The following is a 288,017-nucleotide window of genomic DNA, read 5'->3' on the forward strand; positions in this document are numbered from 1 at the left end:
TGGAGCCAGGCCCGGGGTTGGGGCTCGTATGCGAGCGCCTGGTGGTCGGGCCTCCCCCCATGGGGTCCGGCCGGGCTCAGCCCGAAGGAGCAACATGGGGCCACCCTCCCGTGGACCCACCACCTGCAGGAGGGACCGTAAGGGGCCGGTGCTAAGTGGATCGGGCGGCAGTCGAAGGCGGGGGCCTAGACAACCCGATCCCTGGACGCGGAATCTAGCTCTAGGGACATGGAACGTCACCTCCCAAGGAGCCTGAGGTTGTGCGTGAGGTTCAGAGATTCCGACTAGAGATAGTTGGGATCACCTGTACGCACGGCTTGGGCTCTGGAACCACACTCCTCGAGAGAGGATGGACTCTCCACCACTCTGGAGTTGCCCATGGTGAGAGGCGGCGGGCTGGTGTGGGTTTGCTTATAGCCCCCCAGCTCAGCCGCCATGTGTTGGAGTTCGCCCCGGTGAACGAGAGGGTCGCTTCCCTGCGCCTTCGGGTCGGGGATAGGTCTCTCACTGTCGTTTGTGCCTACGGGCCGTACCCGGCCTTCTTGGAGTCTCTGGGAGGGGTGCTGGAAAGTGCTCCGACTGGGGACTCCGTCGTTCTACTGGGGGACTTCAACGCCCACGTGGGCAGCGACAGTGACACCTGGAGGGGCGTGATTGGGAGGAACGGCCCCCCTGATCTGAACCCGAGTGGTGTTCTGTTATTGGACTTCTGTGCTAGTTACAGCTTGTCCATAACGAACACCATGTTCAAGCATAAGGGTGTCCATCAGTGCACATGGCACCAGGACACCCTAGGCCGGAGGTCAATGATCGACTTTGTGGTCGTTTCATCCGACCTCCGGCCGTATGTCTTGGACACTCGGGTGAAGAGAGGGGCGGAGCTGTCAACTGATCACCACCTGGTGGTGAGTTGGATCCGATGGCAGGGGAGGAAGCTGGACAGACTCGGCAGACCCAAACGTACTGTGAGGGTCTGTTGGGAACGTTTGGCCGAATCTCCTGTCAGAGAGATCTTCAACTCCCACCTCCGGCAGAGCTTCGACCAGATCCCGAGGGAGTCTGGAGATATTGAGTCCGAGTGGACCATGTTCTCCACCTCCACTGTCAACGCGGCCACTCGGAGCTGTGGCTGCAAGGTCTCCGGTGCCTGTCCAGGTGGCAATCCCCGAACCCGGTGGTGGACACCGGAAGTAAGGGATGCCGTCAAGCTGAAGAAGGAGTCCTATCGGGCCTGGCTGGCTTGTGGGACTCCTGAGGCAGCTGATGGGTACCGACGGGCCAAGCGGACTGCAGCCCGGGTGGTTGTGGAGGCAAAAACTTGGGCCTGGGAGGAGTTCGGTGAGGCCATGGAGAAGGACTATCGGTCGGCCTCGAAGAGATTCTGGCAAACCGTCCGGCGCCTCAGGAGGGGGAAGCAGTGCCCTACCAACGCTGTTTACAGTGGAGTTGGGCAGCTGTTGACCTCGACTGGGGATATCACCGTACGGTGGAAGGAATACTTCGAGGATCTCCTCAATCCCGCCGTCACGTCTTCCATTGAGGAAGCAGAGGCTGAGGGCTCAGAGGCGGACTCGTCCATCACCCAAGCTGAAGTCACCGAGGTAGTCAAGAAACTCCTCGGTGGCAAGGCACCGGGGGTGGATGAGATCCGCCCTGAGTACCTCAAGTCTCTGGATGTTGTGGGGCTGTCTTGGCTGACACGCCTCTGCAGCATCGCGTGGCGGTTGGGGACAGTGCCTTTGGACTGGCAGACCGGGGTGGTGGTCCCTCTTTTCAAGAAGGGGGACCGGAGGGTGTGCTCCAACTATAGGGGGATCACACTTCTCAGCCTCACTGGGAAAGTCTATGCCAGGGTACTGGAGAGGAGAATCTGGCGGATAGTAGAACCTCGGATTCAGGAGGAACAGTGTGGTTTTCGTCCCGGTCGTGGAACACTGGACCAGCTCTATACCCTCTACAGGGTGCTGGAGGGCTCATGGGAGTTTGCCCAACCAATCCACATGTGTTTTGTGGATTTGGAGAAGGCATTCGACTGTGTCCCTCGCGGCATCTTGTGGAGGGTGCTCTGGGAGTATGGGGTTCGGGGCCCTTTGCTAAGGGCTATCCGGTCCCTGTACGACCGGAGCAGGAGCTTGGTTCGCATTGCCGGCAGTAAGTCAGACTTGTTCCCGGTGCATGTTGGACTCCGGAAGGGCTGCCCTTTGTCGCCGGTTCTGTTCATAATTTTTATGGACAGAATTTCTAGGCGCAGCCAGGGGCCGGAGGGGGTCAGGTTTGGGGACCACACGATTTCATCTCTGCTCTTTGCGGATGATGTTGTCGTGCTGGCCACATCAAACCAGGACCTCCAGCATGCACTGGGGCGGTTTGCAGCCGAGTGTGAAGCGGCTGGGATGAGAATCAGCACCTCCAAATCCGAGGCCATGGTTCTCAGTCGGAAAAGGGTGGTTTGCCCGCTTCAGGTTGGTGGAGAGCTCCTGCCTCAAGTGGAGGAGTTCAAGTATCTTGGGGTCTTGTTCACGAGTGAGGGAAGGATGGAACTGGAGATTGACAGGCGGATCGGTGCAGCTTCTGCAGTAATGCGGTCCCTGTACCGGTCTGTCGTGGTGAAGAAGGAGCTGAGCCGCAAGGCGAAGCTCTCGATTTACCGGTCAATCTACGTTCCTACTCTCACCTATGGTCATGAGCTGTGGGTCATGACCGAAAGGACAAGATCCCGGATACAAGCGGCCGAAATGAGCTTTCTCCGCAGGGTGGCTGGGCGATCCCTTAGAGATAGGGTGAGAAGCTCGGTCACTCGGGAGGAGCTCAGAGTAGAGCCGCTGCTCCTCCACATCGAGAGGGGTCAGTTGAGGTGGCTCGGGCATCTTTTCCGGATGCCTCCTGGACGCCTTCCCGGGAAGGTGTTCCAGGCATGTCCCACCGGGAGGAGACCCCGGGGAAGACCTAGGACACGCTGGAGAGTCTATGTCTCCCGGCTGGCCTGCGAACACCTCGGTGTCCCCCCGGAAGTGCTGGAGTAAGTGTCTAGGGAGAGGGAAGTCTGGGCATCCCTGCTTAGACTGCTGCCCCCGCGACCTGGTCCCAAATAAGCGGTAGAAGATGGATGGATGGATGGATGGATACTGCCAATAGTTGTGCACATTTTTGATTATGTTTTGATTTTAAACAATTGCCTTATACTTGCACGGTAAAAAAAATTCTAACCTCCCCAACTCAAAGTTTTCTAGTGACTGGTCACATCTAGATTTTTCAATTGGCCCAAGTGAAATTCTGTAAATTTAATTTTATCAATTGTTGCAATAGTCTGTTCACATTGGCTCAATGAGAATTAATACGTTGAACCAATTGAAAAAAAAAATGAAGTTGACCAAACCATGTTATTGGCCCAATATATTTCAAATTGTAGTAGCATTCTTTTTTTGTTTTACCTAAACTAAAAATGTATATTGGTAAATATATATTAGTAAAGCAACTTTACTGTATTGTTTATTCCCTATTGCCCCCCCAAAACAAGTGAAAAAAAGCATGCCTCATATTCTCAGAACTCTACACACAAATCCAAAAACACACACACAATGGGCAAAACCCCTCAATTCTCCTGCAAAATGAAACTTTACATTCAAAACAATGTTATTTCTTCTCAAAATGGTATTTTGTTTTCAAATGACACACACAAACCATCACATGAACAGACATTTATAAGAACCAGTTGAACACTGATGTGCTCAGTGTAAAACACTATGATGAATGCAAAACACTTCTTCTCCAGTCATCATAATGACTTAGGCCTTTTTTTGGTTCAGTGTTACACTTACTACAGACAGTACATACATAAGTGTGTTGTAAAATATTTGAGAATATTGTTTTTATACTCAGAACACACAAATACACGGTAACAAATATATTTTATTTTTTTCCACAAAAACAATGTACACAGTGTACATCCCCAACCAACACAAAGCTGCACATACAGTGGTCTACATACAAAACAACAGAAGAATTGACTGTATACAGTAAAAAAAAAAAAAAAAAAATCCAATGTTGGCATCCATTGCTCCATTGAAGAGCTGACCTGTTGCCTTTTTATGCTAAAGCTCTGACTGCTAATTGTAAAACTGTGTGATGGGTGTTTGCCCATGTGATGAGTCAGTGTGCATGTTTGAATGGCAGTGTGTTCCTTGTGAAAAACCAAGAGGGAGAGGCAGCAGGGTGGGATTTTGCGAGCCGAAGAGGAGGAGCCTCGCATGTCTTTATTTGACTGTTTTGCTCTATGTGCTTGCATCAGAGAGGAGAGTGCTGCGCTCCCGGTGATCGGGGAGAGAGCAGCATCCAGTCGCTCGCGGACACGACGGAGGAAGAGGAAGACTTACCGTCTCCCTAATGTCCCAGAGACTGTCCCCATGCAGCCTGCTGTTGTCCTGGAGGTCGTCCACGTGCAGCCCGCTGTCGTCCCAGAGGTCGTCCCTGTGCAGCCCGCTGTCATCCCGGAGGTCGTTCCCGTGCAGCCCGCTGTCGTCCCAGAGGTTGTCCCCAAGCTGCTTGCCCTGCCGGCGCCACCCCAGCGCCTCGCCCTGCCGGCGCCACCCCGGCATCTCGCCCTGCCGGCACCGCCCCAGCGCCTCGCCCTGCCAGCGTCGACCCAGCGTCTTGCCCTACCGGTTCCACTGATGCAACCTGCTGATCCAGAGACTGTTCAGGTCACATCTGCTGAGCCAGTGTCTCAGGACAAGATGGCCGCCGCCAAGTTGGTGTCTACAGACAAGATGGCCGCCGCTGAGCCTGTGTCTTCGGACAAGATGGCCGCCGCCGAGCCTGTGTCTCCCAACAAGATGGCCACCGATGAGCCTGTGTCTGTTTTTGAGCTGGTGTCTGTTCCTATTCACAAGCCAGTGTCTCCGGACAAGATGGCCGCCACCGAGCCAGTGTCTCCGGACAAGATGGCCACGGACGAGCCTGTGTCTGTTCCTGAGCCGGTGTCTGTTCCTGTTCCTGAGCCGATGTCTGTTCCTGTTCCTGAGTCGGTGTCTGTTCCTGAGCCGGTGCCTGTTCCTGTTCCTGTACCTGAGCCGGTGTCTGTTCCTGTGCCTGAGCCGGTGTCTGTTCCTGTGCCTGAGCCGGTGTCACGGTGTCTGTTCCTGTGCCTGAGCCGGTGTCTGTTCCTGTGCCTGTGTCTGTTCCTGTGCCTGAGCCGGTGTCTGTTCCTGTGCCTGAGCCGGTGTCTGTTCTCCGCCCTGGCCGCCCGAGGGACTGTCATCTTCACTCTGGCCGCCCGATGGACTGCCGTCTCCTTCATGGCTGCCCGATGGGTCGTCTGCTTCGCCCTGGCCGCCCGATGGACTGTCTGCTTCACCCTGGCCGCCTGCTAAGCCGTCAGCCCGTTTTTGTTCCCCTTCATGGACCTGGCCCCCCATCCCTCCCCCTGATCCTCCACCATTCCACCTCCCTCCTGGACTCTTGTTTTGTTTTATAGTTATGTCTTGGAGCGTCTGGTAGCCGCTCCGTAGAGGGGGGGTTATGTCACAGTGTCTGGTTTGTGTTCCCTGGGTAACCACTAGAGGTCCTCTTCCCCCACGGTGTCTTTCACTCATAACTACATTTCCCATCATCCTGTTCTGTCACTTATTGATCATTGCACTCAGCTGTTTCCCGTCACCTTGTTAGTATCTGTGTGTATATATACCCTGTCTGTTTAGTCATTGTCATGGAGTCCTTGTGTATTGTCACGCCGCTTCTGAAGTCTGTTTTTGCTTGTTCTGGTTTGTTTCTTGTTTTTGGATTGCCTTATTGGATTTTGACCCTTGCCTGGACTAGTTTGTGAGTACGGATTTCCCAAATAAATACTGCGATTGGATCTTACCTTTTCCCTGTGTGTGTATCGTTACAAAAAGCAGAGAATTGTGTGTAGTGTTTTGAAAAAAGTGTGTTTTAGAACTGCAATTTGAGTGTAAAGCAGGAATTGTGCTTGTAGTTTAGCAGAATTGGTTCAGGGGGTTGTTGAATGAGTTACATGTTGTGGTCATTGTGTCTCAAGTACCAGTATTTGTGTAAACAATTGAGAAACTGTAAACACACAAGCCATTCTCCCAGTTTATTTAATAATATAATAGTTTATTTAATACATTTTATTAAATATATAACAGTATTGTATACCTTAAAATGATAAATATATTGAAAATACATTCTGCACAGCAGACCTTAAAAATCATGCATTTAAATTCAGGATTCTGATATACGCAAAGCTGATGAATTGCACCAATTTGAAAAACATCAAGTGTACTCACCCAGTGTTTAGAGAAATTTCACTTAAATTTTAGTATTTAGGTATTTTAACAGTTTAAACATTAAACATCTAATATTTGCTATAGTGCAAAAACGTCAAACACACCATAAGATGCAAGTAACTGGAGAGGGTTACTTTAAATGTTCAGTGTAACTTCACTTGAATTTTTGTATTTCACAAGAGGTACTTTGAGTTCATGAAACTGCATCGTAACAGTTTAAACATTAAAACATTTACAAGTATCTGAAAGACAAAAAAGGAAAAACGGGAAGTACTTCAGGGTTACTTCACTCAGTGTTTAGTGTAATTTCATCTGAATTTTAGTATTCTCACAGGTGCTTTGAACTCATGATTTCCTCTTAAATGGTGAAGAAATGTTGATTGAGAGCAGATGTCCTTAAAATCAAAGTTGTCACAAGAAAATGTGGCATTCTCCTTAATGCCAGTCTTTGGATGTACCCCCCACAGATGTGTTTTTAAAGCCCCAATTGTTTTAAAAATACAAACACATTCTGGGTGTAAAAAGGGAAAGGAAGTTGCATTAAATGATCAATAGCATAGTGCTTGAAAAGGATGTCTTGGTGATATGCATGGACTGCATGGACTTCTTATGCTGAAAACCTGCAAAATAAATAAATGACAAAGCCTCCTTGCATCAAATAGCTGACGACAAGTGACAGAACAGAATTCTTTTACATAACACTGCCAAATTTGATTCATTTATGTCTTTAAATCACATGCAACAATATTTTTAACCTTAAAACATCTTAATGAATTTTAAATTCATGAGGATGTCTTGTGGCGGATCCTGGCAGTAACACTCTGGGCAACAAATGAATTGGAAGTCTTGCATATTCACGTAAAATAGCTTATACTTCTGCTTTGATAATATGGTGGATACATTAGTGGTTTACAGCAAAAATTTTTGGTCCTCGTTCATTAAATTCATTAAACTAGTCAATTAATTAATAATGTCAATGTAATATCATCAAATAATACTACGTTTTGAAGTAACATTAGCATTAACCCAAACACCACTTTTATTTTTATTGATAATCTTATTGTATTTGGCCTGAAATAACAACATTTATTCAATAAATTAAAAATGTTTTGAACATTATGTTCTGTATTAATAACAATAATAGTTAAATTAGTTTTTTTTCCCCTAATTTAGAGGCTCCATATCTAATCTTGCCTTGGGCACTAAGCCAGAACCAACTGAGGATGTCAGGTTGACGTTAATTTGAGTGCAGGTCTCAATTTCAACATAAAACCGAAAAACATGGGTATTACATTATCGTGCTCGATAAGCATTCGCTAAACGTTACTTTTGGACGCAGTATATTTTACATACATAACAATGTATTTTGCAGAATAACAGTGAATTCACGCCTTTGCTGGTTTCATGATAGCATTTTATAACCTAATTTAGCCTATACTAATCTCTCAGTTACTATTTATTGAACTAAATAATTTTATTGAACTTTATTATGATTATATTAAATATATGAGACACTATGTAGGCCTATATACCTTTCTGTTATAACTGTTTTTTTTCCTCTCTCTCAATGTAGGTCTGACCAAGGTTGGATTACCCCCAGGGGCCCCTGGGCACTGAAGTTCATGGGCCCCCCTCTCCTACCTGACAACCACACCCTCCAAAGGAACACACACACACACACACACACACACACACAATACTAAGGCCCACCAGGTGTGGGATTTTACCATAGATTATAATAAAGAAAAAGCTTAATGTTGCTTAATAGGCTTAGTAGTGCTGCACGATTTGAGGATTGCGATATGCGATTGCGATATAATAAACAAATGGTTTCATGAGTCAACTTGCTTGGTTCTCAAGTAAAATGCACACATATTTAGTGATAATGCTGAAATGTGTATTTCTCAACTCAAAGAGTTCAGTACTCACCATAACTTAAATGATGCGAAATCTTTTTCTTTTTTTTTTGTGGGGGGGTGGGGGGGGGATGGGGGGGTGGCTTGTTCGGCAAACACAGAGTTTTCACTTCCACTTGATTGGCTGAACACAATTTAATATGTAGGCTACGTATGGTGACGCATTGCTGCCACATAATTTTTTGCACTCAATTATGTCGTAATAACGAGATCTTATGTCGTTAAAACGACATTTTTTGTCATAATAACGAGATCTTATGTCGTTAAAACGACATTTTTTGTCATAATAACGAGATCTTATGTCGTTAAAACGACATCTTTTTACAACGTAACGTTACAACGACATACAGTCGTTACAACGACATATTTTATTGGCCTTATAAGGACATGTGTAGTCATGTACAAAATATGCCTTTATCCACGTAAAACTGATAGCCTATCATGTCTTTATCATACATCCAGCCTACGTTCAAAAAGCTGAAGAAATAGCAGCCCCGACATTCATGTTAAAAGATCAAATTCTGTACACACCTTATTAATAGCAGATGAGCCCAGAATACGAACATTGCGTTTAATTGCACATTAGGCTAAGCGTTTTCCTCCATATAGAAAACCATTATAATAAAGAAAAAGCTTAATGTGGCTTAATAGGCTTAATAGGCTTAGTAGGGCTGCACGATTTGAGGATTGCGATATGTGATTGCGATATAATAAACAAATGGTTTCATGAGTCAACTTGCTTGGTTCTCAAGTAAAATGCACACATATTTAGTGATAATGCCGAAATGTGTATTTCTCAACTCAAAGAGTTCAGTACTCACCATAACTTAAATGAAGGGAAATCTTTTTTTTTTTTTTTTTTGGTGTTTGGGGGGGGGGGGGGTGGCTTGTTCGGCAAACACATTTGAGTTGTATACAGTACTTCAGTGATTAAGATCAAATGCTGTAGCCTATAGCCTACACACCTTATTAATAATCCATAGGACTATACTATAAAAGCAGATGAGCCCAGAATATGAACGCAATGCATTTAAGTACACGTTAAGCGTTTTCCTCCCATAGAAACCCTTTATTATAAAGAAAATATAGGTAGCTCTTAACGTGTCTTTCTATGGGAGGATGGCATTGCGGTACACAGCAAATCCACAGCAAATCACCGCAATAAAATGCAACAGAATTTGATTTGTTAAACATGAAGAGGACTTATCCGTCTGGCATGGCCGCTCGCTCTAACGTTAACCCAGATGTTCGCTATTATTAAGCGCATATCCAAGTGTTTGTGCGGAGTGTGGAGCGCGCACTACATGGCATGGAGGCGCTGCCGGTGCCATCACTCGCATTTTTACTCCATCATTTCTGGTCATACAGAAAATAATAATATATCAGTCATTACTTTTATTTGTGTAAACTCACAACAACAAGAAAATGTTGTGCTTTTGTAAAATTAAATAAAACGAACAGGGCGCGCTTTCATGATCTCCGTGAATTGGAGCGCGTCTCAAAAATGAACTGAAAAACAGTATAAAGACAAGCCTCACAGACATGAGAAATATAGCTATCTATGTAAAGCTTATAAAAAAATGTCCACCAACGAAAAAAATTCAATCGCAAGCACACACGTACGGTACCATCTGATTATGTAATCCTGTCCGTAAAGGCGCATCTGGATAAATTACAGCGGAGATGTATGGAGATATGTTTGCAGTCAGCTTACACTGATTTAGAAAAGACTAGTTCATTAATAAACAATTAAAATGCTTCACTATTTTTTTCAGACATTATTAGCCTACTTTTGCCGGTGCTTTGCGGCAAGTTGTATGCATGTGCTTGAGCGCGGAATATAGGCTATAGCCTATTGGGTTTAGGAATTAGCTGCAATGTGATAATATTAGAACCTCATTGTGTAAGAAACATAGGGGGAACAGAATCCGACGGCAAATAGTTCAGCTGTCGAAATCCGTTAATAATTGCCAGTGCAAAGCAATAATTGCCAGTGCAGAGTGTACCGACCACTAGACTATTGGGACTAGTTGGAAGGTGCAATGTGATAAATAGTAGAACCTCATTGTGGAAGAAACATAGGGGGAACAGAATCCAACGGCGAATAGTTCAGCTGTCGAAATCCGTTCCCCCACCCCAATGATAAGAGATGTTGATGTATCGGCTTAAAGCAGGGCTCAGTAGTTTCGGGATTTCTTCGCTGTATTCTCGCTTTTTGCTCGCAGGTTTCTCTCTTCTCCCCCCACAGCTTCGGAATAGATATTTGACAACACTGTTGTAAAAACTCGTTGGCGATTCTCAGACACCAGAGGCTAGTAGATCAACGACATCAAAGCAGATGGGACATCTGATGGGAACGTCTTCTTCATTCGGGTTCGAACAGAGTGAGGGAGCGCAATAATGACAGCATTTTAGCAGATTTCTTTTGGCTGTAAAGCAATTGTTTACATCGCGAGACCTGATATCACGCGATACTTCCTGATGCGGCGGCCGGCGGCCCGCCGGCTCAAAGTTGCAAGTGCGGATTTTCCCCTCACGGGCACCAGGGGGGTGCGAAACGACCACCATTCAACCCGAAATAAGTAATATAACCATTCCAATGACTCCGAAACTGTTCAGTTAAGGTAAAAAAGTTACTTAGTTCACCTTTAAAATATGCTTATTCTATTCTGTGTGTGGATAGAGCTTAAATACCATCAATTTGATAAATATTAGAACCTCAGTGTGTCAGAAATATGGGGGAACAGAATCCGACGGCAAGAAAACAGATGTCGGAATCCGTTCCCCCACACCCATTATGAGAGGTGTTGATGTAATGGCTTAAAAAAATGCTGATTTTATTTTTGTGTGTGGATGGAGCTTAACTTGCATCAGTTTAGAGAATATATTTTTTTGCCTTTTATTATGATAGGACAGTGTAGTATCAAGAAAGTTTGACGAACCGGGACTTGAACTCGGGTCACAATAAGCTGAAAAGCAATGGTTGTCTGTGCAGAGTGTACTGACCACTAGGCTATTGGGTTTAGCAGTTGGTTGCAATATGATAAATATTAGAACCTCATTGTGTAAGAAACATAGGGGGAACAGAATCCCACGGCAAATAGTTCAGCTGTCGAAATCCGTTCCCCCACCCCAATGATGAGAGATGTTGATGTATCGGCTTAAAATATGCTTATTCTATTCTGTGTGTGGATGGAACTTAAACAGCATCAATTTGATAAATATTAGAACCTCAGTGTGTCAGAAATATGGGGGAACAGAATCCGACGGCAAAAAAACAGCTGTCGGAATCCGTTCCCCCTCCCTTTATGAGAGGTGTTGATGTAATGGCTTAAAAAATGCTGATTTTATTTTTGTGTGAGGATGGAGCTTAACTTGCATCAGTTTAGAGAATATATATTTGTTTGCCTTTTATTATGATAGGACAGTATCAAGAAAGTTTGACGAACCGGGAATTGAACTCAATTGAACCGGGAAATTTCGCAATAAGCTGAAAAGCAATGAATGTCAGTGCAGAGTGTACTGACCACTAGGCTATTGGATTTAGCAATTAACTGCAATGTGATAAATATTAGAACATTATTGTGTAAGAAAAATAGGGGGAACAGAATCCCACAGCAAATAGTTCAGCTAATTGCTTGAATTACTACTAGTCTAGAAAAATCTTTAGTCTATGGCAACTCTAATCAATAGCCTACATTTAATATTTGACATTATTTAATTAGTAATTAGTATCCAGCTCTTTACATTAAATTAGTTGAGTTAGCATAATTAGTTAATGAACTTATAAAATAATAAAATAAAGTTTAAATTAAGATACTAACCATATATTTCTACATAGCATTAGTTATTCCACCACACAACGTACTGTTTATAAGCTGACAATCCGTTATACATGTGAAATTGTAGGCTGTGTCTTGAAGATTTTTGTATTGTATTGTATCTTCTGTTATAAAGACGAAGATTGACATTTCTTCAATTAAACAAAATAAGAACACAATGTTGTAAAAAATAAACAACTTAGGCTATGTTCTGTTAGATGTGTTTTGACTGATTTTTGTTTAATTATATCTCTAATGAAGATATAGCCTATTAACAAAAATAAATCTTATATATATAATATATTATATTAAAAAACTTATAGGCCTATATACATTTTTTTTTTTTTTTAAAGGGCCTCACTGATTAATTTTGCCTGATTGGGGGCTGCTACTATTTGCTTAAGCTTTTTGAACGTAGAAGTGTGATAAAGGCGTGATAGGCTATCAATTTTATGTGGATAAAGGCATATTTTGTACATGACTACACATGTCCTTAATTAATATTCAATTTTAAAGTTAATATTTAATTTTCTAATTACATATTTTTTACAGTGGGCCAATATTAAAGATCGTGGTTTCAAAAGATGGAATATTTACAGCACGTGTTAAATGACAGGTGCGTATTTTTGAGTTCTGTAATGACTCTCGTTGAACATTGGAGGGCGCTGCCTGCTACATCATTAGAAAAATTATAGAATTTATTTTAAGTGCGTTTCTGCAGTCTAACCTACCTATCTATATACGACATGTGTATATGGTATGTGCAATCTGAGTTGCTTTGATATTAAAGACAGTACTTTTACTTAGACACCCAGAAATAAGTTTTGCCTAAATAATTTATTTTGTACACTTTGTGCTGGGCAGCGATAAAGGATGGCTTGAAATCTCTTCATGGAGATAACTGTAGGGCTAGTATCTTGTTATCTCAGGTGTCTCCATCATTGCATATTCCAGCATTAAAAACAGGGTATCCACAGCTACATGAAATATGGACTAGTCAGCAGTAGGGCTGGATGACATGAAATTGCTGAGCACAGCATTACTCACCTTGGCTGTAATGAGGCCGGTTCTGCACCGTTCCGTTTCAATACAAACAGTTTCAGCATCAATATTAGTAATACAATTTATAAGGACAATTTATAATGGTGACCATTAATAATTCATCTAAATCATAACATAATAGCCTAATTAGTCAGTGGTTTCCATTTATATTTTCTATACAAATAAAACTCATGACTGAAAGGGTGGAGAGACAGATACTGAAAATATTGAATACAATACAATACAAATTTTATAAGGTTATTTGAAGTGTGAACTGTCTGACATCTTTTGATGTCTAAAAGAGTTTAAAAGCACAAAGCAGAAGTTCTCCTGTTAAGTCTGAAACATTGAGAGACTGCAGACAACGTCCTAGAAAGGATCATCCTCTAGTGACTCTGCACTTACAAGTTTCAATGGCAGCTGCTACTTATATGATAAACAATTTACCTTATTAGTGTTGCAAAGCACTTCTCTGTGCTCCTCTATCTGAAATCTCTCCTTATTTGGTAACCTTACAGTTGCCTTGTGTTTTCTTCCTTATTAGTGCTGAATAGTATCTGAAACAAAGTCACAATATAGCCTTACTCGTCTAAAGATCTAACTTTTGAATTGTGTACATAATGATAACTCTACACATTACTTTCCTGCAGATGTCCTAAACACAGATATCTGAATGAAGCTCTGTCCTTTTGCCTGCAAACAGAATGTCTCTTTATGAGGAGTCAGTCTCTCTTTAACTAAATGTTTATTCTTGTCTCTAAACTCATCATAAAGTAGGCTAAACCAAAGGAGGGCAATATATTGAGTGTCCAGCAGTTCCCCTCAAATGAAGAATTTCTACATTGTTTTGACATAGGTAGTTTGTTAAAATTATAACTGCATTTTAATTCAACCCAAATATAGTGCTATAGTATGCACATGTCACTTACAGAAGCTGAAGTCAGTGTTTTCATATGTCTGTGTGAATAATATTTAGCCTAATTATTATTATTTTTTTTACTTCTATTCAGCAAGGACACATTCAAATTGATAAAAACTGATATAAAGAAAATTATATAAGAGTGCCCTATTTAAAGTCTCTACGTTTTTTGGCTTTTAGTGTGAATGGGTTAGCCTTACTGTTGTCTATAAGTGTGCTCCAAAACAAGACCAAATCCAACGTTGAAAATGAAAATCAGGTTGATGTCAGAAACCAACATCAGTCGGGTTCTTACGTCAACTCGACTTTCATTTGCAACCAAAATCCAACGTCAATCTGACATCGGGTTTTGTCTCTCAATCAGACGTTGGGTTCTGATGTCAACCTGACTTTCATTTCCAACCAAAATGCAACCCCTGCAACCAAAATCGTCCCCTGACTGACGTTACTTTCTAGTCAAGAACCTTGACCTTGAAAAAAATAATACTCAAGTAAAGTACAGATACTCAAAAAGTGTACTTAAGGACAGTACTCAAGTACATGTATTTACTGTCCACCTAAATATATATATTTAAAATGTTAAGAAAATTATAGACACATTTGGTTACACATTGAAATGGTTTCAATGTGTAACCAAATGTAATTATACATTTAAGTGTAAATTAGTGTTATTATACATTTAAATACTGAGTATATTAATTAACAACATACTATATAGGGTTAGGGATAGGGTTAAGGTTTGGTTTACGGTTAGCTTCATGTAATTAAGCATAATTTACTGTTACTATGACGAGTAGGCCTACATGTAACGTGTAACAGACGCTGTGAAATAAAGTGTTACCTAAATGTTTCTTGAGCCTCAAATCAGATTATCAGAATGATTTCTGAAGATTCATTTGACACTGAAGACTGGAGCAATGACTGCTGAAAATTCAGCTTTGCCATTAAAGAAATAAATCACAGTTTAAAATATATTTAAATAGAAAACAATAAAGCTATTTTACATTGTAATATTATTTCACAATATTATTTTTTTTTCTGTAGGCTATTTTTGATTAAATAAATGCAGCCTTGGTGAGCATAAGAAAAACGTTAGTGTGTAGTCTACATAGCCAATATACATGTGTGTGATATTTTTAACCTATTTGAAAAAAAGTATTTTTGCTTCCAGTTCATATAAGAGAGACATTTAGCAGGCGCGTGAACTTATGAATCTTGTGTGTTGCTCAACAGCATTATCTAAAACTAAGATTAATTGTCCACCACCGACACATTTAATGCTGTCACGCAGAAATGAGCACGTGAAGAAGACATCAGCAGAATTAAAAGCTGCAGCCTAAGAATAGACATGCTTGCATGGTCTGTCATTGAGTATCAGTTACTTTGTTTCCGTTTCACTAACACCATTACCTATCATTAAAATCAAATATTATCCACGGAATCCTCACTTTGTCATTCCAGTCCGACGCATTCCCTTTTTGGCTACTGACTGCATAACGTAGTCAGGGAAGCTCTACACAGGTAGGGTGGGGCGGAGAAGAGTGGAAACAGCGTCAGCACGGACCAATCAGCTGCTCCGATTGGCGTGAAACCTTTGCGCTGATTGGTTGACGAGCACTGACTCTTTTAAGCCGTGCGTTCGTTCGCACTCACCGGGTGCCTGGCTTTGGTTATCCACAGAAGGCGTCGGTCGTTGAGGAGGCGTTTAGGGATTTCGCTGCATGAGTGGGATAGATTCGGGAATAAACGTTTGGTTCGTGGTGCCCTTTGAAGAAATAACGGGGTAAAGCGCAGGACAGAGCGAACACGTGCCTTATTCTCAGTTGTGTTGAGGATATTTAGATTTCAGGATGCCAGTTTTCCATACCAAGACGATAGAGAGTATCCTGGAGCCGGTGGCTCAGCAGATATCTCACTTGGTTATCATGCACGAGGAGGGCGAAGTTGATGGGAAAGCGATCCCAGATCTCACTAGCCCAGTGGCGGCAGTGCAAGCGGCTGTCAGCAACCTCGTGCGGGTGAGAGTCCTGTCATCCATACAGCATCTTGTGTTTTAGTTTATCTGCTGTTTCATTGTCTTTCCGTTAAAACGTCTCCCTTTATAAAAAAAATACCATGGTAACCACAGTTTCTTCCTAAATACCATACCACAGTTATTGCTAATATACTGTAAATCATAATAAATATGAGACCTTCTCCACTTAGTATGAAACTTTGTCTTTTTTTTCATGACATTGGCATGGCTAACACCAAGTTTCCTGTGAAAATGTACAGCTTTGTTGTAGTTTTTGTTAGTGGTATTTTGGTGGGAATTATTGTTTACCTTGGTAATTTTGCGAAGGGTCGTGATGTGATGAATGTGGGTGTTGCATTAGAAAATGAAAATGCCTACGAGTGTAAATTGACCATAATGGGTTTGGTTTAAGAGTCAAATCTGACTTTATTAGTTTGTGGCTAAAGGAGATTATGGTTAATGTAAACACATGGTCCTCCTGATGGATCAGTGAGGAGAATCACAGGTGTCAGGGAAGTGTTGGACAGTGCGAGTTTTCTGTTCTCCTCATTTAACTTTAAACTAAAGTGCCTCTAAAAAACTCTCAAAGGCTGTGTTTGTGTTACAAAAGGCTGTATGCAATATCTGGAAGTGTAGTTGAATGATAAGGTGACACATTCAGCAAGAGCAGGGAGATATTGTAGTCAAAAACAAGCTGTAATCTTTCTTATGTTAAGTAGTGTCAAATTTAAATGTTCCCTTGCCTTATCCTGTATTGGAGTAGCTACAGTGTTTTAAACAAATTAACTGACTTGAAGCAATGAGGTTTGCATCATAAAGATGAACTGAGTGTGATATAAATGGAGTCTTTATAGGTGGACTGTATTCTTCCTTGTACAAGGAGTTCATCTGTTTAGAAAAGTACTTTAAGTTCCGGTGTTGTTTCCAGGAAACATCAAAAACAGAATCATTAATCTCAGAAACCTGTACCATTATTTTCCCAGTGTACCCACAGCAACCAGACAGAATCTTGCTGGTATGTTCTCCTTCCTTTTTGGTCTCAATAAGGGAGTCTCTACTTGAAGAAAGTTCTCAGTCTGTTATTGAAAAGCATTCATTCAAGTTGTATGTGTAATACTGAAAAGTTATGAAATTCTGTTTATAATTTACATAGTTTGATGTAATTTCTGGTCTGCACAAGCTGTTGTGTTCCATCTCAGTCTCATCTACTTTGTATTGTCTTCTAACTGAAATATATTTGTTCTATTCTATTCTATTGTGTTCTCTTCTCATTTGAAAATTGCTTCTTGTAACTTTTATGTTTAGTTAAATATTCTTTTCAATTCCATTCTGTTCTTTATTGTATTCTATTTTTTTATGCTTTTTGTGTATTTTTAAATAACTCCATGCATTTGAAAACATTGGTTCTTGTAAGTTTCTACAGTGTGTAGTTAAATGTTCTATTCTATTCTATTTCAAGTTTCATATGTGCTCAGAAGTATGTGTTGTGAGTGGTTTAACGCAAGCAGGACCTGCAAGAGTTTTTTTTTTTTTTGAGAATGTAGAAGTGCTTTCAGTATACTCTGTTTCTTGTTTATTTGGTAACTTACTCCCAGCTGTCATTAGGTATAGTAATGCGAGAAGAATCCTCCTAATGTATGTGAGTAAGTCACAAATAGGGAGTGAGCATTTTGTGCCGGGAATAAATAGGTCTTCTAGCCTGGGAAGTAACACAGTCTCACAGTGCATGGTCGGAGGGGATGTTTCATGCCCAGGGAAAGTGACTCCCTGCTGGCTTGAGGAAGTCTAAAGTGTCAGCGTCTTCACTGGAGACACACCCAGAGCACCTCTCTCATTTGTAGCACCTGTTTCTGCTGAAGCGTCCAAAACATCAGCCAAGCCTCGAAATCAAGGCTGAGTGAAGAGGCTTTATATCTCACTCTAAAGACTGGGCTGTATCTTGGAGACTGTTCTATGTTTAGATCGTCAACATTCTCTTGGTCACTTTGAGATTGTGGTAAGAGATTAGTTTGTCAACTAAAGTATAATGGCCCTAATTGTGACAAATAAAGAATTGAGCATGCAATTGTTTATTGTAATGCTAACACAAATAAATGACTCTCTCTAGTTCAAGCTTCCACAAAATATTAGATAGATATAATAGACACAGTCCAAAACCATATCCAGGAATATACAGTCTGTAACTTGGACTGATTAATGGTCATTACTGGGTGTTGAAGGGCTGTATAATGAAGCCAGTAAGGAACAGCCAACTAGCTACCTGAAAAACTAATTTTTTTCAAGTTAATTTAAGATTTTCTTTATCTCTCTTTATGACTCTTAACGGAGAAGACAGCAGGGGTCTCGCTGGCCTGGAGGGGAGTCTCCATGTCTGTCTGTCTGTCTGTCTTTTCAGCCAAGTCTGTCACAGTGCTTTGGAAGAGAGCCATTGGCATACCGTCCATATGCAATTGTAAATATGTGCCATTTATGTCATCCATGGCTAGATTCACTTAGGAGTCAGCAGTAGGGTAGAACTATGAAATGCTTCTGTTGTTCTAACGTCACTTTCACCGACAAAATGTGGCGATTAAAGACATGACCTGCAGTAGAAATTCAAAGCCAAAGCCAAACTCTAGGACTTCAATGGAATGTTTTCATCCGTAGCTGCCACTTGCAGGGAAAACTCCCTTAGTGATAAAATTATTGTGTGAGAGGAGGTGATGCCCTTTGAAATGTGTTAAACTGAAGTAAATCCCAGTCATTCATACAGAACTATCACAATGTGATAGTAAGACCCACACTGATGACTCAAGCATAAACTTGTTTGCAGTTTGCTGCTTCCCTCGGCTCCCATAATCCCTCAAGTACTTTAAACAGACATTTTCCTTTTAAAGCAAGTCTCTATTGTGACTTCTCCAGAAAATAATTCCATCCTTGACTAGAGAGAATATATTTTGAGTGGTGTAAATGTTTGCAGTAAAATGACTGATTTCCATGAATTACAAAATAGATGGGACTCTACACGGCTCTTTTATGCAGATTTTAGGATGATTCTAACTTAATGGTTTGACATTTAACATAAAATACAATAACAATACTTTTAATTTTGATTCTGTTTGAAATTAATGTTATTTATACTTTTCTCATAGTAAAAAAGCACAAAAGCCTGAACACAATGCACTTGGAGAAAAATAAGTATAAATTAATTTGATATACTGAAATTACAGAATAGTACAGAATTTGACCCTTTTACAAGTTGACCAAATAGGTTTCTTCCTATTTAAAATTTCCATACATGTCATTTCATTATAAAAGGGTTCATCATTGATTTTCTGTTATTTCATGAAATTATTATTAATCAGTTGTTTGTTATATTAATTTTATTTGTGTGTGATTAGTGATTAGAGATAATGGTTTAGAAGCCTCTTTCTTTCCTTCTTTCATTATTTCTGTCCTTTTTCAGGAATACTACACATAAACATATAAACAAAATATATTTAATGTATTGGAAAAGCCATCATATATATATTATATATATATATATACATATATATATACATATATAATAATTTTTTAAAAATCTCACCAACACCACACTTTTGAATGGTAGTGCGTGTGTTTATATATAAAATGTATATATATATCTTGTAAACTCACCCAAAACTTAATCTAGTAATAAATAATAAAAATAATTTTAGGGATTATCTGTTGTGGTTGAGGTTGACCACTGGTATCGACCACTGGAAAGCCCATATGTAGAAACATTTTATATATAAACACACACACTACCATTCAAAAGTGTGGTGTTGGTGAGATTTTTAAAAAATAAGTCTCTTATGCTCTCCAAGGATGTGTTTTTTTGTTGTTACAAACAATTGCTGGTTAAGTTTTTCCAGGATTCTTTGATATATAGAAATGTAAAAAAAAAAAATTGATTTATTAGAAACCGTAAAACAATATTTCTGATCAATTGAATGCATTTTTGCTGAATAAAAGTAATAATTTCTTTAAAAAAAATTGTAATGAAACAGACTCAGTGGAAGTCTTGGCTGAAGTTTTGTGGAAGTGGGAACTCGTGTGACATTTCGATTGCACTTTATGTATGTTTTGGGAAACTGGGCTGTTGATCATCCACAATGCACAAGTTTGGCCTCTTCAGTCTTGTCCTCTGAAATGGTCTGAATTGTGTTTAATGATATCTGACAGTGGGCCGATAGACAGGAGCCGGAGCAGCTGCTGACCTGGGCTGCTCTCTCAGAATCCATTATCACAGCACTAATGCACCTGAGATCAAACAGCCTTTTTAGTGAAGCCACAAATGCTATATGCACTCTGCATTAATTATGCATCAAAAGTACACAATCGATGTATCTCTGCCTCTTGAGTCTGTCTTTCTGTTACCCATATGCTTTGTTCGACACCACGAAAACTGACAAATGTGCGGTTGAGGGACCTTTTATAAAGTCGAACCTTTTATGGATCCACCAGCATGTGTGCAGAGTTTCCCTTTAAAGGAGTCGTGAGTCTTTGCGGAGTTTGTGGGAATCAATGAGAGATACTTCTGAGTTCGAGCGTAAACATTCGGCAGATGACAGAACGCTGTGACAGAGCAGGAGCCTTGTTATATAAACAGCCATCATGGAGAGAGAATGCAGTCACACCTGCTTTTCTTTCAGCTGAGGGAAAGGCGTCTTACTGTAGGTGCATGCCGTCACATTCTAGCACACACAAACGCTGTGTGTGTCCAGTGCAACCCTCATACACAAATGACCATTAGAGGAATGAGATGTCAGATGTCAAATATCTGTTCAGTTTTTTTATGAGCTGGTGTCATTGAACGGGTGGTTGCTTCATTAACTGCCCTGTTACACATGTTGCTACGCTGTAAAAGAAAAATATTTCAATTGATGGTAAATCGTTTTTTTTTACAGGTGATGAAATAGAATGCCGCTGCAAAATTTAATGATCCATTTCCATGAACCACAGCTGATAAAAATAGGCAGTATAGACAGTTTATAGTGTCACTTGCTCAAAAACAGAACCATCAGGGGAAAGGCCTGTTGTTCACACCAATGATAATGACAAAACTATTTTAGCATCCACACTAATGGACGATAATGTTATGCCTATTATAATTGAGCGGTTCAGTTATGGTCTGTCAATATAACTGCAGGACACACTTTATAATCTGTTGGATAATTTTTCACGTTTATCAGATGGAAAAAAACTGATTCCTATACGATATCATTTTAAAACTTGATTATCATTCTTCTTGGTGTGAGCAGACCTTAACTCTGATCACTTAAAAAATCCAATAAACAATTCATTTAAAATGTTATTTAATGTTATATAAAATGGATTGATGCTCATAAATGGTAACACCCCCCCTCCCCCCATTAAATTCCACTCTAAATGTTGTATTAATGTTTTTCTCTGTAAATTATGATCATATTGTGTGGTTTTTTTATAGTAAATTAATACTTACTTTTTATTTCAAGTAAACGTCAGTGCAATTGTTTTTACAACATTTATACACATTGTCCCATCAAATCTAATATAATTTTTCATTGTAAACATAAGGTAGCTTATAGCAATTAACAGGTTTTTACTGTAGAATTGTTACATTATTTTTCTGAAATTGGACATGTATGACAGTGTAGTTATGCAAGTGTAAGAGATTTGAAATCATTGCCATCACTGCTTTATTGTCCTCATCTAAGTTTAGGTGCAGGTAGTAATAGCAAGGATACTTGATTCAGTATTGTTCTCATCTAAATACATATTTTGTGCAATTATCCCCTGTTCACTTGTTGCTTAGAGCCTTTGGTGCTTGCTTGTAAAGCCAAGAGAAAGCTGGCAGTCGGCTCTTATTTGCCACCATTGCTTTTTGCCCTTTCCCCTCAGATGGCCTAATAGACCAGGACTGAGCTAAGAATAACCATGGATAATGTTGTTAAAAGTCCAGTATCTCAAGAGTGTAAAGTGGAGGCCCCACTGAGAAGAGCGTTTCAATATATCATGTGCCAATAGACACTAATAAGCCTAAGATACTCTGAAAATAATGGGTGCAAGAGTTTTACCCTCTGACCACATGACAGTTTGACTGGTGGAAGGGTACTTCATGTTTATCCGGAAAGACTTCATTCTTATTCAGTACATCTAACAAACAGGCATGCACTCAGTCTGCTGGAAGCAGCGTGCACAGGACTGATGTTTGTGACTTGCTACTGTGTGTGCAAATGTGATTGCTGTTCCCACTTTAGCCCAGCAGTTAACCTAGTTAACCCAGACTTATTTATGGGTCCCCTTCACCCAATTAGGGCCCAGTAAAAGAGTGTGCTGCACTACAAAAGCACCATCCTCCATACACGACTCAGATGCGATCAATGGTCCTTAGCAGGTCATTGGCTATGAATCAATACACTCTATTACTACTTTACATCTGTTAGACCTGTTTCTCATCTCATTATGTCATTCCTTTATATATATATATATATATATATATATATATATATATATATATATATATATATATATATATATACATACATAAAAATTTCAACTCATGATAGTGACTAGAGCTTGATGGGAGAAAGTTGAAAGTTGTCTTCAAATACGTTTCAGAGATGGAGGACAGACAAATGAATGTGACTGCCTTGGTGTAATTACATCATTGGAAAAAAAGAGCAGGCAGGAAGAGGCCATGTGCTGTGTGGAGATAACAAACATCTCTCTGTTACACCACTATCTCTGCATTAGTGGACTCTAAAGAAGGACACTGTAATGTCATTCCTTATGTCCAGTGAAAGGCCAAATAAACCACAGTGATGTGAGCATGTGTGTGGTCTGATATCTTGTCACCTCAGGATTTTGTTTTAAAAATCAAAGAGTGGTTTTGTGTGATGTAAGAGAGAATTAGGGGCTGTATTTTTTTAATATTCAGATTAATGGCTGACAGGGTTGGACGTTTAGCCAAAAATATCAAAGTATTTTTGCATGATGCAAATAAATCAATGACTTGAATCAATCTTTGAAACAGACAGTTATAACTGATTTATCGACATGAATTGAATAATTAGAAAAGAGTTTAATAACATGGCCTTAAAGGGATAGTTTACACACAAATTAACATTTTGCCATCATTTACTCACCCTCAAGTTGTTCCAAACCTGTCATTTTTTCCAAACCAAGAGTTTATTTCTTCTATTGAACAAAAAAGAAGATATTATGAAGAATGTTGGTTGACGGGAGCCATTGACTTCCATAGTACACCCCCCCCCCCCCACACACACACACACCTTTTTCCCCCCTAGTTAATTGTATTTTTTGTTGTTTTGTTTTTTTCTTTGGTGTGTGTGTTTTAGTTTTGTTTCATTTTAGTTATTTTGTATCATTTAATTTTCAGTGTGTTCATTCAGGAAATAATCAATAAATGGGTGTGGTAAATGGCAGATGATCAGCATGGGTTGTGGGTTGTTGTTGTTTTAGATTGGACAGTTGGAAGTACTGGCAGCATCCCAGACAGCGAGCAGCAGATCAGCCTCAGGGCTCATTCAAAATACATAGGCCCTTATTGTGTCCAGATACTCAGAGCGACCCCATTCACAAGCTGTGTCAGTCTGGTGTGCCTGAGGGCTAAAGCTTTTCCCTGTGTGAATAACTTTGTTTGAGTTACAGCTGGTGTCAGAAAAATAAAAATGCATGTAAATGGTCTCATCATTATGCATCTTGTTAACTAGCTTGTTTTACATGTGTTCTTAGGTGGGGAAGGAGACGGTTCAGACAACAGAAGACAAGATTATGAAGAGAGACATGCCTTCGGCCTTCATTAAGTAAGACCTGTGCTTCCTGTTTCTCTCCAGGCGCTCATCATGTGAACACATAAACTCTAATCACACTGAACACAGACACGCTCATTGAACAGCATTAACAGCAAGGCATGTCCAATACCTTGTCAAGAGTTTAAAGTGATTAAACATTGAATAGAATTGTCTAAATATCTAAAGCTTCATGTTTATCCTTATTTTACACAATATGAGATACCTATAAAGCCTAATGTCAGAGTGCATGTGGTCTTTGGATGTCTTGATACTGAAGAAAGCTCCACAATGTAATGTGGAGGTTAAATAAGGTCCGTTTGCTTGCCGTTAGGGGCTGAGTCATACCCTCACTGATAAAGCTTGGGTGCGTTTTCCAGTGAGCTTACAATGCATTATTGATAAGTCTAAGTAAAAACTATATGACTGCTCTCCCTAGTGTCTCCCCGGGTGTGTGAAGTGGTGTCTTGGTAGCTGATGTAGATGGAGCAGTTAGTGTTGATTGTATTTAATATTGATGCACTGTCTGCCTGTGTCTGTCTTTCACAATCTTTCTCATCGCTCTCTCAGTCTCGCTTCCTTGCTTAAGTCAGAAAGTCACTGAGAACACAAAGAGGTGCTTGTTCCTTTGCTTCTTACACCTTAAGGGGGTAAAACTGCAAATTTAGGATTTTTTTAAAAAGTTTTCTTTGATAAGGAAAGTGAAAAGAAGACTGGAAATGAGAGAAGAGGAGGTAACTGGATCAAGACATTATTTTACATGTTACATATCAATTGTAATCATATATAATTTTTATGCATATAAATTTATAAAATCAAAAATATGATATAAAGTAATGTGATTCAGGATAAGGAAGGAAGAGGACAGGGTTGGCTTTACTGAGGCTCGTGCTTTATTCAATTTCAAATGGTCAAAACAAAAGTCACGCTCACAGCGCTTCAATAAACTCAGTCCAAATACACAATCAATTATGCAGCTCTCCAGAGCATTCAGCGCAACCTTCTGTAATATCCCGCCAGCCCCAGGAACTGCCTCACCTCCTTTTTGGTCTTGGGTTGCAACCTGTCCGTGACCCAAGTGGAAGCCCAGATACCTGACCTCCACATGTCCAACCTCACACTTCTTCAGGGTGGCCGTCAGTCTGGCCCCTCTCTGCACTCTCAGGACCGCACGCAGATGCTCAATATGACACTGCCAGTCATTACTATATAGATGATAATGTCATCTAGATAGGCAGTGGCATATGCAGCATGCGGCCAGAGAATCCTGTCCATGAGACGCTGAAAAGTGGCCGGTGCCTCGAACAACCCGAGAGGAAGTGTAACAAATTGGTGCAATCCAAACGGCGTTGTGAAGGCTGTTTTTTCTTTGGATAGAGGATCTGCCAAATCTTTTAGTTAAATCCAGTGTTGAATAAAATCGAGCTGTACCAAGCTGATCAAGCAAATGGTGCACACAAATGCAAAGCGTTGCCCACGTTCGAATCATTCTAATGACCCCATGAGGTCCGTACCAATTCTTTTGAAAGGGACCTGCATTAAAGGGAAGAGAGCGCAATGGCTCTTTTGGGGAGGCTGGTGGTTCACGACAAGCCCACAAGCCCACTTCACTTTCAAATGGTCAAAACAAAAGTCACGCTCACAATAAACTCAGTCCAAATACACAATCAATGATGCAAGACACAGGCACTTAGTCCTCACTCTCTTATCAACTCCCTGTTTCCCAGGCTTGTATCCGGTCTCTCCACGGCAATTACTAGACACAGGTGTTTGACATTTTGTACTTGATCTACTCGTCTCCCAACTCTCGCTTCACACACACACACACACACACACACACACACACACACACACACACACACACACACACACACACACACACACACACACACACACACACACACACACACACACACACACTGGCCACTTTATTAGGTACATCTTGCTGGCACTAGGTTGGACCTTAATAACTGCCTTAATTCTTTGTTGCATAGATTCAACAAGTTGCTTGAAACATTCCTCAGAGATTTTGGTCCATATTGACATAATAGCATCACACAGTTGCTGCAGATTTGTTGGCTGCACATCTTTGATGCAAATCCCCCGTTTCACCACATCCCAAAAGTTCTATATTGGATTGAGATCTGGTGACTGTGGAGGCCATTAGAGTATAGTGAACCCATTGTCATGTTGAAGAAGCCAGTTTGAGATTATTTGAGTTTTGTGAGCTTTGATACTGCTGGAAGTAGCCATCAGAATATGGGTACACTGTGGTCATAAAGGGATGGACATGGTCAGCAACAATTCTCAGGTAGGCTGTGGCGTTTAAACAATGCTCAATTGGTATTAAGGGGCCCAAAGTGTGCCAAGAAAATATCCCCCGCAACATTACACCACCAGCAGAATGGATGCTTTCATGTTGTTTACGACAAATTCTGACCCTACCATCTGAATGTTGCAGCAGAAATCGAGACTCAAAAGACCAGACAACATTTTTCCAATCTTCCATTGACCAATTGGGTGAGCCCGTTCAAATTGTAGCCTCAGTTTCCTTTTGACAGGATTGGCACCCAGTGTGGTCTTCTTTGTAGCCCATCTGCGAGTGGAGTTGACAGGTCCATATGGACCCTGCATGGCTTCTTTCTGCTCACTAATCGGCCTCAAAAGCGGCATTGTTTTTTAGATGATTGTCCAAATGCAAAATAAAAGGCAAACCAAAATGACAATCTGTAATGGTCATTACAGAAGCAGGTCAAAATTTAGTTGGAGAAACAGAAGGATATTAAATTTAGAGGAAATGCTTACAGTTATTAATAGTGTTTGGTAAGACAAGAATCACTATTTTCATTGCTCATAGCTCAAGGCTTTAGCTTGTTTCTTCCGCACCATTTGTGCTACAGACATTAATGATAACTCCAATTATGCTGCTTATCGAGGGGAGTTGTGCTTTTACCTTTCACAGTGATCAGATTGATCAGGCCTTGCAGATGATAAAGTAGGGGTATCAGTATGAATCTGTATCTATTTGAAATGGCAGACGGGCTCAGTTAAAGACCGTAAAAGCCTTAGCTGACACATTTGGCACCATAAACACAAGCTGGCACAGGGCTCATCAATCAGCACACATGTGGCTGGTGACAGGAAATGTGAACCTCTATATATATAGGCTCTGTTGTAAGCACTGACACCCGAGTGGTGCCTCATACTTCTGGGTCTCCACTGCAGAATAATGATGAAGAAAGGCCTCCTCCTGAACACGTCATCATCCTGCTCTCCCGTCTCATGGGCCATTGGGCAACTGGGATGTGCTTTTAATTTCTATTAATACAGTGTTATCCAGTCTGGGAGAAGATCTTACACTGCTTGCTGGAAAGCTTTGGAATTGTTTACTGCCCTCAGTTCTGGGAATTGAGTGTTAAATAATCTTGATTTGTGATTTAGTGGCCCAGTAATTTAATTGCAATTAAGTCATTTAGAAATGCCACCTCTTATTTGGATCAAATGCATAGTTTTTCTTTTTACACGTAACATTTCATTTATTTAGCACTGATGAGATTTGTTACACCCTGGCATTCATACGGTATGATTTTTAAAAAGATGTTAATATTTGATTTTTTTTGGAACCTGTATAAAAGGCCAACTAGTACAAATGAATATACTCAGTCATTATGTTTCTTGTTTCTCAGGGTGGAGAATGCCTGTGCGAAGCTTGTAGAAGCAGCTCAGATGCTGAGGACAGACCCGTACTCTGTCCCGGCCCGTGATTACCTCATCGATGGCTCGCGGGGCATCCTCTCTGGCACTTCAGATCTGCTTTTGACCTTTGATGAGGCAGAGGTACGAATGGGAATGAGGGCTATCTTAATGGTGAAATTTCAGCTGATGATTAATTTTCCTAAAAATAATTGAGATGAATGATTTAATTGCCTATAAGTTTGTTTCATTTCACTTACATCCTAATACACATACGCTACCATTCAAAAGTGTGGGGTGAGCATTCAGCAAGGATGCATTCTTATACTAGATGTATCATGGTTTCCACAAAAATATTAAGCAGCACAACTTTTTTTATTGATAATTGTAATGATAAGAAATGTTTCTTGATCACTAAATCCGCATTTTAGAATGATTTCTAAAGGATCATAATAATTCAGCTTTGCCATCACAGGAATAAATGACATTAACATTTACATAAATTACATTAAAATAGAAAATAGATTTTTGAAAATCGTAATACAATTTCCCAATATTATTGTTTTTACTGTATTTTTGATCAAATAAATGCAGCCTTGGTGAGCATTATAGACCTATTTTAAAAAACAAATCTTACTGACCCCCAACTAAGCAATTTACTGACATTTAAACTTAGAATCACACAATTAAAAGGAATTATTGCTTTTGTGGCTTTGTGAACAAATACTGCACAATGGTAGAAGAATGACATAATATTTATAAATAAAACTTAAAAATTAAGTGTTTTAAATTTCTGCTTGATTCTAGCTAAATTGAGAATCGGGATTCCTTTTTTTCTTTTTTTTTTATAAACAGAGATCACGATTCTCCCATGATTCTGAACAGACAACTACACAAAATTACATGTAATTTACTAGAGACTCTATTTAAAAATTGATTTTGATTGATTGATTATGTTTAATTCATTCATGGATATTTTTCCAACAAAACTTACTTCATCATCCTCATATATATAATTTATAAAATTGTAATTAATCTGAATGAATTATTTTTATAAATGGTTTAAATGAATGATTCAATGACTCTCTCATAAATACTTCACTTGTTTCATTACTGGATGAATCAGCATTTTTGAATGAATATCTTGAATGAGTAATTCAATGACAAATGACAAATTTTTGTAATTGTAGCCTATTGTTGCGTAACGATGTAATTGATACAATCGATATTTGAAGCGCCAAGTTACTTTCAAGTTACTTTTGCTGCCATAGACATCAGTGTTTATATCTGAACTATAAACTTTCATCCAAGTACTTCTGATCATTTTTATATTTTTAACACAGAAATAACAAAACTGGGGTGCGTTTCCCAAAGTCAACTATGGTCGCAAGTTCCGTCGTTACCAATAGAGTTCAATGGAAATTGCGATCATAGTTGGTCAACGATGCTTTATGGCTCAGCGGAAGCGTGAACACCGATTTGAAGCTTCCGGTGTGATCATGTCAAATGACACAGGCGAGTCTTTGTCATTTAGGATTGAGATTGCGTGTGTGTTTCAATTGAGATTGCGATCTTTTTACAATTAATTGTGCAGCTCTAGTTTTAAATATTTCTCTCTTTTGATTTATACATTCAGAGAGAATTTGAAGTCTACATTTTTAAAATGTAGACTTGAAATTGTGTTATTTGTGATTGTAAAGTTCACAATAATCTTGGTTATTTCAAATGTGGCAATTCTTCACATGCTCTGCTATTAATGTGAAACTTGCAGTCAACAGTAATGCAATTAGTTTTCCTGAAATTGTTTTACATTTAATTTTAACAGACAGCAATATTTTTATCTTCAAGCAATTTGCTTGTCAAAAGTGATTCATGTACTGTTGATTATTTGATTTTTGGATGTGAATATTGCATGTGTGCTTTCATCTGAATCCTCAGTAGATCTGGCAAAGATCATGTGTAAAATGTATGTAGTTTTTTTATTATTTTCTTTTTAAGATCTGATTGAAGATTGGATTCGTAAAATATTTCTGTCTTTCTGCCGAATAATCAGTTCACGGCACATCCTTAATTTGAATTCTTTGGATCATCTATACAAAAAAAATAGCTTTTCTTCTGGCCTAACAACATTAAATACACAGTCCCTTGTCATGCGGAGTACCTTGTGGTCCTAATGTGCCGTGCTCCATATATCCAGCCTCCCGTGTGGGTGCAGCATAATGGAGCTCACAACGGAGCACATGATCTGAGTGAGCCGCCTTGCACAGTGTGTCTTCTATCAGCGCAAGCTACTTTTGAAGTTTCTACTTCTGCGTGTCACAAGATTTCTCATCACAAGACAAGACATAAAACCCAGCAGCACAGAGTAAATAGACTCATAATATGTATTCGAAACCAAAAATGCTCCCTAAAACCATCTAGTGCCAGTAATTGCTGTACTATTAAAAAATGATTAGAAATACCCAATATTTGTAGTGAAATTAAACATTTCCAAGAGAGCTCAGATTGTGTGATGTGGTGTGTATGTACATCCACTGGCAAGAAGATATTAGATCATTGGTTTGTGGTGAAGGCTAACTCTCTGAGCTCTATTAATAGTGCTGCTATCATCTTTCTCAAGGAGCTGTGTCGTTCACAGGGCAATGAGTAAGCTTGATGTTTTGGTACTATGCTGTATCTTGTGGGTTTGCCTGTTTGCGGCAGCGACCTGCAAAATAAAACATTAGTTCTCAAAGGTAGAGCATGGTGGTATCAACGCAAAGGTCATGGGCTTGATTCCCAGGAAATAAATAAATGTATGGAATGTATAGCTTGAGCACACTGTAAGTTTCTTTGGATAAAAGCTTTTGCCAAATGCATTCATGTAAATAAATGTCTTTTTCTTTTGTATCATTGATATTTTATGTCTTTTTTAGGTGCGTAGAATTATCCGCGTGTGTAAGGGCATCCTGGAGTACCTGGCTGTCGCAGAGGTTGTGGAAACCATGGAGGACTTGATCACTTACACTAAAAACCTGGGACCAGGTACTTCTCTTTAATGCTTTTATGTATCTGTTACTTTCTTTTGAAGAGTTTTCAATTCATTCTGTTTGAATTTGAGTTGACGCTGTTGACATGTTGGCTCATGCAAGTGGACAGATGGCAGTGATTATTTGCATGAATCAGATTCACTGTTATTATTGTTGAATGATTATTTTATAAAGATTTTTTTGTTACTTTTTAAGATAATAATCTTTAAATGAGGGTATGACTATGACCATGAAAAACTGTTATTTGTTATATATGTCCTATTCAACTGTTTTCATTAGGTGGTATTGTTTGGGAGGGACGAACTTCTATTTATGTGAGGCATTTTCAGTTTCTAGTAGCCTTTTTTCTTGCTTCTATTTGTGCTTAATGTATAGCATGAACTATTGAAAAACAGTTTTTTCAGAAATGCACATTACTATGCACTTACTGACCCCAAACCATTCAAAAGTTTGGGGTCAGTAAGTTGTTGTTGTTTTTTTGTTGAAAGAAATTAATACTTTTAATCAGCAAGGATACATCACAAATTGATCAGCAGTGACACTAAAGACATTTAATTTATAAAAAAATTCTGCTTTGCCATCACAGGAATAAATTAGCTTACAATGTATACAAATAGAAAATAGTTGTTTTTAATTGTAATAATATTATCACAAAATTACTACTTTAAAGGGGTCATATAATGTCATTTTTGTACAAGCTAATATGATTCTTTAGGGTCTAAATTAAAAGTTTGTAATATACTTTAATTAAAAATTCCCATTAGTATTGTAAGAAAACACTAATTTTACCTGGTCAAAAACAGCTCTGTTTTCAGCACGCCGTTTCAGTGCATGTGTCTTTAAATGATAATGAGCTTTGCTCACCCCGCCCCTGTGTTCTGTGCGTACACCGTTTGTAACACAATAACCATAACGCTTTGTTCATTATAAACATGGGATTATGAATTATATTGAGAACGTCATACATAGAAAACATGCCGTAATGTACCTGAGTGTAAAAATAGCCGCATTCATCGTGAAGCGTGCAGCAAGCAATTTGCAAAGATTAATATAAAGATTAATATAAAGGTTAATAAAACGTTACACTCACTTCTTCTGGAGGTTCAGCAGGAACACGAATAGTTGGTACTGATCCTTTTTTCAGGAGCAGCATCTTAGCAAATAACCAGCTTTTTACTGACCTCGTTTGTAAAGCAGTCTGGTGAAATGATTCGCGCAAACATGAAAGCATTGCTGTTGATCGTGGGGAATATTCCTTTCGAAAACAAACTCAGCCACTGCGTCTTCAGCGGTTCAGATTTAGGAACATCAGTATGACTGCTGTGTTCCTTATTACACCCAAGAACAGAACACCACAATCGCTTAGATGCCATTCTGCTCAGTGCCCCAGCTATCAACAATGAACGCGCCGGTCCGCGCGGGCTATGATTGACAGCTCGCTCACGAGGGCGGGAGGGCGGGTCTGTGTTGAAACGCTGCTGTCAATCAACCATTGTGGGAGGGGCGTCGATTTTGTGACGTCACAAAATCGAACAGCTTGATTAGAGAGAGGGGAAAACATATAAGAAAATAAAAAAAAAACCACTGGATGGATTTTTATCATTTTATGATGGTTGTGTACAGGCACTGCCAACACACATTTCAGTACAATCAACTTGTAAAAGTGCATGTACCATTATATGACCCCTTTAATCAAATAAATGGAGCCTTGGTGAGATTTCTTTCAAAACATCAAAAAATCTGACAGACTTTATCTTACAGTATAATTTTTAGATTTTATTTGTGTATATATATATATATATATATACTGATATTCGACATAATTTAATAGCACTGTTATTCTTCTGTCTTTAGCAAATCCCAAATCGAACATCCATTTTTGGATTATAAATATATGGATAATAATTGCTAGCTGGACAGTTCCTCAGTCCTTCGCGTTACTTGCACAGCTGTTTAATATATATATTTTTTGTTAGGTATGACTAAAATGGCAAAGATGATTGACGAACGGCAACAGGAGCTGACACACCAGGAGCACCGTGTGATGCTGGTCACCTCTATGAACACAGTGAAGGAACTGCTGCCCGTGCTCATATCTGGTGAGAGACCAGCGAACCGCTGTGTGTGTGTCTGTGTGTGTGTGCTGCATACTGCGTGTCGTCTCTGTGTGCCAGCCGTTGATATGGCAACACTGATAATTGGAGCCATTTAACCGCCTTAGTGGGAGGGATAGATTTTTCCCTTTATCCTGTTGGATTTCTGCAGTTGGCTCAGCAATAAATAGCCGGGTTGATGGCGGCTCATCTGTACACGCAAGAAGGCTTTTAATGTTGATGTTTGCAAATATGTCTACTCATATGGAGATAATTAGTTGCCTGATTTTTGGATACAGTATTGATCTGTAAAGTAGTTTTAGATAGCTCATGAAAGGGAGTACTAACAAAATTGTTTTTTGAAACCCATTAGCAATTAAAATCTTTGTGACAACCAAGTGCACTAAGAGTCACGGTGTGGAGGAGGCCTTGAAGAACAGAAACTACACGTTTGAGAAGATGAGCACTGAGATCAACGAGATTATCAGAGTGCTGCAACTCACTTCTTGGGACGAGGACGCCTGGGCCAACAAAGTATGAGCCTTATCACTACATTATCGCATACACTCCTTCCTACAACCCCACCTTAAACAGTTACATTAAGCTACATTTGCTTCGAAAGATTAGACAGTTCCTACTGTCCCTGGAAAATTTAAGTGTACAATTTTTAATTTACTATGTTTCCAAAAGTTAAGCATGACAGTGGCATTTGTGTAGAAACGTAAAAATCCCATTCATTTTTTTCCACAGAAAATTTGATTTCTAATGATAATGTAAAAGAATTGATGATCCACTCGGATATATGAATGGGAGAAATTGTAATTGTAACTCAATATATCGACTGTACTTTACAGTTAAAAAAGCTATAAGCATAGCCTGCATATGCATTGTGATCAATATAGCTGCTTTAGGGATGGATGTCATTCCTTACACCTTGTCCTAACTAAAAGCAATGCGATAAGATTCCAGCGACAATCAACACGAAGCGACAAAATCACAAATCACAGCCAATCAAAAGACTTGTGGACAGGCTCTCTCTGCAAGTGCACTTGTGCTTCACATTTGCGACAAATTTGATACGTACATTATCAACTAGTAGTAACTAATTTTATCTCCCGTCGCCTCGTGTGTATCTGGAGAGGATATAAACTCTGATTAACATGGACAAAATACATTTTATTGCATATCGCAGCATCCCGTCTGGTTAGGACACGTTGCTACAGTTTTTGTTTGGTGATTTGAGCTTTAGAGGTGCAATTTATTTTAGAGTTGGAAATAGCTGCCTGGTGCATTACAAATGTGGACATCAAGTGAACTGACTTGCCTTAAATGGGCTTAATAATCAATTGTTTTGTATTGTTACCACATGACTGATTCAGTTACGTCACAGCGATTGTTTTTTTTTTCTTGCTTTTTTTCAATTTTATCCAAATATTCTAATCTTGTGATTTATCTTAAAGCTGGTTGTTTTAGTTCAAGGTTTAAATATATATTTTTAAATGCATTTAGAGAAAATGAATGGGAAAAATACATGGCAGCTTCAAAAAAAGAAATCTGCGTTCTATTGAGACCCCTTGGTGTATCTTTGTTTTTCTTTCTAAATGAATCTGACACTCCCATCCTGCTAATGTAATAATCTGTTCCATTTCCTGGACTGTTCACAGTCAGGCTCAGAATTCACTGACTATATTACATTAAAATACACAGGCCTAATAACCAGCATAGAAAGAAAAAAAAAAAAAAACGGCATCAGTGTTTAACCGTTAGATTAACGATCTGCCGTTTAATATTTCACGAAGTCTACTGAATCATTTGATCCTTCTTGCTGATTGATGACGCCCTTTGCTTGCTTAGCATGCATATTAAATATTTCCATAAGAAACCACTCTACTCTCAAAATCGGTTTCCTAAGCTTTCATTTACTTTGCTGTCACCTCTGTTTTTTTCTTTTTTGCCCTGATATAACTCTGTAAACATGCCTCTTTCTTTTTTGCTCTCTTTCTGTTCTGTGTTCTTCCATTTTTTCCCTTCCTATAGAAGGTAAGCTCTCCTCTCTCCCGCTTTGTAATGCGACAAACTGCATGCCAGATCATTGTGTTGCTAACCGTATGTCTGTGTTAGTTTTTCTTTTTTACATTATGTTTGATAGAAAGCCCTTTCTCAGCCTGGCTTGCCATTTTAAATGCTGTGTATATATAAGGGGTGATGTATTTCGGGAAACCTAGCACCAAAACAAAACAATAAATTGCAATTAGAGAAGTTGTTTTCTGATGTGCTGTGGAATGCAACTGTGCCATTACTCATCCTCTACATCCACATCTCCCATTCTCAAATCATCCTTCATTTAGAACACTGTCTCACAGTTAATCACTAATGTCTTGCTCTGGAAGTGACAACCTTTTAACACTTGATGTCTGTCTCCATGGCTCCCGCTGTACATGTTCCTTTAATCTGAATGCTGTCTTACCAGATGAACCTGATGTTCTGCTCCATGACTCCTGATGCACCGCTCCACCCACTTTTAAATATATGCAATGAAATGGCTTGACGAGTGCAGTTTGCTTTTGTGTTCATGTATTTCTTGTTGAAATAGAAAATTGGGGTGGTATAAACTGGAAAGCTCCTCGCTTTTTAATGACACAGCCAATAGTCTTTAGTTTAGTTTTGCAATAAAAAGTGGTTTAGTCATGAAACATTGGCTGTTGTTAGTTGGAGGTTGCTCTGATTTCTGAGAGAATTTTATCGGATGAAATTTTTATACACCGAGTGTGATTGATGAATCATAAATATTTGTGATCATTGTCCCTGAAAAGAAAGATTGTAAATTGATCTAATATTGTCTTTTAGGTGTATACTAGGATATTGATTGAGCTCAAAGCCCCAAAACTAAATTTTTAAATTCATGTGGGTCTTTAAATCTCATTCTTTGAATGAAAATACACATGCAGTATATCTAAGATATACGGAAAGTAATTAGTGATACTAGTTAGCTAATATAAAGGGGTGGTTAATTATGATTTCACTTTTCTTACTTTAGTTAGTGTGTAATGTTGCTGTTTGAGCATAAACAACATCCGCAAAGTTATAACGCTCAAAGTTCAAAGCAAAAGGAGATATTTTCTTTTAAAGAAATTTCTTTTTAAAGGTCCCGTATTATGCCCCTTTTCACAAGATGTAAAATAAGTCTCTGATGTCCCCAGAGTGTGTATGTGAAGTTTCAGCTCAAAATACCCAACAGATCATTTTTTACAGCATGTTTAAATTGTCATTTTTTGGGGCTCAGAAAAACGCGCTGTTTTAGTGTGTGCCCTTTAAATGCAAATAAGCTGCTGCTGGACGACACAGGGGGCGGAGCTTCATGAGCTCGCGCTCAGTCTCTCAGGACAATTTCATCTCACGGAATGATGATAATATCAGAAACTCTCAGTAACGGTGTTCATTTCGAGTCGGACAATAATGCCTACAGAGTCAGAGTGCTGTATAGAGATGAAACAGGTATAGTTTAGTAGTTTAATTACGGTTATTATAACGTATTTGTCATCTGCTTGTATGTATCCATTATTTATTAATAGCCTACAAGTCTGCTGTCTGAATGATGATCAAACATATACTGATGAGTTTAATAAAGTTTATTGTACATCACACAAAAGATGAAGCGTCAGTTTTACTTCAGAAAATCACCGTAAGAGCTGAGTAAACACAGTAAGTTATTAGAAGTGCGCAAGTACATAAACGAATTTCGGTAGAGTTGAGGGAGCATTCCTGTGGGCGGAGGTTAGTCAAAGAACGGTTTTAATGACGTCATTAAAGAAGGAAGTAGAGGGATGTAGTCCAAACGGGCCGTTCGATGTAGTCAACTTCTGTTAAATAAAATAACTCGCTTGGCATTGAACTTTGAGCTTTATAATTTTACAGATATTATTTATACTCTAACAACAACATTACACACTAACTAAAGTTTGAAACATGGGATCACGAAGAACGGGACCTTTAAGGACTACAACAAACGGCTGGTTGGAACCACACAAGCTTGCTCCCTTCACTAACCCTAAGATTTACATAAACCCCGCCCCTGGAACATGATTTATAGATTATCAAGACAGAATATGCTAATCATTGACTAGAAAATAGCTACACATCACCTCTTCACCTCTTGAGTCTCTCCATCTTTGTCTGACTCCGGTTTGAACACAAAAGGCTAAAAGTTTTTGAAATTTTCAGTGCATGCCTGTGTGAGTGCCAGCTGTTGAAGCTCCGCCCCCCTGTGCCAGGAGCAGCAGCTCATTTGCATTTAAAGGGACAGACACAAAATGCGTTTTTGCTCACCCTCAAAAAGTGACAGTTTTAACATGCTATATAAAAATATCTCTGGGGTTCTCTGGGGACATCAAAGACTTATTTTACATATTGTGATAAGGGCATTATACCACCCCTTTAATAATTGTTCTGGCACATTAAAACAGTACATTTTCAATATTTTGAATGTAGCACACATTTAGCATTGGACCCACTTGCTTATGTCTTGAAACAAAAATTGAGTTGAAACTCCATTCTCACTCTGGGCTCCCTTGTGCCTTATGACTGACAACATGAAAGATGGATTGTTGTAGTTTATTGCTCTTCAACTTCCTAAACCACTCATACACACAGGGTGTGATTTGTTGGTTGGGATTTCCATTTGGTCTAAATACCCCTGCCTCTGCTGAAATGTTTTTAACCTCGGTGGGGATCAAATTTATCAATTGATCAATGCTACTTCACCAACAGAGAATATATAAAATATCTTAAAAATATATATATAACTAATCAAAACGCTTCAGCACGCACGTTTAAACAACAATAAAATCATAAATGGACTTTCACTGATGGCGCTCCCACTTGTTTGATGAGAGATGACTGCGTGTTTAAGTTGCTATCCAGGTTCTAGTAGCCTTAATCCATTCACAGCTTTTCATGTGTCACAAAGCACAATAGTCATATAATAGTATATTTCAACATGAAAACTACAGCTAGCCTAATTAAAGAAAAGTAAAAATGATTCGGAGCAGGATTTTACAGTATACAGTATACCGTATATTTTATTTGTATACACTCACAATAGCAACAAAATGTTATGCTTTTGTAAAATAAAGAAAAAACAAAAACAATTAAACAGGATGTGCTTTTCTGCAGTCTCTGTCTCCTTTCTGGAGTGCGTCACAAAAAGTCAGCAGACTCACGAAAAAGCCTCAGTCACGATAAAAATTAAAATGATGGAAAGCTTGAAATGTGAAATTTAAATGAACCAATTCAAATCTGAAAAACAGTATTCTCTGATTATGTAATCTGTATATAACCACGAGAGGTACAGAGGTATCTGCTCAAGCGCAGATGTTTATTACTGGTATGTGAATGAGCGCTTCCCTATGAGGAAGGACAAGGCATAAGCGTGAAAACCTCGCTCTACTTGATGTAAAAATTTAAAAATGGATTTTTTTTTTAAATGTTCCAATATTGTTTCATTAAATCATATTATTCTATAAATGTTACTTTAACAGCTGCACGAAATACCCTCTGTGGTTCGTGATAAAAAAAACATTTCAAAAGCATCCCTCACAAATCACACCCTGCGCACACAGTCCATTGCAGGGAATGAATTATAGAAGATAAAGCCAATGCATTTCCAGATTGATTTATTGTTCACTCATAACTGTAATCAGAAAATTATTTTTTATTTGTTCCCTTATTCAATAATATAAACCTCTGCATTTATTTGGAATTCTCTAAATAGCAATTTCAAAGCTTTTGTCACCTAATAATACCCTTAGTACAGTTGACCTAAATCTTCCTTGACAATATTTACCCTGTTAGCCAAAAAGAGACGTTGTTGTCAGCCAGATGAATCTTTAACCTTTCCAGTATCTTTTTTGTAAAGAGTAAGTCAAGTTCATCATTGAAACTCGGCATCAGTCTACCTCCATATTGTAATTCGCCACAACAGGTGCTTGTGATATTTGTCAAGAGATCAGGTGCATAAGCAGAATACATATTAAAGCAGAGATTGTTCAAACACGCCTTCTGGCTCCATCGTGACATTTTGATCACATGTTCAGGTTCAGATGTCCTTTTCTTGTCTCTGAACTCAGTGTCTGTAATAAAAGAGTGTATTAATAACTAATGCAATATGGAATTGTACAGTAAGGGTTAGGTTCCTTTTCTACATACCCTTTAAAATTTACCTTGTTACCCATAACATAGGGAATACCAGGACCACACACACACACTATATACACCACCATTCAGAAGTTTGGAGTCAATAATGTTTTTGAAAAATGTCTCATTATGCTCAGCAAGGCAGCATTTATTTGATAAAAAATACAGTTAAACATTACTTTTATTACAATTTAAAATAAAAAATTCTATTTGAATATATTTTAAAATGTAATTCATTCCTCTGATGGCAAAGCTGAATTTTCAACCTTCATTACTCCAGTCTTCAGTGTCACATGATCCTTCAGAAATTATTCTATTATGCTGGTTTGGAGCTCAAAAAACATTAATTATTGTTATCAATGTTGCAGTTGCCTGGACTTTGCAGCTTGAGAATGCAACCCAATCCTGAGCTGAATCTCCATTAATGCATGTGAATAGGAAATGACTCATCAACTTACAAATAATGTGATCTGTTTTGCTGGATGCTGAACGGTTGGCTGGAAAGCAGCAGTTACTGGATAGCAGGCAGGCAAAATAAGCAGAGGAAATGGATTGGGCGGATAATTCGTTTTAGCTGAAAGAAGACTCATTGATTATACTTGTGCTTCAGGTTTGCTTCAGGATCACCTCAAACTATATTTGGGCTTTTTTGATTTCATAATATGGATTTATGAAAGTGGGTTGACAGGAATCTAGCTGTATATTTTGGAGAAATTTGAATACAAACTGTATTTTACTGCTGAGATGGAGTGTAATAGGCAGCTGGAGCAGGTGCGAGGGGTTAATTTCCAACCCGTCTCCCTCTCCTGAATGGATCTGCTGCTTCAGCTGCCAGAGTGTCTCCTGTTGGAAATACCACATGCAAAAACAAGAACTCAGTTATCACTCTTTCTGAAAGGTCCATTATTGTCCTGTCTTGCTGAATCAAAGACAAAAAAAAAATAGTTATGTACATTTCCAGATTAAGGCCTCGTCCTGCTTGCCACAACCTTCAACCGAGGTCCTGACTCTCTGTGGTCATAAAAAATCCTGGCCAAATTTGCCCATTGGCCTCTGTCCATCATCATGGCCTCCTAATCATCCCTATATACTGATTGGCTTCATCACTCTGTCTCCTCTCCACCAATAAGCTGACGTGTGGTGGACGTTCTGGTGCAATATGGCTGCCGTCGCATCATCCAGGTGGAGATTCATCCTTCCATATGTATAGCCCTTTAAGTACCCAGAAAAGTGGTATATAGATGTAACAAATTATTGTTAGTATTGTCTTTCCCTTGTTTTTCTGATATATTTGTAGCAAGATATGACTGGGGCCTTTATGGGCCTCAAAACACTGCCGTAAGTCAAAAGATCTCATCCCTCGTCTATCTTATTCTGGTTTGCAGATATGGCTGGAGTATGTTTGTAGTTGCTAAGGTATTCTGAATGGTTGCTAGGGTGTTGCCAGTTTTTTATGAACTGCTGCCAAGTCACATCAATTAGAAAATTCATAGCACAACTCTCCTCAATAAGCTGAAATAATCTGAGGTGTCAGTATTGAAGGCATGGCATTGATACTCACACTGAACCTAATTTCACACCCATACCCTTCATTTGTCTTTTAGTCTTATGCTCTTGATATGCACATTTTTGCGATAATGTGTGCATTGAATGCATTTGTCTGTGTAGATGACTATTGCTTTAGACTGCAGTAGAGAGGAGTGCCATACGCACGGCTGAGTTACTCAAACAGACGAGTTCTCCTCCAAATGTGTGCGTGGTGCAGTGGAGTGTTAAGTGGTGATTATGTGGGTCGCTCTCGCACTTTGTGTGTGTGATTGAGAGAGGCAGAGGCTCCTCTTGTCCTTCAGAGGGAAAGAGCTGCAGAGCCCCCTCCCTTTAGCATCTACTCCCTCATATGAGCACATATGCAACCGCAAAAAAAAATACATGATACTGATACAAAATACTGATACATGTGATTATATCCTTCCCTGTAAGGCCTAAATGACAAACATTACTGATTACTAACACACTCTTTTTCTTTGAAGGACACTGAGGCCATGAAGAGAGCGCTAGCTCTGATAGAGTCAAAGATGGGTCATGCTAAAATCTGGCTGAGGGACCCTAACGGCCTACCAGGTATCATAGCTACATCCATTAGCTCAGTGTCATCTTTCAGGTGTTGAGGAAGTCATGTCAGGAATGGATTTTCTTTGATATTTTGAGATAAAATAACTCTTTGCGCTAGAAATACTGTAACTTTAAGTCAAATTTCTTCTTCATATTTTAACATATATTGCAAAAATTGCTCCTTTTTCTACAACTTTCTGACCTCAGATTTGAACACATGTGATCGCCAACATTTATGCGTTAATAAAACCTATTTGAATCTGTATTGGATCTTTACATGCTAACAAAGTGGTTTGATTCTATGTATCAGAGAGATACAATTTATTATGACATATATGTTTTTGACATTACCAAAAACTTTAAAAAAATATTAATAATTAAAATAATTACCTTATTTTTTTGGGGGGGGGGAAACTAATTAAATAAAAATAAACAAATAAAAATGTATAATATGATCCAACTAGTCCTGAATGCCATAAAATACTATTCAAAAGTTAGTGGTCAGTAAGATTTTTTTTAAAAAATGTTTTTCTGAAGAAAAAAAAAGTCTCTTATGCTCACCAAAGCTGTATTTATTTGACCAAAATACAGCAAAATAGTAATATTGTGAAATATTATTACAATTTAAAACATTGTTTTCTGTTTTGATGTATTTTAAAAATGTATTTATTTCCTGTAATGGCAAAGATGAATTTTCAGCATCATTATTCCAGTCTTTAGTGTCGCATTATCCTTCAGAAATGATTCTAATATGCTGATTTCAAGATTTTTTGATGAATAAAATGTTCAAAAGAGCAGCATTTATTTGAATCTGTTTTAACGTTATGTCTTACTGCCATTTTTGATCAATTTAATGCATCCTTGCTCAATAAAAGTATTAATTTCCTTTTAAAAATGTTTTGAACAGTAGTGTACACAATATTTGTGTAATGTAGATGATTTTTATTGAAACAGATTAAAAAGATGAGTGTGTAGTGGCTTAACTCCTGCTTTGGATGTTCTCGTACAGGAGATCCAGGAGAGCATGCTTTGCGTCAGATACTGGATGAAGCAGGAAAAGTGGGTGAGCTTTGTGCGGGGAAAGAGAGACGAGAGATCCTGGGAACAGCCAAGACCTTGGGCCAGATGACGGATCAGGTGTCAGATGTGCGCGCCAGGTACGCCCCCTTCAGGTTCACCTGGAGAAAAGGCAGATTCATAGTCAGAACCCATTATACTGCTGATTCCACAGACTATGAGATTCCTCAGTTCAGCATTTCACATTGAGAGCCAAATGCCAGCACATGTTCCTGTAGTGCTCACGTGACCTGAATTATTCATTAATGCAGCTGTGTGCTGTTCATAATGATCATCACCCCTGTGTGATGTGTCTCAGGGGCTGTAACTGCTTCTAATTTACAACACGAGAAAGTGTGTCAGGGTTTTCAATAAACACAGTTTAGACGTTGTTTGTTAGCGGTCTAATTCTCCAGGGATTGTTTATCCCTCACTGTTGAGTACAGGAGAAGGAAGGAACGGTGTGGTACAGTTTGGGCCCATGTGTCAGGGATGTTGAAAGCTGGAGTGAAAGTGAAAGATCAGACGCTGGGCTCTGACTTCATTAGAGAGACTGAAGGAAAGCAGATTAAAGGCTGAAGGGCCGGATAATCAGCGGGTGCACAGGCCCACTGAACTCTCACACAGGGGAGGCTCTTTACACTGACCTGTGCATGCAGATCGAATGCTTACATGTTAAATTGTTTCCCTGAATTAAGTTCTCAAGGGTAGTCGGAGGGATCTTTATCCGAGAGAAATTTATTTGTATTTATCAATTTATTTTTGTTATTTTGATTTTGTGATCATGTAAATTATAACATTACATTGGTAACACTTTACAATACATTTTCATTTGTTAACATTAGTCAACTACATTAGTTAAAGAAAGGTGCTGTATGTCATTTCTTTTGTACTAAAGCATAAAAGCACCATAATATGTTAGCAGAGATTTAGGAAACATGGTAAACTCAAATACTTGTTTCTCCGAAAAGCAGTGCTGAGCAATGCTATTCCGTGTCGGAATGTCTGTTTTTGTTTTGGTCTGTGTGATCCCGCCCACTACCAATTTACCCAATAGTATTTCAATACCTGAGGTTGCCAGATGGTGGAAAACACAGCTTATTGCAGCCATTGAAGTAAGCAAACGAACTGTGTCAGAAATTGCAGATTCTACCTGACCTAAAAAGTCTCGGCAATTAAAACATTGCAAACGAATATATTAGTTGATCAACTTACACTGTAAGGCTCATCGCTTTCCATTGTCATTTGCGCTCATTCCTGTTGCGTGTCCTGAATCTGGCAACCTGAATGAGTGTTGTTGAGTCTGAAAGGACAGGGCGGGGGAAACAACTCTCTCCAATGTTTTGAATTTGGACTGCAGTACCCATTTCAACCACTAGCTGTTAATATTACATAATGCACCTTTAATGCACTGTGAAGTGCACTAACCCCCCATTTTTATTAAATAACATTAACAATGGTTAATAAGAATATATTGCCCATTGTTAGTACATGTTAATTAATGCATTAACTACTGTTAACAAATGAGACCTTATTGTTAATTGTTACCATTAATACAATATGTTGCTTGTTCAGAGGTCAGGGTGCCACCCCTATGGGTATGCAGAAAGCTCAGCAGGTGGGCCAGGGTTTGGATATTCTGGTGGGGAAAGTGGAGAACGCTGCCCGAAAGCTGGAGGCCCTGACCAATGCCAAACAGGCCATCGCCAAGAGAATCGACACGGCCCAGGTCAGTCTTGAGATTGTAAAACAGAAGCATGAAGATTGGTGTGTTTAGTGTGTCTATTGTTTGCTTCAGGGCTCAAATTTTGAACATCAAGTGACAACCCAACCGAGTACCAACATTTATACCTAATCAACCAAATAAAATTACACCTTGGACAGTTTTAACCTAGTTTGAGTCAATAAATGGCCATTGATGTCAACAACAAAAGATATGGCAAGTGTTTTCTCCAGCCTCAACGTTCATAAGTCAGTTTATTTTTTGTCTATTTGTAATATCTTATTACATTTTTTATTTTGTTATAGTTACAGATTTGAAGAGACAATATGCATCCCAGAGGACCTGTGGGTACTTAAAATGGGTACTCATAATTACAGACGTGTTCTCGTCTAAATAGCTGTTGCATAAATCTGTCTCGACTGATGTTATTTAGTGGAGATGTGCTGTCTCATAAGTATTTAAAGGGTGGAATCATTGCCGTCGGTGCAGTGACAGAAAACCACAGATGAGTTCAGACAACGGCAAAGTATATGATTATATAACAGACTGCTTCCTTATGCTGAATAACAATATGACTGTTAATATTCCTTCAAATTGAAAACATAGTAAATGTTGACACTCTAGTATGTTCATTCTGATAATAAGTTACTTACTAAACATTTTTTTTAACTAAATGTTTAATTTCTGCACAGAGCTGGCTGGCTGATCCTAACGGTGGTCCGGAGGGGGAAGAGAACATCCGTGCTCTTCTGGCAGAGGCCAAGCGCATCGCTGACTTGTGTGAAGACCCTAAAGAGAGAGACGACATTCTGCGCTCCATCAGTGAGATCGCAGGACTCACTGCGAGACTGGTTGAACTTCGTAAAATGTAATTACAGGCCTACTTTGCGTGTAGAACATTAAGTGTTCTTTCCACTTTCAAAGGACAGACGGTTTTCAGCTTCATATCAGTCATGCCAGTCTGCCATGTTTAGAAAATGTTGTCTTTGATCAGAACATGATGAAAAATGTGAACTTGATAAACCATTATCATGGTCATGGTTAGGTCACATTATGTAACCAAGATAATGTGCCTAGTGTGACTCCAGATCTGGAATATATCTGTCTGATAATGTGATTCTTTTATTTATTTATTGTTTTATTCTCATGCTAATTATGTTATAAATGTTTTTTTGTTTTTGTTCTTGAATCTCATGTCCATTTTTGTGTCACAGGGGTAAAGGGGATACTCCTGAGGCTAGATCGCTGGCCAAACAGATTGGCACAGCTTTGCAAAACTTGCAGGCAAAGACTAACCGTGCCGTGGCCAACATGAGACCTGCCAAGGCTGCTGTTACCCTAGAGGGCAAAATGGAGCAGGCTTTGCGCTGGATCAACAACCCTGGAGTGGACGATCATGGAGTGGGTGGGTGGCATGATGAAGTAAAACATTACCATTTAAATCAGACAAAAAAAAAAAACAGCCTGGCAACCTATTTGTAGGTATCAAAACCATGTAGGAGTTATAAAATCTGTTTATGTTATTAGCGTAATGGGCATCCAGTCAAGTAAAAACCTCATCTGGGCATCTGAGGTAATTACTTTTCCCCCAAAGGATGACACTGGCATATTGAATGACTTATTCATATGTATGGAACTGGGCACTTGACTCTGGACCTTTATGTGATGTGACAGATGGCTATTTTCTCTGCCCCTGTTGTATTTATGTTCATACTTAAAATATTTCAAACCATAAATAGCTGCTTCGTGTCCTATTCACAGCAGGTCAGGTTACTTTCAGGTTAACTTAGTCTTGGAGTAACTCTAGACCAGAGCTGTTCAGTTCTGCTTCTGGAGATCGTCTTTTCCTGCGGTGGGACTGTGAAGTATGTGCTTCGCTGGTGATGGGGAAAATCCATGATTTCGAGTGTATAGCAAGACCAGTATTGAAACATACTACCACGTCATATAATTGCATCTTGATACCACATGTCCCTTGTCATCTTGCCAACTTTATTACATAAGAATTCATTGTTAATTAACCTTATTAAACTTTAAAAACTGCTATGGCAGCTTAGCTTTGCAACACTGAACATTTCTTCAACTGAAAAAGTTGAAAGTGAGTCTTCACAAGCTCCAAATGTTGCAAGGAATTGTGGGTAATAATCACTTAAACATCATGCACGGATACTCAATTCAAAATCCACCAGAAAAAGTATACTATCTACCCTTTTAACTTTAGATGCGTACTTGGATTCTAATCTTCTATACTACTTAAGTGATGTGATAGTACTTCCAAATGAAGTAAATGTAAAATATTTGTTTTTTTGGTTGTTTTTTAAACTAGCAAATAGAGATAATAATTTACAGTGCTGGGAGTAACGCATTACAGGTAACGCGAATCAAATAATCGGTAATCAGATTACTTTTTTCAAGTAACTTTTAAAGTAACACATTACTTTTAAAGTTACAACAAAATGTCTGAGTTACTTTTTCAAATAAGGTGTCATGTGCGCTGTGTAAACACGATGGTGATTGTAGTTCTAGACTAAATGTGAGAATGCATTTACTCATCTTACTTGCACAAAAACAGATTCAGTATTGCTCAAAATGAATCAAAATATAAAAATGAGATAATAGTAAAACAGAATATTATGCCAACCTTCAATAATTACATTTTAAATAACACATATATACTTTATGTATTTAATCTCATTTTATTATGCATTTGCTGCTGACCTTCCATGGTCTAATTCAACCATACTAATAAGCAAAAATAACTTCAGATGAACATCACATTAGTGTTTCATTTTTGTTTTTGTTTTTATTGCTGCAATCCAGAAAGGCAGCACAGCTGAAAGGTTTGTTTGAGCTACACCCTCTACTGTACAATCATGAATTTGCATTTCCTTCAGCCAGAGGCTTATTCATTTCACTTTTGGTGTGAAAGGTCCTTTACATTTGCCAAAATAGCAAATGTAGCTATTTTTAAATTAAAAAAAAAAACAAGCAAGCCCTGCCCAGGTGAGAAAAAGTAACACAAAAGTAATGTAATGCATCAATTTCCCCAAAAGTAACTAAGTAACACAATTAGGTACTTTTTAAGGGAGTAACGCAATGTTGTAACGCATCAAAAAAATTAAATAAAAATCCCCAATACTGCTAATTTAAGTAATGCTAACTTATTAGCCACTCAGTGAATGGTAGTTGCACATTAATTTCAAATTAATTCTGCTTATTCTCTATGGTAAAATGAATAAATAATGAATGTTTGAATTTATCCACATACAACAAATGACCGCCAATAAGTTTGCTAGAAAATCATAGTAGGTTTTTAGGGCTAATCAAAAATAAAAATAACTTGAACTGCCCATTTAACAGAAACAGTGTTTAAAAATGAATGTTTTAGTGCAATCAGATTGGTCATTCTCACCTCACACTCATAGTTGATTAGAATACATCATATCTGATTGGATGTTTATTTAAACACATTTCAAGCTCAAATCGGAGCTGAAAATTCCACATACGCATATGACCGGAACTCCCGTACTACTCTCCATTGGAAATAAATAACTTTCGGTCTGTCTTGAGACATGAAATGTTTCAGTATAATGTTTCTAATATGATTTTTGTTTTTGCTTAAATGTAAAGTGTGTTTCATGTATCAACTATAAGCAGTTAATTTTCCTTAAGAGACTGTCTGTTTGTCCAAACAATGGAAGACTGGAGTCGGGAGTGTTTGGGAAACCTGTTTGATCCTTTCTGCTAGAAATGACACATTTCATTATTAAATTACAAACATTTTGTTTGTGTTCCTAGTGCACAGGATGGATAGCTTGTTTCATATACACAGACCCCATAACATTGTCTAGGTGCACCAGCCTGAATGGGAGCCTGTTATCTCTCTGTCTGTAGGCCAGGCCGCCATACGGGGACTGATAGCTGAGGGCCGTCGACTGGCGAACTCTCTACCAGGGCCGTACAGACAGGAGCTTCTAGCAATGTGTGAGCGAGTGGAGCAGCTGATGATGCAGTTGGCAGATCTGGCCTCGCGGGGAGAGGGAGAGAGTCCTCAGGCGCGCGCTGTGGCCGCTCACCTGCTGGAGGCAATTAAAGTAAGGCATCGTGTCCCCCTTTTCTATTAAAAGATCCCAGTATCTTTCTCACAGCAGGTGTGGGTGAAGCATAATCAGATGTTTAGCTCTTCTCAAATGGGAAGTGCAGAGGTCAAATCTGCTGGCCTTAGAGTAGTGCAGTACACAAAGCGCTCAAGATAATACATAAGCAAATGATACCCTCTGCTGGAAAATATTTGCATTGCAATATATTCATTCCTACGCTATTTCCAGCAATTACACTACCTAGTTAGGAATAATTATTATAATGATAATAATAAAGATTTTTTTTTTTTATGTTTTTGAAAAAGTATTATAATTTAAAAGAACTGTTTTCGATTTGATTATATTTTAAAATGTCATTCATTGCTGTTATGGGAAAGCTGAATTTTCAGCATCACTACATGACTTTTCAATCACATGATCCTTCAGAAATCATTCTAATATGCTGATTGCTCGATATTATCAATTATTATTGGTACTCAAGTATTAATAATGGTACTTATTATTATCAATGTTAAAACAGTTTTGGCAGTGATACATGTTTTCTTTGGTTCTTTGATGAATAGAAAGTTCAATAGAAAAGTACAGTAGATAGAACAGCACTTATTTGAAATGGAAAGATTTTGTAACATTATGAATGTCTTTGCTGTTACTTTTGAATGTGTCCTTGCTAATTAAAAGTATAACTTTTTCTTTCATTTTTTAAAAACTCACTTTCCCCAAAGATTTAAATGTTTTACCAAAAAAATTAAACAGTACAACTGTTTTCCAAATTGATAATAATAATAAATGTTTCTTGAGGATCAAATCAGCATATTAGAATGATTTCTGGAGGATCATGTGACACTGAAGACTGGAGTAATGACTGGTGAAAATTTAACTTTGGAATCACAGGAAGAAATGCCATTTTAAAATATATTAAATAAAATATATAATAATTCCAAAATATATACAGTTTGAAAGATTGAAAACAGTGCTTTTGAATTGTTTCCCTGTATTTATGATTAAATACAAGCAGCCTTGGTGAGCATACAGCACTTTTTATTCCAAGTTTTTACCGGTAGTGTATGTTAACTGTACACTTAAATAACCTGTATCATATTTTTCCTTCAAGGACCTGAAGGCAAAGATGCAGGAGGCAATGACCAAGGAGGTGTCTGATGTTTTCAGTGATACAACCACACCAATTAAACTCCTGGCTGTAGCAGCAACAGCACCTCTTGAAGCCCCCAACAGAGAGGAGGTCAGGCTCTTTTATACAGATGCTTTTCAGTGTCATATCAAACACAGTATCGCAAACCTTAAACCTAATCCTAAAAAGACTTTTGCAATTTGTAGAAGAAACATTTATTTTAGCGCTATTTTTTATATCGAATGCATCCCCAAAATTATTATTTACAAATTTAGCTTGCGTGGACATTTCTATGTAAATTTGTAAATACAGCTAGGTCTGAAATGCACTCAAACATACTTATTTTTCCTGTAGGTCTTTGAAGAAAGGGCGTCTAACTTTGAGAATCATGCCAGCAGACTGGGTGCTACAGCAGAGAAGGCCGCCGCTGTGGGAACAGCCAATAAGAGCACAGTTGAAGGCATTCAGGCGGCCGTGAAATCAGCCAGAGGTCTAACACCTCAGGTATGCAGCTTAGATATGCATGTATGTATGTGTGTGTACTGTTTGTGAGGACGCCCAACTCTGTGCTTATGCCAGAGCTAATTTAAAGGCACACAATGGTGTTCTTGGACATCAGCCACAAGATCAACTCTCCAGGGGTATTCAAAATTTTTGATTCCGAAGACCATCAAATATGATGATAGATACCCTTGAGCGAGACCTCATTCTTAAAATAACTGTGTGAGAACAGTATTGAGAGATCAATTATAAAGACGTTTAAAAAATCTGTATTAAAATAAAAGCAAATTATTAAAACATTATCAGGAAAAATATTTTAAAGAAATTCATGAATGAAATGAATGCTTTTATTCAGCAAGGATGCAATAACTTGATAAAAAGTGACAGTAAATACATTTCTAATGTTTTCTATTATATTTTTTATAGGGCTGTCAAAGTTAGCGCGTTAACGCAAAATCATATTAACGGCACTAATTTTTTTAACGCGCGATTAACGCAGCGCGTATTTTCTGTTTGACCCGTGGCCCAACCCCTAGTTGGAGAAATGGAGATACACAGTGTTGCCAACTTAGCGACACTGCAGACCCCTTTAGCGATTTTTTCCCTTCAAAAAAGCGCCCAAACCATATTTAGTTTCTGAGAATCTACCGGTACCGCCGGTCGGTACTGCTCTCCCAGCACGCGCGCACCCCCCTCTCTCTCTCTCTCTCTCTCTCTCTCTCGCGCGCGCGCGCTGAGAGCTGGTTATGTCTTAATGGGTCGCGTTTCAGTCACTATTTCATATTCATTCCGTTGTTTGACAACAGAAACAGTAAAATATACCAATGAAAACAGTTTTATTGAGAATTTAGCTTCATCAAAATGGGCATAGAGAGAGACACACTAATGTAATAATAAATAGTAAATGTACATTTAGCATTTTCAGAAGAGCTGCCCTGTCATGCAAAAATCTAAACATGTTTGTGTTAGTGAATTGCTCAGTGCAAAGAAAGAGAAGTAATGGGAACCTGGTATTTCTTTGTTCTTTCTATATGTGTCTAATAGACATGAACAATTTCTTTGAAAAACATCTATGACCTTTGAAACATGTCTCGTCTTCATGCTCTATGTTGACTGTGGTTTCAATAATAAACATACATTTGCATAAAGCATCCATATTTATCCATGCCCATGTTGATTAGAGTATAACAAACTTGAAAAGTATTAATTTAAGGTACATTTAGAACAAATAAAAAAATTGCGATTAATCGCGAGTTAACTCATGACAATCATGCGATTAATCGCGATTAAATTTTTTAATCGATTGACAGCCCTAATTTTTTAATACAATGATTTCTATTTCTAATAAATGTTGTACTTTTGAACTTTTTTATTCATCAAGGAATCCTAAAAAAAATTACGGTTTCCACCAAAACATTAAGCAGAAACTGTTTTCAGCATTAATAATGATAAGAAATGTTTCTTGAGCACCAAATTAGCATATAATATGCTAATAAAATGATTTCTGAAGGATCATGTGACACTGAAGACTGGAGTAATGATGCTGAAAATTCAGCTTTGCCATCACAGGAATAAATTATAGAACAAAATAATTGGAAAACAGTTATTTTAAATTGTAATAACATTTCACAATATTACTGTTCTTACTGTATTTTTGATCAACTAAATGATTTCTTTCAAAAACATTAATTGTATAAGATGTATAAAACTTTTTCAAAATATTTTATTTATTACTGTTAAAAAGGACTTAAAAACACTAAAAAGTAATTTGTGAAGCCTTTTTCTCTTTGTTTTTTTGATAGATTTATGATGATATATTGTTGTAAAGCTTTTTATTTATCATTTTACTAATAAAGCTCTCAGAATGGGAACTATAAAGATGGTTGTGATCTAATTTGTTTGTTTGATGTGTATATCTGTTTTGCTGTTCTCATGAGCAGGTCACTTCTGCTGCACGCATTTTGCTGAAGAACCCTGGCAACCAGGCTGCGTATGAGCACTTCGAGACCATGAAGAACCAATGGATTGACAACATTGAGAAAATGACCAGTAAAAGCTCATTCTTTTCATCAGCGGAATGTATCAAAAAGAAAATGACCACATCAAAAAAAATTTTTAATCTCTATTTCAGGTCTTGTGGATGAAGCCATTGACACTAAATCCCTCTTGGATGCTTCAGAGGAGGCCATTAAGAAAGACATTGATAAATGCCGGGTGGCAATGGCTAATGTTCAGCCCCAGATGTTGGTTGCAGGGGCTACGAGCATTGCCCGGCGGGCTAACAGGGTACTTCTGGTGGCCAAGCGGGAAGTGGAAAACTCAGAGGACCCTAAATTCAGAGAACTAGTCAAAGCTGCTTCAGATGATCTTGGTAGAACCATCTCACCCATGGTTATGGCTGCTAAAGCTGTAGCAGGAAACATCCAGGATCCAGGTCTTTTTTGTAAATGTTCGGAATACATTTGTAGAAAACCTATTACTGCTGTTGCTGACAGAAATCTTTTTTTCCCTTTTGAGCAGGTTTGCAAAAGAGCTTCCTGGACTCCGGCTACAGGATCTTGGCTGCTGTTGGGAAAGTCAGGGAAGCCTTCCAGCCTCAGGAGCCTGAATTTCCACCTCCACCTCCAGACCTTGATCAGCTGCATGTAAGTGCTGCTACTCTACATCAATTCAGGTCTTAAAGGGATAGTTCACCCAAAAATGAAAATTAGCCCATGATTTACTCACCCTCAAGTCATCCTAGGTGTATATGACATTCTTCTTTCAGACGAATTCAATCTGAGTTATATTGAAAAATGTCCTGGCTCTTCCAAGCTTTATAATGGCAGTGAATGGCCGTTTCGGTTTTGAGGTCCATAAAAGTGCATCCATCCATCATAAAAGTGTTCCACACGTCACCGGGGGGTTAATAAAGGCCTTCTGAAGCAAAGGAAAAATGTATATTTAACACGTTACAAAGTAAAATTCTAGCTTACGGCCAGACATTTTTAAATATAAAGGCCCTTGCACACTGAGTCCGAAATTTTCGTATGCGTTTTTTTGGTATTCGTGATTCGGTGGCTCTGAATTGTCAAAACACCATTCAAAATGCTTGCTACGGATGCGAAAAACGCAGAAAATCGAACTCGATCCGAATTTTTTTATGACGGACGAAAGTTTCGGATGCAGTGTGCAAGCGTGAATGACATAACGTGAGGTCGTCTTTATTTTTTAACGTGCAAAAATTTCGGATGCGAATTTCGGACTCAGTGTGCAAGGGCCTTAACTCCGATTGTATTCGTCTGAATGAAGAATATACACCTTAGGATGACTTGAGGGTGAGTAAATCATGGGCTAATTTTCATTTTTTGGGTGAACTATCCCTTTAAAGGAACAGTTCTGTCATCATTTACCTGTGTCATTATAAACCCATATGACTCTGTCAGGTCAATGATGATCAGGCTCCTCCCAAACCGCCCCTCCCTGAGGGAGAGGTTCCTCCCCCGAGGCCTCCACCCCCAGAGGAAAAAGATGAAGAGTTCCCTGAGCAGAAAGCCGGCGAGATGGTGAGCGAGCCGATGATGGTGGCGGCCAGGCAACTACACGACGAGGCCCGTAAATGGTCCAGCAAAGTGAGTGGATCTACTTTATTTTAGGCACACAATCATTTCTCGTATTTCGTTACATAATGCACTACTGTTCAAAAGTTTGGGGTCAGTAAGATTTATTTTTGAAAGAAATGATTACTTGAGCATGGATGCTTAAAATTGATCAAAAGTGATGGTAAAGACTTTTACATTGTCTTAACAAATTAAGGCTGTTCTTTGAAACATTCTATTCATAAAAAAAAGAAAAGAAAATTCAGCTTTGTCATCACAGGGATAAATTACATTTTAAAATATATTAACAGAAAACATTATAGTTTTTACTATATTTTTGATCAAATAAATGCAATCTTGGTGAGCATAAGAGACTTCTTTCAAAAAAACAAAAAAAAGCAACGACCCCATACTTTTAAATGATAATGTACATTTAAATACAATAATAAATAACTTTAAAGAATTATAATTATAAATGAAAGGGTGAAACTCAAAAAGCCTGTCAAGAGTCCGAAATGGAAAGGCAAAACGAGATGTGTTTGCGCTTTTGTGTACTGCTCTTTATGATTGTGAAATGTTGCTTCTTTACAAATCTGAGTGTATATGTTGTCTTTAACCTGAAATGTGGAAATCTCTGCGATGATTCCAGTTTCAGGGGGGAAAAATGAACGGAAACTGTCATCTATGAAAGACGTGTTTGCATGCTTGATCTCTAACGTTTTTAACAAGTAGATTTACTCATTTTTTTACCATAGTGATGGAGCAATACATGATTTTTCTTCGCAGCTGTCCCCCAAAAGAGCATCTGCTATGAAACAGGACTACCCGAGTTAACTTTTAACTAATGGGAAATATCTTCCTCAGAGGATGCAATATCAACGGGAACTAGCACGGAACTGATACAAGCTTATTGCAAAGGCTCTTGTAGGTGATAGAAGGTGATGAAAGCAAAAAAAATGATAAAACCCAATCATAACTTAATAAAACCCAATCAGGTGACCATAGTGAGAGCCCACTTTGTGTGTTTGTCCTTCTGTGGATGTTTGTGTGCTTTTTCCTCTACTTCTATCATAGTTCAACAGTCCTTTATTGGCTTTGTCTTGGTCCTTGTGAAAACTATTTGTTCTTTTGCGTGTTAACATGGTCTTTCTCTGTCTGTATCTGCACGCAGCCCCATGTTTATTGCTTGTTCAGTTATGATAATACTCTCAATTTAATACAGTGTAAAAATTAGAAATAAATGGATTATTAGGATGGTGATATAGTGCAGATAGATACTCTGCCGTTCAAAAGTTTGGGTTAGGTATGATTTTTTTAAATGCTTTTAAAAGTATTTTATATGCACCAAGACTGCATTTATTTAATCAAAAATACAGTAAAAGAAATATTGTGAAATAGTATTACAATTTAAAAGAACTGTTTGTAATTTTAAAATATTTTAAAGTGTAATTTATTCCTGTGATGGCAAAGCTGAATTTTCAGTATCATTACTCCAGTCTTCAGTGTCACATGATCCTTCAGAAATCATTCTAATATGATGATTTGCTGCTCAAAAAACATTTCTTATTATTATCCATGTACTACTTAATATTTTAGTGGAAACGGTGATACATTGTTCAGGATTCTTGGATCTGAACATTCAAACAGCATTTATTTGAAATAAATAATTTGACATAAAAAAAAAATCATAAAATTATAAATGTCTTTAACTGCCACTTTTGATCAAGTTAATGCATCATTGCTGAATAAAAGTAGCAATTTCCTAAAAACCTTACTGACCCCAACTTTTGAAAGAAAAATATAAAATATTCTAGTAATACTCATCTATAATATATTTTAGCAGCTATAAATTGCTTTTTGGTCTCTGAAAAATAATTACAAATCTTTATCCACTTATAATAAATGAAAATCCTTTTTTAAAATAATTTTTCTAATGACAAAATATTTTTAAGGACAATCTCTATAGCACAGCCACATTAAAATAAATAAATAAAATCCAGTCATTGGTTAAAGCATTGTTGTCATTACTTACCCTTATGTTGTTCCAAACATGTTCAAGTTTCTTTCCTCTGTTGAACACAAAAGAAGATATTTTTAAGAATGTTGGTATGAAGAATATGGAACTATGAAAAAAATACTATGGAAGTCAATGGCTGCCATCAACATTCCCAACATTCTTCAAAATATCTTTGAAGAAAATATCTTCAAAATATCTTTTTTTTTGTTCAACAGAACAATGAAACTCATTCAGGTTTGGACCAATTTGAGGGCAAGTAATGACAAAATTTTAATTTTTGGGTGAACAATCCCTTTAAGTACCATTCAAGCTCAAATTCAACACCATTTAATCTCCACAAGCTTTCAAAGTTGCTTTTTTTATAGAGAACCCATCATGTCTTGTTGGGGGCTTTGCTTGTTTGCTCTCTGTCCAAATTAACCACCCAGTTTTAAATGAGAATAGATCAGTTACACAGTTTTCAGTTGACATTATAAACCTTGTGGCAGGCGTTACCCAGCAGGACCCAGAATGCTTCCTCTCCCAGCCATCCTAAACCCAGCCGTTCCCACAACCATGTCCTGGGACTCTTCATCCAGTGCCTCTCGTACTAACTCTGTCCTTCTTTCTCCATGCTGGTCCCCCCCTCCCCCTCCCCAGCCTGAGGTGACAGACGAGGGTTTTGAGGCCGCTGAGGCGGAGGTAGATATAGACGATGAGGATGAATTCACAGACAACGAGGATGATTATGAGCCAGAGCTGCTCTTAATGTCTTCCAATCAGCCAGTTAACCAGCCCATTCTGGCCGCTGCGCAGTCTTTGCATCAGGAGGCTCGCAAGTGGTCCAGTAAGGTACTCCTTTTTTCCGGCCTCGGCGGGCCGCAGCATCCCTTCTGCATCCAGATATTATTGTGGGAATGCTGAAACCAGATAGCTGCTGCTGCTGCTGCTGTTATTGCTTCACACTTGGGTCCGGTGTGGTTTTTTTGCTGCTGGGGTGGCCAATGACCGCGACTGGAATGGCAAGTTTGTTGTGCATTTTTTGGACAAACTGATACTGGCTTCACAAGTCACTTCCCTGCTCATTTCTGATAGTGTCATACCTCTGTGCCTCGGTTTTGAACAAGGAACCATTCACTCAACCGCTGCTGCCAAACACTCTGCTTTTGCCAACCTGTGAAGCCATGGATGACAGTTTCCCAATGACTTCAGAATTACACGTTGAAGTCATGTCACATGCCTGTTTGTTTGTTGTGCACTCTTTTTCTAACCATTTAAATGAACCATGTCCAAGCCATCGTAGGATGATACATTTTAACACACTGAAACTCTGCATGCCTGTGTACAAAAATAATTGCCTCACTAAAGGAAAATGCAGAATTCTACTCAAGGTATACTGATCAAATGTAGGTATTTTTTGATTTTTCACATGTAATTATAACTGGAAATTCATTAGCTGGGCACCATATTGTTGACAAGTTGGAGAAAAAAAAACAACATCAGTTTCTACGGAGCCACTAAAGTTACGTTTGCAGAAAGAAAATGTCCCGAGACGTTCTCATGCACACCAAGAAATTTTTTATTGTATCCTGCAAATATGAATTTAGTGCCTCCATGAGTACCTGCCGTGTGTACGGGAATAGTAGATATGTAAAATCGTTTCTCGTTTCTTATGTGCGCAAAAAGTCAGGTTTGTTAGTGGCTCCGTGATTCTGTGTTGTTGAAGTCTCGCTACATTTTTATGCAAGTTTATTTTTACATAGCGTGATATTTCCCAAATATAGGAAAAATCATATAATCAGTCTTTGTCTCAAAAGACATGAACCTGTACTAATTTTAAAAAGGCATGATTAATGTGCACTGGATGAACATGAAGTGATTCTAAACACTATTTGTTTGTCTAACTGACATTTAAAAAGGTTATAGATTTTAAACTATATATATATACACACTCACCTAAAGGATTATTAGGAACACCTGTTCAATTTCTCATTAATGAAATTATCTAATCAACCAATCACATGGCAGTTGCTTCAATGCATTTAGGGGTGTGGTCCTGGTCAAGACAATCTCCTGAACTCCAAACTGAATGTCAGAATGGGAAAGAAAGGTGATTTAAGCAATTTTGAGCGTGGCATGGTTGTTGGTGCCAGACGGGCCAGTCTGAGTATTTCACAATCTGCTCAGTTACTGGGATTTTCACGCACAACCATTTCTAGGGTTTACAAAGAATGGTGTGAAAAGGGAAAAACATCCAGTATGCAGCAGTCCTGTGGGCGAAAATGCCTTGTTGATGCTAGAGGTCAGAGGAGAATGGGCCGACTGATTCAAGCTGATAGAAGAGCAACTTTGACTGAAATAACCACTCATTACAACCGAGGTATGTAGCAAAGCATTTGTGAAGCCACAACACGCACAACCTTGAGGCGGATGGGCTACAACAGCAGAAGACCCCACCGGGTACCACTCATCTCCACTACAAATAGGAAAAAGAGGCTACAATTTGCACGAGCTCACCAAAATTGGACAGTTGAAGACTGGAAAAATGTTGCCTGGTCTGATGAGTCTCGATTTCTGTTGACACATTCAGATGGTAGAGTCAGAATTTGGCATAAACAGAATGAGAACATGGATCCATCATGCCTTGTTACCACTGTGCAGGCTGGTGGTGGTGGTGTAATGGTGTGGGTGATGTTTTCTTGGCACACTTTAGGCCCCTTAGTGCCAATTGGGCATCATTTAAATGCCACGGCCTACCTGAGCATTGTTTCTGACCATGTCCATCCCTTTATGACCACCATGTACCCATCCTCTGATGGCTACTTCCAGCAGGATAATGCACCATGTCACAAAGCTCGAATCATTTTAAATTGGTTTCTTGAACATGACAATGAGTTCACTGTACTAAAATGGCCCCCACAGTCACCAGATCTCAACCCAATAGAGCATCTTTGGGATGTGGTGGAACGGGAGCTTCGTGCCCTGGATGTGCATCCCACAAATCTCCATCAACTGCAAGATGCTATCCTATCAATATGGGCCAACATTTCTAAAGAATGCTTTCAGCACCTTGTTGAATCAATGCCACGTAGAATTAAGGCAGTTCTGAAGGCGAAAGGGGGTCAAACACAGTATTAGTATGGTGTTCCTAATAATCCTTTAGGTGAGTGTAGTTATAGCTATTTACCAACGATCACATATTAACAACAGGCCAAAATTATCTACATGATCAGTCTGTGACTGTAGGAACAGTTGTATGTTTGTAGTAACTTTTTACATTTTACCCGTTTGTCTGTAATCAAACCCTCATTTAAAGCACTTGTGCTCTTAGGGTAATGACATCATTGGAGCAGCGAAGCGCATGGCCTTGCTCATGGCAGAGATGTCTCGCCTGGTGCGTGGAGGAAGCGGAAATAAACGTGCCCTTATTCAGTGTGCCAAGGACATCGCCAAGGCCTCCGATGAGGTCACGCGGCTGGCTAAAGAGGTAGCCAAACAATGCACCGACAAACGGATTCGCACAAACCTGTTGCAGGTCAGTGGCGCAAATATCATCCAACAGTGCAGCTCTCTTCCAGCATAGACAGATGAGTATTTGCAAATCGGGTTATTTTGTCACTCCAAAAAACTCCGGGATGTTTATTCCAGGTTTGTGAGCGTATCCCAACTATCAGCACTCAGCTGAAGATCCTGTCCACAGTCAAGGCCACTATGCTGGGACGTACAAACATCAGCGAGGAAGAATCTGAGCAGGTGAGGGCAAGGCACATTCACAGCCATCTTAAATGAAGGATTTATTGCACTTGATTACAACTAAATTGATTGTGTTTGTCTTTAAGGCCACTGAGATGCTCGTGCACAATGCGCAGAACCTCATGCAGTCCGTGAAGGAGACGGTCAGAGAAGCAGAAGCCGCCTCCATCAAGATCCGCACAGACGCAGGGTTCACTCTTCGCTGGGTCCGAAAGACCCCCTGGTACCAGTAAACTGAGGACTAGTTGTTTTCCATCAGCAATTCGCATCCTTGCCTTTTCAAACGTCCGAAGTCTGATAAAGGGTGGCAAGAGGAAAGGACCTGATCCTTAAACTTTTGGACATTAGCATTCGTTCTAGTTTCGGGGTGACTGGTATTACTTATTTTTATTTACTTGCTGGTATTTGTACTTAGTACACTTATTTTGTCTTTATGGAGGCTATTTTTGTCCTGAAAGTTACCTTTATCTCACACTACGGAGGTATAGTGTAGGAGTACACAGGAAGCATATTTTTTAAATATATATTTTTTGGTATGTTGGGTTTCCAAATTCCAGGTATATATATTTTTTGCATGAAGAAGTTTTCTATTTTATATTGGAGAAATATGGCACGATGACTCAAATGCCTCTCTCGAACAGTGTTGGAGTTCATGATGAAATTTACTTTAAATTAGTTTTTGACAATTAAATTTTCTTATTGAAATTGTATATATTTATACTTATATTTCATCAGATCATTATCACAGATCATGTTTTAGTCACAAATATACAACAAATAGTGTTGTAAGCTTTACTTTGATAAAAAAAAAAGGTTTTACGGCTGGCTGTTTTAAGTTATAATTCACTATAATGAACGTTTCTTAGCTCATATTTATAATGAACTTTTGCTTAACTATTTATTAAACAGGATAATGCCTTTTTTGATAGGCCATGCCATTACAGAGATGTATTTTGCATGGCACGGTTGATGCCAAAGATTTTGTTTTTTAAACGTAATATCCACAAGCTATCAAATAAACGTGTCTATCATGTAAAACTACAGACATGTGAGAGCTTGGATAGTTAACACTGAAATTATTTTTCCTTTCACACTTCACTTTCTGTTTGTGCTTGTGAGAGTGTGAATGTTTTTTGAGATTTCTTAAACTCCTTTCAAAAGAAAAGCACAATCCTCACAACAGTTGAACTGTTCTCTCTTAGCTTAGTCTTTTTAGTTTACAGCTGTAATTTTGATATTTCTCTCAGTGTGATTGTTTTCAATTGTAGTATATTGATGATGGAGCTGTCTAAATGTATCTTCCATTTGGATAGAATGGGTAACAAGACCCAGGTGGCTTGTTGATACCTATGTGTTTGGACTCTGGAGATGCTTAAATGGACAGTTTACCCCAAAGTGAAAATACTTTCATCATTTACTCACCCTCATTTCGTTCTAAAACAGAAAATATTTTTGTCCATACATTGAAAGTCAATGGGGTCCAAAACAACATGTTTAGACCCCACTGACTTTCATTGCATGGACAAAAATGTTCTTGAAAATATTTTCAAAATCCACAGAAGAAAGTAAGTCATACAGGTTTGGAATGACATTTGGGTAAATATTTATAATAATTAATAAGTATTATCTATCATTTTAGTGACTGTACAAAATCAAATGTGTGGAAATCGTGCAATTCTAGTATGGAAAGCTCAGTAGCACAAGCTCATCACCTTTAGCTGAAGATGCACTCTGAATTCTCTGTACAGCAACAGTTAAACTATCATGATGCTTCACTGCCTTGCATTCACTTAAAACTCTATCTATAACATATACATTTGAAAGATTACCTTTTCAGCCCCCAATATAGTGCCTCGTTGTGAACGTTTACAGGGCTGTATTTGTATGTGTAATAGCATGTTTTGAGTTCTGATGACATTTAACATTTCTTTCTAAAGAGTGAAAATACTGCTTTGTGAATGTATATGACACTAATGTTGACTTTTTGTCAGTGTCACATAGAAAAAAAACATCTTATGTGCCTCAGATTGATAAAAAATGTTCTGTTAGGTGTTTCGTTTGAAAACTTGTGTCAATAAAGGGACAAGTTCCTGTCTCATTTGTTAAAGGTACTGCACTTCAATAACCACACAGAGATTAAAGGACTCGTTAGATATTAACTTCTAAGACGTTCATTGTTAATTCTTTCAAGCATATTCACATGAAGCTAAAATAAACAATTATTAGTCAGACACGCAAAAAATACCACATTTTGTTTGGAAACTTTATAAATCTGAAGGCTTTTGGTTTAAATACATATCTTAAAATGCAGTTAAGCAGTTCCCTTGACATTTTGTAAAAGAATGCAATTGTGTGTTCTTTGTGATTGTGCAAATCCTCAAAGCTACATTAAGGTGGCAGACCTGCATATCTAGTGTCAATGCAGGTCAGTGCAACAGAACCTATTTTATCACGTGTGCTGACAATGGCTCCATAGTGCTTGTATTTGGCTAACTTTAAGTGTTAGAGTAAATTCTCTTTTCAGCAGGTACAAGTGCCATTCACCTCTGAGCAGTGATGTGCTTGTGTAGTAGAGAAGTAGAGCATCGTTGTAAATATGTCCTGCTATAAGCATGGCTGTGCTTTTAAAGAAAGGCCATTTTTTCCAGTCAAAGGCCACTGGTCTAAAATAAATTACATGGCATATACTGCTTATGTAAAATAAGGACTGTGTATATGTGCAGAAACTCTCAGGTATTGTTTTGTACCAATATCAAAGATTGTAGCGCAGTAATGTGATTAATGTGAAAATAGCTTTTATCACTCATTCTCAAATTCCACTGCCTAAAACAGATTGTTTCTGTGCTAACATGTTCCACCTTTAACAACATATGAATGCAGTGTTACTGTAATTTACACAGTACATTTTTTGATGGCACAAAACTAAGCGTTTCTGGCAGAGATGTACTGTACCTTAAATCCAATATTATACAGTTTTAATACATTAATGGAATGTTACTGATATGAAGATCACAAAGAAAAAAAACCTCCCAATTCTCTGCAGTGGAAAGATGTTCACTTTTTGCAACTTGCCAGTTACATCCCACAAAACAAAGAAAGATAAATATTACAATAATAAATGTAACTTCGATGTTATAAAGAAATAAGAGAGATTGTGCACAGTTTTAATTCTGTATGATTTGTCACTTAGAAAATGGCACCTCTATTAAACTTTTGGCATATCATTGTGATACTCCGCAGACGGCCTCATGTCCTGACCTGGAACTTCCCAGCTTTGGTCACATATTTCACACCCTTGAACGGTTTATATTTCTCTCCGTACATGTCTAGACGATTCACTTTCAATCCTGTGAAGCAGAAGAGAGAGTGAAGTAAGCATAACTGTATTTATATAGCACATTTTAAAAGTGCTTTATTTCTTTATTAGGATTTTGAAAGTTTTGAAATGTAAAATGAATAAGTAAGATTATGCACTATTTCTACACTGTAAAAAAAGTAGTTTCAACTTAAAGTAAGCGTTTGTGCTGCCTTAAATTTTTAAGTTTCGTTAACTTGAAATGTGAATTATACTAAAGTTTTTTACAGCGTAGGTCATTAATCAAATAAGTAAATTTGTGACTCTGACATGTGAACTCATTTGTACAAAAGATCAGATTAAGAATAAAGTAACAGAATTATTATGAAATATAATAACAGCATTTTATTTTAAAATTTAATTTATGGTTAAAGCTGAATTGAAGAATTGAAAGTTCAAAACAGCATTTATTTAAAATCATTTCAATACATCCCTGCTAAATAAAATTAAAATGTATTTATCTAAATGACCCCAAACCTTTGAATGTTAGTGTATGTCAGCATACACATACAAACATGTGGAAGGAGATAATAACTTTATAATTTGTTCTATATTTTTCTTTTTCTTTCTAAATTAAGTAGGGTTATGGCAGTTTATTGTGCTTGTTAATTACAACAGTGCTTTATCACAAGGTCCTGCTGGCAATGAATAACGACCAAAGCTGATAAAAGGGCCCTAGCCTACCTGAGATGGCCAACTGCTGGATTTTCAGGTCAATGTTCAGACTTGGGTTCTCCTCTGGTTTAGGAGCTCCAGACTGCAGACTTATACTTCCTTTCAGATTGGGAAGTTTCTGGGGATTTAGTTTCCCTATGTCCCACAACAAAATCTACAAGACAACAGTAAGAATGATTAGTCACCATCTGAGCAAAATGTGTGGTGTCATTACTAGAATGACTCTGCTAAATACAATGAATAACAATCAATGAAACTGGAAAAGAAAGAGTTTGTGACCTTTGTGACTGGGTCATAGTTGAAGGTTCCCTGAGTCGCATTGAGGTTGGCACTGAGAACCACTTTGGGCATGTGTACGGTCACTACCAAACACTCCACAGTCTTTCCCATGGTCTGCTTAGGACCCACAGTGATGTCCAGTCTTCCTGAAGATCCAGTCTCAAAGAAACTGATGTTCTGCTTCACATATACCGGGATTGCTACAAGGCTGCAAAAACAGATAAAAAGCTAAATATCTTTAATAAATGTTTTAGGTTTATTCCATAACCATTTTCTCCACATACTTCTGCGCACTGATGTGATATGACATGAGCTGAAAGTTTCCATCGGGGGGAATGAAGGAGATAACTCTCTCACTTTCCCATCTTTTATAACGGACACACGGATGAAAGCTCACGTCGTCCAGGAGTCGGGGGTTCTGTGGATGGAGATCATACACAGATTTTCATTCTCCAGTTCAGTTTTCGCTAAGAATTTGCAGAATGCTGTTTAAAATAGTTTCAGATGGAGTGTAATGCTTTGTCTCTTGTCCATAACCAAGATACTCAATCCTCAGGTTAACTAAAGGTGCCCAGTGGCGACACTTGTACTCTGACCTTTTGCTGGAAAGGTGTTAAATAAGAGCACAGATATGGACAAGATATTTCAAAGAAACAGTGAAAATTAAATATAGTTGACGACACAGGAAAATAAATTGTATACAAAAAGAAAGAAAGCCAGATGATTAAATGCTCTCACCATAAATGAGAGAGTAAGGTCTGGCATTCCAGTCAGTTTGACACAAGCATCAATAACTCCCTGGATTTCTGCAAAAACTGTAGTTCCTGAAACAGAAGAGTACACCAGCATTTACCTTGAAAGGAAATACAACTCTTGCATTCACATGCACAATCTAACTGGAAAACCGACGGAAATTCGGACTCACCAGACTTATCCAGGATGGCATCGATTTCTTCCACCACATCAAAATAAGCTTCATTATTGGTATATTTAACACCTGCTCTTCTCCATGGGATAGTTGAGAGCTGACCAGTAGGGAGGGTCTCCCCAACATTACTGCTGCCTGAAGATTGCGAATCAGTTAGATTCTCAACATCATATGGCCATGAATAAAATACTCAGGCTTATGGTCGTCTTACCTGTGATGGTGTTGACCATCGACCGCAGGATTGTGGGAGGTCTGATAAGTTCCTTCAAGATGTTGGATTCTGTGGCGAGGGGGAAGCCGTTATCCAACATTTCCTCCAAGAGCTCATAGACTATGACCACATTGTCCTTGATAGTGGTCTCAGAACATTCTCCAAAATAATCCTGCATAAATGATTATAGAAAAAACATTAATTAGCCTAACACACATTCTATTCAAGACATCAACAATAAAATGTACACTAAATTTGAGGTTGATATGATTTTTTTTTTTAAACAACTGTTTTCTAATTGAAAATACTTTAAAATGTCATTTATTCCTGTGACGGCAAAGCTGAATTTTCAGCATCATTACTCCAGTCTTCAGTGTCACATGATCCTTCAGAAATCATTCTAATGTGCTGATTTGCTGCTCAAAAACATTTCTGATTATTATCAATGTTGAAAATGATAATTTTTATTATTATTTGATGAATAGAAAGTTCAAAAGAACAGCATTTATTTTGAAACAGAAAACTTTTGTAACATTGTACACTTTTTACTGTCACTTTTGATCCAATTTACTGTGTCCTTGCTGGGTAAAAGTATTAAGAAAAAGTATTAAGAAATCTTACTGACCCCAAACTTTTGAATAGTAATCTATGTTTCGATATATTTTCTACAACGCATTGTCAGTAGTTTTTTTTAATGTACCTGAAATGTCTCTGCGATTCGATGCAAAAATTCTATTACAAAAAGCGGAGGCACTTCTGTTTGGATGACAGAAACAAAGAAGATCTTCTCACGGTAGATGTTTATGAGATAGTGATGAGGGGTGCGGATGACAGGAGGCACATTGTCAGGTTCCACCGCTTTCTCTCGTGCTTCGAAAAAATAATCGCAGACAGAGCGGCTTATGACACTCTTCCAGTGTTTCTCCAGGAATAAATCTCCACCATTGTTTATCAGGAACAAGCTGTGAATCATGGTGAGGGCTGGAAAGTCAATGGAATGAAAACAGGACGATGAGAATGGAAGTTGTGGTGCTAACAGGTACAGTGTGAGCTACTGTTATTCCAGTGCAGAGAATATATGCATGGAATGTACACATTTTAAGTTTTTATAACACTGCCTATACAAACTAAATATAAAAGGAGTGGCTGATTCATGAGAACCTCGTGCTACTTAAACTCACCCACTAATTTATTTCCCTACTTATTGTTTTAAACCATGTCTTTGTAATCTACTTTACGGTAAATATCCAAATTAAATACTATATAAGAAATAAAACTACATGTCTATAACTTAAAGTAATATGGATAGTGACTTTAAAGCAGATTACAAAGACATGGCTAAGATAGAGCTAGAGAAAGTATAATTGCCAATTTAAGGTAAAGAAGACTTGTCAAAATACAAGGAGATGAAAGATGCTCTTTTTTAAAAAAAAAAATATAATATGTATGTAAAATTAAAGCGTGTTACTTTTATCATAATTTAAATAATAAAAATAAACATTTTAAACAAGCAATTCTATTGACCACTAGTTCTAAATGCACTTGACTGAACTCCATTTCATGTCCTTAGCTCAGTGCATGCAACCACTTTATCATGATACACAATATGAGACAAACATGTTTGTGACATATACCAATAAATGTCCAGTTTTAAAACTTCAGAACATATCTCTTTTTTTGCCTATCATAACTTATACTATATTTTCGCGGTATGCAAACAAAAATACTAAATAATGTCGGACAGTGTGATTGTTAGTTAAAAAAAAAATTCATCCCCCAGAAAACACTAAAAACAAAAGCATAAAAGTTATGTTTCCTGAAAGAAGAGTTAGAGGATATCCTGTGTATACCGATTACGTGAGGCTATAATGTTCATGCGAGCAAATACAGGATGTCTGCTTTTCATAACTACACATATCTAAACTTATTTTTAAATAAAACTTACCTATTGACAGCTGTCTTGATTAATGTTTTCAGGCAATATCCTCCGCTTGTAAATGTGGCAGATGTGTCACTCCTACTTCCCCGTTCATGCGTCCAAATATACGCCTGGCGCGAATTTAAGTGAAAGTTGATTTAAAACACAAACAGTCGATCCTTGTGAAACAAAGCGTAATTTCAAATATGTTAAACGATATTTCTGCAAATCATGTGATTGATTAAAGTTTATAATAGTTCAGAAATGTATTTGTTGCTCCGGCAATACACAGGGACAGCTATATGTCTGTGGTATTTTTTCCCTCCACGGCTAGATTCATTCCGAATCGGTTCTTTTGAGCAGCTCTTTTAAAAAACGGTTGAATGGACAGATGCACTGGTTCTTTGAATCATCAAGTGACATTTAGCAACATAATTGTTTTGATTAGGTTTTTATTTTATTTTATTAAAGTTTATTAAAAAGGGAGTTTATTGTAATTTCATATTTCCCAGTTCAGTTTACTGCCATGCTTTATCCAGTTTAGAAACTTGTACATTTAAATGCCATACAAATGTCATGCAAAGACTTCAGTTTGCACTTTTTATATATATATATTGCGCAGACAGTGCAATCTTTGGTTCACTTGCTATATTTTTACTGACTCACTGAACCGAGAATCAAATGTTTTTATTAGCAGCTCACTCACCTGCCTCAGCTCATTATGAATCAGAAATGATCGAAATAGACGATTATCGATTGAATTAGTTAATGAGAACCGCTTGCTCCGTTTCATTGGGATTCGTGAACGAACAGTTTTGTGAATCAATTCATTAAAATGATTCGACTCAAAAGAACTATCCGCCACCCGCTCTCCTAGATGCTTCATTCGCTCTACAAGGTGCCTGGAGCATATTTGATAGAGCACTTTCACACTGCAGCATGGCGTCCGATGAACCTAAAGCCAAAAGGATTAAACTTGAGGAAAAACAGCTCAGGTACAGTAAACACAAGCATCGGTTGATGAGTGTAGAATGATAGAGTCAATCGTGTGATGAGTATTTTTTTTAAAACATGGGGCGGTTTCTTTTCGGCTACTTTTGGGTCAGAGGTTTAACGTTACTAAAAGTCCATGTGCTGCCAATTCAGCGTTTTCTCTCAAAAGCACATTGTTATTGCACTGGAAAAGAATGTATCGGGCATTCTCCAATGAGCTATGAGCAATGCCGATATGTGCAGAAGCTTGCTGCCAAGCTTAATTGGCAAACTCGTGATCATGTGGCATTTTTAGGAGTGAACATATCCAAATCGTTCCACAATCAATGTACTTCTACATGAACGAATGATGTGCCCGTGTTGTTGTCTATGTATGATTAATGCTTCCGTTGTCCTTGAGTGTTTTATATAGACCGCTGGAGTGCGTCCCCTCGGCTCCACGTGTCTTTTGTTATGCTGTCGGGATCTCCTGCACAAAAAGTCTTCCCGCCGTAAATTATCACAGCATTAATAAACACGCATGCATATATAACATCAGTACATGTATAATGTATCTAACTTATACACAATGGAAGTGTCCGTTCAGTTTATACTGCATGCACACATATTGTTTGCAAGTTGTGTAAGTTAGGTCACTTTCCGGTTGGTATTTCTGTCCCAAAACTATTGACACCAGACTTTCCAGATATGCGGTGGCTTTAGCCGTGCTGTCATTATTAAGTTTCAGACATGATGACAAATGTGTCGTAGGTTTTTCAGATAACGTTAATGGCTAGTAAGATAAGATGATAGTATACTAGTGTGCAAGCGTTGTCATGTCAGCTCACATCTGGATTATTGGTTATTATTGTTTTTATTTACATAATGAATGGTAAATGTAGTATTTGCGCTTAATAATTACATTTAGGTTTATTTTATATGCTTGGCGCCTAAATATTTTAAGCCTAAAAGCGTAAACGGGACAACGAAAGCTCCTCCTGTCTCGGCCAATCAGTCGATGCCGCTGTTTTCGGTCAGCCAATCAGCAGCGAGGTGCTCTTGCGCCTGAGTACTAACTTTGCAGAGCGCTGTCTGGCTGTCATTAAACTCCAGTGAGCATCACCTCAAGCATTCTCATGCCTACAGCCAGGTAGGGCTAAACATGTATTCAGCTATTTGAGGATTTTTATACATTTTCTAATCTTGTCATTCCATAATTTAAACAAAAATGTATTTTTTTACACTCAAATAACGTGCGTTTTGAAGAGAATTTTGTGTTTTGTATGTTTTGGCAAATGGAAGCTCATAAAATGTGTTATCTTGTTTCCTTTCTGCATAGTTTGCTTATTTACTTTGTTGCTGAGGTTGCTGTTTTTAGCTCTTTTAGCAGTACAGAAATGTAGTCACTATAGAGATTATTTTATTCACTTAAACTTCTTTTTACGTTGAATAGCACCCCCTAAACATCTGTTTTAGAGCACACCAAGCTTCACAAACTCCCACACTGACACATCTGTGCTTATTCACAAGTTTCTCATAACTTGTACTTAATTGTATTTCTTTGAATGTAGGAGCGCTAATGGAGATCATTTAGAAGAATTTTGTTGCTTGTTCATTCATGTTAGAAAATGTATGTCTCTTTGTTTCTAGTATTTGTAAGTGCTCCCTTGTTTCTTTACATTTAATAATATAGAATAATATATCATCTTTTATCATTACACATTGCAAAATTAGTAATTTTATCAGGTCTGTCAACATTAGATTAGAGGCAATGTTTTAATCTTAGGGTCTCCTCCACCACATGTCTCATCCAGGGTGAATGAACGGTCAGTCACTCACTCAGCCACGTGCTTGAATGCTTGGTTTGTTGGATGTAGTGACTGTCTAATGCTCTCTTAAATGTTTTAGTCCCTATTTTAAATCATTTATGACATGATTTTCTGTCTGGTAAAAAAAAAATACCTAGTAATTTTGCAACTCAAACATCACCATGCTTGACAAAACTAAACAAAACATCATCCTGCTTGAAGCTCAAATATGGATTTCTTGAGAACTTTTTTTTTTTTTTTTAATTATGTAATGTTCTGCAGTTTATGCTTGACTGAATCTTCCATGTTTTCGTACTGAATTTCTGTTGGGTTCAGTTTTACCCCTCAAGAGAAAAATACTTGAGTTATGCACATTTTTTGAATTTTTGGTGAAAAGGCTGAAAGTGAATCATAAAAGCCCTAGGCTATGTTTTTAGTGTAACTATGCTTGCGTCTGTTGTCAGGATAACTCGATTGTTTTCTTAATGTTTTAACTGGAGACACATGTCTTTCTTTTGCAGTCAAAATGCCCTTTTCGGGATGGGAAACCCCCTGCTTGACATCTGCGCTGTGGTGGACAAAGACTTTCTAGACAAGTAAGTCACATGGTTCTTTAAAATCAATTTGGATTTGAATCTGTTTGATAACATGGCTAGACACTGCTGTACATTTGCATTGTTGTCTTGTTTTTGCTTTTAATAAAGATGTCACCCGGTGGTTAATCTTTGGTCAGCCCAAGTTAGAATTGAACAGACGTTGGAAGTCAAGTAGCTTTTGGGTTCATAGTAGGTTTAATTTCTTTGCAAAAAAGAAATAAAAATCCTAGTGTTTATTAGGCCAAGTTTCCTTGTTCTTTAAGACTCTGCGCCTGAGAGGAAATCTCCTGTTTGACACATTCCAATAGTCATAAAACAGTACCCCTCTGCCCACTCACCCCCTCCATTACATAACCTCAAACACATCTTGCCATTAATGTCCTTGCCTTACCATGACCGTGAGGTGGCCCACTTAGAGAGGTTTTACTAAGCAGATGTTTTCAGTAGTGAGCAACTGAATTTGACCTTTCATCACCATTTAAAATGTGCAGGTTCAACTGGTTTAATCTGTTTTGTATTGTGCAATATAGAGCTGCAAGATTAATTGTTAAAAGATCACGATCTCGATTCAAACATCCACTCAATATCATTCTTAAATCAAACGACAACGCTGGTTTGGATATACTGTAAACACTAATGTCTACGGCATCACCTTCTGAAAGTAATGAGGAGTTCACACTGCACGATTTTCAAACTAGTCGGGTCACTGTTGGTAACATTCAGTTGCTGCTGTGTTCACTGCACGATGGATCGGCGAAAGGAGGTTTCACACTGCATGACTTTACAAAAGAAAGAATTGCCGACAACTTCTGTCTGGTCTGCAAACTAAGTGTTTACACACGCGAGAAGTGATAGGAAAGAAGAAGTGAGAAGGAAATAACGCAAGTTCTCAGGCGTGACTGAAATTGTTATTAAACTGATAGCCCGCAAGAAGCTTGCGATCCAAATTGCCTGTGTGCTGATTTGCAGCGAAAAGGAGAAAAAAAACTGATTATAAAGGAGGAAATGGTTGGGGAGACGAGGGGAGCAAGGATTGTGTGTTCTGCAAAGAGAGTTGGGGGTAAATAAATAATTTTGCAATAAAGTGCTGCTGCTGCTGGTTAAGCAAATGTTTGTGCTTTGTTTCTGTTTTATGTAGCTGTAAATATATCTATTAAAATACTGATATTCTGGTCTATAACTCCTCCCGCTGCCCTGTGTCTTGCTCTCTCATTGGCTGCAGGTCATCGCGATGTAGTTTTCAGTCAAAACACATTCACTCAGCAGGATTTTGAATCGTTCGTTGAATTCTCTCAGATCGCGTCTTTGATAATTCACATTGTGTGATTGTCACTCATGTGAAAAAGATTTGCCTATGATTTCGGGTATTTGCTGGCGATCTCCCAAAACCTGTCAGCGAGCAAAAATCGGCTTTAAAATCTTTCAGTGTGAACTCGGCATAACTTGGTGCTTCAAATAACAATTGTATCGAATACATCGTTACACCACCAGGTGGTGACAAGTGACTGTTAAAATGTATTTGTCATTGAATCATTCTGGATATCTGTTCAAAAACGCTGATCCATCCACTTTGTCCTAGTATCTATTTATTTGGCTTAGTTGTCTGTTCAGAATCATGGAAGAATCATGATCTCTGTTTGAAACAAAAATAAACCTCAATTTAACAAGATCCGTGCAATACTACATTATGCGAAAAAGGTATGAGGCGCTCAAATTTAAATTCTCATATGCTGGATGTTATATAATTTACCTAGACATACATTTGTCTATAAATATAGAGGTTCCTTAAATGGTCAAACTACAGCTCGTTGTATCTTAACTGGCAACACTTTTGCAAACAGGTTGGGTAATAATCTTAAAACTGCTGTTTCAGGCAGAACAGCTGGACCTGTGGCAGACTTTGTCTGTAATGATTTCCATTCGATTTATTCCAAGTGTAGAGCAGTTTGTTTAGTTGCATGACCTGATGTTTGCAGGGCAGAGTCAAAGAATAGATGACTAAGATGCATTAAGAGAGATCAGTAAGCTGCCTTTTTAATGATTAGAAATTGGCCCAGCACATGATTGACCAAACACCAAATATAAAAAAGACTTTCAAGGCAATAGAAAATTGTTTTAGTGACTTGAGCAATTTGATTGGTCTATGAGAAACTGAAATAAAATTGCTCCATCAGGACAACTAAATCTCAGTAATGCCACTTGGTCACTTATGTTCTCTTAAATATATATTTTGCTGTCAAATTAATGTTTGACTATCTGGTTAATTTGTCAACCTTTCTTTTCATTTGTGAGAAAATCACTACCAAGATCCCAGCACTAGTTTATATGCCTACCCTACCCTTCAAAAGTTAAAGGTCTGTAAGATTTTGAAAATGTTTTTAAAAGAAATCTTGTATGCTCACCGAGGCTGCATTTATTTGATCAAAAATAGAGTAACAGCAGTAAGACTGAAATATTATTACAATTTAAGATAACTGTTTTAGATTTTAAAATGTCATTTATTCCTGTGATGGCAAAGCTGAAATTTCAGCATCAATTACTCCCGTCTTCAGTGTCACATGATCCATCAGAAATATATGAAAATATGCTGATTTAGTGCTCATTAAACTTTTCTTATCATCAATGTTGAAAACAGTTGTGCTGCTTAATATTTGTTTTGTGAAAACCATGATTCATTCATTCACAATTCATTCAGGATACAGGATTCATCTTTGATGAATAGAAAGGTCAAAAACGGCATTTATTTGAAGTAGAAATCTTTTGTAACTTTGTAAAAGCATTTACTTGTAAAAATCATCTTTGATCCACTTCATGAGTCCTTGCTAATTAAAAGCATTAATTTCTTAAAGAAGAAAATCTTAGCCCAGCTTTTGAACGGTAGTGTAAGTCATACTCAAGTCTTTTTTTTTTTTTTAATACTCTTGGGTAAATGAAGGCTCTCTGGGACAAGTCCTTCCTTGTCATGTGATCTCAATAAGGCCTCCAGTAGTTGTGATGAGTCAGCCGCGTTTCCACTGTTGGGCCAGTGCGAGGCAGGGCTTTAAACGGGCCGTGCCGAGCTAATAGCCTTGGGCCTGTGTTTCCACTGTCGGGCCAGAAGCTCCACAGCGCTTCACTAAAACACGCCCGTAACACACCTCTCTGGAACAACGTCACACTAACCTATCATTTCACCAACAAATGGAAGTTTTATCAGAAAACTAATCAGAAATCACTGGAAACAGCGTTGAAAACAAACATGATAAAAGCGGCCGTTTGCTGGCATTTTTGTTGTTTACTTGAATATTTAAAACCCAAGCATCGATGTTTTACCACAGGTTTACAATAAAAAGTGATACATTGATCATAATGAATTAATTTATGTCAAAACTGCACATTAGTCACTCAGAAATAAATTATCGTTAGGTCTATTTCACAAAAGAAAGAGGACACAATTACTTCTTCAGTCGCGTCTGTTTCTGTTTATCTGGTAGTTACACACTGTAAAAAATGTTACTGCTATTTACTTTAAAAAAATTATGGTAACAATATTACACATACTATTTTTGAGTAGTTAAGCTTGATTTCATTCATGGAAATCTACCTGAATAAATCATGTAAAATGCCCTAATTTATTTAGACATAATGAATTAATTTTTTTTAGTGAAACGTGCTTTTTTATTTTAAGTATTTTTTATTCTCAAAATTGTGTGAAGTCAAGTGAATGGATATGACCTGTTTATATTTAACTATGAGATATATTGTTTTATAATAAGACTGTATGCTGCTAGGACAGCACAGAATCAAACATGTTACTGCACTATCATTAGCAAAGTTAATGATACATGTATAAAACAACATGCTTCAGAATATTTAAAATTGCAGTTATTCACAACCTAACCATAAGCCCGACTCTTCTGCACAATGATCAACACTTTAACATAATAGAAACTCTTTCAAATGTCAAACATACCTGAACATTAAACATTAACAGATGTTTCCCTTTACTCGAAAACACATGAAATAACACTTTATTTCAAGATTTACTCTCCATTTCCAGCCATGTGCAAAGCATGCTGGGAACAAACAATGGTGTCTCTAAATAAAACCGCATAAATGAGCTAATTCTCTTAAAATAACTAGGTAGCCCCTTTTCCTTAATTTTATGAGGTTTATCAGTTCCTCAATTCAAGCCTTAAAATTGTGTATGTTTCCTTACAAAAATTAGGAAAATGCATCTCTTGGTGTTATTAGTGAAATGTTCTCAATATTTTTAACAAAAACTGAGCCACAATTTTATTAATAAAATATACATAATATTTTTAATGATCACCTACATTTTTTTAATGAAAATTACAAGACTCATGATTCATTTTTTACAGTGCTGGGCATATTTACATCACATTTAGAAAGAATGATAATTTCTACAAAATATATGCCACCAAAAATACAACCTGAGGAGCACTCTCTCGACTCCCACACAGATATTTTTCAGTCAGAGAAACAGAGGAAGCTCCCGAAAAAAAAGTTGCTTTATTTTATGAGAGTCTGGTATATAGAGACGAGACGTAGGCTACTGACAGATAAAATAAAAACATGACTGTGATAGCCTTTATGATTGGTCTGATTTCTTCAAGCGTTCACTGTTTTTTTACTATGCGTATCTTCAGGCGTTAACTATGGTAATGGTTAGCGTGCATAGTCTTTTGCATCACAAACAGAAGGCATTCAATTTCAAACATGAACGCAAGTTAAATTATTTTAAGTCTTTAATGCTAACAGAATCATCCGGCGCTGCCGTCTCACGACTCAGGTGAACTCCGCCTCTGTTCGTAACCACTCCTCTAGCCCGAGCTGGCAACATGGCCCAAGGTATTCGACGGGCCAGAAATCCTGGCCGTTGGCCCTGAGTAAGCCCTGATCAAGCCCCGGAAGTGACAGTGGAAACGCGACTGGCCCTGGCACGCACTAGCACGGCCCGGCCCTGGCCCGACAGTGGAAACGCGGCTAATGTCTTGTTCCATAATCCTTTTCAGATGTAAAATTGCACCTTAGATGAACTGTTTTGAACATTTGTACAAACACAGACTTCAGGGAGCCGTCAGATGATTTTCTTTTTTAAATGTACACCAAGTTCTATTTCTTCTATTACGAATGACTCATATTTGATCATGTTTTGTAAATGCAGTTCTTGGATGGAATCAGACACAGAGTTCAGTTTAAAATGAAGCAGGCACATAAATGGACTCAGTTAATGATGTTTTAAGTTGATGAGGTGATTATGGCTCAACAAAAGAAGCTTTATTTTGGCTTAGGCCTAAGGCCTTCACCTACAGGCTTCTTAGTAAAATAAGCTGTCACATGTGCTTGTCTTCATCTCATGGGCGGACAGATCTGGTCTGTGTAGATTGTTCAATGACGATATCTGTTTGAGAGTAAATTTCAAGATGTTTAGCTGTTCATTGTGAATAGTGAAAACAAAACATGACAAATTCAAAATGGGTCATATTTTGACCATAATGATATGCCACTAATGTCACTGAATGGAATTAAAATCAGAATTTTTAACCTCGAAAAATTAAAGCTATTTATTTTCCTGTTCTTGATGAGTAAATCTGCAGTTACAAAAATGCATTTTCTTTGTATGTCTCACAGGTATGGACTTAAGCCAAATGACCAGATTTTAGCAGAGGAGAAACACAAGGAAATGTAAGTGTCTTTTATCTCATATAAGTGTCTTTAGTGGGTCTCATTCACTTATAATTGCGTGGATTGTTTCGTATTTGTACGCACAGGAGAAATTCTTACAAAAAATCTCTGCCTAATTCACAACATGTTCGTGCGCACATGAATTTGTTCTTAACATTGTTCTGATGTTAGTGAATTTGGAGTATTCTAAATGAGTGAACCGTGTGCACGAGGTTAGTCATTTGCATAAAACACGCCCAACCCATCTCCATATAAGGGCTTTCCGCACACGCTTTCCTCAGCCTTTCGTTAATCTCGTCAAACTTGCCGCTGTTTGCAGATGCGCTCTTGTCTGATCCTCAAGCATTGCCATGTGTGCCATTCTCACCAGTTCAAACACAATAAACACCTTTTATACAGACCCATAACAGACTTCTCAGTAGCCAGCTGTACTACACACTCGTATCGTACTATATCTGCGTCATTCAGAGAAAACTCGCAGCTGAAGCTATAACGTAACTTATCTTACTCTTTAACTGGAGCCTATATGATGAAATTGTATTATTTATTAATTTTATCATATTTTATATATGGATTATATAATACAAGTAATGCAACATATTTAAATATAATTAAAGTCGTGTTAGGATGAAATATAACTTAACATGATTATATGGTTGTACAGAGTAAGTGCTTTTTGCATACGCGTGATTTCAGTTGTTCCTATATTTTTTCGTAAATTTAGAATCCATATTATTACAAAACTTTTGGTGAATAGTGATTTGCTCTTAAAATCGTCTGTACGCACATTTCACGCAAATTTGTGCAACCCAGTGGAATGAGACCCAGTGTTTGTTTTTGACATTTTGGTATGTTCAATGATATTGACGACTGATTATAGGCCATCATCCCTTCAAATGAAGTTTTTTTTTTTTTTACTTTTTACACCATGTGATGTGGAGTCTAGTGTTCATGAGAATAGCTTTCATACTGGCATGTAGCCTAATCTACTTCTCTAGAGTAATTCCTTATTTAGGACCATGCATGTGTTTAATTATTCTGTTCACATGCCTGTATACCAACATATGCTTCATCTTTAGAGGATGTGAGATCTCCTCAGGAGGGAAGTGCCTGTACAATGCATTACAAAGCACCACTGTAGTTTTGTTGCCATCTTGTGTATTGATGTTACACCATGTTGATTAGCTTCTGATCTAAATGATTGATTCTCTTTAATGCAAAGATTAGAAGGATGTTTAGCGCATTAGTAGGATACTGACAACTTTGAATAATGTTCAGACGGCTGGATTCATCTGATCCCACTTTCCTTGAACTAATCATGTGTGAAGGCTGCTATTTGATGAGCCTGAAATTGTACTCTTTGGACTCAGCAGTGTCCCATAATGATTAGACCCTCATAGATAGTGATTCAGTATGTGATTTTCAGAATGAGAAACTTGCAGTAGCTTTAGGGCAACAGGCACTTTTGTCTGAACATCTTGATGTCATAGTTGCATCCTAAAAGACTGATTTGCACCATTCTGCTGCACAATCCAGCTCAGATCTGCACTTGATTCCGCTGCCATTTCTGAGTGGCTAGAGTGCTTTTACTTGATAGAGAGAGTATGTCCTGCTTTTGGTAATGATCTTAAGAGTCAGCTTAAAAGCCTTAAGAAGTAGAACGGATGTATTGTTTACTGCAAGTAATTGCATGCAATTTGTGATATATTTAACTTGTTTTCCTTCAGTGTAGCTAGTTTTGAGAACTTCATTTTTACCCAGTATACTCCTCCTCAGTCATCTAAGTTTGGAAATTGTTGATGTCCAATTATGTTTGGTCAGAAGGCGGCAAGTGGATGCTGGAATGAACAGAGCTTAAACGTAGCCTAATAAGCCTAAAAGTAGGCTTATTGCTATTACAAAAGTAGAACATTTCATTGATTAATTCAGCCTGACACATCCTCATACAATGCTAACATTTATTGTTGGAGTTTTAAAGGCAAAAAAGACAGAAAATTCTGTAATTTACTCTACCTTATGTCGTTTCAAACCAGTATGGCTGGATGTCTTCTGTGGAAAACAAGGACATTTTGACTTTTTGGAGCTTCACCGCTCTTAGCCACTGTATACAGTTGTTCATTGGAAAAATGCAGTTTTGAGATGCTTTAACATTTCTTGTGCTCCACAAAAGAAAGCTGGTTACGGTTACATTAGTTAATGCACTAAGTATCATGAACTGACAATGAGCAGGATTTTTTATGCCATTTATTAACTATTAAAATTAAAATGAATTATATTTAATTATATAATTAATTTATTGTAATTAATATTAGTTATTTATTAATTAACTGAAATACAAATGTGTATTATCTATGTAGAATTATGTGAAGAAATTAGCATTAACCAAGATTAATAAATATCTTACTGTAAAGCCGAGTGTCACCATAATGTCATAAGTCGTATGAGAACAACATAAGGGTTAATAACATATATTTTTTTCTTATCCACCATTTGTTTATGATGTGTATCTATGGTAACTATTATATAAATGTTAAACATAAACAAGGAGCACATGATGACTTACATTTTAGTTTTTTTGCTTAATGTTTTTTTTCTCCAAAACACTATGGTCATATTAGGAAATGTTTGGCTGTCCAAATCAGACCCTGTTTGTGTGTAACAAGTTCTCAGAAATGCTTTCCAAAGGTTGTAGGGTTGTTTTTGTTTGGATTCATAGATTTGAGTGTTTAAGTCGAGATTGAGCTGAAAGACATGGGTCAGACGGAGACCTTTTGCCCCTCTATTGGTTTACTCAGCTGTGCTGTGCTCTTCCTCTCTCTGTGTGCAAACCTCAACAATGCATCACTTCAGCATGCACAATGTAAAACATATGATCACGCGATTGCCGTTCATCACTCTTGAAACGATATTAAATATTGTCCGTAACTCATTGGGCTGTTCCTTCCTGGCTTATGCCTGTGAGATATTAAGTTTGCTAATGATTATCTCTTGTGGGCCAGTAACTTTCAACCATGCTAAATGATTGATTTGGTCATGAAATGTTGCTTTGCTGTCTTGAGATTCCTAATGTAGGTTGCTTGAGGTGATTCTGGAGGGAGCTAAAGCACTTCTCACCGAGTATTATGTTTGAAGCTGTAGGCCTCTCTTCATTGGCCTTGAATGAAGAGAAATGAATGTGGCTCATCACTGAGAGAAAGCAAGGACCACCCGACACCCCACTGTGTTTAAAGAATTCAAAGATGCTTAAAGGGTTAGTTCACCCAAAAACGAAAATTCTGTCAGTAATTACTCACCCTCATGTTGTTCCAACCCCGTAAGACTTTCGTTCATCTTCAGAACACAAATTAAGATATTTTTGATGAAATCTGAGAGCTGGATCACTCCTCCTGCAGGCTTATGGACACTATAACTTGCTGGCCCAGAAAATGTATTAAAGACATTAATCTAGTCCAAGTGACTCCAGTGGCTCAATCTTAAGTTTATAAAGCGACGAGAATACTTTTTGTGCGCAAAAACAAACAAAAATAATGACTTTATTCCACTTTTCATTTCCTTCTCTCTGGACCTCAAGTTTTTTTTTACGTAGTGTAATAGCGTAGCGCGTCTGTTTCACGTCACCACGTATCTCACATGACCAGAGTTGCCCAATAGTGAGCCTACGTGGTGACGTGCAACAGACGCGCTACGCTTAAACACTATGTAAAAAAACTCGAGGTCCAGAGAGAAGGAAATGAAAAGTTGAATAAAGTCGTTATTTTTGTTTGTTTTTGCGCACAATAAGTATTCTCGTCGCTTTATAAACTTAAGATTGAGCCACTGGAGTCACTTGGACTATATTAACAATGTCTTTAATACATTTTCTGGGCCAGCAAGTTAACGTGTCCATAAGCCTGCAGGAGGAGTGATCCAGCACTCAGATTTCATCAAAAATATCTTAATTTGTGTTCCGAAGATAAACGAAAGTCTTACGCGGTTGGAACAACATGAGGGTGAGGAATTACTGACAGAATTTTCATTTTTGGGTGAACTAACCCTTTAAAATGGTCCAAGCCGACTCAAAAAAACACAAAAGTTAGAAAAGACCTGTAATCTATCTAAACCAGTGCGGAGGCGTATATCAACCACTAAACCTTCAAGGATTTGATCCAAAGCGCCTATTGTTGTGGCTGCTCTGAATGTCACTTCTTTCTATGACCTTAACAGTCGATTCATTGCGCTGTGTTTTTTCACCACTTGCATGTATTTCTTGCACAGTATGTACAACAATGATTTTTTATTTATTTATTTGCGACTGCTTCAGGTTGAAATGGTCTGATTTGGTGACTCTGCACAGTTTTTTATTGTCCTTATCAGAGATGTTGGCCTGACTGACACTAAGGCAAACAGCCAGCGAGGAACATGTGGAGAGGCCAGACATGCTCTTCATTAATCACGACACTTGATAAACCTTCTATATATGATTCGCCTGCGCATTTAAAGCATATTTAACTTGATCTCAAAACCTCTGTCCAGTTGTTTTTCTTTGACCCACACTAAGATCAATATTGTAATCTTTTTTGTTGATTGTAGAACTGTTCAGATTTTTGCATGACCGTTTCCTTTATTTTTACATTTAGATTACCTTTGCTTTCATATAACAAAAAAGTAGCAATTTATTGACACTGTTCAATGAAAATTTTCATAGCAAATCATAAAATTAATATCCATATTTCTTTCTGTACATGTTGTAATGCCTAAATAAATACACATGTGCATGCTGTCACCGTTTTCACAGATTTACGTTTACACAGAGATGATAACGGTATCGCTTTCACAACCCTTTTTCAAAAACTTGCACTTTGAAACCCAATTCAAAGTGTGCGTTCTCAGGCCACCAAAACACCGTTGTCGTTTCAATGAATGACCAGAACGAATGAAAAGTTTTCTGTTTTCAGTTGAATATACAGTGCGTGCAGAATTATTAGGCACGTTGGTTTTCTGATCATATTTTATTCCCAGGAACATTTTGCCAATTCCAAACCATATTAAACTTAATAACTACTATTAATTTTGTATTTAATAATTTATAAGTGATATATAATTGTTAATGAAGGCTGGAAATGAAAAATGTCTTATTTTCAGGTGTGCAAGTTTTCTATTACAGCTAAAATAAGCCAAAAAAGAGAACGTAAAAATACGTTTTGTGAGTTTATTTTTAGTCCATCTCCTACCCTGAAGTCCGTTTTGCAGAGATGGACTAAAAATAAACTCCCAAAACGTATTAAAACGTATTCTAGAAGATGAATTCTTCAAACAGTGGTAGAAGAGGATGTGGTGCTGGTCCTTCAAGAGTCACTCTCAATCTGTCTCTCTATAAAGCCTATAAAAAAACAGTCTTCATGTATTTCACAACACTTCAGCTTGTGATTCTTATTAAGAGGGGGTCATTTTTTAGGATTCTTTACCTAACCTAAGTCTCTGAGACCCTGACAGCTTGCACTTCTGGAGACTCCAGGTAGGTTGCAGTTCTGGAAAATGGTGGCGCTGGAGACTTAAGGGTTCCTGATGGTTTCACACTTAATTCTTCACCATAATTCTTCATTCTTTTGCAGTTAACGTGTCTTTTCTTCTCCACCTGTTTTTGTCTGACCCTGCTGACCCAATGAGCATTTCACTGTCCAATGGTCATGCCTTATCTGCAATCTCTAGTATTGCATTAGTATTGCATTCTTCTCATGGGGATTTAATAATGTTTGACTTTTCAGTCTTTGTTAAATCTCATTTTTGGCTTATGTTATCTGTAATAGAAAACTTGCCTAATAATTCTGCACACCTGAAAATAAGACATTTTTCATTTCCAGCCTTCATTAACAATTATATATCACTTATAAATGATTAAATACAAAATTAATAGTAGTTATTAAGATTAATATGGTTTGGAATTGGCAAAATGTTCCTGGGAATAAAATATGATCAGAAAATCAACGTGCCTAATAATTCTGCACGCCCTGTAAATAAATATAAAATAAATAGTTATTTTTTGTCTTGTCATTTTTTTATTATTATTGGCGTCAGCCGGAATGAGAATTCTAGTATAGAATTTTAAAAATATGCATCCCTAATTGTAGGGATAAATCTTGCTTTTGTTTCTACTGCTTGGTCAGAAATAAGGCACTTTATTTTGTGAATATACTAGTCAGAGTTTAAGGGCTTGCAGTGCGTTGTGCCAAACATCGGCCTTTAGCCATGACTACAATTCACAGTATTGCACAAGCTCTCAGTCAAGAGCTTACTGCTGAAATATTGCATTGCATAATGCTGTTCATTTACATTCTGGGTCATTTGGACTGAACAGCGCTTGAGTTTTTTACCACAGACGGATGCTCTGACATTTTGCTGAAGACAGCCTGGGCATAAGTTGGCATTCATCGGCCCCTGTGTGATTTCCAAGGCCCTGAGGCAGCAGAGCGTAATCACCGATCACTGTACTTCTGTTATGGCAGTCTTCAGACGGGGTTGGATGTTCATATGCAGTCGTTTATTTTCTATAGCCAGAGTATGGTGTGCATTTACTGACCTTTCCATCTGTTGGTTTTGTCTATGTTCATGGAATATATATATATACTATATGTATTAGTCAGAATACACTGCTAATTTAAAAAAAGCTTTTTAGTACGAGATTGTGTAGTTACCATTTACCAAGCAGGGGATAAGGGAATGAGCCATGCTTACCAGAAAAAAACTTGATCACTGCATAAACCAGGAGGTTTAAACTCACACTGCCATCTTGTGACAAAGATAGACTTTCTTTATAGTTACTTTTTTTTAATTTTTTTATATATTTTTTTTATTTATTTTAGTTAGCTTATCATTTTTTTTACCTGTGATGTTCAAATATCTGGACACAAAATGCTAGCTGTATATAGCTCTGTCAATATACACTTCTGTTGTGGTGACTTAAGGTGTGCCAGACATTGTTTTAAAGTATGGAGCAGCTGCCTGGGGTCTAGTGAACAGCAGGTGCAGTACCATTGGCAGCCAGCAGGTGGAGGCATACGCTCAGGCGTCGTATTACTTTTACACAGCATCATGCCGCAGGGTGGCTTTTGCTCGTGCACAACAGGAAGTCTTATCCGATTTCAGATTAGTTTTGTTTAGCAAGGGACGGACAATTGAGTTGCTTCCCAGGCTGAAAGGCAAAGCTTGACTTAAGTTATTTGTTTTGAAATTCTTGAATGGAGTCAATTGTATATATTAAAACAATTATTGAGAACACATCACTTTGATTTCATAAATGCCCTGACAATCTCAGAACACACTGGCTCTGATCCGTGTCCTTTTGTTCTGTGGATTGTCCTAGCGCTGTGCAGCCCGTGGGCAATCTGCCTCCCCCCGGAGAGAGCTGAGTCTGACTGTTTCCTGTGTCTCAGATGGAGCTGGTTTTGATGAGTGCGCTGTTCTTTATTTGAGAGCGGGCAGGAAAAAGAGCTGTTGCACACTGAAAGCTAAATTGCAGGTGCACAGAGGATTGGGGGAAATAGTATTTTTGAGGGGGACAAACTGTTTGCAAATTGCGCACGCTTGCAGTATGAACATTTACTCAGCAGCGTTTGGGGCAAAAAGCTTTGTCAACATTAAAGAAGGGGAAAAAATAGATTGGCAGGGATGCTTAACTCTTAGAGTTGGAGGAGACCGCTACAATTAATCATCGGAACTGCGTTCCTGACACTTCTGTCGAGAGCTATACGCTCGGATAAAAAATACTGTTCACTTAAATGAGCCACAAACCTGCACTGTATGTCCCTGTTAGTTTATCCCTGTGTGAGCCGTCCTTACTCTGCCTTCCCATTGGCAGACACGCATCAGTGCTCGTCCAGCTTTGGCTGGAAGCACGAATAAAGCGCCACACCTCGGGATCGTGTTCCAGGGGTCAGGCCGGTGACCTTACCTCAACCTTAGAGAAAAAGCAGGAGGGTTAAAGCAGGTGGTTTGTCTACAGGATCCAGAATCTTGTCCGACTTGGAATCAATGGTCCCTTGTGGCTCCAACTCCAACTCTGGCTCCTGCCTGATTCATTTCCCATCAGCCGTCCCTTCGCAGCCAGTCCTCTAAGTGATTTCCCCTAATGGCTCGATGTCCGAGCGGTAACCTCTTAACTCTCAGCTCTGCATCCACTTCTGCCCAGTCGCTGCTCGAATCATCTTGAGGAAGGAGAGAGAGGATATCGTCTGTCACTCTCTCTCTCCCGCTCTTTCTTCTCAGTCTTCATCATCGTTGCAGCTCTGCTGTACGTTATGACTGTTTAGATTTATGTGCTGTGAATTACGGCGGCAGTAAGCTGACTGCCAGGAAAACTCCAGACCGTACACTGCGGCCCAGCGTAGAAACGCAACATTGGCTTTTATGGCCACTATGGGATTTTCCATTGGTCTTTGCCCTCTCAGGTGGGAACATAGATCTTTTTCTGCTGAGATGCATTAGGCGGGTTGTAGCCAAGTGTTACAGGGAGTCAGGTAGTGTGTTTTTTTTTTGTTTTTTTAAGTCTGTTTGTTCTCCAGTCAAAGCTGGAAGGTCTCTAATTGCTAAGCTGTGGGCCGCCATGGAGCCCAGCCAGGCCGTCTGTTTTCCTGCTGCACTAAATGCTGGCCTGATGGCAGTGGGCTGGTCCCGCTCCACGCTCTCCTTACAAGCATGCGTGCCTGCCATGTTTACGACAGCATTCAGATGCTGTTCCTTCTTCACTCCTGGTTAAGTGTTTGGTTCTGTACACTGAGCTGTCAGGTTTTGAACGGCCACAAACCCCAGCTTTGACTTTAATCATCTCGAATCACTCTATAAAACTGACCTCAGACCTGCTCCCTAGCACCTCATTACCAACAGAGCTGAATGATTATTTGCACTCTATTGCCCCCTAGTCCTGGCTGGCTTGTAGTTTTGCTGAAACGCACTGTGTGTGTCCTCCTGCAGGTGGAGCTGTAACTCACAGCGCTCTTGAGCGTCAGCCAGCTATCATCATGGAAAATATGCTGGGTGTGTAATGAAGTATTGTGCCGGGTGTGTTGTAGAGGAATAAGTTTTTCCTAATGTGGTATTGTTGAACGATTCTTAAGATTTTAATAGCTGTGATGATGACTGTCATCTCCTGCAGTTTCGGCAAAACTATTCTAGATGATTATAAATGCTGTGTTTATAAATGTTATAATTTTATATAAAAATTGTTAACATGTTTAAATTATTATTATTAATTATAATTATTATCACAGTTTGATCAAATACATTTTTTCTATTATATATTCAATTTTATATAATGTTTAAAATATTATTATTATTATTATTATTATAATCACAAATAAATAGTTTGCTCAGATTAAAAACAAATCTTACATATGTCAGATAAAATATAATATTGTAATATTTCTATTTGTTTTTATGATTTATCACAAATACATTTTTTATATTTTAACGTTAAACAATTTTATATAAAAATGTTTATATTATTATTACAAATGAATAGTTTGTTCAGATTAAAATTCTGCCATTTATTCACCTTTATGCCAATCTCTTATGATTTATTTCAGAGATAGTATAATGTCTAAGCTTCACTTTTCAACATAGCACCATTCACATTTACTGTATTCTATCAAATTAAGTTTTTTTCCTTTCCTTCCACAAAGCTATCATACTTCAGAAGACTTGAAATATAGTACACAAGTCATTTGAATTACTTTGCTTTTCTTTTTTTTTTCTTTTTGTTTTTCACTATAAGCTTTTATTGTATGGAAGAGAGCAGCTTGAACATTCTTCAAAACTTCTCTTTTTGGGTTCCATGGACAAAATTAAGTCATATGTGTTTGGAATGACAAGGGGGTGAATAAATAACTGATTTTATATCTACTGTATTGTTCGGTCCTGTTTATTGTCTGATTTATTATCTTGGTTTTAGGGAGTTTTTATTAAGAAAAAACAAACAAACAATCAAAAAACACAGCCCATGTATTTTGCTAGGGGAAATCAGCAGTTTCAGCATTGGTTTTAGCCCAGCAGTTAAAAGTATTGTAGCCCAACTTGTAACCTAATTTAAACAGTTGGGCCATGTGTGTAATTACCCTCATTTATCTCTGACTGATTCACTGCCAAAAGTTTCTTAAATGAGCATACTTTTACAGAAACCAAGATCCTACAGCCATTTTGTGGGAGTAAATAGGACTAGAAAATTCTTCAATGCCTTTTTTCTTTATTACTGATGAAACACTGCTGTCATGCGTTTGTAGATGGTTCACATTAGGCTGTGTGGTGTTCTCCGCATGGATATGAATTATTGACATGGAACATCATAGCTCAACAGATCATCCCATGTGTCTCCTTAGAGATCAGCCAAGGGCAGTCTTTTTACTTCAGGTTTGAAGAGCAGAGGACTGTCTTTCTCACACCATCTGTCTGCTTTCAAACTCTCAGTCTAATTGAAACCTAGACTGCCACCACATACACATCCTCTCCGGGTAGACCAAGGGTCTAAGTCACAACGGTGTGCGAGGGGTCGTGCCTTCTGACCTCAGTAGCGCTACCTCAGGGCGATCTGGTAATGCGAGTCCTACTCAGCTTCAGGACTCAATTTTGTCTGTCTGAAAGGGCGACGATGATGTCATGTTTCCACCGAGCTTCGTCTGCACCTGTGCCGCTCATCAAAAAACGATTATTTCTGATTTGTACGTCTCATCGTTAATATTTGTAAAGTTAATGAGCAGATTCAGATTGATAGATTGCCAAGGAAACAGAACACAAGGACCGCGTCTGTGACATCACGGGATAATTAGACCCACGAGTGCGCACGAATCCGCAACTGCGCTGATTTGCATTTTAATATGTTGTTAGCATAGGTGAAGGTTTATCTCCTCTTGATTAGATTCCAGTGATGTAATTACAAAGCAGAGTTTTACTTCTCAGAAAGGGCACCGCGCATAAACATCAATATGATTACCAGTAATTGTTTCAAAACAAATAAGCGGTTGGGTAATCAGTCATCGGGCCGCCTCGGAATTGTTTTGGAAGACGGTGTCCTCTGCAGCACATCACATTCGGCTCATTTTAACATCTCAGTTTAAATTGGCTTTCCACTTGTCAGAGTAAAGAATATTTTAAAGATGAGTGGTGAAGGCTCAGAGGTAATCAGTGCTTTTAATGATCTTATTTGTGCGTGAGTGGCTCTGTAGACATTACTTGAGAGTCATTGAGAGAGCTGAGACACTGCATTTGAAAAGCTGTCCCCTGACAGCCAAATCCATCCATTTATAAAAGAGGAATTATTATTGACTCTGCTCCCCCCCCCCCCCCCCCCGCCCCTCTGGTTCTCTCTCTTTTTCTCTCTTTCCCACTCTCTCACTCTCCTTAAACAAGTGGAAAAATAACAGATTCAACCTTGGGAGAACAAGCACAGTGGAAGCTTAGAGAACAGAATAAGTAATGACACTGTCGTCTTGCAGGGACGTGGCTCACCGTGAAATGGGCTATTGATTTTAAACAGATAAACTGTGTTCTCTTTTGTGTTGAGAAATTACTGAACAATTTAATTAGGGCTGGAACAGCAATATTTATTACCATTTTTCGCACCCATCCGCTCCCTCCCCACTTTTTTTTTCCCATGAAGTCCTCAGTCTCCTTGTAAACTGCCAGAATAATTAAACAAACCATGTTGCAAAGCTTGGTGTTGCTGATTAGTGGCCTCACCCAAGAGAGGGAGAAATATATATCCATTGATCACACTTCTAATTCCTGAAGGTCTGGAAGAATTGCCGCACCAGATGACTCTGTTGAAACGAGGATTGACGGGCGCTTTTACATTCAGTGTCGTCCTGCATTGTTTGAGCGCATCCCAGTGCGTCTGTTAGCTGTTTGTCTAAATATAGCCTCCAGTGCCAATCAAATCGAAAACTGTCCTCTCGAGTGATTTCGACAGAGAATTCATGTGGAGCAAACGCTTGTCTTTCAGATCTTCCCTTAGTTTTGTAGAGTTTTTGAAGTCCTGATTTCTGTTGGCAAATGAGTATTGTACAAGATGTTACTGTGATCTGTAAATTCAATACATTTTTGTTAGTTTTGATTACATAGACCTTGAGTATGAATGTAAATATATCTTGTTTGTTCACAATGAAACTCCACAGAGTAAGACACCTTTTTTTTTTTTTTTTTTTTTTTTTTTCTGGATTTTGTTTTATGATTTAATACAAATTTATCAAAAACAGTGTCTAATTAAATTAATTAATAAAACTTTTACAATTTAATCAATCTTTTAAAATGTAGTCAAGTTAACATAACAATTAATTTGCAACAAAACATTGCGTTTTTATTTTTTGTCAAATAAGATGCTGCAAAACGACAATTGGTATAAATTAAAACGTGAAAAAATATCTTGGTTGTATGATATACATTTTTATATAAATATATAAAATAAAAAATGTAATATAAATAATTTTATAATTACTTTAAGAATATACAATAGTAATATATTTCTGTCATAATGTCTTCAAGTTAAACTGGGCTTTTTTTTGATGTTTTGTGGTTAAGATCTTTTAGTTCTAGTTTTAGCGTGTATTTTTGACGGTAGTTTCTCTCAAATGAAAAGCTTTTGAAGTGACTCACAGAAGCAGCTCTGGAGATGAAGTTCATGTGTTCATGTCCTCATATACTGAAAACCGTCAGTGAAGCCGAGGGTCACGTGTGTTTGAGTTTGTGTATCAGACGCAACTACGGCACTCATGCACAGAAACACGAAAAACACGCAGACTTATAGCAACATTCATTGACTTGCTGTTGTCGCATTTATTTCTGTTGTGTGATAGGCTGTTAATCCATGTCCTTTTTTTATTCAGAATCTCCTCATCGGCGGCAGGCGCTGCACTCATTTTCGCATGTGTTCTGATGTCACATGGCGATGACGCAACCGTACCCCACAGCAACGCAACTTGTAAAATTATTGGCTTTTGATTGTCACTCGTAGCACGCTACTTTATCAAGGCATATGCTGTTTATGATCCAGGTATGGCACACGCTTGAGGGTTGTTCATGCAACCAAATTTTTAATGTTTTTTCATGTCTATTTACATTTGAATGCATTTAAGATAAAATATTGAGCGTTACATCTGACATTTTTTCTGTTGTTATTGAAAAATGTATACCGTTGATAAATGCAGATACCATTTTAACGCCCAGGCACACATGTACAGTAGGGACCGTGTGAAGAAAGTGTGTATACTTGTGGATATCAAGTATGTGTGTGTGTGTGACACAATTGACATTAGTATTAGTATTATTTAAAAAAGCATTATGCTGATTGTTTTAAATGAGGTATAACACATCATACCACAGTACAGCTTTCCAACAGTATTTAATTAGTTGCTGTTGGATATTTATTTAAACGAACTTGCGTTGCAGCTCACACAGCCTTGTTTTTTTTGCAGACTGCAATTTATCAGTTGTACACATCAAAAGCTCTTTACCCAGGACGTCCTGACATTGATTGAGTAGCATCCCATGGGATAACTTTGTGTCAGATATAAAATACTAACTTGTTTCAGAGCACGTTTTATGGCGGTTAATGACGTCCTCTGGTTTCAGCGGCTCAGGATGGCCCATGACAGCTGTTTAGGGTGGAGAATGATATGTGTGTGCTCTCTGCTAAATGATTAAATGGTTAAAAGGCTCTTGATTGTAGCCGAGCCACGTGATCCCCTGGGCCCCTGCGAGGGGGGAAAGGTCCCGAGGCAGCTGCTGCTTTTGAGCAGGACTCCTTAAGCCCTCTGAGAGCAGGGCCCCTCGCCGTCTGTGCTCCAAGGTGCTGAAAAACAGTTATTCAAGCCCAAATCCTGTGAGCCCTTGTGTGTGTGTGTGTGCGTTCGATTCCAATCCGCTGGAGTCCCCTTGTGTGAAATAAACACCCAGTCTGCTCAGATTCCCCAATGTGGATGACTAGGAGCAGGTGTCCCACCAAGCTTTATTAAGTCCTCTCCATCTCTCTCCATTAACATGGTGAATGTGGTCCGGTGGGGAAGAGGCCCTCACAGGAGGCCGTAGACACTCTGTCTGTCTGCGATTCAGATGTAAAGGGCCATGTAGGCATGCACGTCAACCACTGCATTCCACATAAGGGCTGGCTTAACCGCACTGTTTCATGTCTTATGTAACCTTATTTGAATGGAGGGTTCTTATCGTCCTCTGCCCAGAGGAACCTCCCCTCCTCTTTCACCTCAACATGAGACCCATCTTTATTCTACATCAATCTTGCATGTTTTTCCTTTGCGGAGTTTAAGCAATCTTAAGTTTATAAAGCGACGAGAATACTTTTTGTGCGCAAAAAGTAAACAAAAATAACGACTTTATTCCACTATTCATTTCCTTCTCTCTAGGCCTCGAGCTATTGCACGTAGTGTTTTTGCGCAGCGCGTCTGTGTTGTATGTCACACGTAGGCTCACTATTGGCCGACTCTGGTCATGTGTGATGCGTGTGACCGTGACGTACAACACAGACGCGCTACACAAAAACACTACGTGAACTCACTCGAGGCCCAGAGAGAAGGAAATGAATAGTGGAATAAAGTCGTTATTTTTGTTTACTTTTTGCGCACAAAAAGTATTCTCGTCGCTTGATAAACTTAAGATTGAGCCACTGATGTCACATGGACTACTTTGATGATGTCTGTATTGCCTTTCTGGACATGGACAGTATGCCGTCCATTGACTTTCAATGGAGGAACAGAAAGCTCTCAGACTAAATCTAGAATATCTTAAACTGTGTTCCGAAGATGAACGGAGGTCTTACGGGCTTGGAACGACATGAGGGGTGAGTCATTAATGACATAATTTTCATTTTTGGGTGAACTAACCCTTTAACTCTTAGGGGTATTTCACATAAAAGGGGAGCAGCTGACTGTTTAAGAATCCCTGATTTATGGAAATAAATGACTACTTTGTCTTTTTAAGGTTAATTACATAGGTAGCATTTTTATGTATTTTATATACAGTAATTTTTTTTAATTTGTCAATTATAGTGTAATTAGAAACTGCTTTTCACAAATGATATTTGACTTAATTTTTGTCATGTCTCATTTCATATCAAGCATGCTTTTCAAGACTAACTTTGTTTAAACTTTTTTAAGGGCAAAATTTTAGGGTGTAGCCACACCACAATTTGTGTAAAAATGTGCAATTGCGAAAATTATTTCCACGCTAGAATTACTTTCCATTACTCTGTTTAGTTAATCATGTTTTTTTAAAACGTAATGATTCATATTTTATGATAGACTTTTTTAGATTAAAAATCTGGGCCTAGGCATGGTAAAAAGTTTCCAAGTGAGTATTAATGTGACTTTCACAAAAACAGAAATGTTCAAATCTTTTCATTTGAATACAAATCAACCCCTGGGACATTAAAGTGCTAGTAGTTTAAGAAACACCCATATATACTGTAGAACACAAGGCTTTCTACACCTTTCAAAGCTGTTACAGCTTTTTCAAAACTTATGACTATGTGAGGAGGCAGATCCCCTCCCTACTAGGTATGTGTTAAGAACACCCTCAGAGAAATGTGTAAAAGAAGGCGTAAATTTCCAAGCGTGTTATGATTAACACTGAGAGAGGGCAAGATGGTGGTCCCCCCTCCTGTGGAAAAAGTACTCGTGCAGGTTAGCGTTTAAGCTAGCATGCAGGCCAGGAACAGAGAATACTGATGGAGACATTAGTCAGGCTGCAGTTGGGGGTTTATTTTTAGAGGGTGGCATTTAAAGTCAGGACACTTGGTTCTGCCTGCCTGTTAATGACTCATCTGGGGAGAGAGAAAAAGAGAGAGAGAGAGAGGCCGCTGCCCAGCCACCGACAAAAGCTGCACTCTGCTCTGGATCGTCACGCACCAGCCCGCGGTGCTTGAGCTTCAATTTATACATCTCAGATTTGTTCTCTATAATTTAAACGCAAACTCTGCTAAGTTTCAAGCATTATCACACAAGTTCCATGCACTTTTTAAAGCAAATGTGACTGCATTAAATGTAAAAGTTGACTTGTTTTTTTTTTTGTCTCCAAAGTATACATTTCCTGTGTTAAATTAAAACCTTGAGTCAGTTTTGTGACAGACCTGTATAATTCACTTGTTTATTGAAAGGCTAACGATGACGTGAAACCATTTGACCACCTTGTTTCTATTTAAACGTGCAGCCCTGGCGAATGAATGGCTGCTTTGTGGCTTCGGTCAGTGAGATGCTTGTAAATTGTACATTTCCTCTCTGTTCCTGTGTTTATGTGGAATTTACATGACAGCTACATTAATAATGTCCCACGCTCTTGCCACCTGGTATGTGCATTTCCAAATAAATGAACCCATCTATTTCACTTCATAATTCAGATATGCTCGGCAGTCAAAAGTTTATCCAGACTTTTCACGACCACCCAACAGCAGGTTAAATTTGTTCCCTGCCATTAATCCTGACTGTGTCTGTGTGTGTGTGCATGTGTTTTTTTTTCTATAGCCTATATGTATAAGTGTCTGTATTCATGTATACGTGAGGACATGTGTTGGCTCACTCCTGATTCAGCCTCTGCAGAATTTGTTTGACAAAGAGAAGAAAACGCTTGCCATGATTTCAAATGGGAAAACAAGGCAGCTCTTTCTGAGGTCATGGTTGTATGTCAATAGTTCTAACAGATGCTATATAAATCTTTAATAGAACGCTCCGTGCTGTATAGACATGCACCTATGTGCATCCCAGTCCAGACGGTCTCTCTTGAGCACTTTTGGATGAATACAACATATCTGACATTCACTGCATTTACTTAACTAAAAAAATAACATTTCGGGATAATTTACACTGGATATTTTTGTTTTTTTTTGTCCAGTGAAACATAATAGGAGAACATATTTTAAATATTGTGTTCTGACTTATTCTGAATCTATTCAGTAGTTGTGTGTGAGGAACAGACTGATATTTAATTGATTCACTGAAAATGCTCATTCATGAGAGTTCACCAGAGAGGTAGGGTTGCCAAATCTATGAATTAATCATTCTTTTCGAGTTGTATCTTTTCAGTCAATCGTTTGGTTTGGTTCACAAAATGCATCCACTGCTAACAGATGATTAACAGTTCTCTGAAAGAGATTATTAGTGAATAGCTTTAATTTTAGTCTTTTTCTTTTCATTTTTAATGTTATTAAAGAATTGTATGCTCACCAAGGCTGCGTTTATTTGATAAAACAATTGATGTCCCACAAACCGTGAAGTTTTACAACGATTAACAGCCCATAATTAAATAAATGAATAATATTTTTAAATAACCAGCAACAGCATTTAATGCTTTGTAACCGGTTGCAGAGAGTACGTTTGAGCCGCGCAGCCATGGCAGCTCGTAAAAAACTGAATGCAGAATGCGAGTACCTGTTCTGAGCTCGCACTGCGCTTTTATTGCTCTGGGCAATAAACGGTCCATGCAGCGCAGCTCAAATGAGTAGCTCTGTCTTTGTTCCACGCCATTTGATGTTTCTCATATGCAACAGAAATGGCAGCTCTTATCAGTTGGGCAATGTGGTGGTAACTAACAAATTTAGTCACACTGACATGAAAAATTTCGCAAAATGCATAACTGCATAGTCTTCACTGTATAAATTAAATATAGATTAATCCTTATTAAAGTTGTAAAAGTTATTTTGTCGAGCAGTAAGAAGTGAATCTTTTTTTATTTATTTAAAAAACTTTAAGCCCGAATGCCCGGATCAAATTTACTGTTACACATTAATTTTATTTCTCAACCGTTTATGTTCACTTATGTTAGACATAATTTTGTATGAATTTGTCCCGTCAAGCTCAAGACTATGTGAAAGAGAACTCGATTCAGTATTTGTGCGCTGTCTGAGTGGCTTTCTGGGTGTTTGCTTCAGACTTGTACATGCACAAAACAGAATTGAGTTCTTTCACATCTTCTTGCATGTGAATATTTAAATGTGCAAATGATAAACTTTCGTAACGGTGCAGCACTGATCCGATCGGGCAAGTGACATGTCCTTCAACTGTCCTAAGCATCTTTCCACCGGGCAGACCCTATTGTTGAGCCCTGATTTTATTTCTGTGATGGCAAAGCTGAATTTTCAGCAGCCATTACATTTTCAGAAATCATTCAAATATGCTGATTTGGTGCTCAAGAAACATTTCAATGTTATCAACAACAGTTGTGATACTAAATATTTTTGTGAAACCATGATTATTATTTTGTTTTTCATGATTCTTTAATGAATAGAAAGTTTAATGTGTGTGTGCTTTCTTAAAGTCCCATTCATTTTAATTGCATGGAAAAGAGCGACCAGGACATTATTCAAAATTTCCCTTTTGTGTTACTGTGGAAAAAATAATCACATTTGGAAGATCACATTTGCTGTCAGCATAATTTCTCAGTTGATTAAAAAATTAGATGTAACTTTCCACTAAAAGTGTCACTACAATAGCTATTGCAGAGTTCCTCACCGCATCTTAACAATTTGGCATGAACTTCAACAGGCACTTCAGTTTATTATTCAGTGGCGTGATTACTCACAAAACAAACTGTTCCTAGTAAAGTGTTTCTGCTCTTTAATGATCTCCTCTGCTTCACCCTTGAGTGTTTTCCAGCCATCCCTCATGGAACTTTGGACTTACACAAACCCATGTTTACAGACAAAGGCTTATTTATTTGTCAGTTGTCCTCCTCTAGTGTAAAACAGCTGGGGTCATATTGGCATCTATGAGGAATTGTGGATTCGGTGCATCGAATATCGGCTCAGTTAACCAGCACTCTCCCAAACCACTACTGAACGGTTCATCATAAGGCATTCTGAAGGATCTCCATGAATCATTGAGGAGCTGTGAGCTCAGACGTAGACTCGCACACACCGCTTGGCTTGTTTTATTTACAGCCCTTTCACTCTCTTATCCTTCAAAATTCTTGACTATATCTCTCGCTATCTGGACACGGCTCTGGCAGGGTGTTTTATATCGGCCTGCTAATGAGTATTTAAGTGCTTGTTATTGTTAGTTTTGTATGATAACGTGTGTGGTGTCGGCTGTCATCAAGGCAGCGGTTCTGTGAGAAGCTGTCAGTTCTGTTTAGAATATGGCCTGCATTAGTAAAGTGCTTTATTCTTCCTTCATTAGAGGTCTTCTCTGCAAACAATGTCACTGGCAGAGCAGAGCGTCTCACTTGAGCGTTTAGAGTAAGCTGTCTCATTGTTCTTGTTTAATTGTATCCAGTTCTATTGACAAAAACAATGTTATTGGAGTGGAGGTGGATATTCTGGATCTAATTAACTAGATTGTTGTGCTTCAAAGCTCCATCTGAAAGAATTCTGAAGACTTGACCTGGTTTTGTTTAGCATCATTGCATTGTGCTCTCCTCCCCCTCCACCCCTTTTGCTTTTCTCTATTTTTATTTTTGTTTATTATTAATTTATTTTTTTGCACCTATATTTTGCTTCAGCTTCCTAAGACTAAAATAAAATAAGACTCTAAATAGTGGCTTTTTCTCAATAGCTGTCTGAAAAATTAGTTGTATCACCATCCTGGAAAGACACTCAGCTCTCATCTTGCTTAAATATGTCTAACCACAAGCATATGCTAGACATGTTGCCTCTGGTTTTATCAATCTGAAGTTTAAGCGCATTCTTTTCAGATCTTGTAACATTTGCGGCGAGGCATTTCAAAGAGTGCAATCTGATGTTCCTCACTGTGCCCCCTCTCTTCATAAGTGAACATTTGGTGCTCGCAAAAAAAAAAGAAATAAATGTGGTCCTCGTGCTTCACTTGAATTAAATGGTTTGCTGCCCAGCCGTGCTTAAGATCCATCATTGGTCCTGTGGGTTATATTTACTTGGCACTTCATGGCTGCATACCATGAATGATTTTTTTTTAAATTAACCATAGAAATGTTTTTTTTTTTTTTAATTAAGCATACATCATTTATCTCGTTAAACAGTTTTATTTTGTCATCATTTGCTATGTCTGGCAAAGTAAACTATCAGATTGAAGAATGATTCTCACAAAACTTTATTTTTTTACATCATAACTCCATCATTGGAGTACTCAACTCCATCATTGGTCCTGTGGGTTATATTTACTTGGCACTTCATGGCTGCTTACCATGAATGATATTTTTTTTTTTATTAACCATAGAAATATATATTTTTTTTTTTATAAGTTTAAATTAAGCATATCTTGTTTAACACTTTTATTTTGTCATCATTTGCTATGTCTGGCAAAGTAAACTATCAGATTGAAGAATGATTCTCACAAAGCTATATTTTTTTATTCAGTACGGCTGCACGATATTGAAAAAAAAAAGCGATATGTGATAACTCGTTAAATAACGTGCTATGGAATTGTTTTAAGTGTGTAAAATAAATTTAAATTCTATTTGAATATATTTAAAAACTGAAAAACTGTTTTGATGTTCCGTTCCATCTGTATTTCACACAGTGCGATGCCTGAGGGCTCACGCTTTTAAGAAACAGAATTATCTCAAACAGAAATGAAGTCGGTAAAAGGGGTTAGAATAGAAATTTCCACTTACCAGGGTTACAGGTGTTTGCGTCATTATACTGAGTCAGTTTGATAAACTCTCGACTGCCAAGCTCTTCTATGTGACGTAAATTGTGTTAATGACGCAATTTTGCACTTCATTAATTTTTTTTTTACGTTAAGGATTTTGATTTAATCGCATGTGTTAAAGTTGACAGCCCTAATAAATAAATATATATATATATATATATATATATATATATATATATATATATATATATATATATATATATATATATATATATATATATATATATATATATATATATATATATATATATATATATATATATATATATTAGGGTGCATCAAAAAACACAATTCTTGAATTTTGATATGGCTGGGTGCTAAAAATGTTCCAATATATGTAGAAACAACACATGCAAAATATTTTTCCAGTACATGATGATTTAGGGGTGCCACCGCACATCTGTTTTTTTGGATAAAGTGCTTAACAGTGCTCAATGGTCACAATGGAGATCTGAGGTAAACAATACTACAGCTCAAGAAAACTGTGTTTGGTATGTATTATTACATAATTACTATCATATCTGTAATTGTGTCTTTGTATACTTATTTATCATAAGTCATCTAAGTCATATTTATAGGTATTTGGTGCTCATTACACCTAGCTAACGTTAGCTAGCAACAGTTTGCTAACCACAGTTAGCTATCTATGTTAGCTAAGCTATTAAGCTTAACATCAACAGTATTCTAGAGTGGACAATATCATATTCAGAGTTTACAGTGGGGAGAACAAGTATTTGTTACACTGGCGATTTTGCAGGTTTTCCCACTTACAAAGCATGTAGAGGTCTGTAATTTTTATCATAGGCACACTTCAACTGTGAGAGACGGAATCTAAAACAAAAATTCAGAACCTGTATAAAAGGTCCACACACTCAATCAAACACACTCCAACCTCTCCACAATGGCCAAGACCAGAGAGCTGTGTAAGGACATCAGGGATAAAATTGTAGACCTGCACAAGGCTGGGATGGGCTACAGGACAATAGGCAAGAAGTTTGGTGAGAAGGCAACAACTGTTGGCGCAATTATTAGAAAATGGAATAAGTTCAAGATGACGGTCAATCTCCCTTGGTCTGGGGCACCATGCAAGATCTCACCTCATGGGGCATCAATGATCATGAGGAAGGTGAGGGATCAGCCCAGAACTACACAGCAGGACCTGGTCAATGACCTGAAGAGAGCTGGGACCACAGTCTCAAAGAAAACCATTAGTAACACACTACGCCGTCATGGATTAAAATCCTGCAGTGCACGCAAGGTCCCCCTGCTCAAGACAGCGCATGTCCAGGCCCGTCTGAAGTTTGCCAATGACCATCTGGATGATCCAGAGGAGGAATGGGAGAAGGTCATGTGGTCTGATGAGACAGAAATAGAGCTTTTTGGTCTAAACTCCACTCGCCGTGTTTGGAGGAAGAAGAAGGATGAGTACAACCCCAAGAACACCATCCCAACCGTGAAGCATGGAGGTGGAAACATCATTCTTTGGGGATGCATTTCTGCAAAGGGGACAGGACGACTGCACCGTATTGAGGGGAGGATGGATGGGGCCATGTATCACAAGATCTTGGCCAACAACCTCCTTCCCTCAGTAAGAGTATTGAAGATGGGTGGTGGCTGGGTCTTCCAGAATGACAACGACCCGAAACACACAGCCAGGGCAACTAAGGAGTGGCTCCTTAAGAAGCATCTCAAGGTCTTGGAGTGGCCTAGCCAGTCTCCAGACCTGAACCCAATACAAAATGTTTGGAGGGAGCTGAAAGTCGGTATTGCCCAGCGACAGCCCCGATACCTGAAGGATCTGGAGAAGGTCTGTATGGAGGAGTGGGCCAAAATCCCTGCTGCAGTGTGTGCAAACCTGGTCAAAAACTACAGGAAACGTATGATCTCTGTAATTGCAAACAAAGGTTTCTGTACCAAAAATTAAGTTCTGCTTTTCTGATGTCAAGTCATCTTCATTTATATAGCGCTTTTAACAATGTAGATTGTTTCAAAGCAGCTTTACAGAGATAAGCGTATAATTTAAGATAACAGAGATTGTTTTGGCTTTATAGCAGTTCTTTATTTATTTGATGTATCAAATACTTATATCATGCAATAAAATGCAAATTAATTAGTTAAAAATCATACAATGTGATTTTCTGGATTTCTGTTTTAGATTCTGTCACTCACAGTTGAGGAGTACCTATGATCAAAATTTCTATATGCTTTGTAAGTGGGAAAACCTGATAAATCTGCATTGTATCAAATACTTGTTCTCCCCACTGTAGATGTCTCATGTGTATTGAGAGTAGCATTGTAGTTGTTACAGTAAATTAACAGGGTAAGGCCACATGAACATGTCCCATTGACCTCCATTCATTTTGTCTATAGGACAAATGAATGGAGAATCTTGAAAGTTGAATTCTGAGAAATACCCAAGTTGCCCAAAGGGTTCAAACAAACAACTTTTACTTTGATAACCCTATAGAATATGTTACTGTATAAAAGTTCACTGTACTCAACATTTCCAGGTCAACCTTTTGCCAATTAGACTAAAAATTGCACATTTTTCGAAATTTCGCCAAAGTTCATGTGTTAGGTGGCACCCCTAAATCTCAATGGAATTCCTCAAAACTTTGCAAAAGTCATTTTTATGTTAATTGGAACAAAATGCAATGCCAGCCAAATTGATATTTTGAAATTAAAATTTACCATTCAAATTTGATGCACCCTAATATATATATATATATATATATATATAACACAAAAAAACAAATAAATCACATATTACAACCATAATATATATTACACATATTACAGCCATAAAGTGCCCATATAATGCTATTTTAAAGTCTCTATAAGCCCCTCCTTTCCTCGAGCCTACTCTGCTCTGATTGGTCAGATGGCCCAGTCTGTTATCAATGGTCTACCGCTTACAGCGTGTGTCAGAAATGAAATGTCCATTATCATATCTGAATTTCAGCGCTGAACTATACCGTTAACAGTACGTTTGCAGAGCACTGATGTGAATGACTGATGTAATATTACAGTTTGCAGACCAAAATCTTGAGTCAAAGTCCCTTTAAGACGAGTAATTTCACTCGGCGGCCATCTTTGAAACGCCTCTTGGGCAGCTATTTCAGTCATGCTCCTATCTCTTTGAATGGGAAAACATCAAATTCTCCAAAGCATTTAAATTCATATTTGAAATCACCAATGAAATCTAACAACAACTGTATCATAAATGTGGTTTCACATTGATGAAAGTGAATGAAAGTATCAGTTTCTTTAAAAAAAAAAATTCTACTGACCCCAAACATTTGAATGGTAGTGTAAATATAATAATGGGCCTAATTATAATAAACACAGAAGAATAATCAACATTAATATTCAGAGAAGACTATTCATTAATTCATTATTAAAGCTATAATCATAAAAATGCTTTAACTATTTTTCTATGCTTAAACGATTTATAATAAAATAAATTATATATTTGTCAAATTTTCTAAATTGATTTCTATCGTTAATGTGTCTGTAAAGGGATTTTTTTTATGTTCACTTGATACAAATTCAGTACATTTTACTGTGGACTGTTTCCTGTTAAATACCACAAAATTCTCTCTCTCTCTCTCTCTCTCTCTCTCTCTCTCTCTCTCTCTCTCTCTCTCTCTCTCTCTCTCTCTCTCTCTCTCTCTCTCTCTCTCTCTCTCTCTCTCTCTCTCTCTCTCTCTCTCTCTCTCTCTCTCTCTCTCTCTCTCTCTCTCTCTCTCTCTCTCTCTCTCTCTCTCTCTCTCTCTCTCTCACAATATATAAAATGCAAGGTACCAGATATATTCAGAATGTTATATACTCTTTTAATATAACATTCTCTCCTAGGTGCAACAACTGTGTCTAACTTCAAACCCATTAATGCCCATAGATTCACACCACCTCCCGCTGTACTACTTACTTGCTTTGTCACTACTCTACAGACACCCAATTTACATTTCTGAAATAAAAGGCTTCTCACAATTGATTGTGTTTTCCACAATCTGACTGGAGTGCTGCTTTGATGTTGTTTGTGGAGTGCCTAGACACAAGGCTGTGTGTAGAGCAGTGTTTGCCTGTGGCCATTGATGAACAGTCCCTGCCTCTCCCCACAGGCTCACTGTTTGTTTGTGTGAATTGCCTATGTAGCCACATCAGCTGCTTCCAGTCAAGCTACTATACAGTAAATAAACCCGCCGTCAATATTGAGCATCGGTGCTGTTGCTCCTCGCTGTGAGGTAGACTACTTTTTTTCCTTTGCTGTGGTTGTAAATAGCTCTGAATAGCGCCTTTTTCAATCAATAATACTCACATGTATGTTACTTTCTGCTTTTATTATTCTTATTGTGAGTTTTCTCAGTGCATGTGTGTTTAGTTTTTCTCTGAGGGGAGAATTTGTGTGTGTGTGTGCTCTGTAACCCTACACTGAGGTGCTCTGGCAGATCTCCCGTCCACAGTTCTGATCTTGACCCATTTCAGACCATAACTAAGATGTGTTCTGCAGTTGAGCACTGGGCACAGAGTGCAAGAGTTTTTTTTCATGCATGCATTTGTGTGTAAAGGGTAATGTGTTTGTGTGTGCGTATGCTCGTGGTTTGACTTGCTTAGCTCAGTCCCACGCACTGTGGTTAGAATGGTTAGTATTTTTTTTTCTGTAGGCCGAGGAAGTGTGTATATTGTTCCCACGCTATGTAGAGTTCAGAGTCCCGTGCTCCAGACAGGGGGCACTCGCGGCCTCTGCACTCAGCTCTGACCCAGGCAGCACGGGGGAATGTTGGAAAAACGCTTTATGATACCAATATGTTTGTAAACGGACAGCATGGTTAAGTAAACTTCAGTGAACTGTGTTTGCCATGTGAAACCGAAATCTCTATTTGGTTCTATTCTGTCAAACTTTTAATCGCTTTTTTTTTATCCCATTTTTTCATGCCTTAAAGTCTTTGTTTTTTCCAAACCTTTCTTTCTTCCATGAAACCAAAAATGTGATGTTCAGCAGAATGTTTCTCTACAATGAAAGTGGAGTATAATGGCAAGATCCATTTTTTTTACAATTTAAAATAACTGTTTTCTATTTTAATATAGTTTAAAATATAATTTATTCCTGTTGGCAAAGCTGAATTTTCAGCAGCCATTATCTCTAGTCTTCAGTGTTACATGGTCCTCCATAAATCATGGTAAAATTCTGATTTGGTGCTCAAGAAACATTTGTAATTATTACAATAAGCAGTTGTGCTGCTTAATATTTTTGTGGAAACTGTTTTTTTTTTTTTTTTTCAGGATTCTTTGATGAATAGAAAGTTAAAAAAACAACAACATTTACTTGTTTGCTAGTTTTTATTTGAATAATTACCAATATTCAAAACAAAAAAGCCACTAGCGACTTTTTGGACAAACCTCAGTAACCTTTAAATGTTTCCAATACTGTCCTGCGAGCGCGAGGCCTTGCTTTCTCCCCGCTGTCACCCTCTCTAGCTATGTCTACCTTGTTCAGTGAATGGCTGAGAGGAGCAGCAGCACGTTCATCTGTTGAGCGCACGACTGCTGACAGACGTGAATGAGTATTGTTTTTCCACGGACTTATCACTTATCTGCTTTTCTTTTGTTTTAAACTTAAAGAATTTAGTTTGACCATTTTAATTTACTTTCTTTTCTTGTGCTTAATACTTGTAAAACTCACTATCACAGGGCTTTAGTTCATCCGGTTCCCGAACTCTCTCAATTCAGATCATTTTCCACATAGGCCTATCCACCTTATTTTCGAACGCGGAAGTAAACATGGGTCCAATATCCGGTTTTTGTGCGGCACTTCCGTTTCCTCGCTTCCCTGGGCTAATTAACATATCGATCGCGAAGGATTATGCAGAGTTGATAGAAAAATGTTACACATGCCGTAGCAGATGAATACTACAAAGAACTAAAGCCCCGCCTCACTCAGTTAGGGTACCGGACCTGGTTGAAAACACTCATGCATCTAGCTGGCAGAGTGCCAAAACTTCACCGGCTCCTTCAGCCCCGCCCTAAACATAGTCGAGCCAACGCTGGACTAATATGGAGGTATTTTGTCATGTCAAATGTATTAATAATGCCATAAGAATGCAACCAAAGCATAGGATGGATAGCAATAAGTAGATGGCTATAAATAGTTGTAAATCATACAAAATAAATGCCATGATCATGCCATTATGCCATGATCACTAGATTTTATACAGGGGTTACTATAATGATTTTGTTTCTCCTTGGAGTTTTTATCATGGTTTTTATTGAGACTTCATAGCCCAGCCACTTTTCTGGTATCGGGTGGTCTTCTATAGGTGCTCACGAAATGAAAAGAACAAACATACGGTCGTTTCGATGGTTTCTTCAAATGTAAAGCTTTTAACCACAGGCGAAGGGATTCCTCAGGCCGGCGACACACTGCGTGTCCGTTTTTATTTCGGCTCCCATGTTAACAGGTTAGAACGTGCACACTGCCTGCGTGACATGCGCGTCTCACAGGCGCGGAAAACGCGTGCATGCTATAAATAGAATCGACGCCTATTTTTCACGCGACACGCAAGCGTTTTGGAAGCGTTTCCAGACAAAATAGAATAGGAAAAGATCTTTGTATTTAATTTTACATGAATACATATTAATAAATTACATTTTGATGTTTGAAATTTTAGGTTTTGACAAATGCAGATATAAATGCAATGAAAAAAAATCGATTTTCTAATATTGCACCTGTCAATACAGAACGAAATATTCTGTAGCCTGTTTTGCCGTCAATACTGCAAACGTTGTCTTTGCTGCTATATATATGTTTAACATTAAAGGCCTTCCACAACTCTCTCCCCATTATGTCGAATATAATCACCAATGAATGAGGCTTATCATATGTCACCTAGCAGTGCCGCGTCAGACACGTTTCTGGTGTGCAAAGACATGTAAAACGCCACGCAACAGAAACGCCACGCAGCCAGTGTGTCTCTGGTCGTAGGGCGCCTGATTAAAATGTAAATGATTTCGATGATTAAAACACTCCTGCTCCAAGTAAACCTTTCTTTTGTATCAGTTTATGACAACCTCTAACTGCACAAACAATCCCGGTCTTCCCCGAAGCCATGACGATGAGTTAGTTGTTAGGAACACTTGTTTAATTAACCGATATGGTGAAAAGTGATCAGCGCGCCAGTGACCGGAAGTGCCTGACCGGAAGTCTCGCACAAAATACCGTCAACTGGCTGCGTCCGTATTTCCGTTAAAAATAAGGTGAATACAAAATGACCAAAAAAAGATAGGAAATGAGAATAGCTTTATTTGGCATTTGGCATTATATTATATTATATTATATTATATTATATTATATTATATTATAGCATTAATTTAGAGAGAAAACACATTAGGCAGGCAGAACGCAAGTACGAAGAAGCGATTACGTCATGAATATGCTAATTGACGTATGACGTCATCTAGTGGCATTTAGCGACTTTTAGAGAAGGCGTCTTTCATGTGAAAATAGTTAGCAACACTGATGCTGGGTGGTGCGTTATGTCAAAAATGCACCTGGTGCAGATGGTTTATTATAAGAGACGCTCATGTTCACTCTGCTCAGTTGCTTACTCTCATGACACATAGCAACACAGCTAAAGTATTCCTAATATGTTTGACCTTTTATTGAAAGTAGCCTAAATTTGCCTGTTGATGCCTTCACAAGCACCCGTAAAAGCGGGTTGAGTTGAGTCAGGCGCAACGTGCGAAAGGGCCGTTTGCTAAATATGCTGTATATTTGTAATTCCGCTAGATGTCTGTAGTGTCGCAGAAACTACATTCTTCAACTTTAAACGGCGTCGGCTGAGGACACACATCTAAATCAGAGACGAGTGACGACAAATAAGAAACGCCATGGCTGGTGTCAATTTAAATGTATGCCAGAAGTGTTTTTTATTTATTTATTAAGAATTAAAAATAAGTATAATATAATAAATGTTAGTAGCCTGTTATAAATTAAATCAAATATAAGTAAAATCTAATTAGAATAAATGTAAGTATAAGAAAGTATAAGTATTCTTTAAAAATAAGTTGAAATAATGCAAATTGATGACTTTAACAAACGCTTAGACTATCGATTAACAGCCTCGGATAGTTACAGAAGTTCTGCTTACAGTTACGTTTTTGTTAAAAATAAATTTCCTTATGGAGAAAACAAAATACTATGAAAATAGTTTCAGTTAGGACTTTTTTTACTTGATTTAGTCTAGTTAGTTCTGTATCAAATACAATGTCATTGAAACATTTTTCCTCTTGGGCGAGCGATTCGCGGACAGCTTTCCCTGTGCCTGAAATCCCCCATTTTCCAGCAAACCAATGAGAACACGGGACAATGATGACGCAGATTTGAAGAAAATTACAGTCGTTTGGCAAATAAATAAATTATAGTTACATATGTATTGCCAACATTTTATCATGTAAGCTTTATGGGACACCTCAAACAAGGGGATTTATAGTAATTTATAGTGTTAATAGTAATCAGCGAGTCAACGAATGGCTTGGGGATGCAGAGCATATGCAGGTTATTTGGACTGCATTTAAGGTGTTCCTTGTATAGTGGTGTACAAGGACCACTATACAAGTGGTGTATAGTACACAAGTTTCAAATATTTGTTTTTATTCATAAAATGCGTTTGTTATTTGGAGCTTGGCATTATAAATCACCATCCACTTGGATTTTCTAGAAAATATCTGCTTGGACTTTCTGTCTCGTGATTATAGTGTTCATAGAGTTTAGACCTGCACAATATATCGAAAAATTATCGTTATTGTGATAATAGTATATGCGATATCCGTATCGCAGAGAGGTGTGATAAATTGCATTTATTTTATGTGCCAAGAATTTGTGTGATGCATGCATGATGTGATGTGATTTTATTTTATGTTATGATGTGAACATAAAATCACACACAAAAAAAAATTTGCCACGTCGCAAGGAAACTAATCTCCACAGTCATCTGGAACAAAACCTCAGGGAGCTATATGAAGACTTCAAAAAGTGTAAGGCCAAATCTACCAAAACTGCTAACGAAATGCCAAGTAACAATAACAGAGTCTCACAGACAACCAGAAGATCAGAAGAATATCTATTAGCATACCTGTTTATTTTAGTATGATCATTACATATATAAATGGTAAAAAACTTAGCATTTTAGCATTTCTCTAGGGAAATGTTATGTCGCAAGAAATATCGTTATCGCAATACTCAACAACAATATCGCATATTTTTCCAGTATCGTGCAGCCCTAATAGAGTTTAAAAAAACGGAATGGCATGAAGGTGATTTAAATGACAATTTTCATTGTTAGGTGAGTGGTCCCTTTAAGAGGCATCTCTCACAGGCACTCACAAGGAAGATGCACGTGATTATGCTCTCAAGGAGGTGTCACTCCACTGTTTACAAAAGCTTCAAAAGGCTCAAGACGAGCTGGAGTGAGAAACTGGTGCATTTGTTGTCGGGCAGCATCTCGAAGAGCCTCAACATGCCAGCCATCTCCAGCCTGAGCCTTTTGTTGCCAAGCGTGCAGAGCTCCTGTTGCTAAAGGAAGTACTTAAATGTGTAGTTATGTGAGATCCCTCCTCACTGAAGCCAGCCCCCTGCTGCTTCTTCCTGCTCCTTGGCTGAAAATGAAGTGTTGCTTGATGGGCTTTTCCCCTCTGACAGTGTCACAAGAGGAGTGACAGATCCGTGGGAGAGCTGACCCACCTCCCAGAGGAAGTGCTGGGAGCCAGGGGTGGCCCATTCAGTGCCCAAAGGCCACTCTCTTCTAATGGAACATGATAAGCTTTTCATGAGGCACTGTGCAGTGCTGCTTTTGTGCGCCCATGTCTCTGTGGGCTCGGTACATCAGTGCCGTCATCGCCTTGCTCTGAGTTCATGGGAACATAAATTGTGTTATTTAGAACCACACCTAGTTAAGGTTACCTTCCATGGCTTTCTTGGCTGGTATGTGTGAAAACAACTCCTAGACCTTGTTAATGACAGTGAATCCAGTCAGATAAAATTACTTTGGATTTATTTTTGGATTTTTGTTATACTGATTATAGATGGCCAACAGTAAGTATTAAGTTAACGTTGTCATGAAATCTGTTTTGCAAAATGCATGGTGTTGATGAATTGGACCAAATCCCTCCCCAGATTTTAGTTTTTGATAATCTTTTACACTCTGATCACAGCATCACAATACAGAAGAAAATATCTGTCACAAATTCTGTACCAATGCGACTTTTAAGAAAGAAAGTTACTGAAGTCAATAGCTAAGGATGTGTTCACACTTTTGTCATGTTTGGTTCGATTAAAATGAACCCTGGTGCGATTGCTCTGTTAGTGCGGTTAATTTGAGTAAGTGTGAACGCTGCCATCCGAAACCCTGGTGCGCACCAAACAAGCGGGTTGAGACCGCTGAAAAGGTGGGTCTCTTTTCCAAATGAACTGGTGTGGTTCGAATGATATATGAACGCAACACGGGCCAAAGACGTTTAAATGAACCAAAGACGTGTAAATGAACCAAAAACAGGAAGATGGGACCCTAAAAAGGGTGACGTATGTATGCATCATTCATGTGAGGTTTATATGATGAAGATGATACATTTTATTTATATGTGGAGCTGTAGCAGAGAAAGAACGACCAGCCATCGATTTCAATTTATATGTGGGCTGCTGAAGTGTAGAAGAGTCGGAAGAGCGGAGAGAACGAATTGGAGTGCAAGGAGCAACTAGATTACAGAGATATGCCGGCGCTATCCCATGAATGGCTTTATATGTTAAAGGGCACCTATTATGCAAAATTCACTTTTACATGGTGTTTGAACATAAATGTGTGTTGGCAGTGTGTGAGCAAAACCAACCTAGAATGATAAAAATCCACCCAGTAGTTTTTTTACTATCTCAATAAATCATAAGCACTGTCTCAGAACACCCTGTTCTAGATTTCCCTCATTGTGACGTAGAAATGAGCTAAGCCCCACCGACGTGATTTGATTGACATCTGGTTTTGGCATAGACCCCGCCCTCGGTGATCTGCATCCTCCATTGTTTCAACGACAGCCGGTAATGTCTCCTAAGAAGTGTAGGTGTTCTGTTGTGGGATGTAAAAATGGACATACTAGTCTTCACTGACATCAGAGCCACTGAAAACGCAGCGGATGGATTTTATTTATGAAGAAAAGGCACCACTTAAACTTCCTAAATACGAGATTCATTTTCTGACTGACTGTTTAGTGAACGAGGGTCAAAGTTAATCCTCAAGTGTGGATCGTTGCCTACAGTTCGCGATCCAACGTCACCTCCAGAAGAAGTAAGTGTATTTTATGATTTTTGAGCAAATAGTCATTTCAGTCGATGTCAGTCAGTTCAACAACAAATGCGTCTAAAGCTATTTATTGTCGTCGTCATAGGATGTCTCAACAAACAACGTCAGACAGTTTTATGTCACGTAGGCATTTTTTTTGCAGCATTTACAAATGTAAATAAATTAAGGTCTGCTCTATCTCCATAGACAGTATGCTATATAAACGTCTATCTCCCTCCCCTTAAGAAAAAAATAAATAAATCGTTTGTACTTAGCAAACGTTATCACAGTAGTGTGTGTGTGTGTGTGTGTGTGTGTGTGTGTTGCACATCCATAATGGCAAAGGGGACGCGATTAAAACTTTGTAAGTACATAAATGTATCAAATAACCATTCCGAGACGTTTAGTCCATTCTCATTCGTGTTTATTCTGTGCCGGAGTCTCTTCATCATCTAGGTCCAGCAGCAGGGCGGGGATATGCAGATCATTTACATTTGAAGTGGTAGACGCCAAAACAGCTCTTTTTAAAACAGGCCCCAAAAATGACATTTTCAAATGGTTATAATAAATTAACTGTGGGGTATTTTGTGCTGAAACTTCACAAATGCATTCTGGGGACACCCAAGACCAATATTACATCTTCTAAAAAGGGGCATAATAGGTGCCCTTTAAAATCAAGATTTTAAAATCAATACGTGCCGATACTGGAAGCCAATGGAGTTCATAAAGAACAGGGGAAATACGCTGCAGAACAGTTGTGTGTGTCAATACACGTGCAGCTGAGTTTTGAATGTACTGTAATTTCTTAATATACTTATCAGGGAGACCCGAGTAAAGTGCATTACAATAATCTAGTCTCGACGTAATGAATGCATGGATAAGCCTTTCCACATCTGGCAGGGATAAATAAGATCGAATTCTGGCAATATTTTTTAGATGAAAAAATGCAGATTTTGAAACCAATTTGATATGGGCATCAAATGACAAATGTGAATCAAAGATAACACCTAGATTTCTCACCTGTGATGCTGGAGCCAATAACTCAGAATCAGTGAACAGATTTAGACATGTTTGTGCAAAGCTGCCGGCATACCAACAAGTAACAGTTCCGTTTTTGATTCATTAAGTTTAAGATAATTGTCATGCATCCATACCTTTATTTCTTCCAGACATTCAGTAAGAGCTGTGATTGCGAGATTAGGATCTGGGAGTGTGCTAACGTAGATCTGTGTGCCATCAGCATAACAATGAAACCCCAGACCGTACTTTCTAATAATGTCACCAAGTGGCAACATATAGATGCAGAACAAAGTAGGTCCAAGTACTGACCCCTGCGGGACTACCTGTTGAACTAATGTTGCCTCAGATTTGTTTTTCCCCAGACAAACATATTGAAAACGATCAGTCAAACCATTCGAACACAACACCAGAGATGCCTAACAAAACACGTGACTTGTCAAGGAGGATGATATGACATATAGTGTCAAAAGCAGCGCTAATGTCTAGCAGGACTAAAATGCCGCAAGCACCCGTATCAGCAGAAACTAGAAGGATATGTTGGCAGATATCGGTCTCAGACATCAGTGTTGTATGGAGAGGAGCTTGGTGTGTGTGGTTTTCATGTTCGTGTTTGTACTGCAGAGGCCACGGGAGGTCATATCCTTCAGTGATTCAGACTATTTGCATGTTGTTAAAATCTGTTGCGCACACACAGGTTTGGGGAGGATGCTTTTCTCTGTAATAATGTCCAGACGGGGTAGGTTGCTTGTTGCCTTTGTTTGTGTCTTTTGTTTGTGTGTGTGCGCGTGCATGTCTCTACACGCTGAGAGATGCGTGCAGAAGTACAGTACTTCAGAAGTACAACACTTTCTCAGAAGGCTTACTGCCCTGCGGCACAAGGCTTCAAGTCCCCCATTTCCTGTTTACAGTGTCTGAGGTTTCCTGTTCTCGATGCATCTCCACTGGGTGATCTTGCGATTGTACTCTGGACAAGGCCTGTGTTAAAAATAAAACACCCTTGTTTCATCAAAAATCTGCTCATTTATGTCTATTTTGTTTAAATTGTAATTTATTCCTATGATGTTGATGTTGAAAACAGTTGTGCTGCTGTTTCAGTGGAAACCATGATATTTTTATTCATAATTCTTTGAACAGCATTTATTTGATAATAAAAACAGCATTTATTTGAAATCGAAATCTTTTGTCACACTATAAATGTTTTTACTGACCTCAAAATTGTAGTATTGTAGCGTATCTTGAATGAAGTCTATTTTTTCTTAAAACGGTGAACATCTCAAAATATAAGGTGTACTATATATGTATATTCTACGTGTACATGCATAAAGATTTTTTTCTTGTCTTATGTGAGCTTTTTTCCTTTCTTTTTTCCTTTAGGTTTGAAGAGATAGTCAAGAAATTCAAGGTGGAGTATCACGCTGGAGGTGCCTCTCAGAACTCTGTAAAAGTCGCACAGGTTGGTGCTCAAAGCTACAAGCCAGTATTTATTGCATGCAATGCTAGCAACGACAAGGTCATGAATACCCATGAAATGCATGAACAGATAAAATGTATAGCTTCAATGCAATGTTGCTGCTTTGGAGAAAAAAAAAACATCTGCCAAATGCATCATGCACTGCTCCCACAGGTGGACAGGAACAAATGGGTGTACCTAAAATGTAATATTTCTTTGGCTGTAAATAATGCATAAGATGACAACAAACACAAAACATCTTTTTAGCTATCTAAAATTTACTTCCTCTGTAGATTTGGATGTGTTTAAATTTCTGTTACTTTTATATTAGTGTTATAGTATAAGTGTTAATTTAAATTCAGTGTTTATTTATTCATTATTATTTATTAAATACAATTTGTAATGATTCATTGATTTATTTTTTTATTTTGAAATGTATTTAATCAAAAACCACTTTGTTAGCTACATGCGTTCACACTCGCATATGAGACAGCTAAGATTTCTGAGAGCTATTGGTCACTTTGGTTCTGCAGTGAGAGTAAGTTCAATTAAGTAAACGGAGGCCTATAATAGAAAATTATGAAACATAGGGGTGTAACAATACACTGTTATATCGAGATATTGCGGTATAAAAATGTGACTCATCGTTGATGTAAACAATATGATTTGTGACAGTGTGATAGTTAATTTTATTCAAGGCTCAGCTTACTGTATAAAATATAATTCACCCAAAAATGTAAACTGTCGTCATGTACTCACCCTCTTTCAAACCTAGATTTTCATTCAACTTCCAAACACAAATGAAGATATTTTTTTATGAAACTGAGATATTTCTGTCCCTCCATTTAAAGTCCATTACTCTAAAACATAAAGATCCAAAAAATGTCATGAAGTCATTGTAAAAAGAACAGTTAAATGGTCTAATTCAAATCCAAGTCTTCTGAAGAGACGCAATGGTTTTATATGATGAACAGATTTACAATGACACGCATACTGCAGTAGCCTTAACATAGACGTTCAAATGCTTGCATGACGCGCGAAAACAACATGAGAGTGAGTAAATGAAGAATTACAATTTTTGGATGAACTAACCGTTCACAGAGTTTTAGTGACATTTACTACATAAAACTACTATATATACTATATATATGTTGAATATAATGTATAATAATGCAATAGGGTAATATTTGTGGGTCCTGATAATTATAAAATAAGAATATTATTATTTTAATAATAAAGTAATGATAACAAATGTTGGCTTAAAATATTACGATCGTATCGTGAGTTCGGTAACACCATTTGTATTGACTCATGACCTGAGTGTATCGTTACACCCCTAGAAACATGTTTGATTATGGGTTTATGAGTTTTACCTTGCTCTGGTTCATTTCTGGCCTGTATGCCCATGCACAAGTGGGTACCATTAAACCATCTTATTTTTGGGAGAATAATGTCTAATGGTAAGATTTGTGCACAATAATTATTTCACAGCTTAACTTTTAAAAACTTGCTGCATGCAGTGTATTTATCTTTTTTTATTTATTCCATTTTCACTCTAGTTTTGCAGGTTTATATTTGTTACTTCAGGCACAGCAAGATTTAATGTTGGATGCATCTTCCTGATTTATAGCCCAGCAGAGAAACAGATATCTTAAGATCTTTTCAGCCCTTCACTTTTGCTGGCCTAGTTTGCAGCCATTCTTGGGTTAGAGCGTTTCCAGAAAGTCTAAATATTGTTTTTCCTTTTTTCAAGCTCCTTCCTAGTATTCCCAAGAAATTATGCTTCAAGTCTGAGTGGGATATTTTATTTGTGTGATATTGTTTAAGGGTAACAACAGAAATAATCTGAAGTCCCCGATGGTCCAGTTGGGTGCTGTCACAGCAGAGAATGAGATCTGCTCAAATTGCCTTGTTGCCCTCAGGGCCCAACTAGACTGAGTTTGATTCCTCCAGCACATGTCCACTACCGCTGTATACTTTTGCAGGTGTCTGCAGACATCAACACTTTTAAGACCTCAGATACAGGAGTTATTTAGATATATATTATCTAAATACACATATGGAATTTTCTGATGATTTCCAGATGATGCACAGCATCTAAATCCACAGATGCATTAGGCTGCAGAGGCTTTCACACGCAGTGCATCTATCACCATGAAATACAGACCTCGGTGTGTGATGAGGTAAGACCGTGGATAATCATTTGGGAATCTGCCAGTGCAAGCAAATGTGATTTCATTACTTTAGTGTCTGACTCCTTGTGTTGTCGGGCACATTTGTTATGACCCGTATGCAGCCCGAAAGGACTTACAGAAATGATTCTTCATATAAGTCTTTCTTTTTCTACTGTGTTCCAACATTTATTTTGCTTAACAGGATTTGCTGTAAACGTCCTTGTGAGGATGTCTGCACTATCTTCCAGCTCTTCACCTGCAGTTGCAGATAACAGAGTCAGGGCGGTTAAAGTTGTGCCCATTTTAAGCAACGGTAGTTACGGAGGCTCCCAGTGATATGTGGGTTGTTAAGCAGCAGTTTGATCAGACAGCTCTTCAAAGCTGGCTCGCTTAAGAAGGGAAGCTTGATGCGGAACCAGGCCTCTGAGATTAACACATGGCAGCACCTGGAACGCCAGGAGCAATGCAACCTGTGTCGATGTCGTTGAAAACGAGAGCTTTCAAATGCAATGACATGGGCTGCCTTGTGTGCGTACATCAAAGCACCCATGTGCAGATGAGGTGCTCCAATCGGAGGCTGTTCTCGGCCTCAGGCACTGCTTGGCAGACGTGGGAGGGAGCATGTTCCGCTCCCAATACCTGACCAAGATAGGTAGACCATTTACACAGGAACAACCAATCATTGGAGAGGCAGAGCTATCTTGCTCCCTCTGCATCACCTTTTCTCTCTTCTCCCCTGCTTTTCCTGAGACCATGAAATCAAACAGATCACCATTTTTTTGCCTACTTATCTTTTCTCCTTTCTCATCCTTTCAGTTGTACAAAACATACACAGCAAAAACACATTCCCCAAAGCATCTTTCTTAAACGCTCAGTCACTCATAGTTCACCTATAAATGAAAAGTCTGTCATCATTTACTTGCCTTCATGTATGACTTCTGTGAAAAAGAAAGTTGGAACACTGGCACTGTCAAGCTTCAAAATAACAAAAAGATTTGTGCAGTATATTCATTGAAAATCAAAACCGGCCTAGATCTCCTTCACAACAGTTGGAGACTATTAGAGGCTTCTGAATTTTTTTATTTTTTTTTGACAATTAAGAATTATTTAGATCTTTTCAGTAAATTGGTTGATTCAGCTTTCAAAACCCAAACCAGAATGATCCAGTTTAAAGGGATAGTTCACCCCAAAATTTAAATTTTGTCATTACTTACTCACCTTCAAGTTGTTCCAAACCTGTTTGAATAAAGAATATATTTAAAACAATGCTGGTAACCAGACAGTTGACGGGACCCATTGACTTCCATAGTAGGAAAATAAATACTATTGAAGTCAATGGGTGCCATCAACTGTCTGGTTACCATCATTCCTTAAAATATTTTCTTTTGTGTTCAACAGAAGAATGAAACTCATTCAGGTTTGGAGGGTGAGTAAATGATGACACAATTTAAATTTTTGGGTGAACTATCCCTTTAAGTCAAAGATTACAATGGTTAATACTGATTATGAATCAGCTAGTTATCAGTGATTTACAACAACTACCTTTCAACTGTTTGTCACACAAAGCTATCAAATGGCTTTGGGAAATATAGGAATGAAACTTGAAATTAAATTTGTATGATGTTTTTACATCCTATTTGAAAACTTATTGCAACTGCATGGAAAAAAGCATCAAGCACATTCTTCACAATTTCTCTTTTTGTTTTGTACCGAAGAAAGTAATTTGTGTTTGGAACAGCATACGGGGAATACATTATGACAGAATATTTATTTTGTGTGAACTATCCCTTTAAGGCATTTCATTCTGTTACCACATACATTCCTCATCCTTCTATAAAGCCTAGGACGTCAATATAAATCTATTAATGGTTCAGCTCTAAGCCTCCCCGGATGGTTCTTTTGATGTGTCTGAATTGGTAAATTTGTGCAGGAGACATATAGTCTTAGTCTGACAGGCACCATTCTGCCCCACAGGATTTTCACAGATGAAGACTCTCACCTGCAGAAAGTAACGATCTTCCATTCTCTTTATATAGCACTGCAAAGAGAACGAACCAGCACTGCTCTACAGCCCCAGACATCAAAGCCGGGGCAGAGAATCACACTCTGCTCCACTGTATATACAATGTTCCCCAAGCATTCTTCTGCACTGTGATCCAAGACTCGGCTCCATTACATGTGCACCCCTGGTGTGGCCCCTTGAGCAACGGAGAGTTTGAGAGGGGAAGAGGCTGACACTTACCAACAGAGAGAGCAGTTGTTAGGTGCTGCCTCCATTGGGAGGTTAAATTACTCCTCTAGAGCTCGGTAGGCCTACAGCTTTGAACAGTTGCCACTTTTAAGCACATGCATATTGTTGCAGGAAGATATTGAGAATCTTAATGAGGCTGATTGTCTGAAACTTGGTGTTTTTCAGAGCAAATTCTAACGTCTTAAGAGTAATTTTGTTGATGTTTAAGCCAAAACATTAACGTCTTTCCAAATCTAAATGACTTCCTTTATCCTGTGGAACACAAGAACATTCTATATATACATCTCCATACAATGGAAGACAATGGTCACTAAAATGTGGTTACTAACATTCTTCAAAATGTCTCATGTTGTTCCATAGAAGAAAGTCATACAGGTTTGGAATTACATGCGAGTAAGTAAATGATGACAGAATATTCATTTTTGGGTGAACAAAAGCAAAAGGATATCTTTGCTTCTGCAACCTTTTTTTTCCTTAAATTCTGTTCTTTTTTCCATTTGTCGCTGGCCCATGATGCCTTCACAGACTCTTTTTTTCAAAGTGGTGAGGGGGCCCAACCTTGGACTCAAACTGGACTCTTTTATTGGAAACACATGTGCACTCTGTAGTTGGAACTCCTCTGTGAAGAAAATCACTTAGCTCTTTTCAGCACACAAAGGCCTTTCCCAGTTCATATTTTTTGCATGGAAACTTAAATTGGGGAAAAGCTGGTGCCTAGAACCAGACATCAGACTAGAAGACGAAACGTTCCATGACCTCATGTTTGACTTGACTTACTACTTTGCTTTCCTTTGAAAAAAAGTCTCTCGTGTCCATCTGACCTTTCTCGATAAAGAGTTAATATATTTTTTTGTCTTTCATGGAAGAGCTAGTCTCAGTGGAAAGGGGAGGAAAATGGCAAATGTTACACGTGTATCAAACTTGGCAGGGGGAAACATTTGGACGAAAGGAAATTTCAGTTAAAAAGAAAGGAAAGTTTGAAAGCTCTGAAGGCTCATGAGATTAACAAGACACATACCAGGGAACACTAAACTCTCCATGGTGAATGGGCGCAACATCTGTGTCCGATATTCGAAATGGAGAGAATGGAAGTAGAAGGACGTCTCAATACCTCACTGTATGCGATCGAGGATTTAGATATGTGTGAGTGTGAAATCGTCTTTTTTGTTCTGGATCTCTGCAGAGGGAATGTTTATACTTTGTGGACCGAGAGGTTGTCTGATTAATGATTGCTAAATACCTGTAGGTTTTGAAGATGATGTGTAGTGAGAAGCCAAAAACAGTCCCATCATTAAGCTTGCTCCTCCATTTCTCAACAGAAGTTTAATTGAATGTTAACATCCAAAAGTGCCAACTTCTCGGACAACTGCGCTGCCAAGAACAGTTTATTTCCTTCCTGAGTTGATGAAGGGTCACAGCCAATTGGGCGCCCTGAAAAAGAAAAGAGTAACAGACTCACCTTTGCATTCCTGGAGAGCAGCAGACTGGCATCCATTTCCGTATTGTGCAGGAAGCGATGCGTTTCTCGTAAGGTCAGAGCAGTTAGAGGTTACACCCAAATGCTGACGGTGAGCTTTAGCAGGATTCTTGTTAAATCACACCTTTCCTTCCACCCAAATGTTGTTTACTGCAAATGTGAAGGGGTGGAAACTCTAGACTGTACCGTTGTTGACTTCCCTGTCTGTGGCTGGAGCACATGTGCTGTGTCTTAGCTAATATTTCATCATTTGTGCCTCATAGGGAGTTGGAGAGCAGAGTAGATCATAACAGCTCTAATCTTTGGTTTGATCAGTCCACTGGCCTCCCAGCAGGGGCTCCCAATTCTCTTCAGGCTCTCTCGTTTATCAGAGTGCTCTTGTCTTATCTCAAGACCTCATAATCTAAAAGGGTAGGTGATACACTGTTTCCCACACTGTTCTCTATCATGGGCTTTATTTATGTGACCTATAAATCCATTCAGCATGGTTTCACTTAAGAAAAAAAAGATACACCTTGTCTTGCGCATACGACAAGTAATACACACACATGCGAAATAGCCAAGGGTCATAAAGGTCAGCTAGTCAATTAAGTGACATGCTAGGTTACCTAGTTTTTTCTTTTTTCTTTTATTCGTGTGTATGTATAACAATCCCATTTGTTCGGAAACTCCTTATTACATTTCTGTTCATCAAATAGCTGTAATACCAGTTCAGTGTAAAAATATTATTATTAATATTTGTCACTAATAGATTAGTAAATAAGTACAGCACTTGAGCACCAAATCAGCATATTAGAATAATTTCTGAAGGATCATGTGACACAGTTGGCTGTAGTAATGATGCTGAAAATTCAGCTTTGCTGTCACAGGAATAAAGAACATTTTGATATGCATTAATAGAAAACAGTTATTTAAAATTGTAATAATATTTCAAAATATTACTGTTTTACTGTATTTTTAATCAAGTAAATGTGTGACCATAAAAGAACATTCTTTCAAAAACATGTAAAAAATCCCAAATAGATATACAGTACTGTTTGTGTGTGTGTATATATATTAGTCAAAATTTGAAATGGATCAAAAAAGTTCATCAAAGTTGTCCTAAGACAAGAACGGGTATTGTTCAGAATTCATGTATAACTTTGAAAAGGTTTTGATCCACTTCAAATGTTTATGTATGCATGTACTTATGTACGTGTGTATGTACGTACGCACTCAAGCACGTACGCATGGACGTACACACGCACACACACGTGTGTGGCTGTTAAACAGTTTGTACTGTTAAAAACCCTTTTGGAAGAGACATTTGACTGTTCCATTGTGCTACTGTTTTACGTTTTCTGACTTGAATTTTGTGTCTTTAGGCAGTATGTCAAATAAAAAAAAGTTAAACTTTTAAAAGAACTAACTGCGTTCTTTCCTATCCTATTGCGTTTAGTTTCCTTTCCGAATCTAATCAATCGACTAGTTGTTCAAGCAACCTACTTGCTAGGTGATTTAGAAAATGTTGTTTTGTACATCCCTGATACAACACAAAGATGTAAACTGATGCACTTAAAAGTTAATTTCCCAAATAAACAACCAAAATAAATCAGCTTTTGCTTCAGTGATTACATTTTTGCGTGCCAATGGTGGCACGTGTGCCCAAGGTTACTGACCTCTGATTTAGTGGTTCAGGATGACACTTGTCATGACCTTGGAATTAGACCCTGGATAGCATTGTGACAGGGTGCCATTTACTGCCACTGGTTCCGCATTCTCTGCACTGTGTAATCATATGACATTTGTTACACGATATAGCATGGTGTTGTTACAAAGGCAGCAGAGATGAGTCAAGCCTGGGGACATTGTGGAAAGGTCAAAGTGAGTGGCACATGCATAGACGCCACGTGTATTTATAGATGCAGGCGTTCAGATGTGACAAATGGTGATGAACACAGAACTCTTAGATCCTTCCAGCACTTAGTGTTACGTGACATAGTGAAGGTGACGCTTCCCCCGCATTATGAATAATGATTAACTGCAGGCAACCGCCAAGAAGGGCTTGGTGGGGAGAGATATAAATAGACTCTGTCTTTTGTTCATTCGCTTGCTATCACACTAAAGTAGGGGCTCAGACTGTATGAGGAAGCAATGAGGCATGTGGGATATGGCAGAAAAAATACCTTTTCTCACTGTTACTAACAAAGCCATACTGTGCGTGAGCATTTGCATGTACACACACACCCACAGAAGTGCGTTCAGAATACGGTTGACCTTTCGTAAGCACATGGCCTTGGAATTAATGAAAAACATACGTTTAGTTTGTGTGTGAGAAATGGCATTGAGCAGCTGCCTTGCTAATGTTTTGCAGAGCGATGGATATTGTTAATCAATGTTTATAATCTAAAGTTATATGAAGATCTCACTTAGCATTAATGGGCTATAAATGATGCAGCTGAGGCGTGTGGTTTATAGTTTACTGCAGCGTCCTGCCATGTTGGCAAAAAAGACTAAATGAAGCATGAAAATGTTGGAGTTATGCGATAGACCACAATTTTCCAGTAATGCTCAAGAACTTCAAAACCTTTTTTTTCCCCTTTTAAAAAAAAAATTAGCATTATATTGGAAATCATTTAGCTTCGTATCCTTTAAAAATCAAATAATTGTTTATCATTCCCAAAAATGTATTTTTTTATTTTTATTGTGTTGATTGAAAATCTGATGCATGAGTTTTGAAATATGTAATTTGGTATTTTACGCTTGTTTACTTCTACTTGTCGCATTCTTGACAGAGGTAGTGACGTGTTTTGTGAGCGACTTTCAATGAATCGCTTTACATTGGTCTGAATGATTCATTCATGAGTTAAACCGATCTATCTCAACGATCTTGTTGCAACACTTAGCAGCTACCTGGAGAAAAGCAGGGAATAACTTAAATTTTTGTTTTTACCTCACATAAATCTGTCATTGGAACTTGTATGATTTGGAATATAATGTAAGATATAATGCACATTGGTGGTGGTTGAGGAGACACCCCCCCCCCCCTTCTATGTAAAGCGCTTTGAGTACCCAGAAAAGTGCTATATAAATGTAACAAATTATTTATAATTATAAGAGACGTGTTTTTTTGTGTGTGTGTAAATCACTGGCTGCTTTCATTGTGAGTAAAAAATAATAGCTTTTAAATACGTCCTGATTTCTGAATTTGTGTTCCATGTATCATAATACAGGTTTGGAACAAAATGAAGGAGAGTAACCAATGACAGAAATTTTATTTTTGGATGAACTGTCTCGTTAAAAAAAACCTCTGGTGTACACATACCACTGGTTAGGAACTGCACTGATAGACTACCGTAAATAAAAATAATAGGTTGTTTAAGTTGACATGCTTGGAGCTTAAAAAAGACCTTTGTAGTGTTTAAATGACAGATTTATTAACAAAATCCAATAGGCTTTGATTTAAAATCAGATCCTGTTTTTCTTCAACATGAGCTTCTTAGGAATCAGTCAGTGGATTTAGTCAATGGCTTTACTGGTGGCTTGGTTGTAATTCTCACCGCTCCCTGAGTTAAATTGACTGCAGCTTTCTCAGGTCTTAATTAAAGCACTCATTCATTCAGTACTAAAACCGTGCGGTTTCTTGTGTGGTTACACAATCAGCTCCATATCATGTGCCTACATATAAAATCAATGTCTTGACTAAACCACCGATAATATGCGGGATACAGTTCACAAGCTGTGGGCTGTATGGATTTCCATATTGCTTAATTTGCTCTTACAGAGTGTCATAAGCTGGCGGGGGTTTAACAGTGTGGATAGTGCCTCGTAAGTAAGCTTGTTGATTAATGTTATATACTCCAGGGAGACATCAGAAATTCATTTGAGGCACGAAACTCTGAACAATTTAGATCGAATGAGACATATGGACACAAACTGTGTGTTTAGGGGTCTGAGGGTGAAATACAAAACTTCTCATTCTCAACCAAACGCACTCGACATCCGTGCACTTTGTGCCCGCTTTTATTTTTGGCTGATTTAGTCATTTGCTAGCTAAATTGTTACAAATTTCTTTGAGGACAAAGCTTACAGAGAGCACAGCCTGGTCCTGACTGTCATTTAGCACCGGCCTATCCTGGAGGATGAGGCGCTTTGTAGCCGTCCGCTCAGTATTCATGACACGTCACTTTGCTGAACACTGGGCCCCTGGTCCGTCTCATAACTGGAGCACTAACAAAGCTGTTCATTTGGCATCATCACCCGCTTCTGATATAGAACAGAGCTCTCGCTTAGAGTTTCTCTCTCAGCAAATCCTATTATCAGCGTTGTGTTTTTCTTTTCTTTCTAACTTAGGACTTGGTCCAGGAAATTAGTCACTTCCTTCCAGTTTATTTGTCTATAATGGAGCACAACACCAGTGTCCTTTTTTTGATGAACATCTGAAAAGTAAAGTAGTATTATGTTTTTCCCCTAGCATCATTGCAGCTTAACCATGGCCTTTATTTACATGCCCATTGGTCCAATAACTCTGTTTTTGGAACTTGGTTCTGAGCAACTGTACTGGTAAGTAAAAGAAGCACGTCAGACTTCCCAGATCCATCCAAAAGCCCCTTAAGTCATGCGAAAGATCTCGAGCAGTAGTGCAAAGGCTTGCTGGACTACAAGAAAAGATGCTTTGGCCTTTTAAGCTTCTGTTCATTCCCCGCCAGCCCCTGATTCACTCTCCTGTTTATATTTGCTCTGCTGGAGTCTTAATGCGGTCCTGAGGAAGCCTCCAGATAAAAATCGATGACAGATGTAACCAGGAGAAAAAACAGCAATTACATGGAAAGTCATATTTTAGGGTCGTCATCCTCTTTTCCCCGGGTGTCTTCTGTCTTACTGTCTTTTACTTGCTTATTTTAATGTTTCATAGTCTGGAGCAAAGACGTTTTCTCCAGGGAGGCAAGGGAGGCAGTGCATCACTTAAAAAAAAGTTTGAGGAGAAAATAATCAACGGTACAAAAATAAAACAACATGAGGCATCTCTCTTGCCTCTCTTGAGATTGTTGCATCTTGAGGTGGCAACAGGCAATCTGCACAAATGGGTTAAACTGTTTGAAATGGACCACTATTAATAACCCAGTGGATAGTAAACAACTCACTAACTTGGACATCACTTTCAGTCATGTTTGAATCTGAATGAAGTTGAAATTTCGTGAAATGATGAGTAATCTGTGAGTGATTCAGGTTGACACCTGTGGCGTTTATGAATAATGCAGGGTTATTGTGGTCATGGAAAACCTGGAAATATCAGAGAATTTTAGTATTATGGTTTCCAGGCCTGGAAATGGAAAATTAAAATTGAAATCTCTGTTGAATATAAATTGTTCTAGTTATACTCAGCCCAAAGATATTTTGTTACTGAGAAATTGCACTTTGTGAGTGTAATCTCAATGCATTTACAAATTATATAAAAAAAAAAAATCGTATCCACTTACTGCGAACGGTTGGAAAAGTAAAGTCTCAAGCTCTTTGTCATTCTTGTATACTTCTCAAGGTTGTTGCGTTAATTTAAATACATAGTTATAGAGGGAAGAAAATGTTCATCTTTTTATGCAGATGACCAGTATTTTATATAAAACTTTATTTTTATTATTATTTAAAAATAAATACTTTCACAAATTATTCAGCAAGGATGCATTAAACTGGCTTCTAAAAATTCAGCTTTGGCATCATAGGAATAAATTACATTTTAATAATATTTCACATTATTACGGTTTTTACTGTATTTTTGTTGTGTGTGTATATGTATATATGTATTTATACCATGGTCTGTCTAAATAATCAATTCTTATTAGCTGTAATGTGGGCTATAAAACCGTTTAACATGCAGGTAGTTCCATTATTGTGCTGTTTCTATTGAAACACAGAGATCGAGATTGTGCTGCGCACACACAGAAACATTCAGGTGCACAGAAACGCTTATCACTAGAGATGCACCGATTTACCGGCCAGATACTGGAAGTCCGTCTTGCGACTTATCGATTCCGAGCCAGTCTGTTTTGTTGCCAGCAGCACAGGCAATAATGTCAGCTGTGCGTTCTCGCTCTCTTCTCTCCGACTTCGAGTGACACACACCCGCCTCTTCTCACTCAATCGCCTCATTCGCTTGTATTGAGCATATTTTTACTAATTCAGGCAGGTTTCACGCTTATACCAAAAGCGCAAGCACCACTGTATAAGTGATAAGCACCACATCTATACAAGTGAAGCGCACAAGCTGCTTGTGAGTCGCAAGCACCAAAGTCAGTGGTTTCCAGAATTTAAACGGTCAAATACACACACAATTATGTCAAAATGCCCATCTTGGCTAGTATTCAGTTAAACACAGTCAGTTTTTGAGCCTAATTGGTTGAGAAAGATATTGCAAGTTGTGTAATATTGGATCTGTGCATAAGCTCTTAAATGACTGCAGACTAATATTCCTGCTGCTGTCATGTTAATAAAAGAACACAAAACAAAGAATATCACTTTCTGCTCTTATAACTTTTGTAACTAATTGTAAGCATTAATCTGTATTCAATTTTTACCATGAAGACTAGACTATTTTACATTTGATTACTTTAATTTCTGTACCATTTCTTACCTGATTATACTGTATACCCACCTGAAAAACTAAGCCTGGTTTATTTCATCTCTTTATTCTGTTGCATTATTTAAATTTATTTATTCTTGTTTCATAACTGTCTTTTTACTTAAAAAAAAAAAATAAATTATGAAAATAAAATGTTGCATTGAAGAAAGAAAAATCTTTATTGGCAGGTCACACTTATAGGACAAGAAAATAGCAATCAGTGCATCTATACTAATCACCGCTGCTCTGCGACATTTATTAATAAAATATCTTTGCTAGTGAATCGCTACATTATATTTCTAAGCAATGAGGGGGTAACATCTCTGCTTTTGAAGTAAACTTCGTTGTTAATAGAGAGAGAGACGCTGAACAGACTCAAGTAATTCACACACATCTCTCTCTCTCTCTCTCTCTCTCTCTCTCTCTCTCTCTCTCTCTCGATAATTAATTCAAATAAATGCTATAATTAATTCATTTAAATAAATGCAATCTTACGCATTACTTTTTCGCAGTCTGATTCAAAGTGGCCAGTAATCAAGGAAACAATCTGTTAATGATGAAAATAACTGTCAAATATTGCACTGCAAACATCAATAACAGTTTTACATTTTCAATGCTTTCAAATGACCATGGTATTAGCGTGATAATCCACCACGGCTATCTGTGCATTAAACTATTTGAATGCACTCCGGTGCATCTTTGCCTTCACGTTGTGCATTAAAATTAGTTTTACTTGTATTTTGTTTATAATAGGCTACTTGTATTTCATATTGACTATATTTCACTATATTTATATTAGAAGTATATTATATTATATTATATTATATTATATTATATTATATTATATTATATTATATTATATTATATTATATTATATTATATTATATTATATTATATTATATTATTTTAGCACGCCATTTAACCAGTTTAAGAAGTCACCGCTCGCTACTGATGGATAGATTTTTTTAGAAGCAATGCAAAAATGTTTAAAAATGCATCAAGTGACACTGTGACAATTAAGATAGAGAGTGAGAGATTTTGAAATGGAAGAACTCACAAACACCAACACATACTGACAACAGCTGGAGCAGGGCAGATAAATACAGGTTATATACATTTTAGATGACGAACACATCTTTGTATCTGGTAGTGTCAGTACTAGTCTTTTCTTGATCTGTTTCACTTCCCAAAACGACAGTATTGGAGAAGTATATAGAGAAGATGGAGAGTCTTAGTGTTGAGTGACTGTGAAAAATGAATGGGGGGAAATGACAGGAGCCTGGTGACACACAGCAGGTGACAGACAAGATACTAACATTCTGCTTCTTACCATTGCATGCTCGCTCAAGCTCCCTGCAGAGCTGCAGCCTGCCTTACTGCGCTGGGCTTTTTGGATGGTAGAGCTCATAGGATGCCACTGAAACCAGAAAAGTCTGCCAAATGGTGTGGAATCTAAATCTTTCCACTCTCCTTCTAGCCAGAACATTTTGTTTTTCTGTTCTGAAGTTGTGATCTGAAAAATGTCCTTTTTGTTCTTTCACAGTGATGTCAGGAATATTTGGGTCATTAAGAAGTGCGGGAATGTGAACCTCTTTCATATCCTAAATGCATGACTTTCTTCCTTTGAGAGCTTGACTCAATTTTGTAAGGCAGTTTTTGCAGTTTCATAGTTCCTAGATTACTTTCGCCCATGTCAGGTCACGGTTGAAATGCCAAACCAACCTTTAGTGGCATTAAAGTTGTTGTCACATTCAAAAGGTTCAAAGAGAAGGTCTGACTCATAAAAACACATCAGCTTGTAACGATTAATGGACTGATTCAGGTCTTTTCTGTCTATAAATTTGGATGTATATTGAGTTGTGCTGTTGTGATTCTAGGTATTTAAGCACAGTGATGAATGAGGTTAGGTAAAGCTGTGTGTCACACAATATTATTGTGAACTGAACAATAGAAACGCAATACTTTATCTTGTTTAGATATGATTATAAAGCAAGTTCTCTTTGGATGTTTATTTTAACATTGGACCGTTGAGTAGCAAATGAAGGAAAGTCTTTGCTCAGAAGTTCATCAGAGGCCCCCGTTTTCCCAAGATGACAGGAGAATGTGCCTCCCCACCAAAAAGACAGAATGAATTTGGCCTGTCCAGAAATGAGCTGTTCTTACAACAAAATTAGAAGCAGGCAGGTTCCAAGAGCAAAGCTGGCAAGAGTCACGATGTCTCCATGTTATTGAGAGGACCACCAGGGATGGATTTTTCAGTCTGTTTTTAATCGCCGTAATATTCTCTGTAAAAGAACTGGCTGGAGGCTGCAATTTACTGCTGCATTGTTACAGATCAGTTTCTGCTTGTCATTAAGTGTGCCCAAACAAATCGCAAATCTGTAGAGTTTTTCCTCTTGATTTTTATTTATTTATTTATTTATTTTGTTCACATCATTAGTGACATTACTCGGCTTTTTTTTTCTATAGAAATGTCTGATGACCTTGCCTTGAGATGGCTCAAAAGAATGTTTAGATTGTGTGAGTCACTGTCTCCCTGTCTAGATAGCTAGATAGATGAATCCATTTGCAATCATCTACTTTATTTTATTTATAATGATCTATTTTATACAAAATCCTGCTGAAAAATACATCTCTCTCTCTCTCTCTCTCTCTCTCTCTCTCTCTCTCTCTCTCTCTCTCTCTCTCTCTCTCTCTCTCTCTCTCTCTCTCTCTCTCTCTCTCTCTCTCTCTCTCTCTCTCTCTCTCTCTCTCTCTCTCTCTCTCTCTCTCTCTCTCTCTCTCTCTCTCTCTGTCTGTCTCTCTCTCTCTCTCATATGTATATGTGTGTGTATATATGTATGTATGTATGTACACACACATATGCATTCACACGTATAGTATAGTATTAGTATAGTGTATGTATGTTTTATAATTTTTTCAAAAATTGTTTTTATTTATTAGAGATGCATTAAATGTATCAAAAGCAATATTGAAGACTTTTACATTTTCAAAAGACAAAAGTTATTTTTCCATATAAATGGTTCTTGTGAACTTCCTATTCATAAAAGTGTCCACAAAAATATTAAGCAGCGCAACTGTTAAGGACTTTGATGATAATAATAATAAAAAACAATTCTTGAGCACTAAATCAGCATTGTAATGATTTCTGAATAATTATATAAAAATTTTAAAAGATTAAACACTTAATTAAGTGTTTAAAAATTAAACACTTAATTTAATAATGAATGAATGAATGAATGAATAATTTAATAATGAATTTATTTTCTTTCAATTCATTTATTGCTCTTGCAAATTCATTGTGCCTTTTTGGATATTTAAAACAGTCTACGCTTTGTCTTTGCATTGTTTATACTGCTGTTGCTCTGGCCTTTAATACTTAAAACTGTATATTTTCTTTTAAATATACAGTATATTCTTTCTTCTGATCTTTAAAGTCTTATTTAGAAATTTAACTTGCATATATTTTCTTGTCCCACAGTCCGTGTGTTGATGTAGATAAAACATTTCACTTCCTTTGTACCACTGGGAACCATTGCGAATGTGGAACTTGACTTTGTTCCACGTTGTTGAATAGGGCTCTATCTTTTACAAAGTGGCACCAATGGCTGAAGATCTCGACTATCTATCCTTGCTTTGAAGAATGATCTTGAAGCCACAGGAATGTTCAGAAATCTCCATCGACACCAGAATCCCTGAAGTGAAGCACTCCCTGGCCAGTTTTTTCGGTATGAGTCGAGAGTGACTGCTTCACAGCATGCTGTGTAATGGCTTTGGGCTCCAGCCACGGCTGTATTTCTTCAGATGAGCATCCAGTGTCTGTTCTGCTGTCACCGTCCGCCTGTCCACTGTCACATGCCTCACATCTCCAAGAATTACTGCACACACCTGTGCACAGAGATTTACAGCTTTGGCAGTCTGCACTCACATCATTTTTTGAAAGTTGGTGTCAAACTCAGATATTGATAAATTTGTCATGTTACATGAACTTTTTCTGGATTTATAAATATCTAATTTTAGTTATTTTGTAACATTTTAATTGCCTAATATCAGTCTTTCATTGTGTGCTAAGTTGCCATATCTATTTATACCTTTTGAAATCTTAAAGGAAACTATTGTTCCCCTCAAAAGTGAAAATTGTCATGTACTCATCCTCATGTCCTTCTAAACCGGTATGACTTTCTTCATATAATTAAAGTGAGTGGGGTCCAAACCACATTGGACCCCATTAAAAAAAAACAAAAAAAACATTGACATTCAAAAATGTCCTTTTTCCGTGTTCCACAGAAGAAAGAAATTCATACAGTTTTTGAACAACATAGGAGTGAGTACATGGCAACAGAATTGTGGGTGAACTATCTCTTTTTAAGCCTGGTTTAGGAGTTATATATTGGAGATTATGAGCCACATTTCATCCCAGAAATATTATTTCCATATGACATTTAAAAAGTTTATTTTTCCAACCTGACTGCTTGCAGCAGCAAACAAGATGGATGCCAAAGTCTTCAGCCTCCTTCAGAGCATAAACTGTCAAGGTAATTGCAAGTTTTATAGAAATGTTGCTCCTGCATGCCATTAACCTGTGAAGTGATCCGTGCTGCCATTGTTTTGATTGGTATCATCCAAGGCAATAAAGGCTAAGTTTCCACTGCCAATTAGATGTTTAAAATCCCACTGTTAGCTTTTTTTATTATAATTTTTTTTTTTTTTTATCTATAATCACCCAGCTTGTCTGTCTAGGCGGGTTTATAGTATAGTGGTGCTGTTAAATTCATGCCTTGTTAGCTTGCACTAATAAACACAGCTAACGTCATGCTGATTTACCTGTCGGCTGGTACGTCTCGCTCACAACGCTGACTCCTCATTAACATACCATTTGGATTAAGAGTAATTTGACTTGTGAATGATGCTTAGTGTTTTACTCTTCTCTAATTACTGTTAATGGTTATTAAGGAAAGAATTTATTGATTGATTGATTAATTACTTAGCCTTCAGATTACTGATCTGCTGCTGAAGTCAAGTTTAGGTTCAGAAACCCTTCAGTTGGTGTCACTCATGGGCTGTCATTGAAACCGATACCAAACTTTCCAAAATATGCTAGAATGTACTTCTTTTTATCAACTTCTTGTTAGAAATAAGAAAAAACGGTCAGACAAATGAATTGCTCTCTCCTTAGCCATTTACTCGATTTGTAGATGTTGGCATCCCAGCGTACAGTGTAGCGTGGACGTGCGTACCCAGGGATTTTACAGTACAGAGGAGGAGTTGTCTTACATGCTGCTTCTGGCTTCCCATAGAGACGGCCCGCCACACTCAAAGCTAATTAAAGTGAAGGCAGTACACTTTACAGCGCTCTCCATAATTCATAAAAATCGGCACGCCGCTCGGGGAGAGCCTGCCATGCTTTCTGGGATATTTGACGACCTGTGTTTGTCTAAGTGACAGGAGGAGGGAGAGAAGGGGGGCCAGAAATTAGGCAGGAATTAGCATTGCAATAGCTGTAGTTGTGTGCGAACACAGGAGCATCTCCTGCATGCTCTTGAAAAGAAAAGGAAGGTCATATTTTGATTGGCGGATGAGATTGGTGAGGTGCAGCTGTGCTGAGACCTGTGGGTCTCTAGAACATCTCTAGAGACCCACAGGAGGTCTGCTGAGGAAGCAGGTCACCCCATGACAAGCTGCAATTGCAACTATATTTGTCTTTAAAAAGGGAGTGTGTGAGAAAGAGAAATGGTAGCGTGTACCCTGAACAGGTGTTACTGTGTTGTCTCGTTGTTTTGATGTATTGCCTTTGCTGTACAGAGCTACTTCTGTACCTGCTTTGCCTCCCACAAGAGCTCCTGTTTAGTTGCTTGTAAGGGTCTGAGGGTCTCGGTCCAGGCTTGTTGCCTGATTGCCTTTTTTTAGCATGTTATGTGCAATACTCGAAGTAGGAAAAAATAGGTTTGCGAATGTTTTAGGGCTGCCAAGGTTACTTAATTTTAATAATATATTAAATGAGTGATGATTAAGAGTTAAATGCAAGTAGTTAAAGTAAATGTAAATTGCTGATTACAACCCATTTTACTTCTGTAATGCGACATGTTTCCAGGTGAAACAAGTGAGAAGGATTTTATCAGTCAAGAATTAGTTGGATGGTGAAAATGGACCTTTACAAACCAAATAGCTGTTTGGTTGTTAAATAACGCTTATCCAATAGCTCGCAAAGTCTGAATGACTGAAAAGTTGCTACAGAGGAACAGCAAATTATTACTTTTTGATTAAGAATTACATTAGAAACACAATAAGGCTACAAACATAAAAATAAATGGGGTATTTTGATTTCATTTTAAATTTATTTAACTCTATCCAATTCAAACTGTTCTTTGTCATTTTTAAATGGTCCTAAATTTCAACTAGTTTGAATATGAGCAGCGATCTGTGCTGTAATTTTTATTTCCTAAAGAGTACTTAAATGCAGTAAACAAAATGAAATGTGTAGAGGCACATTTCAGCAAATCATTATTAATCACTTTAACATTAATCACTAACAGCAAAATTTCTAATTTATAGTCTTTATTTTAATTCTATACAGTAACACTATATTTTGTGTGTGTTTGGCATTTTAACAATGCCTACAGCAATTAAGAACAATGACTGTGTTGTAATAAAATTAAAAATAAAGTGGCAAGTAAATAAATAAAATGAAATGAAAAAGGAAAAAACGTGCATGTGCATTGTAACACTGTGGAGGAAAATGAGGAACAGACAAATATCTAATATACCTCAACATATATGTGTATATATATATAGTCGAATTGCTGTGTAAATGTATTCTACAGTTGTTAAATTAAGGATAATATTAAGTATTATGCACTGGGATAATATTTACACTTACAATTAGGTGACAACTGTTTGTTTTATTTACTGCATCTATATGTATGTACCATGTTAAAGTGCATTTTGCTGAATCTGTTAAAGATAGAAATAGTATCTGGGCCTTTGTATATATTTTATTTATTCATTTTTGCCAGGAAACAGTGGTTTGTTTAGGTGCAGAGCTTCTATAGTGAACAATCAGAACTAGTGGCATAAAATCTTTTAAGGATATTGGAGGATTTTGTTTGAGACATGCAGACTTGGCTTGTTAGTCTTTGTCTGGTCGGAGTGACAGGACAGACTGTCTTCTCTAGCAAGGACAAATGAAAATACTGAATATATTATTATAATACTGCATACAGCTGAGTAAACCCCACTTCAAGCACTGTCTGTGCATCTGCTTTGTGCTGAAGCTTCCAGTTAATTAACCCCTGTTCAAAATGACCTCAGTAAAAACTAGGACCAAAATAACCTTTAGATTGGCCCATGATTCTGTTATTCGTTATGTCTTCCTATAACTGTGTTTTACTTTTGCAGTTTTTTATAGTGGAATAAAGTATAAATGTATATTTTTGAATTCCTACTCGGATCTTAAAATTGACATACTGAACTGTTTTTAAGAGTATTATTTGTAAGAGCAATCTACTAATCATTTGTGATCTCCGTAGTGATTGTGACAGCTAATCTGATTATTCAGCAGGTAGCGTGTGTATTTGTTGGAGGTGGGTGTAGTTTCTTCATGCCAATCATGAGTGCTGGTGGAGCAGCCGTGGATTCCTGCGGTGGACAGCTGTTTGTTATTCTTCTGTACTGCTCTTTAAGGAGCGACAGGAGGTCGAGATGTGGGCTCTAATCATTAGCACATTAGCCTAACACAAATACTCTGGTGTGGTTGTGTATGAGAGCACGAGGGAGATTAAATCATTAGAGATTTGCTTGCTTCTTTTCTTAATCAGTATTAATGAATGAGACCCCTTGATTATATCTTACATTAGCGGTACAGTGCAGAGTAGTAAATTCGGGCTGGGGATTTGAAGAAGCGGTGTTGTTGGGCAGCACCCCAAGGCTGCCGCCACGCTGAGAAGGGGCCGCTCGAAGCAGGATTTGCCACTGGTAAACACAGTACATCATGCTTTTGACTGAGAAATAAAAGTGATGGGATTCGACTCTGTAATTAATCCTGACCTTGATTCGTGTTGAATGCGCAGTGTGCTAAAAAGAGGACAAAAGGAAAAAAACATCTATTGAATAAAAGCAACAGTGAAATCATTTTAATTGACTAGGATAGTCGCTCAGCAGGGGGATTCAAGACGCTTGGTAATTTTCTTTGTTTGTTTGTGAAATCGTATCCCCCTTTGACTCCGTATTGTTCATTACTGGTCCGAATTGTGCTGTGGAGCGGGAGGCTATTCAGATGAATATTTCATGATGGGCTGTTAAAATTTGCAGGAGTAAAATTTGGCCTGACAAGAAATGATGACCCACAAGGTCATTATTGAAATAATATTAAACAAGTAGTTGTATTGCTGCAGCTGTGTCTCTTCATTTTTTTCTTTGAATCTGAGGAGAATTTGTTTGTTGGGGTTTTTTTTCTTTCTTTTTTTTCCCACAGACAGTCTTCGATTTTAATTTTCAGTCTAGGCCACGTAAATTACATTGAACAGTACAATGGAATAAATTGAATACAAAGAATTTTCATGGGCAATTGAAAGTATGACCTTCATAAATGCAGCTATCAGTAAAGCGTGTAGCATAACTATTACTTTGAAAATATCAAACTTCTCCTTTTTATTCACTTCCTTTGTTATGCTTCATTGTCATTGTTTGAATGCGTTTTAGCAGACAGGCGTCTTAAAACTAATAGGTTTTTTTGTGCTCATTGAGTGCTCATGAGAATAATATTGATTTCTGTGTACAAGTGCCAGATTCAAGAAGAATTAGTTATCCAGGTTTTAAAGTATCTGCCAGTCGGCTCAAGTTGTTAAAAGTTGGACGGCGATCGGCTTCGCCATTCCCAGGTGTCTGGGATCATTTTTCCAGCTCCCAAAAGTGTCGAAAAGAGAAAAGAAGAGTGGAGCAGCACAGCCCCGTCGGTGTTTGCGCAGCGCTACCGCTGCGTTTCACTCGACTTGCCAAAGCTAACAGGGGCTGGATGTGGAGAGGCAAATTTGCCAGCGTTAACTCGGATAAACGAGCTTTTCATTCAAAGACTACCTTCTCGTCATAATCTCAGGCAGGGCTGTCAGGGCCTGGCCCCTCTCTTCCTGGACCTCTCGCTCAGGTTTTTAAACACGAACCCAGGGGTCTGAGAGACAGGGCGAATGGGTGAAGGTTTTTTTGGGGGGTGGTGGTAGATGTAGAGTCAAGTGAGAGAGAATGTAGACCTGGAATGATCTGCATCTCAGGTGCCACGCCTCAATAAATCAGTTTTGGGCCCCAAGGACGATGGGATAATTGAAATGTTTTGGTATGGTTGTCCTGAAGTGAAATGTGCGTTAAATGTCTCTCCTCCTCTGTCTGTCTGTCTTTCTTTCTGCTTTTTTCTTCTTTTTTCCTTTTGCTGGGTGGGGTGGAAGGGCTGAAATCGGATCCAGCAGTTGGCTTCAGGGAAGCTTCTTTTGGCCCGTAACGCCGGGACCTGCGGGAGCCATTATAAAGCAGAACTCACATTTTTGCATTTTCAAATGGATTTAACTGTAGGGCTCAGTCCCCAGCGCTGACCCTGTTAACATTCTGCCTTGTCTGGGAACGCGTAGAGTGGGCCAACCTTTACAGGCTCCGTCGCTGCTCTGGAGCAAGAGGTGTTGCGTTTGGCAAGCGAAGAGGGCTTTTGAGAGACGGCTTTATAGGCGCAGAAATACATCTGCCACGGTCCTTAGTGTGTCTATTATTCTATAGTGCATTAATGGTCTGGAGAGGAATCATTTCCTGAGTGTAGTTAACTACATGCTTAGAGAAACCCTACCCAAAGCTGGGGATTGAGAGGACCTAATAGCCTAGTTCCCAGCCCTGACTGTTCTCCTCAGGTTCTGTTACAATACAGTTACAGTCTGCCCAGTCAGAATGGCCTTGATTTATCATCTTGATTAGATTTATGGCGTACAACGCAGAGTAAAACAACCCACTTGCCCTCCGTTCCAAATCGTATAGCGTGTGAGACCCTTTCGTGATTTTGAACCCTTGCTTCTGGCTACGAAGCCTCCAAGGGAACCACAAACCTTAATTACGGGGTTGGCTACGCTTTTGAGGTTTGCATTGCTATCAGTACAAATTAGTGGAGATAAAATCATGTTTTTATAGGATTTCGTAGCGCATAACAAGGTTTGTGTAAGAAGGTCACAAATCACGGCCTCTTCTCAATCAAGATCTTTTTAACACTGAGAAGCTATTGTTTGAAAGGAAATAAGGGAGCACTGATTGCTTGAGTTATCAATGCGCACAATGTTGAGGTGCACCGCTGCATGTATGAATACATTCAGCCTTGAGAATTCTAGCTTGTTTAATTAAATTCACAGTTTGAGGGAAAAAAATGACCAAGCTTTTCCATACTGAATGCTGTGTAATTGTTTTTATCCATTCCAGTGAGCATTGAATTGACAGTCTGTGGTGAAGGTGGTACATAAGTGTTTTCAAATAGATTCAGCTATAGCATTTATACTGCAGTATATCCGTTGAGCGATTTTTTTTAAAGACCAACATCAAGCGCTAAACAAGAATAGTCTACTTTTCAATCTGACGCAAGTGGATTTCAAGTCTTGACCGCTTTTTTTAAATTTAGAATGCCACCAATATATCGACATCCTGCCATGCATGTCTGAGGTGTTAACACGTCATTTGGAATTGAACTGAGAATTATTTTTAAATTCCTGAATTTGAATTGTGATAGCAAACAGGATACAGAATTGCAATTGAAATTTAAATGCAGGAAAGTATAATTAAAATCAACTGAAATTCACATCAGTGATAGAAGCATGGATAAATGCATATGGTTTGAAATAGGGCTGGGTGATATGGCCAAAAACATTATCATAATAACATTTTTCATTTCAGTCGATATTTCAAGTTTGAAGGCACATTTTTAGCCCCTAAGTGAAAGTTGTAGAAACCAGACGGTTAATTGTGGTTTTAAACTACTCTTTACTGTCAGAACATTACAAACACTATTTTTTTTTTTAAAATTCTTTACGCTTTTTATTTTTTCTTAACAAAATAAATATCCTTATAGAAAAATGTATTTCTTTGTTTCTGCATGTGCTAATGGATGATATTGTTTCATGTCATGAAACAGGTTTGTGTTGCCTGACTTTGACATCTTAAGCACAGTTTGCAGTGCAGGCTGCAATATTAAAAATATTACATGTTTTGTCTCTTAGAAATGCACATTTGACAGCAGCTTGAGTTGACGGTTGTAGTAGTAGTTATGGATGCAGATGTAAATTTGCATTTTCTGTTTGTCAGTGCTGTTTCATCTGGCTAGTTTAAATCACAAACATTTGTGTTCTTCACTGAATTTAAATGCTTCTCACTGGATCTCACAGCACTGTTAGGTGGTCACGTGACCAAGGCGATCAGCGAGTAAACGCATCTGCTCTAGTAAGCTCGCGCTGCAGTTTGAACTTTGAGCCGAGCGGATAAATGGTCCATGTGGTGCGGTCCAAATGAGTAGCGCTGTTTCTTTCCGCTTTTGGTGAATAAACATTTATATCGAACATTTATCAAACTGTTGTTATCGTTTTATAGAGAAATTATATGACGATAATTATCGTTATCATTTTATCGCGCAACCCTAGTGTGAAATATTTGTAGAAATTTGTTTCGTTGTCATCGTTATTAATAAGGTGAAAGGAAACTTCATTTTCTAGAATGCATACCTGTTTTGATTTTATTAGAATTATAACTACAATGCAGCAATAAATTCTTCTTTCTGTCATTATATTATATTAATTATATTATAATTCTTTAAATATTATTCATTTTCACAGCATTAAAGTAAATCATATAGGCCTATTTTATTATTATTATTATTATTATTATTATTATTATTATTATTATATTCTAAATGATTTCGAGTAAAAAAAAATAAAAATCATGTGTAAGATTGCATGGGTCAAACACAATATAACTGTATTTAATTATTACTTATTTGGTGGGACTAATGAAATAAAAGAAAAAAAAGAAAAATATTTAACCAATGGAAACCTTCCAGCAGAAATAATTATATGATGATATATACTGTTTGTATGGAGCTCTTATAGATTGTCCTGTTTAACACAGTAACCATACTCCAGAGCATCAGGGCATGCTGTGTGCAGGCTCTGCCCATACTGTCACACTTAAACGGGGCAATCGAGACAGCTTGCTTTATGGTTTGGTAATGGCACCCTTATTTTTCACAGGAGTGGGTTTTTTTTATTTATCAGGCCAGTATTTATGGAGATTAATGAAGAAGAGTTGGGCCTGCTCTGCTGTAGTGGAGTGAGGAATCTGGAGTGCTGTCGGTCTCGTAAATCAGGCACTCCGCGCTCACTCATGTCTCAAACAGTCATCTCAGCCGCCAGATATGAGTCTTACTGCTCTCCATTAAACTCCCACAGATGTTTCCAGGCCTGGCAGGGGGGGTCGAGCGGGGGGTAAGATTATGTTGCTCACAGCAGAGACATGTAATCGCATACACACAGCTGCTAGTCGTTTCTTAATGTTGTAGCTGCTCAACATTTTATTTTTACACCGTTCCACACTCACACATTTCTCCTCTTAGGGTTCCTTGTATCTATTATCTATTATATAAAAAAACTGCTATAACCTTCTGTCTGTCATCTTTTTTGAAGTTGTCAAAATGTATGTAATCAATTCATCTATTTTTAGTTTTGTTTATTTATTTGTTTTTATTTAGAAAAAATTATCACTGCTTATCCCACATCTGTGTCATTGAGAAGTTAAAATATTCCTCCTTGTATGTCTCTACCTGTTCCCAAGAAACCCAAGGTCCTCTCTTGTCAATTCAGCATTCAATTAGGCATTTAATGGTGAACAACATAAAAACAGGACTCATATTCACCATTGCATAAAATATTGTCATGTGTGCATTTAAAAAAAATGTTTTAATTAACTTGGGCTTTCATTTTTCTCCTGGCTTGTTTTCATTCTTTGGATAAATTGATAATTTCCTGTCATGTTCTTGTCAGGCTGTGTGGGGTGTAAAACTGGCTTTTGTTGCTTTGCAAACCCTTGCGGCACTGTGGGGTCAAAGGTCACTCGGCAATGCCTCTGATCCCGTAGCTCAGTTTGAATGGAGCGCTGCCTGCAGCATTTGAAAGGTTCTTTCTTTCTCGGAGAAGGGCGAGGGGGAGGGAGGGGGGGTCAATTTGTGCCGATAAAAGAACACAATGCAACAGAGCAATGAACAGCCCTGTCAAACAGGGGAGTTTATTAACACACCATGAATTGCACTAGAGTGGCTCCTGGTCTTCTGTTTCAGAATCAAGCTGCAGGGCTTGGGAAAGACAAACAGGAGCTCAATGAATCTGTTTGGTGTTCAAGCCTCGAGCCACTAATACCATCATACACAAACAATTTTTGAAACCTTTTACCGTAGTTTATTTGCTGTCAGTTAACATCCAGTTTGATGCAGACACACAGAGAAACACACACACACACACACACACACACACACACACACACACACACACACACACACACACACACACACACACACACACACACACACACACACACACACACACACACACACACACACCACCCAGTAAGTGAGTGGCCTCGGTCACAGCATTAATAAGCATAATGCATGCATGAATACAAATCACATTATGGAGATCAGTGTTAATATATTTTAATAGTACCTAGTAATAATATTGTATAATCTGCTATGTATTATGTAGAATACTATATATTAGGGTTGGACAATATATCAATACAAGAATGTACATATCATTATCATTTGGCTTTTTGATGGTGTTCATTTATTTAACAAGCATCTTATTAAAAAATGTATTTACTTGAAATGGTTTAAAACAGTGATTTTATTTATTTTACTTCCACAAATGATAAAAAACATTATTTTAACAATTAGCTGATGTTGGCAATTATATTCGAAATGTGTAATGTGAGAAGTTTAAAAAAAATCATTATTATTTTTTCATTTATTTAAAAAGCCATGATAGAGACTCAGTTTCTGATAGAGACTGATGACAAATTAAACCTGACTTTTGGATCGGTTCATTGACCGTTTAAACTGATTCATGAAATAAATCAAATTTACTGACTACTAATAATGGTCTTTAGGGAACCTAATGGCCAAACAAAAAGGCATAAAAGCGTAAAATTGTGGATATTTCAATATATCACCCAGCCCTTATGCACATTAGTACTTACCTTTTAATATTTGTTGCACTTTATATAATTTATAATTTGCTTGATCTTATGCTGTTCTGAACTTGAATGACTTAAATATCTCATTTTAAATGTAATCTGTTTCTTAAAACTCTTTTGAAGACTTTGAATATAGTGCACAAGTTTATGTTGCTTATTTGTCATATTTGGAGTTCTCGTTGACACTTCACTGGAAAAAGAGCACCGTGAACATTCTGCCAAACATCTCCTTTTGAGTTCCATGGTAGAAAGTCATGGATCTAAGTGAGTAAACAACTACACAACTGTCATTTTTGTGGTGAACTAGCCTTTTAAGACACATTCTCATTCACTTCTCTGTCTACCCCTCCCCCCGTTTCTCACATCCTCTCTTTCTCACACTCCAATAACCTCCCCCCCAACCCCCAACATATTTGTCCCAGTACGCCACTGATCTTTTCCCTATGGGCGTCTGGCATGTGCAGGAGATCAAAGCACAGTGTCAACTTAAGGTTCAGGGGCAAAAACAATTCACCTGCAGCTCCGTCTGGGTAGGGGAAGTTTCTGTCGCTTGCACACTATTTCCCCTTTCTAACCCCCCTCACCCCACAGACTGGATTAACCTCCCATGCATCATGGTCCTGGACCGAGAAGCGCAAAGCACCATTTTACGACCAGATAAACTCTAGCCATAAATTGACCGGTGGGTTTCACAACCTCTCTCTCTCATATTAATGAGAGATTGAGAGAGAACCTAGTCTCCCAGACTATGCCCCCGTTGAGCGCGCCAACTTGCAGGACACCCAATAGAAAGAGTCCATTGTGACGGATCATTGTGCGTCAGCCCCGGCAGCACGGGCTTGTTTGTCTTATGAATAATTCAGCAGGCCTCTCCAGCACTAAACAACAGAGGCCTGTACTGTATGTTTAACCAGTTGGATAGGGAAAACCAGTATGTTTGTCAGATAAACTCTGCATGGCCTTGATGCGCAAGCATTCTGTTCGGCCGCGTCTGAAAGGTTAGTCTGGGAAATGGGCCTTCGTTGGTGCCTCTGATCTGATCTCTCAGCAGATAGCACCTGGTGATTCCTTACAAGTATGTGTGAGTTGCATAGAAAAGGAGAGAGTCAGACCGGATGGTGTCATTTACACTGTGCTACCGCAGTGTTCAAAGACATTGGTAACTCCATTCTCTCTCCCAAGCCCTTGTCCGAAACAAGACACCGCACAGTCACACTGGAGGCCGCCGCCCTGGCCAAGAGGGGAAGTGGCATTCACAGGCTCTCACAGAGACCCGAACACCTCCTGCTCTCTCCTCTCTGAGGACACTTTCACACTGGTGCTTTTGGTGAAGGCCTGACTTTGGTTTGTTTGGTTGAGTTCAAAGCCATTGTCTGTACTTCAGATGAATTTATTCATTCATTTGTATTTTTAGTTTAGTTTTTACTTGTGATTTATTTTAATATATCTTATTTTGTCTTATCTTATCAGACTGCTACAAATCAATCTCTTGGTGTAAAAAAATAAAACTTGTGCCAATGTAATTGTACTGTTAACAGATTTTATAGTGAAAAAGAATAGATCATAATGTTGAATTAATGCAAAAAGTCAGCATCTTGTGTTGCCGCCGTTATTACAGAAGCTTGAATACAATTTTAAATAAATATTATAAAAGTATATAAATAATATTTTAATATTAACCATTATCCCAAAAAATACATACTGTACAACAAAGTAAAAATATGAATATATTTGAATATTACTATTTAGTGGGAATTCAAAGACAGCGATATGAAAAAGATGGTGGTAGTATAAAAAAAGACCTGTACAATTTTTGTTGTTAATTTCTTACAAAGTGAAACAAAATCTTGTTTTTCTCAGAGAACTTAGCATGTGTGGAAAATGCTACAGAAAATTGCCTACTGAATTTGCTGCTTCTCTGATGTCGTGAGACACATAATTCAGTTCAGTTCAGTTCACTTCTTAAGAGACCTGGAGTGGGGAACTGAAACTCTGGTTCTTAACAAATTGTCAAACACAGTATAAAAACGGTCTGCGTTCCTGCACATAACCCAGCAGCTCTGTGCTTGTGTGTGTTTGTGTGTCCCTTGATTGTTACGTTAGATTGCTCTAAAACTGCCACTTATTGGGATGGTGTGGGCACTGCAGTCGCACAAGCAGCTTATGTAATGAGACATTTTTTTTCCCTCACTTTCCCCCTCCATCTCTGTCTGCCTACACTCTGAGAAAATTAGATGGTGCAGAAATGCCTGGGATTACAGGGAAGCGTGGCTGCGTGTTTGTTGCTCCCCGGGCTGTGGCTGGGAAAAGATGAGATCTGTACAGGGAAGGATGTGCGAAATTCCATATTTTCAAAATCAAGTAGTCAGTGGGTTGCATGAAATACTAGTTAACTAGTCAGTCTCTAGAAAGCCCTGTGTTATCTATCGATCTATCTGTCTGTCTGTCTTTTTCTCTGTAACATTGGAAATTCCAATTAATTTTAAAAGTCCTTTCTTTCTAAAATGGTCTTTTCATATAAAATGTTGTCATGTTCGATTCATTCTTGTGAATCGGTTAGTTCATATTGGGGTGCAACGGATCAAAAAACTCACGGTTCGGATCGTTTCTCGGATCAGAGTCACGGATCGGATCATTTTTCGGATCAGCAAAAAAAAAATATTTTTTACATTTATTAACACTTTTAAATTATTAAATTAAAATATATAAAATCAACTTAAAATGCACAAGGCATAATATCTTCTTTTTAACATAATTAATGAAAAACAACTTAAAGTGCAACATAAAAAGGCATCTCCTTCCTTTGGACCAATGCTTGATGTGTTTCCACTGTCATATAGGGCTGTCAAAATTGCTCAAAAATGACGTTCGAATATTCCCTCTAAAAAACATAGCCTATTCGAACATCTGGTTGCGCATTTTGTAAATGACGCGCATTACGTCAATAACAGGACAAATTAATACAAAGAGACATAACTACTTGTATGGGTAGTTTATTTAAGTTTAAACATATTTGACAACGTACATATTTGACAACGTATTACCTACACAAAAACAAGTAAATCAACTAATGGCCAAGACCGCAGACCTCACTCTCGCTCGCTCGCACTCGCAGGCACTCTTTCTCTCTCTCTCTCTCGCCATTACCCATGCTGCGTTCACACCAAACGCGAATAGAGTGTCTGTCGCGACTCGCGAGTGATTTCAATGTTAAGTCAATGTAAAGACGCGTTTACGCGCGTCTGGAGGTTTTGCGGCGCGAATGAGGCGTCACGCTCTCTGCGGTTCATAACGCTCGCCATGACCACGCTGTGTGTGGACTGAACATGCGCACAACTTTTTTTTCATAAATCAATCCACGGATCACGGATCAATGATGATCCGTTGCACCACTAGTTCATATACAGTAGTTCTTGTAAATTAAAGGGTTCATCATCGTTTCAATTTTAGCGGTTTTATTGTACATTTATCAGTTCAAATAATTTGCCGCTAATTTACAAATTAGGTAATGTAATTCGATACTTATGTGTTGACATCCTTAATAGATTCAGTATAGTTGGATAGCCCTGCAGAGTTTAATTCCAACCCTGCTTACACACACACACACACACACACACACACACACCTGTAGTTTTCCAATAAGCCTGAATGACTTGATTAGCTGGATCAAGTGTGTTTAATTAGGGTTGAGGCTAAACTCTGCAGGGCTATGCAGGACGCGAGAGTAAACGGCTGATAGAAATGGTGAAGTCCTGAGCTTGTTAGCCTATTGAGAGAGCTGAGACTTGAGTCCTATAGCAATGACTGATTTAATAGAAGCAGACAGTGCTCATCATTGTCAATCATGGTGATGTGGCACTCTCTCTTCCTCCCCTGCCTTGTTCTGTCTCTCGCTCTTTCTTTCTTTTTTTTTTTAATTCATTTTCTCTTCCCTCTCTACCTCCTGAGCTTTGGTGCCAGGCTGGGCAGGCTCTGATGGGCAGACGGCGAGTTGTCTTCATTATAATGCCTTTATTTATTCATGTGTCTGCGGCCAGTGACAGCCGTGCCTGTGCACAGCTCTCCTCTCTGTCTGCGTCCTTAGAGATATGACTCATTTTCATTTCTCTCTTTCTCTCTGCTAACATCATTCTCTCTTCTCTGTCAAGTGCTGCTTTCAGTTAGCTTCAAAACTGACATGCGAACGCACAACACGCATCAGTCACATCCAGTGGCCCACGTCAGCACAAAGAGGGTACTCGTCAACTTTCGGGTGGAGGAATCGCTTGATGCAGGGGGCTTGTGTGGGCCAGATTGCCTCATGACCACTTTTGGGAGGCAGGCGCTGGCTATTTCAGTTCGGTCTATAAATAGTCGAGCTGCGGTTTTTGCCAGTTTGATAAGCCTGTAATTGGAGTTGCATCCATCAGGTTACAGAGGGCTTTTAATCCTGAGACGTGTTGGCTGGGTTCTGGAGCTTTTCAGGTTAAAGAGCATTCATTGCCATTGTTTAAGCCTGGGTTCACTGAGCTAAATGCTATTAGATTATTACAGTGTGTCAAAAGCAAATTAATCTAATTTTGCCTTTCCGTAGCTCTGCCAAACAGTCAACCCTAATAAGGCATTGTATTCAAACCTCCTTTTTAAGCCCCCTGGCATGAGGTACATTGGGATTTTCTAAGGATTATAGTTCAAAATTAGGTTATGTCGCTCTTTTACCTGAATTATAGTGCAGTTTGTTTGGTTTTCACAGCTCTGCTGTAGTTGGTAGTCGGCCTCTTTGTGGTATAGATCAAAAGAGAAGCCGTGATTATGAAACGGATCACTTCAGTCTAGGCTCTTAGGGTTTTTTTCCCCATGTGCTTTGATATGTCAGAACCTTGATGGGCTTCTGTTATGGAGCCCAGTATTTGACTCTGCTGCGCAATGGGCCGTCAGCGGATGCTCTGATTGTCCTCTGGCAATTGAGTGATAACTGCAGCAAGCATGTGACAAAGAGGAGTGGCAGCTGGTGGATGCTGGGATACGTGCTGGGTCACCTCCCTGTGAAAAAGCCCTCACTTCTGTAACAACTAATGCCCCTCAGACATTTAGAGGAATATCTTTTTTGGGATGTAATTAGAAATGGGAATTGTAAGGAATTTAATCATTGTTGTTCATTAACGATTCAATTTGATACTTTTGAGGAAGAAATATTTTAAAATGCATTCCATTTCCAAACAATGAGAGTTTTGGAAAATACTAATAAAATCGGACACAAACTTTTTTTCTTCTTTTTTTTTTAGAGGCAACATATATGCAAACCAATAATATATCTTACCTATGAATAACAATATATAAATGTGGTAATATTCCCTAGAGTTTAAAAGTTGGTAAACTTGATGGTAAGATTTTTTAAATGTTTTCTAAAGAAGTCTCTTATACTCACCAAGGCTGCATTTATTTGATTGAAAATAAAGTAAAAACAGTAATGTGAAATATTAGAATGATTTTTTTATTTTAATATATTTTAAATGCAAGTCTTCATTGTCACATGATCCTTCAGAAATCATGTGAAATCACCCCCCCCCCCCACCACCCCACTGGTTCAGCAAATGGACTGCATTGATTTGAAATATAAATCTTTTTTAACATTACTGTCACTTTTGATCAATTTAATGCATCCTTGATCCTTCTTTTTCTTCTTTTTTCTAAAAATCTTACTAATCACAAACTTTTGAATGGTAGTGTATATTTAATTTATTTGTTTTTATAAAATACTGCTGACAAAACTTGTAATGTGTGTTTCTTTAACTGTTGTATTTGTTTGTTTGAAAACGAACTGCTCATAAAGAGTCCTTTGTTCAGTAAACTGACTACACTGATTGTTTTGATGTGGAATATGAGCCAGTTCTAACTTCCCATCCATAGACCCTTTAGTGCACATAAGTTTTAAATTTAGATTTATAAAAAGTAAAAGATACTTATGACTGCACGAGTGCCCACCAAGCTGCATGGACAGTTTTGGGATATGGGAAGATTTTTGTTTACTCTGACATGCATGCATGTCCTGATATATGTTATATTCCCATAATGGCCTAATTGGCTCTACCTGCTGTGTTGTAGACTTAATGTAAAAAAACCCCACTCACAGTCTTTTCCATACGATCAGCAAATTTTGAGGGAACATCAGCATTTTGCATAATTTATTTGTTTTTGTTTGCATGTTTCTCTTCACTTTCCAAACAACCCTAATGTATTGTTGCGTACAGTACAGTGTGTGTGTGAGAGAGTCTTTGCTCACGTGACCATGTGCAGCCACATTATGTCAGAGCCAGGCTGCGTGCTCTAGGCCGGGGGGCTCAACGCAGCGGGAGACACTGCTGTTTAATTTCAGCACTTCATCCCCCTCCGTAATGAAGCTTCCCTCACGCACGTTTGCTCACACCCTGCCAGTGCTGCTGGCGGGTAATTGGGATGTGACTGAGCATGAATATCCCTTACGCCTGCCGCAGACCGACCTCCCCGCGACCCTGCAGATAGCTCTTTGTCTTAATGGACATATCATCTTTTATTTAGATCTCCATTTGAAAGTAATTGTCAGCAGGAGGGGGGTTATTGCAGTAGATGGAGACGAATAGACTGGTGTTTCACAGCGGACCTCTTTGATTGGCTGCAGTTTTTGGCTGGCTTTGATTATGAGAGTCGGAACAAAGGTGTGTGCTGTGCCAAGCTGTTTTTAGAGGCCCGCCCCGACCCGGTCCTTCCTAATCAGTGGAGCTCTTCTGTCTCCAGTACAATCAAAGATGTACGCATGTACCATTTGAATCACAATACTGGCATGTATATGTTTAGATGTGTTTTTTACAAACCCCCCTCCAAAGTTTACTGTCAAGTAACTGCACCTGCTGGAAAAACACTCACCAGGTGCAGTTAAAATGCAACGCAGCATGTCATGTGCAAGTGTTGGGTCTGTAAACAGTAGCAGCAGGAATGATGGGAGATGACCTCAGGAAATGTTAGATTCTGCAAGGGTGATCAGAAAGGGTGGTGCATTTGGTTCTTAATGCACGTTCATGGTCTTTTAGTGCTTCTTTGTAAAAAGTATTTACCCCCCTTGGACTTTCATGTTTTTTGTTTTGCAGTACTGAATTATGTTAGACTTACTTTCACCCAAAAATGAAAAATCATTATAAATGAATAATTTAGATACAATTTCATTGAATAAAAGTGAAAATGATATATATTAATATGTAATTATGAATGTTATAATTAACTTGTCATTCCAAACTCATTAGACTTTTAAAATCATTGTGTCTTCAGAAGACTTGGATTAATGGATTAAGTTTACATTGTCTTTATGAACTTTTTGAAATGTCAGTAATATAATGGAAGGACAGAAATCTATCAGATTTCATTAAAAATCTTCATACATGTTTTAAAGATATATGAAAGTCCTATGGGTTTTGATTGCTGTAAGAGATTAATTGATGACAGTTTTTATTTTATGTTTTGGTGAACTATTCTTTTAATTAGGCTTTGATCCAAAATAATGACAATTATAAAATCCAGAAGTATTCACCCCTTTTCAAACATTACTAGTGTGGCCAATTGGTTTTAGACACATCAATAGTTAAATGGAGATAACTTGTGTGCAGTCAAGGGCTTTTGATTGATTTTAGTATAAATATGCCATCTGGAAGGTTCAATTTGGCAAGTCAATATTGTGGCAGAACTTACACCATGAACATGAAGGCTTCAAACAACTCCATGAAAAAGTAATTAAAAGGCACAAAGCAGAGGAGGGATACAAGAAGATTTCCACGTCATTGAATACCTCTTGGAGTAAATCTGTAATTAAGAATTTGGAACTGTAGTACAGCTGCAAATCAAAAGTTTTGATTGACAGATTGACCAGAATTATGTCCCAATTTTTCAAGTAAAATGAGTTATAAACGCTGTTTAATGTTGATTTCAAAGAACCTGGGGTGCCCACTGCATCGTTTGCCCCATCAACAATTTAGACTGTTTACGTATTTTTAGTCTTGCTCCACAGACAGACACAACTCTTTGTTTGGAGTGATTAATTTCTCATGTATACAGGTCATCTCTCAGGCAGAGCATCTCATTCACAAGGGGCCCCATCAACAGACATTGCAAGGTTGCAATAAAAGCAGCAAACGTAGCACCGTGTACTCTAATAAATCTTCGGAGGTTAAACCCCACAGCACTAAAAACCTAGAAAGACCTTTTCATCATCCCCATAAAAGTGGCAATGTCACAGTGTTTGTGGTGAGCCACCGTCCAGGATGCTGGAATCAGTGCTCCCCTGTAATCTAGTTTAACACAGCCTACAGACAGACACCCTGTGTCTCATTTCATTATTCCATCAGTTTTGTGAAGGTTTTGCTCCATCAGACTTGATCACTTTATATTCAGAGGCTTTTATAAGACCAGAATTCAATGCAATCTGAGTAGCGCCAGCCCTTTCAGTGCTGAAAAAATTACTAGGTCTACAAATATGTGTGCCTGTTATTCAATACAAATACGAATAATTTAAATTAACTTTTTTTAATGCAATGCACTTTTTTTGTTTATTTTTTAATATATTTTGAAAGTAAAAATTTCCCATTTAGCCTATATAAAAGAAAGTTCTCCATAAGAATGTATTTATTATGACCGCCGCTAGCGTAGCTAGCGAAAGCGGTCATAGGGATTGTCAAAGTTTTTTTTTTTTTTTTTTTTCGTCACCTACTGAATTTTCCATCAACGATACCAGGGACACCGAAGCACCGGGGAACATGAAATTTGGTGGGCATGTAGCCCCACTAGACTTTTACGGAAAAATTTCGTTTGGTCCCCGGGGGCCACTCCCCCCCCGAGCTGGGCCCCCCCCAAACCCCAAAAATGCAGTTTTTCCTACATAACTACCTGAACCGTGGCACCGAGGATGAAGAAATTTTTATGGTATGTTGGTCTTAAGGGCCCACATCAACCTAGCCCATAATCACTCATTTGTGATTTACGCCACTCCCATAAAAAATTAAAATGCAATATTATTCTGCTTTAATCGCCCCTATCTTCAGTTGAGATGTTCAGAACTGCACCATATTTCATGTGTATGATTAACTTGACATCCTCTGGGGGTATCCTCTGCTAAGTTTCGTAGAATTTCATCCATGGGGGGGTATAAAATAAATTCATTTATGTGCACATTTAGTGACTGTACACTCATCGGCCTGTAGATGGTGGTGTTGAGCGAAGGGTTGCTGGTTTAGGATGATACTGTCACACACACACATGCAGGAATACAAACAAACGCAAGCATGCACACACACTGACATCCACACGCACAGACACACACCCATACACACACATACAAATCCACATGCACAGACACGCACACACAAACACACACGCGCACACACATGTACGCAGGCACACATACACGCACAGACAGACACACACACACATACACAAACACACACACATACACACAGACATGCACATACTACTACTTTTTTTAGGTATATACATAAACACGCAATACAGCCAAATTGCTCCACGTCATTTATTTTTGTGGAAAGCCAGTGCAGGCCTGAGCGGCGGTCATATTTTGTACCGCCCTGCGGTACATCTAGTTTAAACTCTAGGCCTATACTATATTTGTACTGTATTTTTTTCTAATTAGTCTAAATGTAATCAATATATAATATTCAAAATATAAATGTTTTATTTTCCTAATTGCTTGTCCGTGTACATACTTTATATATTTGTTAGAAGTATTTTTCTATTTCCATCACATCGCTACATTTTTTTTTAGCATCTAGCACCATGAGCACAACATTAAAATACATTGTGTTCAAATTATTAATACTAAAACATGGTAAAAAATAAAACAAAATTGACAGTAAATGTAAAAAATAGAAAATGTTAAAATAAGGCTTAGGAAAAATTAAATATTTCGAATTTGAAGCTGTTGTAGTCACACAATTGAGTTTTCATCATTGATCATTGCTGTCACTTTTCTAACAAACACTACATTATATTGAAATACCTAAAGAATGACTCACTCATTGTTCCCTTCCTTTACCACTTTTTAACCCTGAATTCGAGAAAATGTATTTGTTTTTTCTCCTAATCAGTTTGCTATTACTTCCTGTTTTCACTAGTTATTCTCTTGCTGAGTTGCACGCACAGGGGCCTCTCTACCATGGTCCATTTTGCCTTTCCAGGAATTGTCAATATATAGACGGCTTCCTAGTTCCTGGATATTTGATTTCCAGTCTTTTTTTTTAACACTCAGATATGGAAGCTGTGTTTGCGTGTTATAATAATCGCTTTTCCTCCTCTCTCTTTCCTTTTTGCTCCCCACCCGCTCGATCTGTCCTTCCTCTCAGTGGATGATCCAGGAGCCGCACAAAGTTGGCACCTTCTTTGGCTGCATCGGGAAGGATAAGTTCGGGAAGATCCTGAAGGAAAAGGCAGAGGAGGCCAACGTGGATGCCCGCTATTACGAGCAGAGCGAGGAGCCCACAGGGACCTGCGCTGCCTGCATCACTGGCGACAACAGGTCAGCCACCCCTTTCCTCTAGGGAGGGCCCTTATCGCTTCCTCAGGATAGCACCCCCCTGCACACACACAGTGCACATTCACACACCCCACCTCACTATGCACTGGGACTCACTGTTCCCTCGCCGGCTGTTCTGCTCTTTTCCGCCAGAGCTCTTGATTTATTTATTCGCCGGGGTTAGATTAGCACAGAGGTATTTTGATACACCGCATGACTTGGCCCTGAAGGGTGCTAGATTCCATGACTGAGCAGATATGTGAAACTGCTTTGGACAAATTATGTGCTACCTACATGTCTGAACATTTGAGCATTTGATGTGTTTAGGTGTTGTTTACTATTTCTCTGCTTGCGATTTGTAACCATTTAAGCTTATTGACTTATCATTGTATAAATCTGTAATTTGTATAAACTCTGGGGATTTGTTCAAGTGAACAGCAGGTTCAAACTCCTGATGGATCGCTCTCTCATTCTTTGACCATCCCCATATAATCTTAAAGGAAAATTTATTATTATTTAAAAAAGTACAATTCTGATGCCATTGATAGTAGGTGTGGGAGCTTAATAATAATGAGTTTAATTATTCTGAATATTTCTCAATGATTGTGGTTCCTTAATGATTTTATTAATGATTATTTTAGCTCTTGGTAAGAAATATTTAGTAAAAGAACTTACTCAGAAGTTTGAGATTATTCTGAATTTCAACAGAACCGATGTGACAAATCAGAAATAAATAATAAATTCTATATAAATTATGTTATATAATTAGCTTTTTATTAAATTTATTAATTTGATTAATTTGATTTCATTATTAATTTGAATTAAATGTTATATAATAGCTACGTATATTTTTAATTATAGTTATTTGTTTACATTTTATATATATATACTTATATGCATTTATATTATTGTATGTTTTACTTGTATTTATTAGTCAGAAATCACAAAATGAAAATGTATACATTTCAGTTCCGTTAGTGAGTCTAGAAACTGAGATTTATTCAGTAAGATTCTCTAAAATGAACTGGCTCATAAGAGTCATTTGTTCAAGAATCAATATGTTTTGTGCTGTATATTCACAAATGTGCTGCTTAGTAGTAGTGCAGGAAACACTGTATTTTGGAGCTTGAGAGATGTGGTCACTATAAACTGTTTTTGTAGGAGTTACACTGAAAAACTTGTATACTTTACTTATGAAATGATCATTCCTGGGAGGACTATTCCTTTAATAATAATAAAAAATGCATGCATTTGCAGGGGCACCGGTGTCAGTGACATCAACTGAATAATAGATGCACCTCTGAGGCAGTCGTGATCGTTCAGGTGGTGATCTGCATTTGTTTTGCATGTTGTCAGCCATGCTATTGCCTTTTAATCAGAGCTGCTAACAAAACTATTGCAAGTGTGTGTGTACATGAGCAACCGCTCACAGGTGTGTCCCTTCTGAGGCGAGCTGACAAAAGAGAGGGTCTTTAGTTTAGATCATTCTGGTTGCTTTAATGTAAATTTTTCTCATCCACGCACTTGCTGTAAAAGGGTTAAGAGAGTTTTGATAAAAGCAAATGCTAACGGATAGCTTTCTCCAGGTATCATAGACCACCTTTGATATAACATGACATAAGGTCATGTTACGTATGTTTAAAAGGACCCATGTAGCCCAAGAATATATGAAAGTCGAGAAGGAGATTTATGAGGACTGGTCTAATTGTTTAGACTGTCATAGAGTTAGTGTGAGAGGGCTATGTATTAGAGACAGTTTGAAAGAGCAGTGGCTTGTATAGCTGTCAGCCTTGGCCTTATGAGGCTCTTCTCATTAACACCTCACCTGTCAAAGCAGACCCTTTCATTACAGGAGATTCACAGACCTGCAGCTCAGGGCCTGAAAGCAGCTTGATCAATATCTTCCTCAATACTTTCTCCCTGCAGCTATGCAGCGCACCTGTACACAGCCGCCGGTGAGACAGGCCAGACGGGAAACGGTGTTAAAAGACTGGCTTGGGAGGGGGGGAGGGAGAGGTCACGGGTCTACAGCCTGCAGCGAGAGGTCTGCCCTTCCTCTCAGCACTGCTTCTCTCTGTGAGCGGTAATGATAGCGTGGAGGAGAGTCCGACACAATCTGCCTTGTCAGATCAGCGTGACTCTGCCACTCTAAATGCTTATTATGCCTTAATGGATTTGATTTTGATTAACACGATGACATCGAGCGGAAGGGTGTCAGATCTGCATCTTGCATGTTCCACTGTGAAAATTACAATCAGTTGCTTTTTTTGTCAAGGGGATCAACCCGGACCACCTTTGTAACCATGACTTGTGCAGGGGTGAAAAATACAGCGTCTCTTGGACATTGCGACAACACACTACTAACGCAGCTAGCCTCGTCCCCCTTTTATTTTTTGTTTATGCCTTAGGCTGGAATTATTTAAATTTGTGACTTGTACATTCCCAGAAGAAAACTGAAGACTCCAATTGAGGCGTTCAGAAACCGTGCTTACTGATATACAGTGGAGTAACTCCCTTTGGAGTGGACTTTGTGCTTTTTCCTTAGACCTTTTACATGCTCAAATAGCAACATTAACATGTTGAAAAATGTAAAAAAGCATAATAGGACCCCTTTAAAATATTGTAGGATTTTATAATGCCATTTATCGGCCCCATGAAAATAAGAAACATGAAAATAATTATTAGCTTACCATACTGGCCTGAAATTTTAATATTGGTGAATTTCAAATATATAGTGAATATAGATAGGAAATTTCAATTTTGATATTGTGCATGCTTGTTAAAAAGGGTTCAAAAGAATCTAAATGTAAACCAAGTGTAATATATATTTATCTAATGTGTGTATGTATATGTGTGTGTGTACTGTACATATTTCTGGTTACTTGATTTACATTTATATTCTCTTGAACCTTTTTTAGCAAGCATGCACCTGTTCATAAATGCTCTGTCTCTGCCATTTCTATCAATGCTCTTCACTTTTCTTCCAAAAGCCATAACCGCAGGTCTATTGATTCTCATTTGTGGCCTGACTGTGCATAGCAGTGCTTCTTCTGTAAGGCTAATGCTGGTTCATTGTAGCGGCTGGCCTGTTGGGACCGCATCCTCTCAGTAACAAGTGAATAATGAGAGTGGTTGTTTTTCAAAGTGGAATTAGTTGTTTTTGTTGATACGAGGACCACCGGGAGGTTAATGGAGAAACAGCAGTCCCGGTGGACGTTTGCAGTTCTCCTGAATTATTGATTTGTTTGTTCATTTATTTATGGGAAAGGTCTTGTAAGGCATTTGCACTTAAATAAAAAGAAGAGAAATAAAGAAAAAAGTGTGTTGATATTTAATTCTGGCAGAGCTGACACAAAGCAGCTGTTTAGAAAACCGTAGTCCATATGTTAGCGTATACCGCCTACAGCAATTTACAAAGTTACAGCAGCAACAGCACGTTTTCAAGGAGCTACATAATTTACACAATCACCCTGAAGATAGAGTTGGTTTCTCTGCTGCATTATGTGGTTTCTTTCATATAAAGCCATTTAAGAGAAGGAAATGGGCATTGGTGTTATGTGAAATAGACGGTGCCTTTGGGACATATAATGATGATAATTTGAAGATACAATTTTTCTCCATAACCTTCTGGAGAAAAAATAATTTCTGAAACAACATTTTATTTAGGTATTCAACAAGTCATTTTTATCTTGCTGGGCAATTTATCTTGCTGTATTTTTTTTTTGCACTGTTTCACCTGACCCCACTACAAAACATCATAATATTCATAATATACATATAATATAAATAATGTATTTTTTTAATTATATTTTAGTTAGACACACATTTGTGTGCATGTCAGAAATTACAAGAATATGTACAGTAATTTTAGATTATTTATGTCCTGTGTATATAAATAAAAATGTATACATCTGAGGTTATGTTTTCTTTACAAATGTACAACAATTTAAAAGATTTTTAATTTCCAGTCCTGGAAGCTGGAAATTATATTTCCATTAATTAAATCCGTTAGGTAATATTCAAACACACTTTTTTGCTGGAAAATAATGGCTTACTCTGCAAATTATTTGTTTATAATATTGACCCAAATCTATACTCTGAAAGTTAGATTTACTGTAGTTTTGTGTTTTTGTTCCGTTAGGTCTCTTGTTGCGAATCTCGCTGCTGCAAATTGCTACAAAAAAGAGAAACACCTCGATCTGGAGGAGAACTGGAAGCTTGTTGAGAAAGCCCAAGTTTACTACATCGCTGTAAGTAGAAATGCCTTGACACTTTTGCCTTTTGTCACCATGTGTTGCAAAGTGTTAAAATTCAGTTTTTCAAGTTGTTGGCAGTTTGTTTATTATTTTTCAACCAAACTATAAGATTGCAGAGGGTTCAACTTTTTCCTCTTGATGAAGAATAAGCGATTGTTTAAATATGTTTTTTTTTTTTTATTGTGATCTAATGGTAAGAAACATTGTCATAGAGATGTAACTTCTGTTCCAAACCCTATAATGCAGCGATGCATGAAGTCCCGAAGGGCCGTAACTGGTACTGCAAGGTGGGAAATGCAGTCTGAAGCACAGCTTGCAGCATCGTGCTCTTTGACCTTTGAGAGTCTAGAGGTTTGATCGACAGGTCACGAGGGGGCGGAATGACTCCCTCTGAAGATCATCGGCCAGACCGAAGCTTACATTCACTGCACATGCACCTTAAGCCCTTGAAAAAAACAAGTTTGTCTAAGCGCTTGTCTGCTCCGTCAGTCAACTGTGCTGGTTAATTCTGAGTACACTCTGCGAGATGAGATAGATGCAAAAAGCCGCTGCTCGTAATTACCGGTAATCAAGGTTGGTGTGAAACGAGCGACCCCATTACACTCCGACCTTATTGTTAATGAGCCATTGCAAATGTGATTGGGATGGCTCTTCATGTGAGTCTGTACCTGCTGTAAGCTCCATTCATCGAGGGAAAGTCTGGCATCCGCACGGACTCGGACATCATTTGTTGAATACCTGTATTGTAGGACTGTGATTAACCTCGATGCAGGAGTCAGTCTTTGAAGCTCAATTTGGCAGCCATTGTAACATGACACTCTAATCAAATCATTTTCGTCCCTGATTAAACGTTTTTCATCACACTGTCGTTTGGTGAATGGGAAGCTCGAGGCTATACATGAATATTGAGGAGTCGTGTATTGACGGCCTTTGTGTTTTTGAACTTGACTGAATACGCCAGCGTTTATGGGAAAGTGCCCTGATGGCTCTGTCGCTTCATCGGCTTGTTGTCATGGTTGCTTCTTTTCGTGCAAGGTGCTCCACCAAACATTGAGATCCGCATCAAGTCATGCCTTTGGATGAACGGCTGTCCTCAACGGCAGAGAAAGAAAGCGAACGAGCAAGCACATTCCAGTGTTTATTGAAAGTCTTGTCCTCATTTTGTCAGCCTAGGCTTTTCGGTAGTGCTTGTTTGACAGCGATCCTGAGGGAGAGGTGATAGTTTCTGTTGTGATGCCCTGCTCAGTTTGTCCAAGGCTCAAATTTCAGCTGAGATTGGAGTGTTGAGCGTCCCAGCGAGCAGGCTTGTTTTTCCTCCACAGGTCCAAACCGAGTTGTGATAGCAGCTTCTTCAGGTCTCCGCTCAACAGACATGTTTAATGCATTTGGCCAAGCTGCACAGCCACTCCAGCCCCCCATTTTTCTTGTTCTCGCTTGCTCTCTTTCTGGCCAGAGGCAGCCCGGCGATGGTCGAGGAGTGTGAGAATTGATTATCCAGCCAGAGAAAGTTCATTACTGGAGTAGATCTTCTCCCACCTTAATGGTGGAGCAACTGTTCCTGAATTCTGCCCCTGGTCACAGTTTGGTGAGCAAGTAGACATGGAACCGGTCCCTAAGGGAGCCGGCTTGACCGCAGCATGAACACCGACTGAGTTCTCGGTGGTCGAAGTCTCTACGGACTTCCTCTTTTTTTTTCTACACGCACTTGTTTCTGAGAAGGGACTCTAGTGCTTGTTTTGGCTGGGCGTCAGATCTTGATAGTTTGAACTGAGAAACTGAAAACAGGCCAGTTGATCAAATAAACTGAGTGCTCTTGTTCGTAGTCCTGCTGGTTATCTGGGAGTCTCTGTATTCGACTGACGCAGGATTATGTAAGCGATTTCCTCTTCCACATAACCATCACAGGCTGTGGCACCAGCCAGTCTGTCCTTGTTATGCATCAAGCCGCATCTCTCTCTCTTTCTCTCTCTCTCTCTCTCTCTCTCTCTCTCTCTCTCTCTCTCTCTCTCTCTCTCTCTCTCTCTCTCTCTCTCTCTCTCTCTCTCTCTCTCTCTCTCTCTCTCTCTCTCTCTCTCTCTCTCTCTCTCTCTCTCTCTCTCTCTCTCTCTCTCTCTCTCTCTCTCTCTCTCTCTCTCTGTTTTGGAGTATCTCTTCTTCTCTGTTTGCACAAAGAGACTTCCCTTATTCTCAAATGAATGCAATCCATACTAATTCATTTGGGCTGGTTAAAAATATTGGTTTTCTGATTAATTGTGATCGTCAATCTAGATATCAAGTCATAAAATAATTTTTTTATTTTATGTACTGCATCATTTATACAGCATAACCAGTGTAATATTCACAAACAATGATGAACCAGTTATTTTTAGTGAGTCAAATACATACTACATTAGATCCATCTGAATGCTTAATAAATTAGCATCAAGTTTATATTTTAACAAAAGAATATTTTTATATTTTCCATATGTAGCTGTCTGTCGGTATATCTGTCTCTGTCTGTCTGTACATCTATTTGTCTATATGTCTGTCTGTCTGTCAACAAATATTAAAACATGCAATTACTGGAAGTAATGATAGCTCGATGTTATTTTAAGAACTTGATTTTAATTTGACATTAATTGAATCAAACAAAGAATTGGTGAATCAGGATCAAAACAGGAAATATATTAATACCCGAAATTGTAATTCATCCACCTTTTGGGTCCCTCTGTGTAAAAGTGATGATTAAATTCCAATTCATTTAAAATGCAAATATCTTGGCTGGGTTTGTAGTGAGTTAGGCTGGATTTATCATTTGTGGCTGTACAAATATGTAATTGCCATGTAACTGGCAACCGTGTGAGCCCATCTGTGAGATCACAATACAGTGGTGGTCAATCTTCAGCCCACCCCCTTAGAGAGCTCTTACACTTGACTACTTCAGATCTGGTCAGATTTTCTCTTGGCTCCCTTGACATTATAGGAGAGCACATTGTGACGGCACCCCAGTCCACTGGCAGAATTCTTATCTGCTATTTACGGAATCATGGCCCTAAAATTGTACCGTATCATGGCGTCAATCAGGGCTGCTCCATTTTCCACCTAAGCACCTCTCGGTAACCAGCTAGATTTACTCATTTAATGGTAAACAAGGACATATTGTGAATCGTGAGTGCAGAGGTCTGCTCGATAGTCCTCTGCGGTGCATTTTGCTGAGATTGTTTTTTAAAGAGGGCTGAGTGGAGACCATCCAGCACCATTTCCACTTAATGCACTGTGGCATGCTTCTGTGCAGTGATAAGGGAGGCCTCCTTGAGCTGTAATCTCCATTGACCTTGTGTTCAGAGTGGAAGACATCCCTGTGTGAGCATGAAACCAAGCAACTCGCTCACTTTAACCTCAGGGATTGATTTTAATTTACCCTGATGGTTTTCTATTGAAAGCCTAGATATGCATTTCCTGAAGGAAATACCAGTGCTTGCATGGCATAAGAAAAATAGTGGCTACAGAAGGGTAAAATTAAGTCTTAGGCTTTGGTTTTGCATAAATGAAATGCTGAATTATTGGTACTTTTATTTTATTTTATTGGCATTCAGCACATGACTTAGTCAGTTCACAGTGATATAATCAACTCAGTCACTGTAAAGTGTAAAGGCGATTATAACTAATTATATATGCAAGGATGAAACAACCAATTACATAATGATTCAGTAAGCAAATATGTATGTTTATAGTGTTTGTGTGTATGTATGAGTAAATGTATGTGTGTGTATACTGTATGTCTATATCTATACATCTGTACTGTATGTATATGTATGTGTATACAACTATATTAAAGTATGTATACATATACAATATATATGTATATATATATATATATATATATATATATATATATATATATATATATATATATATATATATATATATATATATATATATATATATACAATATATATGTGTATATATATATATATATATATATATATATATATATATATATATATATATATATACAATATATATGTGTATATATATATATATATATATATATATATATGAAGACTTCAGATGCAAAAGCCTCTAAGTGCCATCTGAAATTTCCTTCTAGAATGATAATTTTTATCAAGCTTGGATGTTTGTTCAGTTATTTCACTTTAATGGCAATGAAAATGACCTATTAATTGTCATTAAAGTGAAATTACTGAACTTAAACATACGAGCTTGAAAAAAATTATCATTTTAGAAGAAAATTTCAAATGGCACTTAGAGGCTTTTGCATCTGAAGTCTTCATACATACATACATACATGCATACATACATGCATACATACATGCATACATACATACACTGTAAATATATACATGCATTTATTTATATATATATATATATATATATATATATATATATATATATACTGTAAATATATACATGCATACATTTATATAGTTATATTATTCATTATATAGTATTTATTTATATTTTTAAGTAATATAAAAATATCTTATTTTTATAAAAATATCAAAACAATGTGTTAATATATTTTTATATTGTATTTTTCATTATCTTGATTAAAATAGTTTTTATAAGCGAGTTTAAAAAAAAATCTATTATATCATAAATGTAGAGTAATTTAGACAAAGTACAGACTCCACCTCACATCAACTAACTTACACTAAGGCTGAAATCATCTATAAAATGATGTTTGGATGCACTTTGTCATGTAGTTTGGGCTAAAATAATTGGAGAAGTTATACTTATACACTAATACTTAATGTCAGAGGTTAGAACTAGTGCCCGACCGATATATCGGCAGGCCGATATTATCGGCCGATATTAGGCATTTTCAAAACTATCGGTATCGGCATTTATAACGGCCGATAAATGAATTTTTCAAAAATAAAATAAAAACGGACGAAACACCCTTCAACCATGTTATGAGTGTTGGCGTTGTATAGTTTGTCCACCAGAGGGCACTCTACACCGTCCCTGTTGGCAACACTCGTGTATAACGCGCCACACATTCTGCAACCTGCTGATCCAGCCCGAGTCGGGCAGAGAGAACCGCGAGTGAGATCAGCGGTGAAGTGTGTTCATGGTGAGTTGGTCACGACTCACGAGACATACATTGCTTGAATAACAATTAAAAGAACATCCCTATCAGTTCTCTTAACTCAAATAAGGATGACAAAATTCGTGACTCATGTCCAGTTTTGCTGCGGTTAAATAAGCCGAGAGTGAAGCGGAACAACGCGACGTAGGCTATATTCACATAAAATGTAAACACTGCAGTTCACAAAAGTTCATAATGTGCATGTGCTTTAATGCTTTGTCGGTTAAACATTTAATTTTAAATACTGATGCGCTGTTCTAACGTGTGCGTTTCTCAGCGCGTACATGTGAAGCTCACATGCACTAAAAGCCTTTCTACCAGCGCCTGGATACTGGACTAAGTTATCTTTCGAGTATTATTGTGCTAATACTGTTAAATACACACAAGACTTACATAAACAAAGTCGGTTGTCTAAAGTAAAGGCAAAAATTGAGAGAAAATCTGCTTGTCAAATGCGTGTACATTAGACGTGTCGTGCTCAGCTCTTAAAGAGACAGTAGCAATTGTAAACACATTGCCGCTTGTCCTTAAAGGGATAGTTCACCCAATAATAAAAATGATCTCATTATTTACAGGCACTCTAATGTTGTTCCAACTGTATTAATTTCCTTCTAATATTTTTCTAATATTAATAGTTTGAAGAATGTGGGTAACCAAACAGTAGCTGGTCCCCATTGACTTCCAAAGGAAAAAAAATATACTATGGAAGTCACTGGGGTACATCAACTGTTGGGTTACCCACATTCATCCAAATAACTTATTTTCAACAGAAGAAAAAAACAACTTGAGAGAGTAAATTATGACAATTTGAATTTGTTGTCAATTTGAATGTGAAATTGTTGTTTTTGTTCAAAGGACTAAACGTTTAGTCTTAAAAAAAAATCTTAAGTTTGTATTTTTATACATTTTATTTATCAGAACTTTAATATATTTTGATGTTCCTCTGTTCTGTTGTGACAATAAAAGAAACAAGTTTCTTTTTAAAATGCATTATCATAATATTTTAGTTAAAACTCATAAATAACTACAAATAACTAATGTTAGGGAAATTTGTTAATGTTTTGTTGCGCGTTTCTGAAAAAAAATAAAAAAAAAATTTAAAACCAACAAATATTTGTACCGGTATCGGCCTTCAAAATCCTTTATCGGTCGGGCTCTTGTAGCCATCAAAAGTTTGTACACACCAATTGTAAAGTGTGTCCAAACTTACTGTACTATAATACACATAAATAATATTGCTACTGTATTATAATATACACATAAATAATATCGGCCGATATATCGGTATCTGGCTTTTTTTTATCGGTATCGGCATCGGCGCCCAAAAATCCATATCGGTCGGGCTCTAGTTAGAACAAAGAGTGTTTCAGGAATATCAATACTGTGCTGCCTTGCAAGCTCTGTAAATATTAACAGCAATACTCTTGATTGTTGTTCCCCTCGTTTCTTCTCCCCTCCCTCTTTCCTCAGTTTCATTCATCTGTAAATCAGATTAGCGTGAGGGAGTTTGTGCGGTAAAGCACTGATTAATGATGCCTGCTGCCGACTCCCAGTGCGCCCGCTACCGAAGGGTGCAATTGGACAAGATGAGAGTTAATAGAGGCTCGGGCCGGGCCGGGCAGCGTGCCGCTCTGCCACCGTGGCATGGCAGAGGACAGCATGCAGGCAGAACAGCCATTTTTCACTGGAGAAGAGAAAGAGGGGAGGGAAGATGAAGGAGGGAGGGGTGTTGAACTTGTGCCAAATGTTTGGTGGCAGGCTGTTGCTAGGAAATCAGAATCCTGAGGCAGAGTGTTCTTCAGTGAGCAGTAATGAGAGACAGGAACAGAGCTGCAAAAAACACACACTCCAAAAATGGAGATAGATTTCAGATACTGAGCACATTCACAGGGCCAGTTGTGCTTTGAGTTCTGTTCTGATTTCTATTGGAATGTGAAATTATGGTCAAAATGTCTGTTAAAGGGATACTCCCACCAAAAAAAATTATTCTGTCATCAATTACTCTCCTTTGTTGAAGGGAGATATTCAGAACAGTGTTCGAGTTGCTCTTTTTCACAACTATCTCTAGTTCCCATACATGTTCATTGTATGGAAAAAGAGAAGCTTGCACATTCCACTAAATATCTCCTTTTCTTTTCCACGCAAAAAAATAAACTCATACAGGTTCGGGACAGCATGAGGATGAGTAAATGTTCACAGGATTTTGGGGTTTACTATCCCTTTAAATCGTCCTTTTCATCATAAACAATACATTTTAAGCAAATTTTTGGAGCCTTTAAATATTTCCCGTATATTATAATTATCCAAGTAATTATTAAGATAAACAATCAGTAATAAAAAATAAATTGTAATTTATTTTGATCATTGAGTCATTTTCTCTCTCTAATTTAAAAAGCATTTTCAGTGTTTGAAATAAACCTGAATTTATTTTAAAAATAAATATTACATGAAAAACTGAGTAAATGTTCATTTTTAAGCAAACTATCCCTTTGAACCATCCTTCTCGTCATAAACATAAGAAAGCTCAAATTTGTTGTGTTTTACACCTGAGCATTAACCTCAGCATGTCATTTGTCTCTGCTGTGAGTGAACACGCAGTCTCTGAAGGCATCGACATACAACCATTCTCTTAAAGAAACAGGAGCAGCATCCCCCCAAAAAAGGTGTGTACATGTTCACATTAAGGGGGAGGGAGGAAATAGAAATGGGGGTGTGGTGAAGTGTGAGAGAGATGAAGATAATTAAAAGCTGGGTCCAATGGGCCTCTGAGGCCCCAGCTGCAGATGGTTCTAGAATAGGCCAGGGACATAAAAGAGGAGCTCTTGACACTTGCAGGCGTGTGCCAGTTCCACTGAGTGGATGCTTCGTCCAGGGAGGATGTGGCTGTGCCGTGAAAGGAAGTGTCATCTGTGAAAAAGAAACACTGTCTGTTTTTCACTCTAACACTATCTATAGCTTACTTTTCACATTGTGCATTTGCCTAGCATGAGCTTTCAGACCTGTAAGTGCTATGGTGCACACAAAGCAGGTTGAGCTACGTCTAAAATACCGTCAGCAGAGCAGGAGAGAGAAACCATTAACTGATACAGCAAGCAGCATGGCAGCCTACACCCTGAAGTGGCATTATTTTCTCTCTCTCTCTCTCTCTCTCTCCCTCTCTCTCTCTCTCTCTCTCTCTCTCTCTTTTTCTCCATCACCCTCTCCCTGTTTTTTCCTCTTCCTTTTTTCACCAATCAGACATCAGAGTTCCCTGGCAACCAAATTGGGCACAGGGTTGGGGGTTGGTTGTATTTCATACTCATAATGACACCTCGTTCACAAGGGCTCTGCCAATGATTTCAGCGAAGTGACTCGCAATGCCATCCCTCCCACGTAGGTATTGCTGCTTTTGCTCAGACACACACACACTCTCACGCTCGCACACAGGCAGCCCTCCTGCTGACCTTGAGCTGAATCTGGCGTCAGCTGCCCGCCAAACTGTATCCCCTCCACCCCACCCCACTCAGTTCCACCCAGAAAGATCACACAATGCAAATCCAGCTAGGGAGGGAAAGAAAATGACTGGCAGCCGCCCTTTCACTGCAGGCTGGTCACTATGGTGGATTGTGCTGATGAAATTTAAATGGTGCTGCAATACTGGTTGCAATAAGGTTGTCACAATACTAATATTTTAGTAAATACTAGGACTAGAAATATTATATTGCATTATATTTAGGGGCCAAGCACTGAAAGTGCATAGGCACCTATTGAAATCGTTGGCGTTCTTTATTATTCTTCCGTTTCTTCTGCTCTGGAAGTCTATGGCAGCCCATAGACCGCTTGCGGGAAAGTTATGAAATTTGGCACACTGATAGAGGTCAGTCCCAACATTGATCACACCAATTTTGGAGTCTCTAATTCAATCCCTCTAGCGCCACCACCTGTCCAAAGTTGCACTCATGTTAATGTTAATAAATTTTGAACCGTAAGGGTTAGAGACAAAAAAAAAAGTCCTCTGATTCCTTGGCTCAAGCCGATTGCACCACCTATTCGAACTATTGGTCGAAAGTGATAAACCATTAAATCATATTATCAGTTACTGTATATATGATTTTTCAGCCATTTTGCCTAAAATCATCTTTAAATGTCTTTAATTGCTCATTGTTGCAATTGGTCTGACACTCCCAGCCATGTTGGCATGTCTTATTGTCTTCTTTGCGCTTGGCCCTGATAATTGCTGCTTGCAGCTATATTATTATTTAGAACTGTCAAAAATAACATGTTCATTTCTATATAACTATAGATTAAATATATTAATGCATTAAAAATATTTAACACGATTAACAGCATAGGTTTTTTTCACCTCCCTGGCGTCCTTTGGCTAGGGTTACAGTATATCCAGCGAGAGAGAGTATAAGTGAGAGAGAGTGGCCGACTGAAGTTTGTTTGCATGTTTCTGATATTCTAACACAGCGGAAGCATTTTGTGGCCCAGACTGCTATACCGAGTGAGAGCCCAAATTAATCACAAACCCTTGCTAAACGAATCTATCAATTTCACCTAGCAGTAATATTGCACTTATAATCTGTTTACCATTTTATTATTTTTCCCTAATAGCAGTCAGTAATGGCGAGGTCCTACATGATGATAAGAGCCTAATTGTACAATTATACGCACATTGCATCTTAACCATTAGCCCCACTCCCCCCTTTTACCAATTCATTTATGCATGCACAGTGCAAACACAACAGCAGCCAGTTAGGTATTATTTGCCATGTGTCTAATTTGCTGCGAATCAGGAAGGCATTTGTTCTAGTTGGGGATAGGAGGCTGTATACCAGGCGGAGGCATGTTTGCAGTGTAATTGAAGAATCATTAGCTGAGTGCATGTGGGTCGTGTGTTATAACGTGACGTTATGGCATCTCCTGCGACATGATTAGATATTAGTCTCGTTTAGTCTCTGCATACATCAATTACTATTTCATGGTGTTACTGTGCACTATTATTCAAAAGTTTGGGGTCAGTACGATTTTTATAAATATATTTTACATTTAAAAGATCACAATTATTGACTATTTCATGAATATTTTGTACAGATGAGACCAGCAGGTTTTACTACATTTGTGAGGACATTTTCAGGAAAGCAAGTGCTCTCCAAAAGTTCCAGTAAATGCATGTACTCAGAGGAATGACACTCAAGCACAGTAGATGCCTCTAAAGTGTACACACACTCTCATGCTCATTGCCGTAAACCTCCTTCAAACACAATCCTTTCCTGTCACTGAATAGGACTCGAAACGATCAAAGCCTCGTGGAGTCGCGTGTTAGATCATCGTTTGATCCGAAAGGAGTGCTCTCCATGGCCAATGAAAACCCCTCTTCCTGCCTGCCCCCGGGTAGGAAGCGACCGGCTGAGAGGTCAGGCTAATATTTAGAGATGATAAGTGGATACCGCTGGAGGTCTCCAGGCCTCTTGTTAAGGGTTAGTTACCCGGCTCTGAGAAACCCCTCCTTCACACCACCTCAGACACGGGATAGCTGCTCTACCAGACACTCCAGCTGAAACATTCATGTGCCACGGCCGTGAAATTGCCGCGAGTAGATGAAGTGCAGAGACACCCGAGTTGCAGCTGATTGTTTTTTAATGCGTAGAGCATTGAGACTCACACATTACTACACAGATCCGAGTACGAGAGCGGGATGATTTCGCCGATATGACAGGATCAATAAAATATCACAGTGTTAAATACTGCATCAAGTACATGCTGAGATCTAGCTGAATGAGGCAGCGGTTTCGAAACATGGTGAATGATTTAAATGCTAAATGACATTGAATATATATCTCGTACTATTGATCTCATTCTTGAATTTTTTTTAACTCCTTCCCCTTGAGTCAAATGGTACCTTGGCGCCCATTGCAGGGGTTACCTAAGTGGGACGATATTCCGCTGAACTTCTTTTCACCCATGTTTGTACGGCTAAAAGCGCAGTCTGTGGTATGCTTAATATTGTATTTTCCTAAGATTTATGAGCACTTTTGGGGCCCAAAAAGAAGAGATAAAGTTTCCTTCAAAGCCACAATTCACCTCGTCATTTATTAGCGGCGGCGGTTGGGTTGGCAGATCTCAGCTATGTGTGTGAGAAGAGTTGGAGTAACACTATGCAGATGTTTGGGCATAGAGCAGATGTCAAGAGTGGGGGATTGGGGAAAGAGGGATTCACACTTCTCTCGGAGCGATCGCTCATTTTACATCACCTGCAATTGTGGATGGGTAATGATGTGCGCATTTACGCAAATCCGTTCCTCCGTGTCTATATAGAGCTTGAATGTGGACCCGCTTTTATGTCGTTTTTCAGAAAGCACTGAGCTTTTTCCAGAAAGCAAGAGGTTGTAGGTTATTTTTCTCTTGCCCACCCAAGCTCGTTTTTCCTCCTTGTTTTCCACACTCTGAGAGTCAGCGCTGGTGTAAAGTGAACTGGTGTGGGTGAGCGTATGTTGAGCTTTTGGTTGGCATGTATACCGAAGACCTGAATATCCTTTTACCTTTTCTTATGTTTGGCTTTATAAATTTCTCTTTTTTTTCTTTCTAGTCAAAAAATGTCTTGGAATGTTTGGAAGCATGCTCAGTGAAACATGAAATGTCTTAGCCCTGAGATATAATTTTTTCCGTTTGCTTTCCTCTGGACTGTGATGTTAACAAGCGGCCTTTGATTTATTTGTATATTGTTTTCAAATCGAGTGTTTTTTTGGCTGAAACCTGGCACACCTGGCTGAGGCCCATCATCCAGCCTCCAGGGCACCGGCTGAAAGAGGCAGCGGCAATGCAGCTGTACTCCCACACACACACACACACACACACACACACACACACACACACACACACACACACACACACACACTCCCTCCCTCGTATAAACAAGACATGCTTCATCCATAACACTGGCCTTAATCACATTATGAAATAAATGTTTTTCTCTAAAACACATTGGGAACAATTATTTGCCCCCTTTTATTAAATACTTTTTGCAACCTCCATTTTCCAAGATAACAGCTCTGAGTTTTCTCCTATAATGCCTGATGAGTTTGGAGAAAACCCGACAAGAGATCAGAGACCATTCCTCCATACAGAATCTCTTCAGATTCCCAGATCCATGTTGGCGCTTCTTCTCTTCAGTTCAGCCCACTCATTTTCCATAGGGTTCAGGTCAGGGACTTGGATGGCCATTGCAGATGCTTGGTTTTGTGCTCAGTGACCCATTTTTGTTCTGATTTTGATGTTTGTTTTTGGATCACTGTCCTGTTGGAAGATCCAAACATGGCCCATTATAAGATTTCCAGCACAGGCTGTCAGGTTTTGATTTTTTTTTATCTGTTGGTATTTGATCGAATCCATGATGCCATGGATCTGAACAAGAGGTCCAGGACCTCTGGCAGAAAATTAGGCCCACAGCATTAAAGATACAGTAGAGTATTTAATTTTCCACATGGGGTATTTGTTATTTATTTTTTAATCCCTGTGTGCACCAAACCCATCTTTAAGTGTTTGCTGCCAAAAAAGCTAATTTTTTTTATCATCACATGTAAATTATTTTTATGCGTCGTTTTTAGCCACGCTGTGATTTGGTAAAATTATGCAATTGAATATTCATTTATTATTATTCAGTTGTGTCTGTTTATGGCACTCAGCAGGAGCTACAGTATGAGATTGTCCTCAAAACAAAGAGTCAGCCATTTTATAAAAAAAAAAAGAAATGGTATTGAGAGGTGGTGCAAAAGTAACAATTTTTGTTAATAGACAAATTAAACTAATGAAAGAGTGACACTTGTGTTTAAGATAATTTATTTTCTGTAGCTCAGAATGCCCATAGTTGGAGAAACACCCATGTATCCTAATGACGAACTGTAAAGTATTTACCCAATACCAGGACCTCTTTGCATCATAGACTGTCTTATTCCTATTTATGGAGCCACTGACAAGAAACTATTAAAAGAGCTATTAGCCGGTGACATAACAATGTGACGTTGTGAAGCGCTCCATGATGGGCTCATCATCTGTGGTTTGCTGGAAGATGTGAGTCATCGAACAGGAAGAGCAAAAGAGGATGAGATGAGGAAGTGGGTGAATAAGTTAATCTGAAAGGACAAGATTCCCGCTTCGATCTGTGCACTTTACTCTATTAGTATCTCAGATGTCAGCCTTATCCATTAAAGGATTCAACAGATCATCATTCATGAGAGCAGGGGCTGCTATTGAGTTAAATCACATCATAGTATTGATGTTACATGATATTAAAAGTGTTTTGTCTTGGCTTTTTCTCTTAGTTAAGCATATTTTCCACCAGTGTATTCATACGTATGCTTAATTCCATGTCAATACACATTTATTGTATAGAAATTGAATTATATTAATAAATTAGCACTTTCCTATACTTTTCACACAGAAATACTAATGAGCGCTTAGAATTACCCATAACAATCGTGGAGGCGTGGTGCTTTTATTAGGCCTGTTAATGATAAGTGCTGAATTCCCCACAGTTTTGGGTGCTGTGCCTGGCTCTGGAGTTTCCAGCGCTCCGCTGCATGAATATTCAAACAGCTCCATTAATGAGAACAGAGCTGGATCAAGGCTGCGGGCTCCACGATACGCTTCAATATGAGTTTGAAGCAGCGCAGCTGGTGGGTATACGCACATCAGGATGTGATGCGGGGGCATTTCTGCCCTAGGATCTTTCTCAGAAAGAAGTCTTTTCTTCTTTTTCCTTTCCTTTTTTTATTTATTTTTAATAACACTGTACGTTTTGAAATGGATCTAATTCAAGGCGAAAACACGTGTTGTCAATAAAGAGTTTGAAATAGCGTAGGATTCTCAGATCAGCTTGAGTTAATTAGCAGCGTTTTAACGAGTTGTTTTAAATGAATTATGATGCAACAGATTTCTGAAATGTCTTAATATATTAAATGGTGAAATATAGTGACATAATATACACTACTGTTCAAAAGTTTGGGTAATTTGTACAAATATTTAAGTCTCTTATGCTTACCAAGGCTGCATTTATTTGATAAAAAAATACAGTAAAAATTGTAATATTGTGAAATATTATGACAATTTAAAATATTCATACATTCAGTGTCCCATGATCTTTCAGAAAGCATTCTAATAGGCTGTTTTGCTGCTCAAGAAACATTTTTTATTATCAATGTTGAAATTAGTTGTCCTACTTAATGTTTTTGTGGAAACCTTGATACACTTTTTTTAAACCTTCTAAAAGTTACATTAGTAACATTATAAATGTCTTTACTGTCACTTTTGATCAATTTAATAATTCCTTTCTGAATAAAAGACTGACTTAAAAAAAAAAACTTGGACCTCAAACTTTAATGATAGTTTATAATATAAATATATTCTGCTACACAGTATAATGAAGTGTAGATATGATCTCTTACAAACCAGTGGCTTATTTGAATGATCTTTTAATTATTTACTACATTCCATGCTCTCTGTATATGTAAGGTGTTTTTTTTTTTACATTTCCTTTTGTGTTTTTGAAAACCATCCAAATAAGTCAAGAAAGTAGTAGTTTTTCTCCAATCATCATTTTACCCCCCTTTTTTTCTACACACACACACACACACCCACCAGCTCTGTCTTCTCTTCTGTGTGGGTCTTATCTTTTGGGCTCAGGAAGTAGTTTGAATTAACAGGCGGGCTTTGAAGCCATCAGGCAAGGTTAACCCCACAAGTATTTCCTGTTATGGCATCGCTCTTAATCCATGAAACCAGATTTCTCATCTGTAAAGTAGATAATGTGTCTGGAAAAGCAAAAACATTTACTATGGGTTATCATGATTAAGCAGCTTAGCCGCGACAGAGCGCTGGGGAATAGCGGCGGGAGACAGCTCCTTTCTCTCCCTCGGAAAATATCACTACTGGATTGATGCAGTGAGCTTCTCTCGAAAAACAATCAATTTCTGCCCCCGTAATAAATGGCCTGTTTGTTTGGATTCGTGGCGGAGTGGAACGAGGGAGTTTTTCTTTCCTCCCCATCATGTCATACTCGCTTAATGAGCCGACTGCGCGCCTGACATTATTGACTGATAAATAACGCAGGAAATTACTTTTGATTCTATTTTGTATTCACATAACACAGCATTCCAATTAATCAGCAGCAATTTCGACTTCAGCATTACCTTTTATAAATGTATTCAATTTCATGGCAAATCACAGATGCTACAGCTTATTAAACCCTTCTTGATCTCGCGTTAACCTTAATGTAACATGCACACGCTCTGCATCACCGAGGCCTAATAATACCGTGGCAACTGCTGGCTTCTTTCTAACACATTATTTCACATGTTTCAAAACCACAAACCATGTTAGCACAGTAATAAACACCGCCCAGCCCTGCGCTGTCCTGCTCACAGCTAAACCTACACGACTTTGCACACTGTCAGCCAGGATGTGGTCAACAGCTTACCGTGTTTGCCTTCCGAAAACATCGCTTTTTACAAGAAGTCTCAAGCCACCATATACATTTTGTTATAAAAATGTTATATGTATATAAAATGTTATATACATTTTATCATACTAAGGCCAGACTTTAGCCTATATTAAATTTTGTTAACACCTGGGTCATTCTCAAGAATTGCTGCTTGTTCCAACTTACAAAAGTTGTTGCTTTGAAGTCAATTTGATGGCAAGTATGTGTGTGTATATATATACACATACATGCATGTAACCAGTGTAAAAAAAAATCCAGGGAAAAGATTTTTCTTTTCGGTATTTATATTTTCAATTATATTTTTACACATTTGTTAGACCTTCAAATACTTAATCTGGGACAACAAAAATGGGTAAACAAATAAATAATTATAGCTGTAAATATCACAAATTATATACAATGTGTAGGCGACAATGGATTTGCCAGGCACTTTAAATAAAAAATGGTTTCTTCAAGCATCTTGGAGACGTTCCTGCAGTTCTTCTGGATTTAGTTTGTCTCAGTTTTTTCTGTTTCTTCATGTAATCACAGACGGACTCGATGATGGTGAGATCAGATCATCCTGGCTGTTGTCAGATTCCTTGTGCATACAGAAATCTCACTGGATTATTACAATTAATGGCAAAAAGAAAGTTTGGAAATGTAAACTGATATTTCCTACTGACACACTACAGCAAAAGATATAAATAACTGACTTAAAAATGTGTGTGTGGGGGGGGGGTATATATACTGTGTATATAGTATATATACTATACAGTACTGTGTGTGTGTGTATATATATAATATAATATAATATTATATTATATAATAAATTAATGCCTTTTTATTGCCTTTTCTTGACTATTTAAAAGGTTTTTGTTACTGAAAAGTCATGCAGCATGTTTGTCACCATACTGTGGGAATGACCCACCTGTTGCGTTGCTATATGTATAAGTGTCAATGGCAGCTGTCTGTCAGATGAGTTGGGATCCACTGATGATGAGGGTCCCCACTCATGACCCACGCCGGACAGATGCATACTATTCCTACCAGGGCAAGCTGGGGCTTTCATTTAAGAAAAGCAGGAAGTGTTTTCTTGTGCGTCTCATCTCCACCAATTTAGCCCTCTCCTGCCCTCCCCCTCTCTATCCTGGTAAAAAGCATAGCCATGATGGGATTCAGGCTCCAATTAGTAACCCTTTGAGTGGAGGAGTCTAAACCAGGCAGATGTACTTGTGTAGATGAATGAAGGGGGAAGCGGATGTATGTGCTTGTACTTCGAGTCGGGGCTGTTAAATTGGCTCTGATGATTTCCATTTTGTGGCACAATTAGATTAGAGGAAGGAATCGCACGCTGATCAGTGGCTCTGAAATCAGTATGACACGTCTTTGATGAACCCTTCAGTGTTGAGAGAGGGAGATAATGTGACAGAGAGAGAGAAGCCCTGTTTTCACTAGCTCTCCCTGTCTGCCAGGGTCCTTTTTAAAATGATTTTGCTCTGAGATCAGTTTCCTATAGCAGCACAGGTGGTATCATTTGTTTGTGTGTACTGACACAATTTTGACAAGAAAATGTAGCTACCGGAGAGCAATATGAACTAGACCCAAGGGAGAAATGTTTTCGGATCTTTAATCTGCTGGGACATTACCATGAGGATCACTGTATACAAACAAACTACAATTCAAGCTGTTGAGGGACTTTACGGAGGGAGTCTATTCATGAGGGAATCTATGTGGTGTGTGTTTCACGAATCACCTTTGTTTGGTGTAAAATAATGCTGCCGCTATGATGTGATGACCCAGTGTCTTGCGAAATGTGTAATGCAGTGTATAAAATGGAATTAAAGTAGATTATGCATGCAGATTTTCTCATTTCATTGACCCCTTAAGCCCTGAAGTTATTTTAGAGTTGTTTTTTCTGAGTGACATACACAAATCATTACATTTGGACATTTTCATGCTGAGAAACTGCTGATAAAAGACATTTTACATAATATTGTACTGACATGCAATGCAACAAAGTACTAATGAAAAGCGAACGCAATTCGTTTCTGCACATTGATGCATTTAATGCTAATGACATGACCTGTTTAGCTGATATTTATTTCAAATTTTTAGTATTATTATTTTTTTTGTTGCTATATCTACTAGGACTGTTTTTTTTTTATTTTTTTTTTTTTTTTTTTTTATGCAGAATACATTTTCAATGATTGTGTGAGGAATACCACAGTGATTTTAATGAGCTTTTTATATGGCCATTAAGTTCCCTACACAGCGTGTCATACATTTTTTTTCAGGATTCTTTGGAGAATGGAAAGTTCAAAAGAAAATAAGTAAAATTAATTTTTCTGTAAAAGTCTTTACTGCCACTCTTGGTCATTTTAATGCATCCTTGTCGGATAGAAGTAATAATAAAATAAATAAATAAAAATCTGAAAATATATCTGATGCTTAATTTCAAGCTATTTCCTTTCCTGTAAAGTCTTTTTGTTTTTTCAGGCTGAATATCCTGTTTTCACTCTAGTGTTCCTGGACATGCTCCTCTGAAGCATCCTTATGTTTTTAGGTGAAATTATAATGTCATAAAGATAATCAGTTTCAAATACACTGAATGTTTATCATTTAAAAAAAAACTGAAACTGATTATCTTCTGAAACTGATTATCTAAAAGACACACATGTGTCTTTTCCTCTTCTCTTTTCTTATCAGTTGGAGAGCATGTGATCTTTTTGCCATAGAGAGGGAGTCTTGAACAAATATGATTTGCACATCATTTGGGTAGCACGATGGTATTATGCAACATATTTTCCTGTTAGTAGCACAATTGAATTGAGAACACAGAGATGTTTGTGCCCGTGAGGGCAGAGTGACACACGCTTGTAGAGAAGTGATGCTCGACATGTAACAGGCCCTTCTGATGTGACTGTTGACAGACGATTCACTCTCCTCTCGGCTCTGTTTCACATGTAGTGTCGTCACTTTGAAGGGTGTAGCTGTAAGCCATATCCTTGCTCACTGCACTTGTTTCAATATTTAATGGCAAAGGTCAGCCAAGTGAAGCCGCTGCCCCACATAAAAGATTGTCGAGGAGTTGTCTGTCAACTCGGAGTTGTCAGCTGCTCCGTTCCTCACAGTTTCTCAAGCAGCCTTGATGAATTTTTGGTGATTGATCGACCCTTATCAACACACACCGTCAGGTTTCTTTTGCGTTGGTGTAACACTGCCCTCATTGTAATGTAGCTGTAAAGGAGATTGTAACTTTGTGCCATTTCATATTAAAAGGTTCAACACAATGTTTGCAATTTTCGTTTTGTTTACTGTAGGATGTGTACTTTTTTTGTGTGTGAGGATGGATTTTATTGCACGTCCTTCGGTCGAGCTGCAGTAAGAAAACCTTACAGTTGAAGCCTCTCGTTGGACCACTGTTGCCTTTTGAAAAAGGCGGAAAGTTTCCCTTTTTTCCTTGCAGGAGAGATAAGGCCAAGTGCCTGTGAGGATTACATTGGCTAAGCCCTTATCACACCAGAAAACTCACCGCCTGCTTCAGTATGACTGCACGTTAAAATCAAGAGGAAATATTCTTCTTTTAAGTGTTCTTATTCCCATTGAAAGCCATTACTGGGCCAGAAGAGGACGAGACACTTTTTTTTTTTCATCCTTTTTCCAGCCAGGATTTTTATTTTTTTTTATGTTCTCACTCCTTCAGACGGCTGGCTGAGGACTGCTGTTTAACGTCAGGTGGCTCTGTCAGAGCTGTGGCAATAAATGACCTCTTTATTACAAAGGCATTTATAATATCCGATTCCTCAGGATGAGGTTGTTCTCCGCAGCCCGTCATGGTTACCAAACATAGACTCTTGGACATTATCTTGATCTTAAAGGGTTTGAGAATGATAAATATCATCCGCAAGTTGTTCCAAGTTTTCTTTTTCACCCTCGACCGATTCGTTCTTTCAGTGGAACACAGAAAATAATACATTTTTAAATAAATAAGGTCTAGTAAAAATATATATTTTTAAATATCTTGAACACTTTTTGTGTTCTACAAATGATATACAGATCTGAAATTACATGAGGGTGTGAGTAAATGATCACAGAATTAAAATTTTTGGGTGAGCTATCCCTTTAAGTTTCAGTTTTTTTGGGAGATTTTTTTTCCCCTCTCTCTTTATTTTTCCACATTTTCTTGCTGTTTCCCTTCATTCATCTTTCATTTACATCTCAACCTATACACGATTTTGACGCCTGTCCTCTTTTACCCCATTTTTCCTTAGCTTCCATCTCACTTTCCTCTGCTGCATGTCCTTATTTCTCTCTGTCCTAACCTCCCTCCCTCCCTCCTTCCATCCATCTGTCTCTCTCAGTGAGCCCTGTGATCACTTTCTCTCCTCTTCGGTCTCCCAGCGAAGCTAAAAATGAATTGGTTGCTTTGAAGTTTCATTGAGTGCATTATTACAGGACTAAATAATGCACTAGGTGGCAGAGAGTTTTTCCTTCATTAAGACATGCTTCCTGTCAGCGTACACCTGACTTCCTCAGCGATAATCAATCCTGTGTCCGGTAACCAGTCCTTAGGGGTGCTCTCTATTTGCCTCACTTTTATTGATTATGGTTATGAAGACATTGTCTCTGTGTGGCTGTCGGCAGCCCCGTTATGTTTTCCGAAAGCATACATTAAAGTGGTCAGAAATTATTAGTTCAAAGCATCCATCAGATCACAACCTGATTGCCGCATGTTAAAGTCAACATGAAACCAAATTGACCCCGTTTACTTTATTAATGCACTTCCTTGGTCGTTTTTTACATGATTTATCAGTTATTCCAAGTTTTTCACAATCCATCACATTAATAATTATTTGTATTATTATTTAAAAAATATAAAATATGTATATACAATTTTATATATTTATATAATAATAATAATATTATTATTTGTATACTATTATATATTTTATATATAATATATAATATTTAATGTTTATATTATATGACAGTGTATTTGTTAAATATTGTTATGGGTGTTATATAAATACATAAAAGGCTACTGTTGACTTCAAAGTAGTTTGTAATGTTTGTGTAGTTAATTTTACTTGGGGGGTTAAAAGGCTAATTGCTTGTGAATTATTGGTGTTCATTACAATTATTTAACTAATAACGGATAACAGTTCTTGCTTAGTAGGATTGGAGCATGAGAGTAATGCATCAAGTATAACTCGAGACATTATTCCCAATGCTGTTATTTGATCACCCATTCACTGGGTCAAATGAAGAAATCAATAAATTGTTTCATTATGTTTTGTGATATTCTTCCAAGGGATTAAAATGCAATAGATGGAAGTTAAATTTCACTGCTGTAAAATTGGATTGTTGGTTGCTAAATAAGGAGTACCACCTTCTCTCTCTCTCTCTCCTTCATTCACGTCTCTCAAGGCTTCAGTAAATTTAAGCCCTCCCAGGGTTTTGTAGTTCGCTCAGCACAGATTGCCTTAAGTGGCTTATGGCAATTGCAGTTTCTTGGTGCGGGCAGGGAGATGCCACCGAGGGGGAGGGCAGGAAGCGAGGGGAGCATTTAGCCATGCAATTACAGACAGAATGACTCTGTAGGTCCTCTCTCTCTCTCTCTCTCTCTCTCTCTCTCTCTCTCTCTCTCTCTCTCTCTCTCAACCAACTTCCCCCCCAACCAAACAAGCAGAGCCTAAAACAGACAGCATATTTATCAGTCCATGTGGCGTTGTGGCATCAAGCCTTTAAGTCATACAGAAGGGCCTCTTATACCCGCTTCTAACCTATCACACTCTTATATGCTACAAATATAAGCTGTTTCATATTTGCTGGCATAAGAGGGCCTTGTGACATCGTGCACAGGGGTTTTCGTGCATTGAAACTTTTTTCTTTCTTTTTTGGGCTGCCCAAGCAAGATAAGCAAGCAAATCGAATAATATTGTGTTTTTTCTTTCTTTTTTTTTTTTTTTCTTTTTTTGTATGCTAAATGAGCTTCTCAACTAAACTGTACAACGTGGGAAATTTTTCTGCATGAGTCACTGTACATGTGGCTTCAAAACCTGTGTGACCACTTTAAATACTATATGGAGCTGTGGAGGAAGTCAAACAGTTCGACTGATGAGAAGAAAACTTTGTTCTATTACTGCAATGACTATGAGAGATTGGCTGATATATTGTAGATTCAGACTAAATTAGATATTATTTTAATGAGGAAATGTACTTCATTTTTATTACAACTGTTGATAGTTTCTAAATGTGTTTTGGCTACTACTATTATTCATAACAAATTTCATTCTATAGAAACAGTAGTTACATTGGCTTAACCATAGTAATGGGACGCGATGAGTGTTATTACCTTGCTTTGGTTGTCTTATAACTACAAATGGCGGAGTTAAACTATAGAAGAATGATGGTAAATATTTAATAAGGGCAAGTGTAAATTCTCTAAAGAATCTCTGGCTTTAAAGCCTGGATCTCTACCAAGATGTTTGTTTTCCTCCTGTGTAAGAAAAAAACTGTTCTCTTTTAAAAATCCCTGATTGTAGGGAATAAAAACTGTTGGAATGTCTGAAGGCAAACAAGGCCAGAGGACTTAATTCATCAGGAGCCTGATGAGGGGAAAATTATATTTTTTTACTAAGTATGAAACAAACATTTTTATTAGAGGCACAGTCTCCATTCAGTAAGTGCTCAGTAAACTGGCCTAATATGAAGTTAGTTTGGCGTGTCAGACTCTTTGATGTAGAAAATTCAAATGGCTCTATATGCTTACATTAGCAATAACCATTTTTATTACATGGCTCTCTGGACTACTTGATTCTGATTGGTCAGCCATGCCATTATGAATAACTAAATTATTATAATTATAAATTTTTCTAATAAAATTAACAACATTTTATTGTTTATTTTATTATACATTTAAGTGTTTGTCCATTAAACAGGATAATCCTTTCTTTAATCCTTTCAGGGTTTGTTTTGCGATAATGACCATCTTGACTGTACATGATTCCTTACATATCTACAATATAAATATAAAATGCTGTTATGTAATTGCTAACTTCGCACATGTGTGCACCTAACCTATACCACTGAAAACCATTTTTGACCCAAAAACCCTGATAGCTTAACCTTGTGTGATGAATAATTGATATCACAGAGACGCATATTAAACGTTTGTTTTGCAGTGACCTCAGCAGCTCCTTCTTCTCTTCAGCTAACTCTTCTGATGCTGCACTGGAAGGTGACAAGGGCTGATTTGGTATCTGACACAAGTGTTCACTCTCTCCTTTCAGTCTCTGGTCTCAAGGGTGATGTATACCAGAGCTGCTTGTCTGCTGTTTCTAAGGGCAAACAGTCTCTCGCCTTGGCCACCACTCTAATTACCATGGCCTTGGCAGATCAATGACTGATCCTTTTTTTCCCCCCATTGCACAAATGTGTCACTTTAGCTGTGTGTCTTTCCATTAGCTCGCTCAATCATTGGCGGCTGATGAGACCGAGAGCAGCATGCCTTTCTTATTGGCTAAGGTCCAAGGCCTCGCTAATATAATCCTCTCCATCGATTATGTTCTGTTGACTTTCAGGAGAATTTTTTAGAGGAGTAATTAGGAGCCGCCCGCCCCGCAGCTGCTCCAAGGAGCTAAATACATTAGTATGTACCGTCTCTTTTTAAATAGCACCAGTATCCTCATTGCTGTTGGATATGTTATTACACTCTCATTTTCTTGCAGGGATAGAGGGTGACATTTACATAATGTCAGTTAAAATGATCATATTTTTAAAGAGGAAGTGCTGTGACATCATCCAATTGGATCATTTAATAAACGGATGCTGCCGGATTCCTTTGTCAGCCTTTTAGCAGGGTCTTTTTAATATGAGGACCTGAAATATCATCATGTGTGTAATTTCCCGGCACTGAATCTGCGCCTTGCAGGTTATTACAGAATTGGAATAAAATGCCAAAATTAAATAACATTTTAATGTTGTCATTGCTCTTAAGCAAATTTTAAATTCCTTTTATTTATAATTAATTAATTTTATATATAAGTTACAGTATATCACTTTTTTGTTAACTGGTATAGGGAAAAACAAACTAATTCACATATACACTAAACAGCCTATACTAATAAAAGTATACTTTACTTTTATTCAGCAAGGACGCAATAAATTGATCAAAAGTTATGGTAAATACTTTTATAATGTTTCAAAAGATTTCTATTTCTAAGAAATGCTGTTCTGCTTCAAATATATTCAGCTTTGCATCACATTGCATCACAGTATTACTGTTTTTTACTTAATTTTTATGGTGAAATAACTTAATTAATAACTTAATTTTTCTTAATCTTATGATTTTTACATTTCTTACCAATCTTTAGAAAGCAGAATGGAATTGTAATAGCATCCAATTTGGTGAAATTGAAAAACAGATATGTTACGTTAAAAAAGATTTAATATCTTGTTTAACCATTTAACTTTGATCACCCTAAAAATAGGGGGAGGGGGAGGGGGGGTTGTCGCCTTGCAACTCCCTGCACCCCATTTGAAAGCCCTTGGATTAAACTATAGTGGCCATAAGTGGGCCACACAGTAACATTCCCGGTTGTCCCCCATGAAAACTTCCCTGCCAATCAATCACAAAGTTCTGTACATCCTCCACCCCTTGCATGTTAGTTTATTAAACATTTTGGCTTATTAATTATGCTTTCAGATGCCAATAAATGTCTGATACTTTTAGTTTAACATAATTAACATATTCACATCCAGTCTGCAGATTTTCATCTAAAATCAACACAGAAAAATCTTTAGATTCGGCTTGGGTCTGATGATGACTTTCTTCAGGTAGATTTATTAAAAAGGTTATTTTATGTACACTGATTGGCCCCTTTTAAAAGTGTTAGGCAAGTGATTCGCTCCAAATTATTTCTAATTGAAAGTAGTGCTGGATGTTATGATAATGTTACAGGCGTCTCATTGCGTTCCAAAACACCGTGGTTGGGAGGACAGGAGAGGACTTGTTGCATAATTACATGCTCCATGAGCCGATCTGTCTTGTCTTTGAAAGGATAATTGCCTGAGTTTCCTGATGAAACCTTTGTAGTTGAGAGAGAAGAGAAGCCAGTGGAGTTGTGCCACCCACCATGAATGTGTGGGGCATCAAGTTTGCTCTTTCATTCCTCAGTTATTTTTAAGCAAGGCAATTTACTCAATTGACTCTATGTACACAGTGTCTGCAGCTCTGAGATGAGGATCCGATCTGTGTAAAAGCATAATTTCTTGTTATATTTATGGAGGTGTATGTATACAAAAGTCTTTATATAGAAAATATCAACGGAGAGGTGACAAGCTATAATTAAATCAACATGTAATCTGTTTATGTTCTTTAAAATGCAGCTAGATTGCACGTTTTTTTGCTGTCAAACGCAGGTTATTATGCTCCACCAAGCTTCTCATTTTCTTCTTTGTTTAGAAAATGGCGTTTGCCTGATGTGACCTCGGCTTAATGTTTGGAAGTGTCCTGTCCGCTATGTGATTTTGGTTTATAGCGCACATCATGTGAGTTGCCGGCCTCACATTGGGCGGCTGCTAATGTTTACAAAATAAATGTCAGGTTGGCTAAAGCCTGAGGTCCATCAACACACTAGCTCACAGTGGACCATGGCTCACTTCACAAAACCGCTGTTTCCATTTAAGGCACTTGACCCAGTTTTCTTAATGACCTTTAGAGTTATTTTATACAATAGTATGAGAAATGAGCTGAAAATACTGATGGTTCTTGTTGCTTTGAGACGTTCACAGTAGAATAGGTTACGTCCAACTCTGACCATTGCCCATGTTGCCTTGCTGCATCTCTGGCCTTCTTTTCCCTTTATGACTGACTGATGTTGCTATCAAACACCCTGCCCACATTTAGTCTCATCGTTAGGCATTGACAAGAGGCACTGCTGTTGATGTTTTCATCAGGGACTCTCTCCACAGTTGCCGTCAGATGATTATTTAAACAGCCATTAATCATTAATGGCCCACTTTTGCATGCGCTCTTATGTTTCTGAGGGCGCCAGAGCCGGTTACGCTGCGTGGCACGTCGCAATCGACAAACCGCCTTCAATACGGCTTATATTTCACTTTTAGCCTACGTCTCTACGCGAGGGCAGGCATCGAGTTTGACAGCCTTCACACTACGTTGGATGTGTTTACACATTTGTTTCCTGTGGCGTTCGAATGGGATTTGACAAGCCCGAAGAGCGTGTGGAGGATTAATAAGCCCAACGGTTCCTCAGAAAGACTTGAGACTGGTGTAGAATATGTATCCACTTAAAGCAAGATGAGGCCAGACTGTGTTCTTGGCTCGCGATTCCACATCTCCTGGCATCCCGACATTCAACAGAGTAAATTTGCAGTAGACAATAACATATTACCTCCTCTTGGCATTGTGCCGTAAATTAAAAGTAGGTTTTTCTGCTCTGTGATTATTACTCTTGGCTGCTTCAGCTTCTTTGGCTGTAACCCTAATAGTTATGAGCAATTCACTGAAACAATGTTAAACAGTGACTTGATGAAATCACAGCAACTGTTGATTTAAAGCGATTGTTCACCCAAAAATTAAAATTCTGTCATTTGCCCACCCTTACGTCATTCCAAACCCATTAGACTTCCATTCTTCTTCAGAACACAAATGAACACTCTCATAATCTCATAATAACCAAAACTTTAACTCATCAAAAGGATAAAAAGAGATTGCTCTAAGTACAATGCAGAGGTTGTAACACGCATATACAGCACATTAAATATGGTAAACGGCAGCTCTAACATGCGTACTTGATGCACAGGAACAAACCTCATGGGTTGTCGTATGTCAAACAAGCCCAGTTAATCTTATATTTTAACATTTTTGATGTGCTGTATGCTTGCTCAATGTTTAAATAAATGAAAGCCTAAATTAAATCCTTTCATCTCATGAAGTGATCCAGTCTCTTCAGAAGATGATACAATGTCTTATTTTACTTATTGCAATTTATTTGCATGGACTTTTAATGGATGGACAAAAAATGAATAATTAAATAATATCTTCATTTGTGTTTCGACAATGAATCATCTTATGGCTTTGAAACATCATTAAGGTGAGTAATTGATGACAGAGTTTTAATTTTGTGGTGAACTCTTTCTTAAACTGCAAAGATGTCTCACATTCGTCAAAATCTCATTGGTTGCGTATTAGCTGTTTACATTCATCTGCTTGTTTTTTTTTTTGTTTTTTTTTTTACAAAAATATGTTGATAGCAATATTGTTCCAAAGTAGCATCTGTCTCTATACCAATGTGTTAAGCAGACTGTGCAACTCATCCAGGCGAGCTTTCAGCAGCATTTTCAATTTACCTCACAAACTCCCAGCATGCTGAGGAGTGAGATGGATCCGGAGCTGGCACGTCAGGTGCCTCTTTGTCTTGTCCAACGAATCAAGCATTTTTTTCGGTATCTCAACAGCAGGTGAAAATCTAATTATACCAGGATAGCGAGAGGAGGCGAGCTGTTGCCATATTTTAGCAGCTCTTAATTGTGTGCTAAATAATCTGCCTCATGCACTCACTCCCATGTGGAGTCGCACCATGAAAAATGTCTCTGTGTCTGAAAAAGTCACAGAAAGATGTTTACTTTGTTTTCCCTCTTAAGCTTTCTTAGCGCTAGCACATTGCTCTCCCCATCTTGACGTCTTGTCAAACTGACATTTTAACAATAAAGGCAAAACAAACAAAAACACGCCGGTACACATATAACACCTTATCTGGAGACTCTTCTCGCTCTCTCTACGGTAGATGTTTTGTTATTGGAGCGAGGTGATGAATTATTACTCTGGTACCTCAAGGCTTTGGACTCTCAAACTTTTTTTTTTTTTTTTTTTTTTTTTTTTGTCCGTGCTAAATCCTAGATAAATTCGCTCTCTGAACACTAAGTACTCAGCACGTTGTGCGAACTCGACAGCTTAAAGTTTTGATCTCTGGGGCTTCTGAGATATCCTGTGACTCTAATTATGTAAAACCCAGCAGTTCTCTTTAGCTCTCTGATGTCCATAATGGTTAACCTCCTCATAGGGTTAATGTGTCAGGTTCAGGGCTCTCTTCCTATTCCCTTCGTGCTTGGTGAGTGTAATTATGACCTGTCTTATGGTGCTACAAATGAGCGCTTTGGGCCTGCCGACCCTTGGCTCACAGAATAACACACTCCACCTGAAGTGGCGTTGGGAAGTGCACCAGGACGGATGGCTCTCTTTAATGGACTGACCGTCTGCGAGTGCGCCGACAATCCGGTAGTCGCGTCACGCACTGCGTCTCGGATACATGTCAGGCTAATGGAGGTGCTGATTATTTATTTATGGGCATAATTGCTAAATTGCTGATTACATATTTTTCTAGTGTCTAATTTCTTTACGCAGTCATTTTTAAAGTTGAAGGCTGTGTCGGCCTGCCAGAAAACTGACCTCCCCTTTCCCTCCCACAGCTATTGTAGATGAATATAATAACAGCCTTGCTCTCCCTAGAGGATGGTGGTTAAGGCGTCTGGTTTTTTAAATGTATCTTGACTTGAATTCACCTGTACCTGTTCACTGAGAATTCATTGTTTAGCTAGTGATTCAATATATTACATTTATAAGCATCCTCCTTTCCTAACATTAAGATTTTGAAAATCGATACCATCAGCTGTGTTTATTTTAAACATGACTCTTAACATGAAATAAACGCTCAGATTAAGTCCATCGCGGTGTGATACTCTGGCCCACTTGCAGTGATGGTCTCTGGATGTTTATGGTTGTCTCAGTGTTCATTATAATAATAAAAAAAATGACTCTTTAATCAAGCACAGGCTTTTTCTTTTGGCATCGCAGTCAGATAAAGACACGTTTGATGGGCCCCAGGAAGAAATCGAAAAAGAATACCACGATGGCTGGCAGCTGTTGAGCTTTCATGTCACAGGCTGCCTGCCATTAGACTGAGCAGTCCTGTAGAACATGTTTCTTAAGACAGGCAAAAAAGAACCAGATGTGATGTGGACTGTGAAGACTACAGTGTAGTAAGATGAGCAGAAAACATCAAACATCTTTCATTCCCTTTGGTATGCTCAATCCTGCGGTGTCTTCCTATTAAAATAGATGTATCTAATTTTGAATTGATGTAATTGAGACACTCTGAATAAAACATCTTGCACTGAGAAAATACCCCTTCTGGTTTTTGGTTCAATAACATTTTTTTAGACCGGATCTATTCATTAGGGGTGTAACGATACACTTATGTCATGATCCGATACAAATCACGATACTGAGCTCACAATACTACAGTATATTATTGTGATATTTTAAGCCCTTATTTTTGATTTTTTTTTATTATTATTATTACTTTTATTATTATTGAAAAAATATTATTTGATTATTATCAGGACCCACAACTATTCCCCCATTGCATTATTACACATTATGTTCAACATTATATATAGTAGTTTAATGTAACAATGTCGCTAAAACTGTAAACTTTAATTTTCTTCAATGCAGGCGTTTGTTGGATCTCTTACAAAATCAAGCCACCTGTGCAAAGACTCTCCTGGTGCTCACTATGTCCTGCCTCTCCTGCTAGTAATGCACTATACATAAGGATAAACCATCTAAAACACTTGGATTTGGATTAGATGAACTCTATAGAACTCTATTGATTATTATGATGCTTTAATGTTTTTGTTGGATCTTTTAAGTTTTAAAGGAATGGACTTTAAATGGAAGGACTGAAATTTCTCAGGTTTCATAAAAATATCTTCATTTGTGTTTGGAAATTGAATGAAAATTTTATAGACTTGAAACGACATGAGGGTGAGAACATGATGACAGTATTTAAATTTTATTCAAATTTGCGAGACATGCAAGTATCAAACTTAGTCTCATTACCCTTTTAAAGAAGTGTGCGTTAGAACCATAGACTGTAAAAAAATATGGACGTAGTGTCCGTGACTTCACCCGTAGGTTTCTGAAGAGCATTTTTGAAGCCTAAAGTGGGCGGAGCCGGCCGTCGCCATCTTGGCCTTGCGTCACTCCCGGATAACAGAAAATAGACAAACAGGCGGGGCGCGTGAGTGGAGCTGAGGAGCCTGGCTATCTGAAATCACCTAGCTCGACGTGATCGAGTTAGCTGATGATGTAAAGCCAATTAAACGTTCCTATTTTTGCCCTTCGAAATATTATAATAGTTAAAAGACATGGCTACAAGTGAGACTGTGTATTACTTCGAGAGTGTTTGTGTGTGACAGTGATTTATACATGTCCGTCACTCTTTCATGGTCCGTCAGCGCGGCATTGCTCAAGTTCGTAGAGAGCTTATTCAGTCCATTTTAAATTCTGATGTTGGCCGTCTCTCAAATGGGTTATGGTTTAACCGTTAAACCATAGATATATTGCCTTTGAAGTGCAAGTAAATGCGCTAGAAAATCCGCGCTCATTCACGGACGGAGAAAGCGCCGACGCCCGCATGATTTCATCTGACGGTAACCTTCATAAGCATATTATAATCCATCTGTTCCATGGTAGCAGAACGAACGAGCATTTATTGACGTTTTAAATTTGAAAACCCCAAAAAGCAACGAAATTGTCAGACATCCATTAGTGCATGTTCACAGAGGAAAACAACTGAAATACAGCGCTGGTTGTTCTCTCGAACGATAACGACGGAATCCAAAGACGTGGGCTTTGTAACGTTACCCAAGTATTAAATTGTATGAAATAATAATCCCGAAAAAAAGCACAAACACTGCAGAGATGGCAAGTTCAGCAGCTAACATTGCTGAGGTGAAGTGACGGCTAGTAACAGCAGACAAACGGCTAGCACTGACAGCGGCAATCCATCTGTCACTCAAGTGGCTTGGCCACACCCTTAAATTTAAATATTAATCAACTAAACGGACGAGTTATAAAATAATTCACCCCCCTCACAGTTGTTATGAAGGGCAAAATTAGCTGTATAGACCAAATCCACATACAGACACCAGGCTTTAAACACGTTTTTTTCTGCTGTAAAGTTGGTCATTTTAACATGGGGGAGATACAGATTTGACTCACTTCTGACAACAGCCTCAAGCGGCCAGTCAACGAATTGCAGTTTAACTCACTTCCGTGTTGGTTTCAAGGGAGAGACGGGGAGGTTGCCGCTTGGTTAGAACTAGAAACTGATGGTTTGCTCAAGGCTGTTGATCTGCTGAATTTCAAACAATGCTATAACTTCATGATTTCCATTGCTTAACTGTCTGCATGTATGTGTGTGTATTAGTCACATAGGTTAGTTCGATTTATTTACTAGATTAAACACTTAAAGTTGTTCTTGGTTCATATTCATATACTGGAGTCCCTAATCATGTAGATTTGGGCTACATACTCAGAGTAGAGTAGTACTGTGCAGAATGAAAGTTATTTACCATACACCGGAAATTAACATTTCTTAGAATTACGATTCTAGAGTTTGCTGGACCAACAGGTTAGTTGATTGTATTAATTCTGCTACATCAAGTTAATTATATTAACTGATCCAAATATCTATAATTAATTATACCAAATTATAATTAATTATTCATATTTCCCTTGAGCTAATTTGCTATAGTGACTTTGACCACTGACTTACACTGTATGGAGAAAAAAAAAACCATTCCTCAAAGTATCTTTCTTCATGTTTTACTTAATTCATTCATACATGTTTAGAATGACACAAGGGTGAACTACCACTGTAAAGATCATAAACCCTTTTACTGGGACAAATATTTTTTTACTAGATTAAATTGGTTGATCAAATCAGCTGGTCACCAACCAGACTCCACGGTTTCTTTTGGTGGATGACAATCAGCCCACTCCATCCAGGGAAGTGAGGCTGCAGCGTATTACTTGTTTAAGATGGCTGCTGTGATAGCCAGGTGTCAGGTCAGTGCAATCTGCTCCGAGCAGGCCATGTATTGATCCTTCACACGGGACTCTTACAGAGATAAAAACCTGCGTATGACATGTAAAAGGGTGAAGATTCTCATCTCAAGGGCTCGCTCTAGTACGGGGAAGTTCAAGCTGGCCTGCACCGAGCCAGCAGCAGCAGCAGGCTTCTCTTTCTCTGAGCACATGGGCTTGAGAGGGCTGTTTAGCATGCAGATTCAATAGAGAATGCTAAACACGGCTCTTTGAAGGGCTTTAATAAACTGGACCAGATGTCTTGTCAGCACTAGGGCCGTGTCTTCATGCCGCCGAATGGACTCGTCTAGATACGTGCATTTCCATGTGACAGACAGCAGTAATTCATAAATGATACATTGTGCATTAAGGCGTCTTTGAGTGACAGGTGACCTTTCATGTTGAGATTGTGCTTTTTATTCAGAAGGATGTCCAGAGAATTGCGAAGTTTTTGAAAGCGGGAGGACAGTACGGCAGGCTCTGGCACTCTTCCTCCTCAGAAAGCTGTGAAGTGGCAGTGCCAGTGGAGTCGGGTTCAGGGAGAAAAGAGAGCGGCACATCCATTAAAGCAGATTCCCTCTGGCCATCTCTCCAACTTCAAACACACTAACATTAAAGTTCCAATAATGCAGTGGGCTGATTCTCCCAAACGATGCTCGCACATCATAGCCGGGGTGTGCTAATGACAGGGGTAATGCTGAGAGACGTACGCACGGATGGTCCATTACCTCTGCACAGACAGCATCTAAAGCTACCCAGGATGCTGTTGGGCTTGAGCTAGTATAACCACCATAATGTTTGTTTTCAAAGGCATTTTTATTTCTTACTACGTCAAGCTATGTTTACAGCAATATTATATGATTGAAATGTGTATAACAAGCCATCCGCAGAGTGCATTGATTAGTTTTGATTTCTGGTTGATCAGTTGAGTGTTTATTTACCCTCACAATACTGTGGCAGTTATTTTTACAGTATACACTGTTTTATTTAATATCCTATTTTATTGTTTACATTATAATTATATAATATTACATCATAATTGTATATTAATATCATTTTATATATAAATCTAGATTAAAGTTATATTAAAATTAGTTTTTTACACTTTGTATGTATTCCTGCATATGTATTAAATGTATATTGTAACGTATTTATATTTTTTGTGTTTTAAAATACACTGTTTAATTTAAGATCATATTTTGTTATAATTGTCAAATTACAATTTATATTTTTTAATATAATATTTAATGTAATTTAATACTAGATTTATTATTTTTTACAGTTTATATATATATATACACACACATAGATATACTAAATAAATGCTAAATTGTATAAAAATATTTAAAAACAAGATTTTGTCAAATAAATAATTGTATTTTTTAAACAATGTTTTTTTATATATATATTTGTTCATTTGTGATATTACAGCTATCAAATGTCATAACTTTTGATGACACTTTTTTTTTTTTTTTTTTTTTCTGCATGCTGCATTTTACATTGGTGAAGATGATGACATCTGTAATCATTGACAATAGCGGATGGATGTTTTGTAATGTACAATATGCTCACATGTGTCTGGTGACAGAACAAGCCTCTCAGATTCCCTGTGTGAATGGTGTAATAGCTGACACAGTCACACTGAACACATGAAGGTCACTTCTCTCCACTCTCAGCTACAAAAGCCTCATCTGTTTTAATGCAGTGCTCTGAGCTTTAGTAAGAGCCAGCGCTCCCCTAGCAGTGCACCCTTCTCTCGTTCACACACTCTCTCTATTGTGTTTCTCTCTCTATTTTCTATTTTCTCCCTCTCCGTGTCCTTCTATCCCTCTTAATCTCACCTGCACTGTATCTCTGAATTATTCTCTCAGTGCAAGAACTGTATCGAAGAAACGGCCCAGTGTAGTATTTCAGGTTTAAACGTGAAGGTGTTTCCTTACCAGCTCTGTATTCATTCACACAATGAACTGAGGAGCCTCTCTTGTTTCTCGGTAAGAAGAGTCCAGACAAGACCTTTGTTTTCCACTTCATCAGATGCAAGCATTTTTTTTTTTACTCCTGTCCTCCTGGAACAAAGGCTGGAGAGCAGCCATCACATTGGGCTCAAATGGCTCTCTTAGACCGTCCTGTGCAAGCAAGGGGAAAATCACACCATGTCTTCAGATTGCCTTTCTGGGAGCATTAAATACTTGGGACACTCTGTTTTTGGATGTCTTACAAGTATAAATTTCATACATAGTCATATTTTAAATGTGGTGTAAATGTTTTTTGGACATGGTACCATGGATATACCACATGTTTTTTTTTTGGTGTTTTTATCACTATTATTTTTTGTTGCTGGTAATTTTTTTTTTTTTTTTTATTGCACTATGGTATGTAATGAAGCATCATGATATCACCATCTGGTACTATCACCAAACTAGCACACTGCCACAGTATCCAGCATTTTTTAAGTTTGTACTTTATTTTTTTATTTAATAGACATGTGTACATATATCTCGAAGTATCAATGTATTGCCTTACAACTATTGCTATGCCAAGTTACTGCCACAGTACTCAGTATTTTATTATTAATATAATTTTTTAAATACAAGTTCAAGACTTTTTGTTTTGCTCTTTGGTATCATAGGCGTAATTTCTGGGTGGGACATGTCCCCATCACTTTTCGCCAGGGTCGATATTGTCCCCACCACTTTTTAAAACCTCTCGCTGCACGGATATACCTAATGCAAATGAAACGTATCCAGCTGACATTAATTTGTCTTAAATAAGAGGCGATCTGGCGCTGTAATGTGTTGTTTTTGAATTCATGCTGAGTGTTTGTTGCCAATGTTATCAGTGGCGAATGTTCTCTTTTGGCTTGTGCACAGACTTTACACAGACGAGTGCTTTAATGTATCGCTTAATGACGATGCAGAGATACTCTGTTCTTTCTGGTGAAACCACAAAACAAAATGTACACAAACATGTCCCTGCTTTGATATATAATCATTGATTAACATCTTTGATTTTTAGGAGAAAAAAAAAAACTGTACACGGGCGGATTAGAATCTGTAACCTCTGACACACTTAAAAAAAGTTCAACCACCAGACCATTAGGGAATACGAATACTGATGGCGGATCCATGTATTTATTCACTAACGTGAAGAAACCTGAGACTAACAATATATTGTATTATAGTAGATGTAAGAATAAAACTATTACTTTAAACATGTTCTATGTCGACACATTAAACTTAATGTACTATTGAAACTGATTTCTGGACATCATATTGCTGCTTTTTTTTCTACAATTTTTATCGTACATATCTGATATAGCATTGCGTTACCCAACAAACACACTTTTTAAAACAGTTACTCCACTGTATGGTATATATCTCAAAGAATCTTAGTCTTATCATCTGATACTATCTCTACATAAGGGTACAGCTACAGTACCTTTTATTTTATTTGTAAAATATAAATAAAAGGCCTTTATGACTTTTTAACCAAATTACTTGTTTGTTTAAAAAATAGTAAAAAAAAAAAAAAAGTGTTGTATGTATATTTGTTACATTTGCTCAGAGAGTGCCTTCAGCATAGGCATAAACAAGATGTGTAAGTGCTCCTCACAGAGCCGTGAGACCTTGCAGTTGTTCCTGTATGAGGAGGTGGGCCAAGGTGCCCTTTGTTGTATTGGGTTGTCACTTTGAACTCTACTTGCTCTCTGATGGAAGTGCCAGCGCAATTATGGACTCCATTTGCCATCATTCATTCTCATCTCCTAAAACCTTAATCCTATTTGTGCCTCATCATACTCTCCATTATATCAAGCTTAGCCTTGTTTACTCCACCTGGAGCAGGAACATGCATTTTTCTTTTTCTTTCTGTTGCGTTATAATGCTGAGATTTACTTATATAGAAGCTGCAAAAGCCTGCTATCATGTGTGGTTAATTATTTGTGTTCAGGGTTTGAAATTAACACCCGCCAACCCGCAAAATGTGGGTAAAAATGCAGGTACCACTGTCAAATCACTTCCTGACATGTTATTATGTTTACTCACTTTGCTAGGGAAGTTTGTGTAAACCAAATTTACGCTGATTTAGTGCAAATACTGAACTCATGAGTCATCCTGATATATTAAATGCAGCTTATTGCACAGAATCTGCTCATATCTGGCTTACTTGAACATGCACGTCACTGTGCAACAAATAATGGCATGCTTGTTCATTTGCATTGAAGCAAAAGCGAAGATTAAAAAGCATTTGGTTAACTGAAAAGACATTGTTATTTTCCAAGATATCCTACATTGTTTTAATGTTCTTTGCACTGTATTGATCTGTCCACCTATATATATTATACAATTTGGATTTCATACATTAATTTCTTATACAAACTAAATCCTGTCATCCAGCTATCTCCTTCCTTCCTCTTTTATCCTCATCACCAAAAATTTATTTTTGGTGGACAGATCAATACAGTACAAAGAACATTAAAACAATGTAGGATATCTTGGAAAATAACAATTTCTTTTCAGTTAACCAAATGCTTTTTAATCTTTGCTTTTGCTTCAATGCAAATGAACAAGCACGCCGTTATTTGTTGCATAGTGACGTGCATGTTCAAGTAATATATATATATATATTTATATAATATAATTTAAAATAGAGAGAGAGAGAGAGGTGAAGATGTTAGATGTGGAGGTCCTGGGCTGGTGTGGTTACATGTGGTCTACGGTTGTGAGGCCGGTTGGATGTACTGCCAAATTCTCTGAAACGACTTTGGAGACAGCTAATGGTAGAGAAATGAACATTCAATTCACGGGCAACAGCTCTGGTGGACATTCCTGCAGTCAGCATGCCAATTGCACACTCCCTCAAAACTTGCGACATCTGTGGCATTGTGCTGTGTGATAAAATTGCACATTTTAGAGTGGCCTTTTATTGTGGCCAGCCTAAGGCACACCTGTGCAATAATCATGCTGTCTAATCAGCATCTTGATATGCCACACCTGTGAGGTGGATGGATTATCTCGGCAAAGGAGAAGTGCTCACTAACACAGATTTAGACAGATTTGCGAACAATATTTGAGAGAAATAGGCTTTTTGTGTACATATGAGATCTAAAAAGTCTTAGATCTTTGAGTTCAGCTCATGAAAAATGGAGGGGGGAAACAAAAGTGATGCATTTATAATTTTGTTCAGTGTATAGATATGTATGTATGTATGGAGATGTGACGTAGGTAATCTGACTTATTTTTTTGTTTTATTTTTTTGGCTAGTAAAAGTTCTGAATGGCCGGTAACTTAAAAATTTAGTAGCCAAATTGGCCGGTGAGTGAAAAAGTCCTTTCATTGAAAGTCATTTCAAACCCTGTTTGTGTTGTATGTTTCTAGTAATGTTAAGAAACGAAACTCTAACCAAGTGATAAACCATCTGAGATGCCCTAGTCTCAAAAACTGCACAAGTTTTGACTATCATTTTTGTCTTATTCTGAAGGGGTTCTTCCTGACCGTGTCCTTGGAGTCGATCCTGAAGGTAGCCAAACAGGCTTCTGAAAACAACAAGATCTTCTGCTTGAATCTGTCGGCTCCATTCATCTGTGAGTTCTTCAAGGAGGCCCTGATGAAGGTTATGCCCTATGTGGACATCCTTTTTGGCAACGAGACGGTGAGTATCACATGACATGAAAGTATATATAAAAGAAGGTAGTTCCTCCTATCAGCCCATGTCATCATGTGACACATCATCTATTGTACAGTTCTTGCTGTGTGCTTGATGTGGTCAGTTCCCTGAGAGGGGTCAGATGAGAAATTGCACATAGGTTTGAATGGACAAATAACTTGTTTATTTATTTTTATTTTTTATTTTTTTTATTATACATGTAGAATAGTCATCTCACCTCAAATGCATTGTAATCCAGCACTGACTGTACTCATTGTGAGAGTAACACCACTCTGATAGCCTGCAGACTGGGCCATAAACAGCCTCTTACCTCAGCGTTTGAGACTAATGTTCTGAGTCATCGTGGTCTCAGATCCACGCTCTATTCTATACGTGTGGTTGGTACGCGTTACAGACTGGCAGTGGGGGTTTGAGGTGTTTGACTTGTGCTGAGAGTCAGACCTGTCAAGTTAAAGCTCTATTTCTGAATATCTTAAGGGTAGGAATGGGTGATATGAACAAATTATTTCACGATAAAGGTATTGGTATGCATAACTTAGTTGTTTTTTGTTTGTTTGCTTTGTTTTTTGCACAGATGTTTTTTAATATTTGTATTTAGCATGGACCCATTAAATCTAGGGTAGGCAATTTCAGAAAAGCTAGAAATAACAAGCTAGCTTTGAAAGCTTAAGATCCCAACCTCCCTTCATGCCTCCTCCAAAACACATGATCCCAGCACAGTCAGAGCAGAGTCTGCAAAGCGTCTTGAGAGATGGCGTTCAATTAGCTCATGTTTCGAAGCACATAACATTGCAATAATAATGAATGTAAACAACTTGGCGAGCTCTGAATTGTACCTTCTGACTGCTGCAGATTAATTTCTCTGTTGATAGTGTTGCCATAAAAACACATAAATCAGAGTCTGAGGAGGTGAACAACTCTGACTAGAACGTCACAGGTTGCCATCTCATAATTACAGGATTACGACATGGCGTGAACAGCATAAGCTTGTTGTTTTGGTTCAGAAAGAACTAAAAGGTGGCTGCAGTTTGTTTGCAGTGCTCAGTAATTGTCTGTCTACAACTCTGCATAGCCTCATGATTTCTATGCAAGCAGGGTGCCGTGGAGGTATGGAAATTTGGACCGAATCCAACGATTGAATAGACATTTTTTGGTCCTGAGCCTTCCACAGAAAAACAAATAGAAAACATTTCATTTATTTGTAATAATATTTCTAAATCTTATCTCTTTTTAATATAAATAAGATAATTCTTTTTTTAAATAATAAATAAATCTGACTTCAAAGTTTTGAATAGTAGTGTACAAAAGGTACTTTCTTAATTGATTAGTTGTCTTTATTCAGAACTTGATTGACACCAAAGAAAAAGATAAAATAATAACAATACAGCTTCACGTTATGTAGCACTTAATGACAATTAAAGACACAAAAAGAAATTCTGCACCGGCATTCGCTGAATTAAAAATGCATGAATTCATGTGGCACATCTCTGTATTATGATTGAATCACATTCAGAACTGTTCTAAAATAGCCAATACACTGTGCACACACCAGATGAATATATATTAACGCATGAAGTTGTAACATTACACTGCAAACATAACTTAAGTTTCCAATTTTTAGACATGTTTAGCATTGTATTTTCATGTTTCTTTGCTGCTGTCATGTTTAAATGACATAAGCGGTCCTACCCAGTACACACTGATAGCTGCATAAATATGTCTACCAGGATATAAAAAATCTTGACCAATTTCTAGTGTTGCATGTTATATATCCTCAATGCCCCTTATATACTGTTTCTGGTCAGATTCAGATTCTCTTTACCCAAACTATTAATAGAGCTGCTGTAGTTCCTCTTAAACTGACAGCCAAAGTTTTGCTTTTTCTCAGGCTAATTAAATAGTGTATATGTGGTGAGTAGCTGCAGTCTTTGTTGGGCGGTATTAATGCGTGTTAGTCTTTATGTATGCTTAGCTCTCTGTTGGTTGGTATGAAGTGTTTTGGCAGCTGGAGCTTGTCTGAATGCGTGTGTGTGGGCGGGATCTAACACAGACAGGCAGGCCTTTATCTGTGCTGACAGGGTAGGCGCAGCGAGAGACGTCCAGGCCCTGCAACAGCCTCACGCCCCCTTAACTGGCACACACTGAGTGTGTAATATCCAGGGAACGGCGTTGGTCTAATTGAGTCCTTCCCTGCTCCCCTCCTGCCTGCCTGCATGACATGAACCAGAGAACGTGAAACATTTCAGGAAATGTAATGGCCTCCAGTTAATTAAGTGAGAGCCGTGCAGTAAGAGCCAAAACCAGATGGCGCTGAATTTATGCTCGCCGAAATCGACGCACACAGCGGCGCGTACACAAACACATGCGTAATCTCAAACAATTTGCCCTCCGTTTGCCACATACATGATAAAATTCAACAATGTGAATTGTCTGTGTCATTACAGATGAATTTGTTGAGCAGAAGGCTCAGACAATGTAGATAAATGGCATGATTAATTGGAACAGAATGAATAACCCTGACTGATGTTGTATAAGCAGTGATTAACTCGCGCTCAGAGCTCAGATTGTTTTAAATAACAGGGGAGTTAAAGCCATGATTGCTGGGAGGTTACGAAATGATTGAAATCGCTCCACTGCTGCTTATGGGAGAGAGAGAAGGAGAATCAAGGAAGGAGGAAGACAAGAACTTGGAAGACTTATTGTGAGGATCTACCCAAAGGCCTTCTGCCTAGCTCTGTCTTTTGAATAATATTATTCATGTCTCAAAAGAAAAGAAAATTGGAATCTTTTAACATGCCCCAGAACAAATGATCTTGGACTTTGCATCAGAAGCTTTTTTGTTTCCCTGTGTGTGGCGTGTGAATGATTCTTATAAAACAGTCAGTTCCGGTCCTCCAATTTGATTGGCTGAGTGGCGTTCTAGCACTAATATTCAGTCGAACAGCACTGGGATGTTTCACTGTTTGTATCTCTCCTCATGTCATTGTTTGCATGTTGTTTTTGGCTTCATTTGGAATTATTTTCATTAGGGATGTAGGATATATCAGTACCATATCAGTTATTGGATAATATTAGTTTATTTATTTACATTTGTTACTTTTGCAGTCATCATGCTTACTTAAAATGAACACTAATACTTAATGACACTGTTAAATATAATTTTTAGCAAAAAAAAATAAATATAAATTTTCTAAAGTCTAAATTCACGTGTAGCATTTAACTGATTGATTTTAGTTGTTAGTGTTTGTTTGTGTATTTTTTATTTTATTGATGATCATAAGTGTTTCAGTTTTATTACCATTTAACTTTTTTTTTTTTTATAAATAGTATAGAATTTTAACTTATCTAGAATTTTAATATAGGTGCATCCCTAATTTTCGTTGGCTGAATTGCCCACGTTGTATCTAAAATGTAAGTTACTCAAATATTAACTTTTATTAGCTAGGTCAGCAGAATTCCAAAAATATTTTTTGGATTAAATAATTTGGCAAATGTGATTATACTAAAAATAAAACTGCAGCAACTAACTCATATTTCCATATTTAAGTAAAGTAAGTCCATTCCACAGATTTTCTGCCATAACCAGGACAGAAAGTGCAGAAAACGTTCATATTCTGTCTGGGCCTAATTATGACTCAGTCTAGTGCTCTACATCTAGACTCATACGTTGACAGTATCCACTGTGCTTGCTTTGTGGAAGGATACGTGAGTGTTTGCATAACTACAGTAATATTTTCTTGTGCTCAAGTGTTTGTCCTCCTCCACTGATTGCGTGTAGGTGACGGACAGTTCATGCAGGAAGCCCGAGGCAATGAGGGATATGCCAGACATTGGACCCCCCCATCTCCCAGCTGATTCAGACAGCTGCACGCACACACACTCACAAACATTGAGAGACAGATGTCAAGTTCTAAAAAATCCTGTAGACAATCAAACACGGATATTTCCAGAGCTCTGAGCCGTGGCAGGCCCCCTCTGAGATGCTTAGATGTCTTCCTGAGACATTTGGTGATGTTTTACATGGTTTGCAAAAAAATGTTTTAAAGTAGTTTGGAAGCAGCTGTCTGAATTCCGAGCAGAAGGAAAGAGGGACAGGGAGAGAGAGAGAGAAGTAAGGTGAGGTAATTAAAGGGGTGGTTTACTGCCTTTTTTCTTTGCTTGATTGTGTTTATGGGCTGCAATATAACATGTCTTCGTGTTTCGTTTGTTAAAAAACGCCTTATTTTTCATAAATTTCACCTTTATTGTAAGCCGCTTCCTCCTCTGTCATTTGAACGACCGGTTGACTTCCTGATTCTATGAAACCACTCCCTCAGAAAGAGGCAATGAGCTCAGATTGGTTAGTTCGGCCGGTGTGTTGTAATTGGCTAAACTGCGTCTGGAATAAGTTCACGCCCATTACCTTTACGGGCGACAGTTGCATGTGCTCCGGACCCGGTCAAATGTAATGGTGTCAATATTGCCTCATCAGTTTGAGCCAGAATCAGACCCAGAGAGCGGTGATGAAGAGAGTCAAGCAGAACCTCCGCAAACACGGCTCTTACTAAACGTTTCTGAATGGTAATTTATTTTATTTTATTATTATTCTCTCAAAGAATTTCCATACGCTGTTACTTGAAAATGCTACTGCTGTTTGTTAGCTTTTGAGATACGCTTTCCCCCTGATTAAACATTTAATATAACTGAATACATGACTGAATAATACCGTTTTTTAAAGATATTGTTTTATTGATAGAATGAACAACCGTTTAACTATTCACAAAGCTTAGTTTACTCAGTTTGTCGTTTTCTTTAGGTGTACATGTGATAACAGCAGCTGAAGTTTGCTGTTGCGATAATTTTTTGAAGTTTGTACACGTTTGTCTTATACACACAAAATAGCATCGAACTAACTAGCTACTATAAACAAACAGCTTTGGCATTGGTTTGCGTTCTTGATCAAATCAAAAAATTACGTCATTAAGTATACATGGAAAATACGTTTACAAAATTTGTACATATTACAAATTCGGGTCCAAAATGTTTGTACGCGTTTGTCATATACTAAAGCCAGCGCTGGCATTTTTTTACATCCTTGATAAAACTAAAACATTACGTCTTAAATTATACAGGCAAATACATTTAAAATGATTAAACCTTACTTGCAGGTTGTGGCCTCTGGTTTTAAAGCTGTAACTGCTTCATGTTGGAGTAATAGTTTCTTGTTGAATCCGGCATTGAACTCGTGTAGATTCTGGAAGCTGTCTTCCGTAAAATGTGCAGCACAGAGAGCTAAACTACGATTGTAATTGTCAGGAACATAACCAAACTTAAATTTTAACCATTGTTGACGAACTACAGCGTCTGTAGGAAGCCTGAACACAGAAGACCTGACAGCTACAGCTCTCCACTATAACTCCTCCTCTTCGACAGCAGAACATGTTCCGGAGGGAGGGTGGATGTAAATGTATGGGTTAGTTACGTATAAAACCCGGGAAGTATCTCGTTGTAGTCCCATTCGAGACGTTTTTGTAGGCATTAAACTTCCTGATTTTTAAAAGACAATATCTCCGCTTATGTTGAACTTTAAGCGCAGCAACTTTGCAGATACTGTTCATGCACCAACAGCAACATTACACAGTATTTAAAATGAAAAAAGTGAAATAGCAATCAACCACCCCTTTAAAACAGCGCTTGAGCTGGATGCTGTCAGGGAGACTCACGCGATGCACACTCTACACGGGTGCTTTACTGCATCACTCACTGCACTCAATTAAAGCCGTCTGTCTGCTCTCAACCCCTATAGAATGACCTGTGAGACAGAGACAGTTAGGAGTGTTAGGACAAGTGATTTGCTCTCAGGGAGCAAGAGACGTTAGCAAAAAACCTAACCAAGGTTCCCAAGTTTGTTTATTTATTTTCATGTTTGGGTTGAACATTGATGACACTTGAAAAGCATGTAATTAGGGTTCCCTATGGCAATGGAAAACTCATCTAATTGTTTTATTTTTAGTATTGAATTATTGTACTACTATTTGTAGTATAGTTATATTACTATTCATATTTTCCAGCCCTGAGAAAGTTGTGGAAGTTAATCAATTTTTATAAATCATGGAACAGGAAGTGGAAATGTATGTATTAAACGTGTATTTTCTAATAATGCTTAATTAGGGAGTTGCTCTGTATCAAAAAGATTGTTTTTTTAAAACTTCTTTATACATTATTCACAAACAACCAAAAAGGTAATGGAAATTAATAGCTTATATTAAAAAAAAAGCCTCAAGTAAAAGAATGAGCTATATCACTGATTTTGTTTTTTTATTTTTATTAGTATAAACTGTAGTGTACCTTATTTATATATGTACATACATAAACATACAGTACAGGTCAAAAGTTTGGAAACATTACGATTTTTTTTATATTTTTGAAAGAAGTCTCTAATGCTTATCAAGGCTGCGTTTATTTGATCAAAAATACAGAAAAAAAACAGTAATATTGTGAAATATTATTACAACTTAAAATAATAGTTTTCTATTTGAATATACTTTAAAAAATAATTTATTCCTGTGATGCAAAGCTGTTTTTTCAGCATCATTACTCCAGTCTTCAGTGTCACATGTGACATCCAGTCTATCACATGATCCTTTAGAAATTATTCTAATGTTCTGATTTGTTATGAGTGTTGGAAACAGTTCTGCTGCCTAATATATTTGATGAATAAAAGGTTTAAAAGAACTGCATTTATTCAAAATAAAAAAATATTTTCTAATAATATAAATCTTCTTTACTATCACTTTTTATCAATTTAACACATCCTTGCTGAATAAAAGTATAGATTTGTTTAAAAAAAAAAGAAAGAAAAAAAACTACTGACCCCAAATTACTGACCAGTAGTGTATATTGTTGTTACAAAAGATAAAATAGAAATAAAAATAGAAAATAGAAAATCTATTTTTAAAAATGTAAAAAAAATATAAATCTTTTGTAACAACAATATACACTACTGGTCAGTAATTTGGGTAGTAATCACAATATTACATTTTTTTTCTGTTTTTTTGATCAAATAAATGCAGTCTTGATGAGCAGAAGAAACTTCTTTCAAAAACATTAAAAATAGTAATGTGTCCAAACTTTTGGCATGTACTGTATATATATGTATATGAGTGTGTGTGTGTGTGTGTATATGTGTGTGTATATATATATATATATATATATGTATATATATGTGTGTGTGTGTGTGTGTGTATATATGTATATGTGTGTATATGTTTGTATGTATATGTGTATGTATATATGTATTGTTATTGTTCTTGTGTGTGTGTGTGTGTGTGTGTGTGTGTGTGTGTGTGTGTGTGTGTGTGTGTATGAATGTGTATATATATAAAATGTATGTATGTATGTATATATAAATATATGTGTGTGTGTGTGTGTATGTATGCATGTATTGTTCTTGTTGTTTTATTATTTTCATTACATTTTAAAAATATATACATCAAAAACCCCATAAATTACTGTTTTGTGTGCTCTTTACAGAAACACATACTTCTATGGATTTATAGTCCACTCTAGTCCATTTTTATATCTCAGGGATGATAATTGTGGGCTTGAATGTGTCACTGCTGGATCAGATTGGGTCACAATAGGGAAGTTCAGCTAACAACTATAATCGGAGGGCTCAGGAGGCTTTCCCCAGAATATCCCTCACATTGAGCCACAGAGGCCATTTTCAGCTTGATGGGGAGTTCCATAACACAGATTTGAGGGTGAGAGTGAACCCGGGCTGGCACTGACTTTAATAGATAAAGCGGCAGAGGCGCCTGGCTCTCTTTAGAGACGCAGAGTGATGATGGATGGAAGAGACGGTATTGTGTTGAGGGCCGATCAATAGCTGCCACCGAGCTCAGTGTATTTCTGTCACTGTGGAGTTGAGTGTAGGATGTCAGCTGGTTGTTGCCAGGATGATTTGGGAAAGTTTAACACCAGCCTGTTCTGACGCCCCACACATCAGTCATTTTGGTTAACAGAAGGGTTTCACGGTCATTTCTGCCACACACAGTGACTCTCTCTCTCTCTCTCTCTCTCTCACAAACACACACACATCTGTGCATGTATGTTTCATATTGATTCTCTCCTTCATGGAGTAGTTATGTTGTCTGCTGTGAAGTACCTCTCATTAGTGACTATACAATTATCACACACCGTTTAATTCAACTGACACCATTATACAAGGCTTTACAATGATAAATAGCCTACTGCGTATAATCTACTACAATAATAATAATAATAATTTAGAAATATGAAATACCTTAAAAATATCCCCTTGTCACAGCTTCTAGGGGGGTTCTAGATGTGCTTTATGTTACCAGCTTAACCATGGTAAAACCACTGTAATTTCTGGCCACTCATGGCTTATTGCTTTAAAAAAATAAAAAGTAAATAGAAAATAAATAAAAAAGAGCAAGGTGGCCAGTGGTACATGATGATAATAATTCACTATTTTTTTTTTTATCCTTTGAAAAGTCTGTTGGTAGATTTTGAATAGATTTATGTCTGTTAATCAGCTAATGGCAATAATCTCAAATTGGCCAACAGTTGGCAGATAAATTTGTCTTTTTCTAATTTAGGTTTTTACTCCTTTTGAAAGCTTGTAGAAGTAAACCATGACCAAAAAAAGTGTACATTGTCAAGAGTTTCTCCAAAAGAAAAGTTCCTTGCTTTTCCATGACTAAGTATTAAAGGGATTTTTGTGTGAACTGTCCCTTGAAGTAATAGTCATGATGTAAGAATAGCAATGATTTATGATGTAACTTGTCAGAATTTAGCACAAAATGTTGTTTTTGAGCTGTTTTAGCTCCTCCAGTAGGTTTTGTTGTCCTGTTTGTGGATGTTCCCCCAAGGATGACTGCATTGAACAAGCACTGTTGACTCATCTGAAGCAGCACGTCATTCTTCATCTGTATTTGTGTGTGTCAGACCAGTCTGTAACTCTGTCGCCCTGCTGATGAATGTGTGTGTGTGTACGGTCTCTATATTTATTGTTAGCCTGTATTAATCATGCAAGAGCTTGAGCTACTGTCAGAGTCCCACAACCTTGTTTACATGCTAACTTGCATTCCTGCAATGAAGCACGGACAATGGCAGTCTTTGAAAGTGATCGGAACGTACTTGGATTGCGTTAATAAGGCAGTCATTGAGGGACATGTCATGTGCTCTGGGCGGGGGTGTTTTCGTTTTTTTGTGTTTTTTCCACCTCTTTAACAGACCATGCGTACAGGCCAGGAGAGACGGCAGTCAGCACTCATGATTCTGGTAATGATATCATTACAGCTAGTGATTGCTTCTCATGCATTGTTTAGCAGAGACATGTTTGAAGTGCTCAGCAGAGATCTCAGGCAGATCTTTCTCAGCTTGCAAGCTGAATCAAAAGGCGGAAAGCAGATCAAGAGCAGGAGACACCTTTTTAAGCTCTCCACTCACTTTGCCAGAAAGAAGAAAGTTAAATTAACATCCTAAAATGACAGCATGTTAAAATAATAATAATAATTCTAACACACTCCTTTCTTACCCATATACAGTACAGTGGCCCCAAATCATATTTGGACCCTTACAAATGTCTGAATGCTATTGCATTACATACTTTTTTAATGTATTTTGATATATATTTTTTAAAGTAATACAGATTGATTTCATATTTTGTTATATAGTAAACTTAAAGACATTTGTACATTTTTTTAATTGTGGTTTAAATACCCAAATACTTTTTTTCAGGGGAGGGCACTGAATGGGCCAGATGGGACACCCGCCATCTGCAGCCACATCAACATCCATCATCCCGCATGCTCTAAACAGCATCAACACACGGTCACGTCCAGCAAACCAGAACACATTTCAAGCGCGAATTACAGAACACGCCCGTAGCATTTCTCAACCTCTCAGATCTCTGTGGTATCTAAAACGAAGCATCATAAACCCAAGTGTGATTGTGATACAGAGTGCTGTACTCAATAATATGTTTTTTTTTTTTTTTTTTTTTTTGCAGACCTGGTCAAACCAGTAGTTTTATATATATATAACTTCATGTATCGCTCCTTTTATACTTTCAACCTCAGACAGTGACCTTTGTGTTAGCAGCATAGCGATCTACGTCTGGGTTGTTCGCTGCCTATCTGTCATTTCCTGATGTAATTTTAAGCTTTGTTTGCGGCTATATCTGGGCGACATGTCATCAGTAATGAAAGTGGTGTCTAGGACAGGCTTCGCTTACTCCCAGCTCTTTAGCAGTAATTGCATCTGTTGGTGGTAAGTATAGGATTAGTGGCTTTAGATAAATTTCCACCGAAAGGACCTGTCTTCTGTAGCTTGTTTGTCACTCTCTCTCAGCTTCTCTCTTTCTCTGTCCTGTTCATCTCTCTGTCTGTCTCTCTCTTTTGGTTTGTTGTCGGTTGCGCGTCACGCTCCAGTTGGCCTGCTGCATTCTCATGGGAGTACCTTTAACACCTCAGCAGTGCTGGCTTTCTTCTGTTTAATCTTCCCCTTCCCCTGCCCAGATTACTGTATCAATAATACTCTGCCCGCCCCCTCAGACAGCACTGCCCCTGGTACAGTCACAGGCCATACAGTCCTGACTCATGCAGGAATATGTGGGACGTTTGAGGCAACGTAATTAAATTGCACTGTGATTGGTCTCATCAGTAACCAACAGTTGCGACTTTGTTTTTCTTTCTGTCTGGGACGCCACTGGTTCACCAGTGTTTGTCACCAGCTCAAAAAAACAATGTGAGAAAAATAACATCTTATGACCGTGTGGTCAAGTTGGTTCTCTTTTTTTTTGTGTTGTTGCTGCTATTTTTTTTTTCTTTCTTTTTTTTCCGTCCTTTAGCTAGCTGATGATTTCATTGCTCAGCCCATCTTTCAGGCTGTGCATTTTGTTGAACTGTCTCCTTTAGACCCCTTCCACTTGCAGCTGGCATGGCTAACCCCCTGGCCCAGTTCACAAAGAGAAATACTCTCTTCATTTTCTGCTTTGAGCTTCATCACAACATGGATAACCGCACAGGATGGAGATGAAAGTAAATAACCAGTGAGGTTAGCCCTTGCAAGCTTCCCGGCCCGGTCTGTCAGGGCCACATTTCTAACCCAGACCAGATGTCAGTGTGAACTCACTCTGACACTCCTCACCTCCAATGTACCACCTTTATTCTTCTCTGTCCATCTTCTTTCATGATCTATTTTTTATGACTGCAGAGTGTAAGGGTTTTTTTATTATAAAAGTTTAAATATATCAAGTGTACACCGTACTTTCCCATTTTAAAGTGTAGATGCAACAAGTTAGCAATGTTCTGAATGTATTCCGAAAGTATTGTTCCTATAGGGATTTTTAAAAAGTCTTCGTTAAAGTGTTATAAACCATGAACCAAACCAACCAGCTATGACATATTTGAAAATCTGACAAAAAATACAAAGGTACAAGACTGTGTACTTAACGGCTTTAATGAGGGGAAAGAACTACAATCCCATGAATCATTGGTGGAGATTTCTCTGCAGAATCATTGATAATGTCGTTTTTCACCAGGATTTCTGCTGTTAAACACAATTGTTTAAAAAACAAGTTGAGAAAATGTGTTCTGATCACAAAAAAAGCATACACCATCAATTAACGACCTCGTAGCACAAAGTAGGTCTGTATTTAAAGGTTTATAAGCTGTCATTAAAAATCAATTCCTCTATGGAGAAAATTAATGGGATTTTTATTTGCGTAACCTGACTGTTGCACTTTATACTGTGAGTTTGAGAGCAGGACTGCCTGTCTGACTGACCAAAGCAAATGGGGAAATATTTGGGAAATCTGTTTGGAAATGGAAATCTGTTCCCAAATAATAATGTAAAATGTCTATTTGTACAAGTATAATTGGAAGTCAATGGATTCTTGTGTGATCGCAGCTTTAACATTTTTAATCTCCTTATAGATTGACTCCTGTCATTTCACATTAGTCTCTCTCCTCTTTTTAATTATGGCACACAAAGACTTAGTTCTGGTTCTGGTTAGTCTGTTGTGCTAATTGAGTGACTTTTTAAAGTGTAGATTTATTATAAGTCCAGTATTTCCATAGTCTTGCCTAGTGAAAAGGCCTATTACAGTTTTCCAGTGGGGTTGCATTAACTAATTCCTGGAGCTAATCTTGAAATAATGCTGCTTAATCACTCTTAATAAAAGAGTGGCTCACCTTGGCTGCTGGATGGCTGCATTATCAGATCATTGAGCTGTAATTGGTGTCATGAAACCTAGTGGTGGGTTATCTCCATGGGGATTGGAGTTTTTCCCCAACTTTATGGTGCAAAGATTAACCTTGGAGCGTTTGACCTCTGTGCAGTGAACACAAACATGGGTGTAGCTGCAGCTCTGTTACCCGGAAAAGGGAAAATCTTCAGACTGGAACCAAATACAAACAGCTAAATGCCAGGTTGGAGAGTTTTGAGTGATGTCAGATGGTCTATTATAGATTAATGTACATGTCTTGGGTCTATTATGCAGTGGCTGTGACAGACAGACAGATTGCAGGTGGTCTCGGCCCCTTACATCCATGAAGCACTGGTTCTTTCCACCCCCTCTTCCCCTCTAAAGGCCGAGGTTGTCACAACTGGTCCCTAGAGTTGTTCAGTCGAGCAAAGGGCAAAGCCCAGCACACATAATTGGAATCTTTTAACCCTCACAAAGCCCTTTTATTATCTAAAAAAAAGCTGTTTTATTCATCGATACAAGTTTGAAGATATGTCTTGCTTGAACGTGCACAAATTGCCTGTTCACACCAAAGATGATAATTATAAAGTTTTAATATTCATGGTAATTCTATGAGAGTAGGAAAGTCACTTTCAGAATGATTCTTTCCAGCTTATGATTGATGAAGCCAATCATAATGCATCTGACTTTAAAAAGCTTGAGCATTCAAAGTGGTAAACGACATGAACTTAAACTTGAACAATGTTGTCATGGGTTGGTGAGGATGCTAGTTGTCGTTCTTGGTGTGGATGAGCCTCAATGCTGGGTATCGCCAACTACCTCACAATATGATACACATACTATGGGTACATTGTTTGTGACACGTCAAAATATTTATTTTTGGTTTTGGAAGAAGAACTGAAGGTGAAATGATGAATTTCCTGTTCTATATAGCCTAACACAGAGCCTTGAAATGTGCCCTAAATGAAATAATATCATTGCGACTCTAAGCTCCCATTAATTAAGGCTGTATGTGTGCTTTGTTTTGCAGGAGGCCGCCGTGTTTGCGCGAGAACAAGGCTTTGAGGTGAGTGGATGGAGGATCACACACTAAACAGATCCTAAAGGATTATTTTTCAGCTGATAATGAAGTTCTTTTTCGGACAGTGATTGATGTGCTATTATACTCTCTTGGCCCCCTTGCAGTGGTCGCCATAGCAACCTGGCAGTCGTCATGGTTTCTTTGTTCAGCCAGCACTCCGGCTCACACACTCTCTCTCTTTCTCACACACACACAAACACATTTTCTCCCCTACTCTCACACATTCTCTTCTCCTCTTTCTCTCTCTCTCGTCCCCCTCCTTTTCTGTTATGACGCATTCCTCCCAGGTCTGCACCCAACATCGCCTACAGATGTTATTTATTGAATTTTGAGAATGCTCTTGGGAGGAGAGAAAGAAATCCTTAGGGGCTGCTTTCAATTCTGTCGGTGTACTGGGCAGGGCTAGCAGGTGCCTTTGTCGAGGAACCCACCTTGTTAGCTTCATTAGACCGCGTGAGGATCCGGCACGGCATTACGCTCAATTATACCGCGCTGCATCCGCTCATAAATACTGGATCACCTTCCCCTCTAGTCTCAGAATGTGGAAACACTGATTGGCCTTGTTTGTACATAACACGTCAAAACAATACGAGTTATCTCTCTGAATAGCAGGGAAATGCAAACGTAATAGTAGTGTTTCTCGTCTCATATTCAAAAGTGTACATGAGGGGGGCGGGGTGGGTGGGGGGGGGGGGGTAAATGTGAATTCATAAGCAAAGTAAATGTGAGTTTAGGAACAGCATGCTTAAATAATTGAAGTGGCTTATCTTTTTTCAAATGCAGTGCTATCCGCCTGAATGTGTTTCGTCTCAGTATGAATAATTGTCTTCCAGGATCACTCAAGGTGCGATCGACGTGACTGGAATGCAAAGCAGATTCTGGCAGCAGAGTAAGTTAGTGAGTGAGAGAGAGAGACACGAGAGGGAGGGAGGGAGAGATAGATAGTGTGCATGGGCGAGAGAGAGAGGAGGAGCAGTTCGTGAGCCAGGGAGATAGAGGGGGGGGCGAGAGCTTGCATCGCACAGAGTAAATATATAAATGGCAAGCACTGTCACACACTGTGAGTACCTCTTCACTGATTTCACACACGTCATGTTGATTTAGGGCTCAGAGAAAAGGGAATCTTTGACATACGAGTCTTTACCCTGATTTTGCTTCAGAAATAAACATCTCAACAGAGTATAGCAATTGAAATGTTAGCATTTAGTGACAGGATGGAGAGAAATCGAGAAGTTTCAGTCCCCAGACGTGCAGAGAAGCATGTCATCGTTTGTTTTTTGATGGTGGCGTTTTTTTCAATATTATTCATACACGCCTCTGCACATCAGGTGACTTCCACATCTGCTTGTCTGCTGACTGGTTTTTGTGGTTCGCAACATCAGAGACAAACTCCCCCTTTGTTTATCAGTAAAAATCTTCGTACCCCACCCAAAGCAGCATTTCGAGGTGTTGAACAAAATCATCACTTCCGGAGAAATTGGTGCAAAATAGAAATGAAAGTTGTAGCCACTGTGGCCCTTTTATTTCATCAATCACTTACTTTAAAACGCTACAAAAGCAGACAAAACGCTTCATGCTTGCTGGCGATCAGCTGCAACATATTTTTTAAGCAAATTATTCTGTTCCATGGCATCCATAAAATGCGATTGAATTTTTTATTTAATATGTATTTATAAAATTTTAAGTATAATATTTTATGTTTTACAATTAATACATTTATTAATTTTGAAAGGACACAATTTCAGTAAATGTTTTCAATGTGGTTTGCACACATGTCATCCTTCCTAATTTTTTTATATAATATAACAGGGGGCGGCAACCTTATGGGACATGGAGCGATAATCACGGAAGCGCACACCTGCAGTTACACAAATGGTTTGTTGGATATGCATGCTAGCGCAGGTTAAAATCTTACACTTTAATAGCATTTTATAGCTCTTAACTTAAAACAGGCTGTGACTATGAGGATTGATTACCTCAAAATGTACGTCCGTATGCAAGTTTGAGGGAATATATATGAAGAGTTCAGATGCAAAAACCTCTAAATGCCATCTGAAACTTCCTCCTAGAATGATCATTTTTATCAAGCTTGTATATTTAAGTTTAATAATTTCACTTAAATGGCAATTAATAGGTAATTTTCATTGCCATTTAAGTGAAATTACTGAACTTAAATATACGAGCTTCATAAAAATGATCATTCTAGGAGGAAATTTCAGATGGCATTTAGAGGTTTTTGCATCTGAACTCTTCATATTTAAATTAAATTCATGCATCTCTTTAGCTATTGTCACGTGTCAGAAATTATCCCTCAGTGTGCCAACATTGCCATAGGTTACCGACCCCTGCAATTTTACAAATCCATCCATTTCAAGCAAGTCTATACATTTTTAAGACGCAACATTTTTTTATTTTATTGTATTAAGATTGTTATTTATATTTCCACCCAGATTTTTAATGCAATATCACAAAATTTGCATAAAGTACGTGGATGGAAACCCAGTTATTGATATGCATTATTGTGGTTGTAGGCACTCTGAATCTTGTAGCTTTCCTAGGAAGCAATACAAACTTCCAATAAGCTCTGTGATTATCTGAATAACTCCGGAGCAGACGCTGCTAGACATGCTGTACCTTAGTAAAGATAATATTTTTCTCACGTCTTAAACAATGTGGCAACATTCAGAAGTGTGAAAGAAGAGTGTTTTTACAATACAGCTCTACATCTTGTGAAAATATACAGGCTTTATTAAAGTGAAAATCAAACACGTCTGCTTAGCATCAATCCATTTCCCTTGCTTCAAAGAGATGCCTTGTTAATAAATCAATTTACATCTCAAGAAGGTAGATAAGAGTGTGTTATTTTCTCTGTATTGAGCCGGCATTAGATCTGGCTCACAGTGTGATCCGATCCTCATCTGTTTTACTTAAATACCCTTAGATGTTGAATCTGCCGCAGGGTAATTGATGTTCTATTGGCTGCTGTTCCTCCTGCAGATTACAATGAAGGAGCTGTTTTATTAGCTTTAATATGGACACAGAATTGGACACCCTAATAAAGCAGGGTTTTTTTTTCCGCCTGCTTTCATCATTATTAAAGAAGAACATCTCTTATGATAATCACTGACAGCTACATTATGGCTTTCATGAACTGATAGCTTCCATTGAATAGAGAGATATTATGGTTAAGCTTAATTAAGCTTGTGCTTATTATGTTTTTTTTTTTACACTTAAAACCTTCATTACACACCCCTCTGATCAAATTCAGTTATTGAGTAGCAAATAGTCAATGGCATGAATATGCTAATGTGTGTCTGAGACCTAAGCAAGGAACTGTGTAGTCTTTTTACACTGAAGGGATAGTTCACTCAAAAATTATGTCACCATTTAATCACTCTTGTGTCATTCCAAACCTGATTGATTTTCGTTCTGTTGTAGAATGTGAAAAATTTCTGTTTTGACTGTTTTTATCCATACAATGAAAGTTAATAGTGAAATAATAATAGTTAATAAGGAAAGTCCAAAAATATTATTGACCCCAAAAAACAGACATTTTTTTAAAATTAGACAGAAATTAGAAATTGCAAAACAGTGTCATTAGTTCAGGAAATCCGAATCGTCACTTCTGGGAATGTTGGCGCAAAATAGAAATAAAAATTGTAGCCACTGCGATACTGTGACTAATTTTATTTAATGAATTACTTCAAAACTTTTCAAAATGCATACAAACTGCTAGCGTCATGTTTGTTAGCGATTAGCTGCAACTTTTTTGAGCAAATTATTCTATCATATGACTTTCTGAGGTTGACGTTATGTAACTTTTTTTGATAGACTTTTGGTATTTATTTGTTCATTTTTGGTAACTTTGTTTAATTGTACTTCCTGAACATATCTTCTTACCAAAAATTTTAACTCTATATATAATATTTAATATATATGTAATAAAGGTCTCCATCTTGAGCAGCAATATTGAAATAATATGAAGGTGAGTAAATTATGGCAGAAGTTTCATTTTTGAGTGATCTATTCAGACAATAAAGAATAAAGAAACATAGTGTTGACAAAGGCGACCAACACTCCTCGACTTTTCTCACTTTTTACATTCAGTCTCAGTTACAAATTGCCTTAAACAAGCCCTGGAATCCAGCATCACAGTATTAACCTCTTCATTAGCACCTCTGTAGACTCCCACAACGCCTCTCCCTTCTCTCCTCCTTGGGAACGATCAACCTTTTAGTGGTGATTAGAGGCTGTGTTTGGGGAAGTGATTAAAAGCCCCCTATGAAATTTAGCTGGAGCAAGTTAGCGCCAGTGGGGGAAACGGCAACATGGGAGCGCACATCCCACGTCAGCTGCTCCTAACAGTCTCTGCAGCCCTCTGCCCCCCAACCGCAGCACCTGTCTGCAGGAGAGATGCTCACAGAAAGCCTCTTTATTCCCACAAGGGCTCTTGCCTTTCTCTGTCTGGACTGAAGGATCCAGTTGTGATGTGTCTTGATGGGTTAATTATGAGAATAGCTCTGACAGTTGATATTCAGATCAAAGCGAACAGGCGTTCGGTCCCTCTCGGTCCCTCAGGCATATATGTATTCACACCAGCAGATAGCTATGCAGAGATAAGTGCCTGAGAGTGAGATGGGAAGGCTAATTTATACCCCACACCTCCCAATTCCTCTCACTTTCTCTCTCCGAACTCTTCCTTATCCGACTCGCCCCTCCTCCCCCCAAAATCATGCTCCTAAAAATTAAACGACTTTTTAGAAGTGAATGATTAATCTAATGAAGCTGCAGAGGTGTTCTACTTCTGCTAATGAAGCCTTGCATTCTAATAAGTCACAGGCATACACTGTAATCATAATTGAAATGCCAAGCAGGGTTAAAGACAAACTGTGATCGCAGATGTTGCAGAGCCGAGATGTATATGTTGAAAGAAAACGAGTAGGCAACGGCTGCTGGGGGCTTTTATTCAGAGCTCAGGGTCCACAGATTCCAGCTAAACATCTGTTTTTCAATGAGCAATCGCTGTATCCTGAATACATATAACAGACTCGGCTTTTACAAGCGCCTTGCAAGTTACTATGCGTGCAGACTCCCCTATGTCTGAAATGAAACACCTTCTCGCTCTTCAAGGAGTAAAAAAGCTGGTTTGACACAGAGTTTGCATTTCTGATTTGCATTGTTCAAGGCCAAAGAAAGAGTAAATTATAAATGAGTAATGGTATTCGAGCAAGTCAGACATTTAATCTGCGCAGTTTAATGGAGCTCCATATGAATATATGACTCCATAGGTGCCTTTACATTCCCACCCCCCCTCTGGGTCTCCCAGCGATTAAGTGTTCATGAGCAAGTGTAGCTTCACTCTCTCATGGCTATCATGTGTTTGATAGTTATAATGACGGGATAATGGCAGGCTTGTAGGCAGCCACTTCTCGTCACAGGATACCTATAGACCCGCAGCCCCTGACAGATTTACAGTGCGCAGTCAGCTGATACTGTAAAACAGTAAGGTTTTTATAGAGCCCTGGGCTCTGCTTAAAAAAAGAAAAGCCACCAAATTCATACTCTCCTGCTTTCTGGGTCTAGCCTCAGGCCTGTACTGTCTGTGGTGAAATTTTGCGTAGAAGTAGTTATTATCTAGTTAGTTTTGCATTCTGTTGCCAGTTCCGATCGGAACAATTTGTTAACCTTCCTCAAAGTATGCTGTATCCATATTTATGAAGTGGCTTCATAATTGTTGGGGGGGGGGGGGGGGGACTATTGTTTTCAATTAAAATGCTGGTCATTAAACCTGATGCTTGACAGTAATTTTAGACTTTTTACTATTCTGTTTTTGAAAAACGGAATTACTGAGGCAATTTTGCTTGCTATACAAATGCATGTGAAAACAACTGTCTGGCAATGTAAACTCACACTGAAGTCAATATCTTGAACAGCGAGTGCTGCTGTAAGCTGATTGAATCCATTCGGCGCTCTGCTGATTGGCCAGACTGCAGGAAAGCAGACCCTTTTAGTCAAGTGTGGAATGAAGCAGAGGTGATGAGGCAGCTGGGCCTGCCTGAGACACCACACTACACCGCCATTAACAAAACTGTCAAGGGCTGGTGGTTGCCGTGGCCAAGCAGCCTCTGTAGCCCGGTTTTGGCAGGGGGACGAGTAGACATGTGACAGACTCAAAGCTTTGGCAGGGGTTGCACTGCCTCAGACCCTCTTACTGGGGCTTTGTGTGACTCAGGGTGGGGGTATGGTATCGAACCACCAGCACTCAACCCATAGACAAACCCACCCCCCAGCACCGGCACCACCCATTCCACACACTTCCCCCTACCCCAGCGCCTTCTGTCCAGTGCCAGCTGGGAGGTGTGAGGACTAGGAAATGCAGATGATCTCACTCAATTCCCTAAACGTCAAGCACTTGCATACATGCCTATGAGAACTTCTCTCAGCTCTAGCACTATCTTTAGGTCTGTATGCCATTATCGATTAGTTTTATATATAATTTACAGTGTATATATAATATTTAAAAAATAGTATCCTTAATATTATATTATATTATATTATATTTATATTATATCTCCCATGTTGCCTCTAAGTGCCATCTGAAAACTTAAGTCTCCATATATATATATATATATATATATATATATATATATATATATATATATATATATATATATATATATATATATATATATATATATATATATATATATATATATATAAATTTGTATATTGCAAGATTTGCCTACATACAATGGCCTGTGTATTTGGGAAGTATGTCTTTGCATATTTTAACAAGATATCAAACCAAGTGGCATTTATTTTAACATAGCACAATTTCTAAGAAAACCATATAATGTTTAAAGATATGTAATAGTTTTTATAAAATAGCACATTTTTCTATTGTTTTAAATTAAGATGACAAAGTATTTGGCCACATTTTGGTCGTCAAATGTTAGTGGAACATGTTCATAGATAGCTAACTGGGGTTAACAGGACTGCGTTCTGATCTGCATGCTTTACAGAGCCCACTCCCACCTGGCCAAAGCTGGCACCCCAGTCAGGATCTTGTGCTTTGACTTCTCCAGTGCCCTCAACATGCCTCTCCGGCTTGGTAACAAGCTCAGCCCAATACCGGTGAACGCCTCCACAATCTCCTAAATCATAGACTATTTTACCAGCAGGCAGAAGTTTGTGAGGCTCCAGGGAAAGAGCGTGGAGGTGGTGTAGTCCTACAGGTTGCTTGGAGTCCACTTAAATAGCAGACTGTACTGGACAAACAAGTAAGCTGTGCAATACAAGAAAGGTCAAAACAGGAGGCGCAGATTTTTCAACATGTACAACAGGTTGCTATAGTTATATTTTCCAGTCTAATGCAAAATATGTTCTGTTACTGGACTCATTAGTGATTAGTGTCAATTTCAGCATAATTCTTTACATCTTCATAAATATGCTTGGAGTATTGTAATAGTAGTAGTAGTGGCTTATTCCACTACAGTTTTTTAAAAGAGTTTTAAAAGTTTTTTAAATATTCCCCTATTTTGAAATGGTTCCATTAAAAAAAATTTAATACCCAGACCGAATGATGTCCAGTTGTGTTAACAGTTTTCGCTTATGTATTCTTTCATCAAATGTGGATGAATACTGTAAAAAAAACTACTCTGACAGTGTTTCCTGCACTACTGTTTAGCAACACAGCTAAAGAATCTACAGCACGAAACATACAAGTGTGACCAGTGTAGTTTGTTTCCCGAACGAATGACTCTTATGAGTCCGTTCTTAGAGAAATCGAAACATACAGCGCAACCAGAGTAGTCCGATTCCCAAATGATTGACTCTCAGTAGCTCTCAATCCCTCTAGAAGACTTTATTTTCAGAACACCACTTTTGTATTTCTTCTGTTTTTGTTTGCAACCAGATTTACATTTCAACTTGTTTGTTAGAGCATTGGCTCTCTCCTATTATTTCAAACAACTGCTAGAATTACTTTTTTCTTAAAGAAAGTTAAGTTTTCAATGTATTAGAATACACGTGATTGCAAATTTGAAAATTTCCTCAATGTGATATCCCTCTGCATAGGGAACAGTGGTACTGACCACGTATTTTACAAGATTGGATATTTGTCAATAGACATGTTTCCATCCACTTTTTGCACTGTTTTATCAACAAAGTGAATATGCATTAAAAAAAATTGCGCAATTTGCTGTTTCCATCCAATTGGCCTTTTTACTGATTAAATGGTGTATGACGTTATCCCTAAAAAATGTTATCCTATATATTTGTAAAATGCAGTAATAAGACAATTGGAATTCACCAGTTTACTATATAATAGGCCTATTACTAAATTAGGAAATCAGAAGATCGATAGCTTCTCTGACAGGACTGCAGGTAACTGCATTTGTGTGACGAATCTCATACGCGGGCTAATTCATATAGTATTACTATTGGCTAATTCTGTCATGTGACACCACATTTATTGGTGTTAAAGCCCTTTTTCTCGACATAGTGTTTCCGAACTTGTTTTTTGTGACATTTGAAGTATCAACATAGAATTTATAAGCTAAACTTAAATGGAAAAAAATTGTCTTGACATTTGCGAAAATTGGCATTTCCATCAGCTATATCGGTAAACATTTTGATGCGCTAAACTCTTTTTCGCAAAACAAATATTTGGATTGAAACCTGGCTAATGATGCTCAGGATCTGTTGCGCACCAAATCCTCCGCCATTGTCCTGTCAGTCATCTCTGTTTACTCGTCTAAATGGTTTTTATTTCTATAAAAAAAGCGAAACGACAGTGCGAGTGGTGCCGCGGTGGGCAAGAAATGTAATTGGTGTACAGCCGAACACCGTGTAACACCGACTACTGCAGCAAGCCTACAGTGCATTACAAATGCAACCGTTCCAAAGCCAGAAGATTAAATACATCAGTGGATTGCTTTAAAGCCACTGAGTGATACATGCGTCATTTTGGTATATTGTTAGCATTTAAATATTTCATTGGAATTAAAATGTGAGTCATGAGTGATGTGATTACACATGACATTTAGAATTTCAACACAACAGTCATTCTGAGTGAGAAGCAGTTGGCAATTGCAGTCACTAAACATGCTCAGTAGGTAAAATGATGACTCAGGAGCATGTTTTACAAGGTACAGCATTAAAGTAAATCTTATCTGATCTGGAATAATTTAATATTTGCTTCTTGCCCTCAAGTATGTTTTATGTTTTGGTAACACTTTAGATTACAGCGATTTTTACAGTTTAACTTTCGGTAGTTAGAGTGTACCTATAAAGTACTTGCATGTAAGTATAAGGGAACAATATGTAACGTTTTGGGAATACAGGGGTAACAACCAGGAGAATTAACTAATTATTTTTACTGTAAGTATTTTAGAACTAAGGGGTTCTTATTCTACTATTATGATACAACAATCCTACATTTGGGAGCAATTTAGCGAGAACATACACTGCGTACCTTTTTGTAATAATTGTGTACCAATACATACTGTATAGGCTTTTTTTAATTACAGGGTACATATATGTGCATTTATACAGTAATCTTTTTAACAAAAGTGCACTGAAAACTAAAACTTTCAACTTTTGCTTAAATATAAGGGAAAGATACTTTTTCATGTAGTGTTGCTTGTTACCCTCTTGTTCCATGTAGTTACAGGGTAAGTAGAATAAAAATACATACACAATCTTACATCACTGACTCTGAAACCTTTATTTGAAAAACAAGTTAATTCAAAACAGATTTATAACACTAGTTTTTCCTTTAAAACTGCTTTTTTTTAATCAATTAATTTCAAATGCTGAAGTCTTGAAAGAAAGTAGCACATTTTGTCCCCCCTTTTTCTCTCTTGCTGGGCTTCTTCCTTTTGTTCCTCTCCTTCTTTTTCTTTCTTTCCACTGATGAATCTGAAGAAATCATGTCTCTTGCTATTATGTAGTAGAAGAAAATGCAGAAACACGTCCTCACAATTTACTTCTCTTTTACCCTCATGCCATCTGAGATTTAAATGACTTTCCTTCTTCAGATTAACACAAATTAAGGTTTTTAGAAAAATAAATCATCTCTGGGAATACATATAATGCAAGCTTATGTGTTCCTAAAAGTTGGAGCATCAAATAGCACATACTGGAATAACTAGTAATCCATACAACCTCAATGGATGAATCAATGTCTTCTGAAGTGAAACGATAAGTGTTTGTAAGAAAAATTACAATATTTTAAACTTTTTAAACTGTAGACTATCGCTTCAGATCAACTGTAATAAGTTGTTTTTCAAATAAAGGTTTCCGAGTCAGTGATATAAGATTGTGTATGTATTTTTATTGTACTTACACTGTAACTACATGGAACAAGAGTATATTTCCCAGTATGTCATTTTTTTTATATATATATATATGTTTAGCTTTACTTGCCTTGAAACATGTGAGCCCAAACTAAGGCTGCATTTACACTGGCACAACAAATCCGATCTTTTACTCACATCTGACACAGATCGGAATTGGTTGCCCACGTGTAAACAAAAATCTGCATGAGATCTGATCTCAGCCACCTCCAAATGTGGTTTTAAATCAGATACATATCTGATATCTGGACATCAGACCTGTGGAAACATGCATATCCGATTCCCCTTTGAATTCCAAGCCACCACAAGGTGAGGAAGACACATTTATTCACAAAGATAGCTTTTTAATGTTGTATTATGAGGCAGACATACCTGTGTGCTCTCGCTCACAGCTTTTTATTGAGGTGGGAACTTTATTTATCTTTGTAAAGAAAATAAATTGCGCGAACACCGAAACATTCTAGAGCTGGTTTTCCTCTGCCCGTGACAATAATATTATATTATGTTATGAACAAAACAGCTTCACTACTGAAAGCTACATTATATTTCTCAGCAATGAGGTGATACTTACAGTATAAAAAATGTGTTAATTATCCTGGTTGTTACCCCTTTATTCCCCAAACTTTACATATTGTTCCCTTATACTTACATGTAAGTACTTTATAGGTACACTATAATCACCAAAAGTTATGCTGTAAATTTGTCTTAATTACGCAGTACTTTCCTGGCTGTAATCTAAAGCGTTACGTATGTTTTTTCTCTCATGCAGACGGAAGACATTGAGGAGATTGCGAAGAAGGCCCAAAGCTTATCCAAAGTGAACAAGAAAAGGCAGAGGATTGTTGTCTTCACCCAAGGCAAAGAAGGAACTGTAATGACCAAAGGTGCGTGGGTCAGTTTTCATCTTTTCAGAATTAGTTTTTATAATCACACTTTTAGATTGGGACCGTCTTGTGTTAAAAAGAAATAACACAACCCCCAGAAACACTTTTAGTTATTTACAGTTGAAATGATGTTGATAGATTTCCTCTGTAAACATTAGTGAATAGCCTCAAACAAGGTCATCTTAAGAATAGAATGCCGTTTCTCTGGCGGCTTCCGATGTTGCTCAGTGTGAAATGAATTCGCCCTTGGCAATGACCTCCTATCTCTCAGATACAGAATTTGAATCCAAAGGGCTGTTGCAGTCACATTGCTATGGTAACCGAGTAGTGGGGGATCTTTCTGTGGAGTGGATAAGTTTAACCGTATAGTGGGGAAAGCATAACAGTTGTAGCTGATTAAACCAGCGGGGTTTGAAGTAGAAAGCGGGAAGGCAGCAGGAATGTAAGGGGACAGGCTGAGCTGTTTATGCTCTTCTTCTCCTGCTCTTCATTTCTTCTCCTTTTGCTCCTGCCAGAACAACATTCCTTGTTTTACAGTCCGCCTGTGCCCAGTCTCGGCTAAATTCCATTTGTTCAAGATAATTCGCCTTTTATTGCCTTTTGTATTTTGATTCATTGAATTTCCCAGTGTTCTTACAATGAATTCCGTCGAGGTTGGACATTATTTAATTCTCTCGAGGACACAATGAGCAGCCACCCTTGCAACGCACTGGATAACCTGGGGGATAAAAAAAGAGGTAAACATGGTAAAGGACCTTTGGTGTCTGCCTGGAATCAAAAACCCTCAAGAGTTTTGGCCTAGCAGTTAGCATATATGCATTGGTGCTCATGCAGGAGACACAAGTTTGTCCAGTCCAGTCTGTGTCCAGTTTTTCCTCCCTCTCAGTCAAAACTGTCAAATCCCGAAGTTTTGCATTTATTTGATCAAAAATACAGTAAAAACAGTAATAGTGTGAAATATTACAATTTAAAGAAGTTGTTTTCTATTTTAATGTATTTTCAAATGTTATTTATTTCTGTGATGGCAAAGCTGAACTTTAAGCAGCCATTACTCCAGTCTTCAGTGTCACATGATCCCCCAGAAATTATTCTAATATGCTGATTTGGTGCTCAAAAAACTTTTCCTATTATTATCAGCATTGAAAGTTGTGCTGCTTAACATTTTTGTGGAAATTGTAAAAAAAAATTATTTGATGAATAGAGAAGTTCAACAGAATAGCAATAATTAGAATTATTATTTTTTTACATTGTAAATGTCTTTACAGTCACTTTTGTTTAGTTTAATGTGTCCTTTCTGAATAAAAGTATTAATTTCTTTTTTAAAATACACAAAATAACTTACCCCAAACTTTTGAACATTAGTTAATTTAATGGGACTGAATAAAAAATAAATGAATCATCTTCTTTCTTTCTTTTTTTTTTTTAAAGCATTTTATTTCCTCTGGCAGTGTTTAATTAATAGTTTAATTAGATTTAAACCATGTTTATTTACTCGCCTAAGTTTAATTTTACTCACATTTGCAACTTCGTAATTGTTACTTTTGGATCCTCATTTCAACATTTCTGAAACAGTAAAATGAAATTACAATAATACAGCGTTTTCTTCATTTTCACTTATTTGCTAGTAGTGACGTGTTGCAGACCCCAGAGCTATACCATAAAATAACATGTTAAGGTTGTTTTTATTTTATTTTATAGGCTTTACTCTAAGTTAACTTGTAACATGACACATGACATCCCAATGACACTGCAGGCCTCTCTGAGTCCCTCTGCCCCTGTTAGCTTCTAGGTCTAATCCTATTCACAAGTCTGCACTACAGGATTGAAGTGTTGTTAAACAGAGCTGTCGCCGAGCTCTGTATTATACAATTTACACAACATGTTACCAGAGTAACGTGGCAAAGCTGGCTGTATTGGTTCCACTGCGCTGCGTTTATCACACAAACGCTAATAGCATTAGTCCCCCTGGGCTGATAAGGCTGCTCAGGCAATTGCTACTCCTGTAAAGCCTCATCAGAGGAAAGCGCTACAAGACAATCCTTCCCTTTTGCTACAGCACCGCCTCGCTCCCACTTGTTCCGAGCTAACTTTCAGCCTAAGCTTTGGCTTTGGAGAAAATACTCTCCTGGAGGCGTTTTACACTGCGCTGAGGAAAAAGGCGGGCTCGGCTAACCTCCTGCAGCCCTTTCATAAAGAGCCGCGGGGTCGGCGGCAACCTCCGGCGAACCCTATACGAAACGCGCACCCAATGCTAAGTAAGCGAGGATGCCGCGCAAGAGGTAGTTGGTCATAAAAAATGTCAGCCGTCGCACGAGCGGTGAATAAGTGGGTTCGGATAGCAGGGGCGACGGAGAAGGAGAGGGACGTTATTGCTCCCCGTTGCCTCCGCCAATAAACATCAATATAAAAGAGAATTGAAGATTTGCTCAACCTCCCAGAGGCTGTGCTCTGATGCCGTCTGATCTCTACATTTCATTTGCAATTTGCTCTCTGTGCGGGGATGTGATCATTCAGCAGGCTCTGAATGTCACAATGAAGTTGTTTTAATGGTGATTAAGAAGGCTGGGATGATAGGCCCTGGGGGCGACGTTCCAAAGAGATGCAGATTTGTTATTGTGTAGTTCCTCTTTGTGCACGCCGGCTTTCTCTCGCGGCGTAAACGCAGGCTGTCCTCGCCCCTCCACATTAATTTCCTTAATGAAAGCTGCCAGAAGAGGAACCCTTAATGAAGCACCTTTGTGACATCGCTGAACAGAGCGCGGCCCTGCTGGCGTACCTATTACAGGCTCGTATTAAGAGCGCAGCGCCCACGGTCTTTGATCTAATGATGGCTGAGTGTGCAGGGTCGCCCAGGGGCTCCGGCAGGGACGACAGCGTCACGGGGAGGAGAGGAGTCTGTGATGTTCTATTAGTACTTTCCCTCCTCTGTGAGTTCACGTATTAAGCTAACTTAATCGTGCCCTTCGTGACTGTTTTTCAAACTAAAACGTCCTGTTTTAATCCCAAACTACTTTATGTGTAGGAATGTAGCCCAACAAGGGCAGGCTGAGAGTTTCAGAGTCTCTGTGTACTGAATCATAGTTCATGAGTGTTTTGTTTTACTTTAACTTCCTGGAACTGAGGTTCCAGAGAGATAACCTTTGTTGTGTTTCTTTTAATATCACAAGAAGTGAAACTAACACCACAACACGAGGGGCGTCTTTGCATTTTTGCAGAGGGAGAGAGAAAGGCTGCTGCAGTTTTGTTTATTTGCAGTTGACTTGTAAGTTCCACTGTTCAGTGATATCTGGACGTAGCCATGTCCTTATCTTATCTAGACTGGAATACACTGGGCTTGGTTGTGGTTGTCCCAACTCCAAGCACATGATGTGATTTAAGACTCAAAATCCTCCCTCTTTATTTGTTCTATCGTGTGTTGTCCGGAACCTGCAATTATACTTGCAGACGTGGAGAACATCTGACTGCTTTTGCAAATGTACATCTCTAAAGTAGCCCTGATGTTTTGCAGATGCTTTTATAAGTCGGCAAGAAATTAAAATGGACCCTATTTTCTAAATGCGTGTGATAGATCTTGTTATGAACAATTTGTCCATGCATTATTCTTTTTTATTTTTAATCAAAATGTCAAACTTTTCTGTCTGGTGACATATACAAGACTTCTCCAATCATTTGGTTCACTTAAACCCTGCAGCCTCAACTTTCTTTCAATCGACTGCAAGCTCACATTTAGATCTACCTCTATCCAATCAACAACTCATGGATTGAACCAAGTTGCCGCACTTAAAAAAAAAAAAAAATTCTTCTTCAATAATCCGTTTCACTCGGATTTATGTCACAATTTGAGATAAATGATCTTTCGCTATTTCCAGTTCATTGACTTTAAGAATAAGAGAAATAAATTGCCTTTACTTCAGTTGCAGATAATTCTGAAGTTTCTCCATGTAATCCGTTTTGTTTTTGTCATCCTACTAAAGAGGAACATTTTCATTCCTGCTCCTGGAGAGGTGCTGCTCGTCTTGAAACTTATTCAGGAGGAATGTGTCTAATGCGCTGTCAGATTTACCTGCACATAATGAACTCCCCAGAGGAGCCTTTTTGTTTCAGTTTGTTTTCCTCCATCTCCATGAGCCCTTAGCAAAGGTCATTATGCACTCATAAACGCACACACTCTTCCTGTGTGTGTGTGTGTGTGTGTGTGTGTGTGTGTGTGTGTGTGTGTGTGTGTGTGTGTGTGTGTGTGTGTGTGTGTGTGTGTGTGTGTGTGTGTGTGTGTGTGTGTGTGTGTGTGTGTGTGTGTGTGTGTGTGTGTGTGTGTGTGTGTTCATGCTCTCCTTCACATTTTTCATGTGTTATGTTAGGGCTATTATTCTAGAAAGTTTGCAGTTCTTGTTTGTGTCTCATTAATGCAATGCACCTTCAACGCAGCTGAGCTAAAACAGAAACGCTGTAAACAGTTAGTGGCTGCTTGTTTTGATGGGCTTAAAAAGCAAAAGAACACTTCAAGTTAAGAGACGTAGCATTGACTGATTACATAAACGGCCCCTGTAATGCCTTTAACGACACAATGTGGCCTGAACTTTCCTGTTTAGACACCATAGTTTGGTTGTTTACTCCACATCAGAGTAGAAATATAAAAAGGTAGCTTACTTGTGCGATTAATTCTCACAATCAGGATTTCACATCTCAGTTGTGACTTTATATCTCACAACTGCAATATTATTTTTCATTGAGACTATTGCTCACTACTGCTTTGTTTCTCGTTATTGACATCTCACGATGTGACTTTAGCATGTTGACTGTTGCTCATTATTGGCTTTGTCAAAGTTGAGACATTGATTTAGTATTATCTTTGTTTATTGTTAAATATCTCCTTTTCTCACAACTGCAACTTTCTATAATTATATCTCAGTTGCGCTTTCATATCTCACAATTGCAATTTCATGTCTCAACTGTAACTTTACTTCTCAACATTAATATTATTTCTCATAACTGGATAACTGACATCGCAAAATGTGAAATTGCATCAACTTTATATTATTTTATCTCAATTTTGATTTAATTTTTAGCAAATGTATTGTGTTATTTGACTTAATATCACATTTACAAATATCAGTTGCAACTATTTTTCATAATTGTGGCTATACATCTCGCAATTGCGACTTAATATGTCACAGTTGCAAATTTATTTATTTATATAATTGTGCCTTTATATCTCACAATTGTGACAATTAACTTTATTTTTACTTTTTTTTTATCGTTTCATAGATTGAAAATTTTGAGCATATGCATTGCATTTCAGTATCTCACTCATGATGGGAAGGGCGACGGATGAAGACCTCCGCACGTCCACCAAATCGATCGTGACATCATCACCACTCGTCTTCAGCTAATTAGCATGGCTCAGAGGCCAGGGGATCTGATCAATGTCTCGCTTTGAAAAGGGCAAAACTGCCTCTTAAAGCTCTCTCCGTCCCAGACTCCTCTGATTATTTGTGCTGGTTATCTCCTGCCACTCTCGGCATGGTGGTTGCCCTTTATTAGCGGTTAAATGTGTTTGTCACGCTCATGTTTCTCTGACCAGCCCTAGCGTGGAGATAGTGGATCAGAGAAAAGAAGGCAAGTGAGGGCTGTTTCCTCAGTGTGTTTGCCAGGAGGAGGGCCATCCTTGTTTACTCCTCTGAGCTTTTGTTTGGCTCTGGAGCCGATGAGAAGTGGATTTGAGAGAAATAATCTCTCACCGTTCCGCAGCTGTCTGAAGGCCTTGAATCTCTCTCCCGCTCATTGGTTTTGTGTCATGTCTCATTGTGTAGTGAATAGCTTGTCATTCAGTAGCTCAGATATCTATTGGAGACAATCACTTTTTGAAAGTCGCAGTGATATATTTGAAACGACAATGCCTAAGATACAGTAAAAGAGTAATTATCGCATGACCTGAGGCGTTCATGCTTTTGGCTTGCCTTGGCTTGGCATTACGAGCGTAATCGTATTACGCCGCACATAACTAGTGATAACAAGAGAATTTATTACACATAATTGCCGTAACTCCACAGTGCTGTTAATGTTATGATGGCTTTTTCTGATGCTTGGGCTCTATAAATAGTCATGCATGCATTTTTGTCTTCATAGGCCTGTTTTATTTTTGAGCCAGTCCGATACATGTTTACAGCGATGCTTGTTCCTGGAGTGCCTTTGCGAGCAGAGCTGTGGTTTCCTCTTCCTCCTGAGAAGCCTGTGCCAAAAGGATACAAAACCCTGAAAGCAACATCTCACTTCTGATCTGAGCACACAAGTGTCAAACACAGCACCAAAAAAGAAACAGCTGTACAAGAGCTATTAATATAACCTCACAGCTCGGGAGGTGTAACTTTGTTGCCCTTTTTTTCCGCTCCCTGGATAGTCACGCAGAGGAAAGTATTTTCACTTTCTGCATGAACATGTAAAACGAAGAATGGCAAAACCACAAAAGCGATGGAACTCCCTGTGAACTGCCCAGAGACTGTGTTTACAGGGACGACCACAAGCCAGTAACAACAAAGACAGGTTTTGGCAGCAAAGTTTTAATTGCCATGCCTATTAAAGAGCCCTGCCAATGGCCTCTTTTGTGTTATACATTAACATGAAATTGGTCCTGGAACGCTCTCAGACTAACCAAAGCAGCATGTTGAAAGCCAAGTTCAATAATATGTTTTGAATAAAGATGTGATGTGTTCTCTCCGGTTTGATGAAATGGAAGGAGATGTCCATCAAGGATGGTTTTGGGGGGAATGAGAGCAGTGATTTAGGAATTTCATTTCTCTGTTTTTATTTGCCCTAGTTTGCTCTTGCGTGCTTATATAAATTGTCTGCATTCATGTTGGACCAGAACTTCTTGTAAAACCTTAATTCAGAAATGATTCTTATTAATTTTTTTTATTCTTTTAAATGATTTAATTTCCCTTTTTCAGCATACTTGTCCTACCTTCTTTCTGTTTTGCCTTATATTTTACACTTAAGAATTGTGTTGTTCATCAGGTTATTTAGGTCATTTTTTAAAAAAAAGGGAACCAAATGAGGTTCAGTTCTGTTAACGGTTTTCTCACGTGTATTCTTCTGCCCATGCGTTTCCTGCACTACAGTTAGGAGTTGCCTCTATACCGCTACTAAATCTACAGCGCAACCATTTGATTCCCGTCTGAATGACACTTATGAACTGATTCTTTTTAGTGAATCATAAACATACAGTGCGCCCAGTGTAGAGTAATCCCCAAATAAATGGCTCTTAAGTTTGGCAGTGGAATTGCATTCCCAAACCAAATATTTCTTCCTTAACTACTATAGAAGCATTAATGGAACCGGTTAAAAAAAACTGGATTCCCACCCCTCCTCATGAGTTTTGGCTGGAAGACAATACTCAAATATTATATTATTTTTGCTGTGCATGTTGGTTAACGATGACACACAAGGACGGTAATCAAAACATCCTATTGGACCAATTAGTAGTGTGAATCTTTCTTTTTTCTAAGCATCTGCCTCTTGCCTCCATTCCTTGAAACTCTTGTTATTGTCCCCATTGAGAGCTGAGAGAGGCTCCTGGACACCATTTGGCATCCAAGTGGTTGGACGCCTTGTCCTCCAGTGCAGCCCCTCTCATTTCACACGTCCTCCCCCATTATCATATCAATTGATGCAGCTTGTAGGAAACAAAGTGAGGTTATGGGAACCACCTAGAGCAACATGCACCATTAAACATCAATGCAAGGAGACTAGCACATATGCAAGTTCAGCCTTGTTTACCAAGATGGAAGACTGGCAGTGTATGTTTCTCGAATTCTTACAGCTCACGGTCCTCCCTCTGAACCCTAAATCAAGTTTAAATATGTTTTACACACCATGGTTTTATTGTATTGTCATTTGTTCTGTGCAACAATTTACATGGATTTAATAGGCAACGTGCTCTTGTGTTTTAAGATACCTTTTTATTGTAGCATATTTTTTTATTGTGGACTCTGACCCCTGGGTATGACCTAATGTTGTACCATGTACTTCCAAGAATCTTCTCATAATTTTTTTCCAGATGACTCACCACGGCTGGGATGTTTGGACTTTTCCCAGCATGCCTCTGGTGCGTGACCTGTCATCAAAGGGCAGAAGGGTTAGCCTGTTCTAGTACCTACATTCTCACCATGCTGAATTGCATCGTCTCTGCTCCCTCAAATCTGAATAGAAGAGTGCCGTTGCTTCATACGAACCTTAATCGTCAGTTTGATGTCCATTATTGTCTAGAGCCTATTCAGTTCAGTCATGGGTATCAAAGGAAGGAACAGTTAATGACATTTTTTTTCTCACTCTGTGGCTGTGCTGTTTCTGAGTCATAAAAGGAAGTAGAATCAGGTCAGCCTGTATACAGGAAGGAAGGAACCACATACAGTTTCATTTTGAGCATATTCATTTGCGTCTGGTCATTTTTTTTTTTTTTTTTTTTTTCAGTCATTTGTCCGTTCAAACAAAACTGCAGATTTAGGCTTCATATGACCATGTGCACTCGCTTCCTCTTGTAGTTTGATGCGAGGGAGAAAGCATGCTATAATGGCAATGTAAATATTGTAATCTTTAATTGCAAAATAATAGATAGATCATGAGTTTCTGTTAACTTAATTCACACGGAAGATCCTCTAGTTAATCATTTCAAGAGGAAGGCGGGCGAGCATGCTTCATTGCCTGCATTAATTAAGCAAAGTCATTTTGCTGCTAATTAGCTGATTCTAAAAGGATCTGCTTTTTGTGTAATTAATTATCAAAGACACAATCAGCTGACTCGTATAGGGAAAAACCGCTCGCACACGCAGCAGACGTGTCTTGAGTGCTCATTGTTGCATCAGTTGAAAGCCTTTGCTCACATTCTCTGTTGTTTACTGTCTGTGTCTGATGGTTTCTTGTGAAGTTCTCCACATAAAGTGATGGTCTTTGACACTTACTGACTACAGTTAGCAGATGTATACTTTAAAGCTGTCTGTTGTTGCATGTTGCAGATTATGGGCTAAAAAAAATTCATTGCAAGGGCTAGCTAAGACTGGCTTGTGTTTTTCAGCTCTTTCTCCATGGGGTCCTCTTGTTGGTGTCAGGAAATGTGAGGTTTCATGCGGCCTTCATGTGGAGTTTGAAATATTGTAATTTTAAGTTGCTTGCACAAGAACGACCACACAAAGTCATATTTATCCAAGGGATGCTCTGAGTAATGTAGACAAAGTAAAGTAACATTTTAACATCAAAGATGGAAGACAACTTTGCAGTTAATTTTATTGAATGATTTAATTGGTTCATTGGGTTCATTGACCTGAAGTTTGTTCAGCCTCAGTTCTATTTGCTGTCCTTCGGATGAGACGTAAAACCGAGGTCCTGACTCTCTGTGGTCATTAAAAATCCCATGGTACTTCATGTCAAGAGTAGGGGTGTAACCCCGGTGTCCTGGACACATTCTACCCACTGTCCCTTGCCAATCATGGCCTCCTAATAATCCCCATACACTGAATTGGCTCTATCACTCTCTCTCCTCTCCACCTATAGCTGGTGTAGAGCACTGGCGCCGTTGTACTGTGGCTACCGTTGCATCATCCAAGTGGATGCCACACACCGGTGGTGGTTGAAGAGAGATTCCCTGATATGATTATAAAGCGCTTTGGGTTTACAGTAGTACATATGAAAGCGCTATATAAATGCCTCATTCATTCATTCATATGTGCCTTTTTCAATAAAAATATGGTGTCACATATGTAAAACTTAGAGTTAGTTCACCCAAAAATGAAAATTCTCTCATTTACTCACCCTCGTGTCGTTCCAAACCCAAGACTTTCGTTCATGTTCAGAACACAAATGGAAATATTTTAATGTTGACTGTCATTATTGACAGTCCACACAACTAACACTTTTATGCCTAAAAAAGTTAATGAAGAGAGATTGTAAAACTAATCCGTATGAATCGAGCGGTTTAGTCCAAATTTTCTGAAGAGACATCATCGCTTTATATGATGAACAGATTGAATTTAGGCTTTTATTCACAAATAAACATTCATCAACGCACTCATCAGATATGGTAAACTGAAGCTCAAGCATGCTTGCTTGATGTATGAGAAACAATGAGGTTCATTCTCATGTGTTTGAGCTTCAAGCAAGAACTAATGAGGTGTAGAGCAGGTTTGGTTGAGCTTCTGTTTATGTTCGCTGATCAATGCTTATATGTGAATAAAGTCTCAATTCAATCTGTTCATCATATAAAGCGATCAAGTCTCTTCATAAATTTTGAACTAAACCGCTTGATTTATATGGATTTGTTTTACGGTCTCTTTATGAACTTTTTGAAGTAACAAAGTGGTAGTTGCTTGGACTTTCAATATCTTCATTTGTGTTTCAAAGATGAATGAAAATCTTACGGTTTGGAATTATATGAGGGTGAAAAAATGATGACAGAATTTTCATTTTTTGGTCAACTATCCCTTTAAGACCTGCCCTTCACTGATTGCCTCAGGTTATTGAACAATAATGTTTAATAAATCACTAATTAATACATTAATAAATATTCATATTTTATTTATATATTTGTAATTATAATAATTAGTAATTTATGTAATAATTCTAATGATATTTTGGGCGATTTACTTATTATTTAATAGTGATTTATCTATTAGCCATTATTGTTCAATAACATTATTCAGTATTTTTATACATGTTATTTTCATGCAAATTCGATCATTATTATAAATGTTTAGTCTCTCTAGAACACAAGCCTTATAACCCATTAGATTAATCAACCCAATAATTAATGCATAAATCATGTTGTGTAAAAGTGATGTAGTATCCTGGAGTGTTCAGCTATGCTTGTCTAATGGTATAACAGAAGTGACAGCAATTTTGACATCCATTGTTTTTGTTTTGACTACTTCCACATTTTTGTCTGACTTGAATGTGTGACATGTCATAATAGTGACTTCCTAACTCTGGATTAGGGAACTAACCAGGTGCTCTTGAAGGCAGCAGTAGCTCAGTTTCAAATGGTAAATCACGGTGCTGGAGTGGGTTGCCAAACTTGCCACACATGGATTTTTCTGAACCTCCTCAAGAATCTAATATTGGGTTCTCTGAAGTGCTCTTCTTACTGTAAAGCAAAGTTATATCAGTCTCATTCAACCCTAATGGAGGCTAATGCCATGAATAAAACACAAGCGTATTGCAGAAGGCATTCGAGAGGGAACAGCGGGACAGTTAATACATTATTTTAGCCTGAAAGGGGACAGATTATTCCAAGTGAATGCAGAAAATAGACTGACACTGTCTTTCAAATGCTATTTTAGAGAGCTGATCCATTTCTGCACAAGAATTGTCATGCTGAAGAACCGCCAAATTATATAATTGCCTCTCCTTGAGTTCAAGGCCCAAGCAGGGCTCTTATAGCTCATCAAGTGAAAATGGCACATCCCTCTATTTCTTTCTGCATGTCTTGTGGTAACTTCACTATCTTTCCACAGTGCTAACTTTGTTTCTGCCTCTGCTGTCTTATAGATGATTAGCATCATGCTAACTGATGCTAATCATCAGTTATGATGATTTCATTTTATCAGTTTCATCAGTTTCATTTTACATGACACTACTGTAAAATGAAAACGTACTTTGAGCTTCTTTAGGTCAATGAAGTCTTTTTTCACCAAAATAAAATGACCATTTTTGACAGCAGAAAGTCTCACACGTTTGCCGAACAGCCGATCTGTGAACGAGGCAAATTTTCAGCTCAACAATAGTTTAACAAGCTTATACTTTTCCACAGGTGACAAGGTGGAGATATTCCCTGTCCTGGAGATAGACCAGAGCGAGATAGTGGACACCAACGGTGCTGGAGACGCCTTTGTTGGAGGTACTGTACTACTAAACCATAAAGATATACTTTCAAAGGCCCATAATAACTTTGAACCAGTAGTTCACTCAAAAATGTAAATTCTGTTGTCATTTATTCCACCCTCCTGTCGTTGCCAACATGCATGACTTTCCTTTTTTCTGTGGAACTGACAATGATTTCAACTATTTTTCTCCATACAATGAAAGTCAGTGGTGTCCAAAACAACATTTTGACCCCTTTCACTGTGGATTAAAAAATCACATTTTTCAAATGTTCTTTGTTTGTTTTTTTGTGTTCAGCAGAAGAAAGTAATTTCAGTCAGCACACAAATGGATTGAATTGTTGAAACGGGTGTTTAAGACTTGTCCTAGACAAAAGTATGTTTAAAGTAACAAAACAATAATAATTAAATACTTTATTTATAGTATTATTATTATTATATAAACCCAATAATTAATGCATAAATCACAGAAGAAAGAAATTCCAGTCAGCACACAAATGGATGTGGAATTGTTGAAACAGGTGTCCAAGACTCAGAATAGTCCTAGACGAAGGTATGTTTGATGGAAAATCACTATTGACAGGACAATTTAATCCAGGATTAGGTCTGATCTGTAACCACTGGGAAACTGGACCATGATGCAAGAGCTCTGACACGCAATGCTTATTTATTTCCTGTGCAGCTGCTCGGGAATGACAATTTGTAGATCTACAGTAATATATACTTCATTTAATTTGGCTTAGTTCAGACACATGAAGCCGCCAATGTACTATTGTACTATTTTAACCTCAGATAACACAGCTAAGGGGAAATAGATGACTTTCATGATGGATTAGTGGAGTTTCCAGACTACCCACAGCCGTTATCATTAATCTGCGTGTTTTGCTAATAAGTGCGCGTTCAGATAGCCGCTGCGTGTCTACTCCGATCTGAACTGTGAAGTCATCCATCAAACGCGTAAAGCACGACGCTGTTTGGCTCCCCGTGAAAAACAGAAATATCGATGTTGATCAAGCTGTTCGCGAGGGTCTTTCGGGTCCGCGTAATTTATCTTCATACGACGCCTCTTACGTGGCCCTCTGCTTCTCAAAGGCCAAGAGTCTGATTTGCTAACATGTCTTCCTGTAGCTCTTCCAGGACAACCTTTGCGACTAATAGAGCTGTGAGCGTGTTTGCTCAAACGTCGTATTGATTTTTTTAAACTCCTTTATCCGTTCCAACAAGAGGTTGGAGGCCAGCTCTCTGCCACGTTGGAAAATGAATTTGCCAGCTGTTTTTCAATGCGCTGCTGCAGAGAGCAGAGATCTAGGTGGGAGGGTTCAGAGCCCGAGGGAAGCTGGAGGATTTCTGTATCGCACATCACTAAAGGGGGCCTTTTGCATCACCTTTCCCCTTTAAGCCTGATTTCCTTAATTTTTTAAAAGAAAGTACATGCAACAAAATCGATTCCCAACTACGTGTTTTCTAAGCTAACAATCGCCGGCATATGTTTGTGTGCGCTTTATGCGCTCGGATGTGTGTTCATGTGTGCGTTCATTAAACATATGTTTGTGCACGCTTTCGATTAAGATTAAATCTGTCTACTTTCTTGCACCCAAATCTGATTTGTGCCCCTTTTTTTTTCATTGTCTGGTTGCATGTTTGTGCAGGTTTCCTGTCTCAGCTGGTACAGGATAAGACCTTTGAGCAGTGCATCCGTGCTGGACACTACGCTGCTAACGTCATTATTCGCCAGGCGGGCTGCACATTCCCAGAAAAGCCCGACTTCAAGTGATGGGCCGCTTTGAGACCGGAAGATATGGCCACCCAAGTGTTTTATAGGATTAATGCCTTTTTTAATTGACTTTATCTTCTGTTCCTCTTTCCTCTCTTGTTCACGTGCCTGTTTTCTGTCTCACGGCCTAATTCAATCACGGAGACATATTTCACGTTAAAAACTGTTTACAAAGGAGGAATTTCTGTGTTGCAAAAATGTATTTGTTTTTACTTAAGCCATTTTAGTGATGAAGTTAAGAGTGAGGATCATAACCAGCATCTTTTCAGATGTGGTTTTTACTAACAAAATTACCTTGATGACATGGTAATACCATACTGCTGTAACAACCGAAGCAGATATTTCAAATATACATTATAAAACCCAGACGAATCATTTGAACTTTATTGAAATCAAAAGCTTATTTTGTCTCAGAGGAATTGTGTTGGCTAGTCCTGCTGTTGTAAACCAAATGTAATTGTGAAAAGCACACTCAAATGTGTAATATACAAAGAAATCTGTTGTTTTGTGAGCACAACCTCTGCCAAATAAAAATAAGAGGCTCTTTTTCTGCTGTCACTTTTATTCTTTTCACAACCTTATAATTAGTCATGTAGACTAGATGTTTCGTTGCTTGAAATATGATTGTATTGTGAATAATCTGTGTTTTTGGTTCAACAGAGAACCTCTTTCTATGGCTGGAATAGTAAGAGTAGTATGCTAGTGTCCGGTTCCTAATTCAGCACAGGACTCAACTTTTGGCCTATTTTACTCTCTCAGCATCTCACCTCTGTGTTCTATTGGATGGTTAGAGAGCCTGCAGCTTCTTCCTGTCCCATTGATGACAGTGGCAGGTCTGCAAGGTTCATCTCTGTGATATGGGATGAGGAGCAGCTATTTGTGAGCATCATTAGACTCAAGGTACAGCTGCCCCTTTGTCCCTGTGTGTGACCGCAATCATAGCGGATTCAGGTTCTGTCACTGACAAACACGGTTTTGGACCCTGGCATCACCGAGCACATGGTTTTAAACAACCCGTGAGTCCATGCGCAATCCTTAATGACAGCAAAGGACAAAGTCCTTGAGCACTTTCACATTTTCAGCTCACACACAGTCACGCTTGTGGGTGTGTGTTTTTTTTTTCCACTTCTCTAATCCTCCCGCTGTGTGTTTTACAATGATGCTGGGTGTTTTTAAGACCTGTGAAAGTTGCCTTTGAGGTTTATAAAAAGTAATTTGATTCACAGGTGTCTTGCTGTTGGACAAAATTTCAGTTAGTAGGTATACTGTAGATGACATTATGGAATTTGAGAGAACTTTTAGTTATGTTTCTGATCTAGAAATTGTACTTGCAATACTTATAATACAAATAATTGTTAGGTACATGTACATATACTTTTGCTGCTATTGAGATATGGTTATGGTTAGTGACAGGTTTTGTGGAATCAGTACCTTTTAGGGTTGAATTGTATATAAATGTGACTCGCAAGGAAGATGTAGAGTCAACAGTGTAATTATTGATGTATATACGGAAATTAATTACTCTCTTAGAAAAAAAAAGATTGTTGGGTTCTATATAGAGCCCTAGGATTCTTAAAAAAAAAAAAAAAAAACTTTATACCAAAAAGTTTCTATATAAGGAGAAATATCTTAAATAATTTTATAATACTTTTGTTTAATTAGTTATTTAAATTTTTCTAGTGGTAAAGTATGTTTACAAGCTGTTAAATTCATAAATTTAATCAAAATAAAAAAAATTATTAAAACTAAATCCATAAAATGATCCCATGACAGAAACATATAATATACAACGTAAATAGATGTATCTACACAATAAGCGCACTGTAACAAATTGGGTAACACTTTATTTACCGTGTCCTTGTTACATATGTTACATGTACTTAGCATAGTAATAACAGTAAATTATGCATAATTACATGCAACTAACCCTCAACCAAATCCTAATCCTACCCTAACCCAATAGTAAGTACGTGTAGTTGCTTAATATTACTCAGTACTTAAATATATAATTACACTGTAACAATGACACCTTAAAATAAAGTGTAACCAAAATTTTTTCAATATACGACTTGCTATAGGTCTGTTATCTGGTCAAATTGTATAATTTCAATTGGAAAGCAACAGGCAGTTTATTTAACATGATGAATAAGACAAGCAACTGTGACCTCATTTAAAGTTTATTCATTTCATAATGATTGATGCTTAATATGCTTAAAGCTATTTGGTTTGGTTTGGTCCACTGTAATAGCAAATATTGTTATATTTATATTATTTAAAAGAAGAAAACCATCTAGATACTGTAGCAATCTAGGAAAATGATTGTGTTTGCTTAGTTGGAACATTCAGTGTAGTTAGAAAAGTAAAACCAGTATCTGGAAGGTCATCAGTTTGAGCTAATCTATTTACCCTACTGCTGTTATACCCTTGTGCTGAGCACTTATCCTGCCTCTGTCTGCATGTGAATATGAATGTGCCAGTGGTTGAAATATGCAAACATGAATAATTCCAACGAATCTGCACACCGTAAACAAATGTACCTTCCCTTTTGGCATACAAATAAGTAACACTGACTTGTGATAGCTACACACACACACAAAGATCTAAAAATAATGCCGATTATCACCTTATAGGTATAATGTTTAAGAAAAACGAATAATGGCTAGCTGTGACTTTAATAACAGTGCTGCAACAGGTCAAATAAAACTAAAAAAGGCAGTGTACTTGTATTGTTACAATATATAGTGTTGGTATGTCACACCCAGACCAGCTGCTGTAAGAAGCTCATGCTGTTGTGTAAATCAGGTTTCCAAAAAAAAAAAAAAAAGATAACCCTTTGGTGTCAGATCACCTTGATCAGGCTTTGCTGGAAGGCAATATGTAGACTTTTGCCAAACTGTAACCACATCCTCCAGGGCTCAAGTTTTATTTAGTGTGCAATTTGTTTTCCTTTCAGGCACAGTAAAAAGTAACATGTCCATGGTTCAGATTGCCCTACGCTACACCAAATTTTCATCCGCAGGGCAAACCCACAGGCTTTCAGGTGCATTTGTAAACTCTCGTGGGGTTTTGTTGCAAATGTCGTTACAGAAAGGAAATGGTTTAGATTTACTCCTATTATGTTGTTCCAGTTGTGGTGAAGCAAATTTCCCTGTATTTATGTGATGCTGGCATTGCAAACAAACATCAATTAAATGCGCAACACCTTCTGAGCAATTATAAAGTCGTATATAATTAAACAGTGTGAAACGTTTTTATAATTATGCATATATGCGTGTATTAATATGATATTGATCTGTGTCGTGCTGTATGGGTGATATTAAACGTTTCATCTTCCTCTTCAAAAACATGGCACATTAGTATCTTGTTTGTTTATTTTTTTATTTTTTTTCACCCGTGCCATTTAGTTTGAGCATTTACAAAATCTAGCATAATTGCACACGGTGATATGGAAACGATTTTGTATGCATACATTCAAATCCCAGTAAGTGATATTAAAAGTTTCCTTTTCCTCTTCAAAGACGGCACATTATGTCTCCTCTTTTCCCACCCATGCCATGTAGTCTGAAACAATGTACATTGTTTCCCAATGAGCGATGTGATGTCACATAGCGGTTACAGCGAGTTAGTCCTCCTCTGTGGCTGATGGAGTGCCGAAAGGGGAGGGTACTACTTTGTCACAGACTCCTATGTAGATTAACCTTTCAATTAGTTGTTATCAGGTTCCCTCTGCCTACGCGTGCGTTCATCTTCCGAATGAAACAAGACCCCTTTGGATTTATCAGGCTACTTTGTGCATATATCATCAGCTTCGCAAATAAGCGTGTTTTTATTGCTTAAACGAGGAGTGTGGAGAGATCGCGCGAGGAACTTAAAGGTAAATGTTCGCTTTGCCAGCGTTGTCGGGCATTTATCTCGGCGGTGTCTTGAGTGGCTTGTTATCGGTGGCATGTTTTAATCGTTCAAGTTTAAGTTGAGTGATGTAACTTGACGCGAGCGGAGAAATTAATTCGGGCTATTAAGGTTATTGGGTTACACGAACCGCGCAACTATCGCAAGCTACGGCTTGACCCGCATAAATGGAATTTTCCAGATGCTATCTGTTCTCTGTTGCTTGATCTTGAAATATGAGTGCATTTTGCATGCTTTGGACATTAGCGAGTAAACGACCAACAGTCGTCTTTGCATCTTTTTTAGTGTTTTAGAATAACGGGAATGATTTTGCCATCATCGCCAGACATTCGCAGGATTTATAAATGTTGCCTATTTGTGTGCAAGCTACCTTCGTGAGGATGTACGCGCGCTCGATAGTTCATGGCCTTCCATGTCTTTTGTAAAGTGCAAACTAAATATTATATTATATCACAGTGCACACAGTACTGGGAATGCCAAGGATAACTTGGACTAATTATTCACCATTACATTATTCTCCAAAAAGTGTGACTAGGTCGATCTGCTCATATTGCAGTGTAGTGCGATGCTCATAAGGGGGAGCCTTCTTAAAGGTGTAGACCGAGTTTCGGGTGATCTTACATTAAAGAGCCATCAAGTAGTTTTAAACTCATTCGATTACATGATGATACAATATTCCCGCTATCCCGCTATTCGTCTCATTCTGACTGAATAGCAAGAATCGCATTTCCATAAGCAGTACGGACTAAAGATCAGTTGTCACATTAAAGGGATAGTTTTATCTAAAAAATGAAAATACTGTCATATACAAGCACTCGGGTTGTAATAGTCCCGTACGACTGAAATGTGATATGTAGAATGACGGCCATCAGTTATTATTCACTTGCATATTAAAAACAAAAAAAACAAAAACATTTAAAGTTAATAATGACCGAGACTATCATTTTCTCACATTTTGGCTAATATCTCCTTTTATGCTCCACGGAAGAAAGAAAGTCATACAGGCTTGGAAAAAAACATGCGAGTGAGTAAATGATGACCGAATGTTTAGTTGTGGTGAACTATCCCTTTAAGAGGCGGGTCAAGTGATTATTGACAGATTATGAAGCCAACTGATTCCTCGAGAGGCCGAACCGTTTCCTTGTGATTGACACTTTGATTATCAAACCAGGGATAAGTATTTGCCCTTTCTAACCAATATTAAAGTTTCTTGGGCGGGACAGTCTTTGTGAAGGTAAGGTTTAATGAGACTCCATTGGGTTGTAATCAGTGTCATGTCGGATTCATGTAAACTACAACATTGTAACAAAATGGCGTCTGTTTAGTAACGCGACCGGGCATAGCGGCGAAGTCACCTGACCTGTCCACCGTATTAAAGCGTCCAGAAAACAAGGTTTGCGAGACCGTAGGTTAATTGACGCGTTGACTTTGTCATCATAAATTATAGATAGTCATCTGTCGGAAGTAGTCATAAAGCATAACCTAATTTAGCCAGCTTTAGCTTAGCGTGCTAGACTTGAGCTCCGGGGCTGTTTAGAAAGCCGATGCTGGAGATAAGAAGCCGAATGCTTCTGAGATTCGCATGACTTTAGCTCACTATCTCGGCTTTAATCAGAGGACTCGAGCTGAAGTACGAATGTCAGTATGTGTTTGTGACGCTGTGTTTTCTTTTAGCTGTCAGAATTTGAGAGGATGTTGCTAGACTCTTAATGTGAAATGTCATGGCTAAATCGTAGTTTGTGACTAAAGCTGGAAGAGTGTGGACGAGATTACAAAACAGATTAAATAAGTGTCAAGTCTTAAACAACGCTGTATTTTGTGCTTTTAAGTTTGAGTTTAACACCACAAACGAGTGAGTGTCAGTTGGTCAATAATACTTTGTTATACCATCGGTTGTTCTATTTTTATATGATCCACTAACACTTTGTGTGCTGTCATGCCTCCCCAGTTAAACTCGAGTTATTTGGTTGTTTTGCTGGCTAACTGAGTTGCGTTGTTCAATTATTTACCGTAGCTTTTCTTGGATCTGTTTAGACCGGATCTAATGTCTCAGAGGAATGATTCAAGTGTTTCCCTCAGTATGTGTGCGAGGCTTTTTATATAACAATATTATGGCAGATAAGTTGTGGTTGAGTTTACACGGCCGCTGCTGGCGAGCGGAGGAATTCTTCACCTGCTGGCTGCTCGCAGCACTGTTCTTCCTCTGCTAATGCTGTTTGGGTTTTTACACAATCAATGAGCTTAATAAAATGTTATATTATCCATGGCATACTGTAATTGTAGCCTGTAGCTGAATGTACAGATATTATATACAAAAAGTATAGTGCAAAAATTGAGTTGTCAGTGTTTTGTAGTGAAGAACGATTGAGCTGCCTCCCTAGACTGTATATGGGCGTCCTAGACATGTGCTGCTGCTTTCAGGTGTGGGTGTGTGTAGGGAGATTTTGAGTACCAGTTATAATATTCTAATAAAGTGGCTCACATTTTATCAAAGTGTGTTTTAACATGTTCATTTTTAATCTCATGGTTGTACTGGACTGGTTTTGGACTGTTGATTTTACCTTTGTGTGCATCTAACGTGTCAAAATCGTCTATACTACCAAACTAATTGGAATTCCTTTAACAATAATTTATTGTTGTATTTTTTTTTATCAAATTAGTGTCAGATGTTTTGAGGTTATAGTTGAATGTGCTTTGAAAACTGTCATTGTTTTTCACTTTGAGATATAAGAATCCATATGTGTTTTTTAAGGAGCAGGAGTGTTGGTTAGCCTAACCCTCCAGGTCAAGTTTGCCATTCCCATGTAACTAGTTCTGGAGTGGTTCCGGAGAGAGAGTTTGTTTCTTTGCAAAGTAACATGGATTTTCTGTTTTTCTTCTCTTCACACCCACAGGTGTAACTCAAAAGGATTTTTCGGCTAGTCTTCTGACTGTGGATTTTACAACGACAAGGGATTTTTTTATTTTTGACAAAAGGGAAAAGAAATGAGCCAGTCTCATTTTTGAGGAGTTACATCAATCCCATATCCTGTCCGGCATGTACTAATGGCTGGTTTTTGTTTGTTGATGCATATGGTTCGCTCTTAAAATAAAGGAATGTATTCATGGATCACACCTTAATGAAACAACTTATTTCACCATGGTGAAACTGGCCAATCCCCTGTACACAGAGTGGATTCTTGAGGCTATTCAGAAGATCAAAAGGCAGAAGCAGCGGCCTTCTGAGGAGCGGATTTGCCATGCCGTCTCAACCTCACACGGACTAGACAAGGGTGTTGTACTCCAGCAGCTGGAGCTCGCTGTGAAGGATGGATCCATCCTTAAGGTTACCAGCAAAGGGTGCGCTTCGTACAAAGACCCGGATAACCCGGGAAGGATTGCGGCCTTCAAGCTGGGAGGCTCTGGCTCGGTTTCGGTTGGATCTGTGATACCTGCAGGAGATCTGCGTCATGTGGATTGGAATAAAATCCTTAGGAGGGCTATCGAAGGTCTGGGCGTCCCGGCTGGCTCATCTCTAAGGAACATTGAGAGATTCCTTAGAAGCCAGGGTGACTTGGTGAATGTTGTGGCAAACCCCAGGTTTCAGCAGAGGCTGAGGCTAGCTGCTAAGCGGGCGGTTAACAACGGGCGGCTGCTCAAGGATGGTCCGCTCTACAGGATGAACAGTGGTGGACTGGGAGGAAAAGCTTGCTTCAGGAGTTTGGGGTTCTTTGCTGTCGACCTCCCACCTGTGACACTACTCCCTCATGAGAGAGACCAGGTACGTCCAGAACTTTTTGTATCTATATGGGCTCTGCTAAAAAAGCTGTGAATGTGTGTTGTTGTTTGTTTTATAGTTTCTGCAAGTGTAAAGTCGCACAACTTCTTTAAAAACAACTTTTACCCATTAATATGAACAACCATGGGAACTTGTTTTCTTTCTTTTTTTGGGAACCTCTTCATTCAGTACAAATCAGATTTGTGGCTAGGGGTGTTACAATATAATATAAATACATCATGCATCGTTGATAGTGTCAGTGGGCCTCAATTATTACTCTAAAGAAAAAAGAAATCATCTTACAACAGGGTTCGTGTGATTCATGAAACATTCATATGCCACCAATCCCGTCTTGACAATGATCGTACATTGATCAATTTGGCGGCTGAAAACAATCTACATTTAAATATTACGCCCCTAAAAATTCACGCTTTCAAAGCCTTGCCCCTAGAGTTTATGACATGGACTTAACCCAGCCAAGAAGAGGAAGTAATTTCATGAAAGAGAAATTGATTTTACTCCAAAAACACCCTTTAACCTCATAATTGCAAACAATTACATTAATTTATGTGTATATTAAATACACAAAACATTTTCAAACATTATAAACACTAGCCTATAGCCTAGGCTAGTTTAGTTCCCCTCACTCCTCACTAGGCCTATATTTAGCCTAAATCCTTTAAATATAACATTATTCAGAACAGAACAAGAATGAAAAATAAATAGCTATATATTGTTTTATTTTATAGTTTAAGATAAATTATATATTAAACTATAAAATAAAACACACATTAGGCTATAGTGGCATTCTTTATAAACAACAGACATCAAGCCAAAATTAATTTATTTAAAGTGAAACTGAAATGGAATTGGGCTCGCCACTCTCATTCAGCAAAATCCAATATCCATGTAAAACATCATTGTTCACATGCACAAACATTTGTTTGGGCGCTGGGCACTGATTTTACAGCGGACCATTTAAATGGAGAAGTGTAACTTATGTTTGGTTGACTGCATTTTAGTTTGATAATGGCTGAAATGTCATATTAGCAATGATAGAACTGAAATGTTGTGTGTGAGTGTGCGTGCAATCAGTTTGATTTAAAGGTCCCGTATTATGCCCCTTTTCACAAGATGTAAAATAAGTCTCTGATGTCCCCAGAGTGTGTATGTGAAGTTTCAGCTCAAAATACCCAACAGATCATTTTTTACAGCATGTTTAAATTGTCATTTTTTGGGGCTCAGAAAAACGCGCTGTTTTAGTGTGTGCCCTTTAAATGCAAATGAGCTGCTGCTGGACGGCACAGGGGGCGGAGCTTCATGAGCTCGCGCTCAGTCTCTCAGGACAATTTCATCTCACGGAATGATGATAATATCAGAAACTCTCAGTAACGGTGTTCATTTCGAGTCGGACAATAATGCCTGCAGAGTCAGAGTGCTGTATAGAGATGGAACAGGTATGGTAGGGCTGGGAAAAAAATCGATTTGATTTAAAAATCGAGTTGGTAGGTCAAATCGATTCATATTTTCAAAAAATCGATTTTTTAGATTTTTTTTCTCCCAATACATACATTTTGCATTCGCCAAATCTTCCTTCAGGGTTTCCGTAGAACGCTCCCTGCGGCGCAGCCCTCGATGCTTCACGACATCACGACAAAAAGACTAGCATGTTTAATGTTTTAACGGTCCTCCACGACGACGACGACGGCGCGCGCGTGAGTGAGGGAGGGAGAGTGTGTGTTCGCGAGTGAGTGTGTGTGACTGTGTGTGCGCGAGAGTGTGTGTGTGTGTGTGTGTGAGAGAGAGAGAGAGAGTGTGTATGTGCGAGTGAGTGAGTGAGTGAGTGTGTGTGAGTGTGTGTGTGTAGGCTATGTGAGTGAGCTTGTGTAGCCTATATGTGCGAGTGAATGAGTGTGTGAGACGGCTCGCGATGTCTGGTCGTAAAACAATGTGTAGTCTGACATGTTTCTTGTCCACGACATGACAAGATTTTTAGGAGTCAAAATCGTGTAATCTGACAGTGACTATCGTAACAGACAAAAAAATCGTGTAATCTGAACCAGGCATAAGAGTTACCTGAGGATTTGTTGTTGTTTTATTAGCTCAATCCAAATACAGTATAAATAATTTGGATGTTTAACAATCTTTGTTGCACACTGCACAGTGACTTTTCAGTTAGAGAAAGGGTTTGCCTTTGCAATTTTATGTTGATGCACTTTAATTAAATACAATAAATATATATTTTTAAAATATATTTACAGTTCACAGTTATTTTGTTTTAAATGGGGGGAGAAAAATCTAATCGAATCGTAAATCGAGTTTTTTATAAAAAAATCGCAGATTTTTTTAGGGGAAAAAATCGCCCAGCTCTAAGGTATGGTTTAGTAGTTTAATTACGGTTATTATAACGTATTTGTCATCTGCTTGTATGTATCCATTATTTATTAATAGCCTACAAGTCTGCTGTCTGAATGATGATCAAACATATACTGATGAGTTTAATAGTTTATTGTACATCACACAAAAGATGAAGCGTCAGTTTTTTTACTTCAGAAAATCACCGTAAGAGCTGAGTAAACACAGTAAGTTATTAAAAGTGCGCAAGTACATAAACGAATTTCGGTAGAGTTGAGGGAGCATTCCTGTGGGCGGAGGTTAGTCAAAAAACTGTTCTACTGACGTCTTTAAAGAAGGAAGTAGAGGGATGTAGTCCAAACGGGCCGTTCGATGTAGTCAACTTCTGTTAAATAAAATATCTCGCTTGTCATTGAACTTTGAGCTTTATAATTTTACAGATATTATTTATACTCTAACAACAACATTACACACTAACTAAAGTTTGAAACATGGGATCACGAAGAACGGGACCTTTAATAAATTAAAGAATAGCCTACAATGCATTAGAGTGTCAAAAATACGAGCGTAGCTTACACTACTTGTTGCACAGTTTTTTTTGTCTTTTGTTAATCTGCTAATTAAGTTAAATAAATATTAGTGTAGTCCTAGGCCTGTTTTATTCCTTTTTGTATAGTTCAGTTTCTGTTTTTCTGCACTCACAGAAGAGATGCTGGTGCGCGATGTGACGAAATGTGAATCCTCATCTATGCTGCTTTTTGCGCATGTAAAGCTAAACCCTTGTGGGGAAAAAAACATTGGTATTTGTAATGGGACCCAGACACCCATCTATTCTAATTTAATTTCTATCTGACAATCTATTCTAGTCGTTTAACAGTTAGCCTAATGATTGATTTAATGAGCTTCGGTTGTCAGACTCGGTCAGGAAAATAATTGAAATGCTCAAAATGCTCATTACAATTCTCCACCAGATTTACTTTGCTGCACGCAAGTTCACGCTAACTTAAAACTTTCGTATACAAGCTGAATCCTGACATGAGATTTGATCGTAGCTACCACTCACCTCCATATTGATAAATGCCAAGTTTTGTGTGGAAACGGTTGAACGTTTGTTTCATAAATGAGGCATAGTAAGTATTGTTTATAGTTCTCCCAAAATGAAAGTTTCGACAGATTTATTTTAGCAGTGGTTCCCAAAGTGGGGGGCATGGCAAGGCTTAAGGGACAGTGTGTACAGTCAGTTGATTATGCAAATGAAACGTCTTCAGGGTGATACAAGATGATACTATGAAATTATTCCGCTTATTATGTGGCTACTTATCACAAAAATAAATAATTGAACACAATATTAATTTGACATTTTATTAGCTACCTCAAGATGTCTGTTTTATCAGTTGTAGCAGTTGTTGTCTTGGAATAGCAGACCGCTAGGTGGTGTGATTGAAGAAGCAGAATTGAGTATTACAAGGAGCCTTGTAAAAATATAAATCAATAATGCATGGTTCTGCGTTTGCATAACTCCGTAGAATACACCGGAATGCGGCACAGCACTTTCTGACAGTAAACTGATGTCCGTTCTATTTCTGCCATACTCCAAGTGCTCGCACAACTTCTGCCGCAAAGGATAAATAAATTTGGAACGTTCGCTTTGTCATGTCCAGTGTAGACAGCCTCAAGACGACAATATGATGAGGCACATCTCACCCTCAGATTCACCAGTACAATGGTGGCTAATGAAGAGAGAACAGTGTGTTGTGTGGCTCATAATATTAGCATTTGGCAGTATGAAGCCGAACAAGTTAAGATGCCGCTTAGGCTACGTTTACACGTGGCCGGCTATTTTCATAAACGGACATTTCACCCTCTCCGTTTTCAAAAATAACATCATGCACACCTGTCAGTTTTCAGAAAAGTGTTAAAAGTTTACACGAACCTGTGTATATATGCCGTCAAGAGCATGCCAAACCTGTAGGTGGCAGTGTAACAAGAAGCTCAAGCCCACGTTAGCCAATCAGAATCCCGAAAATAGCAACAACAGCAATGAATTAGCCTACATAATAGAGCGGCTGTATTTGCAAATGCAAACAGACGAAAAGGGTTTGCACCAACTTAAATGCGACTGCTACTCTGAATGCATCCATGATCACCATAGCCAAATGACAATGTAAACATAGGTCGCACTTTTGACGCATGTGCAAGTTATGTCGCATACTGTGACGTCGACTGCCTAACTCAGATTTTCAGATTTTCTCAGTTTACATGCACAAAGTTTTCCAAAATCTCCACTCTGGCCGGAGTTTTTAGAAAGAATCGTTTTCAGAGGCGAATTCTTCGCTTGCGTGTAAACGAAGGGCACAAACGAAGGGAAATGTCTCAGTTTTTCAAAATAACCATGTACATGTAAACAGGGCCATAGTGACTTCAGCAGGGTTTCAAATGCCTAGTGTACACAACAAGTGTCAGGAACAGAAATACTCCTTCCAAAAATACTCGTTGACATGAACTATCTTACCAAAGCCACCAACATCATTCAGAGGTTGTATCATCTAGGAACTGTAGGAAGTCACTTGTTTGTAGCTTTTCAGGGCTTAACTATACAAAAGTGGCTTTTTTGTCCTAAATTGTTGAAATATCTCAAAACCATAGCCCAACTCATTGTTTTGGTAAAGGGTTTCTTCACCATTCCCCCCAAACCGCTTTGTCATCCCCATGAGTGAACTTGGGTTTGATTTTAACATTGTGTGATTGAAATGTTCTGTGAAAAATGAGAAGACCATGTTTTTATTCCTAAATCATCTTTGGTTTGCTCCAAGATAGTTCTCTAAATGAGGGCATGATATGCTGCAGATGTTGGAGTAGCTGTGTGTTATTTGACTGAGGGATCTTTTGCAAGTTACTGTGCTTGAATGTTGTCCTACAGCTTCATAATCTATACCTTTCTGCAATGATTTTTTACCGGTGCTATTTCCATATTTCAAAATCTTAAGTCAGCATGAAACAGCATTTGCAACCTATTGTACTTTTGTAATGTAAAACATTTCCAGTGTATTTAATGAGTGAAAATGTAGAATGTGACTTAATTTGATCGTTTAGAAGTTGGTTGGATTTGTGACAAGTGGCTGTTATGTGGCTGAATGGAGCTGGTTGGAGGAGAGTGGTTGATTGAAGTAAGAGAGATTTGTGATGTTAGCAAGTGCTGAAAGCACTTGGGTTTTTTTTTTTGTTTTGTTTTTTTTTTGTTTTTTTTTAACAGAATTGGAACCATGCGCACTGATGAAACATTCAATAAGACCATTATTGTGTAGTAATGAAGTAAATGGGTTTATTTTGATTTTATGTTGAGTTTACTTTGAAAGCTTAATGATGGAGATGCCTACGTTGTTCTAGGCAAGTGTTGAGCCCTGTTGTGAACTCCACTCTCTGAAGTTGTAAAACCCCTTCTGGTGTCCTGCGTTATGATTATTGTTTTCAACTGGGACCTTTTCTGGGACCTTTTCTGACCTCTGTTCCTTTTCTTTGATATATATTTTTTTAAAAGCTTCAACCATAATATAATACTTTTTAGATTATTCCTACATCAGTCATGGCATTGCAGATTGTCTTCCAAACTTCATATACATAATTTTTCTTTCCATTTGGGCTACGTATAGTTGATAAGTCTTTCTTTCATGTCACACATAGTAAGACACAATGAAGCAATAGTCTATAGACCAATAAAAATGTGAAGATTGTCAATCACTTGCTGGTCACTTAAGGTCCATACTTGGTGGCTCTTAATGCTCTTTTCCTACAGTGGTCAGTGAACAATCAGAGGCCATTTGGTAATCAAATCTTGGAGCACATTCCCTTGTCCACTTCGTATTGAGTTGCTCTTTGAAAGCAAAAGCTTTTGGTTTCCATGCACGGGGGCCTGACTGTTGCTAAGCAATGTGCTTCATTGACCCTAGGACATGATAGTATGGTGCCAGCCTTTTTTTTTCACAATCACGGAGACGGTCTGCCGTCTTGCAGATGGTTCAGGGGGACTGCAGTGGTGGGCTGGCTGCTGATTAGCTCAATGCATTAAAAGAGCTCTTTTGTTGTTAATTGTGTGCTTGGGGACTGGTCAGTCTGCAGCTGCTCCAGGCCTCTTTATCATATTCTGTGATGGGTTAAATTATGAGAAAAGAGAGGGCCAAATCCGGCTTTCTTTTGTCCCATTAGCTGGCAGGATTAAATTTTGCGTTGAAGGTGTATTAGATCTCATGGCTGGCCTCTCTTTTTGACGTTCTTGAAACTCTTGCTTAGTTTAAAAGATAGTAATTCAATGAAGGTCTGTTAAAGCTTTGCTGATTACATCTGTTCATCAGTAATGGTGTTGAATCAGTACTAGACCACTGTTTACCAGCTGTGGCTGATGCAATTTGCTCACTTTCTAGAAATTTCATCGATATTTTGGCCTTAGCAGTGCATTTTACTTGAGTCTCCGTAAAAAACCTCAGAATATTGCCATGAAAGTTTAGTTTAGTTTTTAACCAAAAGTAGGCTGCAACTTAAAATGAATCAAACAGTCCGGTTGGGACTGTAGAGGAGTGATGCCAGGGGTGGTCTTGTAAACCTTTGAGTTTTACTTTGTTTTACCTGAACAATGGTGTGGAACAATACATCGCTATGAAAGATACATCGAAAAAATGACTAACGATACAACGGATCGATGCAACGTGTAAAAAATGTATACAATGTTTTTCAAGAGACGTCTTTATTTTGACATCTTCACGCAATGTACGTCACATTGCATTAACAGCGCCAACGTGCATTCTCGTTTAAACTCACCTGTCAGGGTTCAACAACACTATTGCCGCGGGTTGAAGTGACCTAGCTGTAGATTTTACACATTGCACATTTTAGCTCAGAAACCTGAAAGACTTCTTGACTGTTGTCATATCATAAACTTTCATCAATGACCCTGTAAACTTTTTTTTCCCATTATTCATTTTTCTTTATTATTTAAAAAACTAAAGTGTATATTTTGTTGTGGATGTCCCAATTGGGATACAAGATGTGCAATTTTTTTAGAGAAATGTTCATGTTACATATTTTGGTTGCATTTGTGACTTAATAAAAATTTAACTGGTTGTGTAGGCACATAATATTGTTTGATATACCCTTGGATCGAATTGATCAAAGCCTAATGCAGAGTTTTTTGAGGTATTGACAAATATCGTATCACTGGCTATAAGAATTGATATCAGAACGTTTTGTGAAGAACCGTCGGATTTACACCTCTACTAAACAAGTTAAATAAACTTAGGCAAATACTTAATAGTGATTATTGTCATTTATATTTTTTCAGTCCCTTTTTATGAATATAAAGCACATACTGTGTTTTTTACATTTTATATACATGTAGCCTAACTATGCAGATCTGCAATAAATATTAAGTATTTAATCAAATGTTTGGTGCTAATCTGAGTTAAAAGGTACACATTTCTGAATGGTGTCAAAGTGGTACACCACCAAAGTCTTTGGTGCATGTTGCCACTGGTTGGTTGCTAGTTGTGGTTGTGCTAATGACGTTTATAACCATCTTTCCACTGTCTTCAATTCCATTGGGAGGCCTAGTTGCTGTATTAAGTAGCTCTGCATTTGTATAAAGTTTTAAGTCTTTGGTGTTGTGAACGGGGCTTTTACTGATGCAGCTGTACAAGTCAAGTCAAGTCAAGTCAAGTTTATTTATATAGCGCTTTTCACAACACAGGTTGTATCAAAGCAGCTTCACAGTAATAAATTAGAACAATACATCAATGTTTGTTTCTAGTGGAACGTCTACGTTCGGTAATGCTGATCAATAGTATCGTTGATTGATTAATTAAATTAAATATCCCCAAATATCCCCAACTGAGCAAGCCAAAGGCAACAGTGGCAAGGAACCGAAAAACTCCATCAGGTGACCTAATGGAGAAAAAAAAACCTTGGGAGAACCCGGGCTCAGTCGGGGGCCAGTTCTCCTCTGGCGTTTATGAACTAGAGGTCGGATTTAACTGTAGAATTAAAAGTATTATATGAATGCCTGGCTGAAAAGATGCGTCTTTAATCTAGTTTTAAACTGGGAGAGCGAGTCTGAGCAACGAACAGTATCCGGAAGACTATTCCAGAGTTTTGGTGCTAAATGTGAAAATGCTTTCCCTCCTTTGGTGGACCTAGATATCCTAGGTATGACCAAAAGCCTCGAATTTAGTGACCTTAAAGAGCGCGATGGATTATAGGGCGATAGAAGATCCGTTAAATAGACTGGAGCTAAGCCGTTTAGGGCTTTATAAGTCAGTAGCAATACCTTGTAATTAATACGGGACTTTATAGGTAACCAATGTAGGGATGATAAAATCGGTGTTATATGATCATATTTTCTTGATCTAGTTAGAACTCTAGCGGCGGCATTTTGGACTAACTGTAGCTTGTTTATTGAGGATGCAGGACAACCGGCTAATAACGCATTACAGTAATCTAGTCTCGAGGTCATGAATGCATGAACTAACTTTTCTGCGTCAGAAACTGATAGCATATTACGTAGCTTAGCAATGTTTCTAAGGTGGAAAAAGGCTGTTCTTGTAACATATGAAATATGATTTTCAAAAGACAGGTTGCAGTCTAATATAACACCCAGGTCTTTTACTGTAGAGGATGAAGTAACAGGACATCCTACTATGTTAAAGTTGTATTGTGAGAGGTTTTGTGGGTGGTTTTTTGAACCGATAAGTAGTACCTCTGTCTTGTCTGGATTTAATAAAAGAAAATTATGCGTCATCCAATCTTTTATATCTTTAACACACTCTGTCAATTTGGATAATTTAGCGTTTTCATCTGGCCGTGATGAAATATAGATTTGAGTGTCATCAGCATAACAATGGAAACTAATTCCATGTTTCCTTATAATATTTCCAAGTGGTAGCATATATATTGAGAATAATAGAGGGCCTAACACAGATCCCTGCGGCACTCCATAGTTTACTGGAGTTATGATAGATTTTTCTCCATTTAAATAAACAAAATGGTAGCGGTCAGATAAATACGATCTAAACCAGCTTAATGCTTGTCCTTGAACACCAGTATAATTTTGTAGTCGATCTAAGAGTATTGTATGATCTATAGTATCGAACGCAGCACTAAGATCAAGTAAAACTAATATTGAGATACAGCCTTGGTCAGAAGCTAAAAGTAAATCATTTGTGATTTTAACGAGCGCAGTTTCAGTGCTATGATGCGGCCTGAATCCAGACTGAAACTTTTCATAGGTGTCATTTTCTTGTAAGAAAGAGCCCAGTTGAGCGGACACAACTTTTTCTAGTATTTTAGACATAAAAGGTAGATTTGAAATGGGTCTATAATTTACTAGATTATTCGGATCTAATTGTGGTTTCTTAATGAGAGGTTTTATAACTGCCAGTTTAAATGTTTTTGGAACATAACCTAAAGATAAAGACGAGTTAATAATATTGAGGAGAGGCTCTTCCACTACAGGTAACACTTCTTTCAATAGTTTAGTTGGTATGGGATCTAATAAACATGTTGTTGTTTTAGATGAAGTAAAAAGTTTATTTAACTCTTTTTGTTCTATAGTTGTGAAGCACTGTAATTGTTCTTGCGGCGTGATAATTGAGGCTGAATTATAAGGCGCGATTGAGGATTGAACGTTTACAAGTGTGGTTCTGATGTTTTCTATTTTCTCAGTGAAGAACTTCATGAAATCATTACTACTAAACTGTAATGGAATACTTTGTTCAGGAGACATCTGTTTATTTGTTAGTCTCGCCACGGTGTTAAATAAGAACTTAGGATTGTTATGGTTGTTTTCTATTAGTTTGCGTAGATGCTCAGCCCTGGCCGCTTTTAGGGCCTTTTTATAACGTGACATACTGTCTTTCCATGCGATTCTAAAGACCTCTAAGTTGGTTTGTTTCCATTTACGCTCTAAATTACGGGTTTCTCTCTTTAGAACACGCGTAGTATTGTTGTACCATGGTGCTTTACTTTTCTCTCTGACCTTTTTTAATCTAATGGGCGCAACAATATCCAATGATCCAGAGAGAATGGTGCTCATAGTGCTAGTTAATTCCTCAAGTTCATCTGTTTGTTTGGGTTCACTGAGCAGCTGAGACAGATCCGATAAGCTGTTTGAAAAATTATCTATGGTGGATGGAAGGATTGTTCTGCCTAATCGAAAACGCGGCGCAGCATGATATATTACAGGAGTACGTAATATGCAAGTTACCATGTAATGGTCAGTGACATCATCACTTTGTGGAATGATATCTATATCGGTTGGATCGGTTCCATGTGATATAATTAAATCGAGTGTATGATTAAATCGATGAGTCGGTCCGGTAATGTTTTGCTTGACCCCAAAGGAGTTTAATAAATCTGTAAACGCAGCCCCTAACGCATCATTTTGATTATCTACATGGATATTAAAGTCTCCAACAATTAATGCTTTATCGAAGTTAACTAATAGGTCTGAGAGAAAATCTGCAAACTCTTTTAGGAAATCAGCGTAAGGCCCAGGCGGTCTATATACGGTAGCCAAGGCTAGAGATAATAGGGATGTTTTTCGAACATCTAAGAGCGTAACATTTAGTACAAGTACTTCAAATGAAATAAACTTATAACCCGTTTTCTGAGTAACATTGAGAAAATCTCTATAGATTGTTGCAACACCGCCGCCACGACCATTCAGACGGGGCTCGTGCTTATAGGAGTATCCTGCTGGAGTAGACTCATTTAAACCAAAATAATCATTTGGTTTAAGCCAGGTTTCAGTAAGGCAAAGTACATCGAAGCTATTATCTGTGACTATTTCATTTACAATAACTGCCTTAGGTGTGAGTGATCTAATGTTTAGAAGACCTAGCTTTAAAAATTGTTTTTGATTACCAATAGCAACATTTTCTGGTTTAATAACAATTAGATTTTTTCTAGATCCTGCAGTAGATTTATGATTTGATCTCACTAAACGAGGAATAGACACAGTTTCTATGCAATGTTCTACACTATTTATATCAGTTAAATTGGTGCAGCAGAGACTATGATTTGAACTTTTGTTTACTAGTCAAAAGGTATTTAACATTTTAACAAGTACCGAAGAATGTTCTAAACTACTCTAGAGTGAACTCTTGCAGGAAAATAGCTTGACATGCTTAAAAGGGTCATCGAATGCCCATTTTCCACAAATTTAGGGCCCTATAAAATCCGTTTTATTTTTCCCCAAATTCCATTTTTTCTGTTTTAATTTTTGCAAATTCCGTTTTTTCCGTGAACATTTTTGGGAATTCAGGTTTTTTTTGTTGGTTTTTTTTTTACCCTTTACTGTTATTTTAGTTGTAAAAAGAGTGTTTTTAATGTTAATGATTAAAATGTACACAAGTAAAATAGGAATGACCCTAAATTTATTGAGGTAACAAACAAAATTCTCATTTTAAGAGGTGTTAAATGTGGTTTGGTTTGTTTACATTAGTGAATGTATTAGGCTAACTAACATGAACCACGAGCAATACATTTGTTACTGTATTTATTAATCTTTGCTAATCTTAGTTAACCCTAACCCTGTATTTTTATTATGTTACTTCACACAGTGGATTAAGCTAACTAATGTTAACAAATACAACTTTTCATTTAAATAATGTAGGCTACTAAATGGTGAAATTAACATTAATAAAGATTAATAAATGCTGTAGAAGTGCAGTTTATTATTAGTTAATGTTAACTGATCTAGTTAACTGGAGTTAAATAAATGGAACCTTATTGTAAAGTGTTAACGATTTTGTTATACACCGAACCGATTCAGTGTTGGACAGATCAGTTGTTTTAACCATTCATTAAAGTGAATCGGTTCAAATGAGTCATTAGTTCGCGAATCGGACGTATCATTAGCAGACTTGTACGCGTTGTGTGATTATCCCGGCAGTTTTAGGACATCGCACAAGATTTGTCAACACAGAAAACATTTCATCATTGGATAGGTTTTGTTTAGTTTATTGAAAGTGATTTTTATCTCAGCTGAATGGGCGGAACGCTTTTCAGAGAAGGCAAGGTAAAAAAAGTTTTGTTTTTTTTGCACAATTCACACCCAGCGCCGGTAGCCTAATTCAGGAAAAAAATATCCGAATGCTCCACGTGAAACTTCGTTCTTCCGATCTTTTACCATTGTGTCAATTCTCTATTGATTTAGATTAATAAGCGCGAGGGAGTGAGAGAGAGCAAGACAGTTTGAAGACGCGCGCGCGACCAGGCCTCTCTCTCTGCTCGTTCTTTCAGTAATATGCGATTTTCCTCAGACATACGTTTTTCTCCCACACAAAAACAGAATTTTATTCCAAATACAGTATGTTAAATTCCGCGAAATTCCGTGTTGACACTAGATTCCGCGTTAATTTGCCAATTCCGCGATTCCGTCCGCGATTCCGTGATCGCGGAAATTATAGGGCCCTACAAATTGGTATGATTCTTTAGGGTCTTCATGTAAAGTTTGTAACATTCTTTGGTTAAAATTCCTCAATGGTTGTGTAAAACACCACCTTTTTACCACCTCAAAAACAGCTCTGTTCACAGCGACCCGTTTCAGTGCATGTCTCTTTAAATGATAATGAGCAACTGCTCACCCCTCTCTTCAATGGGCATGTGGACACAAGACACATAAAGTAGGGGTGCACCGATCCGATATTAGGATCGGATATCGGCCGCGATACTGATAAAATAGCTGGATCGGGGATCGGAAAAAATAACAGATCCACGGGCCGATCCAGGTTTTTTTTTTATTTTTTTTTTCGTCGCAGCAGAACCTACGTCATTCGTCAGCTTCACGCGTGTCGCATGCTAGAAGCAACATGGAGCGAGCCAGAGGCCGTTTCTCAATACCAAGTACGCAAACTTCGGACTTGCGTCCTCCTTGGTAGTTCGGACTTGCCAAGTTCGACTCAGGAGAACGAACTCCCGAGGACGAGAGGACGCGAGTCCGGTTATTCTGCAAATGGAACAGCAGCGTTCTTGATCGCGTCACTCAGCTCGCTCTGGCTACTCCGGTAATCTCTTTATGTATATTTTAGCCGAAAATAAAACGAAGTATGTTATACAACACCACTCTGCCTCTTTTCATTTAAAAAAAAAAAAACTTAAACATATTAATGGCCACATAAATATGGTTCAGGCAAACGCGTACATTGATTATCTTTACTGCATATTAACAACACGAAATATAAAACACAACCCTGCTTCTTTTTGTTTTCATTTTTAAAAATATGAAACATAATGATCATTAAAACTGACATTTAAATTTGCCATTGATTAAGTGAGCATTCACAGGTCATGTTTGTGATGGACATTACAATGTTTGGTTATTATTATTTGTATGTGTGGTCAAGTTGTTGTTCGACCAACTTTTTATTTTTTTATTCTCAGGTTCAGCTGCTATGTTGCATTTTAAATTCCTGTTGCAGGACTTTGCACTTTATATTTTTACATGTTTACAATTTTTGGAAACAGTTTTTTTGTTTCCACCGCTACATTTTATTTTGATTTTTTTTACATTTATTTAAAGAAGTTTGATTATATTCTATTTTCGATTTGAATGCACAATTGTTTTTTAAATAAATAAGAATACAACACATTACATACATCTGTTATTTTGTCTTAGTTATGTTTAGTTAGTAAAGTCTGGTGCCTTTAGTCTCTTCAAGGAAGGTATAAGGTGGAAGGTATACAGTTTATTATTAATTCAACTATAGTATCGGATCGGTATCGGGTATCGACAGATACACAAAGCCCAGGCATCGGTATCGGTATCGGGACTGAAAAAGTCGGATCGGTGCACCCCTAACATAAAGTGCTGCCTGGGTAAACCTGCCTTGGCAGGCAATATACAAATGGCTGAGGGTGGAAATATGCTAATACGGGACAGTCCATCAGCGGTCATGGGCAGAGCATAAGCAATATGACATCATATTGCTCAGAAAATCCAAACGGCTTGATAGTGTTTAGGCTTTTTGAGGATTAAAAATAGTGAATGGATTTTTTCCAATGTATGGTGGTTGTGTCCACACACTGCAAAGACACATTTATATGCAAACACCATATAAAAGTGAATTTTGCATCCGATGACCCCTTTAATTTAACTAATCAACATAGGTAAATTTATTACAGGTGTTTTTTTGTTTGTTTGTTTGTTTGTTTGTTTTTTCAGTGTGCAGTTTGTTGATGTCATCTCCATCATCTGTGACTTCTGCTAAATGCTCCTTTCAAAGCAGTATCACTTTAGTTCCATGCATCTGGTATATATTTAGGCTAACTGTTCAATCATTATTATTGTTTGCACAATAATGAGCCTGTGGCTTATGTGAAGAAACTCATACTCTAATGTTTTTAGAGATGCACTTTAAGGCCCTAGTTAAACACACTGCAACACAAGGTCAATAGTTCAGATTTTTTCTTGCTGTTTGGGTTTAGTGCTCTCTTCAATGTCACTATTGATAGTGCAAGATTGAGATCTCTGTAACTCTAGAGCTCCCGGATCATTTTTTGTTGCCATTGAACCTGTTCGCTTTGTGTTAACAACTCAAGTCTCTAAGCATTAAGCCACTGCCACCACATATATGCATAATTAGTAAGGGTCAGACACAGCCTGAAGTGGAGATGGCTTAATTAGAGCTGGAGTAATTGTCACTTAGCTAACCTGAGTCTCAGATACCTGAACGTGTGCCATGTTGCTGTTCCTCGGGCAGATTGACCTGAATGAAGTAATGGTAATGTAATAGCTCTGCCATCCTCGTTAAGTTCCTGGACTTTAGAGGCCTGGATGAGCTAATAGAGCAGTTGGAAAATGTAATGGGACGAGTCACGGGTCAGCGTTAGAACAGATCTGCCCTACATTCCTCTTTCACGCTGAAGCATGAGACGTCGTCAGGCTTAAATAAAATTTTACTTCTTGACTCTATTTGGTCTCAAACCACATGAAAGATGATGGTTCATGTCACTAGATTGGATCTCACAAACCGAGCCAGGAGACACACAATTTACGTGTCAATTACTGTTAGTGTCTGGTTATGGGATAAGGGCAAGGCATAACCGCATGCACGCCACCATTCAAAAGTGATATGCCCCTACTTGTGGGTATCCAGGGTGGGATATAAGGAAGCTTATGTAGATGATAGGCACAGCAGTCACATTTAATGTGGGTTGAAGCACGTTTACTTTGATCCTTTGTGATTTTTTTTTTATTATTTTTTTTTTATGTTTCTGTTTCACGGTATTGGAACAGAGATTGACTCATTAAACGTTAGCTATATATTCTGTATAAATATAGATGTCTGTAAATTCATCCCCTTTTTTTTAAAAGTATGTCTTTTTCCTGTCCCTAGTAGTGAGATATTATAGTGTTAAATTTATTGTGCTTGTTTTTCATAACCTTTGGCCTCATGCGGAAGTATGAATACTTATCTTTTTTTTTAGGACCAGTAAGAACATGGTGGATGAATGGAGATAGGCTACTATTGAAATAACTTTTACCTAGACCAAATAGTTACCTGTGCCTCTTAAAGTGCTTTCATCTTAGAAGGCTTAGGAGAACTATGAGAACACGGATGTGTAATCATTAATCGTTTCCACTAATTCCACTTCATTTTGTGCATATAAGTATTTTGTCATTATTTATAAAACTATGCATCAATGGTTAAACCAATGCACTATTCTTGTAATGTTGTGTAGCTTCAACAAATCATGTTAAAGGCCTATTGAATTACAAATGTTGGAGGATGTTCATTTGAAAGTGTACTAAACAGTGTAGGCTATTAATTGTCTATTGGTTTTAAGGTTAATTCATTGCATGAGAGCTCATTCACACTAGTTTAATTTGGGTGTCTCATTAGTCTCTTTAGTTTTAGAATTTGCTTCATTATTTTATTGATCAAAAATCAACTTCCAAAAAAACTTTCATATATTTTGGATTTTGCATTTGTTTTTATTTATTATGCTAAGATTTATTTATATAAAAAAAAACAGTCCTGAGATTGGTTAGAATAGTACATTTGCAGCATCACAAACTACAAATAACTTTTTTTTGACGTCCATTTGAAACATCAGAGAGAACCTCATGTTCTTCCTCTCTGCATTTCACTTCTGCATTGTTCAAATTAAGACATGTACACACCCCTGCGGTCATCATAGCCACACGTTTTGCAGAATGTTTTTGCAGACTTGCACCTGTAGTACTTGATTGTTCCCTGTGCAGCCGCTGCAGTCAGGATTCACTGGCCTTTAATTCAGAGCCAAACATGGCACATAACGTTCTGTCATCAGTCTGGTGTGGATGTGCTCTAGCTCCACTTAGTGGACAAAACAACTGAGAAAGGCATGTTCAGGTGTAGCCTTTTCTGATGTTGCATTAAATAGAAGGATAATGAGCTGAGAGCTGAGTGTTTCAACACGCTATTATTGCCCGTTTTAGATGGGAATGCCGTGTCATCTGTGGAATGTTCTTTTTGTAAACATTCCAGATCACATATTTGTCACAATATTCAGTAGGGTGTAGTCACCAGCCAGCACATATTTGTGCTCTCACTAACGCAAGAGTGTCCTAGTGTAATGTTTAAGCAAATAGATGCTCATTTTGGTGCTAGGTTTTTTTTGTTTTTTGTTTTTTTTTTTAATGAAGCTGTAATAGTATTTAAACAAATACTGAGGCATTATTTCAGACTACATATTACAAACAGCTACATTGTCACATGGTCTCATCACATTTATGCCATCAATCATATGAGTCAGGAAGTATGTTAAAGTGTCACTGATTTAACTTCTGCTTAATCCAGCACACTGGACATGAAATGTATAGGCTAATAGATTACATTTCATTGTGGGATACCATGATCTATGCGCTGTTGTGCATCAAGTGTTGGCAAATTTAGTAGGACACCTGGGTATACTGAAAGTTTGTATACTATGAACAATGTACAAAAGAAGTGTGCTATTCCAAACTTAGTCCAAATGCTCACACTGGTGGGCGGGACATATTAGGGGTTGGGAATAATCTGTTTTGATTTCAATAAAGTAAAGAAGAAGAAAGAAAAGTCAAACATTTAGATATCAAACTTTTTTTCTGTGTATTTGTAAAACATTGTTGCAACTGAATACCATGAACAAAAATCAGCAGCCTGAATAACACTAACACAAGGAACTTTTGCCTAGTATGGTGTAAACAAAAATACCACAGCAAAAACAACTAAACTAACTAATATAAATTTTAAAAACAAATTAGCCAAAGCGCACAACTGAATTATTAATTTTTTTTTCTTAATTTTTTGTTGTTGTTTGATTAACATTGACACAGAAGGCAGCAGGTTTGTTTGGCTACTTTCACTTTAAGACCATCTGCACAGATCCAATATACTGTTACACGTGTTTTCTTTCTCAACTGTTTACATTCACTTAAGACAAAACCGACTGTTTACGAGGATATTTTGACAATTTTGTGTGTATTTGTCAGTTCAAGTGCAAGAAGACGCGAATGAGAACTCAGTATTCACGCTTTATATGTGAGTTGGCTTTTTATGCCATTGCTTTGGATGTGTGCACAGTACAGAATTGCGTGCGTGTGCCGAATAGAATTCTCTTTCGCGTCAACTTGCCCTTGAAAAGTTTAAAATCACATTAAAATGCACATTCGTGGACAATTGATAAGAAGAATTGAAATGTGTGTGTTTTATCAAATCCACAGTTCTGGGAAATTTAGAACCGGTTTACAATACCCAACCCGACTTCCATTTGTATCCAAAAACACAAACAAAAATTCTCAAAATATCCTCTTTTATACTCAAAATAGCTGTTTGGCTGAACAAGTTTCAATCATGGACAGTGGTTCCACGTGATTGAAACAAGTAAAACCCAATAGAATCAACCATGTACAACTGCCTAGAATCAATTGTTCATTTAACTTGAATGAATGGTTTTATTTGAACTTAACTTAAATGGTTTTCATTAGAATTGAAGTATTCAAATAATCCTACAATTAGGCCCAATGCTTCTTGTTTAATCCTGTGATTTACAAAACAAAATAAACTGGTTTCATCCAGGGCACTATCATAGTGGTTGCTTTAAGCAATTAGAATTCTTGTTAGCAGGTCGTCAACCCAAGCACGAGCTCAACACTTTCAGCACGAGTAGCTCAAGCATGAGTAACCCCCCAAAACCACTAACATAACCGAAACTTTTAAATACCAACATAATAGAACATTTAAATATTAACAAGTCTCTCCATTTTCTCATCTTGCTAAAAAATGTATTAAATGACACTGTTTCAATATTTACTCTCCCAATTCAGCCTCTTAGCATGATTGGAAGTGAAAGTCCTGTTTGATTGGATTGCATGATTGAATCATTTTGAAATAACATGTTTCAATCATCAAGTTAAGTCAAAGAGTAACTGTTTCAAGTCAATTTAACATGAAGCAATCATATTTTAAACCAGAAACCTTATACAATGGTGTTAAATCAAAATGAATTGCTTAAAGTGAACAGCATCATAATTTTGTTTTTTTAAATAGTGTACGTAACACAGAAGTAAGTCCAAGTTTGCAACGACACTGTAAATGATGTCAGAATTTTCATTTTTGGGTAGACATCCATTTTAATAAAAATTCTTAAGTTAAGTGTCTGCCATCGAGAAACCCATATAGATCTGCTATTTTTATTAAGCCTGGTGGTTACGTCTCTGTGTTAAGTTAGCAGTAAATAACTTCTAAATAACCTCTCAGAGATGCTAAATATGAAGGTAGAGCTGCATGATTAATCGTTAAACGACCGCTCTCTCGATTCAGACACCCACAGGATTTCATTTTTAAATGACAACGATTTGTCTGCATCTATTAAATCTTTGACAAAATCACACCGGAACATTCATCTCTGCGTCGGCGCTGTGCTGTTATAGAGAGAAGTTATCAATTATGTAAAGGTACAAAACAGCTTCACAAACAGTATTTTAAACCACACAATATCATTGTTTCTGTGTTACAACAATTCCGATTTTCACAAATACTGGGATAAAAGTTTGTAGTTCTGACAGCAATCAAAAGTTTGTTTGAAAGTAACTTGGCACCTCAAATAACAATTGTAAAGATTGTATCGATTACATCGTTATGCCACCAGGTGTCTACAAAAAAAACTGTTAAACTGTTTTTGTCATTGAATCATTCATTCAAGAGATTTGTTTAGAAATGCGGATTCATTCAGTAATGAGACGAGTATTTATGGGTGAGTCATTGAAACAGACAACTTTTTTTATATATAAATCAGATTAATTAAACATTTTAAACAGATTGCAGCTTTTTATGAGGCCTACATGTTATTTTGTTTAGTTGTCTATTCAGCATCGTGGAATAATCGTGATCTGTTTAAAAAAAAAACATTCATGATTCTCAATTTATCCAGAATTGTGCAGGTCTAACTGAAGGTATGTTGTTAAAAGGCATGTATAAGTTGCAGTGGAGAGAAAATGTGAAGGTAGTTTTAGTTCTCATGGATAAATGGTTCAGTTTGTCTAGCAGGATTTATTTGACGCTTAAATAGTGTGTATGATCACAACCACAATGACATGTTGGCTACACAGACATGCATGATGTGAAATTCTGTATGAGTGCTTAGAAGTCGTGATGTGACAATCTGCCAGCATGTGTGTGGTTTTTTTTTTTTGTTTTTTTCCTACATATCAAGTAGCTAACTCCATGTCAAACATGGCAGGCTTTCAAGAAGGTTTTTTTTTTTTAATCGTTATGCACATGAACACTACTCTGTGCGTGAAGTATGTTTTTCATTTGCAGAAAAAAAAATCAACAAAAGGCAGTAGAATTCTGCCATTGAAATCAGTTTATTGCAAATGATATTGAATGATGTGGTGGTGTGTAGAGCTGCAGAAGAGGGTTTATTTGTATTTATATGAGACTGTGGTGCCTGTGCTTTTCCCCTTCTGCGCGTGAATACAGAATTATTGTTTGGAGGCAATTGAGGTCAAGCATTATGTGCATGGTGGGATTTGTGTTGTGTATATCGTGATTATGTTGCCCTCGGGGAGAGAAGCCCTTTATAGGCTATGAGCGCACATTTATTTCTGAGCACTAACCAACTCGTCATTTGTATGAAGAGAGCTGTACGTATCATTCAGGGGCCATCGATTGGAGCCTTTCAATTGGCACTTAAACGAAAACTTGCAATGTTTATGAATAACCCATCTGCAAATTGATGGTCTGCCAAAATGATTAATAGGCTAGGGATTGATTGCCTGTTGCATAAAACAATTAATCTGGCATTACTCTCAACAGGTTTCTCACCAGAACAGACACTCAATATTTATCAACACGGCACAGCGGGGAGCTCAGCCTGAGTGGCTCTCTTGAGATGGTACAGAGAACATACCCACTAGATGTAGTTTTGCTCCATCTTCTAATGCCCCATCTGCATCTAATATACACCATCCCCCAACAGATCGCTCTGTCTCTTGCTGACAAGCCTTTTGGGAGAGAATTGAGCTGAATTGCTTGCTTGTTTACTCTCAACTTCTACCGGTTTCTCTTCTCGGGAGACTGGTATGTTTTTGCGAGCGTGTGATGCAGAATCTAAGGACTCAGGCTTGAATGGGCTTACACAACCCATGTGGAGATTTAGATGTAACAGTTTGGAGATGTGAGGGTGTGGTGGCAGACTTTGCCGTCAAATTCCATGTAACCTTTTTCTGATCTCCACTACACAAGTCCTGCATGCCACAGGCTTTCGTGGGAGGAAAGATACAGTCTTATCTTGAGAGCTATTCACTGAGCCTGTTCGGTTCCCTCTAATCTTCTTTTGGCATCAGCAACTTGCGTTACCCTCATTCAGAGGGCACTGGCTACACCTCTCGCAGTTGTATAACATCCCATTGCCAATATTTACACAGGCTCAGTGTTGTGTATCACAGCGCTCGGTGATACGGCAAGGCGGTGTGTGTGGTGACGTGCACAATTCAGGACACATCCTGCTGGGCATCCTTTATCCTTCATCAGCAGTACCAGATTTATTGCATGTATGTGTGTTGGTTGAATTGGCTGCTGCCTTTTTGAAGGCTTTTACATAATGTAGGCTAATCTTTACAGTAGTCAAATGCAGCACACATCCTAAATTTAAAAGAGGCATTTCGGTTTAATTTCCTCTTTGTGGTATCATGTCTCGTGGATTCTGCATCTGGGTTAGTATCTGACCTCCAGAGATATTGGATACCTGACCACACTGCACTATTAAGTGCCAGAATGTACTAGGGTTGTTGCAATAACATTTCAGAAAGAAATATCCCTTTTAATTATATTGTGCTCACATAGGCTGCATTTATTTGATCAAAAGTACGGTAAAAACTAATATTGTGAAATATTACAAATTTAAAAAAAAAATCATTCTTAATTGTTAATATTATTTTATTTTACATTTAATTTGATTTAATTTTAACAACGAAATTAAGTGTCACCACTATTAGGTTGCACTGCACTGCAAAATCAACAGCCGCCTGTGAGTCAGACAGCACTCTATCAATTTGAGTCTGTGGTACACTGCAGAAAGGCTAGTTTTGTTCTTACTAGTATCTTTTTTTTTAGTATTGGTACTTGGTACTGAAGTATATCTGACACGTCCCTAGAATGTAGCCTAGTAAGCCTACTTCACAATGTGCCTTTTCGTTTGGTATTGAGTGATTTGAGATTGATTTAACTCGTGTTTGTATCTGGCCTCTGCCAGGAGCTGCTTTATATCTGGCACTGTGTATCTGTCCTCCATAATCACATGCTTAATAACTAGCCGACTCCCTGGGTTTGTAACCACCTGTCTAGTTTGACATTCAATATTCAAACAGAGCTAATCAAAACACCTGCCAAATCTTTTATCTTCCAATCTGTACTCATTTTCTATGCCACTCGTGTGCCTTGCGTTTAATAATAGTTGTACTGTGTTTCAAATCTTGGATCTTGGTATGTGTACATAAAATATTATTTAAGGCACTGCATTGCTTAAAGCTGTTCACATTAGGGCTGTTGCGGTAAGCACAATATTAGAATACAGCAATACTGACAACTTGACAAGCCAACCGCAGAAGCAACCACCACAACTGCGATGGTCACGTGTTTTGTTTTGTTTTTTCATAAGGCTATGCCCTTGTTTTACACTTCATGCATGTGTATTGAATGTTACATAATTTAATAATGAGAACAAGAGGGGAGAATGTCTTTTTTTTTTCTGCCAACTGTTTTTTTTTTTTAAGATGTGTACAATTGTGATTTGTACAAACACTCCGTAGATTTGCATTCAACAAGCCTAAAGAGACAGTGAGTGAGTGAGAGAGAAAGAGATCGATTGAGCGTGTGCTAATTACCTGCATCTGTTCTCTATGTCAAGTAATATATTTGTGGGGGGGGAAAAGACGTTTGCCATTTCTGAAGAGGAACGCAAAATCTTTGTCATGGCATCCTGTCAACATTTCCCGTGAATGGCATCAGCGCGGAATTGAATGTCAGTGCATTGAATCAATGTCATTTGGTCTCTATGAAGTGACGCATTGCTGTTCGATTGAGCCTTATAAATTCGAGCTTAAAGTTTTAAAATTCATCAGCTTGTTTCATTTATGAATGAATCAGCATTTTTGAACGCATTAGTTGAATGAACGGTTTAATGACTCACTTAAAGACAGTCTCTTGCTTCCACCTAGTTTGATGTAACAGTGTAACTTGCACTGACAGCCTGTCTTGAATGCGCCTCTAGCCTCTAGTCTAGTCCGATTCGATGGTCGGAACTAACAGTTCTACATGCAACAATAGCACAACAAGCTTATTGTCAGGTTTATTTTCTGTTATGTGAACCCTTATTTTGTCATTCTTTTCGGTTTCCTTTAGTTCCTGTTTTCCTACTGTTTAGTTTTGTTGTCACTGGTTACTGATTTTGTCCTCTTTTGTTTCTGTAGTTACATATTAGTTTCACATATGTTTAGTTTACTTTCCTTTGTTCTACCCCTGTTTATATAGCCACGTGTTTCAGTTGTTCTTGGTCAGATCTTGTATTGTGTGGTTTGCATTATTCTCCTGTATGTTCATTCAGAGTGTTTGGATTATTAATAAAACCTGTTTTGTTTTTGAATCTCCTTCGTCTTCGTGCCAGCTGATCACATTGTAAAACTTTCTTTTTTTTTATGGCGATATCGCGTATCGCAATATTGATCTCACATTGAGATCACAAATCTCTGTAAGTGGAAATTCCTTCACTGTGACAGCCGTAGTTCACATGGTGTGTTAGGGGGTTTAGCTTGAGTACATCTTTAGTGTTTTATCTAGTCAAACATGTAGACTTTGTAAACCATACTTATTTGTGTGTTTTTATCTGAGGAATAAAAAAAGAAAGAAAAGTTGCATCATTGTTGGCAGTTTTATTTAAATTAAAAGTCTACATAAATTAAAAACATGCTCTTTTACTCTTTATTTTTTCACTCTAGCCACGTGCTGACCCCATACCCATATGCAGCTTCTGTTTGGGCACAAAGGAGTCCAATCGAGACAAGAGGCCAGAGGAGTTGCTGTCCTGTGCTGACTGTGGGAGCAGCGGTAAGATCAGTGTTTGAACACTCTGACTGAGCCATGCCTATAGATGGGCGGTGTATTATCTGAAAGTCTGTTAAAAGTAACTTGCTTTTGACCATTTGGCGAAGTGACACTCAGGGTCCGTCTCAGTCAGCTCCCTAGTTTAGTAGTCAGGGTACTGATCAAGGAGGTGGTCATTTTAAGGGCTGTCTCAATGGCGAAATTCTTCCAGTGTGCTGAAACATTTGCTCCCTGAAAAGTCCCACAATGCACAGTGAAAGCCAGGGAACATCGATGCTCGCTGTTTCCTTAACTGAAGTTCTGAAGAGCAAAACATAAATCACGTGAGCCAACTCACTACACGTAATGACACAACTTTTTTTTATGCAAATCATTAGCCCATTTAAATTTGTTTCAGCATAAACCTACATCTATTCAGTCAATGAACATATAGCTAACATTTATAATTTATTTACAGGTGAATTGTTGCATTTATATGTAACAAAGTATTTATCATAATGTAGGCCTACTTTAAAAAACATTTTCTGTTCTACAGATCTACAGTTGTTTATAAAAACCAGTAGTGATGTTGTACAATGAGGACGTTGTCATGTCGCTGGAAATAGAATCCTCATTGAATCTGTTTACGCGATCTACTGGTTCACGACCTAATAAGTTAGAGAGCTGATTGAGATGCACCGTCAGACTTCGTAACTAACCAGTTAGCTGTAACCAAACCAGAGATTTTCTTTGAATATTAACTCACATTTGTGGGAGTGATGGGACAAAGTAGTTCATGAGTTATGAAATTGTATTTCAACCATTGGGATTGTCAGTTGATAACTCATAATCATGTGATTGAATCAATTCCAGAAGTGAGAGAGTGAGAGATAGTGATGCACCACAATGAAAGTTCAGGGCCAAAACAGAAACTGTAAATTCTGGACCACTGAGATCAAAACAAAAACCATTGTAACTTGTTTGAGATTCTACTTTTTCTGTGTGGAAAATGGATCATAGTTCCATCAAAATAACAGAAGGACATATACAAGAGATTATGACAATTAACCTACTATCGATTATTTGTTGATAATTTAATAATTAAAAACTTATCAATGGCCCATTAAGCAAGGTCATCATTAGAGTGCATAGTTTTGAGGTGCATGCGGCTCATGCGTAAAACGTGCAGCAGGCACACGAAGAATAATGAAGCAAGCACACGTTTATTTAGAAACATAATTAAACAAGGGTGAACAAAAGAACTCAAGACCTGTCAATCTGAGCGATCAAACCAATCCAAGCGCGCTCCAGCTGTGAAATTGAAACGTCTATCTATTATGTACAATGATTTTGCAAATCAAATTTTCATGTAAAGCAGTTATTTTTTCACGCTATGAAAATGGAGCACTTCTAATATGTCAGCAAATTTAAAAGCACTTGTTAAGTGATGGTCATATTCCCTATATTCACTGTAAATCCAAGCTTCTAAGCTTTAAAACGACACCTATTTTGTGTTGGTTGACCATGTGGTTAAGTAACTTGATAACTTGGTAGCACCGCCCTTAGTTAATGAACAAACGGTTGATTTATCTTTACTTTAAACAATGTCTGTACCCTACAGTATATTACATCTTGGTTAGTCTGTTTGCATGGGGCAGGCAAGGGCATGTGTATAGTCTAAGAACAAGAAATGCTCTTTATTAAAGATCCAAAAGAAAACCGCAAACATTGTGCATGCACAATTAGGAAAGGCAAATCTGAACTGAATCTGCAATTTGCAAAAGCTTTCGTAGTCTTTTGAGATTGCACAGCATTGTTTGTTGACCGCCTTCATTTGTCTGCATGCATCTCATCTCGCATCAGAGCAGTGCACGTCTCAACTATACCGGCAAGATGTCATCTTCATCAGCTAGTGTTTACATTAAATGTGTTTAAACCTGGATAATTTTACATGCACACTACTTTTTCTCCATGTCTAAATTTCTGTTGTCCAATCTGCTTAATTTTCAGTTCGTATTTTCGGCCTAGATTTAGCCTGTTAAAAAAATCTTGATCTATTTTTTTTTTTTATTATTATTTAATGGCTCACTCTTAAAATAAAAAAAAGGCTACTACACTAGTAGAACCCTCCAGTGTTAAATCCTGCTAGGAGGGAAAACTAATGGTGATAGTGATAGTTGATAAATACACCCTGGCGAGGGCTTCCTCAGGTCTCCACGATAGCATCCCCATCCATGTGGTATGAAAGCTTATATGTTAGTGTATTTAGTGAGGGTGATCTTGTTTGGGATTATTGGCATTGGGCTATATGTTTATGAAATGTGGTAAAATATCTCAAGATGCTTGGAGGATAGAGTGAATTTTTTCACTAAACTAAAAATTGTCTATTCTGTAGAAGTGTTGGCAGAAGGGTTTTTCACAATCACAGATGGATTCAAGCTGAAAGGTGTAGAGTTTATAAGATGTTTTTTTCCCCCACTTCATGTTTGCTTGCTTGTTTCTTTTACTCTAATTTATTTATTTTTTCCCTCCTCCACACAGAATTGCCTTGTTCCTGTTAAATTACCTGCTCTTATGTCGTAATTTGTTTTGAGCAGTGATTTTGAAATGCCACAAGGAATTGTTCTCCCAGTGACATTTTTATGGCTGAGTTTGACTTAACAACGCAGAGGTGGTTTTCATTAAGTGTTCATGAAAGTATAGAAAATGTGCTCCCACTGTAAACCGCAGCTGGTTCGCAGCCCTCAGGGACAGGAGTGCATGCTTTTACATGACTATAACGGATCGACTGCCATTATGGTGTACCCGCGTACCATTTCTGCCTCGTTAAGAACAAATTATCTTTAATTAGCTGCTCAGAAGTGTTTGATAATACAGTGCTTTTAGACATCGATTTTGGAAAGTCTTCACGCATGGCTCTTCGCATTGTTGATGCCACGTGTAAATATTTAACTGATCCACGGTCGGGGGAATCTTTCATTTGTTTCTTTTTGATGTTCTCTCTCTGCTTGATTAACTCTCTGTTAACATTTATCCTGTAATGTTTCAGCAAGGGCTTTTGTGTTTCCTGCCAAAGTTAAAGGATTAGGTAATGTCGCTCTTTTAATTGAGCATGTTTGGAGACTCTCTCTAAAGCCTGTTTGTTTTATTCCACATTTCTCCTCAAAGGCCATCCATCATGCCTGAAGTTCTCCACTGATTTGACTGCAAATGTCAAGGCCCTGCGCTGGCAATGCATCGAATGCAAAACATGCAGTTCCTGTCAGATTCAGGGGAAGAATGCTGTAAGTTCTTTTCAAATGCACTGATGGCCTTGGCCCAGTTCCTGCTGACATATTTTATAGTGTCAGAGCGCTGCTTGTGTTCTGACACTTACTGCAGGATGTTGTTTACTTGTGCAGTGTATATTGCGTCTTATTTTTGCATCTGACATGTTTCTCTGTGCGTGTGAATTCAGGACGAGATGCTCTTCTGTGACTCCTGTGACAGGGGTTTCCATATGGAGTGTTGTGACCCACCGCTCTCCAGAATGCCAAAAGGTACATTAGGTCTTTGTTTGCCTCTGTGGATTTTTCCATTCTCAAGGTGAAGCCGTTTAAATGTGCCATTACACAAAGGCTTCTGGTTACATAATCGTAAGATGATATGTACCTTGCGTCCTGCACTATTTAGTCTCTCTCTCTCTCTCTCTCTCTCTCTCTCTCTCTCTCTCTCTCTCTCTCTCTCTCTCTCTCTCTCTCTCTCTCTCTCTCTCTCTCTCTCTCTCTCTCTCTCTCTCTCTCTCTCTCTCTCTCTCTCTCTCTCTCTCTCTCTCTCTCTCTCTCTCTCTCTCTCTCTCTCTCTCTCTCTCTCTCTCTCTCTCTCTCTCTCTCTCTCTCTCTCTCTCTCTCTCTTAATGATTTTGCCTCTGGCTTGCAAATGACTGTGCTTGTCCTTTTCAGTTAATGGCAGTTTGTCTGAAATGGGCATGTAAGTGCCAAGATAAAAAGGAAGCAGCATCATAAAGTGTTTCAATAGAGCAGAACAGATTCATTTCACTTAATTTTACAAGAGCCTTCAGTGCTGAATGTCTGTAACTGCTGAAGGGAGGTGACATTCTGCCATTAAAAATCCCATCAAATTTCATTTGGGTTTTGTTATGGATGAAAGAAAATGCTTAAACTAAAACATGTATGTCAGGGTGTCAATTTAACATGTTAATTTAGTTTGATTAATTATAACAAAAAAATGCACATTCAAAGTGAGAGACGCTAACAGAATGGCGCCTGCTACAAGAGCACTTCATGTGTGAACAGCCCTCTGTGTGATATTCTACCGCAGACAGATTGACAAAATTATTTTTGTGGCTGCAAAATATATTCAGGTGGATTACAGTTCAGTGATACACATTTTCCAATGATATGGAAATAAATCAAACAATAAATTGACTAAGACTTTTTTTTGTAATATCTTTTGATTTTTTTTTATTTATTTTTTTAGAAAATGTGATCAGTTATCAGCAGGGCCGTGCACAGACCTTTTGAGGGGCATGTGCTGAAACTAAAAAAAAGGGCACCCCACCTCCCATTTTCAATAACACAAAATAATAGTCTCAAAAGCTTTAGATTTATTCACGATTAATAACAACCATAATAATATTAATATAGATAATATAGATAAACATGTTTTAAGGGCTTCTTTAAACCTAACAGCAACCTTCTGTGAGCCAGGGATGTTGGTCTCTTATTCACTACACTTTCTCTAAAATAAGCCAGCAATAAAAAAATAAAATAAAAAAATAGTGTGAAAAGTAGGCCTACAGTTGCAGTGAAAAGCATTTCTGAAGGATCACGTGACACTGAAGAGTACTGAACTGGAGTAATGATGCTGAAAATGCAGCTTTGATCACAGAAATAAATTACATTTTAAAATATATTCAAATAGAAAACAGTTATTTTAAATTGTAAAAATATTTCACAATATTACTGTTTTTGCTGTATTTTGGACCAAATAAATGAAGCCTTGGAATGAATTAAATCATGAATTACATTGTGCATGATACAATAAAGATTTCACAGTGATCTTCTGTAATGTTTTTTTTTTAAGTCACTACTACAATATTACTGTAGTAAAACCATGTGAGGACGAGCGGAGAGTATAGAATAGGCTATAGATTAAAAAATTAGCTAGATAATACGTACTAACAGCCTTGAATTAACCATAACATGATTAGTCTAAATGTTAATAAATTAAGTGTATCAGCAATCATAAATCAAAGAAGAAATGTCTTACGTCTTAGAAATATATGTTACCTAGGTGACGAGGATCACTCGTAGCTTTGTGTAAGTTCCAGTACGAAACAGCGCGGGGGCGCACCTGTTATTTTTCCGATGGTAAAAACAAATTATATGTTGTTGTATTACTTATCATCAGTATATAGTTTTTGACCAGCGAATGTGTGCAAATGTGCATTTTTTGTCCGTCATTAAAACGGCGCCAGCGGTATCACATTACATTTTCATCAACAGGTTACAAAACTAGTTTGTTGTACCTATATGGGCGCTCAGTTTTTCCTGCTGTAAAATAAATTTGGCCAAAATCGCATTTTATAAAAGATGAAATACTACTGTATGCACAGGCTATTTAAGTGTCTATGTATTGGCTATGACTATATGGCAAATGCTAGCCGTACCTCTCAGTCTCAGGCGACAACCCACATGTCTCAGTGAGTCAGACATCAAATAAATAAAATACTAGCCTTTATAGACATAGTGTTTAGTAGTAGCCTACTTATTCAAACAACAAGATATTTATTTACCCTTCGCAAAACTTCGTTCAGCTGCTGTCTACTGTGCGGCTGCTGTGGAACTTCAGTTGATTCAGTGAATATAGAATGGGCGGAGTTATCAGCTGACAGCTTGAGGATCGAATACGATTTACACAAGTTCATTTTAAGAACTTTCATTGGCTAAATATTTGTAAAACAGACAGACAGACGTAAATGGTAACCAATAGCATTGATTTAAAAAAAAATAAAATAAAATAAAAACACCACCCAAAAAAGGGCACTTCGGAGTGTAAGGGCAAAAAGGGCATGTGCTCTGCACCGGTTGAGCCCTACCTGTGCACGTGCCTGGTTATCAGTGATTTAATTAAACTGATTTTTAAAATCATTGACTGACCTTAATCGTCAAGATCACAGGAATACAGAAAATTAATAATGCTTGATTTATGTACAATTCTATTTGCTTTGTGTAGTTGTGATGCTTCTCACAAATCAGTTCTGCTAATTTCCACACAAGATATCGGAGAGCTTTAGTTCTATTCTAAAAATTAAAGGACAAGCAAATTTAACTTAAGTTATGCGAAATGTGACAAACTATCTAATCGTTCAAATTGTTTATTTGATATCTACCTCTCTAAAGATGATGTTGAAGGCTGAGGTCCTGTCAATAAAAAGCTCCCCACAAAACTTCAAAGACATTTCTTCAGTGTTTCCTTGTTGGTCTGTTACCTGTAGAAAGCTTGTTTCTCTTTGTTCTATTCCTTTTCTTCTAAAGATTGTGGAAATAAAGGGAAAAGCACAGTGGGTCATCTCTGCTCAGTACTACAAAGACATATCTGAAAAGTGTCATGGCTGCAGACATGATGAACCATCCTTGAAATGTTTCTCTCTTTTGTTTCTCCCTCTCTCTCTCTCTCTCTCTCTCTTTTTTTCCCTGGACCTCCCCCAGGAATGTGGATCTGCCAAGTATGCAGGCCAAAGGAACAGGAGGGAAAACGGTTGCTACACAAGACAGCGGCCCAGATCAAAAGGCGATATGCAAAGCCAGGAAGGCCAAGAAAAAATCTAGCACATCCAACAATGTACGATAACTCATTTCATCTGTCTTGTTCATTGTGCTTCAGGCTTAAGGTTACAGGTCTCACATCAGTATGTTGCCTAAACTTTAAATGCTCTTTTTGATGGCCTACTCTGATTTTTGTCCTTCACAACCTTGCCTTGAGAGTATATGTAGGTTTTCATACCCTCTCATCCACAAGGTTTAAAATTAGCATGGCTGCTACAATGTACTTTTAGCCTGGGGCATTCTTTGCAAGTCTAATTTTAACATATGGCTGTGTTGTGAAGCTCACTCAGAACGCTGTCAGTCAGACTGGGTGAGTCTGGGTCAGTAAGCTTTTAAATGTGCAAGACTTGAGGGATTACATCTCTCCTAAAGGCTTGATGAGCACTGATAGACACGGTGGAACGTGTTGTTGAAGCTGTGAAACCAGGCTCTCAAACCAAGGCTCAGGCTTAGTCACAGTCAAGATGTGCACACAGATTCTCATTCATTTGTGGCTCATGTATTAAATGCCACTATCGTCTGTTTTTACAGGTCTGACAGTGGTGGTCCAGGATCCGTTGAGCTGTCTGAAAAAGCACGGCATGGTAGGGGTTCCATAAGCACTTTCTGTACCCCACCCTCATCAAGCACCTTTATACCCACCACAGACGGCAGGAGTCTCACTGACCCCCTCACATCCACACCCACCCTCACTACGTTGCCCCCATTCAACAAGAAAACCAAAGGTCTCATTGACGGGCTTTCCAAATTTTTCACGCCATCACCCTTGGGTCGCCGGTTGCGCGGTGAAGCGTCGGGCTCCTCGAATCAGCACAGGCAGAGGAAACGGGGCTATCGGAAACACCATGCCAGCGTGACGACGCCAGGTGTGAGGTTAAACGCCCCATCTAGTGTTCTCCTTACCCCGTCCCCTTCGCAAGGACACAGCCCCATCTCGCTGAACCCCACCCAGTCATCCTCGCCCTCCTCCGCCCACTCCCCCCACAGCTCCTCCTCCCAGTCTAGCGGCCCGTCCCTCAGTAGCCTCCCAGGCAACAACCAGCTGAAGGGACTATTTGATGGACTGTCTCACATCTTTACCACTCAGGGACAGTCCCGGCAAAAGGGACTCCCCAGCTACGCACCGCCCAAGCGAGCGCGACGCACCCAGGACGTTTCCACCTCACCCAAAACGTCCCTGCAGCTTCAAGGAAAAAAACCTGTCAAGGGTTTCGGTAGTAAATTAGCATCCCTTTCCGGTTCGGCCTCGGGATGGGTGCCCAAGCGGGGCCGACCGTTTAAGTCGGCACTCCATTTCAAACGAACTCCTTTCTTGAGAAAGCACAAGCTGCTAGGCAGGTTTAGGTTTAAGGCCTCCCCGCAGAGGGAGAACAACACACCAGGGAAGGGCAGATTGGCAGACGGAAGAGTTAAACCAGACCCAAACCATGGTAAGCACAGGGGCCTGAACCTCCGAACGGCTGACTAGCTTTTTCATCTTTAAACCGTTTTACTCATCTTCCTCATTTTTAGAAGCTCAGTAACATGGATTTTTGTTTTTCAACTAATACTGCATCTCTGCATTTTTGTTTTTAACCTTTTTCTTCAATAATTTATTAATTCTGAAGCCACTAAAGCCTTAGATTTCGGCTCTCTGCTCACGTCCTCATGCTGCTCACACCTGCCTCTCAAACCATAGTTATTAATGCTTTTCCCCTTTGGTAACAAGCACTTTAATGTAAAGTGTTTGCATTTCAAATGACCCTTGCTCCTGGTTTGGTTCCCTCTCAACCTCTGCACAAATGGAATATTTGTTTAGAGGTCACTGTTGCCTAGAAACAAACTGTGATGTGTGGTTAGAGGTTTGAGGTTAGTGTGTTGGCCAGCAATGTTGATATGAGCCTTTCCTATCAGCTGTCCTTTCCATGACTGTAGTGATTTGCATGCTAGCAGTTGTGATTTTGAATGCTGTGTTAAGTCTAAGGTTAGTGCTTGTTTATATTAGCTTTGGGTTTTATAGTGTCAGCATCTTTTCAGTTTTTTTTTTTTTGTACTACATTCTGCACACACATTCTAAAGGTCTGTTTTCTGACCTCTCACAGCCTTTAATGCCGAGAGATGCTCAAGAAGAGAGTCACAGGAAGGAAGGATGATTTTACTCAATGACCATGTGGCTGAAGAGGATCTGAAAGTGTTCAGACACATCAAGGAGATCACAGCAAAGGTAAAGGAGAGTCTATATTTACTAGGCAAGCATCACTATTGCTATTCCTCATACTTTAGGTGACCACCCTAGAATAATACAATTCTTTTAAATATTTCAAAGAAATCACTTTTCTAACTTGTGAATTATTTTTCAAAACAGAAAACTGTTGGTGATCAAGGACAATCCCCTCCTTTGATTGAATTTGGGAAGTATGAAATACAAACTTGGTATTCCTCACCATACCCTCCAGAGTACTCAAGGTAAGTCTGAAATTTATTCCAAAACATTTTTTACAGCAATTTTTAAAATATCTGCCAGATATAGCCTTAAGCAAATGTAAACTAGTATGTGATTTAGAGTTAGACTCCCTACTCTTGCAACTCATGCCACATTCTTCATGTTATAATTAATTGCTGCTCAACTTCTCAGATTACTGAAGCTTTATCTCTGCGAGTTCTGCTTAAAGTACATGAAAAGCCAGGACATTCTGCAGAGGCATTCAAAGAAATGTGGGTGGTTTCACCCTCCAGCTAATGAGATCTACAGGAAGGATAACCTCTCTGTGTTTGAGGTCAGTGCTGGCTTTTAAATCTTCATGCACAACTTCATTCGCATCCTAATTTCATCTCATCTGCATTTGCAATTAAAACAAGAGGGGTTATGTCAAGAGATTAAAGGATATGAAGTGCCAAGCTTGTTGAAAGGCACATCTCAGCATCATGGATGAGAACTGGTCTTACATGGTTTAATCATGTCAGATTAAGTCAGTTCTTCAAGGACTTCATGTCTTGTTTTTTCTAGTGAACAGGAAATGCATCATAATCCTAGCAGACCTCTAAAAGTGTTAAAGACCTTCATTTGCAGAATGTTTATGATTTCTGATCTTTCTGTGCCCCACTAGCTGGAACTGCCCTTGTATGGGCTATCTGAATCTCTAATGGTTTCCCATTTATTTTCCTCTTTGCTTTAGGTTGATGGAAATATCAGCAAAATCTTTTGCCAAAACCTTTGTTTGCTTGCAAAGCTTTTTCTGGACCACAAGACGCTCTATTACGACGTTGAGCCGTTTCTCTTCTACGTTCTGACACAGAATGATGAGAAGGGTTGTCATCTTGTTGGATACTTTTCAAAGGTATTACCCTTACAGGGATATTGTTAAGAATATCTAATCCTATGACAGTGGAATCAGAGTAACAGCGGGTTGTTTAGTGGGTTGTTAAAGATGGGTTTATTTTATGGTGCTCATTTTTGGATCAGAACATTTCTGCAATATGTTTGAAGGGTTTTGTGTGCTTATGTTTGGTTCATTTCAGGAGAACGGCAGGTGCAGTGAATTGCATGCGTTGGCAGTGCACTGACACACTCTATCTTTCTCTCTTTCTCTCCCACAGGAAAAGCTTTGCCAGCAAAAGTACAATGTCTCCTGCATAATGATCATGCCTCAGTACCAAAGGCAGGGATTTGGAAGATTTCTCATTGATTTCAGTAAGTTATTCATTAACTGGTTTGGAAGTCTTATGAGATGTGAGCATAAGATTGTTTGTATCATGAACAGATGCTTCTGTACTCTGCATAAAAGGAAAAAGAAGAATTGTTTCTGACTAGACAGTCATAATGAAATGGGAAGAATGGCTTGTTGTGCTTGTTTCATTGTCATTTTAGTTATCAAGAGAGTTTGCATGTCTTTATATACAGTGAATATAGTGCATTATATCATTTGCTGGCTTGTGAATGTTTTGATTTAGTTTGCTCTCTGTGTAGAATCAGAAGAGCTTTTGCATATTTTGTTTTAATGCAAAAGACTACAATAGAGAATCTGGAATTGTTCGGTCTCTTCTGACTTTAATGCATCTGTTGAAAGCGCAAAATCAGCTCTCACTTTAAGCAATAAAAAAAGTTGTGAGTTGTGTGTGTGAAGCATCACAACACATCAGTGTAGTAATTTTTGCAAATTAATACATCTTAAGAGGCACTTTAAATTTGAAATCATATTTAAATAAGTATATAAATATACTTTTTTTTTTTTTTTTTACTATAAATATTTATTTTATAAAAAGTGTTGTTTTTTTGTTGTTGTTTGTTTCATATTAGAACCAGGGTTTGCTCTACAAATACTGGTTATCAGCCGTCTGGGCTAGTTTGAAATTTTTCTGTCTTTTCTGCTCTCTTTTTTTTATCCATTAGTAAAATATTATACTGTAATGTTGGTATTTTTAATGTAACATTGACATCACAAGAACTTTGGCAAGAGCTTAAAGGGATAGTTCACTCAAAAATAAAAATTGTCATTATTTACTCACCCTCATGTTGTTCCAAACCCGTAAAACTTTCGTTCAACTTCGGAACACAAAAGAAGGTATTTTTGATGAAATCTGAGAGCTTTCTCTCCCTCCAAGACGGCTTACACAAAAGTTCATACGATCACGATCACTTTATATGATGAACAGATTGAATTTAGGCTTTTATTCACATAAAAGCCTAAATTCAATCAAAATGTTTTATTCACATATTCATCAACTCACACATCAGTTGTGGTAAACGGAAGCTCAAGCATGTTCGCTTAACGTGCGAGAACCGATGAGGTTCAATGAGGCAGCATGTTTGAGCGTCCGCAAGAGGTTTGTTCTCGTGCGTTGAGCTTCTGTTTATGTTCGCTGATCAATGTTTATTTGTGAATAAAAGCCTAAATTCAATCTATTCATCATACAAACCAGGGATGGGCATCTTGGGTTCCTGGAGGGCCAATGTCCTGCAGAGTTTAGCTCCAACCCAGCCCACCTTAACAAGCTAGTCAATGTCTTCAGCGTAACTAGAAAGCTTCAGGCAGGTGTGGTTTTATCAGCTGAACTCTGCAGGACGGTAGCCCTCCAGGACCGAAGTTGCCCATTCCTGATATAAAGCAATCGAGTCTCCTCAGAAAATTATGGAATTAGTTTTACGATTTTTACTTTAAGAACTTTTTCATCAAAGTGTCAGTTGCCTAGCTGTCTATGGAGGGATAGAAAGCTCTCAGATTTCCTCAAAAAGATCTTCATTTGTATTCTGAAGATGAACGAAAGACTTATGGAACGACGTGATGGTTTGGAACGACATGATGGTGAGTAATTAATGACAGTATTTAAATTTTTGGGTGAACTATCCCTTTAAGTCTTAAGCCATCAAAATCAAAGCCATAATCATTCAATTCCTTAAAATTAACAGTTTGTCTCTGATAAGAAGCTTGCATTTTGTTTATATGTAAAATATTTCAAATATCATGCCTCTAGGCTTTATGAAGCTGCATAAAAACATTACAACACATTCATAAATTGTGATTGTGTTGATTTGTTTTGCCCAAGTGACACTCAAACCCGATCTAAAAACAATACTCATAAACAATCTTGTCTTTTCTCCTCTCTTTGTCTCTTTTCCTGTCTTTCCAGGTTACTTACTTTCCAGGCTAGAGGGCCAGGCTGGCTCCCCAGAGAAGCCTCTATCTGATCTGGGTCGTCTGTCCTACTTGGCTTATTGGAAAAGTGTCATACTGGAGTACCTGCACAACCACCCAGATAAGAGTGTCAGCATCAGGGGAATGAGCCGAGCCACGGGCATGTGTCCACATGACATCGCCACCACACTTCAGCAGCTCAACATGATTGATTTCCAGGATGGCAGGTGGGTTTGACTGAGGTGGTATCTGTCAATCTGACAATTCACTCACATGCTTTCAGTGTACTTTATCATCTCTAAAGGACGGGTGGGGGTTGGGGGGTAAATACAGTTTTGGCTTTATTTGCATGTGCATTAATACTGAATTACAATTGATTATACATCAGACAAGATATATGCATTTTGAATACATTTCCTAACATGTTTGTCTAGGTTTCTAATCATCCGAAGATATCAGCTGATTGAGGAGCACATGGATAGACTGAGAGAGAAGCCAAGGCTTCATGAGGTTGACCCTGACTGCCTGTGCTGGACTCCAGTTTCAGTCTGCAAAAGCCCACCGGGGGAGCTGAAGAATGCTATGGCACAGGTAGGCTTAATGATGCTTTGATCAGGGACTGAACACACCTGCTTTTAGTGAACCCTGTTTTAATTGTTTGTCTGTCCAGTGCAGTGTTCTAATATTTAAAGCTAGACTATGAGGGATTTCTCATTAAATTCTACATTACAAATTAATTTTTGAGCCAGTACAAACAAATAAGTAAAATCACGTTTTTGCCTTACCCTGCAGCCACTACGATAAGCTTTCAATAATGATTTATATTCAGAGCTTTCAGGTTTGTTTGCCAGGAAAATCATTCATTCTTGTTTACAAACAAAGAACAGATCAGACTATTATGGCAGCAACATAGGTATACCTATACAGTTTCAAATGTCGAAAGAGCTCAAAGAAGTCTGAATTTTTTCTTTCAAATGTTTGCTTAATCCATAGTGATTAAATCTTCTGTAACCCTTCTTTATATAAACATGCAACAAACAACTAGGTGGTTTTCCTGGCATATAAAGAGGCTTGATCAGCATGTTCCACAGGGTGACTTGCAGTCCAGTTTACTATTACAGCTGTCTTGCATCAAATGACTGTGTTCTGTCTGCTATGTTAATGTTTGCTGCAGATATTGCAGTACAGACACAGCAGATTTTGTAAAATGCCCTTTTAGTCTTCCTTTTGGCCTCTGACACAACCTGACCTTTTTGCATAATGCTGAACTCAAACATAATTGGTAAGGTGATGATAATTGGTACATAATTGGTAAGACTGTTTTGGTCGGCGTCTCTAAAATAAGAGGTTGTTTTTAATTGAAACCTTTTCAATAGGCAGATCAAGGAGATCACGATGAGCACAGGTAACTCGTTCCTTCGCCAGCTCTGCATTATTAGCTACAATTTGATGCTTGTGTGAAAAGTGAGCTAAATTTATCCCTTTCAGGAGTTCAGGGTGAGTTCACAGAGATAGCTGAAAGCACTTCCAACAGTAACCCAGCTTCCTGAGTGACCTAAATCAAAGCTCTGTATTATTAATGCCTCTGAATGTCCCATGAAATGTAATCTTCCATATCTGCTTAAAAATAAATGTTGCTGAGATCAATGGCTAATCAAGAGACAATTTCTGCTCTTCAGCGGCACTGTAAAAGCAAAGTGTAGATAACTGAGATCTTATTTGTCTGCTTGGCTTCAGCCTGTACAAGCGGCTCAGATAAGCTCATATTTGTGTTTTTGTGGAATAACAGGCAAGAGACCGTCGTGCAAACTGTAGTGCATCAATCAGGAATTTGACTATGGGGATGGGCTACACCAGCACACGACCTCCGCTAACCAAGTGCAAGAACTTTAGCAGAAGATACTCAGACCCACTGTTTGCAAACAGCACTGGGAAAGATTTTGAAGTGAGTGAAGACAGCAGCAGTGATGAGGATGATGATGACGATGACGACGACGGTAATGAAGACAGTGCAATCAAATCCCAGTCTGGGCAGGGTCTCAAGCGAAAGGTAAATATCAGAGTCATTGGTTGTGCATTTTTTTATTTAATTCTCTTTGTATCATGGTTCTTCACTTTGAAAATCCTTTAGCATTTAGGAAGCATATTTAGTAGGATGGAAAAAACATCCAAAACACTCCATCAGTCAGAAATTTCCATCAGTCCTTAAGTCCATAATTAAGTAATATTGCTTTCATGATTTGTGTGGGAAATCTTGATTCTGTATCACCAAGTAATCTTGCAGATTATTTGCACTGGGGTACTGCTATCCCAGAATGCCTGGGGGAGAGTATGTTGTGAGGATCTTGCGGTCAGCTTGATTCAGCACACTCTCATTTGGGGTTTTGGGCAGGCTAAGCTTTCCAAATGAATGGCCTGTGGTGTAGGCACTGTGGTCTAAATGATGGGCTTTTGAATTTAGATCATGAAGCAACCCATTCACAACGCAGCCACATTTCCCTATGTTTAGCATCACCCTTGACCGTATCTGTCTCCTCCAAACCTATGCTTTTTGGATTAAAGGGCACCAGGGACAATTTAACAAAAAAGTGGCCAACTCTTGCTATGACAGTTGTTAAGTCTAACAGTCTTTGACATCTCCCTGTATTTATTCCATTCTCAAGCGCAAGTTGTTCTCAAACATACAATAAGCACTTCTCTGCTAAGCGAATAGCCCCCTTAAATGTTTTTTTTTTTTTTTTATAGCGGGCATCAAATCTGCGACGGAAGAGAGGGAGGAGAAGAACGCGAATCAACAGCAGTGTCACGACCGAAACCATCTCGGAGAGAACAGAGGTGCTAGATGAGCCATTTGAAAACTCTGATGTAGAAAGTCCTCTGCCACAGCCCAGCAGGAGGGGTGACAGCGAGGATGAGGAAGAGGAGAAAAACCAGAGAGTGGCCGTGCGTCGGCCTGGAAGGCCAAGGAGACATGGAGATGACAATCACTCAAATCAATCTAAAGGAGGGAATGTGGAAGGTAAAGCCATACATGTTAACATGTACAGCATACTGCTTTTGTTGCATAATTGAAAGATAAATTAATATGTAACCTTTTTTGTGGTGTTTCTGAAGCAGTAAAAAAGGACAATCCTCGACCTGTAAAACGGAAGAAAGGCTGGCCCAAAGGTGTCAAACGAGGCCCTCCAAAATGGAGACTAAAGGAGCGCAAAATGGGCTTTAAGCTCAACCTCTACACACCGCCTGAGACACCAATGGTCACAGTGGAGCAGGAGCAAGAGGAGGAGCAGGATGCCAGCCCTGCCTCATTCTCAGAACCATCTGAGTCCTTCAGAGAGCCCAGGCCAGAGGACACAGAACTGGACACCTGCATTTCAGAGCCCCACAGTCCAGAGCCACCAGTGTCTCACAAACTAAATGAAGATGAGTCGACAGACAAATCTGACACGGTGGAAAATTCTCCCTGTGCTGATGAGACCAATGAGACCACATCAGGTCCAATAGATGATGCTGAACAGTCAACTCTAAATGCAGAGGAGGTCAAGGACCTGAAGCCAGAGGGTGAACAAGAAGGCAGGGTTGGTAAGGGCTCGGGTGAACGAGACGAGGAAGAGGAAGAGGACGAAGAGCCAGAACAATCTCATGTGGATGATCACGATGCAGATGATGAAGATGATAGCCATGAACAAAGAATAGAGGACCCAGTGCCACTAACAGAAAAAGAGCTTACTGAAGACCCAGAGCAAGTTTCAACTATTAATAATAATAAAAATCCTGAAGTGCAGCCGAGCCCCATGGAGCCACCGCCTCATTGCTCTGAGGAGCTTCCATCTGAAAGCACTCTTGTGAGCTTGAGCATGCAACAGGGAGACACTGTGGACTCAGATCATCCTCCAGACTCGGAAACCGAGGAAGAGGATAACAGTCAGAGGCCTGAAGAAAAGCATATGGGCCCGTTGACTCCGGCAATAAAAGAGGACCATAACATTTGCCCTGAGCTTGACATGGAGACTGCTCAAGCTGTGCAGTCTCTCACTCAAGAATCTGAGCAAGAGAGGCACTTTCAGGACTGTGTGGAGACTCAAGAGGCCTGCCACAGCCTACAGCGGTATGTTCACGTCGAGCAGAGCCCTCAGATGACTCCCGTGGATGACTGCCAGCAGTCAGATCACAGCAGCCCTCTGTCTTCTGTCCATTCTCACCCAAGCCAATCTGTACGATCAGTCAATAGTCCAGCGGTGTCCATTTTAGAAAGCGGTTACACGCAGATCAGCCCCGATCAGGGCACCGTCTCGGTGCACTCGCTTCATAACAACATGGAGACCAGCCCAATAATGGATGTGCCCTCGGTGTCGGACCATTCTCAGCAGGTGGTGGACAGTGGCTTCAGTGACCTAGGTAGCATTGAGAGTACCACTGAGAATTACGAGAATCCCAGCAGTTATGACTCCACGCTGGGTAACAGCATTTGTGGCACGGGAGCAGGAGCAGGCGCCTCCTCCCAGAGCAGCTGTTCCTATGGCAACCTCTCCTCCGGTGGCAGCCACAGTCAGAGCAGCTGTGCTGTGTCCCAGCAGATGGCCGGTCCTGTGGTGAACAATACTGGCGCTTGCAGCATGCTCCAGCAAACCAGCATGAGCTCCCCTCAGGGATGCAGTGTGAAGTCTCCGCAAGGCTGTGTGCCGGAGAGGCAGCCCAGCCATCCGCACGGACATGGGCACAGCCATGGGCATGGACACGGGCATAGCCACAGTCACCACCACAGCCATCACCAGCATCATCCGCACCATCAACATCACCAACACCCACAACACCAGTACCAGCAACCTTTGCCACACTGCTCCATGCCGGCCAGCTTCGCTCCACCCATGCAGCTGTCCGACATCCCAGAATCCAACAACCCCTCTAGCAACCTGGGTCTGTATGACCGAATGAGCCAGGGAGAGTATGGAGGTGGACACTATAGTCAACCATCAGCTACATTCAGCCTGCATAAGCTACAGCAACTCACCAATACCATCATGGACCACTCCTTGCCCTTCAGCCATTCTGCCTCGCACTCCATCTCATCCTATGCAAATAACAGCGGCTCGTTGTCCTCGCAGCTCGGTCCTCACAATCCTGCGCTGGTTTCTCTGTCGCAACCCGGTGGAGGTCCTCAGTCGCAGGCTACTGTGACTCCTCCGCCCAATATGACTCCACCGCCCATGATGCTGCAGCGCAACATGGGTACACCCAACATGAACCTGGCCCCATCTCAGAGACTGCAAACGCAAATGGCCCCTAAGAATCACCATCATCACCCTATGTCCATCCGCTCCAAATCGGCCCCTCTGCCGCCCCACCACCAGCAGCAGATGTATGGTAGGGGTCCTCAGACCGTAGCCATGCAGGCTCCTGGGAGGACGCTGGCTATGCCATCGCGGATGAACATGGGGGTAAACCTCATGCCCGCTCCGGCATACAACGTCAACTCGATGAACGTGAACGTCAATATGGCAATGAACACTTACAGAGTGACGCAGCCTATGATGAACGGTGGCTACCATGGCAATCCTACCTATATGAATCAATCTCCACAGTACTCTATGCAGATGGGCATGATGGGTACCCAGCCTTACCCACAGCAGCCCATGCAGGCTCCTCCCCATGGCAATATGATGTACAGCCCAGCAGGTCATCATGGTTATGTGAATACCGGCATGTCCAAACAACCCTTAAACGGGCCTTATATGAGACGATAATCAACGACCTGAAAGTAAAGGGTCATGATGTTGCAAAGTCAGCTAGTTGACTTGAGGTATTTAGTTTGTTCTTATTTTCATGGTTAATGTTCGCTTTTATGGATCTTTCTAAAAGAACCAGCACTTGGTAAGAATGCAAAAAAAGTTTTGTTTATTGGCTAAATTTTAGCTTTTTTCCCCTATTTATGGGAAGCCTTACAGCATAAGATTTAAAATGTAACATTGTGTAAGCATAAATCTCCCCTGAACTGCATTGCAGTTGAATGGAGGTTACATTTTCTTTAAGTTGGAACCTGCATTATGGAACCTTTAAATGTGCCTGCATTGTATGTTTTTGGACAAAAGAGCCTTTTCAATGTACCTTTAGCAATCGCAAGGTTATATATGTAAGTCTGTACTCATGCCTTCATATTATTTAAATTATTGTAAATCTACTTTTATATTTTTTTAAATGTAAGGTTATACTTAGCATGCTATAACGTCTTTGTTAGTGACAGTGCATCAAAGTAGTACTGTACAGTGTTGTGCTTAATAGCAAGCAATTTTATATTAAATGTATGGCCTTGGTTAGGTTTCCCTCGTATGGAAGGAAAAATTAAACTCTATTTTTGTTGATTCTAATACTGTAAAGATTTGAAAAAAATCGTCATGTTCGGCTTGGAAGGTTCTATTGCTAACTGTGTATAATTTGTTACTTTATAACAAGTTTCTTTACCTGAGGCAGCTTTCTGTTTTTATACAATTTAAAGCAATTTCTGTCACAATAGCAAAGAACAGTCAATGTCAGTATTTGTACATGTAGAAATCTAAATCAAGGGGGAAGGGCAAACAGAAACATTTCAGATGGGGCAAAGTTGCAAAATTATTATGAGTGTCAATTTACTCCAAAGTTGGTCTTTTATGAAATGCCTTTAAACTTACATTTTCATTCCATCTGTAGATTTTTTTTATCTTTATAAAACATCTGATTTATATTTTACTGAAATGTAGAGCAGTAGCCTTGTTGATAGACAAAACAGATGGCATGTAAAAAGGTAAATTGTATCGTGTCTGTTTGTATAGCTTATTTTGTAGCCTTTGTACCTGTACAGAATGGCAGTTTGACGTAAGAGGGATATCCTGACTGTACTAATTAACAGAGCAACAGTCCTGTATTTATGAGTTACCTTTTTAGTCGGTCACTTAAATGCTGTACATTTTAGCAGAAAATAAATTATGATGAGCCACTGACAGACTTAAAAGTGTGTATGGACTCTGTTTTCATGCTCTCGTGATCTCAAGCTTATCGTGACTTAGACTTTTCTTGAAAGGATCTATTACAGATGCACTGTCATGGTTGGAAACAATCTTAAGTGCAGAGACTGCTGAATAGAGAAACGGGTGCTTTTGACTGTAGAGGATGGGCAAATTTAGCTGGAAGACACTAATTCAACTGCACACAAGTGCCTCATAGCAATAAATGAACAAATATAGTCTTTGCTCTAGTACACTATGTAAAGCACAAATATTTCATTTTTCTAGCAAAAGGTTTTATTTTTATTCTGCTGTGCAAACATTACTAATCATTAAATACCCAGAAACCATGTAGCTAATCAACATCCTGGCCGTGTGTCAAAGAAATTGCTACATATTTCCTTATGCTTTATCAATAAACTTAAACCATGCTTTAAATGTTGAACTAATTGGAATTAAAGCAACTGTATGTATTTTTGTGTTACGACAGTGGAATTCACTGTTGTAAATATACTGCTGTCGTAATTGCTGTGGATAGCTGTACAATACATGTGCATTTGTTGACAAACTAAATGATTTTAAAAGCATTTGAATGTTTATGTGTGTAATGAAATGTTAGTGACATGATAGGCCGTGTTGCACATAATATATATTTGACAGTATAGACCATCAGAGCAGAGAGACCTATAGCAGAGCAAAATTTCAAAGCTTACCTGCCATGAGATGTATTTATTTGATGCTATCCTGAGACGGGACTGTTGTGGGAAAGAAACCGAAGCCATTTGCCTCAGAAGTCGCTGTTCCATCAGCATTATTTTGAAACCTATAGTTCAAGGTAAAAAAAAAAAAAAAAATGCTTAGTTGTTTTAAGCCTGAAGTACAGAGATGGAACTATTTAAGACAATCCTATTCAATTCCAGGTCACCTTCCATTTTTTATAATTTTACTGTATCGGCACATATCAAAATGCATCTCAATCACTGATATTAGTGATGAATTCATAGGTCAGCACTAATCTTCAATACGGCGCTGTTCTCTCTATGGAGAATCTGCATCAGTAACACTCGCCTCAATCAGTTCTGCTTTTTGGGCCTCTCATTTGAATTCTACAGGGCTCACTTGATTGAGTCCTAGAGTACCTGTTACTTCCCTCTTATCTAAAGAGGTTTAACGTGCCCTGTTTCTCTTTACTTACTTTATGCTTTGCTGAGTGCATGGTCAATAAATTGAGCTCCAGAGTAGAGAAACTCAGAGAGGTTTAAAATAGTGAAGTCTTTTGCCTCCACTCCATAGTAATCAATGTTCAAGCCTAGGTAGCAATAGCAACATTATTCCATGTCCCCTCTGCCGCATTGAGAACGTTTGTACCTTGTTTTTCAAGATGGTTGCAATCTGTCTAAAGTCGAAGCAAATAACTGAACCTCACTTATAACCTCAGGTTAAACTTTTTTACACGTTAATCTATTTGACATAGTACCTTTGATATAGTAGCTTTTTGGATCAGATCTAACTACTATACATTCAGCTCCTGATCTTGGCCAAAGCCATTCCTCCAGTTCTTCCACAAATGCTCATGTACAGTCGCTTTCTGAATGAATCCTCACTGGTGTAAGTGTTCTTTGGATGCCATCTTAATTTTCAATTCCCATTGTTGAACAATATGAATCTTATTCCTTGGAGAGAAAGGAAAAAAGAAACGTCATTTAACATTTGTCTTGTTTTAATGTGTTTGTCTTGTGCCTGTTAATGGTTTTAATGCAGCTAGCTGTCAAAGTTTCTTTTTTATCTGCAGTCTAGTGGTTCAGCCTGAAGACAAACACAGTGAAGACTTGGGTTTCAGTTTCTTAACTTGATTGTAAGAATGCATGATTATACCGATGTGACTACTGAAATACTGTCAAAACACATTTCAGTAACGTTAGATGATGCAAATAGGTTTTATTGGCTGGTTTGTTGAAACTTTGCTTACTATGGTTAGGGCCTGTTGAAATCTCAGGATTAGGCCTGAACCGCCTCTATTCCCTGCGGTCTGAACAATTGTTCCCCTCTCTTCAAACACAAGATTGGATTTCCAAAATATCCTACTTAGTGTATAAATGATTGTTTGTGTAAACATGAAAAAAATATTACGTTTGCCCCCCTAATGGTGTGGTGCTTGGCTCCAATATTAACAGCCTGGGGTGGTCCGTATGCATCAAGTAGACACGGCGTGTTTGCTTGGCCCAGAATAGGCTGCACATTTGAAATGGAATTTGTAGGCTATTGATCTGAGTTCTCTGACCTTAGTAACAGGAGCTGATGAGGGGAGTGGCGCATTTGCTGTACACACACACACAGCACCAGGTATTTGGTCTAGAAGATGCATGTACTGTTGCTGCCTCACTGTAGTGTGATTAAAACGATTAAATCGCCAAACTTTCATTTCTAGTAGGCGATTGATCCGACAGGTATCGCTGTCTGCACTCCCATTGGTAGTCGCCGCTCCACTTTGCTGATCATCTGCATAAAGTTGAGCCGCGTGCATCGCCAACGGTCGCTGTGGTGATGATGACGTGAGAAATCGGGTCTCCATCATTTAGTTATACCAAAGACTTTATATACAGTAAAAACTTAGGCTACTATAACCAAAGTCACTTTAAGCTTCTAAGTACACACAAACAAAATAACCATTATGTTAACAGTTCTTAAAATATATGTATTTGTGTGTGTGTGTGTGTGTGTGTGTGTGTGTGTGTGTGTGTGTGTGTGTGTGTGTGTGTGTGTGTGTGAGAGAGAGAGAGAGAAGCATATTTCAATAATCGGGAAAAATGGAATGTGCAATGGAAAGGTTCAATGTCTGTAAGCTAACTAAAACAGACATTAATAGTTATTAATATTATTACGTTGTTCAAAAACATGATAGTCTAAGAGAGTAGCTTACCCCAGTGGGATCGCTTGAGGGACGGAGAGCTGTTTTCTCACGACACGGTTATGTACATTGGCGCGAAAGAAACCCATTCAGTTGACCCTGAATGTGTTTCTTTTTTAGTGTTTTTTGCAGAAATATTTTTTATATATTTTGTTTATATAGGCTAATTGGCGGAGAACGTTTATACACGATGCATTAAAGGGATAGTTCACCCAAAAATGAAAATGCTGTCCTCATTTACTCACCCTCATGTTGTTCCAAACCTGTATGATTTCCTTTCTTCTGCTGAACACAAAAGAAGATATTTTAAAGAAGGTCGGTAATTAAACAGTTGCTGGTCCCCATTGACTTCCATAGTATTATTATTTTCCTACTATGGAAGTCATTGGGGTCCATCAGTCGTTTGGTTACCGACTTACTTCAAAATATCTTCTTTTGTGTTCAGCAGAAGAAAGAAAGTCATACAGGTTTGGAACAACATGAGGGTGAGTAAATGAGGACAGCATTTTCATTTTTGGGGTGAACTATCCCTTTAAGAGCTGTGGGGTGAAAACTTTTGAACAGGATGAAGATGTCCACATTTTTTCTTATTTTGTTTAAATATATATTTTCATTTAGTAGCCTACTGCCCTTCGGAAGCAACAGAAGATACTTACATGTTTCCCAGAGGACAAATTAAGTACAATTTACCTTGATCTTCAAATTCAAAAGGTTTTCAGGAAAACTGAAGAATTTGCTGGATCTTTCTAAAGAACATTGCAGTTTAACTGCTCAGGACAAACAAGGGACAACAGTGGATCATAGGTAACGATACACAGTATTAGGAATCAAGGGTATGTAAACTTTTGAATTGGGTAATTTAAAAAAAATACTGCTTTTTTTTTTTCTTGTGGAATGTGTAAAAATGTTGTAGCCTCTTATTTTGTTAAAATTAACATTTTGCAAGGTGCATGTAAACTTTTGTGTGGTCTCGCACGTATGTATATAGAAGTTCTTATGCTTTATTCCAAACCCAGAAATATGAAAAGGGGTACATCGCTGTCTGCCTAAACCCCTGTTATGAACGAAAAGATTGTTTGTATATATGTGCACAGCATGTTTGCTCCTTAAAAACTGCTTAAAATCAACATGAGAAAATGATATACCCCAAGCCCATATCACATCATTATGCAGATTTGAATATTCATAATGAAAAAAAAAAAATCATGTTCTCATCACGCACCGTGCTTGTGTTGTCATGTTTGTGGATCATGACAGATACAAGGGAGGAAGATGGCAGCTTCAGTCAAAGGCCAGTGAATCTGACTTTTGTCCCAGAGGAGACGGTACAGCCTGGGCCCAATTCCACCGGCCAATTATTCCCTCCTTACACTGCCTGCTGCGAGCCCTCCTACAGGCAGCTGTCCTTCCTGGCGCCCAGTGACTAAATTTGACAAAAATAGGAAATCTCTGTAGAGCTGTGCTTGTAATTTAATCCAAAAGGTGTTTCTTTTTTGAACCGAGTTTAACACAGTCTCTGTAATGCGAGCTTGGCCGCTGCAAATGGAATGGTAATTGCTTTTCGCTTCCCAGATATGTGAAAAGGACACATGAATCATCTCCGGAGAGGGATGGTTTTCAAAACCATCAGCACTGGATGTTTTTTTTTCACCACCATCACTCACCTTGACAGGGAAGTCATTAAATTGGTGATGTTGAATTCCTTTTACTGTTTTGTCAGGTTCACTTATTCCTTCAACCTTGAAATCTTCTTTCTTTTCCACAAAAGCAGCTCTATTACTGTGAGACGAGGTCTTAATTTTCATGAATTTCAAATCATTCCAGCACATATGTTCCAAAAACATTAGTGTCGCTAGCTATATTTCCGACCGACATTGTTTTATATACTCCTTTTAAATATGTTTTAGCATATGCTTGTAATGTAGAAAATGTAAAGAAATAGGCTATCTGGCTGTGGGGGTGATCTTCATACTTCATGTCTAGTGGCACAACGCTCTTTTTAAGTATAGCTTCTTTCTGTTGAAAAACGGTATTACAGCCAGACCACATTAGTTGATTGATGATTTGATATGAAGCTGCATACTCTGCATACTCCCTTGATTTTTTTCAGGGTTGAAAATGTATCAAGGTTTTCAGAAAAATATTGAGCACCAAATCAGCATATTAGAATGATTTCTGACTCTGAAGACTGGCGTGATGATGCTGAATATTTAGCTTTGATATCACAGGAATAAATTACATTTTAAAAGTAGAAAACAGTTTTTGTGAATTGTAATAACATTTTAAAATATTAATATTAAATATTTGTGATTAAATAAATGCAGCCTTAGTGAGAATTGACCTTTTTTTTTGAGTCAGGCTTTAGTGATTGTCACAAAATAAGAAATTCTATATTTTTGAATTATATATATATATATATAATTATTATTATTATTATTTTTTTTTTTTTTTTTTTTAGAAAATAGAGCCTCCATGTCTGACATTGGTTAGAATTTACATATTTCACTTATTAAAATGACTGTTCTGCCTGCTGATTTTTGCACTGCTCCATTTATTGTTTTGCTCTGCTTGTTTTAGATTTTATACAATCACTGACAAAATTAATCAGTAAAAGTTCAAGGAAGTCAGACTTGCCATTTTGAGTGAGTGTGCAGCTTTAATGAAGGATGCAATAGAGCTGAAATTCTCTCTCAAATCAAACAGTGGGTGATGCGATGCGGTCTGTCGGCACAGTTTACAACATGAGTGATTGCAAGAAGTCCTTTATCACGAGCCAGTGACCTGAAATGACCGGCTTTTTAACATGTTTTCATGTTTTTGATTACATCATTTACATTCATAAATTGAACCGTAGTTAAAGGCACAGGTGTAGCGTGAAGCTTTGGATTTTCACTGATATCTTGGTTAGTTGGTTTTTCTTCTCAAGACTGATGACTCGATACTTACTCATCTCCAATATACAGGCTGGGCCAGATAAGACTGACAGGTCCGAAAGGCTGTCTGTTAGTCAAAAGCAGATACCACAGATCCGATATATATATATATGGTGCAATGGTTTGTCTTTTGGAGCTTTTCTGTTAAAAAAAATATGCTAGAAATCTCTGGAATCAATGATATAGCCTTATATTCTGTTAAGTCAATGCATGTGTTATGAGTAGAATGATCAATGCATATTTTCATGAAACAGTTTGTATTTACACATATTAGTTTGACCTTTCTACTTCTGTAATCATGTTTGCCTTTACAGTCCAAAGGGAAATTAGATGAAAATTAACAGATATCCTCTTTAAAAACAAAACAGCACATAATTCCTGTGTAATATATTTAATAGCAAAAAGAAAAGAAAGGACACAATGTGGTTTTTTTTTGTGTGTGTGTGTGTTTTTTTTTTTTTTTTGTCTCACTGGACTGAGAAATTTAAACGCTTTATCATCACAATTTGGTTTGGTCATCAGTTTCACCAATATCCGTGGGTCACAACACCAATGGGTTTGAGCAGAAACCGTAAATATGTTGGAACATATGATACCCATTAGAAACTCACTACAGGGGATCAACCCTTAAGACATGTAGCCATGCATGGCTCTTCCACCTTCTCATGATAAAGAGCAAGCCACAACCGTTTCATTTCACTCCAATAAAAAAACAAACATGCTTGCTGGCTCATTTTGAAACAAGTTCAAAGTATATCTCATCTGGAAGAAATTTAAAAACCTGCCATTTATTTTGTGACCCTGCTGCCCTGTGGAGGTTATTTACTATTTATGGGGAAGCCCTTCAATTTTGCCTTCTGATACCCACTTTGCCATTGCACTACAATGGATATTAGCAAATAAGATCTGGCCCAAAATAACTAGGACAAGGCCATGGATGAGGAGGCCCTTAAGGGACATGCTCTTGAAATGGGATTCATCACATTGTTACCAAGTTTTCAGTTACAATTTGTAAGCTTCCAGTTTTTTCTTCCTCTCTCGGACGAGGCTCATGTCAAGATGTCGAAGCTGGTTAAGGAAGCCAGGATTAGGACAGATGTCCCTGTGTTGCCGTACAGATTTAACAGCCTCCATTAGAGTAAGATCCTCACAGATCATGAGGAAGGCCAACACTAGAGTGGCAGAGCGACTCACTCCCATCAGACAGTGGACAAACACTCTTCCTGAAGAACAGAACAGAATCAATGCAAGACACTTAGACAGTGCAAATGCTACTTTTAGTATAGCCAAAAGAATGATTCAGTGCAATTAGACATGATGGATGCTTTCGAAACATTGCTTCATGATGCTTCAAAACCATTTTTTATGAGAGCATGTATTAAACCGGCCAACTCACCTTTTTTCAGCAAACGAGGCTTCGAAAATCTTGTTTTTTGAACTTTTTGAATTTCATAAACACAAACATAATTAATTTAATGAGTTAATGATTTAATAGATTACGCTGTCATACAAATAAAAAAACATTTGTAATTTGTAAAAGGTGTCTTTATTCACCTTTTATATATGTTCATGTTCCATTTGCACTGTTTTGACCAGCATGTGCCGTCAGCTTTTGGAGTTTTGAGCGCTTCGAAACAGTGAGCCATTTTGTGAAGCAATTGGTTCAATTTCGAAAGTTTCGATTCTTCTTCCAACAGTATTTTCCGTTATGTGCGTGAAAATGCAGCGTCTGCACGAATAGAATGCACAAATTGTTTATCTAATTTATGGCGCTTATATTAAAAACTAATCAAAAGGGAGCGGGAAAATGAACATAAAAACGGCTGACAAAGGTGGAAACACGTTACTAGTACTAGTATGAGTTGTAGTGTGCATGCGTTGAACGCGCCCGTAAGAGTTTATGGTCGAAATGATCGAACAGTGCGCGAGAAGCAATGGCAGGTTGGAAAATGAAGCATTCCCCAAGCAGGGCAAAAGTAGTGAATATTTCTGCTAAAAGTTATTCTAGCCCGTAGTATAGTGAAAATATTGCATCAAGCATGTTCATGAGGATGTCAACTCACCATTTTTTGACAGTGCAGCTCGTATGAACCTTGCTGTTGGATAGAAAAACACACTTAAGATGAAGTCTGAGGAATCATCAGCCTCCACTCCATAGTAATCTATAGACATGTCTCTGTAAAAGCGGGCTCCAGTGTTGACATGAGGGGGTCCACTAGCAGCATTCACAATGTGTGTGATCCCCATATTGTACAGCATTGACTTGTCACGTGCCGCAACCCTGACAAAACAAAACAGAGAACATCTGTAGTTCTGTGCATTTTATGAATTTCCCTTTGAATAGAAAAAATAATACACACTCATTGCCAATGTACACATTAGGCCACACTTGGTTGACATGTCCAGTGGGCCGTCTGTCACTCAACAGGAAATTCTGCAGTTCAGCAACGGATGGTGTTTCATAGGCACACAGCTCCTTGAAAGACATCCTGGCCCAAAAAATAAAAAAAATATATTTTTTAAATTACAGTAAGGGTTTGGATATTATCATGTTAATATGCCTGATATGCAGTTTAGATGCATTCTCCATCCCTCTTGATTTCAAAATAGCCCATAGTTGAGCCCACCTGAGGCTGTTGCTTGTGAAATCTTCTTGTTGCTAAGAGCGCACTGACACTCCAATTCAGCTCTTAACATCATTAAAATGAATACTGACGGCTTTTATGGAATATCTTTCCACTTAGGATTTCCTGACTGTCGTGGCAAACATGTTTACAGCTCAGGTGTGGGAAAGAAAACGTGCGATGCCAGAGCTGTGAGCGATTCACTAAGGCTAGCTTTCATAATAGCTCTCAAAAATACCAAAATGTTTCTTTCTAAAAGCCTCTAAAATCTCCCCTCCTTTTGTGAACTTACATTTAGCAGCCGGTGGCCCTTTTTTTCCCCCTTGTTCTCAGATTGCCTGCTCTTCTCTCCTTGGTCAGGGGCGTTGTTGACAGCCAGTCCACAGATATGTCTCTGGAGGCTGTTTCTTTTTTTAAATGGTGTATAATTATAAACCTCCCTGGATACAAAGAACTCTTCCAGGTCTTAGTGGGCAGTCAGGTTTGCTTTTAGAAGACTGTCTTTCCCTAGACAATGATCTTTTGAGCATGTTCTGGCTGCACATATTGTGTATATCTTGGCCAGACTCCCGATACTGTAACTCACTCTTGCAGTGCAGACGAAGGTAAAGGTGGGTCATCAGTGGCTTTCATTGGACACATACATCTTTATCATGAGTCATTGTGCAGGGAAATACACATCATCTCACGAGGTCTCGCCAGCTGCTAGGTTAAACACTCTTGAAATCCAGATGTTCCTTTCATTTGCCTTGAGGGCGAGTCTCTGATAAATGGTGAGATCTTTGCACATCCAATTGCGGTGACATGTTTGGTAATTGGAGCGTGTCAGATACCCCTCTCAAAGATACTCTGTCTTTTTTGTACTCCAGCTGAAACTGTTTAGTTAGTGCTTAAATGCTACTTGTGTAAAACAGGAAAAGACTTAACTAAGAGTTGTTCTTTCCATGCCGGTAAAATAAGCTTTGAGACCCATAGTAATTAAGGTTTTATGAAGCTAATAAAAAGGAATTAATGGCTTGGGTGTGAAAGCCACATACACCTGTTCCTTCTCAAGATCTGCTTATTACTTACTATTACTGAAACCGCATACTGTATACGAATAAATTACGATAATACAGTATGTTTCAAGGATTTTAATAGACTTTTGTTTCTTTTTTAATGTCCTTGTCCTGTTGAATCAAATAATACAGTGCAGTGGATCTGGCGTTATTTAATCTTTATTTGGAAATGCATTATATGTCATTTCTATTAAGTGGTCCAAATTTGCCAAGTTCAAATTGTCATGGTAGATCCAATCCATGAATCATTCAGCCTGCTTTTCTTATGTGTAAAGACTTTTATTCAGCAAAGTGACAGTGAACACGTTTACACTGATATATCATTTTTTTTTCCTTTTTTCAAATAAATGCTGTTCTTTTGAACATTCTATTCATCATATATATATATATATATATATATATATATATATATATACAAATTTTAATGTTTACTGTATTTGTAATAAATTAAATGCAAAAAAAAAAACATAAAAAATTCTTACACAGTGTATGTTTTTAGCTATGCTTTTCTATTGCTATTTCTTCAAAGCAGTTTGTTCAAGCCAAAGTATATGTTGCTGCTGGGCTGATCTGTTTGTTCTTTTTATCCATGATATCTCAGGCTTGACAGTCTTCCCTTAGAAAACACTGACACAATGCAATCACGTACAGATGCATCTGTTTTCCAGAGCACTTTTGTGACACTAATGTGGTCATCAACATCACCCCCTCTGTGCCTCTGGTTCCTCCAGTCAATTCAGGAGATGACTTCGCTTAGCAGAATATATATACACACACACACTTGGCTTAGCTGCTTGCGTCTTCTCAACTGCTTCCATGATTTATCATCGTACAGTGTATGCCAAGCAGCTAATCAGGAAGCAAAGTAGTGTCTTAATTGAATGTTCTCTGAAAGCGAAGTATGTCTGGGGACTCGTGTGGGTCCTGCTTCCTCTGGTTGCACAGCTGCAGGTCACGCTGTCAGGGTGACGACAGTCCAGGGGAGTTAGTTTCTCTCCTCGAGGTTTCTGTGGGTTAATGC

General features: G+C 38.2%; 5 protein-coding genes across 10 annotated transcripts; 3 read left to right on the forward strand and 2 right to left on the reverse strand.

Annotated features, from left to right (window-relative positions):
* The first annotated feature begins 15,635 nt into the window (after positions 1 to 15,635).
* On the forward strand, positions 15,636 to 60,908 carry vcla (vinculin a). 2 transcript variants are annotated; one of them, XM_081351501.1, is made up of 22 exons: positions 15,636 to 15,999; positions 23,739 to 23,809; positions 27,481 to 27,631; positions 30,403 to 30,511; positions 32,493 to 32,615; positions 32,983 to 33,143; positions 40,832 to 40,922; positions 41,923 to 42,070; positions 43,545 to 43,698; positions 44,385 to 44,560; positions 44,907 to 45,097; positions 47,587 to 47,786; positions 48,904 to 49,032; positions 49,276 to 49,425; positions 51,363 to 51,471; positions 51,554 to 51,856; positions 51,943 to 52,067; positions 52,848 to 53,033; positions 55,657 to 55,848; positions 58,328 to 58,531; positions 58,645 to 58,749; positions 58,836 to 60,908. In XM_081351501.1, the coding sequence occupies exons 1-22, from the start codon at positions 15,832 to 15,834 to the stop codon at positions 58,980 to 58,982; spliced, it is 3,393 nt and encodes a 1,130-aa protein (XP_081207627.1). In that variant the 5' UTR covers positions 15,636 to 15,831; the 3' UTR covers positions 58,983 to 60,908. The 2 variants fall into 2 exon arrangements, with proteins under 2 accessions (XP_081207627.1, XP_081207628.1); XM_081351502.1 differs by lacking the exon at positions 55,657 to 55,848.
* On the reverse strand, positions 60,337 to 66,962 carry ap3m1 (adaptor related protein complex 3 subunit mu 1). Of its 2 annotated transcripts, XM_081351504.1 has the most exons (10): positions 66,822 to 66,962; positions 66,143 to 66,246; positions 64,898 to 65,178; positions 64,198 to 64,369; positions 63,984 to 64,121; positions 63,797 to 63,882; positions 63,343 to 63,476; positions 63,059 to 63,266; positions 62,789 to 62,933; positions 60,337 to 62,096 (listed from the first exon to the last, which is right to left on the reverse strand). In XM_081351504.1, exons 3-10 carry the CDS (start codon positions 65,168 to 65,170, stop codon positions 61,996 to 61,998), a joined length of 1,257 nt encoding a protein of 418 aa, XP_081207630.1. In that variant the 5' UTR covers positions 65,171 to 65,178; positions 66,143 to 66,246; positions 66,822 to 66,962; the 3' UTR covers positions 60,337 to 61,995. The 2 variants fall into 2 exon arrangements, with proteins under 2 accessions (XP_081207630.1, XP_081207629.1); XM_081351503.1 differs by lacking the exon at positions 66,822 to 66,962 and having other exon boundaries at positions 66,143 to 66,453.
* adka (adenosine kinase a) lies at positions 66,829 to 226,994 on the forward strand. Of its 2 annotated transcripts, XM_081351505.1 has the most exons (11): positions 66,829 to 67,110; positions 69,417 to 69,491; positions 75,126 to 75,179; positions 109,486 to 109,564; positions 146,664 to 146,836; positions 150,975 to 151,083; positions 188,077 to 188,247; positions 201,510 to 201,545; positions 212,688 to 212,802; positions 224,597 to 224,683; positions 226,316 to 226,994. In XM_081351505.1, exons 1-11 carry the CDS (start codon positions 67,055 to 67,057, stop codon positions 226,438 to 226,440), a joined length of 1,080 nt encoding a protein of 359 aa, XP_081207631.1. In that variant the 5' UTR covers positions 66,829 to 67,054; the 3' UTR covers positions 226,441 to 226,994. The 2 variants fall into 2 exon arrangements, with proteins under 2 accessions (XP_081207631.1, XP_081207632.1); XM_081351506.1 differs by lacking the exons at positions 66,829 to 67,110; positions 69,417 to 69,491; positions 75,126 to 75,179 and adding an exon at positions 89,429 to 89,991.
* Positions 226,995 to 230,128: 3,134 nt separating this feature from the next.
* kat6b (K(lysine) acetyltransferase 6B) lies at positions 230,129 to 278,304 on the forward strand. 3 transcript variants are annotated; one of them, XM_081350244.1, is made up of 17 exons: positions 230,129 to 230,314; positions 233,244 to 234,109; positions 257,970 to 258,078; positions 261,223 to 261,338; positions 261,512 to 261,593; positions 264,768 to 264,900; positions 265,416 to 266,314; positions 266,966 to 267,087; positions 267,229 to 267,329; positions 267,499 to 267,640; positions 268,040 to 268,201; positions 268,461 to 268,554; positions 270,492 to 270,723; positions 270,931 to 271,087; positions 272,286 to 272,546; positions 273,242 to 273,515; positions 273,611 to 278,304. In XM_081350244.1, exons 2-17 carry the CDS (start codon positions 233,489 to 233,491, stop codon positions 276,238 to 276,240), a joined length of 6,135 nt encoding a protein of 2,044 aa, XP_081206370.1. In that variant the 5' UTR covers positions 230,129 to 230,314; positions 233,244 to 233,488; the 3' UTR covers positions 276,241 to 278,304. The 3 variants fall into 3 exon arrangements, with proteins under 3 accessions (XP_081206370.1, XP_081206372.1, XP_081206371.1); XM_081350246.1 differs by having other exon boundaries at positions 273,614 to 278,304; XM_081350245.1 differs by lacking the exon at positions 230,129 to 230,314 and adding an exon at positions 231,618 to 231,742.
* Positions 278,305 to 283,695: 5,391 nt separating this feature from the next.
* Positions 283,696 to 287,105, reverse strand: dusp13a (dual specificity phosphatase 13a). The gene is made up of 4 exons (XM_081351689.1): positions 286,231 to 287,105; positions 285,675 to 285,803; positions 285,378 to 285,595; positions 283,696 to 284,537 (listed from the first exon to the last, which is right to left on the reverse strand). Coding segments are annotated over exons 1-4 (570 nt in total). The 5' UTR covers positions 286,233 to 287,105; the 3' UTR covers positions 283,696 to 284,316.
* Between the last annotated feature and the right edge of the window lie 912 nt (positions 287,106 to 288,017).

Source organism: Scardinius erythrophthalmus, assembly GCF_964197995.2.
Source record: "Scardinius erythrophthalmus genome assembly, chromosome: 21".
Classification (NCBI taxonomy): Eukaryota; Metazoa; Chordata; class Actinopteri; order Cypriniformes; family Leuciscidae; genus Scardinius; species Scardinius erythrophthalmus.

Coding starts and splice junctions, on each gene's coding strand:
- vcla (XM_081351501.1), top strand. CDS start 15,832: ATGCCAGTTTTCCATACCAAGACGATAGAGAGTATCCTGGAGCCGGTG. Junction 40,923..41,922: donor GGACCCTAACGGCCTACCAG/GTATCATAGCTA, acceptor GTTCTCGTACAG/GAGATCCAGGAGAGCATGCT. Junction 45,098..47,586: donor AGTGGACGATCATGGAGTGG/GTGGGTGGCATG, acceptor CTCTGTCTGTAG/GCCAGGCCGCCATACGGGGA.
- kat6b (XM_081350244.1), top strand. CDS start 233,489: ATGGTGAAACTGGCCAATCCCCTGTACACAGAGTGGATTCTTGAGGCT. Junction 261,339..261,511: donor AGATTCAGGGGAAGAATGCT/GTAAGTTCTTTT, acceptor GTGTGAATTCAG/GACGAGATGCTCTTCTGTGA. Junction 266,315..266,965: donor TAAACCAGACCCAAACCATG/GTAAGCACAGGG, acceptor GACCTCTCACAG/CCTTTAATGCCGAGAGATGC.
- ap3m1 (XM_081351504.1), bottom strand. CDS start 65,170: ATGATTCACAGCTTGTTCCTGATAAACAATGGTGGAGATTTATTCCTG. Junction 63,267..63,342: donor TATCACATCAGTGCGCAGAA/GTATGTGGAGAA, acceptor CTGTTTTTGCAG/CCTTGTAGCAATCCCGGTAT. Junction 62,097..62,788: donor CCAGCAGTTGGCCATCTCAG/GTAGGCTAGGGC, acceptor TCTGCTTCACAG/GATTGAAAGTGAATCGTCTA.
- adka (XM_081351505.1), top strand. CDS start 67,055: ATGGCGTCCGATGAACCTAAAGCCAAAAGGATTAAACTTGAGGAAAAA. Junction 188,248..201,509: donor TCCTTTTTGGCAACGAGACG/GTGAGTATCACA, acceptor TTTGTTTTGCAG/GAGGCCGCCGTGTTTGCGCG. Junction 201,546..212,687: donor CGCGAGAACAAGGCTTTGAG/GTGAGTGGATGG, acceptor TCTCTCATGCAG/ACGGAAGACATTGAGGAGAT.
- dusp13a (XM_081351689.1), bottom strand. Junction 285,596..285,674: donor AATGTGTACATTGGCAATGA/GTGTGTATTATT, acceptor TTGTTTTGTCAG/GGTTGCGGCACGTGACAAGT. Junction 284,538..285,377: donor AGCTGCACTGTCAAAAAATG/GTGAGTTGACAT, acceptor TCTGTTCTTCAG/GAAGAGTGTTTGTCCACTGT.